Raw genomic sequence first — 288,358 nt, 5'->3', positions numbered from 1 at the left:
TTGGCGGTGGAAAATGTTAGCACAAAAATAAACAAAGCAACATGGAACCGAGCGCAAACCGAGTACGTTTGATTCTACCTGCCGTAATCCTGCTCTGGTTCCAACCATAGACTGTATATAAATAATGGATGTAGTCACCGTTACGTCACCCATTGGTTTGTGGACTGCCCGTTGGAAGCATTGAGTTCAACGTTACACTCGTCGCCATCTTGTGTTGCCATCTTGTTTCCGATACGGGGAGCAGACCATATCGGGACTGTGGAGGAGCGAGAGGGATCTGATGACACTGACTACACGCCTCTCTACACCTCAACCTGACTGAGAGAAGCTGCTGCTAATTCATGTAAGCATTACCTGGAGCATTAACTGGGATGTTAATTTTGGCTAGCAAAAAACAAAAACAAAATGTATGTTACTTACCTCAGAAAAATAAACAGTGACTCCTTGGAGTGTCTGTTAGTCCAACCAAATGCTAAACAAAATATTTTTACTCAACAAAACGTCCCAATAAACTGTCATTAAGTGAAAATACTATTAAAATAATATTTTTTATTTCTATATAATGTTATATATAACTTTATTGACACAGTGCCGTGGATACGCATTGCTCTGCTTCTCTCCTGCTGACGGCCCACCTTATTAGCCACCTGTCAATCAAAGGTAGCCATGCCCCAAATCATACGACTGTTTATCTAATATTTTCTTCTAAATGGGGCCATTATTTAAACTAATAACATCAAATTGTCTTGAAGATATTTTTTACTAGCGATTAAGACCATAGTGTTGTCCTAAAAAAAATTCTGAGGTAATAAATCAAGTGAGAAGTTTTCTCATTTTGCATTGAAATGAATGGACAGAAATCTTTCTGCAGCCACACTTAGCACCCCCTGCTGGAATTCACGGTAGAATGCAGCTTAAGGCATTTCCTGGTTTGCCTCCCTGCTCAGACCCGGAGGTTGCCGCCTGGTTCCAACCAAACTCATTTTGAGAGAAGCGCTGACAACAATCTCCTGTCGAGGCTCCGGGTCTTCAATAATGTGTTGATGCATTATTTCTGAAGTGCTGCGATCAGACAGCTGTATAGTCAGAGAGGGCGAGCCTTGACGCTCCTACCACAATCTGCTTCTACCAAAAACGTGAATATTAAGTTATTTTGAGCAATATGTTGATAATTCTGCAATGACGAATTTGCTTCACGTCAGTGATAGCCTACAGAGTGAAACTGAAGAACACAAATGTCATCTTTATGCTATTATCTGTGTACATCTCATTAGAAAACAGCAGCAGGAACCAAGAAAACAGAAATAACTTACCCATATATGTATATATGCATTTTTTTGTCAAATATACTGATGCAAAAAAGTTACATCTCCAGTTGGGTGACAGCTTCCCCACTGTTTCAATTGGTTTAAAAAAAAAAGAAAGAAAATCCAGAGTGCAAACAAAGAAGAGAAGAAAATAAAATACAATACGAGAAAATAGTGCAGACAAAAACACCATTCAATGCTAGATTGCTTTCTGAACTAACCATCACTGTCACCTTGACTCTACCATTACCTCAGTAAGTTTTTCCTCAGATAGATTTTATGGTAAATGTTTATATTTCATCAAAATGTTTTCTATCACACACACAAAAAATATAAACTTTAAATGTGCAGTCTTCACAATGAAAAAAAGACAATGGTGATGGACCTTGTCAACATATCCATTCATAACACAAAGGGTTAAGCAATCAATCTGTCAACATCTAAAAGTTAAAGGTCCATGTACCAGAGACTGAAGGGTCCCTCTGTTCTGCTTACCTCTCTGTGGCATGAACAAGAAAGAAAAGAGGGAGAACCCACAATGGATGTCAATCAAATTCTCAGTGAGACAAATGACAAAGAGAACCAAAAACAAACAGGAAGGTGAACGACGGGGGCCAGGCATAGATGCTGAACTGAATGAGAGCTATTGAGAGGGATGAGAGAAAAAAGAGGGGGCTGGAGAGAAAGTGAGAGTGAGCGCAAAGCAGACTAGAGGGACAGGTGTGGGAGAGCGAAATTATACATCTGCATCATGTTCGAGAGACTGTTGGAGATGGATCCTGCATTTCTGGGTCCTGACATCCCACTGGCTCTCTGTGGGATGCCGAAAGCTATTCTAGGAAGTGTCGGAAGTAACTTAGGTGGAAGTACACAAGGCTCTGGATAATAGATACACACTCGTACAATAGAAATAAGGAGGAATTACCGCCTTGTTCAAGCTAATGGGAATTACGTGGGTGCACAAATAACAGCATGCAGAAGAGCATACCAGGTCCTGCTCCTGGTGTTAAAAGTATGAGTCTACAGACATGTTAGCAGCTTTGTGTGGATGGAAACCAAAGTACTATGATGTGTTTACACCGCATGTGAAGCAAGGTTTTCACATGCAATTTAGTGATCGCAAAGACGCAAATAGAAAGAATCACCAATGATACACTGGAATAAATTATTCTGTAGTCATTTCATTTTACTTAATATATTCGATAAAATGTATTAAATATAAATGCGTCCTTGATTTTGAGGCAGTTGTTCAAGTAACTTTAATATAAAATGTTTGAGATAGAATCTACTTATGTTGAGCACATTAAATATAATCTTTATGTGTATGTAATTCAAAATGAATGAATGAAATGAAAATGAATCCAACACAATATATTTAGTCTGTTTTTAATTGACAGGCACTTCCTGTTAAGTTGTTATTAACTCAACTTGTAACGTAGTTAGATTTAAATAATAATATTGCGTGCAATCTGTTGCCTCAATTTTATTGAGTAGCTAATTTTTATCTTTTTTTACAGTGTAGAAAACAGAGAAATATTCGCATGGGTTGCCATTTTTCAACCCATGTAAGAAATCCCCATGATGCTGCTTATTGAAAACACATCAGTGTGGTGATTCTCCTGCATAGCATAAGCCCTGATAGATCAGTGTGAAGCACATCGTCACTGGACTGTGGAGCAGTGGAAACGAGTTCTGTGGAGTGATGAATCACGTCTCTCTGTTTGGCATTCAGATGGTCGAGTCTGGGTTTGGGGGATGCTGGGAAAATGTTACCTACCCGACTGCATTGTGGGCTAGGTTAATGCTTTGGCAAAACAAGACATTTTGGACAATGCTATGCTTCCAACTTTGTGGCAACAGTTTGCGGGGGGCCCTTTTCTGTTCCAACATGACTGTGCCCCAGCGCACAAAGCAAGGTCCATAAAGACATGGTTTGATGAGTTCGGTGTGGAAGAACTTGACTGGCTTGACAGAGCCCTGAACCTCAACCCCATCCAGCACCTTTGGGATGAACTGGAACGGTGATTGCGAGCCAGGCCTTCTCATCCAACATCAGTGCCTGACCCCATAAATGCTCTACAGAATGAATGGGCACAAATTCCCACAGAAACACTCCAGATATTGTGGAAAGCCTTCCAAGAAGAGCAGAAGATGTTATAGGTGCAAAAGAGGGACTCACTCCATATTATTATTATGATTATTATTAGTTTATTTAAAAGGGGACAGTGCAATTTCATAAAACACATGATTGTACATGGTTAAAAAAGCCAGAGTTAGCCAGAAGGCTAGTTTTCATCTGTAGTCCCCTGGCCATGATGTAAAAAAGCAGAGAATTACGAAACAAAAAACAAACAAACAAAAAAACAAACAAAAAAAAAACCACGTACAATATACAAAAACATATACAAACACTTACGATACAATTAAGAAAAAATACTACATCACATACAACATCACAACATAACATTTTATCATAACATCAAAAGAACATATTTGGTGTTGGTATATGGTCAGAAGTCTGAATACTTTGTCCATAAAGTATATAGTTCATTTAGCATCTTTTTCAATTAATTTATTGCAACAAACTTTTTGTGGTTCATACCGCTGAATTAAATCAAAATCAAGTCACACCAAGTCCTCCGTGAGTAACGAAAATGTTAATAATCCCTAAGTAATTTGTGTGATAACACCAGGGGAAATTTGGCTTTGCGTTTATACAACATTTAACCGAAATATTAGAACTGAGTTTAGAACATGAAAGTCAGGTGATGTGATTTGTTAAATGTGCCACAAAAACACAATTCCAGACAGTGAATAGAGCACACAGTAGAAACCAGATAATCACTGGTTTTATGACATACGCCACCATTGTCATGCACAGTTTTCGTTTGTCATATCTGCGCATCCAAGCTGCACCACCGCTCCCTCTCACTCAACACGTTCAAGTTGTCTAGCAAAATTTGCTAACAATTTATGGAGTTTTTCTTGATCTCTTTGAGATCTTGGTCGGTGAAGGCAAATGTATTGGGCACTTGACTTTTCTCAAGACAACAAAGTCCACAACTCATTTCACTGGTTGCCCAGAGAAAATCTGTGCTCCGTTTGTTGGCTTTATCATTTAACAGCATGAGCTGATAGATCTCTGCATGCATCTCATCAAAGGCTAATCCAGTTTAATAAGATTAATTTAAGTTTTCATTAGTTACTGTGAGGAAAATAGCGTCCAGCAGCCAAAGGGATTAAGATACCAAATGAGAGAAAGAAGACACACAAAGGCTATAGGTAAGAATGGAACGTATAATTGTAACTAATTAATCAATTAAAACAATGTATTTACTCATAATCACAACACCTTGTCCAGAGGATCAGTGAATTAAAGGAGTGTACATCTAAGGTTGTGTCTGTGGACCTCTAAATTATTTAATCATGTAAATAATAATTTGACATGTCAACAATAATAATCAGCCCTTATCTCCCCTTTTAGCTTTCTTTTTTTTTTCAACTTGATGTGTCATTTCAGAATTGTAACCTATGTGGCTGAATATTTTTTATTGTCCAGGTGTCATTTGTGTTTCAGGTTTTTGGTCCAATATTAATAATTGATTCAATTAAACGAATGGTTACTGGATTACCAAAGTGATCAGGATTTATCCTCTGGGAACCATGAATGCGGTACACCGACTGATTGTGAGAGCCATAGCGCTATCATAGTTAAGAACAGAAAAGATCTTATGAAAAGTTTTCTAGCGAGAGCATTCTTTTATATTGAAAGCACAAAGGGAAAAATGATTTGTTGAATGTGTCAAAAAACACAATTCCAGGCAGTGAATAGAGCACACAGTAGAAACCAGATCATCACTGGTTTGTGACGTACACCACCATTGTCATGCACAGTTTTCGTTTGTCATATCATCACATCCAAGCTGCACCACAAGTCCCTCGCACTCAACACATTCAAGCTGTCGAGGAAGAGAAAGGAGGCCTTTAGATGCAAAACCCTGTAGCCTTCACTCCCACTGCTTTTCTTTCCATTTTTTTCTTCTTCTCAGTGTCTCCTGTTTGTATTCTGTGACTGTCATTTGCTCTTCACTTCTGCTGTGATTTCCATTCTGTGATCTACAGTGAGGAAAAACTGGAAGACTGTTTGAAAAGCTGGTGTCCGTGTCTCCGGGGGTGACTTATATCATTTTTACAAAAGGCACTTTGAATTTTGAACAAGAACAATGAGGCATGCAGCCCTGCATTTATGTGAATTTGATGCTTAGATTTGCATTGTGTGACAGCTACCTGGGTAACCATATGTCTATGAAATTTGTTTCTTTACATTTGCAGCAATTACACTGACACATATGGTCTTTGCTTCTGGCTTGTACCGCTGCGGGAAGAATAGAAAATGCACTGGAAGGGCACAAGTACAATTCATAACACAGAGCATAACACTCTGAGTAAGGACACCATGTAGCAAATAGCGAATGTGATGAACACATAGGTTAATTATGTCATTTTTTCCAACAAACAGCTGCATGACTGCCTCCCTGTACTGTTTGTATGAGGCCAGCTCTACCATTACTGGTGTGTATGTCTCTGGAATGTATTATGCACCTCAGTAATTACAATAAATAACTCTCAGGTCATTAACGTAGATATTCATATTACAACTATTACCAGCCAGGAGTGGTTGACGATAGCAGTGGTTTTATCTTTCGCACCGAGCTGTTTGTCTCATCTTTACAGAGGCACATAAGGCTAGTTTTATTTGTAGAGCATGTTTCAACTACCAGGCAATGCAAAGTGCTCTATATAAGACATAAAGGCAGTAGTATAGAAACAAAAGGCAATGAATAATAACCAAAAAATATATATTAAGATGCATATTTAAAGAGGACTAACGGGTAAAATATAATAGAAGATAAAAAAATACCACAGAATAGATTAGGAAAAAGAACAGGAGAATAAATAATTAAAGTGCAGTTGCAGTACAGTGCAAGACATGAATAAATTCTAATCTTTTAATAATATGTAGAGGTGAATGGTTCTTTTAAACCAGAGGGGTGTTCCATCAACGTGGATTAAGGAAAAGCCTGGCTTAATTTGATACGTCTCGCTAATTTAAGTGAGAGATGCGTTCCATCAAAGTGGCTTATATGACTCCCCGCTCAGTTACCATGGTAATTTACACAACTGAACTAGCCTGCTCCGGAGCAGGCTAACTGTCAAGCTAACTTTAGCTGTGTGTCAAATAATTCCTGACGGGCGGAAACAATATCCCAAAAGACAGTTCCACGTTTCAGGTTCGCGCGTGTCACTTTCATCATGTACGTGGGGAAAGTTTAGACTTAGTTTTTTATGTATACAGTCTGGTTTATACCTTTTTTCTAACAATGTGACAAGGCATGAATTTACACACCTATATCTGTTGTTTAATTCATGCAACTTTTGTTTTGGAGTGAACCCTTTATTTGAAAGCTCAACATGTATAATTTAAGAAAAGTGTGCAAAAGTTTTTTAGTAGTCCTTTAGTCATTCATTTTGTTCTAGCTGTTAAGACAAAAAAACACAATAAACCCAGTCTAAACCAGGACCTTCTGCTGCTGCTGTGGTATAATATATACTTACATCATTCTCTAGTTACTTTATCTCCAATTTAATTATTACATTTTTAGCTTTTTGTCTCAATATCAAGTTTATGGTTTTCAGTTCCCATAAGCATATGCCGCTTGCAGATCACATTGACATCCTGTTAAAGAAAATGTGTCAAAGAGTAGCTGATTATGTTGCCAATTATTATTTAATTTCTTAGTTTCATCATTGCTTGCTGCTGTAGTTGTTCCAGCTGTGTCCTGCAGCAAGGTGCATGGTTATACACAATCTGTAGAATGAAGATACAGCCCCATTATTATGATTTCACTTCCATGTCCAAGTCCTTTTTTGGCTGTTCAGATTTCTCCTGTTGAGATTTAACAGAATAATTAATATAGGACAGGGTTACTTCACCCACTTAGACCAATTTACAGTAAATTCATTTTAGTTGTGAGTTCTCCGAACTTAGCCTACACCTAACTGTGAACATACAGCTGTTATTATCAAGCCTACTGATAATATAACCACCTTATTGTATCGAGTGATCTAATTTTTAATTTATTAACAACTACAAATAACACAATGAGTAGGATTGAATTACTCGTGCATTTTATCAGTCTGCAGTGTTTCACCATGCCATCTCCCTGGCTCTGTTAATGGCAGCAGTATTGTCTGTTATTGTGACCGTCACTTTATATTCTTCATAAAGCTCCAACAGCATCGTTTGCTGGACCGCCGAGGAAAAATCAGCGCTGTTTTACACCTCTTTTTTGTGAACGTCACTTGATATTCTTCATAAAGCTCCTTCAGCGCTGATTTTCACCACTTTTTGCGTCATCTTACTGGCTAATCCCAGCTGCTTATATACTCTGCGCTCAATGCTGGCTTGTCTAGCTGGGTTGAGTTAACGTTGACTAGACACGGCTGAGCCGCATTAGTGGAACGGCTTTAGCCTGAAGTGAAAGTTGGTGTTAATTCTAACCAGGCTTTTTCAGTGAAGCCGCGGTTTGTTTAGCCACGTTGATGGAACACCCCTTAGGGCTTGAGACCTTTCTTACGCCTGGATTCCACTGGATGCGTAACGACTCCGACAGGGGTCTGTCCGCAACGGCTGCGTATCTACGCAGTCCGTCAACACCCACCGGATCCGTCTGTGTCGGAGCTGTTGCGGACAGCAGAGTCCCGAGGACGCACGAGATCGCGCGAATTCACACCTAATCAATTGATATAACTGGAAGATAATCAACATCTCCTCGTTAATGACTGGAGACAAATCCAGCGACTCCGTCTTAATGAGCGCTAACGAGGTCGGCCGGCTTGTTAACGAGCCGGCCGACCTCGTTAGCGAACCCGAGGTATTTTATTTTGAAAATATACCGGTGTTTTATTTTGTGTCTGTGCAAGACTTCCTGTCCCGAACGATCTGCTCTGTGCTGAATTTATGCGTAGTGCTCCGTCGTCCGACAAAAATAGAAGCTCTGCGCAAGTGTTGCGAGGGCTGTCGGATGGCCCTGCGTTGTCGGACTCATTACGCAGCGGATCTGCAGTCGGTGGAATCTCACACATTGATTATAATGGGTGCGTAACGGCTCCGACGACGGATCTGCAGGCGTTACGCATCCAGTGGAATCCAGGCGTTAGAGTTTGAGCAAAAGTTTTGTGGGAGTTTGTTCCAGATATGTGGTTAGTTTTGACTTAGTTTCTTAGTTTAGATTTTGTCTCAATGTGGATGTTAACCCTTAATAGGGCACTCATTGAAATACTTGCAAATTCCAAATTTCAACCCTGGAGAATATTGGAGGATATTACATACTGCCAGAATGTGTAAAAACAAACAAACATACAGACCCGGGGGAGGGGGGTAATATTTTGAGAAAAAAGTTTACGAGATTATGGTGTCAAATCTACCAGAAAAAAATTGCAGATTTATGAGATATAAAGTGGTGAATCTGCGAGAAAAAAGTTTCCTTTTTCCCACTTTTTTCTCGTAAATCTGCAACTTTTTCACGCAGATTTGCCACTTTAAATCTCTTAAATCGACAATTTTTTTTCTTGTGGATTTGGCACTTTAATCTAGTAAATTTGCAACACTGTGCTGGGAACCCCAGGAAATTGCTGGTTCTTAAGGAATGACTTTAGCTACAGTCAAAACACATTGGTTCTATTATTTGGTCATTAATTAGTAGTTGAATAATAATTAGGGCACAAGTATGCCATTTATTTTAATCAATATTAAAATGTGCAGACTTTGTCTTGCTGGTAGTGTTGGGGATACAAATATTTTTCATATATCTAACTCTCAGAGCCACCGTCCATAATTTCTGAGCAAGCAGCAAAGCCTCCACACTATAAAAAAGCAGTAAGCAATCCACACAGCAGGAAGTTTAGCCCAGGAATCTATCAGGAGGAGTAATTTGTCCCCCTGTGGCTCTTCTTCAGTAAACTCCTTCAGTTTACTGCAACAATAGCCTTACCAAAGTGTTTGCTAAAGAAGCCAATTTCCTTATTTATAAAAAGGATCATCTTTAGGAAAACCTAAAGAAAGACTATCATTATGCGATACTGACATATTCTCTAACTGTGTAATTTCAGGGGAATTAAATTATAGTTAAATTAATATATTCTTAATTTTGCTGCAAACCTGCTTAAACCCCTGGGAGTTGTAAAAATCAAATTAGACCACACATCAAACTGAAAACAACTGGCAATGGGCTGTGTTTTACAATTAGTAATAACACATTATTCATCTCACTGCTTACTCTTACAAGTTGAACTCATAAGGAATGCAATGCACAGCTACTTAGCTAATTACACAAAAATGCTAGCTTAGTAATATGGTAAGAGTAGCGTTGTGTTGCAAATGGACACTAGTGAATCAGATTGCTGACTTGATAACTTGTCTATTCGTGCTACTTTTCACTATGTTTTAGCATTTGGCCTCATTCCACAACGCCAATATGAATTGCAAAATCGGGGCTAATTAGCACTTAATGCAAAGTGCAGCTAGAGCTGGTGGGGAATGAATGAAAGTTTGACCTAAAAAGGTGCTAGAACAAAAGTCAAGGACTGTTTCTGCATTGGATCATAATATCACAGTGTGAACGAGGGTGAAAGGAAAATTTGTGTATCCACCCCATGATTCAATCCACTCCAAAACGTACCACATTTTTCCTTGGACCATGCAATGCCTTCCGCCAAGTTTCATGAAAATCAGGCCAGTGGGTGTACGATAATCCTGTTGACTGACAACAAACTAAACATAACCTTCTTAACGGAGGTAATATGTTTAAATAGCAGAAATATAGCAACATTCAGGGATTCTTTTGTCAAAATATTGCACACTGGATGTGTATTTAGTTGTATTTTGATGGAACAATGACTGCTTTCCTTTTCGTCTTTCTTTAAAATGATGTGATGACAATCATTTCAGCCAACTCAAGAGTTGAGAATGATTAAAAGGTGGGTTTTCCCTCCACTGCACCTCTGATTTCCAAAGAGTTTGGACTAATCATTGTCAGCCACTCAAACACAAAGATACAGACAATTACACACGCTTAGAAGATCATGGGGTTTTAATTGTTGTGTGTGTGTGTGTGTGTGTGTGTGTGTGTGTGTGAGAGAGAGATTTTTTCTTCCTTCAGGATCCTTGTATGCCAACACACTTGCACCTGCCTCTATATACATGCATACACACAGCTGCTCTCATTAGCAAACCAAACACAGATTAAAGCATGTAGACATGCTAAAAATGCATACACACAAGCACACACACCTGCGGAGTGCATCCAAACCCACTTCCCTTAGCCAGAAATGACAAACTGCAGTTATTAGCCACCAGGGGATTAATCAATTCTATATCACTAAACATAATATGCACATGATAATTACTCTATCACTGTGGGTTTAATTTTGAAATCTAATATTCAATATACACATGTTAAAGAAGAGGACAAATTAAAAAATGTACCATGTTTCTACACTAACTTGGTGTCAGACCAATTTTTTTCTGGACTCCTGTCATCACATTGAGTTTGCCAAGCAACCAGCACAAAAGCTGAAAACCAAAAGTAAACACTAACGTTAACTTCAGAAAAACTTCCATTACAGACATACTTATTTAAACTCAAACCACAATATTCTCATGAACCTATAGGGATGGCCAAAGAAAGCTTCATGAACCATTTCCTTTATTTTCTGAGCCTGCTAGATGGCGCTCTTTGTTCAACAAAATGTTGAGAACACAATGAGTAGTGACTCCTTGAGCCATTTTCTTTAACCCAAGATCCCAAAACTTTTGGATGGTGAAGCTTAATTTGGGCATCACTTTCCAAACCTAACAAAGTTGTTTTGTTGCAAAACACAGGACTTTCACCAAGAAGACCACTGCCCGTGTGCCGTATGAAACCAAACGTCAACGTTGGCATATTTGAACTTTCATACATAAGTTGCATAGCAAACATACTTATTTTAACCTGAACCACCAGCTTTTCCTAAACTTAGGGGTGGCTAAGAGAAGCTTCATGAACCATTATCTTAATTTAATAAGTCTGCTAGATGGCCCTCTTTGTTCAACAAAGTGTTAAAGCATACAATTAATTGCCATTACTTGATCTAGTGAGATCAACAAATGAAACTATTGGTTGGTGAAGCTTCATTTGGACATCACTTACTAAACCTAACCAAGTAGTGTTGTTGCCTAAACCTTACCAAAGCCATTCCTTTTGCCTACACCTAAATTGTTTCCGTGGTGGTGGCGCATAATTTCAACACAAGGCATGCCACCAACAACATATTTCTGTGAGATCACATTGTGGTAGGCATACTTTTAGATTTTAGAAGGGGGCCAGGCTGGCTCTTTCATCCTGCCTCCAGAGTGTATGCTAAGCTAGTCTAAAACGTTTCGTACCGTGGTGCCGCAAATAACTTTTCTGAAGTCATGTTATCACTTGTAGCAAGCATTTCTAACATTTCACATTTCTTGTTTGGCAAGATGGGGGTTATGAATAAACAAGCAGGACTGTGATCGAAACAAAAAATCATTTTAAAAAATATAATTTCCAGCAAATGACAAAATAAAGTAATGCCAAAATGTTGCAGACATTTCCATTTTGTATTTTGTCTGTTCTCTCTCTTATGCGTACTCTGATTCAAGATGTTTGGGTGATTGACAGCATCAGAATTGCTGGTAAATCTTTAGCTCAAAACAAGCAATAAATACTGATCAGGCCAGCCCTGCCTGTCGGTCGATGCAGCACATCTTTGTAACTAACTAGCTGATTGGACCTGGGAGGAATTTGCTCTTAATTATTAGGCACCATTCACCTGGCAGAGATTAAAATGGTTTTAATTACATTTAAAAATCAGTGCTCAAAAGCAGACAAACACACACACTGGCACTGCTCCACATACAAATGCATCAGACCAGGTTTAATTTGACTTAAGAGCCTGAGGGAATAATTTAGAGTCAGGTTATTCAGCACACATCCCCTTTCATGTGCTCAAAATAATGAAGCTGATAATCTAAAACAAAATTCTTCCTTTTGCCCGGTGGTTATGGAAGGTTGTGCATGTATGAGTCTGTATATGGGGATAGGGTTTGAGATGGAGAAGGGTAGATAGTATTTCTTTCCCCAGATGCTCATTTATATACAGCACAGCAGTGGCTCACATGTTGAGATACAGGCATTCGGGTAAATCTTGCATCTGTGAGTATCTTGTAAACATCTTATTGTGTCCTGAGGGCAAAACAAACTCGGAAGAGGGGCTCTGCCTACCTGACGACAATGTCAAAACACCCAACGCAAGCAGGGTGCATCACTACTGTATAGTTGTTATTCTATGTCATCCATAGGGAGACTTAAATGTTCCCCTCTGCTGTATAAATGCCTTTTTATAACCATTAATTGCTTTTGAGCAATTCTACGGAAGGAAAGGGAACTCATGTATTCCATCTGCTTATTGCAATGCTGATATTATGCAGAGTGAAGGCTCACGGGAGCCAAACATATCATTTGGTGCATGCTTTTAGTCAGGGTGCCTTATATGAATCCTAACATATGGTTTTACATGCATACAGTGCTTGATGGTTCTTTAAGCCAATTCACCATGTTCCAATCTTCCCACACATATGTTGTAAAAACATTTAAGCAATGTTCCAAACCAGCAGTAAAAAAAGGATTTTTCACTAATTAAGTTAGTTTAGTAAGTCTTTTTGTGACACCAATTAGCACTCCTCTTCTCCAGCCGTCAGTCAAATCATGTTGGAGGTTCCATTGCGTCTTTTTTAGTTAATTTACTGGTGTTCCTTTCTTTAAATGACCCAAAAAAAAGTGCTTATGATGTAATCAATGTTTCTTGACAACAAGCCGGAGAAGTTCTTCTGCACAGATGTTCTTCACAGACTGATAAACTGTTCGAAGGGGCCAAGCTAGATGTTTCTCTCCACTTCCAGTCTGTATGCCAAGCAATGGGGGAAAGACTTAAACAACATAAAACAGTGGTATTGATCTTCTCAAGGTTGTATAAGAAACCACCTTATGAAAGAAATGGACATAGCCACCATTAAGTTACCCATTGGTTTGTGGACTACTGGTTAATTTAGTTTTTTGTAGCTAAATATGACCATATTTGGATAAGAGGGTGAATCTGGGAAGGAGGTTGCTAAATTGTCAGCTAATGCTAACACTAGCTAGCTAGCTAGCTAGTTTGGTAAGCTATTTGCATCCATATATCAAAATGAATAGCCAACTCCTCAGTGTGTCTTTAAGCTCAACATATTTCTTTGAGATCATGTTGTGATGGGCATATTTTAATACGGGGAATTCGGGGAGGCCATGGAGGAGGACTTTCGGTCGGCCTCAAAGAGGTTCTGGAAAACCGTCGGGCGTCTCAGGAAGGGAAAGCAGGGCTTGGCCCAAGCTGTGTTCAGCGGGGGCGGAGACCTGCTGACCCGACCTGTGGATGTCGTCGGACGGTGGAAAGAGCACTTTGAGGAACTCCTTAATCCAGCCAACACGTCCTCTGTAGAGGAGGCAGAGTCTGAAGACTCAGGGGAAGACTCACCAGTAACCCTGGCAGAGGTCGCCGAGGTAGTCAAAAGGCTACCCGGCGGCAAGGCGCCAGGGTTGGATGAGATTCGCCCTGAGATGCTGAAGGCTCTGGACACTGTTGGGCTGTCATGGTTGACACGCCTCTTCAGTGTCGCGTGGAGGTCTGGGACATTGCCAGTGGAGTGGCAGACTGGGGTGGTGGTTCCCATTTTCAAAAAGGGGGACCGGAGGGTGTGTTCCAATTACCGTGGAATCACACTCCTCAGCCTCCCCGGAAAGGTCTACTCCAGGGTGCTGGAAAGGAGGCTCCGGCCGATTGTCGAACCTCGGATTCAGGAGGAACAATGCGGCTTCCGTCCTGGCCGTGGAACAACGGACCAGCTCTTTACCCTCGCAAGACTTCTGGAGGGGGCATGGGAGTTTGCCCATCCAGTCTACATGTGTTTTGTGGACTTGGAGAAGGCCGTGGGACGACCGTGTCCCTCGGGGAGTCTTGTGGGGGGTACTGCGGGAATATGGGGCACCGGGCTCGTTGCTACGAGCTATCCGGTCCCTATATAACCAAAGTGAGAGCTGTGTCCGCATACTCGGCACAACGTCAAACACGTTCCCAGTGGGTGTTGGCCTCCGCCAGGGTTGCCCCTTGTCTCCGATTCTGTTTGTGGTTTTCATGGACAGGATCTCAAGGCGCAGCCGGGGGGAGGAAGGGATTCGGTTTGGTGACCTAAGAATTGCATCTCTGCTTTTTGCAGATGATGTGGTTCTTTTGGCTTCATCAAGCCGGGACCTCCAGCACTCATTGGGGCGGTTTGCAGCCGAGTGCGAAGCGGTTGGGATGAGAGTTAGCACCTCCAAATCTGAGGCCATGGTTCTCTGCCGGAAAACGGTGGACTGCCCCCTCTGGGTGGGGAGAGAGGTACTGCCTCAAGCGAAGGAGTTCAAGTATCTCGGGGTCTTGTTCACGAGTGAGGGTAGAACGGAGCGTGAGATGGACAGGCGGTTTGGTGCAGCGTCAGCAGTGATGCGGGCGTTGTACCGGACCGTCGTGGTGAAGAAGGAGCTGAGCCGGAAGGCAAAGCTCTCGATTTACCGGTCCATCTACGTTCCAACCCTCACCTATGGTCACGAACTTTGGGTAGTGACCGAAAGAGCAAGATCGCGGATACAAGCGGCTGAAATGAGCTTCCTCCGTAGGGTGGCTGGGCTCAGCCTTAGAGATAGGGTGAGGAGCTCAGACATCCGGAGGGAGCTCGGAGTAGAGTCGCTGCTCCTTTGCGTCGAAAGGAGTCAGCTGAGGTGGTTTGGGCATCTGGTAAGGATGCCTCCCGGGCGCCTCCCGTTAGAGGTGTTCCGGGCACGTCCAACTGGTAGGAGGCCCCGGGGAAGACCCAGAACACGGTGGAGGGATTATATCGCTCTCCTGGCCTGGGAACGCCTCGGGGTCCCCCAGGAGGAGCTGGACGTTGTGGCTGGGGAGAGGGACGTCTGGAATGCCCTGCTTAGCCTGCTGCCCCCGCGACCCGGCCCCGGATAAGCGGAAGAAAATGGATGGATGGATATTTTAATACTTTGGAAGGGGGCCAGGCTGGCTGTTTTCTCCTGATGAAAAATACATTTTTAGGCGACCAAAATGTTAGAATTCACGATCTGAAAACACAAAGAATCAACAGTGTGGCGTGTTAGCAACTTGTCAATGACAAGCATACACTACTTTATTGTCTATTTTACTCCGAATTGAACCAGAATTTACAAATGTTTACTGAGGTAATAAATTAAGTTTTCTCATTAACATCTATACAATCAGACTTTTCTTAGTAACTGGTGGAGTCCTCCCCTTCTGGCCATTTAAGAGAATGCATGTTTAAGGCCCTTTCACATCGGTTTCACTTTTAAGACTGCTTCTCTGATACTACCTTTTGAGACTTTTTAATGATTATTAAGTTAGTAAATCAGACTGTGGCTGTTGTGGTTTGTTTTTGTTTGTTTGTTTGTTTTAAGTCATGCTAGATGCACTCTCTCATTTTTACTTTGTGTTTAGTGCTAATTAAGATATGTAAGCAGGTCAAATAGCTAATGGCCTAACCAAGGCTGGTAAATATTGTAGACATCATACCTACTAAACATCATCATGACAACATGCTTATTATAGCATTTAGCTCAAAGCACCACTGTGACTAAGTGCAGCCACACAGAGCTGCTAGCACGGCTGCATGGCTGTACATTCGTAGTGTTGTATCCAAAGAACAGGGAAGATGCATCATTTCCTGTGTACCTAACAGGCTTCAGCCTCACAGCAGGCGGAACCAAGAAGCCTTGAAGTCACTAGGCTTACCCTCTTTCCCATGCTTCTTTCCCATGCTTCTCATCTTTATTTCCTGTTTTCTCCCACCTTCAGTTTTTTTTCCATCTGCCTCGAGTTGGAGACAAATGAAGCCTGGAGAGCTATGCAAGCGTGAATAATGCTGCGCAATACAGTTTTTCTTCTAAGTGCCGACACCTGCAGCTGCTAATCTGCACACAAACATACAAATGCGGCAAAATGCACCCTGGAGCTAATGCACACAATTATCCAGAGACAATAGGAGCAAAGTCCTGAGCAGATTTATAAGCAGCTTTATTTGACAGTGGCACATCTTTCTCTATATATCCCTGCTCTCCTCTATCCCTCCCTTCTTCCCCTGCCCCGGATCTTCCTCCAGAGACAGACAGTTGGCTTTGGGTTAAAGCGAGACAAAGAAAGATAGGAGACAGAGGAGAGAAAAGAGGGAGACCTGAGAGGGAGATAAGCAGAGAGCCACAAAAAGCAAGCGAGAGAAGGATTGAGATAAAGAGTGGAGCTGGCTCACCGTGTTTCTCTCTCTCTGCATGCAGTCTGTTGCAGCATCTTGCAGTGGAGTCTATTACGATTCATTAATTTGAGCTGTTTGGCACACCAATGCTAATTGCAGCTCTGAATTAATTTACTTTTAGTTGGCACATATATCTGCTTTGCTTTGCCTCATCAAATCATATCACATCACAATGCTAAATGAGTCTAAAAAAAAGAATTACTCTAAATTGAGTATGCATTTGTTAATTTGCCTTACCATCCACTCAGTTTCACAAGAGGTGTGAGCCATCTGCTGCAGTGAAACTCTACAGACAGGTCGCCTGTCCGGTTTCTTTATCATAAGGTGCTAATAAATAATATTAAATAACAGTCTTTCTTTAGGTTTATTGGGCTTCTCGTGTTCTTCATTTTTTTCTTTTTTAAACATTTTCACTCATAAAAGGAGTGAAATTTAAGCTGCATGTTTCCTAGTGATGGTCAAATTAAGCTTCATGAAGCCTTTCTTTATCTTCTGAGCCCACTAGATGGCACTCTTTTCAACAAATGGTTGGAAGCACACTGAATTGCCATTCCTTGAGCCTTTTTCTTTAAACAAAGTCAACAAATATAATGGTTATGGTATGTGAAGCTTCATATGGACATCACTAATGTTACAAAAGTTAGGCTATGCTAGAAAAAGACACTTTACTGTGAATAAGAAACCAAACTTGCTTGTTATACTGTATGCTTATCATGTGTGTCTTTCTAAAATTTCACCTGAAGAAAAAATAAATAGCTAAACCACCTTACATACTTCTTCTAAAAAAAACCTCTCCCGTGTGGTCTTACTTTTGCTCTGCAGATTCAGAAGAGCTGCAGAACCTGCCATGAAAAGAGGAAAATGTAGAATACCAGACTTTGCTTTGAAATCAATTTTTATGTATTGTGCAAGATTTTTGGTAGTTCCAGATCATCAAACTTCTCTCGCTTTTGTCGTCTTGTTTATGATGGGTTTTTTTTCCAAATGAGACATCCACAGTTTGAGACGGTTCCCATCAAGTTAAAATGACTGAAAAAAAACAGACTAAAAGTAAATGCTGTGAGGTCAGAGTGGGTAAAAAGACATTTATCTCACCAACATAATCTGGATCATATTATCTTTAAAGCCTTGATAAAATGTGAAGAATTCAAGCACATGTTAAGTGTACAATTTTACCCCAAAAAATCTCAGTAATTTGTAGTAATTGCAACTCAGATAGAGAAAGAAGTGTAAAATATAAAATGAAATGATAGAAGAGGGTCACCAATGCACATTTATTCCTAAGCTATTCATCCAAATCGAGATAAGTACCTAGATTTATTTCTTTTTACTAGACACTTTGCAGTGGACTAAATGATGGAAAAGTAGAGTGGGGAAAGCTTTGGTTATAGCACTGAGTCCTTGTGTCGGACTCATTCAGACATCAATGTCCTCATTAATTTAAGTGAAGTTTATTTCAGCGGTTATTAAGCATCACCAAAGTAGGACAGTCATTCACTGAGTTACTATTTTTGACATCGTTTCTACAAAAGATCTGCCACCCGAGACAATCGAGAGTTGATATCGATGAGAAAGGTGAAAGAGAATTACATAGTATATGGTGATATGAGACAGATTTATGAATGTGACATCTCTTCTTCCTTACGTGACCATGCCAGAGAGGGCATTCTTGACACAATTAAATATCATTTGTCTGGATCAAGATGGGGGGGGGGAAAGAGATGTATATTGTGAATGTCAATCAAGGAAAAAGATTGTAGAAAGTAGGTTTAGAAAAACCATATGTGAATTTTATGTACACCATTTTAGTCAATTCTTAGATTCTTAGAGTCAATTTTAAGATGATTCTCCTTCTGGTACAGATGGAATTGTTGGAAAAGTTCTATCGTTCGAGAGGTTTTTGAATGCATCTCTTCTTCTCTACCTTTTTCTGCCACTACTAAAGAGGTTGAAGCTCCATGTTATTGTACTCTCCCCTGATTTGCAGCAACTGCCAAAATGCCAAGTCCTATGGGTAGGGAGCAATATTCTCTGTAAATAAAGTGGTTGTTGCATGGACCAGCCCAAGCCATCTGCTCATAGCTCGGAGTCCTCAGAGAGGATCAGGCCACTAAATGCAAGACTGGTCTCTGGAGTGGTAAAGACGGACTCTGCTGTGCCTGCATCCTCCACTAAAGTGGTGTGCATGGCCAATTTATTAGTGACAAAGGTGGTGCAAGGACATGGGCAACGAAAGACTAAAGCGTCTCACATTCATTGCTTCTTGTCCAACCTATTCTCACTCCAAACTCATCATACATGGACACTTGGATCCCATGACGACCCCTTTAGTGTAATTTTTGGATGTGTAAGGCTGCCTAAGGAGGTCAGGTGCAGTATAAAGAGCGAGAGAGGCAACATAGTCATGCGTAAAACCATCATAAACATACCAAGTGTAACCCATTCTACCATCATTTCCTAACCCGAACTAAGTAGCTTTGTTGCCTAAACATAACCAAGTAGTTTTCTGTGAATTCACAATGTTAACCATGTGTTACTAGTCTTTTGAAACTGACACTAAAGGGTACCCTGTGCATAAAAAAGTGATGTAACAGGGTCCAGACCAAGCGTTCAGAGTAAGAATGTGTTGTTTTGAGGGTTAGGCATTTCACGCAAAAATATGTTTTGCACTGGTAACTATTCGACTATTATTCACAGATTGGGCAAGTGAAAAATAAATGTGCATACGTTGAATCTGATCTACGTTGGATCACATTCCCACCAAACAAGACAATCCCAAATTTGTTTGTGACTGGACTAAGATCATTTCCACCAAATGCCCTCTCTGTGGTTGTTAAGGTCTGCACCTGATTTATTGCCCAAAATGAATTGTACATTGGAGGAAAATATGAGGTAACCAGACGTTTTTCTGCATTGTTTTAGTTGAAGAAATTTACATCACCAAGCTTGAGCTATTGTTCATCAAGACAACGCAACTGCTTTTCTTAAAATCCACTAAGTGGGTAAATTAATGTTTTGTTCCTTACTCCCTTGAAGCCCAATGCTCATCAGAGGGAAAGCAGCAGTGCTAGTTAAAAGGCAAAACCCCTTTATCTAACCTAAGCGCATTTAAAGGTCTTTCAAATGAAAGACAGTCCACATGGATGCTGTTTATCCTCCACCTCTCTGGGGCCAAACAGGGATAAGCCTCTTTTTATATATGCCCGCCGTGTGTGCAGCAGCAGGCTACATGGGGCAGAGTGGTTAGTAAACCTGTTGTATGAAGGCATTAAACAGCCTTATTTGCTGAGAGATTAGTATAGTGGCATCATGGTCAATGCATTGTCGCTCTTCTTTGCAGAGAACTAAGACAAAGTTAAAGTTGTGTCGTGCATTTCCTTACAATAACCTTAAGATAGAAAGATTCAGGTTTAGGCGTGCAGTTTCTTTTGATTTTTGAATAGAGTGTTCAACTCCTTGCCTCAGCAAAAACAACAGTAATGTCAATCATAAGTCTGTGTGGAAAGCAAAAAGAGTTCAAGTTCAGTAGAAAATCTAATGTACAGCAGCCGATGAATAAATTGGTACGTGGGGATTTGTGGCAGAAGGGACACTGCTAAGAAGATGAAAAGAGGAGGAGAAAGAGGGAACAGGGGAGATAAAAAATCAGAAACATGGACAAGCATCAGAGAGGGAGCGAGTGGTTTGAAAATGTGCCCCATGCAGAGTTTGTGATGGTCTATTACTGCATGGAGCACAGCTTATGCAGCAGGCAGACACTGAATCGAAACCCAGAACCAATGCTACCAATGTGGCTTCCCTACAGCTGATTCTGTCTTTATCAACACATTGAGTTTTTCATTAAAGTGGCAGACAGGGACGGACAGGAACATCATTGATATTGACAGTGGTAATATTCCTGAAATACATTGCCTTTTTTGTTGCAATCACACATCAGGCTCATACAGACCAACCACTGTTTTATGTTGAATGCAGTTAAAAGAAAACCTCAACATGAAACAACTCTAGAGTACTTTAGTTTGCAATAAACCTTGATCCAATTCATATTTTATTCCTAAATGAAAAGCATCCTTGAGTCTTTCAGTTATTTAGATCCCACTCAAACATTTTTCTTCATTCAGCTGGCTAACCTTTAGCGAAGTAGGGCCCTTGACGGTGGTGATAAAGAGTGTTTTTGTGTTCATTGGAATTAAATTTAGTGAATGGACCATTCATTCCTGCTATGCGAAGGTTGCCAAAATGTGGGAAGAATATTATATATATATATATATATATATATATATATATATATAAAGGGTATTAACCCCTTTGATTCAGATTCACTCCAAAATGTAGTGGGTTATTTCTTGGTTGAATCGGGGAAAAAGTTCTAATCCTCAGTAAGTATTATCGCCATGTATGTGTCTCTCCCAACACTTCAATGGGAGATTGGGGGTGTTGCTGTTATCTCATATAGCTTATAAAATAGAGGGTTTACTGGCCATAAATGGGGAGACAAAAATCCCCCTGGGGTAGCATGTCCCTGGATCCCTCTAGATTTGGGCAAAGACCCAACTGTCTAAATGGTAAATGGACTGCACTTACATAACACTTTTATCCAAACAGCTTCACACTACAGACTGCGCTCATTCACCCATTCACATACATTCATACTGGTGGCCAAGGCTATCCTACAACGGTGCCACCTGGCACCATTGGGAATTCATTCACACACCGATGAACGCAGCATCGACGGGCCATTTGGGGTTCAGTATCTTGCCCAAGGATACTTCCACATGTAGGCTGGGTCAGGGATCGAACCACCGACATTCCGTGGGTGACCAGTCTACCAATTGAGCCACAGCCGCCCCAATGCCAAAAAAGTTAGGACATTGTCTAAAATCAGAATGTAAAACAGAATGTTAATGCTATTCCTTTCAAAAATATATTCAATTTTAATTCTGTACAAAGTCAATATATTTAACACCTTTAAACCCACCCAACCACAAAAATGTTTTAACTGATGTATATTTGGTTGTATTGTATTTTGGCCTTACAGTTCTATTATAGGTTTTGGATCAACATTTTTCTAATCCTAACTCTTCCCCTACCTTAAAACCTACCTGGACGGTTGTAGTGGTATGTAAGACCACTATTCTATCTCCTTTAGCTCTGTTTTGGTCTCATCCAACTTCTGAGGGAAAACTCTGGCTCTTTTACTTCTAAATGCTTTACTGTTTGTTGCCGGGCAGTGGGCTTATCAGAGTTTGTTCACTGAAAGCAGCTGCTGATGTGGCTGAAAAGTAGCTCAATGACATTAAAACAAGCTGGAATTTGGCGATAATTTTCCGTGGGTTTGTCATTTTGAACAATCCATATTACGTTACACTATATATAGCTTTAATATTTTCAGCATAATACCTGAATTATCGGTTAACCTCTTGCATTTTTGGTATAGTAGTTATAGTGTCCTGGAATTTTTGGCAGAGCAGTAAGTCATTCTTTGTTTCTTACTTCTTGTGATTTGTTGGTCCACAATGTGGAAGTGCCAATAACTGCGGTTCCCTGAATTGCCACTTGAGGAATATTCCAAAAGCCAGTCCATCTCCATAGACCCCTATGTTCAAATGGCAAACTTTACAGCAATGAAAACCACCTTTACAGCCTGGTATAAAAATAACTATTTGGTCCTTTTTAGCCAGTTCATGACATTTGTAGAACTTTTTGACTCTTCAGAAATCTTTGGGTGACATTATGAAGACTGTGTCCATGTTTTATACAAACTATGATGGCAACATAAACAGAAATGGTGTGGGTGTTTGTATGGTGCATACATTTCTGTCATCAGTGACTCATGTTCAGTCACCAACTCAAGGAAAGTTTTCTACTGTGAGTTTTTCACTTTCAGCAACTTTTCCCCTCAAAATAGGATCAGATCCATTCCCCAAAACAAGCTTACTTACATTTTTGCTAAACCTATTCCTAACCTTGACTAACTGTATGGCATTATGCATGTCATAGCTGTCCAAAGTAGAAGGAATCGGGTTAACAAACTGATGAATTCAGATTGTAAATCTGTTTCAAACAGGCAACAAAAGCAACGTTTTACTCTCACTTGCACAAGCTTGCACCCCATACAGACAAAACCTACAGTCCTTGCAGAAAGATGTTTAATTGCTGACACAAACTGGACATAAAGTGAGAAAGGACATGAAGAGAAAGCAAAGCAAAAGATAATTCTTTTAAATATGCATGTGTATTACTTTGATGTGAAATTTGAACCACTACAAAGACTTGAGTTGCACTAATAACTTAGATTTCTAACCCGGCCCCCCTGCTGTGTGGGACTGCACAGATCAGTAAGCTGCTTTTAATAACCTTGGTAGTGAAGCTAAGAGGACTTGTGGCAAAGTCACATTGTACTGATATCATGGTCTTTGCAGCTAAAAGTGTCTCTTTGTTACTGATTGTGTGTGCGACAGTAGGGCACAGAGACTAATTTGCATTTCAGTCTACTTAATATTTTGGTCTATTAATGCAACGTGTACATATTCACAAAGTCATTACATGAAATACATACATTTATAATTGAAACTAAAACTTCCAGAATTTGTTCCAGAAGTATAATCTAATATCGTTGGTCACTCAACATACAGTCATGGAAAAAATTGTTAGACCACCCTTGTTTTCTCCTTGCTTTCTTGTTAATTTAATGTGTGGTACAACTAAAGGTACATTTGTTTGGACAAATATGGTAAAATAGCTCATAAGAGTTTAATTTAATTTCCATGGTTTTCTTGATAATGATTTTGGTTATTATCAAGAAAACCATGGAAAATGGCTAGATATCAACTCTCAAATTAAACTCTTATGAGCTATTTTTTGTTGTTATCATTATATTTGTCCTAACAAATGTACCTTTAGTTGTACGAAGTTGGAGAAAACAATGGTAAAATATTTTTTTCAATGACTGTATATCAATGTTATGCTAATGACACACAGCTATTTATTTCCCACTGAAACCAAACTTCTGGTCCAATCTAATTGGTGTCATGAACTGCGTTAAGAATATGAAGTGTTAGGGGTGGTCGGTAGCGTAGTGGGTTACGCAGGCTCCCCATGTGTAGAGGCTACAGTCCTCGCTGCAGCTGGCCCCGGTTTGAGTCCCGCATCGGACGGCCCTTTACTGCATGTCATTCCCCTCTCTCTGCGTCCTGTTTCCTGTCTCTCTTCAACTATCCTGTCCATTAAAGGCATGAAAAAAAGCCCAAAAAAATACATTACAAAAAAAAAGAATATGAAGTGATGTTATATATTATAATATTTCAGTATGACAAAACTACCTTCAGCTGAATGAAAGTAAGTTCAAAGTTGTTATATTAGGCCTTATATTAGTCTTAACAACCTTAAGGCAAATAGCTTGGTGTAAAATTTGACTCCACTTCGAAGAGCAGGTCAATGCAGTAGTAAAAACCAATTTCTTCCAGCCACGTACATCACCAAAATTAAGCCATTTCTCTAATTCCAAGATATCAAGAAAGTCATTCATGCTTTTGTATCCTCTGTACGTTTTTTTTTTTAGCAAAACTGTTTTGGTTTTCTCTTTCAAGTCTAGGGTCATAACATACATTCTCTTGTGTTTGTGTTAAGAATGATAATTTTCGACTGGTGTCAATAGACTGGTGAGTTCTTAACAAATTCTCCAACAGAAACGGCAGAAGAGGTTGTGTTTCAGTACCACAAATTACAACACGCAGGCATGTATCATGGCTCGCTTTTCATGTCACATGTAGCGCGAGCCAGCCTACAATGGCGCGTTCTAAAAATAGCACACACGTACGGTCCGCGGTTGTAAAAAAAGGCTGAAGTTTCTGTTGATTTATGTTGTAAAACTGCTGACCTTAGGTTTGGGGCAAAAACGTCTGGTAAAGCATTATAAAAGACAGTTTAAACGGTAAGTAAATGCCGGGAAATGAAGTAGTTACAAGGGTCATGTAACTGCCGCAAGTTACGCAAAAACTTACTAACGTAAACAACATAATTTAAGTTAAAAGTGGTTTACTTCTGTTTTCACATGGGACGCAAACCCCGCTCTCTTGGGTAAAAGTCTGCCACTTGTTCGACCAGTCCACCACCCCAGCCTCCAACCAAGCATGGGAATCTGCCCTTTTAAACTTCACTTGCCTGTCAATCACTAATACGTCAACAAGATGGCGGCCGGGCGATGAAATAAGTCGATATCACTCATTTTTCGTTGCCTGTACACCCGACCTATTTTAACGTTTTGACAGGAGAACAGGCTGGATTTCATTTTTTCTCACTCTTGGACAATGTTTCTATTATATGTACATGTTAACTACATGCTCTGGTCTGTACAGCACTTTGGTCCACTTGGATCGTTCTTAGATATGCTTTATTAATTTTAATTGGCTCTAATATTCATGTTTTAAGCAGCTATAACATAAACAACAAACATTTTCATCCATAAGCCCTAGACAATTTTTCGGCTAAACATAGACACGAGCAGTACATACTTGGGCCATGCCTCCCCCCTTTTTGAGTTAAAGCAGCCCCTCTAATTTGACTTGTGCTTTAATACGAATTCCAAGGTCTTTGCCAGTTTAATAGTGTATAATAAGAATTCTGTATTGACTTTTAGCTATTAGATGGCCAGTCAGGAATATCTGAATAACTTTACATTTCATCCTCAACCCACAGATCTCTTTCTTTACTGTCTGTACTTGACTTGAGAAAATCAAAAACTTGTTTTTTATGTATTTGGTTAATATGCAAAATGTGATGAAGAAGCTCTTATGTGCCACTTAGAATAAAAAGCTTGCCAGCTGTTGAAACAGTAAGGGAAGGGAGCAGAGCATAATGAACTCTGAATCATTTTCATCTTGCTGAAAATGTTGGGTTGAATGTGTGCCTGAAGCGGAGAAAGACAATCTGAACTCACTAACTGCTTATATTTGTTTTGGATTTGAATGAAAAGTGGGATTTGAAAACCAAGGACAGGGAAATCACCAGTAACTTGTTTGGTGCTGGTGTTTCTGTAAAGTGACTGTATCTGGTAGTAGCAAGAAGAAATAACTCATTTGAGTGATACACAGTGCACAAGGCTGGCTGGGGCATCAGGTACAGAAGCTGCGCCAGGATCAATGTTACAGGAATGAGGAAGACTCAAGTTCTTTTGAGTGACTCAATGTAAAGACGATCAGTGTCTCAATAGGCTTTTGAGGAACAGTTCCCGACCCTGACCCAGAACACATGCTCACTGATAAAGGAGTGAACATACTGTATACATAAGGGCTTCAACCTGCTCACCATGTGGAGGTGTGGAGGTCATTCCCATACTAGGATAAGCTGTGAAAAAACTTTTCTCCATTTTTTATGGCTCACCTCCAATATGAGTTCAGTTTTCTAATAATACCAGCTATATAAAGGTTCACCCAACAATATTTCGTCATGTTTCTCTTTTTGCAAGTCGCTGTTTATGAATTTATCACTTCCTGCCCTTCATCTGAAAATCACACAAACCAGTGTTCTTGTTCCCTGTGAAACCAAAAGTCAATATCTTAAGTCATGTACTTATTTAAAGTGGGCTTAATGGTAACTTATTTTTTTTACATACATAGTCATGGAAAAAAGTATTAGAACACCCTTGTTCTCTTCAATGTATTGTTTATTTTAATGTGTGGTACAGCTAAAGGTTAATTATTTGGACAAATATAGCGATAACAACAAAAATAGCTCATAAGAGTTTAATTTATCAGCTGATATCTAGCAATTTTCCATGGTTTTCCTGATAATGATTTTGGTTATTATGAAGAAAACCATGGAAAAAGGCTAGATATCAGCTCTTAAATTAAACTTTTATGAGCTATTTTTGTTTCTATAATTATATTTGTCCAAACAAATTTACCTTAAGTTATACCAGGCATTAAAATGATCATTAAAAATATCTTGTTCCCACTTAATTTTCAGTCCTCCACCACTTAAATTAGTCTCATGATATCTCTAAATAAATGCTGGCTGAGGAGGGTGTAAACGGTGGAACATGTAGGTGTTTATTTGCTTCTCACCGCTGTATGTGAACACTGTCCTCATTGCCCTTTCCGTGATTTTGTTCCTAAAAAGCTGATAAATAATAAATTGTAAGGTATTTTCATGTCATATTGTTGTGTATTACCCATGTTGCCTGTAATGGTAAAGAAAAAGGAGCTAAGAACACAAGAGATGACCTCTGTAGCAGCAGCAGCAGTTTCTTTTATCTTCTTTTTCCTTTTTATGAGCAATAGGTAATTCAGGATTAAACGACGAACTCACATACAGTGTTATAAACTGAATTATCCTTGAAAAGCAGTGGAGATAACAACTCTCTTCTCATCCTGAGGACAAGGACTCACTCAAAACACAGACACTTTTAGAGATGATCCTATTTAATGACGTGCATCTCTTCTTACTTACTCTCACCTATTTTCGGTTACAACGTGATTCAATTGAAACCTTTTCACAAAACATGATGCACAATGTCAGAGCTCCAGTATTGACCTACTGATAAATGTCACTGTCAAGTCTCTAGATATTGGATTTTTTGGATATGGTGTGGCATTCTACACTGATTAATAGAGTGAGTGTCTGGATTATGAATATCAATAAATTGATATTTTGTGGAGTGACATCATTTGGAACTTGGAAGGTTGAAATATGATTGTATTGCTGAGAAATCAATATGTGGTAAGCTGATAGTGTGATCTAGAGCTGGCCTTTACTGAGAAGGGAGATGTGATGACACATGAGGGGTAGTAGAAAAATAATCCTAGAATGTACTCAACTAAACTTTTTATTTCTCCGATATATTTCTTTAGAGTTTACGATTAGAGACACTAACTCTGCCTGTTGTTGGTAATGTAATAATTAAGTTAATAAGACTGTGACTAAATTGTAGACTGTATAAAGAGGTGGACGTAGCCATCATGACGTCACCCATTGATCCCTGGACTACCATTTTGAATTCCCAAGTTTGGCATTTTGGCTGTTATCAGCTTACACTTGCGCTATATTGGTAGCTTGGTTAGAGAGACAACCAAAGGCCCTAAAGCATACCCTGCATCATCTATTTTTCTCTAATTGGGACCATAATTAACAAAATTCATATCATTCAGACACATTAAATTAACAATTGAGACCATACAGTCATTGGGAAAATGTTTACTGAGGTAATAAATCAAGTGAGAATTAGGGTCATTTTCTCATAGACTTCTATTCTATTCTAGTCATCCCCTGCTGGCCATTAGAAAAAATGCAGGTTAAAGACACTTCAGCATTGGCTTTACTTTTCAGTAGTGATGTCAAAATGAAGCTACCATTAGTTATATTTGTTGACCCTGCTAAATTGTGTTTTTTAGGAAAAATGGAAATGAAGGGCAATTTAGTGGGCATTCAACCCTTTGTTGAAGAAAGACCCCATTCTAGTGGAATGAGAGAATAAAGAAAAGGGTTCATGAAGCTTCATTTGGACATCACTACTTTTTTTGGTCCAGATGTCGCCGCTAAACATGATTAAATGGGCAAGATGTCCAAGAAGTCATATCATATCATATATATCATATATTATCCACCACTTTATTTTGATGTAAAGACAACATTTGAACCTTTTTCTTTTTTTTCTTTTTTTTTTAACCAATGGCACCACATGTCAGGAGCTCAGCAAATACTTATTACATTGTTATTATAATACATAGAACCAACAGCTGAAGCTACCAAAACAAAACCCAAGATAAAATAAAAAGTCTTATTTTTCAATATGATATTGATTTTAACCTTGCTTTTAATTGCTTTTGTGAGCTCAGGAGATGTCCGTAGTTGCTATTATTTTACATATAGCACTTTTAATTAATGATGGTGTTTGTATTATACTTTGCTGTTTTATCGTGGTATTGGTTAGGTAAAAAAATGCTACCACTGTGTTGTTTGGATGAAAGATCATTGAAATTCAAAGAGTACATGATGTGTGTGGGGGCCTGCTGGCTCTATCAGTGCATCTCATTGTGCAGTCTGTTGCAGCATCTTGCAATGGAGTCTATTAAGAGTCATTTATTTGAGCTGCGTGGCAGATTGATGCTAATTGTACCTCTGAATCCATTTACTGTCAGAGAGAAAGACAGACAGGGAGAAAAAGAGAGAGGATGAGAAAGACTCTAGTTTCTAGGGAGTGTGGCCTCATTTTAGCAGTGACCACCATGTAGTTTATAGTTTTGAAGATAATTCATCATGTTTTTTGACTACATAACAGCTATATCTTCACTTCACTTACATTACAACAAAGTTTGAAAGCAGTACTAACGAAAGAAAAGTTGCCCAGTTACATCATGCCAATGTGAGCCATTTTGCACAATATGTGCCCTTTAAAAACTTTTCATACTTGACCTTTAACAACAGTATAACAGAGACAATTGAGGCCAGTCGGGACTTTGTGAGTCACCGAGCAGAATGGGACCACCCTAACATGCATTATCACAGAGGCAGAGAAGATGAAGACAACACATAGAAATCCAAGTTTGCATGGTTTCAAAACACAGTCAAAGTATCTATTGTGGTTGAATATTTGCCTTGGAATGTAAATGGTAGACAGGAAGAAAGAAATAAATAAAAAACACTGGGGGACAGAGGAACTGTCCCCTCTGTCAAATTTGCATGTGAATGAGCATTATTAGATGTCAGTGATTATTCTCCCAAATACAATATGTGCTGCCAGTGAAAACCCTGATATACATAAAAATGGACTCAAATGTGACAAGTAGCCTACTTTGTTCCGTTTATATTATATTAGGTGAACACATAGGTGGATAAGTTGACATGTGGAGTCAGTGCATTTGATCCACATAAAATGCAGTCATACAATTTGTGTTGCAAACTCTTGCTGACATGAGCAGATATTTAAATTTACATCATTTTATGATGCGACTTTGCAGAAGCATATAACATGAGTATAAAATTGATGTTTTCTGTAGATTAAAGTTGTTCTGTGTAGTTTTGAATGTGTTAAATACATTTCTCCCCAAAAGAAACATTGGGAAAGCCAATATCTGTTTCCTTAGTGCCAACAACTGTCAATCAATGGAATAGGAACCACTGGCAGGAATTTGTATAATGTTACCTCACAGAGCCTTAAAATGGGACCTTTATGCTCATTTTCAGGTTAGTGCTTGTAATTTGAGATACATTCTTTAATGCTCCAAAAATGCATTATTTTTCTAACACTGCATTAGAAAAAAAAAAAAAAAAGCCCACTCTGCTCTGATTGCATCAACTTTTCCAGTTCTTCCACATCTATGCTCTCCCTGTAGTAGCCCTTTCTGCGGTGAAAAATAACCAATAAAAGTTTATAAACCAAAAAGGAAAATGAAATTGATACTGTTCCAGGTAGAATGTAATCTGAAATTGGGGAGAAATTACCATCGGTTACCAAAATTCAACGTTTCCCTAGCATTAGCATAAAGCAACATGTAGCTGTGGAGTTACTATCACAAAGTATTACAGTGGAGCTTTCTGCCATAAGAAAAAATCTGGAACAAAAACTGTATGTTTTCTAACTTTATGGGCAGCCGAGTAGTTGTATAATGTTACAATGCAGCAAACTTTTGTTCTCAGACACAATCCTCTGTTCTCCTTGTGGTTTCATTTTTATTGTGATATGTTTGGAAGAGATTGATTAATCAAGTATAATAAATATCATTGTCAGAATAATTTCATGGTAAGAGATAAAAGATATTTGATTCCAACTTTATGAGCAACCACGTATATATAAGAAAAGCATTATAGGTCCCATTTTAACAAATATTTCAATTATATATATATAAAAGGAAGTGTCACTAAATAAATCCTGTAAGTGTAAATGTTTAAATATTAACTCCAAACTTCTTACTCTAAACTTTGATCCTGTATTTCACACCTCAAGTGGTAACGTCGCCCCCCCCTACACCGTACAACACCGCTCTGCTGCATGTCAATCAGTCTGCTGAAGATAGAGCTACATCTCAACTTTTAACAGTTACACTGTTCAGTAAGTACATGAAGTATCTGATAATATTGTATTTTAATATTAATATTACTCTTCGGGCATCCGGACGTTTTGCAGTGGTGAGCCACGGTATCTTTACTCGTCATGCTGTTACTAATCACCCGAACACCTGCTTAATAGCTTAATGAGCTAGGGGTTAGCATGCATGCTGGTCTCACTGTAACATAAAAAGTGAGTAATGGCAGTAAACAGTAAGTTTGGCTTGACGTTTTGGCTGTGTGAGACGAGTAATGCACTTTGTTACCATAGATATAAAACGTGATAAGATGATGCTATGGTTTGGAGTTGCTAGCTAGCGTGCTAAAGTGGTGCTAACGCTAGCAAGCCCTTCGTCCAAAGTCATTTCTACATTGTTTTTGTTGCGAAAATAACACAGTTCTTGGTGAAGTACAAATATTTTTTGTCAGTAACAAACATTGCAGTTTTGGACAGACTGCTCATGTTACCGTGCCAAAACAGCACAATGTCTTTTTACCGGGTCACACCGAAATATCACTATTATTTTGAGAGGGAGTTATATTTCTAAGTGTCATATGGTTTATCTTGGGAGACACTTCAATGTCGGTTCCCTCAATGACATGAAAATAACTTATGTCTTTTAAATGTGTGTATATATTTACATATATATATATGTATATGTATATATCGTTTTATTTACCATTATCTGCAAATAGAAAATGGCAAACATTCATGTTTGCAATGCCAGAAGCATGGGCAACTACAAGGTTCTGGATGACTGATCGACATACAGACTGAATGACAGATAAAGCGACCGCATGGCAGCACCAAGGGATCACTTGTCTTTGTGTGTAGCATGACTGACAGCTGTCAGTAAAGCTGTGCTGCCTCTGCTGTTTGAAGGCTTGGCTGTCATTACTGTTGAGCATCACTGATAAAGAGCCTGTCACCATCAATCAGTCATTTACAGCCATTATTGAAGTCAATCTTATCATTTGTTTTATGGCAGTGGCACAGTTATTAACGGCTGTGGGTAACTCTCATCCAAAATTTCCAGGCTAACAGCAAGAACAAGAAATGGTTGAATAATTCAAAGATTTTGAAAAAGGCTTTCAGGTGAAGTAGCACTTCTTGGCAGCCATATTGGTCCTCAGGCAACATGAGCTGTTAGCACTTGATAAGAATTGGACACACATGGTGAATTCCTGAGCTGTTCTAGTCTGGGAATACTGTGAAAGGGATATCTTTAGGCATGTTAACACACACTAGCTACTGTGATAGTTAGAGTTCATTGGCTAGTAACAGAGCATGTCTCTCCCTGGTGGGGCCTGTACCTACATTAGGTTCCTTTGAGAGCAGAGGCAGTCATGCTGGTATCATCTGAGACACAATCCTCCATATCTATTTTTCAAAATTGTTTCTGTGGTTTTGTTTCGTCATTTTCTTTGCACCGTGTGCACTTGACATAATGTAGAGTAGGTTGAACTCCTTCAGCAGCCATTGTTGGAGGGCCCAGATCTGTAAGTCAGAGCGCAGATGCATCAAATAATCAAAATGCTTGATGCAAGAGGATCCACAATGGAGATAAAAGGTTCTTGTAACCTCTCCAGGTTGCATCTCTCAGTTAAGGAGCCATCCCTAAAGTCAAGTCTTCTCGCTAAGGGTCCATCCCTCTTCTGCACAAAAGGCACTCGTGGGCTTTAAACCACAAGTGTTCACAAGTGTGCTCCTCCCATTGGGCAGAGGTACTGTATGATGAGGCTGTGTACATAGACTGGGATGTAAACTGTTCAGAAGTGGATCCATGACAATAACCTCAGATTCAGCATGTCATCTCTACGTGCATGTAGTCATGGTCACATTGGGGGCTGACAGCTCCATTATTGGGGCCTGTTCTTTCCAACTTTGAAGGAGGGGGGTGAAAACACTCTGGTTTCACCTTGTTGTCATGCATGTACTTTCATAATTTTCAGGCCAGCTGCTAATTATTTTTTTGAATCTCAGTGTTGTCACTGTTGCTATCCTTGCCTAAATATTCTCTCATATAAAGTGATGGATGGGGGCATTTCTAATATGTTTACCCAGTCCAAATTGCACTCTCAGATGTTGCCATTAATCTCTGTAAATTTCTTCCAGTTGAGCAACCCAGAGAGCAGTTATTGTAAAGGTAGTAGTGTTCTTTGATGGTCTACCTAAAGCACTATGGAATTATTACATTGTGATATTACCTCCTGGAATCAGAGTGTCCTCCCTACCAAAGTGACCCAAAAGGGTGGCTGTGGCTCAGTTGGTAGAGCAGTCGGCCATTGATCGGAAAGTCAGTGTTTCGTTCCCAGACCATGGCAGCCTACATGTCGAAGTATCCTTAGGCAAGAAAAACAAGATACTGAACCCCAAATGGATGCTGCATTCATCGGTGTCCCAATGGTGGCAGGTGGCAACAGTGTGCCCTGGTAGCCCCGGCCACCAGTATGAATGTGTGTGTGAACAGGTGACTGAGCGCTGTCTATATAAGTGCAGTCCATTTAACAGGTAATTTGTAAAATCAGTGCATTACCACATATATTTAGGTCTATTGTTAAGTGGCAACCTCTAGTGGTTGGTGATGTACTATAAAGCGCGAGAAAGTCCGTACAGGGATGAGGTCGGGGTGGATGAATGGGTGGAAATGGACCAACAATGGATGAGTTCCGTTTGAACCTAAAAGTTATTTTAATGGGATTTAATTTAACTTACATGTATCAGTTAAATTTTGTAAATTACATTACTTAAGTCATGCACGTAATATAGGTTAACTTATGCATAGAACTTTAATTATCGAACAGACATACTCATTTTCGTCCAAATCATGAACTTTTCCTAATTTTAACCAAAAGGTTTTGGTGTTTAAACCTAACCATGTGTTGGTGCCTAAATTAATGATGGCCAAATGAAGCTTCATGAACAAGTTTTAACCACTAGGTGGCAGTCTCTAATCACTAAGGATTGAAAGCTCACTGAATTGCCATTCCTTGAATTGGTGATGGCCAAATTAAGCGTGATGAATCAACACAATCATTTGTGAGTTTTAGAGTTTGGAGAAGACATATTTTGTTATCTTTGGACATAGTAAAAGTAGCTTTTTCCCTCCTGTTAAGCATAACATATCCTGGCTGCAGCTTCACATTTACTGTAAAGACATAAGATTGGTATCAATCTTTTCATGTAACTCTCACCAAGAAAGCGATTAACATTTCCAAAATGTTGAACAGTACTTTAAACGTTTTCATCTGACAGTATGTTAATTGTGTTATCTTTACCCTGGCATTATTTGTAATTCAATAAATCCAATGCATTTAATTTGCTGAAACCAGAGAGCTCCAAATTGTATACAAAATACAGAGATTTGATCTATTTTTAAAAAACAGCTACATTACTGTGCATAAACAATCGGTAACACAAACAACTTTGACTAGAATGTATCTGTCCAACAAGAACAGTAGACATTGTTTTGTAAGACACATGTTGATCCCATGCACATTTATTAGTTAGAGCATTCTTTGCCTCATTTATAAAGATGACACACTGCTTTAAGAAACATTGTGCATTGTGTACACAGGCACTCTGCTCTGGAGTCTCTACATCATCTGTACTAATCTGTCAATGTCTGGTTAGCTAGACGGCTGTTACTGTGGTGTAGCCTGGCAGCTGCTGAACGGAACCACTGTACACACACTATCTTTATTGCTGGAAGAACTTCATCTGAACACTCAAACAAAGGTGCAGGGGTTCAGTGAAACAGAAATATTTTTCCACATAACTGTGTCTGCCCTGGTCAAGGGCAGACCAAGACAGACAAACAACAAGCGGGATGCTTCAAATTTTAAAAAGAAGGCACAAAGGTTGGAGAATCATGTCTGTGTTCAAGGGATGTACGTGGGCTGCTTTCCAAGAATGTCAGGTCAAAACTTGAAGAATATTGGATATTTACTCTGAAAATACTGGCAACATGTTTTTGTACAACAAACAGTTATTAATAGCTCTTGGCTGCTATGTTTTCCCCCAGAATTTAGTCAGATGATAACATCATGATCTACTTCTTAAATACATCTTTGGCTGCTTTTGCTGATAAACTCTTGAAGTGTGGCCTTGCAGTATTAGCTGACTTGGTCTTTGATTTACTTTTACAGGGAGAGTGCAAAATGAAAGCACACAACACCACAGAAATAACTAAAAGTGTAAATGGCTTTACATATGCCTTTGTTAGACCAAAAGTGGGCCTAATTAGCACCTTTATGTCAGATATAGGAGAAAGCATAACTTTGCAAGCTACCAATTACCTCCCACTGGAAGAAGTTGAACTGCAGAAAAAAATCTAATCATATATAATATTATATATTATATAATATGACATATGGGTTGGATTTATCCTTGCTAAAAAGGCTGCATTACAGTTAAGATTTGTAGTTTTCTGAACTTACCACATTGCTCTAGCTTATTTATATTTGCCTTATTAGGGACCGAGCACTGAAAGTGCGATGACCCTATTGTAATTGGTCCGTTTATTATTATTATTCATCTCATTGCCTTTTTGGGGGCTTTATCATATTCAAAAACTTCTCTTATTTGGAATATACATAAATCTCCGGTGAAAATTTGGACTTGATTAGTTTGGTCTTGAATTCAGCCATGTCTTGCACTGAATATATAAGAAGTGGAAGATTGGGAAAAATGACATTATATGCGAAATGAAAGAACTACAAAAGCATCCCCTTTATAAGACTTTTTAAATTACATGTCATTAGAACTTCCTGTAAGTAATTGTTTTAGGTCTACCACCAACTGTAGTGAAGCCTTGGCTAGCTGTGCAGTAAAAGGAAGTCTGACCAAAAGGCATTCTGGTCAATCAATCAATCAACCAGCTTTTTGACTCTGTGCCGGAAGGTCATGCTGAGTAATCACCACTCAAACAGTGTGAGTTAAGTCAGGGAAAGAAGATACACAGAGTGAGAGAGGCGGGCCACCATTTCCCTGTCAAAGGAAGAAAAAAAAAGAAGAAAACTTGAGGGAAGAAGAAGAGGTGAAGAGGGAAGAGATTAGAAGAGAATTTCTACTGGTTTAATTTACAATCTCTCTTATCCTGTAATGACCCCACTGCCTCTCTTATCTCTGCCAGTTCAGTTATGAATATAGACAGACCTTTAATCACTGCCTTATGTATTAAACAGCAGATAATGTTCATCCACACAGTGTGGTGATAACACTAGCAGAGCCAGAGCTCAGACAAAAAGCTTTAGCAAACTCCACAGCATTGTATTTGTGTTACAGTGCAGTTTTGGTGTGATTAGTGCTGTCACCTCAAAGCAGAATTGTGATACTGTTTGTCTGTCTGTGTTTAAAAGATGTGATTGTTTGTGTGGACATTGTTGTATAAACTTTATTTATTCATACAACTCCACACAGTTACATAGTGAGCCTTCATATCATTACCTATCATTGGCCATGTATATACACATCAACTCTTGGTTTGTCCTGTCCACAAGCTGTCCTGCCCACCCTAAGTGGACCATGTCCATCTAACTTCCCACTATCTTCACTACTGCCTTCGCATCCTTCATAATTACTACGGCCACTAGAGGGTGCAGATAACTACAAGCGTAAATAGCGTGTTTTCAGCTGCTGTACAAAAGACACTTGGGGTCATTTTTTGTTGAAGGTCAGTCTCATCAGCACAACCAAATGTCAAAATAAAAAGTACAACTAATAGTGGTAAAAATAGGAGAAGAGAGTAATTTGCCTACATACAATGGAGCTTAAGGAGACTTTTCTAGAGTACAACATCCTCATTAGCTTCTGTGTAAGCTTTCTTACTAGCTTTTCCTACTGCTCACTTCACCAAATATTTGCATCAAGTTCTTGCAAATATTTGGTGAAGTGAGCACATAATGATACAGCATGCTGGCATAACTTTAGAAAAATGAAATAACTGATTTACTGATGTGGGTAAAAGTTTGTCCTTGATGAGTGAATTTCCAGAGAGAAAACAGTCCAGGGATTAATTCCCACAGAAATGCAAGGGTTGCTTCAGGTACTGGAAATATTATGAAATATTATCTATTTGGTGAAAGTAACAAAGCAATTTGTTTTAAAGGCTAATCAGACACCCAGATTCCTATGAGAATGTGCATGTATTTTGATGGCACCTTGCTGAACGACATGGTCTTGGTTTGCACAAGTTGAGCCAGCTTCAGCCTCTTTGTCAAACAACCCTGACTTTTTTTTTTCTCGGTAAAGTTGTTTTAGTCAGAACCTTCATTCAGTGGCCTTATCTAACTATAAAGCAAAGAATCTGTGTGTGTGTGTGTGTGTGTGTGTGTGTGTGTGTGTGCGTGCGTATGTGCGTGCGTGCGCCCCCTTCACGAGAACTGTTCATCCAATCTACTTCACACTGGGAAGTTATGTGTAGAGTGTGGTGCAGTTTGGCAGGATGATTATGCTATTACTATGAACTTTACATTTTGGTCTTGAACTTTGGCGGTTGTGGCTCAGTTGGTAGAGCTAGTTGCTCACCGTTGCCCAGACCATGGCAGCCTACATGTCGAAGTATCCTTGAGCAAGATACTGAACCCCAAATTGCTCCTGATGCTGCGTTCATCGGTGTGTGAATGAATTCCCAATGGTGGCAGGTGGCACCTTTTAGGGTACACTCTGCCACCAATATGAATTTGTGTGTGTGAACGGGTGAATGAGCGCAGTCTGTAGTGTAAAGCGATTTCAGTGGTCGAAAAGCGCTATATAAGTGCAGGTCCATTTACAGAAAGACACATTAAGAATCATTAAAAGCTATGCCCATTTGTGATTAGTTTTAATTATACTGCGATAATGAATTGTGCCCAAATCAGCGGTTTAGCTCCTTGACAAATTAGTACCAATCATCACCAAATTCATACCAGAACATTTACTTACCTCGTCGGGAAAAGTTGCTTTTTAGGATATTTTGCTGAAATTCTGTGGCGAGCACTATTTCAAAGCATGTCATATGATTTATGCTAATGAAACCACATTTTGTGGACATATATAGCGTCTGAGTGACACCAACAAATTTGGTGCCATGGTACCAGGTGGCAATGTGGCATTGTGTTGATGTATTTATGATCGCTATTCACGTATTTCAAGAACAGTTCATTCAACTAACGTCATACTTGGCAGGTGTACTGAGGCCCCAAGGGAGTTCAGTGTCAAGTATGAAGTTGATCGAATGAGCGGTTCCTGAGAGCTCTGCAAATAGCACTTATGGGGGCCAAGAAAGAAACCATTAAATGTTCTAGTTCTCTTTGGGGCTATTTGGCCCACTCAGTACGGACACACTTTCCAAATGGCCCTGCCCTGAACTAGTACTACTAGTTCAAAGAAATGTGGAGGCAGCTCTTTATCTGTCTGAACATGATGTTGTACCCTCATTAAAAAGGTCAAAGTCATCCACAGTGTAGTAGCCCTTTAGCTGACAAGAATTCTCAAAGAATTTCCTGCAGGGCAGATAACACGCCGGCTATCTCAACCTCCAATCACATTTTCCTTCCGTGTCCCACAAACAGCTTGAAAACAATTTTGAATCAAAAGCAATGTTAAATCTTCTGTCTGTGTTTGCTCTTTTATTTCAATTAAGAATGTTTTTCTGGGGAGTACAAAAACAAACCAGGAAACCTCAGCTGCCACTGTGACGAGCGTGTGCTGAAGAATAAACTGACTATAACTTAAAATGTCAAAGTATCCCCTGATGAGGCAGTCTGACAGGGAGCCACTCTGAGTGGAATACATTACCTGTGTAAGTGGTAGTTCACAAAGAGAAACTGCTATTAAAGGCATTTTCATTGGCACTTACGGTGTATGTTGCTGTAGACGCTGTTATTGCTGCAGCTATATGTCTGCATTAGAGAGGACTGCCTTGACTGCGACTGAATGGAAGAGAAACAGACAGTGAGAGCAGAGACTGAACACAGACAGTTTCTCTCATCAAGGAAACAGTATTAACATACACAAATTTTCTATTATATTTTATATTAATATTATACTCCAATACCTTAGTTAATCTAATATTTCAACTGGAGAGAATTTTGTCAGATAAGTACAGAATCAAGAATTTCACAATAAAAACCCTAGACGTATATATACTGTGTAAATGTTTGCCACAGTGAACATGAGTTCAGTCAGAGCATTTTGCAAAAAGGAAACTCAGTAGCTCAGGCTTTACAACAACTTACCAGACTGTCACAAGCTGCTCTGGGTCAACTGGGTGCCGGTTCTTGGTCCTATGCCTGGACAGATATATTCAAACCTTCTATTGAATCAATTCTGGTATGAAAAATTTTGATGCAAAATATATGCCAGGGAGTATTCAGCATTTTCTTGTTGTTTATTCATAACTCCCCCGTTGTAAAGGCTTCAAGGCCCTCTGAAACAACATGATATTATTTCCTGAATCCTGTGCATTCAGATTAAGCTATTCAGATAACCCACGCCTATTTATGTCAAGATCATAGACTGTATTAACCTGGGTATACCCAGACTGCCTTGCGCGCTCGATTTCATTTCAAACTGCCAAGGGGTCTGGCAACCAGAGAGGTTTCTTAGCCCTGTTTTAGGGATCCAATCACAGAACAGGGAGGGACGGCAAGACGATGACGCGTACTACCCGGCAGACGGAAGCTTGTAGTTTTCTTACGGATCCAACATGGCTGCAGCAGACGGGAAACTTTCTTTAGCTGTAGATCGTGTTTTAAATAGTTTAGAGTGAAAGTTGAAAGGCGAAAGGTCTCTCGACCCGCAGCAGCTTGTTTATTGCCCATAAAATCAGTGGATGTGTGTGGCTGAATGACATGAGGGGGAATAAAGCGTGAAAATAAATAATCTTTCAGAAAGCGAGAACTGGAGAAGCAACGCAGCAAGCAACACTCTCACAGACACACACACTCCAAACATCAATTTCTGTCGCTCTACTATGTCATCTGGTATAACTGATACGATTGGCTAAGAGCTACCTACAGACGCTTTGATAGACATTCTAAGCGCCCAATAAACGGCTCCAGAGGATCGTAAACCACACCTCCTCTACGGAGAAATGAACGGCTGGTTCCCAGACTAGATCTCATTTGAGATTGGTCTGGTGTTAGCCAGGCTAAGACTGTATATAAATAATGGACATAGTCACCGTGACGTCACCCATTGGTTTATGGACTGCCCGTTTGAGGCATTTTTTTTACTTTATTGACATGTTGCCGTGGATACGCATTGTTCTGCTTCTCTTCTGATGAGGGCCCGCCTCAATTAGGACTTTTTTTAGGACTCATTTTCTGTTGTTAATAATAACATGCTTGCGCTCTCCCCTGCCAATAGTGACTGAAAAACTTGGTCAATTACTGTAATATGAGAATCCTCCCTGGTAATAATAGGGTTTCTCCAGCCTTTCACTCTGATATCAACAGCAGCTTTGGTGCAAATACATCACTGCTTTGGTGGTGCACTATTTCTTCTACCTTTTTGTATTCATTCAAGACAAAGTTCTGTCTCAGAACAACAGAATATAAAAGTGTTTAGTAGTACAGAGTACATAGTACAGAACTGGCTTCATGATATGTTTCAATGTGTCTTTGCTATATAGGTTCTGTTCCATAACGATCCACCATCTCAAACTGAAGCGTAGTGAGCTGACTCATTCCATCCTGTTCCTTCTTCTCCCACTCACTGCCTCCTCTATATCTCCAGCTTTCTTCTTCTCTGATGTCTAGTGAAGACATAGGGAGCCTATGCCAAGACAGAAGCTCTGTGTAGAATCGTGATCACCACGCTCGGTTACTCAACTTTTCATTCCATGCTACATTTGCGTACTGAGTTTGTGTCACCTTCTATATAAATGAACTGAATATAGCAAAAGTTGGTAGTCTCTGGAACATTACACTTCATTAGCTGCATTTGTCAGTGCTGAGTTCACTTTTTGTCAATGTGAACTAAACAGATACAATAAAATGATGGATTACTTTTCATTGCTTTGAAACAAAATTAATCCAATAACCAAATTTTACAATTTCATGACTTTTGTGAAGACCTAATCAACCACCCTCAAAACACATTTTCAATACTTGTGTTGATTGTAAACCAAAGTTAAATGTATCATCAAAATATTGAGTACATTTGACTGATCTGTATTTATTTAAAAACAAAACCTTATTATTATTATGATTAATAATTAACAATAATTGTTTTACTCATAAAAAGTTAATGACCACCAACTTCATCATCAGACACCCTGTCGCCACCAAACAATGTTGGCATTTTGGTGCATGTAAGAAAATAGAACAGTGTGAAGAGAGTATCCAATTATAAAAAACTGTAAATACAAAGGTCAAATTCTGAGGCCATTTCAGAACACAAATGTTTTCCCACTTTAGCAAGCCTCACCCCGTTCTGAGGACAAGGCCTTATAATACAGCGCAGTACACCAGAAAAAGTTTCTAGAAGTAGAACTTTTGCTAGATTGCATTGCAGTGGAATCTTGTAGTGAATCACAAGTCAGGTTTGAAACAACTGAAGAAACATGCTGGTTTTACACTCATGTCACTCGACAGTACTGATCTGGGCTGCATATCAAACACATTCACAATGACCAAGTATTGCAAATATATGTTTTTGTTGGATTATCTTTGTACATAAAGAATCAAAATAATTTCAAAAAGATAGCTGGCCACTATAAGATTTGACCATATACTGTGAGAACTTGGTTTGTAGACTAATGTTTGGTTTTTGACCATTGCTATTTTTTGGAACCAAAAATGACCAACAGCAGGACTAATAACAGATGTAAGAATGATAAGCCGATTCCTTAGCGTGTCTTTTAGTACAACTGATTGGACAATACATTTTCAGGTGACCAAAATGTTACAATCGACTTAACTAAAAACAAATTGTGCAAGGGTCCAATTTCTCAGAAAATTCAGGGCCGGCACCCAAGTTAACAATTATTTAAATGTCCACAGAGCCATGGATATGCATTGCTATGCCTATAGTCTGATTGACAGGTTGCTGCAATAGTGATTTGTCAATTACAAGGTAGCTCCACCCTAAAGCATCCCCTACTTTATTGTCTATAATGGGACCATAATTTACAAAATTAATGTCAAGCAGCTCTCATAGACTTCTATAGATTTGGGCTTCTATTTGTATCCAGTGGAATCCCCCGTGGTTTTGCCATTGGAAAGAATGCAGGTTTATGGTTCTTCTACATTTTATTCACTTTTCAGGCCCAAAGGTTGCCGTTTGGTTTAGACCAATGTCACCAAAACAGGCAAAAAAAAAGAATTTGTTGGAGACTATTTTCTGCTGTGGATTAATACACATTTGGTCAATATAATGATGAGGATGGGTAGTGTTACCCAGTGCAACAATGGAGCTCTATGGTATAGCAGAATAAGATATATTAGAACATATCATAGATGATACTTGTTGGTATGATGATCAGTTAATGTTGATTTTGGTCTTTTTATTCAAATTAATAGTGGTGCCCAAATGAAGCTTTATGAACCATGAGTTGCATTCATTTACCCCTTTAGATGGCGCTCTTGGTTTAAAGAAAAAGTCTCATGGAACTATAATTCATTGAGCTTTGCTGAACAGAAAGCTCCATCTTGTAGACTCACAAAATGAAGAAAGCGGTCCATGAAGCTTAATTTGGTCATCACTAGGAATTAGGAATACAATTTAGAGTGTTTTTCTCCCCAGAGAGTGCACGCTGAGTCATTATTTGTAATGCGCAGGCATCAATAACTGTTAGAGCTTACAGACTCTCAGGAATCACACAATTTGGAATTGATTGTTTTTCCATAATGAGGCTGATGATTAGGGCTGGTAATCAAAAGATTTCTCATTTTACAAAGTGTGACTCATTTCCTGCTTTTTGAAATAAACCCTTACTGGCATCATAATATTAAATTGATAATGAAAGGTAAAAAAAAATATATATATATTATCTCACCTGATTTTGATAAAATGTGACACATCGTGACAACTCCATTAGTCTTGGGGCAAACTGTCTTTGATTTGTTTCTGTGTGCAGTCATTGGCAGGAATGGTTTAATGGTGTGTTGCAATTCGTCTTTATGCTCTATAGGCCATGCTTTGCACAATAATGGTCTGTCTATCACACACTCAGCATGGGGCTATGCAAAAAAAAAAAGTCTCTGTTGTTTTTTTTTCTTTCTTTTTACCTTGTCTTTCTCGCCCTTGTTTCTCTCTGGAAATGTGAATGTTTTGGGGCTTACAATGCGTCGGCCTCGCCCCTCTAAGCCTCTTTGAGAAACTCTAAATTCGTACTCATATCAGAGCGTAGAAGCTGAGTTTATTAGTAATGCCAGCCTTGTTGTTGTTCGGCACTGAACGAATAAGAGGCTTGCAGGGGAGGCTTATCTGTCAGGGTGCACACACACACTCACACACACGAGAACAGACACACACAATACAGAAACACGCAATCAATACAAAAAGGCAAATATGTCTACATGCACACAAAGCCCATGCATGCAAGCACAGATAGTAGCGCACACTTTGACGCACATATACGATGCCTTAATGAAGGCACACTCATAAACATACATGCGCACAAGCTCTCTTTGGTCATGCTGAAGTGTAAACAAGTAAAAGACGGTTTTAGAGTGATTGTGGCCTTGTCTTGTTAGGTGCTGCATGAATAAGAGGCTTGCAGGGAAGGCTTATCTGTTTGGCAGTGCACACATACGCTCTCTCTCTCTCTCTCTCTCTCTCTCTCTCTCTCTCTCTCTCTGAGCGAGAGCGTGTGTGTGAGTGAGCGTCTGGAGGAGTGACTGTTTTATGTTACTTTTTCTGATTATCTTTTGTTTTTTCTCGTAGTTTTTGTTTCACTTAGTTCATAAGTTTCATTTTGTTCTCACGTTATATTTCAGTGCTTGGGTGTTTTTGTTGGTTTATTTTAACCACATTTCCCCTCACCCTCGTGGTGTGTGGCGTTCGCCACAATGGCCGGCATGGACCTGAAAAACATTACGCGTAAGCATGGCATTAAGATCGGGGCCACCTTCCCCTGCAGCGTGGAGGAAATCAGCCTCGCTGTGGGGGGAAAGGTCGGCCACAGCAGCGTGCTCTCGGCCGCTCGGATGAACGGAGCCGTGGTCATCTTCCTGGATCAGGTGGAGAAGGCGAACCGTGTCATCGAGGTAGGTCTCACCGTGTCGGGGCAGTTCCTGCAGGTTCTGCCCCTGTCCAAACCCGCAACCAGGGTAATACTGTCCAACGTGCCCCCCTTCATCACAGATGAGTTCCTCTGTAGGGAGCTGTCCAGACACGGGAAAGTGGTTTCCCCCATCAGGAAGATGTTGTCTGGATGTAAGTCTCCGCTGCTGAAACACGTGGTGTCTCACAGACGCCAATTGTTTATGATACTCAATGACAGAAGCGGAGTCTTTGATTTCCGCTTCCAAGTCAGAGTAGATGATTATGACTACGTGATTTATGCAACATCATCTGTGATGAAGTGCTTTGGTTGCGGGGAGGAGGGACACACGGTGAAGAACTGCCCGACGGCACGGGGCCCTGCTCCGCCTGGCCAGGGAGAGGCGGCGGCTGGGGCGGCTGCGCGGGCGGTGCCGGCGCCGCGGGACCGGCGCGGAACCTCCGCATGGCGGACGGTTCCAGCGGCCGGCCCCTCGGTGGTAGCACCGGTCGCCGTTGAGGCGGCCGCCGCTGACGCGGCGGCTGCTTCGGCGGCGGCCACCGGCGCGGTCATCGCCGGTGTGGTCGCCTCCCCCGAGCGGCCGATCGCCGCTCCACGCGTCATTACGCGCAGGTCCATGACCGAGCCGGCACCGGGGGTGAGTAATGTGGAGGAGACACAGGGTGATATTTGTGTGAATGACAGGAGTGTATGTGGGGAGAGGAGAGGAGAAGAGCACATTGAAAAAAAGGTGGAGGGAGAAAAAAATCTAAAAAAAGTCAGTGAGCACTTAGAGGTGGTGGTGGAACACACAGACACACAGACAGACACACAGACACAGGAGGATAAGACAGACAGTACAAACACAGAGAAGGATAGAAGGGAGGAAAACACAGATAACATAAACTGTAATAATAATAATAATAATAATAAACCGTGGAGTGAACAGGTGGAGGAGGAGGAGGAGGAAATGGAACTAACAAACAATGCAACAGTAAACACAAAAAACAAAAAACGCAGGAGGTCAGCCAGGAAGACCGCAGAAAATAAAACAGTGAGTGACGTCACAGACAGTGAGGACTGGCTGTCTGACAGTAGTGACGTCACTCACTTTACTGGCAGCCAGAAAAAGAAAATAATCACTGCTGAAAAGATAAAAATATTCCTACAACAAACAAAAAATCAACACAGGGTTAAACTGGAGGAGCATTTTAATGATCTGGGGGCTTTTATTCTGTCGGCCAGGCTCCACATGAGTCAAAGAGAGGAGTCTGGCCTCACGGATCAGGAGGTTTTTAGACTGAAAAAACTGGTTCTGAAAGCTAAACGACAAAGTATGAATGAAAAAGGAACCAGTTTATTTTAAAAATCTTATGCATATTTTTATTTTGTCTTTATCCCTCTTTTTAACACTTATTATGGATGGTTTTAAAATTGGTGTGTTAAATGTAAATGGTGCGAGGGATTTTAAGAAAAGACATTTAATATACGGAGTCACCAAGACAAAGAAAGTTGAAGTACTTTTTATGCAGGAAACGCACAGCGATGAAGGCAATGAGTGTGAATGGAAGATGGAGTGGGAAGGGGAAGCCATCCTGAGCCACAACACCTCCCTCAGTGGGGGGGTGGGCTTCCTCTTCTCCAGGGCTTTTAAACCTAACTCGCTGGAGGTCCAACACTTTATCCCAGGGAGGCTTCTCATGGTCAAAGCTCAGTTCGGCCATTTTGCTGCTGTTTTTATTAACATTTATGCTCCAACAGCTGGTGCAGAGAGGAAGCAGTTTTTAGAGAAACTCAATGATGTTTTAAACGACTGCGCCACAGAGGATTTTTTATTCTTGGGTGGGGATTTTAACTGCACTGAGAATGACATTATTGATCGCAATCATACAGAGCCTCATCCAGCCTCTCAGCACGCCTTAAAGCAGCTGGTCCGCTCTCAGGGCATGGTGGACGTATGGAGGAGGCTGCACCCAGACTGCCGTCAGTACACGTGGTCCCACATCAGAGAGAGCAGGGTCTCCTCAGCTAGGCTAGACCGTATTTATTGTTTTAAGCATCATTTTAATATATTTAAACAGTGCACTATTTTACCTGTCGCTTTTACTGATCATGCTCTAGTTTTATCTCATGTTTTTATTAGAAATGTTTTACCTAGAAGTGCATACTGGCATTTTAATTCTGTTTTAACTTTTGATAAGAGTTTTAGACAGAGCCTGTTTTATTTCTGGGATGTTTTTAGACAGAGGAAGGGTGATTTTAACAATCTTAGGCAGTGGTGGGACCACGGCAAAGTACAAATAAGATTGCTATGTCAACAGCATACTCTCAATGTCACAAGTGACATCACTAGATCTATTAAAGACCTAGAGACTGATATAGTGGACTTAGAGCGACTTAGCGATTCCACAGGAAATCGAGGACATATTGAGAGCCTCAAAATCAAAAAAATGGCTTTAGCCGACCTGCTGGATTGTAAAACCCAGGGCGCAATGGTCAGATCCCGGGTGCAGAACATCAAAGAGATGGATGCTCCCTCTAGCTATTTTTTCAGTCTGGAAAAAAAGAACGGACAGGGGAAAGTAGTCCACACACTGCTGTCAGACACAGGGCAGGAGCTGACAGAACCATGCCAGATCAGGGGTCGAGCTGTGAGTTTTTATAGTACACTGTACATGAGTGAGGTGGTAGAGGAGGAGGAAATCCTCAGCAGCTTCACCTCCGGACTGCCACAGGTTGCTGAGGAGTCCCACTCACAGCTCGACGCCCCCCTCCTGCTCGAGGAACTGCAGACAGCGTTGCTGAGCATGCAGAGCAGGAGGGCTCCAGGCATCGACGGCCTGACTGTAGAGTTCTACAGAACCTACTGGGACCTCCTGGGCCGCGATGTCCTGGAGGTATTTAATGAAAGTCTGGCCTCTGGTTCTATGCCAACGTCCTGCAGGAGAGCGGTGGTCACGCTGCTCCCAAAAAAAGGGAACCTGCAGGACATCAAGAACTGGCGCCCTGTGTCGCTGCTCTGTGTGGACTACAAGATCCTGTCCAAAGTATTGGCTTCCAGGCTGGGAAAAGCTATGGAGCAGGTCATCCACCGGGATCAGACCTACTGCGTCCCCAGCAGGTCAATGGTGGACAATGTCCACCTCATTCGTGATGTTTTGGAACTCTCTAGCTCATTGGGCATAGATACTGGTCTGCTTTCATTAGACCAGGAAAAGGCTTTTGACCGCGTTGAACACAGCTTCTTGTGGCACGTCATGGAGAAGTTTGGGTTCAGCGCTGGTTTCATAGCCAAGATCAAAGTGTTGTACAGTGATGTTGAGAGTGTGCTGAAGTTTAACGGCAGTCTGTGTGCTCCCTTCAGAGTGTGTAGAGGTGTCAGGCAGGGCTGTGCTCTGTCTGGGATGCTCTATGCACTCTCCTTGGAACCGCTCCTCCAAAAAATTAGATCACAGCTGCACGGCCTGCTTTTACCTGGTTTTAATAGAAACATTATTTTATCTGCGTACGCAGACGACTTAGTTGTTTTTATTAATGGCCAGGCTGATGTAGACGTTTTAGTAAAGATTATAAAAGATTTTAATCAAGCATCGGCAGCGAGGGTCAACTGGCGGAAGAGTGAAGCCCTCGCTGTCGGTGAGTGGTGTGGTGGTCTTCCAGTTCTTCCTGAAAATTTGAAGTGGGGGAGAGAAGGTCTTAAGTATTTAGGGATTTATATAGGGAAAGATAGTATCGTTAAGAAGAACTGGGAGACCATCACTGAAAAAATTGAAAGCAAAATTTTAAAATGGAAGTGGTTACTCCCCCGGATGTCTTTCCGGGGAAGAACACTTGTTTTAAATAACTTAGTAGCATCCCAACTGTGGCACCGCTTAACCTGTGTAGACCCTCCACCAGGACTCCTAGCCAACATCCAGAGAAAAATGGTGGACTTCTTTTGGAACGGTCTACACTGGGTGCCACAGGGGGTGCTGTTTTTAGCCAGGGAGGAGGGGGGACAAGGTCTGATCCACCTGGCCAGCCGGACTGCCACTTTTAGACTGCAGTTTATACAAAAGTACTTAACTAGTGTGGCAGATCCGGTGTGGAGGGATGTGACCAGCTGCATCCTGAGGCGTGCTAATAACCTGGGGTTGGATGATGCTCTGTTTTTAACTGACACAAAAATTCTAAATTTAAAGGGGCTTCCTCTGTTTTATCAAGGCGTTTTTAAATCATGGACTCTTTTTAATTACAACAGAAGTCCCACAGCTAACTCTCTGCACTGGCTGTTGAAAGAACCGCTGGTCAACGGTGCCAGGCTGGACGTCAGCAGCCAGAGGACACCTGGACTAAGCACCGCGCTGATGCAGTCTGGTACCGTTCGACTACAGCAGCTGGTGGATGCAGTGGGGCCGGACCTCAGAGACGCCCAGGCCTTGGGCTCTCTGCTGGGACTACGATCGACACGAGTGGCCCAGCAGATCCTGAACACGCTGGAGGGCCGACTGTCCGGGAAGGAGAAAGTTCTTCTAAAGGATTATTGCGACAAAAGAACTGTACCCGACACCTCAGACCCCTTCCCGGACCTGGTCCTCACCCCCAGCCTGGGCGATAGGTCTGGCCCCTTGCTCTGTGCAGCAAATGGACTAAAAATGACACTGCACAGAGCAAACAAAGAAACATTTTACAAGAACTGTGTGAAAAGCATCCACCAGGCCGGACTGAGCAACAGACCCCCCACTGTGTGGTCAGAGAAACTGGGACTGGATGGACCCGGCCCACAGTGGAGGATTTTATACAAGCCTCCCCTAAAGAAAAGGACTGGTGACCTCCAGTGGAGGATTTTACACGGAGCCATTGCCTGCAACGCCTTCATCTCTGTTCTCAACCCGACTGTTTCTGACCAATGTCCTTTCTGCTGCACCAGAGAAACTATTTATCATGTTTTTACTGAGTGTAAGAGACTGACCAGTCTCTTCACTTTTTTAAAAACAGTTTTTAGTTTTTTTAACGTGGTATTCAGTAGGGGGATTTTTATAATGGGGGCTGGATACCACAGAAACCAAAAAGACAAGTGGCAACTTTTAAATTTTATCGGTGCAGCAGCAAAGATGGCGATTTACATTAGCCGAAAGAACAGGGTTGAGAACAGAGATGGAGACGATGCCATCGCTGTTTTTAAAACCAATGTCAGAGCCAGACTGTGGCTGGAGTACCGCTTTTATAAACATCTTGGTGACTTCGATTCTTTTAATAAGTGCTGGTGTTTTAATAAGATTTTATGTTTTATAGAAAACGACCAACTGTTTTTTACACCTATTTTAGAGTGATGTCGTTTTTTATACAAACCTCCTGATCCGTTTTTACTAAACATGTGTAAATGAACATGTGTTTAAACTTTATGTGAATAAAGTATTGTTATAAAAATCAAAAAAAAAAAAAAATCTCTCTCTCTCTCTCTCTCTCTCACACACACACACACACAAACACACACCTACACACATTTAGGAGCCTTATCTGAGTCAGGGTAGATAACATTGCGAGGTAGGGAGTAAGGAGCAGATCTCACCATGAATGGAACATGTACCTGGCTTAGGAAACGAGTCACACAGTCAAACACACCCACAAACACATGTACAGTTCCCCAGGTTACAGAGCAGATGTTATGACCTGCACGAAGAAGCGAATGTGACCAACGGTGCTGTTTCTTTGCTGATATGTCTGCGCAGAGAAGCACATACGGTGGAGCTGAATGGTAATGAGTGGAGTGTTTGGGACGAAATGCATCACGTTCAGATGATAGCAATCTGTTTACAAAACTGGCTGCAGTAAAAGCTTAATCAGTTAGCTGCTATTTGTTACCATTATAATAGAATAAATACTGTAATCTAGGTTTGCTCATGCTGCATTTGAAATATGTGTTGACGTTGAACTGGTATTGAATGTAATTGTTGCTAAGAAGTCAGTGTACCCTTGTTGTTTGGCCAAACTATATCTACAGAAAAGGATAAATTAAATTTGAATTATTTTTCTGCAGTTGTTCGCCCCTTTAATTAGTGTTATCTAGGTTATTTACTGCCTATGTCCTTGATGGTGATATGACTGGCACAATATTTTGTGCAGGTGAGTATTGAAGTACATTGTAATATCACTTCACACTGGTTCCTGGACAATGGTGGAAGAAGTATTCAGATTTCTTACTTAAGTAAAAGTACTAATAGCACACTTTAAAATGACTCCACTACAAGTAAAAATCCTGCATTTATATTTTACTCAAGTAAAAGTACAAAAGTGTCAGCATCAAAATGTACTGAAAGTATAAAAAAGTAAATATTCCCTATGCAGAATGGCCCTTCTCAGATTTAAAAAAATGTATATACCAGAATCAGAACCATATAATAATATTTTATTAATATTGATGCATTTATTAATGACTTCAAGGTCGGGCTCATTTAACTGCTTAATACACTGTTATGTGGTTTAATTTATAAATGTGCAATCATATTAAATCGATATATTTCTTCATATTAAATCTCGACCTGAAAAGTAACTAAATCTGGCAGCTAAGTGTAGTGAAGTAGAAGTATAAAATTACATAAATGGAAATACCCAAGTAAAAAACAAGTACCTCCAAATTGTACTTAAGTATTGTACTTGAGTAAATGTACTTAGCTACATTCCACCACTGTTCCTGGAGGTAAAAGTCCCATATTTTTTCCCCCTTTAGACAAGGTAACAGGGCTCACAGTTTGGATCTTTAGTACAAACATCATATCACAATAGTGTGTAAAAGCTGAAGATTATGGTATTGGAAAAATAAACAATACATCCTGCATGTTAAATTAATTTAAAGGTTCCACATAAAAAGTGAGTTTCTCTGCGTTTTAATTAAAATACAGGTCTGCATGCCACACCCTAAAGCATATCCTGCTTTATCGTCTATTTTACTATAAATGGAACCATAACTTACACAATTAACAATATGCTGTATTAAAGAAGACTTGAAACTCGTGACTGAGTCCATAAACTTATTAGGAAAAAATGTAATAAGGTAATAAATTAAAAGTGAACTAGGCTCATTTTCTCATATACTTCTATACAACTTCAGAGAGACTTCTTCTTCCGCTTCAACATTAAAAAGAATGCACTTCTGCATTGGCTTCACTTTTGAAAAGACAGTTTGTATTGATGTTTGCGGAATATTCATGATGATCTTACTGAGTTTTCAGTGGACAGTGCGGATCAGTCAAATGCTGCCATGAGAAATAGGAAATTATTATTATTAGCTATTATTAGCATTATTACCTCTGCCAAGGAGGTTCGATTTGTTGGTTTGTTGGTTTTCTGGGTTATTTGTCAGGAGGATTACAGAAAAACTACTTGCCCGATTTTCCTGAAACGTTGTAGAAGGGTGTAGCATGGGCCAAGGAAAGATCCATTTAATTTTGGATCAGATCCAAATCATGACATGACCTTCCTAGAGGTCTGTGCTCTCCAATTACCCTTGAACTTCCCTACAGAAAAAAATATGCAAATGAAAATTTCAGTTTGACTTTAAAGTGTGAAATTCTTATTTAAAGTGAGTTTTGTATAATGTAGGCTTTTAGCTTCCCTGTGGTGGTGCAAAGTTAACTGTGAGGTTCTGCCTCAATGTGTGTGTGTGTGCACATACTTTAGTATGGAGAGGGAGCGTTTCTTAGCCTTATTATTCTAGAACAAAGCTGACTGTGTCAGAGCTGTCAAAACTTTAGCTGCTAATGAACCTCATACAGCATCTGTAGATGCTTCATGCCCTATAGATGACTCCACAGCATAAAAAGGCCAACTTTAGTGTTTAAGTGGAGTTTTTTATTTTATTTCATGTGCTTGCAGCTTTACAGATAATGTCTTTATTTTGTTTTATGATTCTATTGTCGTTAATCCCTACAGTTTGAGCATAAATATGTCTTTGCTATCATCTGAGGTCATAACGGTCATTTTAAAGCAGGTTGTCTTTGCTTCCATTCGTTAAAAGATCCAACTATGTTCATCCCTTGCAGGCACACACTAGGTGTGTTTCCATTGAGTACTTTCTGAGTACTTTTTGGAGAGTAGCTGAGTGTTTTGGCTACGCCCACTAGTTAGTTCCGGTACAGGTACTTTTGTAGCGGCTGACCAACGGAGTTAGAATGTGACAACAGACCAACACCGCAAACAGTGTTGCCAGCTTAGCAACTTTGTCACTATATTAGAGTCCTCCTGCTGCAGTCTCTCCCAGCTGCAGTCAGCAGAGCAGGAGATGTTAACCCCTCAGCGTCCAGTTTGCCCCGGTCTGCAAATTAATCATGCATGCGTGAAATCGCAGCTCAGTAGGGTCTGAGTCGCTAACCTGTCAAGTTGCGCAGATCTTGGGCCGATCCTCTCTCCCAAGCCACACCCATAGCAGCTCACTAGAGGGAAAAGTACCTAATGTAAACACGCTTTCTGTTTTTAGCATTAGAACCACTCTTCTGGCTGCATATTATTTCAAATTATTTACCATATGGTTTCAGGGCTGTGATAAAGTTCTTAGTTGTTCCCCTTTTGGGTGATGCTAGACGCATATAACTCAACAATTGTCAGCAAATTTGTTCGCTTCTAGGAAAAAAGCAAACTACAGTAGAGCATAAAAGTGGCCCTGGACAGCTGTAGGGTGCAATGCTCTGTTTCACCAAGCAAACTGGTGTTTAATCACTTGTAACTTTCAGCTTAGAGCTCGTCAGGTCCAATTCATTTGTTCTTGATAAGCACCAGTGCAGTGTTGAAGTGATTCGAGCGCTGTCCATGGTGCTGAAAATCTCTTATCTCACAGTCCAAAATGAATACGAGGCACATTTTTGATTGCAGATGTAAAACCTCATGCCTCCTCTGCACAGCAGATTTCTCCTGTATGTGCCAGCATATTGTCCAAGCTGCTTAAATTATCTCTAGTTTTCGCCACTATGTTGAATTTAATGAGGGTGAACTCTCATTAACTGGAGTTCCACAACAGGATCAAATAAGGCCAATGAAGGATTACTCATTAGTGTGGCTCCTGTGTTAATAATGTGCAGTTTCACCTCAAAATGTCACCCTTCATTTGTTTTGCATGTTGTTGCCAATTATCAGAATATTTAATAATTACACAAATATGTTGGTATTCCTCCCAGTGTTATGTACTGCCACAGAAGCATCATTGCCATAGATTAGGATGAAAGTATGGGATGAGAAGGACCCGAAGGCAACATTTCACTATAATTGTATTGAATTATAGTTTTTTTCTGCCATTTCCTTTCACCATATGTTCAGTTTAAAGTCATTTTAATCACTATGATTGTATGTAATCTCGAGTTGAGTTGCCATATTCAAAGGCATACTTCCTTTATAACTATAGATTTTTATAGTTCTAAAGTTATATGAGATGGGGACGGCAGATCAACTTTTTTGATCTCAGTATTTGACACAATGATTATTTCAGATAGGAAAAACCTGTCTTGAGATATTGATGCATATTCAGTAAGCTAATTCCCATCCTGTTCGTCCAAAAACATCAATATAGGTCATTTGTACAGGCAGCGAAAAACAAGCTATATTTCCGAATTTCACCGTCCGCTGTAATCCGGCCGACGCCATCTTGCTGACGTAGTAGTGATTGACAACCAAAGCCAAGTTTAAAAGGGTGAATTCCCGCATTCATTTGGAGTTTGGGAAAGCAGGGTTCGCGTCCCATGTGAAAACAGAAAAAGTTAACTTTTTTTAACTTAAATTACGTTCTTTACGTAACTTAGGTTTTTTACGTAAATTGCGGCAGACATGTGACCCTTGTAACTACTTCATTTCCAGCATTTATGTACATTTATTTACTGTTTAAACTGTCTTTTATAACGTCTTACCAGCAGTTTTTTGCCCTAAACCGAAGGTCAGTGGTTTTACAACATAATTCCACAGAATTTTTTACAACCGCGGACCGTATGTGTGTGCTATTTTTTAGATCGCGCCGTTATTATTATGCCAATAGCCATCCTTTGTTACATCCTTTTTGAATGAAATGATCAATAAATGTCATATGGTACACTTTTGGTGAAGTTTTAGTGTTTCCTGCAAAACTTGAAAAAATTAGGTGATTATTTTAACAGGGTGATGATATGTAAATGTGTATGTATATATGTGTATGTGTGTATATATGTAAATATATATTTTTTTTATTTATTTTTTTTCCTTGTAAGTACACATTGTTGTCTTAAACTGATCTGGTCTATAAACCTGCTGATATAAGAATGTAAGGGTCTCTGGGGTGAGTGGAGTGGGTGCTGGGTTATATTGAAAAATTTAAATATGTCTCTTTGATTGTGTTGCTTACTGCAACTGTGAATCAATAAAAATATATTAAAAAAATAAGAATAAAATAAATGGTGGATTTGGCAAACTAAAGCAACATGGATGCTGGGTAAGCTCTGCCCTGTTTAATAAAATAAACATATTCAGGGGTAATCTGTGGCACATACTTAAAATGATGTGATTGGAATCAAAACATAGCTGCAATCCATATCGTATTTTACCATGCATTATTTTCCCTGCACTTGGGTGGTCACCCCAAAAGCAACTGACATCCCACAACAATAGTGGTCTTGTTCTTTTGTTGTTGTTGTATTCATTTATTTATTTTGTTAATTTATTGACACCTCCAGGGCTCTGTGTCCCAAAGTGTAGGAGGCAGAAATCACATACTACATATTTAATCTGTCAGTTTCTGGCCTTAACACCCTCCACCCTCTTCTGTTAACTCCTACTCTCTCCTGGCTTAGATGCCACTTACCTAATATTCTGTTTCCATAACTCCATGAGTTTATATTTTATTTTATTAAATATTTTATTGTTTTCTGTGTATGTCTAATGGGTTAGCACTCACACCTCACAGCAAGAGGGTCGTCGGTTTGACTACAGCTTGCAGCTCTTCTGTATGGAGTTTGCTTGTTCTCCCTGTGTCAGCGTTGGATCTCCCCGGGTCCTCTGGCTTCTGGCTTTCCAGAATTCCATCTCTAAATTGCCCGTAGGTGTGAATGAGATTGTGAATGATAGTCTGGCGACATGTCCAGGGTGTACCCCGCCTCTCACCTATTGTCAGCTGGGATTAATATGTGGTTAAAGTTATTGTGTGGTTTACAACATTGACATTTTGTGATTCATTTATTTTCAATATGTAGCTAATGTAAAATTTCAGTTACTCTGTTCAGCCAGAGCATCCTCACAAAAGACTGATTTCCAACTGTATGGGTCGTTAGAGTAAATCATGGCAGAGTACATTCTGAAACGGAAGTTCATTTACATTTATTATCCTTAACTGCTTATCTGCACTTGCGGGGGGCTGGACCCTGGACAGGTCACCAGACTATCGAAGGGCATAGAGACAGACAACCATTCACACTCCCATTCACACCTACGGGCAATTTAGAGTCACCAGTTAAACCTAAGTGCATGTTAGGGTTAGGACTGTGAGAGGAAGCTGGGAAACCCAGTGAGAACCCACTGACACGGGGAGAACATGCAAACTCCACACAAGAGCTGCAGGCCAGAGTCCAACTGACGACCCTCCTGCTGTGAGGCAAGAGTGCTAACCAAGGTTATAATAGTTAACAAAAACAACTGAAATAACGAAACCTAGAACTGAAAAAACATTTTCCTTAACTGAAATAAAAATAAAAACGAGAGTTTTTTAAAAACGATAACTAACTGAAACTTTATTTTGTGGTTACAAAACTAGTTTTCGTCTTTGTTAACTCTCTTTTAACCTCTCTTTAACCTTTTGGTTGATGTGAAACCTATTTCATCTATTGGTTTTATGACTTAGTAAACTTATTGGGGCTAAGATGGAAAATAAGGCAAAGGAAATAAAGGCAACATTTATTGTGACCTTATTGAATCTCACACTCAACAAATATCCCATTACAAAAAAACTAAAACGAACACTAAAACTAATAAAAACTAAAACTAAGCATTTTCCAAAAAATAAAAACGAATTAAAACTGGCAAACACACTCTAAAAACTCATAAAAACTAACTGAATTTTTGAAAAACAAAAATTTAACAACGCAATTAAAACTAAAACTAATGAAAAATCCAAAACTATTATAACCTTGGTGCTAACCACTACACCACCATGTAGCCCATGTGAATTCACAGATTATCTTAAATTAACAGCCCTGACCTTTGGTTTCACACAGGACATGAACAAGACCCCAACACCTGTCTCTTGAGTGAAAGACCAATATTTGTTTGACCCATCCAATCTCCCTCTGTGTACTTTAACGGTCATTGAACTAAACCACCAGCCAGCTGTGTCCTGAAAGGACACTAAAGGGTGCAGAAAATGTTTCATGTCAGTCTATCTTTGGTGTGCAGAGATGTACAATGCCAACATTTTCCTGCCAACTATGCTGATGTGTTCTAAGTGTAACTAGTTATATTGTGTCTGTTATCGTTCACACTTGGATTGATTTGAGCATTATAGTGAATGTAAAGCACTAAAACAACAGCTGATCTCCACTGGTGTTTACTGGGTCAAGTGTTTAGCTCACTGAATGGCTGGAGGCCGGCTTTGTTTCCCTGAACATTTCAGGACAATTACATGCTCTAACTGTTATTTCTGAAGCTATTACACCCCACTAAGGGGAAAATGAACGTGCAGGTAATAGAGGCAATGGAAAAATTCCTGGATTGAGGCTTTAAGTCATTGCTGAGTGTGTACTTTCCTGACCACTCATCTGTGTGCAAAAGGATTGCCGCCAATATGACCTGCTGCCGTCTGCAATAGCCATAACAGCTAATCAATAACTTGATCCACAGTGACAGAAGGCTAAAGCTTCAGCAGCTTATGTTGATACTGACAGTGCCTTTGTGCTCCCATCTTCAGCTTTTTGCCTCAGTGGATAGAGTTATGACACAAACAGTACCAAGGGTTTAGGATTTTATAGCTTTAGTGGCAGCCAGTTCCATGAGAATAGTGTCTGGCCCAATGAAATGCGAGCAAGTTGACAAATTTTTCCTAACAAGTTTAGTAAATATTGGGCTTTATATAAGGCTGTATAATATTATTCATGGTGTTACAACAGGTTGCGAATGTTCAAAAAGGCTAATTTTTTTAGAGAAAATGTTTCAACATGATACGATTGATGAAAGTTTTCACAACCTTAAAGTACATCAGAGCTTATCTTGAATTGGTTACTGGATGTGTACCCTTCTGATCACTGATCCGAGTCACACTGAAGGGATTTCTACCCAGCCATCCAATTATTTCAGTCTTACCGCTGTTTCCAACATGGTCCCCAGATGATCAGACAATCAATGCACTGATCAGCACCACTGGAAGCCTACAGTTTTAGTGGCTTAGCGTATCAAAAGCATTGGTCAGTGACCGGTTGTGACACTGTGCTTGTTAAGGACAAACCCCTTGTTATAAATCTTATAAAATGTAGGTCAGAACGATTTTAGGTTTATGAGAGAAGATGTATTGTTCGACAAATCTCCAGTGATCTATTTGTGGAGCCAAGACACCATTGCGAGGACCTCTTTTCACTGAAATAGGGGTACATTCTGGAGAGAAGAATAGAGTTTGCGGATTAAGTATGTGCTGAGAGTCTACTTTAAATTCAGTCATTATCTGGAGAGGAATCTTGTGAGCCAATGTCTGTCCCATAAATTCTCCTATAACAGATACCTCAATGTGTGACCAGAATTCAGAGGGATAAACTTGTATATATTTCACAGATCTAAACTGATTTGTTGAAGCTCTTCGAAATACTATAGGAACATGAATCTGCCGTAACAATGTTTTTTGTTTTATCTGTCAGCTTTAACAGATGATCAACAACTGACAACAGTATCCAGTTACCACAAAATATAGCCCTGTTTTTCTGGATTCACAGTGATGGCCATATGAAACATCATGAACACTTTTCTGTCATTTCTGAGCCCACTAGATGGCGCTCCTAAGCTCTTCAACAAAGTGTGAAAGCACACTGAATTGCCATTCCCCGAACCTTTTTCTTTGAACCAAAAGTGAGCTAGCTGTCTAGCAAGGTCAACAAATACAACTAATGTTTCATGAAGCTTCATTTGGACATCACAACAGATTAATAGAATATTCCCCCATTGCGTTGCGCTGGATATAAAGTTGAGGGATCATCAAATTAAGTAGGATTCATTCTTTGGTGACCATAAAATTTTATTATGGTGAATTTGATAGGCGCTCCAACTTCACCCCAACAGTTGTAAAGGTCATTTGTAAGCAGCTTTTGGCCATTACTAGTGATGGCCAAATGAAGCTTCATGAATAATTTTCTGTCATTTCAGCCCACTAGATGGCGCTCTCTGATCGTGTTGAAGTGTTGAAAGAACACTGAATTGCCATTCCTTGGGCTTTTTTTTTTAAACAAAGGGTGCCATTTAATGGGATCAACAAAAACAATGAATGGTTCATGAATCATCCTGTAGAGCATACATCATATTTTGTATCTAACTGTTGTAATTTCAGCTGCCTTCATCATTCTGAAACCATAACCCAACAAATGCTGAGGATGACTCATTTTTAATCCCGCCACCTAAAAAGAGGTAACGATGACCTGATGTCAGTTACATAACATGGGTAGGCTACAGCCTTATATATATATACACACTGGCTATTTTAAAAAATAACCAACACTGGGTATGGGCAGTAGGCTGCATGTTAACGTAGGGGTTGTACTTTGAACCAGTTGTGCAAATTGCAAATAGATCCAATTTAAGTGGCCTGTATCAGAAATGAACAGTCTGTGGTTGACTGGGCAGCTCCCAGTTTAAATGCAAAGCTGTAAAGTGAACACTAAAATGTAAAAATCTCAGCAAATGGTTGAGCGATTATTAAGTGACTGGTAATGAATATTTTTATGAAGCCCCTACGGTGCATGTGCCCCTACAGTCTGCTGTGGTCACTTCATTTCTATGGCACTGTAAAACAATAAAAAGAGCATTTATTGCACCCAGATGTCCCTTAACCATAACTACGTGGTATTTCAGGATTGATTATATCACTCAATTGAGACGCACTTGAAAAAAATAGATGAGTCTGATTAGGCTTTAAATGGTTAACCAATTGTCGATTGCCCACGTTTATGATCACTCAGCTAACCGATGAATGAATAAATGAATAGTGATTTCAGTAGGGAGCTATCCCATCAGCCACCTGACAATGTCTCAATGACTTTAACAGCTGTTAAGAGCTAATCAATAAACTGATTGGCACCCAGCAGTAGCCTCAAGGTCAGATTACGCCGGTTTATTGTCATGACCAAACCTTCTGCAGCGCTGAGGCAACACGGGCTACAGGTTGCAGGCTTTTCAAGTGCATTTAGCTCATGTAAGGTCACATTTTACACAGAAATTACGAGATAAAAGAGATAGTAAATACATAACAATATGAATACCACTGATCATAATTTTAGTTAAGAGACTAGCAGCTTCTCCTGAATAATAGTTATATTCCAATGATTGCTGTTGTTCTGACAAACAGCAGTTGTAATGTGCAATTTATCACCAATTCAGGAGACTTTAAACACAGTTTTCTAGGAGTGACTAAATGTTTAACTCATTAAAACGAATGAAAAATGAATGGAAAACACATTTCACAAATTTAACCTTCTTTTTTAGCATTTAAAATGCTGGAATTAGAGTTTTTTTAAACCTAACCTCGTTCTTTTCTCCTAACCTTAAGGAAATGGTTTTGGGGCCTAAAACTAACCTTTTTGCAGCATTATTAAAGTGATCACAACATTTTAAAACAGCATTTGTCATGTGGGTACAGCAGCGCGTCACGTCTGAAACATGTTGAACATCGCATTTGTTACCTGTCACGTTTTTCTAAGGATATTATATGAATCGTGCTGAAAAAGTTCTTGCCGGAAATCATAAAAAATCCCTTTATAAGAATCCATTGCTCAAGACTATTTATTTTAATTTGTTTCCTAATTATTTATCTTTTTTTATTGTGTGGAACAAAATTCATTTTAATTAGTTATTCTAGTTATAGTCTGAGATCTCAAGATATGTCCTTGTTGTCTGCTCCAGGACTGAGCCGGGGAAGAAAGCTTTTTTGTGTTCCACTCCCACTTACCTGAAATAGCCTTCAAAATAACTCGAAACTATTTGGCTCTCATTCGTTCATGTGCATCAGTTGGTACTTGTCACTGTGCATTTTTACATTTCAACAATAATTTATTCTATCTTTTCTTGTGGTTGTTGTTGTTGTTGTCTGTGCGTTTTAAGTTTCTGTCTTCGCCAGGCCTCCCTTGAAACTAATTTCAATGGAAATTAGTTGCTTAAATATGTGATAAATTAAAAAAAACGTTGGTTCTGAATGGTTGTGGTAGCTGACCCAGCAAATCTCTGATGATTTGTTCAGTCCAACCTCAACCCCAATTCAGGGTTACAGCAGGTCACTACATCATCTGTGTAGATTCAATCATGTGATGTCGACTTCTGCTTTACAATTATTGATTGACTGGTGATAAACAGGCTTTACTTTAAAGGTCAATGCAACAAGAGGGACTTAATCGGTCACCACCATAACTGACAAAGGGAAGGTTGACCACCACAAAAATTGATTGTAAAGACATCAAAAGGCTATGTGCAAGCAATATCCTGCTCCACATTTAAATATTTTCACAAAGCACTGGGATCTCCTGATGCAGGGACCCAAACAACAGACGTCCCAGACTTTGCTTCAAAAGATCATCATCAGGCTTATCAGTGCACTGCAGGAACCCCATATCTCCAGTTTTGTCTTTTATGGCAGTAAGGGCTGATATGGTCCCTCAGATGTTAACAGAGGCATGAGCTCAATAAGCCCCTGTGAACTCCTGAATCTGATATCAGTTACAACCTAAGTTGAAATAATCAACCTGAACAAAATAAATATTATTTAACGGAAAAACTGACATTGGAAAGAGGGTCTTTTGACCTCTGACCTTAAAATATGAATGATATACCTGGGAGTCTTCTCTTTACAGGCCACTTGCCTACTTTACAATGCAAATTATTTATTTCCCACTATTGTATTTGAATGTTTATGCATACTGGAATCCCTAAACAGTCTTGGAAATGCATAAATTGGGTATCACTGGAAAGCTGACGAGCCCGATTTTCTCAATGTGTAATTGTGTTAGTCCCCATAGCACAATTTTATTGTAGTGAGACCATTTCTTGAAACTTGACCCCGCTGTATAAAATGACCTGCTGTGACCTCTCGGATAATCAGCCTCATGAAACTCTACAACCACAAACTGAAGACAGACGGCATTCAGAGGGCGTCTATGGCTTTCCTAGGTATATTGACACTAGGGGGTTCCCTAGTTGTCAATAAGGCACAAGTGCTTGCCATCTATTTATAATTCTTCCAAAAATGCAGCTCATTCAGAAATTTCCAATATGTAAATTTGTATTTATTTTTATCAATTCTTGAGCAGTAAAAGGGGTTGAATTTAGCCCCAGAACCATGTAACAAATATTATCAATCCAAAAATTGCTGCAACATACATATCTATGACGAGAACAAGTTGACACACAGTGCTGAGCTGCATCTAACATAAATAATCTGGTTCCAAGCTTTCTGATGGTATACACTTTTTCTATTTGGCATCTACTGTTGACCTGCTATCGCCCCCTTAAAATCCACTGGCCCCCTTAAAAAGACAAGAAAAAGGAGACGTGAAGTGGAAGAAGTTAAATATTTCCCTTCCATTGTCATGAAAAGAGTGTGGAGACACATTGATATATTATTACCTCTTGATTCCTCCAAGTGGAAAATATTTTATTTTCTCCCAAAACCTTGTTAATTAAAAAAAAAACCATGTCTAAGCTGCACCCCACTTTTAAGCCTTGAAATGTTGCCCTGATGATGAAGCCCATTCACAAACTGTATGGATTTGTTTCTAACTGCCCCTCCTCTCCTCTTTTTTTCTTCTCTATCCTCAACCCGTTCACCGTATTCTGTAAAACAGCAGAGAGACAGACAAAAGAGTCAGAAGCTCCCATTCTTCCAGACTTATCTGGTTTCAGGCAGAGATGATTGAAAGGGAGCGAGTGTATATCAGGTTTAACGGTTGCGTACAGTCCCAAATGGGCCAGAAACGGATGGCAGCCGCACTTTCTCCTCAATTTCTGGCACGCTGTAGTTGTATCGACGATGTGCAGAATGAATAAAGAGCAGCGAAAGGAGACTGGGAGCACTCTATCTGATACATTTCATCATGATTTATATCATATTTGTATTTAGTAAGCTGGTTTGTAAAAGTTTCATATGAGCCCATTCGCCGTCCAGCGGAACATGCAGGGTGTAGGCTGCCACAGAGCGCGATACAGGGAGTAAGAGGGTTTCTAACAACTTCCACCCAGCAGGCTTAAAGTTGCGTCAAGTGAGGCAGGTTTATCAAGGCGCAGTGCGGAAATACGGAGATTTTTGCTTCAAAATAAAAGCACGGGTAGGTTGGCAAATTAAGTTTATGAAGGTTTAGGCTTGGTAAGAAAAGGCCGGTCACATTCACATAAACTTCTCTGTTCTGTGTTTTATTTATGATATCTGCATATAGCAAAATGGGCAATATATATATATATATATATATATATATATATATATATATATATATATATATATATATATATATAGCCTATAAAAAACAACAACAGCACAATCCTTATCAGTCATCTAATTTATTTGTTTCTGAGTCATTTTCTTGACATAAATACTAGGATGTATGAATTGTCTCTTGATGTTATTTGTTTGACCAAACAGTTTTTATCTTTGTGAGCTATACCATTAACCAGGAACATAGCCTACTGCTGCCTGTTCAACCAGAGGAACCCTTAATAAAGTAACACACTAGAAATGCAATAATTCAGTTAAAATTGCCACCCTCACCCTATTCAAACAAACAGACTATTTCATTAATCCATTGGGGTACCCTGGAGCAAAATAAGTCCCCTTTTGACAGCAGGTACTCCATTACATCTATGCAAATGTTGGATATGTAACACACTGTCACCTTAAATGGCATAGCATGGGCCATTATATAGATTTTTTAAGTATTTAAAACTATTTTTTATATGATATATGATCCACCAATTGGGTAGTCTAATAAATGGCCATTTTGAAATTATCACAATTCATCACATTAATTTTTGGGGCCAGCTCCCCAATCACGTGACTCTCTTATGTGTAGATTGTGGATGCGATAATGCCCAAGAGATATGTGATTTATTTTGAAATTCACACCCGGAAGTGGTGCTCTTTGATGTTATCAAACCTGACACTTGTCATACCCGCTGCGCTATATGGATTAACGGTGCGGGAGAAGCGACCGGCGGGGAGGACTGAGGATCAGCGGGACCGTACCGTTAACATTTCGGTGCAAGTGACCGGAAGATAGCTCTACTTGGACATTATTGCGGCTTTATTTTAATTTAATTCTATTCGATTTCTTTATATTGGCTCTTCTTTTCTACTCCAGACTGCAGAGGAGACGCGCAGAGTCGAGTTAACAGAGGGTGAGCGACGTAGACGGAGAGAGAGAGAGAGAGAGAGAGAGAGAGAGAGAGAGAGAGAGAGAGAGAGAGAGGAGAGAGAGAGAGCTACTGTCAAGTGAATATCCAAAAAATCCATTATTAAAAAGACTCTCCAACAATCCAGGAAAGGTGCTGCTGTGGATATTTTAGGAGTGTTTAACAAACTCTACCCAACCCACGGGAATGTTTTACTGGAATAATTAGACTTTTCCGCCGTTTTTTCCCTGGGATATTTTTTCTTGTAGTGGAATTCTTCCTATTTCACCTGCACGAGGACAGCGACCGGCGGGGAAAGGAAAGGAAGGAAGGGAAGAAGGAAGGTGATAGAAGAGGAGAAAAAGAGTAGAAGAAGAAGAAGAAGCAGGTTGAAAGGGGGAAGTGGGGGATCATTTCAGTTTTGTCTCGGATGGGATTCTTCCCTCACCCCGCGGATGGAGGGATGAAACCGGGAGGAAAAGACGGGGAGAGAGAGAAAGAGAGAGGAGGAGGATGTAGTCGTCGGGCGCTGTGAGAATGCAAAACGGACGCACCCCTCTGGAAGACAGGCTTGAACTATAAACCCGTTCGGAATTTACAGCCACCCAAAGGATATTACACACATTTACCTCGATATTCTCTTCTCTGGAACCTATCTGTGTGGAGTTACAACTATCATCATCACTATCCTTCACATAATGGGATTTGGCAGCATAATTGCTCCCTGACACCCCGTGAAGGAACCGTAGCATCCGGAAAGAGGTAAAGTTGAAACTCTTCATCATCTTTTTTTGTTTGTTTTACGTGCAAAATGACGGCTCAGTTTTCTCCTCCCCTCTTCTTATTCTTTCTTTCTGACTGCGTCTGTTGGAGCGGAGGGATGGTGGTGGCTCAGGGGGTAGGAAAGGGGGCAGAGGTAGAGTTATTTCGAGGTTTCCGTGTGTAGACATTTAGTCTGGGTGCAGAAATGGGGCGGGCTGGGGGCAGATAGGGATATAGTATAAATTGGATACAATAGGAAACCGGCACTCAAGGTCAAAATTAAGCCCAGTGTAAGTTATAGAAGCTGTGTGTGTGTGTGTGTGTGTGTTGGTGGGTGAATGTGCTCGGTATAGACCCAGACGTAGGCTAGTTTCAGTAGGCTACATTTTAGCAGCTCTGCACCCAGTTGTGTGCTGTGAATACAACGCGGTGTGAATGTACGCGCGTGCACGGGAGCGCGTGCAAGTGCAGCCGGAGAGAAAGAGAACTTGTGTGCTCGCGCGTGGTGTCTCTTCAGCAGCGGTGCACCCACTTAAATGTCCATATAAGCTACTATAGGATTCATTTTAGCGGACTTAAAGAAAAAAAATACAAATAAATGCGCCTCGGCCCATGTGTGTGCGCCAAAACCCTGCACCTGTACCTCGAGAGAGAAGAGGGGGGGCAGACAGACACTGTGAAGAGCCTGTGCACTGGTAGTGTGTTCATGTTGGTGTGTAAGCAATGTGATAGGGTTAAATAGTTAACCCACGTGACTGAAAATTTAGAATACGCAAAAACAGTGAATATAGGATGCATTTGTTTGTGCGTGTGTGCGCGTGCGCAACTGAACCCCAGCCCCAGTTGAAAAACAAAGCTACATGATGGTAGAGGGAGCTTTCGCACCGTGTGTGTATTTGTGTGTGTGTATCTGTAAGTGTGTGTGTTTAAGTCTCGCGTCACTTTCAAATGATGGCAGGCGCGCGTGCACGCACATGACCAGATATACTGTCACACTGTTAAAATAATCGCCTAAGTCATCTTTTGTCAATTTTTTTTTTTTTGCCTAAATCATCTCCTCATGACGCCGGCCACCTATGGTAAAATCGCCTACATCCTCAGTTGATCAGTTCATGTGATTTTACCCCTTTAAGATAATGGCCTATGTCAAGCGTGTGACTTAAGCGGATTTATTATGCCTAAGTCAAAATAAAATGTGACTGTGAATTTTTTGAACATGCCTTTTTGACTTAAGCAAGATATGGTAACACTTTATTTTGAAGGTGTCTACATAAGAGTGACATGAGCCTGTCATAAACATGACATGATTTACCATATCTTGCTTAAGTCACAAAGGCATGTTCAAAAAATTGCCTAAGTCATTTATTTCTCTTAAGTTACATCATTTACACACATTGTTATTACTATGTCAATAGCCATCCTTTTTGGTGAAGTTTTTTGTGTTTCCTGCAAAACTTGAAAAAATGAGTTAGGCGATTATTTTAACAGGGTGACGATACAATACTAGACATGTGACACCAGTGAAAGGAATAGCGTACAGTGGGTACATTGTAGTTCAATTGAGCACTATTATAATTAAAATAAATATAGTATTATTAAAATACTCTCTATTTCAGTCAGTGTTAGTCATTCAGCATTCTCCCACACACTAACTATGAATATGTGTAATTTGCTATTAATAATGATTTGCATGTTGTAGTGAAGCGTATTACTCATTGAAATTGCAAATAATTATGGTTATTTTAAATATCAAAAACTGAGTTGAAGAAGAAAAAAAATGGCACTGTACATTCACAATGTATTGTTAACGTGCTGTGAAGGCTTTTTATCCACTGTGCTGTTCTATTCTCTTTGTGTCAGTGGAGGCATATTCTGAGTTTTCCTGGCAGCGTGAGGGTATGGTTGTTGTAAAAATCCTGTTTGTGCAGGAAACATGGCAAATTGTGGTGTTCACTGTAGGAATACATACTGTACATTCTAGGTGGCAGTGATCAGTTTAAACCATGCACTTGGATTTTTATAAAATAAATGGTAAAAACTGAGTATTTGCAATTGCTGTATTACCACTTAATGTAAACTTGACTCTGTCTGGTACAGTTTGTCTGAATTCAATATCCAGTGGTTGTAAGGTTTGATATTTCATACAGTTAACAGAATGAAAGTGTATCCTCCAAAATAGAGTGAATTTAGAAAGTTTATTGATTCTTTATTTCATACATTTTGATGTGGGGTTTTGAATTGGTCCTTTGGTCATTCTTTATGGGGGAGTGCGGCTGCCAATACACTAAACAAAACAAAAACCGAAGAAACAAGGCACCCATGCTTAAAAAATGAATTGAATAATTTTAGCATATACCATAACATATGTGGGTTTAAATATGCTGCTGACTCTGGAATCTGAGTTTAATGACCATGCTGTGCCAAGTCCATTGAGCGTAAATGTGACTTGAGAAGGTATTTAAAAATTACCAATGACTTAATGCACTGCCGTGGTCTTCTTTCAAGTGTAAAAACACCTTAAACCTTTTTTTTTCCCTGAGCACCTGCACTGAAAACAAATGGCTTCTGCTGACACAGATCCCTGCAAAGAGTTCAATGGGGGTCCTCACTAAATGAAAAGTTATTCAATTTAATCATAATTTGCAGCAAATTAGTAGAAATTATCTCAAATTACCATTTTAATCAAACCCTTTTTCCAATGACAGTCTGTGAAGTTTTAAGTGTCTCTAATTCAGGTTCATGACATGTCATGACATGTTTTTATTTTTCCCGTGGCTTTATCTTCTGCAGGATTGGGAGTTTCATTGGTTTGTACCGGTACAGTAGCTCGCATTGATTGATCAAGGCAATAAATTTATGCACACGAGCCACTCATGCTGGTGCTAATGGCCCGTGGATATGGAGGCATTATGCAAATGCATCCCTGGCTCTAGAAAAAGAGTGTGGGTGAGTGAGTGCTGGAGAGAAACTGGTGATTTTAAGTCCATTTTAGTTGTGTTTAGCCTCCTATTTATGTCTAAAAGGAGTGGTTTGCTGTGTCATTAGGTCCAGGATGAATGGCGATGCATTTGTGTAACAGATTGTCTTTTGAGTTCTTGCCAGGAAATATAAAACGGGGAACTAAGAGATTGGATTATAAAGCTACTCTTGGTTTTCACTTTTGAAAAAATTAAATTTGCTGTGAGGGGGTCAAGGCCAAATGAAAAGAATTTTAAGTGCACAGAAATTCCGGATAAACACGTAGTACATTGAAATACAGCTATCTTTACAATACATGCTGATAACTTCTCATTCTATAATGGTGTGTATAGGTGAGTAGAAGCAATATCTGTCTTATCTTGTATTTTCCCCTCTTTCTCATTATTTTTTGTCTCTCTTTCACCCCCACAACCTTCCAAAAACATGAACAAATATGTTGCCTCTTATCAGGTACTAGTACAGGGGAGTAAAGAGGCTGTAAGGACTGTTCTTTATTTTTTATAGGGGCAGGGGGGATTTTTATTATACCCGTCTTTCTTCTTGCCCTCTGTTTATCTCCCTGCAACTCCCTTTCTCTCACTCTCTCTCTCCCTTCCTCTCTCTGTTTAGCTATCTGACAGAGGGCTGCAGGATCCTGCGGAGTGGGTGGTGGAGCTCTAATTCAATTTATTCTACTGCTCAGAGACAGAAAGAGAGAGAGAGAGAGAGAGAGTGAGAGAGGCAGTGAGAGAAGAGAGATAGCAGAGGGATGGAGACCACAGATGTTAGGGAACATTTCCTATTAACAGTGGAGAGGCAGGCCTTATAGGAAGCTGCCCTGACGCCGTGACATCTGGATTGATTCTACGGGTGACTGAAAAATATGTTTGTGTGAGAGTGTGAGCGTGAAGTTATTTTAAAGTAATACAATATGTCTTTAAAATGCCATCAGTGATTCTAAAGGGAGAAAACAAAGACAAAGTCTCTTTCATTGCTCCATTACTCACCCAACTATCAGCTGGAGCACTCATGTTTGACAAGTCAGGCTGAACCTTTCAGATGACATTAAAAGAAAAATGTACAAGTCTGAGAACAAGTGGCAGATACTCTGTATTTAATATATTCTGGTATGTGATATAATTTATGTTAATGGGGATTTCTTGATAAAAATAACTGATAACCGTTACAGATCTCACAAACCCAAGTTATTATTCCATGTCATGGTTAAAGAAAAGAAAGAACACTTGGGAAATTAGTTCTCATATGACTAGAACTGAAAGTTTGAGATCTTCCAATGTAGCATCTCACAGACAGCAAATGTTGGAAAAAACTCAGTGTGGGTTAGATTTCATCTTATGGTGACACCATCAACTACTGTTGGGCAATCCAACAATAATGAGCATTTCTTTAAAGCATTTTTGCAACAATAGTATAAAACATCTTGATTTGCCAGACACCATTGTCATGTCATTCCTTTGTTGTTGCTTTAAGTACTTGTCAATTGGATTTCTAGGAATTGTACTACTTCACAATCATTAGAAAGTTTTACCTTGACCATAGACTTTGTGATGGCCAAATTAAACTTTATGAACCATATGAAACCACACTGAATTGTCATTCCTTGAGCTTTAATTGGGGCCAACAACTACAACAAATGGTTAATAAAGCTTAATCCGGACATCACAAAATCAACTTTATAATAGGAGATGTCATCCATTGGTTTGTGGACTACCTTTTTGAAGCCTTGAGTTTAACCTTTTGGCTGACACCTTTTTGGTTAATTGGAGCCAGAAATGACCATATGAGTGTCTTTTAGTAAAACAACTAAAATTTATTTAGCACACCTCTCAAATTGAACATGCTCAGTTAAAATAAGAAACATTTTACATCATCATCTGCAGAATCAGTTACAGTGTGCTTCAGGGTTACATCTCCGGCCCTCAGCTCATTTGTGTGCATGTGCTTCTGGTAAGAGGTTTAAAATGGAAAAAAAAGTCCTTGTTGACTGTGATTGAGCTGAATAACACAGATTTTAGTATTGCACAAGTTTTGCAACAATATTATTATTTATATTTTAAATTAAACCATGTCCATAATTCCATCCCCCATTCTTCCTGAAGCTCCCACATGACACAAAGTCATGGTATTCTTGTTGTTGATAGTCAGGTAAAGGGCATTATTACAGTTGCAAGATATTCAGAATCAAATGTTTTTGTGTTCTCTTCAAACCAGGAACAGGTCGGCCTTGTTATTATCTCACCAGATTGATCCAACTCTTGTTGATCTGGCATGAGCCAGCAAACTCTCTTCTGTTTACAACTTGCAAAAAGCAGCAGCCAGGCTTTTAAGAGCTCCCAATAAAATGAACCATGTCACTTATATTTTAGCCATCATGCAGAAATAATACATGTAATGTTTTTCTTAATAATAAATAATATATAATATAATAATAAATGCTCTAGCGGGTCACATTCAACCACCGAAATACATGTTATGTGTACATTTTATTTCAAGGATATACATGCATTTAAAGATATATCTAACATGAATATATTGCTTTGTTGACATATGGAAAGTAGTGCTGCTATACTGTGCTGGCACCGCTGATCAAACACAGTAACTCTAAATAAATAGCCTCAAGTCTTTGCCAAGGCAGGATTAGCGTTTTGGCTGACTGGTAGCTCTAGTTAAGTTCCTGCTTAAAATCCAATACAAAGTCATTAATTACATTAGAAAAGATTTGTACGTTGTTGTTGTTTATGTGTGTGGGGCGTTTTCTTGGAAATGCAGCTCATCTGCTGTGTAAATGCAGTGGCAACCAGTCATCTTTGTAAAGCAGGTGGTACATGCATGGAATTTGGGGTGTTATGTGTTTCTCAGTTGTAGATATTATTTGAAATCTATCAGTCTTTCTTTCACGAGTATGTTGAATGTCTCTCTAGAGCCCCCATACCTCCCACTACTCCTCCTCTCTGCACACCTGCTGCTTCAAAATCACCCGTGACATGTCTGACACTAGATGCTGCTTTAGGAAGCCAGTGGGGAGGATGCTTGTGTGTCTGTGTGTGTGATGGTGTGAGCATGAGGAGTCGGTGACATGACAGATGTGAGAAACGTTGGGCGATAATGAGCTGTGTTCAGTACAGATAACTGTGGGTGTACGTGATACAATACAGACAGGCTTCTGGCTCATTGCCTAAAACCCCACTGCCTCTGTCTGTCTATATGGTAATCAACAAGCATTATAAAGTGTATTCAGAGCTGATAGACCACAGAGCCATGTCACCCTCTGTCCCATAAACAAGAAATAAGAAACAGGCAATAAAGGAAGAAATTCACTGTTGCACAGCATTTTAAAATCTTGAAACAAACCTGTATCTACTTGCAACCCACATTTCTACAGATTATAACCGAGGAGGTTTCCTTTATGACCAGTGTTGGGGAAAGGTACTGTTAAAACTAACCAGTTACTTTACAAAGTTACTCTTTATTAAAAGTAACTAATAAAGTATTCGTATATGCTTTCCGCTCTCACTAAATACAGTTAATTCTGTTACAGTTACACATAATAGCCGATGATTAACCGTCTTATTTACACCTGCTAAAGCACCAATATCTCTCTTTCCTGTCGAAACTTTATTGCTTATTGCTCCCTCCTGCTCGGTGCGTAACGACATATTACTTGATAAGAAAAAGTAATGCTTTGCGCTACCCCAACACTGTTTAGGTAATACGACGGCATATTAGGGCCAAGTGTGAAAAAAACAGATTTATAAGAAAGGGTGGCATCTGTGGTGTGTTGAGGTTCCTTGACAAAGACTATTATTCCGACTTTTTTTCCTCATAAATCTGCAACTTTTTTTTGCTAATATGCCCCTTTAAATCTCGTGAATCTGTGACTTTTTTCTAGTAGATTTGCCACTTTAATCTCGTAAATTTGTGACTTTTTTCTTGAAATATTACCCCCCACCTCCATGTCCACATTTTTTTTTCATACTCGGCCCTAACACGTCATAGTTTAGGACATATGATATTTAAGGTCTGAAGTGGTAACATTACCCAGACACCAACAATAACATTCAGATTAATGGGACCCAATCCAAATTGGGAACCAATGGTTTAAATTAAAAAAAAATCCAAGCCAAAAATATATTCTATATATGACATATATATCATATATATATATATCATATATTTCAATACCTTTTTTAGGAAACTCTGAATTAATAGGTCATCTTAATACTGTCTAATAACTCCATTACCATTAATTCCATAGTTTTTGTTTGGAGAAAAACACGACGGCTGCTTTAAATCGCTGACATCACTTCACTCAGTTGGCTGAAAAGATTTCAGTGGTTTGTAGATGTTTTGTAGCATGTTTATCTTGGTATTTCATCTTCGTTTGTTTCATCTTTACTGTTCTGCTCTTGTACAAGATCTGCACTCTGCTTAACAGCTCCAACATAATGTCCATGTATGACAGTGTTGGAGAGCCAGTGTGAGTGCTTTACTTAAATGTACGTATTACCGTGAGTCACCTCAGTGCAAGAAAGTAGATAATATTGAGAGGAATACTGGGCCTAGGATCCGATCATCATAGTACTAATTATAACTTCTGCAACACAGTTGTCACCAGGGGATTCTGCCACCAGACATGGCACTCAATCTACGATACTGGCTCCCACCCCATAACACACTGCTTTAGATTACTCAATCCAACAGTACAGTGGCACTTCTGAAAAAAACCCCAAGGGTACAATGCGTGAAACATCAATGCTTTGTAGTATTGCCATTTGAAAAAATTGTGAAATTCCCTTTGTAGACAGACACAGCAGGATCAGACTGGGGGACACACATTAAAAAACTTCCATCTTACGCATTGATGTTAACGTTATGTGAACTGCAATACAATGAAGGCATTGTTAAGCGTAAATGCAGCAAGATAACCTACACTTGATGCATTTACCGTATGCATGCTTGCCTATGTTCTGGCTACAGAACAGCTGACACACTTGCTGAGTTTGTGCAACCCTATATGCCTGTGATCCTCAGATTCTGATAGCAAAGTTTGCTGACAATGTGTGTGGTCTGTGTTTTCTGCAGAGCTGCATTTGTATGTTGTGCCAAACCAACATGTCACGTCCATCATGCATGAAATGATGTCCGTTTAATGTCTTGCACAAAAACCCTTTGAATGTTGTCAGGATTTTTATATCAGATATTGCTACTTTTATGACTCTTGACTATACAAAACCATAGAATATGTATCGTAAACACATTTTTTTAGAAGTATTAATCCCTCTGCAGCCGTCTCCTTTCAGTCTCAATCATTTCAAGCCAGGTAGTCACTTAAAAGCATCAGGTACATTTGATTATTGTATTTGGAAAAAATAATACATATAGCCTCCAACACTGCAGTGGTGGGCAAAATGTAGGTGTGTATATGTGTAGTGTGTGTGTGTGTGTGTGTGTGTGTGTGTGTGTGTTTTTATATCTTTGGAAAATACACCCCCAGGCCATTCCCATAAATAAGAGTGCATTCTTGACTTGTCAAGTTAAATAAAGGATAAAAACAATACAGAACACCACTGCCTACTCAAGACTTGTAGACGTGGTTGAAATAGTTAGAGCAATAAGATGATGTAAAAAAAAAAAAAAAAAGCTGTGACTCCTTTAAATTTCAACCAATCAGATTTATTCAATACACACATTTAGATTACCATGCTGACATTAGTCAAGATATAGGACTCCATTCACAGGAAATAGAGATTTTAGACCGTAAAAGAGGAAACTTAAATACTCCCAGGGGAAATGGGTCACTGCTGCAGTAGAGAAAAGCCTATAGATTAGATAGCACAAATACTGTGAAGATAGCCTTCAATTTTATCAGCAGAAGATACAGACAAAGTAAGATAAACGGTATCATTAAAAACTACTTTTTTTTCTCTCTTTTTGACATAATGAAAAAAATGCTATAAGGTTACAGAGCTGACTTGTTTAAAGTGTGTTTGGTCATGTTCACACTCATATTGAGTCCTTGAGGGATCTTTATAGCGCATAAGGGACCATGTATAAAAAGGGCTATGGTTTCTAGAATGTTTATCGGATGTGGATGTATGCACCCTCAAATTAAAACTAAAGTCAGCACTTAAATATCATAGGCATTGTTTCATTTCAAATTTTCGGATATGTTAGAGGACACAAACAGCAACAGCTAGCCAATGCACAGCTACAGCATGCAAGTACAGCCTGGAGTGGACTTACAGTCGTGGAAAAAAATGATTGGACCACTAGCTGATATCTAGCCATTTTCAATGGTTTTCTTGATAATAATCAAAATCCTTATCAAGAAAACCATGGAGAATGTCAAGATATCAGCTCTTAAATTAAACTAGACATTAAAATGAACAAGAAATTTAAGAAAACGAGTGTGGTCTTCTAATTTTTTCCATGACTGTAGACCTTGAAGAAAACATTTCAGCACCATAGACAGCTACAGAATGCAAGTGCAGCCTGGAGTGGACTTATCTGCACCATGGAACACATACAGCCTAGAGTAGTCATTTCAGCACCGCGGACAGCAACCAGATGCAGTTAAAGCTTTAAGAAGCCACTTTAGCACCATGGACAGCTACAGTATACTGGTGTAGCTTGTAGTAGACTTTTCAGCATCCTAGACAACAGCATCATACATGCATGTGCAGCTTGAACTAGACACAATTGAAAGTTCTAGTTACAGCTTGAAGTAAACATTTTAAGTGCCACGGAAAGCTTCAGTATGATATAGATTTTTTAGCACCACAGACTACATTCCTTCAGATTCAACCTGGACCAGTTATTTCAGCACCATGGGCAGCTACAGTATGCAGTCGCAGCTTGAAGTAAACATTTTAGGTGCCACAGAAAGCTTCAGTATGATATAGATTTTTTTAGCACCACAGACTACAATCCTTCAGATTCAACCTGAACTAGTTATTTCAGCACCATAGGCAGCTACTGTATGCAGTTCCAGCTTGACGCAGACTTTTCAGCAACCTCAACTACAGCATCATGCAGATACAGCTTTAAGTAGTAATTTCAGTTTAGAGAGCAGCGGCAATATGCAATCAAAGCTTAGAGAAGACGATTCAGCACCATGGACAGCTCCAGTGTGCAGCAACAGCTTGAAGTAGATTATCCAGCACTCGAGACAACAGCATGATGCACACACAGCTTGAACTAGACATTTCAGTGCCATGGACAGCTACAGTATGCAGGTACAGCTTGAAGAAGACTTTTCAGCCCCCTTAACTTCGGAATCATGCAGATACAGCTTGAAGTAGATGTTTCAGTAAGCAGTAGCTTCAATTTCAGGACCGGGGATAGCTCAGTATGCAGAAAGTTACTGGTGGTCCCAGTGTGACATTACAGACAGCTCTGTGCAATTATTAACTTGCAAAATCCCTCCCAGCTATTTCAGTTATATCTGAACTATAACTATAACAGCACTGCCGATATCTTTGAGAAGTGACTGAATGGAGGAAAGCAGTTAAGTTGGCAAATGGCTCAGAATGTAACACTTGACTTATTCCACATTTTCAATGAAATAGTTTACTATGTGTTGCAGCAGAGCTAAGTCAACTCAGGATGACTGTTTCCCCAGTGTTGAATTTAATTGGAAAAACATAAGCCATCCTTTTCTTTGTGTTGTTTGCATAGAAATTAGACAGCACAACACATAACATGCTGAATTTTGTGAGACGTTTTACTCCGTCTGATGAAACTACCTCTGCACTATTTAACTTATTGATGGAATGTAATATTAGCCAGCACTTTTTGTAATGAAAAGTAAACCAAATGTTAAAGGATCGTCAATCAATGGGTGAAGTAACTGCATTTTCAATCCAAACCCCAAGTGCTGTATTGTCTTGTATTGGTTAAATAGCAAGAGCCTCAGTATAACTCCAGGGTGAATACAGGATCTTGGCCACCTCGAGATATATGGATCTCTGGCTGTGTTCACGGCATGTTTTATGATATTTTGTGTAAACGTCCAAAGAAAGTATGTATCCTTGTTTTATGCACCTGTATATCACCAGTTATGGGTCCATCAATATCACCATGGAGAGCCAAGTCTTACTTGTGGAGGCACTTTAAGAGTTTATTGCCATCTTCATTATTAAGGAAGCAACAGTTTTTATGACATATGACAGGAAAGATCCTCTATATTTTTAACAATATAATAATTGGTCATGACAATCATTTCTAAATAACACTGCCCGAGGCTTCCTGTTAATCAAATTGGTTCAATAGTGCAGTGCTCTAATCACCAGGACGAGCAGGTCATCAGTGATGAACGCTGTTGTTTTTGGAGCAGCAGCGGGACTGAAACCCGAATAGATTAAATGGTGCATTTAATTAAGAGGCTTGGGATCAGGAAGTCAGAGATCAGTCTTGGTCCATGCCAACAGTAGCTACATTTAGCCTAGCTTGTTAGCGCATGCCATCTGTTCACACACAGATTAACGCTACACAGCAGCAGGCGCTAGCTACGGGTACATTTTCTAGTTCAGCACTGTATGGGCTGCCATTCACTAGGCCTTATTTCCTCATCATTTAGTCTAATGATCCAAACTGAAGAGGTTACGTTGATGGTGTGTTGGGTTGCTTTAGTCAATTATTTCGGAATTCAATTAAAGCCACAAGCAGAGTCTTTTGTGATGTGGAAAGCTTTTATTTCACTTCCACTTGCACTGCATGTCTGAGATACAGTGTCTCATTAAACTCACCATATGTTAACACTGAATTAGCTGTCAGTCATATTAGTAGCTATGATAATGGATGTTAAAGAGGAAATCTATCCTAGAATGATATTATTATTATTATTCACATTAGTATTATTAAAATTATTTTTTGCTTTTTCTTTGTTCTTTTTCCTTTCCCTCAATGCTGGGGTGGAAGTCCCATTCCAATATGTCAAAGGCTTACTTTTACCAGTTTATTATTCTCAAATTGATGGAAAAGTCTTATGTCCAATGTCAACAAAGCCACAATGCTGTCCATGTTTACTGTTGATAATGATGCAAAAGTTGTTCATTTGCTATTTTATTTGGAACTGATCATTCACAAACATGTGCAATTACTATTATTACCTACAGTCATGGTAAAAAATATTAGACCAACCTTGTTTTCTTCAATTAATTGTTCATTTAAAGCCTGCTACAACTAAATGTATATTTGTTTGTTGGATAACAACAAAAATAGCTAATAAGAGTTTAATTTAAGAGCTGATATCTAGCCATTTTCCATAGTCTTCTTGATAATGATTTGGTTATTATCAAATTAAAATAAACATGTATGACCTATTCTTGTTGTTATCATTATATTTGTACAAACAAATGTACCTTTAGTTGTACCAGGCATTAAAATGAACAAGAAATTGAAGAAAAAGGGTGGTCTAATAATTGTTTCCATGACTGTATCCATTTATAAATGCAAATATGTGTTGTTTACATTCATAGATATTGGGTACTGCTCTGTTTCCTTTCAATGACCTATTTTAAAGTTACCCAACACCATTTTTGGTTTCTTTGCTTTTAGATCACTTCTACGGTAGGCTGTTGGCTCTGGCTAGTTAAGGTTTAGCCATCTGCTTTACAAGCAGGGATCACTTCCAAATCACTGCATCCCACTTAGCTAGCTTTTTACACCAGATACTATAAAAAGCAGCCAGCTAATCCTAGCTGTTGGCAGTATTTTTGTTTTATATTCCTTCTACTTGGCACTAACCTGAGCTCAGCAAGCTGCTACACACCAACAAACACTCCAGAATCTGATAGCTTGACATATTTGGCTGAAGGATATTGGTATGGTTTGACGCAATTGCCAGTCAATTCAGGAAATGTAGAGGATACTCTTATTATATTGAGCAGCCCCGTTTAATTTTTTGTTAATAAAAAGCAACCCACTGCTGCAGGGAGACAGAGCAGACTGAATGGAAGTAAAATTGAGCTGTTTGTTTGAAACTGAATTAGATCAGAAATAACTGCAGCAACATACCTTCAGACAAGGGAATGCAACATCAAAGTAAAAGTGTGTGGGAAGGTCTAGAGATGAAGTACTTTAATCCGGGCATTGAGTCTCAAACACCAGCACTTGAAGCTGCTTGAATGTAATGATGTTGGTTGTGAAGTTGGGCTCAGAGGTCTCCAATTCTATCCAGCTCACTTCCACACACAGAAAGATATCACGATGGCCCCTTTGTTGTCATATCTTCAAAGTAAAGATTTTCTTTTCAAAAGGAATATGACTCTTTTAAGAACTGTTAGTAATCATATCATTCTGTATCACATATCACAGGCTTCGCTGAAGGGGTTCCTGTTCATTAATCCATCCATGTTAAATCTCTTGGTCCCTGATGACCAGATAACAGCAGATATATTCATTCACACCATGTGGTATACAGGGAATGTGAGTTTAAGCTTTGGCCTGTTTTTAGATAAGACTACAATGGTCCTTTAAATCCATTAAAGCTTTGAAGTAGGTTGCTGTATAGATCAAATAAAATGCCTTAAAAATAAAAGAATTAAAGAGGCATTTTTTTGTTTTCTTAATTAGCAAAATCACAGAATTACTAATGGTCTTTCACCCATGACATCAACTAGTTGACAAGACTTGGAACCAATTGCCTATTGATCCAATACTTCTGAGCTTTCAGTGCAGACAGCAGCTATCCAGATAACCATAAAGGCTATTCAGGCCCAGACTTCTTCAAGCTAACAAAAGGCTAAAATGTTGGCAGATGGTAGCAGATGGCTTCTGAGATTACATTTTGGGCAATGCGCTCTGCTTCTTCTTTTGCTCCCCACACTGGTTGTTTACTTACATGCAACCAAACCTGGTTTAAATCTGACTGAATGTGAAAACATACACTTCCTATACCAAGATACTTTATTAATTCCATGTAACAATGTTGGTGGTATGTTTTGCTACAGCATAGTTGCTCAATTCCAGTGAAAAGAGACTAACATATACATATACATATACTATTACCCATTATATCAACTCACAAATATATATAAGGAGCAGTCACACCGACCAAGGGAAATTATTTCTTTATTTATAAATAAGAAAAAGAAAACTGTAGAAATAAGCGCGAGGGAAATAAAAGGTATATACCATTCATTCCTTCAGCATAAAAATTGAATGTATTGAAATTTTGGTGTGAGTTGCCAAACACACAGCAACTGGTAGATGTATTTTTTAATATTAAGGTAAACTTTCCTTTGAATGTGTATTTTAACTATGAAGAAGTGGGCCTAATGTGAGATGGAGGTCTGTAACAAGAAAAAAACATTTGCTTTTATGAATTGTAGTAATGAAAAAAGTCCTTTTATCAGTAGAAAAAAAAACAATAATAGTAAAAAGCAGAAGAGGACAATTTTGAATAAGTCACCTGCCCTGACACTGTAATGAGTCCTTAAGGTGTTTGAGGTGTATAATGACATGTGAACAAACAATGTGGCTGTCACATTTTCCCCCTTTTATTTGTATTTTGTCAGTCTAATTAAATATTTCCCCAAAATGTGTGTCTTCAAATTAATACAAAAGACCAGATTCTCTTTGTTTAATCCTAATCTGCAATTATTGGGCTAAGCTAATGGAACAGTGTGTGTGTGTGTGTGTGTGTGTGCGTTTGTGTGTTTTTGTGTGTGTGTGTGTGTGTGTGTGTGTGTGTGTGTGTGTGTGTGTGTTTGTGCGCATATCGATACCCTACGGGGCTGTTTGTCCTTGCTAATGAGCTATCATTAGTTAAATGTAAGATATATTTGCTTTTGTCCATATGCGCTCCATAAGTACCAACCATTGTCTGTGATCTACATTAGCCGCTGCTGTGCAAACAAAATGTTCCATTTGTATGTAGTGCCAACTTCAGAAAAGTAAATACAGAGAGATGTTCAGGTAAGCAGATTCACAGAAGGATGAGGAACAAGTCTTACCTTAAGTTAAAACGAGAGGGTTCTGGTTGGAAATTGGCATTGTGGCCCTGTAAGCCTGATATCATGACTTACAATCTGCTTATCTAACAGCATCAGCGGTGTACTATACATTGCTGTGCAGATACAGATAGATGAATACACCATGATTAATGGATAAGGTGAACGAGAGTAGTAGAGTGTGGATTCATAAAACACAAACATTCTTAAACACACTGCGAGAGTTTGTGTGTGAGCTCCCACAGACTGCAGATATCGAGTACAGCACGCACAAAAAACATCTACTTATGTAGGCAAGTATCTGCACACACACACACACACACACACTCACACACTCTCTGCAAGTGGGCCGATAATAGGATGTACAACATTAGCGCACCTGCCCTCTGGGAATTAAAGCTAAAGCATGACTCAACCATTTACCAGCACCACACAATGAGTCGGCACATTTACAAGAGATGGACACGGCGTAGTGAGACATCCAACACCTGGACATACATAGATACCAGTTTCCAGGATGTGGCCGATGATGACAATGATGATATGGCTGCAACGGATGGTTTAGTGAGGAAAGAGATTGACTCTGAGGGTTAAAATATGCAGGATAACGCTTTTAAACCATGACATCACCCTTGGTCACTAGTGGGTGTGGTCAAGTGTAGTATAACAATACACTTGCTACTGTACACAGAAAGCATTTAGTCCAACTAGTTGACAGGGCAAATCGCATCGGTTACTCCAACATTATACAGTTTGTCTATACAATGTAACAATATTTTTCAGTGATGTCACATTTTTAAATCTGAATCAAAAATCAACCAAAATGACCTTTCAAAAACCCTATCCCTAACCCTAACCCTAATTTTTAAAAGAACTAGCAGCATTGGAAAAATCAATAATGTGACCATATGACCTTGGTTTGGTTAAATCCAGAATAAAATGGTGTTCATATCACACTTTATATAGGGTTATAATAATTTCATAATATGAATCATTATTAGCTGCCAGGACACAAAGTCTAACAACGTCATATCCATCGGTTTTCAAAAAAACAAAAACTCGAAATCCAATTGTGGCCCTTTAGTCTAATCAAATTGGGAATTTTGAGAATTTTTACACCCCTAAATATCTATGATAAATATATTTCTCTATCTTTGTATCGCCATTTCCAGACAACAGCTGGCAAACTGCATTATGACAAATTTGTATTAGACACACAAAAAGCATGATGAAAAATGTTGCCAAACATGTCCACAGGGGACGAACTTTAGCCATTAGATCTGTGAAAAGTAATTTTGTTAGTTTGGATTTTACATTCATTCAGCTTTGATTTGTGTGTTGCACCTTACACTGTAAAAAAAATGAAGAAATCACAGTAAAACACTGTCAAATTGCATCAGAATTAGGGTGTAAAATTAAAACTTGACTTTCACCATAGTAGATGCTTATAATTACCGTATATCAAAGAATAGCACTTTTAAACAGTAGAAAACACTTTTTTTCCATGTAAATTTAAAGGAGAAATACCAATATGTAACACGGACACAATTACCCTAAAAAATTAAGGGACTACTCAGTCTAAATTTGAGTTTTTGCTGATATTTACATTTAAATTTAAAGTAGAGAAACCCAACTCTTTGTATTTTTTACAGTGAAATTCTGGCAACCACAGCTGCCGGTATTTTACCGTAAATTAACCAGATTGTTTTTTTTAACAGAGTAGATTGGTATAGTGAAAACTGCTCTGTTTAAAAAGCAGCTTACTGGCAGCTGGAATCGTTTTGCTCACCTCTAGGGGTTTAATTTCTCACCTAGATGCAGTGATGTAGAAGTGCACTACTTAGTGTGTCAGTGCACTGTGACATTGCTGCTAGGTGTGGTAGCAGGCTGAAAGTTTTAACAAGAGGGTTGCAGGCTAGTGTGAATCAACTGTTTCAGGCATATGTGTGCCAAATCCCAGGATGGAACACTCATCTGTTCTCTTGCTGGGGCTTTTTGTAGCATATACATGAATATACAAGGCATTTTAAAATCGCCTTCTCATTGTTCTCATTGGCAGCACAAAGACTGAATACAAGAGTTAGACGAAGTTGAAATTAAGACTGATCTGTTGGAAAGTGGTATGAAACCTGAAGTAATCAAAAATAAGCAACTAACTGAAAGTGATTAGTCATAGATTAAAGAAAAGGTCGTCCATAAGACTCTAGGCCACCACAAATAGTGTACAGAAACCAGCAACATTGAGTTAAAGACTAGCAGTGCGTTTTTATTGCTCCGCTGTATGTATCTCGGGCCAACACGGCAGCAGTTGCAGTTTCACAGAAACTGCTTGGCAATAATAAATGCACAGCAGCCCAGAGAGCTCTGTGCTCATGCCTTTCTGCTAGGTGTGGGTTTTACTGAGTCCAGGTATATTGCAACGTGCAGTGAGTCACAGCCTGTGACCCAGTTGAGCTTTGTCGCTCAGCATGACCTCATTCTGACTGCACAGTCAAACAAATGTGATGCTACTGCAACTGTTTTCATCAGGCAACTCATTACAGAACAAATTAATTCTGCTGAATTTAAAGTGGATTTCCCCTGGATTTCACTGCTACTTTCAAGGCTAGCAACATGTTTCATAAATACACTCGGTCATTTGAATTAGCATACGCGATGCAACAGTATATTAACGCTTAGACTTTGGACAACTGACAGTGACAAAGTGCATGATCTCAGGTGATGTCAAGCTAACAGACAACAGGCTAGTTGGCCTTAATCCTGCATCTCTCTCTCTCTCTCTGTCTCTCTCTGTCTGTCTGTCTGTCTGTCTGTGTGTGTGTGTGTGTGTGTGTGTGTGTGTGTGGTCTTGTGAATGCTTGTTACAAATGACACATTGAATAACACACACACACACACACACACACACACACACACACACACACAGTATGTGGTGAGATAAGCTTGTTAGCAAGGCTTTCGCTCAAAGGAAATATCTGATTGTGCTTACAGTATCCAGGAAGGGTTTGTTCCTGTGTGTGTGGGCGGGGGGTGGTGGGCGGTGAGAGGAAAGAGTGTGTGTGAACATAAAGATGAAATAGAAAAGAAAGGAAAATTCTCCAATATGTTTGGTGTCAGCTTCAGTTTAAGTTGAATTTGCTCTAAAGATAATTCCTGCGAAACAACATCCTGCTAGTATTGGCATTGGGAATGCTCATGTTAGTTAGCTCAAAGCACTGCTGTGCTAAGCAGAGCCTCACAGAGGGTATAATAAAATAAACACACACATTTTTAATAAATAATTTAATTGCAAAAATGTGTGAAAGTAGTTCAGTTTGTGTTTTATTCACAATCCCAGTCTTGTGATTACATTAAAAAAACTTGTTTTACTCCATTTTCCTAAAATGATATTTTAAAAATAAATCACAATATAATATAAAAAGTGTTTTATTATAATTTTTTGTATTGAACTATATTATTTAATTTATATATTTTTATTTCCATATCTTTATTATTGCCTCTGTGTGTGTGTGTGTGTGTGTGTGCGCGCGCACACATTTTTTGGTGTTTAAAATACATTCTGTTACAGATGTGGTATGTATTACAGTTGTATCGTCTCTATTTCCTACTCAAACTCTTTCAATGCCAACCTGTTTAGATTCCCAGACAACGTGAGTATTCCGTCGGCTACACTATCATTAATCTACCTTGTGTATATGGCGGTAATCTTCTTTAATCTGATTGTTTATCAGTCGACCTTGTACTTCAGGAACCTGGGAAAGATATTGGCATCACAACAGTGCCAGCAATCCTCGAGGACCAGCTTTAATCTCACAATAAGCCACTGTTGAGTACCGACACCAGACTTTGTTAAACATGCATGGATTAAATTTAAAACGATTTATTTACCCTGATTCTTTCTCTTTCCTGGCATATCCACATGTGAGTGTTTGTCAAGTGAGCTCGTCTTCGTCGCGGCACATTCTGTTTCTGTCTGTCAATACCATTCCCCCACTTAAGTATTTTGGCAGCTAAATTCTGTGCCCATTTCTAATCTCTCTCCTGTCTCTACTTTGTCTTTCTGATATGTGAGACATGTTGTCTTCAGAAAGAAAGCCTTCACAGTGTGTTTGCTTGTTTCTTCACCAGTGTGTTTGTGCATGCATGTGTGTGTGTGTGATCATTATGTCGTGATCTGAAGCCATCTGGGTTGGCTGGTTCATTTGCATATCTGGTGTTAACCATTATAAATATTCATGACCAGGGTCTAAACTGGTATGAATATTCATTTTGCCTCCAGGCCGTAGACGGGTGGAGTGGCTGTGATTCCAATCAGCAGAACAGAAATTAACTCAACCTTTTGTGTGGTGGACGAGAACACTTGATGATTGCCGCGGGCCCCTTGGTATGCTTGGCGAGCTCCATATGTATGTGGATTACTACGTTGGCTTTCGTCATATGGCGGCCATATATGATGCATATCATACATACGGTGCCTTCGAGACAGAAAAGCAAATGCAAAGAGAAACAAACTCAACTTATCTTGGGACAAAACCACTTAAAGACACCAACATTACTCTTTGAAATGAGTGAGAAGCTGCAGGGCAAACTATCCACCAAAGTCCAATTCAGAAGCTGTAGCAGCAGGAGTAAAGATAATGATGGCATTGAGCCGTCCTGTTAGCTAACGTGTGACACTGTTAAACCAACTAGGCGGAATTCTTAATTTCTTTTATAACACCATTATTTGCTTGTTTACTTGCTCAAACGACTGCTAGTTCATCTGAACTGTTAGAAATGCCACCGCAGCTGCTAGATACTGTCTAAATCATCCAAAGTCGGTTAAAGACATATATTTAACATGTGCATAGAGACATTCACAGTTCCTGTTGTGTTTCAGTGGCCTGTGATTTGGACCATGACCAGTTCTGCCCGTCATGACACTATCAAAGGGGAATTTGGGTTTATATTTAATTTTGTTTGATTTTCATCCAGAGTGGCTGTTGTTGCGGTCCTGTCTTTGATGTGTCGACTCTGTTCCCTACTGATTTTGGATCTGTTGCCTTTGTGATTGTCTTTGCTGAAGTAGGAAATTACAAATGTTATGATTATGATGATAAATGATTGCGGAAATAGCAACAAGCAGGTACACTTTCACTCAGACGTGCATGTAATGAATTAGCAATAAAAAAAGAAGCATGTGGCTTTTGCAACCACCCTTCAAAATCTCTCTTTGAAGTGTGAACCTGGGCCCTCGGGGGTAGTTACTCTGCAGGCCCCAGGAGGCCCTGTACTCCCATAGGGCCATTCCTTCAGCTGTGCAAGTTAATACATAAAACTACAGATGCTGTGTGGATTATTTTAAAGTTAACATAAAAGCCACATTTTCTCAAAGGGAAGATGGAGCTGAAGTGGGAAAAGCTAAGACCAACTACCATGGCTGACTCTTATAGATTATATCGTTAAGTCATGTAACTTGTAAACTTGTCAGCCTATAATATTTTCATCATGTCAAGCAGAATGTAACTATTATAATATATTAGTGCATTTATTCTGCTATAACCATAACATGTATCTACATTTGTATATGTTGTAGTGATGGCCAAATGAAACCTCAGCAACCATTCTTGTTATTTTCTGTCTGTTAACAAAAGGGTTGAAAGCACACTAAATTACCATTCCTTGAGCTTTTTCTTTAAACAAAGAGCTACATCTAGTGCGGTCAATAAATGCAACTAATAGTTCATGAAGCTTCATTTGGACATCACTAATATGTAGAGTAATCTTTGACTAGAGACATTACTTTACACTTCATACAAATTTCTCAAAACTTCTCCAGGAGGAATCATGGAAAATATCACATTAAATATTGTGTTTTTAGCATTTTCTTTGAAATGCGTCTTTTAGCATAAAGAAAGGATTAAACAAGCAATCAACTTAAGAAAACTCAGTTGACAAAGACAAAAAACCACTGATGAGTCAACTGATCGCCTAACAGGGGGCAGCCCTACTAATATGTTGTAGATGTGAAGTGGTACCATGCTGTGCTTCAAATGGCTTGCACATGCACAACAGGTTTACAAGAGACAACATACGCATACTTTTTGACAATGTTGTTAGCTTCTTGTAAGTAACTATAGCTGATAAAGAGATAATGTATTAACGATTGAAACTTCAACATATCTCTAAAGTATGGGTAAACAGAAGTCACGGTCCAGTTCATGTTAGTAGCCTTGAATGCGTAAGGATACATTTATTTTTAATTATTGCCCCCTCGCTACTTTGGTCAAATATTTAAGTTACATTTTTAAACACCAAAAGGGCACATTAGGCTACAAAACTGAAACGCATCTTCTGTGGTATGAAACTGAAAATACAAAATATGTGTTGCTTCTTTCTCATCCCAGTGATTGGCACATTTAGGTGATGCGTTAGCATGTCTCCATGTTTTTCCATTAACTGACTGTTGTGGCAGGGCTACATGGTGTGGTGCAGTGGTTAGCAGTCTTGCCTCACAGCAAGAGAGTCACCGGTTCGACTCTGGCTCTTCTGTGTGGAGTTTTCATGTTCTCCTCGTGTCAGTGTTCTCTCCGGGTACAAAGGCTTCCTCCCAAGCAGCTTAGGTTTAATTGGTGATTCTAAATTGCCCATAGGTGTGAATGAGAGCATGATTGTCTGTCTCTATGTCAGCCCGGTGTCAGCTGGGATCGGCTCCAGCCCCCGCGATCCGACTGCGGATAAGTGGTTAAGGATAATGAATGAATAAAGTGTGACATACTTTTAGGACAATCAGCTTGTTGTGCTAACCTCAGTATATGTTGTTGACATGTATGCCTTAAAGTTTCCACGTGTAACTTGCACTTATAAACTTATGTTCCACATTGCGTGCTTCAGTCTATATACCATGTATTCTGTGGCCAGGTGCTTGCACCAGACCATGACCCCTGTACTGTGATGGTTTAGCATAAATACATTACTTAATAAATACATTATTGTAGAAAGCTTCTTCCACCTACCCAGAATATATCAGTATTCAGCACAGAGGTTTTAGGAAGTGCCAAATTATAATAATCTCTCATCTTCAATAATACACACTCATACAAACACGGCATTGTTTTCAAGTGTTGTGGTGAATACTGATATAAATGGTAATTTGAGATGGTCTCGCGCATGCACAGAGATACACACATTAACTCACTAGATACACCACACACTCACTTGGACATGCTCTAAAAATGCTAAATACTAAAATTCACACTTTAGTATGCTTTCACGCTCCAGATTTTACACAGTAGGCACCCATATGGACAAGCACATACACCAATACACAAATCAAAGACACACTTACATGTATTATCATGCAGAACTCACTGTGATGATTCTCCTCACTTATCTGTAAGAGATGTCTGCACACAAAGACTGAAAAAACTTGCAGGAAGAGGTTGTTGTCGGAAATATTGCATGGCTGTGTCGGTATATGTGTGTGTGTGTGTGTGTGTGTGTGTGTGTGTGTGAACATGTGTGTAAATAGCAAAGTGGAAGAATCTGGAGTTTAACTTCATTCAACCACACAAACGTTGCACACATACACACATGCACACTATCCCAAGTGCTTTAAAAGAAAACACCAGGGGGGAGAACAAAGAGCCTCCTTCAAGAATAGACATGAATTATTCACTCCATCAGATAAGAGGACAGAGAAGGAATGAGAGAGAGACATAGAGGGAGAAATGGAGAGAGAGAGTGATGGAGATGGAGCGTGGGTGATACAAAAGAAGAGACAGACAGATGGATTGACAAGGACAGTAGGGTATTATATTGTATTAGCAGTAACAACGACAGAGAAGGTCCTCGAGAGATTTTAGATAAAAGAGCGCAGCGTGCCATCATCCACTAAACCATGTTTAAAAATCCACAGGGTGTAAAAATATTAAACAGGCCAAAATGAATAAATAAAACAACTCCTTCACTGTCAAAATACATGGCATCACTTATCTGTAGAAAGCCAGATGCTTCGGAAATGTCTTTGACTTGAGGGGTGTTTTTGCTACCTGAAGGAAAGTGTTTATCCCGAAATCCACAACCTGCAGCGGCTTAGCTGCAGCGTCTGTGCTGCTTTCCACCCAGATACGATTTATCAGATCCAAGCATGGCACCTCTTTTGTATGCTACTAGTAATTCAGTAATGCTGTATAGCACTTCAGTAACAACAGTCAATCCAATATGAGGAAACTGGTAACTAGTAATGTCAGGTGCTTTATCAGCTGCGAACAGCTGTTATACTCTGTATCATAGTGCTGCATTGTAGTGAGATTGACTTAGTGCTGAAGGACATCAATTGGCAGAAAAAAACTACGTACATTAACTAATAGATTAAATATTTTTACTTAAGTAAAGGATCTGAATACTCGTCGCACCACTGGTACATTCAAAGTAGCCCTAGAGAATATTGGAGGATTGCCAGAATGTGTAAAAAACATACGGACCCGGGGGAGGGGGGTAATATTTTGAGAAAAAAGTTACAAATTTATGAAAAAAACAACTCTAATTTATGGTAAAAAAGTTAAAAATTTATGAGAAAAAAATCTCAAATTAATGGTAAAAAAGTTGACGAGATTAAAGTGGCAAATCTACGAGAAAAAAATGCGCAGATTTATGAAATCTGCGAAAAGTTGTTTTTTTCACTTTTTTCTCGTAAATCTGTGACTTCTTTCGCGCAGATTTGCCACTTTAATCTAGTAACGTAGCCTGACCCGTAACGTCTTTGCTGATTAGCTGGATGAAATCCATGTGGTTCTACGACCTCACAGAGAGACACGGGGAACCCATTTAGATATCCACTGAAGTTACCAAGTATAGTTCTTCGCCCGATAAAGGGTTAATCATCAAGTATATGGTTAGCACTCTTGCCTCACAGGAAGAGGGTCGCCGGTTCGACTCCTGCCTGCGTCTCTACTGTGTGGAGTTAGCGTGTTCTCCCAGTGTCAGCGTGGGTTCTCACAGGGTACTCCGGCTTCCTACCACAGTCCAAAACATGCACTTAGGCTTAATTGGTGACTAAATTGCCCGTAGGTGTGAATGAGAGCGTGATTGTCTGTCTCTATATGTCTGCCCTGCGATAGTGTGGCGACCTGTCCAGGGTGACCTGCGCAACCCGAGTGCGGCTAAGCAGTTAAGGGGAATGAATGAATAAATGAATAGTGGAGTTACCACCTCTCTTGACACTGCCTAGGTACAGCAGAGGAGAATACTTTGTCCAACCAAAGGCTGATGAAAAAAAGGTGTCCCTCTCCAATAAGCCCTTAGTTCTCTCTCCTTTCTGTCTTTAAGGCATTTTTAAACAATTCTGTAAACAACAATTGTAACATCCCACACCTCCAACGTATGGGACACGTTTTCCGTGAACGCGCACGCTGCTAGGTCTACTTTTAACCCTAAAAGGATACAACTTATACTGTTTATATTCTGCCCCCAGACGCCTCTAATATCTGACAAATCCCAGATCCTACAGTACGTTATTTCTGATATGATTTTTTTTCTCTCTTTCATTTCTTTGGTGTTTCTCGACTTTGCCTTTCTATATCTTACATAACTGAATGCTTTTGAACGGATAGTGTAGCTATGCTGATCTCAAAACTGTACACTGACCCTTTTGAAGAGAAACTGTGGGTGTATTATCTTTAAGTACTGTTCAACTTGCACCTTTTTTCAAGTAAACATGGAGTGTTTACCAGGCTATCGAAGATTTTAGAAAATAAACGGTAGTCGTGTAGTTCTGTAGTACCACTTGTAGCAATTACCTGGAGGGTGACAGAGAAAAATGAATGAGATTAAAAAAAAAGAGATAAAACATTACAAGACAAACAACTGCAGGAAAAACTTTGCAATCTCATCCTTTATTCAATTGCAGAGATAAGAATGAGAGACAGTAACACAGGCTGAAAAACGAAGGAAACAAAATGCTTGAGTGATTGCAGAGCCAGATTGAATTTCATCATTTATTCAATAGTTCATGAGAAGAGAGAGAAAGGCAGGGAGGTAAAGCGAGAGTGAGAGTGAAAGGGCCTAAGAGGCTTTAAAATACCCTGTAAGAAGTTTATTATCAGGTTTCCTAATCTTCTTCCTCCATTTCATCCCTCAATCATCAGCTCTACAGCCGCCAGCCAAGGGAAGGCCGCCCCTATGGTATTACAATGAGGTAATTTGCATTCATTTCTGCCTTTCTGTCCCTTGTTACATTAAACCTAATTCCTGCTGGGTTGACACAAAATGGAAGTGTGGCATTAAGTGTCAGAAAGAGGTTTATATTTATCACGAGTAGGCTTTTGCAGTCAACAGTGATGGATTGGGGAATTTAACAGGAGGAGTGATCAGCTTGGTCCCTGTTCAGAACTACGTAGAACACAAATCCAAAGAGGTTTCCGTATTATAGCTAAATCAAATTCCATTTACTCAGTTAGAGTGAAACATATGAACCTATCATATCTTATTGTTAATAGGCTACATCTGAAGAAGGAATGTTGCGTTTAGTTTTACATTTTTGAAAAGCTAAAATATTCAAGCAGTTGAAGTTGAACTTAGAGTTAAAGTTAAAGTGCTAAAAGGGACAATAGAAATTCAAATACTGAATGACGTGGAAGTGCCAGTTTAAGTTAAAGTGCTAAAAGAAGATGAAGTACTGATTAAATTGACAATGGAAATATAAATACTGAAAGAAGTGGAAGTGTCAGTTAAAATGCTAAAAGAAGCTGAAGTATCGATTAAAGTGACAGTGGAAATACAAATACTGAAAGAAGTGGAAGTGTCAGTTAAAGTGCTAAAAGAAGATGAAGTACTGATTAAATTGACAATGGAAATACAAATACTGAAAGAAGTGGAAGTGTCAGTGAAAGTTAAAGTCCTAAAAGAAGCTGAAGTATCGATTAAAGTGAAAATAGAAATACAAATACCGAAAGAAGTGGAAGTGTCAATTGAAGTGGAGGTCCTGAAAGAAAGTAATGTCAGTTAAAGTGTACAAACCAAATGATGTCAGTTGAAGTGTCAACAGAATTGTGAGAAGTTAAGTAAGATGAAGTTGTGGATAAACAGTGGAAGTTGACTGAGTGAAGAAATGAGACCTGAAAGAAAGTGTAAGTTCAAGTTTACACATTAAAACGGAGGCTGTTCTACCCCTAAAACAATCCCAAAGGTTTGTTGTGGTGGGGCCCTTTAATGGCCATAGTAATTATGACAGGAGGGAATCAAGTGTTATCTGGTATAAAGAGCGACAAAGTCCAATTATGGAGGAGGTTGGGGTAGATGTATGGGTCAAGGAAAGACAGGACTTTAGCCCAGGAGATGACTGTTTGTGCCCCATGTGAAAATAAAAGTCAATGTTAACGTTAAGTAACTTAACGTAACGATGTGACCACAGAACTACTTAACTACAAAATTAACATAACTATGTCACATTTTGCATCACTACATGTAGACCTACCAATATATATGGAAATGAATTAACATAACACATTATACATATTTGAAATCACAATCTTTTCCTAAACCCAACCAAGTTGTTTTGGTGCCTAACCTCACAAAACTGCCCCCATCTCACAGTGTTAACCACATGTTCTAAACTTAAACCGTTACGTTAAGGTTTGAAGAGGTGTTGATCTCCTGGCACCATTAGCAGCGTTAATTTCAAAAGTACTCCTGTGGGTCGTATAAGAACAAACAACCTGTGTGTATGTAAGGATTGGAGGACTTGTTTATCAGGAGTTGAGTTGTTATTTGGATTGTAACTCCTGAAATTAGAGTTACAAAATAGTACAGAAAGGATTACAGGTAAACCTTCAGTTGACATGTAAATGCTGGAAATGACTGAAATGTCATTTGAAGAGTAACAGATGAAAGCAGTAGAAATGGCAGTTTACAGGCATGTTGGTAGAACCATGGCCTTATGTTAGATAATGAAATTGTGTATGGGAAGAAGCATAACTATTAATTTGTTTGACATGGTATGTTATAGACCTTGGAATCTAAGCCCCTTAGCTGAAGTGAATGGCTGTTTCATGCTTTATACTGTATGTCTGATGTTGTTTTTCAAGTATCTGATTGGGTAAAACGGTGATGATGCACCAACATGTGGCCATTTGTTTCAGCTGGAACCCAGGGTGACACAGGAAAGGTCCTGACTGAATAATGTGACTGCGTTTCTAATTTGTCTGCAAACCTGCAGGGAAGCCAGCTACTTGTTATCTGTTAGCAGCTGTTCCCCCACAATGACAAGAACCCAGTGCACACCTGCTCACCTACACACACACACACACACACACACACACTGGGCCAGGCTGCCAGATGCTGTCCAGACAAGGTAATTGAGAGAAGGAATGGATGGACAAAAGGACAGATAACAACAAGGGGAAAAGACAAGAAAAGAAAGTGTGAAGGAGAGAAAAAGGTGCTTGTTGAGTCGCGGGAGGGGAGGGGGGGGGGGGGTGAACGTGAAGTGGATAGGAAACACAAGAAAGTCATATTGGGAAAGTGTGAAAGGACGAAAGAAGGGATGAAGTGACAGAAGAGAGGAGGTGGAGGGATGGTCACATGGGATGGATGGAGAGATGGGTTTAGGGGGAGGAGCTGCAAAGGAGAGGCTGAATTAGAAACTGTAACAGTGTGCATCACGCCACATCACTCAGGAAGACGAGGAAAGGACAAATGGGGACACAGAGTGTAGAGAGAGGAGGAGAGAGAGAGGAGGACTGTAGGAATGACTAAAGGGTAAGAAAGGAACTAATGTTGAGGGGTAAGGAAATGGACAGGGAGGGGGGAGTGGACAGAAGAAATAGGGTTGTCAAAAGTATCGATACACAAAAAAGTATCGATACTAAAACGTTGTATCCGGATACGATACTCATTTTCAAAAGTATCGATGAAAAGTGTTATTTTCTCTCTTGAAGTCCCAGAATGAAGCAGAGAAAAGTCGACTTATCAAGCTTAATATTTAGCATACAAAATATTGTTCTAATTGTTATTGTTGATTGTATTTATTTATTTTTGCACTACCTCAGACCTGAAGCTTGTTATCATAGTTGGAGGTTCTTTTTGCACAACTGTTTTTTATTATAAATATTTAACCAGTGGTTTTGTTAATTTTTACATGTTGCATTCTTGTTGTTGTTAAAAATATTTCTGTTAAATTTTGGGGTCTTTGTTTTTATCCTTGTGGTATCGAAAATGGTATCGAGTATCGAATATTTTCCTGAGTATCGGTATCGAGTTGAAAATCTTAGTATCGTGACAACCCTAAGAAGAAATACAAAATGTTTAATGGTAGAATGCTGCAAGATGACTTTTGTTAAAAGCAAAAAAGAGTCTTTCACTTAAAGAGATAGTTTGATATTTTACAAAAGACCAAAATCCCTTTTTTGTTTACTTAAATGAGCTAGTTGAGTCCCACTGCTACAAACTAAACTAAGTTAATAACTTGGCTTAAGTTTAGATGGTGCATTCATGTGCTCCTCAAATATCTTATTTGGACTTTGGTATGTTCGTGGATTTTAAAAGTATAATCTCCAACACTTGTATATTAAAATGTCTGGATAACTGGACCTATTTTATATGTTTTGTTGAGTCGTGTACTTACATTATCACATTATCCTCACCAACTTTCAAAACAGAGAAATCTGTCATTTTAATCAAGGTAACCATGCGTTTCATTTGGTGGCCTGTCAATTGTGTCATATCCACTTTGTTCATGCATCACCATGTGGTTATCCGTCAGAAGCTGTAATAAATTGACTTTTTATCAAGCTTTGTATCACATTTTTACAGTTAACTTTTAGATATTGGTGGTTTTAAACTAAATATGGTGGAACTGGATGAAGGATTCTAGTTACTGGACGTCTGGTTTTTAAGTTATCCGAAAATTTGGTCAGAGAATTTCAAGAATTTGTTGCCAATTTCTTAAAGCTGTCTCCAATAGCTGTCAAGCTCTGATCATGGATGTGACAAAGAAAATGTATGAAGTTTTTTTTATGTCTAAAAGCATTTAAACAACATCTTTATTCCCTAAAACCATGAAAATAGAACTTTTCCTGACTTGCCATGGTTTCTGCTAATTGCTTATTATTCTAAATCATACCATACAATATTAAATATGGCATATGAGCAACAAATTATTATGGAATGCATGAATGAATAAAAGGTTTCTTAACATCAACTCCACTTTATCTTTCGTCCCTCATGCAGCAACATCCACACTAATTAATATCTTCTCTTCTAACTCTTGTCAAGAAAGCACTTAAGCGTATCCACAAATGTCAAACAATTCCTTTTTCAGTACATATTGGGATTCACAGTTAAAGGAAGACTAAAGCCAGGGAAACACCATGAGGGTGTCCTACCCCGACAGCATTCTCACTGAACAAAATGCTGTTTTCTTTGGCACTTTGTGGTTAAACACATTCAGTGTGAATGAGTTGAAATCAAACAATTATTTGATTTGGTCTGGTTGTTTCTGATTTTTTTCTGCTGCTGCTTGAGAAGTCTGGCATTGCAACTGAGCTTTTGTTCTGCTAGTTGATCTCAGTAATTGTCAGAAGTTTTACTTTAAAAAAAAAACATTGGATAGTAGTCACACACTGTTTGATTGCTTCTATTCATTTGCCTTTGCCAAACAACGATATCTTCACCCGCTTTCTCTTTCCTTATTTCCCATCCTCCCTGTGAAAATCTCTCAATTTGTCTCTCTCATCACCGTTTACTCTTGGATCTGCAACACTCAACAATACACTGTCACATTTGTCTCAATTCCAAAGACATTAGGCAAACACACACATACACATACATACACACACACACACACGTACATTAGCCTGACCGTTTAAATGCTGTTTGTATTGCTCAATTCAGTTCACAGTGGGCAAGCTGGGAGCAGCTTCACAGCCAATTCTCTAAATACCCCTGCTGTGTGTGTGTGTGTGTGTGTGTGCGTGTGTGTGTGTGTGTGTGTGTGTGTGTGTGACTGTTTGCTAATGGGAATATGGCCGTGTTAACTTTGCCAGCAAGCCTCTTCATCTGGGCTGCAGTGACGTCAAAAGAGAGACAGAAAGACAGAGTGAGTGAAGGACGGATATCGTCACACTGTTAAAATAATCGCCTAAGTCATTTTTAGTCAATTTTTTTTTTTTTTGCCTAAATCATCTCATGACGCCGGCCGCCTATGGTAAAATCACCTTCATCCTCAGTTGATCAGATCATGTGATTTTACCCCTTTAAGATCATCACTTCTTTGACAATTTGCCACATTCATAGACATCAGATAAGAACCCAGCAAAGAAGAGCTAGAGGGAGATTAGTTATCAGTTTAGTTTATCAGTGTTTAATTGTTGACACTAATATTGGTAACACTTTACTCTAAGGTGTCTACATAAGAGTGACATGAGCATGTCATAAAAATGGCATGGGATGTGTCATGAACATTAATGACACTTTGAAGTAACATTAATGCTCATGATACTTGTCATGTCATGTTTCTGACAGGCTTGTGTGACTCTTATGTAGACACCTTCAAAATAAAGTGTTACCATATCTTGCACAAAGGCATGTTCAAAAATTAAGTAATTTAAGTAATTTATTTATCTTAAGTTACATAATTTACACACAGTGTTATTACTATGCCAATAGCCATCCTTTGTTACATCCTTTTCGAGTGAAATGATCAATAAATGTCATATGTTACACTTTTGGTGTTTTTTGTGTTTCCTGCAACAACAAAAAAACGAGTTAGGCGATTATTTTAACAGGGTGACGATATGCAGACAGTTTAATAGTGTTACTGTTCTTTTCAGTCTACGTCTTTGACTCAAAGACAGCATCAGAAATACTGGAGCAAAAAGAGTGAGCGATGCCAATGAACGCCTGAGGCCTGACTGTGAAGAAGCTCTGCTTTCATTCATACTGTCTACACGCACATACATGAGTGCGCACACGTGTAAACACACTCACACACAAAGCAATTTGTAACCTCCCTTGTTAGAATAAATTATTAAATGTGCCCCCGCCTGTTAATTTCATTAGGATTTTGGGGGAAATCTGATAGAAAACAACAACAAATTGCCTTCCCGCAATTCCCATGGTTAAGTCTGAATACATTTTCCATTGAGTGCACAGACACATGCATTTGATAGGTCTCCATCTTGGCAGTGAGCCCTGCCTCTGTGTTCCTTGACAAACCAGGGGCATAATGGATCCCACCATAACATCAGCGCACACACACACACACACACACACACACACACACACATAAACATAGATAAACACAGGGGAAAACACACAAGTGAGGAGGCATAATTGAGATGTTTCAACATGAGACGGAGGGAATCAGCGAGCGGTGGCACATATGCAAATCCAGACAAACAAACACACACGCACGCACGCACGCACACACACACACACACACACACACACACCTACACACACACACACACACACACACACACACACACACACACACAATCAGAATAAAACACAGCTTTGTTCGCCCAACAAATTTGTTTCTTCAATGAAAAGATGGGGCTTTTGTGATTATTACCTTGGAGAATCACCCTTTCTCAGCATTTATTAAACCAATGGAAATGTTTTTAAGTTTGGAAAATGTCTAGTACTTGCAATGTCATTTTTTTCAATTTATAGATGCAATTTTTCATTCCTACATATGTTTAATATATTTTACAGAAGAGCTAACAGACTAACTGAATTTCTCCTCGGGATAAAAAAAAGTAATTTTGATTTTTGATTGATTGATTTTTTTGAGGCTCTGGTGGAGCTTTATGAAGCACACCCTGATGATGTCATCAATATTGTCTTTACTTGTAGACTGTAGATTACATGCTCTATATATGAAAGAAATATTGTATTACAAAAGTGCATAACCAGTCAGGGAGTTTGTAATATAGTATACTTTTCAGTTGCATTAGGGAGATTGTATGATCTAGCATGTTGGAACTTTATCCATATACCATATACGGGACTAAAAGTCAGGCTACTTCAGGCTTTGCTGCTTTGATGGTGACAGTTAAAAAAAAATGATATGGCTGGAGTCCCCCATTAGGGTCAGGAAGTCTGTGGCTCATAGATAGAAATGGAGATGAAAGAACCTGAAAATATATGGGTGTGACTTGGAAGAAAGGATCCGCCCATGATCCGCCCAACTTCATTGGTTAGCGGCTCAGGTAGCGGCTCAGAAAGTACCTAGCTCGGGTAGGTAATTTTCCAATCTGCTACTGAGCGGCGATTTCGCACACATTCATTTGCTGACTGGTGCAAACTGGACGCTGAGGGTTAACAGCTCCTGCTCTGCTGACTTCAGCTAGCTGAGACCGCTGCCGAAGGGACCTGACCGCTTGTGAGTGCTTTGGGACGGCGCTACTCATTAAAAAGAGTAGGAACGAGTCTCCAATAACACCAGAAAAAGCTGCTAGATTTGTCGCTAGTTGCTTTTTTGAAAAAAAAGTTACTAGAGGCATCTGAATAGTCCCTAAATATAGCGACAAAGCCGCTAAGTTGGCAACATTGCTTGCTGCATCGGTCTGTTGTCACAATCGGACTCCATTGGTCAGCCACTACAAAAATACCTGTATGGGAACAGAGGCAGAGGGGAAATAACTAGTGGGCGTAGCTGAAACACTCAGCTGCTTTCCAAAAAGTACTCAGAAAGTACTCAGTCGAAACACACCTCATCTTAGCTATGGCAATGTAAATATCAGGAGCAGGGTTGTTGTGGTACATAAGCACCAAGTAGTGAAAATAAAGTAATTGGTTTATGAAGCTTAATGAAGCTTCATTTGGCCATCACTAATCAGACTGTAAACAGTTGAAACAGTAGAAGAGGAAGTTTTCAGCCGGATATCCATTACAGGTTATCTGGACATCTGCTGGCTACAATGGAACACCAGAAATATTAGCTGTTTCGACACGGGGTGAAATGCAAAATCCAGAGGTTAAAGGAGGTTTTTTTTTTTTCAAGATTGGGTTAAGCTGAGCAACTAAAACGTTAAAGATTAATGCAAAGGTGATTCCTTGTCTCCTCCAGACATGCTACACACCACCTACCATGTCAACCTCTAGGCCCTAACTATCTTCCTTTCTACATAAAGTGTGCACTGTTTCCAGCAGTGAAACTAAAGGTTGGCATCAGACATGAATCGTGAGATCCAATTTTATCCAGTAATGACCTAATTGCAGAGCCGTTTTGCATATAGTTACAAGATCATTGTATTGACCTAAATGCACATTCACAACCTGATCATCACATTTCCGTCCATTATGCTTCCATCAATAGAGGCCAGACTTCACACAAGATGCCAGTCGCCTATGAACGCCAAGCTGGACCAAGTATCAGCTGAATTGTAGCATGTTTTTCCCAGCCTTCCCTTCTCACTGGACTGCAACTTTAGTTGTCAGTTGATTTGTCATTTTTCCAAGGGAGGTGTTTGCTGAGTTCAGTGTTCTTTTCCAGCAAAGTCGTGCCTCACATTCAGTCACAGTTACACACATTCACCCCACAGATTTCTGCTGTTAGCTACTGGGGGAGCTTCCCAGTACAACCAGACTTTTACACTAATCTGCCAGTGGAAGAGCATTACAGGACTAAAGTACATTTTTACACTTTTGTAACCTGCTGTGGATTTTAAAGGGTATTAATTCCCTGCAAAGACTCACATTAGATCCATAAAATCACTTAGTAAAACAAGATGTTGCAATGTAGAACAGGTTAAATAATTAGAGTAAAATCTACCCCTTAATAGGTATAAAGTTCTGGTTCCTGGGGTGCCCCAGACCCCTACTTTGAGCTGCAGTGATTTAGGTCACCACTCCCTGCAGATAAGGACGGGATAAATGGAGAGAAAGGAGAGCCATAACACTGTGTGTGTGTGTGTGTGTGGAGTTGACAGGTGTTAGAGTTACAGGGTCATTACCACCATAATCACCCAGTAATGACACACTGGGAGAAGTGGGAACAAAACACTCCCACTCTCTTTTTCTCCGTGTCTCTCTGCCTCTCTTCACCTCTCCATTTGACCTTGCAGCAATCAATCAGTATGCAGCAGATTCATCACTGATTGCAAACTGTATGCGCACCACTCTCTTTGTGTGACATAAGATTAGTTGAAAACACAGTTTGGCAGTTGTGATGTGGAGCTGTGTGTGTGTGTGAGTAACTGTTTCAAAGTGTGTGTTCAGGTCCGTGCGTGATGAGTCTGGAGGAAAGTGGTTGTGACATGTGGCATGCTTGGTGGGCAGCAGCGTGACAGTATGTTGCAGGGAAGCAGCACACGCACACACACACACACACACACACACACACACACACACACAGGCGCATTGGACAACCTGTCACCATTGCATTAGAAGCTTTTAGCGCTTCTTAGCAGAGCAGTATTCCTTGAAACTGTGAAAAAACACATCACACAAGCACGTTCAGACCTGCACAATCACACACACACACACACACACACACACACACACGCCTGGGAATAGAATTGGATTTGCACTTGGAAAACATGTTTATGATCAGATCAGGTTTCTGGTTTGAGGATCTGGACTGCATACCAGCATAGAGTGACAGTCTTCAGAATCAAAAGGCTCTCGTGTTTTTTTCAGCAATTGAATTTGCTGCAGTGGGATCAACATGAGGCAACGGTGGTAGCTAACAAGGAACTTTGAAAACAGTGTGTTCTTCAGGCTGAGCTCGATTTAAAATTGAAATGCCGTTGAGTGACTAGTAAAGGTGTTCTTGCTTTCATTCGCAAGTAATTTGTTGTTTATTTACACGTTCAGCAGTGAGGGAACATTGTCATTCACTTGCAGCCCAATATTTACTTTCTTTTTGCTCCGTTTTTGGTCCCTACAAACTCCTGACTGAAATAGCTGGATCTTTAGCTGCTAAATGCACCACTGTGTCCACCAGCTAGTCTCAAACTGTGACTCCCTGCCGTTTGTTGTTGAGCAGGTAAATTTCATAGAGTTTTCAATGAAAACAGCTGCAACCTGTGGCCAAAATTGACACGAGCAGTGAGAGTGAACCAAGGCCGTGAAGTTGTGGTCCAAACTCGGAATGGGCATTTGGAAGAAACCTGCCAACTCGATTATGTATAACGTTAATGATCAATTAATCGATTAATCGCTGCATGCATGCGCAGAATAAAATATATACGTATACAGTACTATACAAAAGCCTGTTTTGATAACGGGCACTTTTATTTTGAAAGGACGAAAAGAGACTTGATCCTGTCAATCGTAAAACTAAAGTGAGATTAACTGTAAAGATAATGTTAAGAAGTTCAGTGTTTGATGTTTTAGTCTCCGAAGAGGCATGAGGTTAGTTTTCACAGTAATGTGTTTTGTGTTTAAATAAGTTTTGGATAAAATTAAACCTAGTATGTCATGCTTGCAAGGCTTGATACAGTATGATAGTTTTGCTTAAATAAATACTCTTGTATTTCTGTGTGTTTTATAATTGTTGTTGCAACTTTCAGTTTGCAACTTAATTCTCAGCTCATTGGCTTATTCATGTACGGCTGCAGAACTGAACACTCAGTCGTGTTTCAGTTCAGTAAGTTCTGATACGCAGTCATAGATAAAATTTAAATAAAGAAATACACAGATTGATTCAAAATTCAACATGATTGACCAAATTCTTAATGACCATTAATCTATCATCGATTACTTCCTCCTAGTCCAAACCAATGAACAATGAGCTAAAACTGCAGCTCTCTCTAGCTTCATAACCACAAGCGAACTCTTTCTTAATGCCACATTCTTTTCACATTGTCATCTAATAATTGGAAGGCACCCCTTATTATAATATGTTTTTCAGTGTTATGTACCAAGTTTTTTTTATATGGTAATACATACATACATTTTTATGGCGGCTGTGGCTCAGTTGGTAGAGTCGTTGCCTACTGATCGAAGGGTTGGTGGTTCGATCCCTGACCATGGCAACCTACATGTCGAAGTACCCTTGAGCAAGATACTTAACCCCAAATTGCTCCCGATGCTGCGTTCATCGGTGTGTGAATGAATGAGCGCAGACTGTAGTGTGAAGCACTTTGAGTGGTCACAAAGAGACTAGAAAAGCACTATATAAGTGCAGGTCCATTTACCACTTTGTGTCTCATTGTTTTAACTTATTTAAGAATGCTCCTCCACATTAAGGTTATGCACACACCTTAATGTGCTCTAAAAATGGCAACCAGCTAGGGTGCTACTTTTTATTAGGTCGTGCTGTAGTTTAACCAATTACTATTCTGCACAGCAGTTGTCTGCTACACTGACATTTCCGTGGCAGCTCCATTATAAATGGTGGGACGTGGGAACAGCTGGCTGTCACTTATCTTAAAGTGAAGAGAACCTGATTCAAATTTAAAGCTGAAATTTGGAAAAAGCTCAGTTGTGGTGAGCTGAAATGGTTTACCATCTATTTTGGCGTTTACTTCCACTGGCGGCTGGTAATTGTACTTTGCATGTTTCCCATTTGATGGTATTAAATGCTTCGTATTAGTGACAGCTCATTGCATCTTCTGCTATTATATTTTCTTCATCATCTTCTTGTTAACTGTCATATATCTGAGTGGGGAGGTGTCACATCGTTTCAGCCAATTAACATTTTGCCAGTGAAACATGGTGTGGCTGTAAAAGCTGCAGCCAAGAATCGTCTGTTTTGTGCACAAGGATCTGCTTTGCAATTACAATCCTTCCATCCGAGATGGAAACAGTCTTTAAACGTAGAGACTTGTCGGTCTGTGGATGGACTGAATTTATGGTGTGGACAGAGGCGGTTGGTGTATTAATACTGGATAAGTTCTGAGCTACATGCAGTTACTAGTGCACATAAACCAAAAAAAAACAAACAAGACAGCTCTGAACTGAAGTCAAGTAAGTAGTCTTAAACACAATAGGTCAGGCCCATGGATGTGTGTTTGTGTGTGTCAGGGCAAGAATTCAACATTGTGTGGGCGTGTGCATAAATGTTTCTCCATGTGGGAGAATGCTTGTCAGCAATGAGCGATTGTCTTTTTGCCTGTGGGGAAAAAAAACCCATAGAGGGCCAGACTGAGAAACCCAGTGTGTCTGTGTTTGTGTGTGTGCTCAGTTATTTAAAAAGGAGCTGCCCTCCATGGCTAAAGCACAGAGACACTGTTTTATGTGCTATTTTGGCAGTGAGACAGTGTTGTGTTAAAAATCTGCAGACTAAAAAAGGTAGACTGGGTTCTCTTTGTTGTTGGGTTCTGAGAAAAGGAGAATAATTATTGGGTGCATGCTTGTGTGGGTTTGCACAAGCTTATTTTTGTATGCAGGCATAATTACTGAAGTAATTTTCAAATGATTATTTAATAATATGCAGTCATGATGCAAGATTTTCACACAGCAAAGTTCAAAATGAGCTTTAACTAGAGTTGGGTTGATTTCCCGTCTTGGTCAAGTGTTCAAATGTACAAGCTTAAACTGGTTTGATTTAATGCCAACCAGCTGAACCAGCATTCATCATGATGACACATTTTGGCCAACAAAAAGCAGTCTACAGTCCAATTTGTATTTACTGTGTTTCCCACACATACACTATACTTGGGCAGCCCACCAAGGTATATTTATGGCTGCCAAAGTATATCTGAAGACCAATTTTAGAATTTTCTTTTTCTTTTTTTTTTTTTAATCTGTCCGGCAGAATGATGACAATGTGATTTACATAATATTATGCATAATATTATATAATGTAATATTATTTATAAATGGACTAATGGAGCCACTAGTGTCTGAAAGACCTTGTGCAATTTACTGCAGAGGTAAAGAGGGCACCATGAAGGAGATCAGTAGGGGTGGGAGGGGGGGATATTTGTACAAAACAAATATGTGTTTAATTTCTAGAAAGTTGGTTTGAGTTTGGCCGACGAGACCACACACGCAGAGTTAGTCTCAAAGAAAAACAAAACTGCACTATTATGAAAGTGGTGAACCTCAATTTCTTCTTATGATTTTTCTTCCTCTGTTTATTTATTTATTTGTAAGCTTATTGGTGCATTACCGCCACCAAGTGTACTGGAATGCCTACGCTGAAGTGAGACACCTAGTGGTTAAAGTCAGGTATACCGGTCCAGGCTGGTGACTTAATATAAAACCAGTTTGGAAATGATTACAGTGGCCCAACCTTAGTTTTAACAATGATATTGTGGAACAGGGTTTGAAGGTGCAAAGGGACTGAGTGTGTGTCAGTGTGTGTGTATGTGTGTGTGTGTGCAGCCGTGCGATCCTGCACACAATAGCAATTAGTTGTACAGCGTAATGTGCATGAACTGAGCTCTCAATTAGAAGAGGTTCACTTCATTTATTATTCCCATAAAATTTACTGCAGGTGCAAGCACACTGTGGAATTGTGTGTGTGTGTGTGTGTGTGTGTGTGTGTGTTTCTCCGTGTGTAATTTGTGTTATTTGTAACTTGTGTATGTGTGCTTTTGTTTGTTTTTTCATTGCAGCTCTCATAATTCATCTCTGGGCTGACATTGCTAAAGACACTGCGCTGATTAATCACCTACACACACAGACACACAGACACACACACACACACACACACACACACACACACACACACAGTGTAATTCAAGGTTACAGTCTTTACCTCTGAGTACATCACAAGGTGACATTGTTTTGACAGAGAAAGAAAGTGTTTCCAGCTTGGAATCTATGTGTATTTGTGTGTCCTGTCCCGAGTGTGTGTGCTTACTGTACGTCCTGTGGGCAAAATATCCTCACCAGGTATTAAAAGCACAGAGAGTAATAGCTATTCATAAGCACTGCTCCTATTTTATTTACAGAGCTCCAAATACCACATGCATATACAAGTTAATGCACATAAATCATAACTCTACACTTGTGTACAGCACAAGAGCAGCAACGTGCAAACAATGCTGTCGAGCTAGCCACAACCACACCGTGAAGTTAGTTTTAGTTGGATATTCGACAGTCTTCAGTTTCATCTGATGTTGGAGGATGGATAGTTCAACATACTGGGGGCTGACTTAAGGATCCTCATTTTACGGTTTGAAAAAAAAATAACACAGGCAGTTCCAGTGGTTTACTGGTGGAGTGCATACCACTAAGGCGGAGGTCCCTTTTTTACATCTTTTCCCCTCTGTCTTCCCCTTACATTCTCTCTGTCGCTATCAACTAAAGCATGAAACTACTAAAGAAAAGTAATGTATAATACCTTAAGGCTGACTAGAACTGAAAATTATGTTTTAAAAATGATAATAAATTGGTCTCATGTTGGACAATGTTTTCATTGCTATTAGTGTAGTCCATTTATTTTATCTAAAAAAACATTTTGTTTAGCTTTCAAATAATATGTCCCAATAACTATGGAAATATATAACTGCACCGGACACACAGGACAGACCTCTTAATATGGGATTTTAATTTGCCCTTTAATTATGTTTATTTAATCCTCTTGGTGGCACTAATAGTACCTTTACCCTGGTTTGCTAAATGACAATAAACAGAAGAAGAAGAAAAAAATAATCACAAGAAAAACACAAGGCCTCCTTTTTATATATTTCATACAAAATTTCCATAGTGGTACAGTTTTAGTTTTCTTTTACGGCTTCAGCCTCTTGGCATGAAATCAAACTGGTTTAAGCTTGTACACCAAACCTACAATTGACCCAGCTCTGGCTTGTTTACAATTCCATGTCCATGTCAAATTCGAAATAGTTTCGCTGTTTACTGCTACTTTGGATTCCTCCAAACCGAAGCAGTGCCAAAAAGTACAAATACACCAAACGGTGCAGGTATAAAAAAGTGGTGCATGGAATTTTAAACGTTTCAAGTCCAAGTGCATGTTCACCTAAAAAGTATTTAATACCGGATTTAGATCCCTCAACCTAATAGGTAGTATGTAGGCCTTTGGTTTCAAGTGAATGATATTGAGTGTGCTATCTTTTATTATAATCTTAAAATGAGTCACATTGGATATACGGAGCATCACAAACACTAAGGGAAATATGACTTTTTAAGGACAACAATCCTAAAGTGCTTAAGAGAGAAAAACAGGGACAAGATGACCTATTTTAAACAGAAAGCATTCTGTCTCTTGTGCATGATTTTTGCTGCTTCGTAAAGACAGGGAGGAAGCTTTCGTCGAAGCTACTTTGACAGTAAAGTGAAGGAGGCAATGATAACAGAACACCAGAATGGGATTTCAAACTCCTAATGATGAAAAAAAACATGCTGCTCTGAAGGATTTGGCAGTGGCTTAAACCTGTGAATGCTACTGTGAGATAACCCTGCTGAGAATACAGTACGTATTTTACATTTTCATCTCTGAATGCGAGCTGCACCAGGAGAGTGTTTAACTGTCACGATGAAAATGCAGAGTCACACATCAGAAAAGAGGATATTAAACTAATTTTTTCATTTCATTTTTAGTCGCACTGGCCTCAGTGCACATCTTGTACCAGTCTTGTGTCTAGACGCAACCGCAATATTACATGTTAATACTCCCAGTTTGGATGAAATAACTACATGTTATGAAATTAAGAATCTTTGTACCGGACCGTCGTGGTGAAGAAGGAGCTGAGCCGGAAGGCAAAACTCTCAATTTACCGGTCCATCTACGTTTCAACCCTCACCTATGGTCATGAGCTTTGGGTAGTGACCGAAAGAACAAGATCGGGGATACAAGTGGCAGAAATGAGCTTCCTCCGTAGGGTGACTGGGCTCAGCCTTAGAGATAGGGTGAGGAGCTCAGACATCCGGAGGGAGCTCGGAGTAGAGCCGCTGCTCCTTCGCGTCGAAAGGAGCCAGCTGAGGTGGTTTGGGCATCTGGTAAGGATGCCTCCCGGGCGCCTCCCGTTAGAGGTGCTACGGGTACATCCAACTGGTAGGAGGCCCCGGGGAAGACCCAGAACACGGTGGAGGGATTATATCTCTCTCCTGGCCAGGGAACGCCTCAGGGTCCCCCAGGAGGAGCTGGACGTTGTGGCTGGGGAGAGGGACGCCTGGAATGCCCTGCTAAGCTTGCTGCCCCCGCGACCCCCGATAAGCGGAGTAAAATGGATGGATGGATGTTTTGATTTTTGCAGCAACAACAGCAACCTCTGGGGCTGAATGATAAAGCGGAAGTGCAAAATCTGCATTTCCTTCAGTGGCTCCAAAAGTGAGTCCGTCACCATAGAACCCCATGTTAAAATACCCAACTTTAGAGCAGGAATGAACATGTTTACAGCCCTGTCTTTACAGGGGATTATTTTTTTAATACAACATATCCATTTAAATTCCATTTAGGTTTAACGTTTACATAACAATGGCATGGTGACAAGCTATTGTTATATATAACACTCATATGTTATATATACTGTTTAAGTTTTTAACCAATTGCGGTTGCTGCACTGAAATGGCTTATACTTGGTTGGTAAATTCTGTTAATTTTGAGGATTTTTTTTTTACAATATTCTGGTGCAGATTTTTTCACTATAGTTTTGTATACCTATAAGATACCTATGTATTCATTTATTAGATTTTGTTTTTACAAAGTTCATAAGGCAGTGTTTAAATGAAGCCTGATGTTGCCTTAAGCATTCATGAATGAACTCAGTATACTTCTACACAGTGAGGAATAGAGTTTATTAATATATCGTATAGGATTAGTACTATTATTTTTGGTAAAAGTAGCATCATGTTCACGTCCACTCTTCAGAAAGCTAGAGATGACATCACATATGTTATCCAGTCTATGGTTGAGAGAAAGAGACAGATAAAACATAGATATATCCCTCAGGAGCTGCTGGAGACCTTCACAGAGCTAAAAGGAGAGTAAATCAATTGTACAAAGTGAGAATGCGACAATCTCCTGCGAACAGCTTTAAAAAAAAATAGGTTTCATTCAATGTATAGGTAACACAATTGATCTCTTATTTTCCCCCTCAGCTATTTGTTAAGCTTCTCTTTTTGTGGATTTTAAAGTTTCCTCCAGACTCCATGCTTTGTTTCTTGACCTTTTGATCTGTATGTTCAGGTGATATTCCACAATGACCCTGAATAAGAATGAAAGGACAAAAAAAATGAATGGATAAAAAGAGACATTTTATTAGGTATATTCAGGACTTGACTAGATTAATCCAGCCAGATTCAACCAGATCTCTCACTGTGTCTCCAGATTTTACAATGAACTTTTCTTTTTTGCTGTTCTTTGATGCATCCTGTTGGATTTCTTCCAAAGTGCATAGTCTTGCACACATGAAACACATCAACCCACTTGTTCTCATCCAAAAATATCTGATCATCATTCATTCTTCTTCCTTTGTTTGACCTAGCACAGTGTGTGATGCCTGCTTCCTGTTCCTGTTCCGTTTCAGGGCTCAACTTTTTGGTGCGTTCGCTATATGTCAACTGGACGCACACTGCAGTTACATCATCACCCCAGTCGTGTTTCTAGAAAAAATGCAGGGAAAGGTTTAGGCAAGTCTTGAGATAGAAAACAAACTGACGACAGCAATGAAATGTAAAGGCAAATTTAATGTCAGCGAGACAAAAAGATACACAGATAGAGGACAGCAGTGGAAGTTCCAAGTGAAATGCCTTTTAAACAGAAGCACAGTCACTGTCACATACGCAAGCCTTCAGCGTCCGCCTCGATGACAGCGCGAGACTGAAAGAGCGAGGGAGAGAGCAAGGTAGAGCAAGTGTAATGTCATCTCGGAAAGTGAGCGAGGTAAAGGCTACGACCTGTGTATAGCTCACAGTGCCTGACACAATGACTGTTAACAATGTAATTACATCACTGTCTGGCAGACAGCCCAGCCCTGCCTAACCCAATATAATACAACCAGCTCGGTCAAAGTAAAGTGTTACAAGAGAAAGACAAAAAAGACACAAGCAGAAATTCCACCACTGCAGAAACTAATACAGAGCAAGATGTCTTTCTGTTCTGTGGGATCCTGAATTCTTAGGTTTATGTAGTGTATGACCTTGTGCAGGACATTTTCTGTCTCACACTTTCAGTTATATTTTTTCACATGTATAGATGGGCTCTAGAACTGTAAATTATTTTGGTTTTGATAATAGATTTTTGCATATAACCTTTCCTTCATGCCGTTGTTGGTTCTAATATTACCTGGTTTGGTACTTTGCTCGCTTATGTTAGCAAACCTTACAAAAATATTGTGTTCCTCTTCCTCTTGTAGTAGATATGGCCTTATACAATTTAAAATAGTTCACCGTGTTCACTTAACCAAGGCCAAACTGGCTAGGATTTACCCCAGCACCGACCCTACATGTGACCGGTGCAAACATGCACCGGCGACCTTAATACATATGTTTTGGACATGTTCCACTCTTCGCACATTCTGGCTTGCAATATTTAATTCCCTGAGTGAGGTTTTTAGTATGGTTATTGATCCACATCCTTTAATAGCTTTATTTGGTGTAAGACCTGGGGACAGTATCTGGCCATTAAATATGTACAATGTGGTGGCTTTCACTACTTTACTTGCCCGTCGCCAAATACTGCTAAATTGGAAGAGCTCCAAACCCCCATCCCATGCCAGATGGATCAGGGACATAATGTTTCACCTTAAATTGGAAAAGATTAAATTCACCCTGAGAGGCAATAAGGACAAGTTTAATAAGGTCTGGATGCCTTTTTTGACTTATTTCAATAACCTGACTGATGTAACAAACTGGGATTAGCAGATATTTTCTTTTACATATGTTGGTGAAAAACTGGTAACTTAAACTATTGCTGTCCTTTTTTTTTTTTTTTTTTTTTTTTTCTTTTTTAATATATATTTTGTTTTTATTATTTTATATACTCTATAGGTATGTATATGCATGTATGTGTGTATTTATGTGTATATGTGTGTGTATGTATGTATGTATATGTGTATGTATGTGTGTGTATATGTGTGTGTATGTATATGTATATGTGTATGTATATATGTATATATATATATATATATATATACATGTATAGCCTTTTTCTTTATTTTAGCAGTCGACTCAGCTGTTACCTACTTTTTTTTTTTTTTTTTTTTTTTTTTCCCTGTTTTCCTTATTGCATTACTTTCTGTTGTATTCTCTATTTATTTTATTTTTTTTTTTTATTATTTTTTTTTTTTGTGGAGGATATGGGACAATGGGGTGGGATGGGGGGGTGGGGTGGGGGGAAGGGGGGAGTTATTGTGAACACTTACAGAATCTGTAACCTGTTTTTTGTTTAATTATAAATACCAATAAAAAGATTTTTCAAAAAAAAAAAAAAATATTGTGTTATGGACGTTACTCAGTCAGTGTTTTTAATGGAAGCATGGCTGGATGTACCCAATAGGGAGGCCAGGGTGGTGATGTATTGATTAAGCTTCATAAACTATTAGTTGTATTTGTTGACTTTACTAGATGGTGTCTATGGTTTAAAGAAAAAAGTTCAAGGAATGACAATTCAGCATGCTCGCAACCCTTTGTTGAACAGAGTGCAATGTAGTGGACTCAGAAAATAAAGAAAATGGTTCATGAAGCTTTATTTAGCCATCACTTGACCAGAGGCAAAAATTATTTAGCTTGAGTGAATGTTATTCAATGAATTAATAATATAATCTCTCTCTCTCTCTCTCTCTCTCTCTCTCTCTATATATATATATATATATATATATGTTTTATATATACTTTGTATTAAGACCTAATTTTGAAAAGCAGAAATAGTCTCCTGGGCCCTTTCAATGCATTTAGCGTAAATGTCAAAATATGGGTCCACTCAACTTAAGCAGCAGCTTGGTTTGACTATGGAGATGGATGACTTTACCTTCTTTTCACAAACACTCATCCACATATAATGGTTCAGGAAACATTGGAAATACCATCAAATCATAGATGATAGCCTCTTTCTCAAATGCATTTTTTTTACATTGTCACATTATATATCTTGTGTAGTCTTAATTTTAAGAAAAAGCCTTGAAATTGTTTTCAACATCAGAAGAACTTTTGTATTTTCTGGTTAATGAACATTTAAAATGTGATTCAATTAGTCAATAGTAATTTTGTAATGCATTATATTATTTGCTCTTGTCTCTCAATGTCAGTGTCAAAATATGCACAAAGGATTAGATGTAGTATGTGTTGCGTGCAGTAGGCTGGGTGAAAAAAAGGTTGGCTATTATTCATAGATGGTCACGAACGTCATGGTAACCAGATGGTGGGTGTTTCAATCATGATCTTATGTAACACACATATAGGTAGCGTAGGCCTGCACTATGATGCAATTTTAGTACATGGATTAGAGAGTAATCTCTGAGACAATGTGTCATATTGAGGTTTATGAAAGGCATGATGGGAGCTTAAAGGTGGGTCACAGGCAACATGAACAATATCCCATCAGGGGGATGATATCGACCATTATTTATGCACACAATCAGTATTTAAACAGTTGAATGCCCCAGTATTATCAAAAACAATATGTAGAAAGCCTCAGAAGCTTATATCTCATGCTTTTCATTCAGCTGAATGAAGAATACGAGATATTTGAAGGAATCTCTTCACCATATCATATTCAAAAGAGTCATATATTGTGTGTGTTAAAGTGTTTATATAATTTAGCTTCATCTGCCTTCACTTTTGGCCACACATGAATTATTTACATGAACTGACATAACAAAATGCACATACTGTATATAGGCATGTATGGATGGGTCTATCAGTGTATGTGTTGAAGTGTGTGTGTGTGTGTGTGTGTGTGTGTGTGTGAATACATAATGTATAAATAACTGTACTTTATGCAGCTCCAGAGGCAGGGCGAAGCACTGACACTGTCAGTTCAGTGGGTTCAGATCCACTGGGGCCAGCCTTACTGAAAATATGTGCAGTGAACCTTGAAAGGCTTTGGACCAAAAGTCATCTCTTTACTGTTGTATCCATTAAATGTTGTTTTCAGTAATCGTTTTATAGCACACTAATATTATGATGCATAAAAGAAGCAATCTGGGTGATAACTTTACATATAATGGGTTAATTTTGTGTATCTGAATGCAGCTCATTAATTCAATTCACACTCTGCAGAGAGGCAGTGACTCAGAACTAACTTATAGCCAGATGGATGTGTTTCCCCTATAGGCTTTCGTTTGATATTGCAAACATATGTGTTATTTGATTTCACACCATATAGGACTCAAAAACAATTTCATGTTAACCATATAAACTTCAAAACCCACAGACGGGTGTAAAAAGCTTGTTTCTTTGAAATAATATTGTGTTAAAATCTGGCTCGGGGACCAATCTCTCTCTACCACTATTGAAATTAAACATTAACATGCCAAAAATTAAATGAAAAGAAATCACCAAAATTACACAATTTATCATCAGAAGAAACCGTAAATACATGCATTATCAGCAAATGTTTCTATCAAAATTGAGGCTGAATAGTATGATTTAATTAAAATCACTTTATTCTGAGTGCCTCATTTGAAATTAGGCTAAAAAATAAAGCATATGCACAAACCAGATCCTGTAAAAAGCATTACATTCTGCACTCTTGAACACAAGTGGGAAGCCATGAATAACTCGGATGATAACAACAGTCACATGACAAAAAACAAATCTGCAAAACTGCGACTGAACTGCAGGCTATTTTTACACAGAGCCGAGTGGAGAGGACGAGCAGTTGGAAATTGAGGTTGGAAAAATGTCATTAGTTCAATATGTATAACGCGAAGCCTCCATTTTTTTCTAATATATTTAAACACTTGTGTGCCCATGGAAAAATGTTGTTTACATAGATTCCATTGTATTACAATTTATAAAAGTTATTGTGGCATTATAATTGTGTTATACTGTAAAACAAATACATTTTCCTTACATTTAGCTATAATTGTGTTATGTCTTATGTTTCCAAAGACAACTTATATATTACACTGAATAAAAAGGCCACAGTGAGTAAAATGTGACAGGAGCAAAAAGAAATTGTAATTAAACTACTTGGGTTTTCAAGGGTTAAAACAGAACTTCCATAAGCCGCCCCTAGAACTCTAGCTTCAGCTTGTAAGCATAAACAAGTTGATCTCCTCCTTGTACAAATGTTCACAAATTTTAATCCAGTTATTCAAAGATAATTATGACTAAATGAAGTCATTCTGGGGTGCATTTTTCCCTCTGAGTATTTTAATGTGTATGCAGCCCGCTGGTTTATCATGTGAGATGCAAATGCAGTCAGAAGCTCTTTAACTGCTAATGAGACTTGCGAGTATTGATACACATCTCAAATGTTTGCAATGGATTTTGGCCGTATAGTTTAGCATTATGTAATGCTCCAGGTGTAGAAAAACATTTTCTCACTGATGCCCAATAACTCACAGATCTGGTTGGCTGCTTATGAATCACAGACTTTAAGAGTTAAGATGGAAGCAATGAGTCAATATGTGAGAAATAGACTGCTCAGCTGTTGGATCAGATCAGCAATCAAAAGCACATTACTTAGGGCAGTTGTCTCCATTGGGCTGTTGTAGTTGCCAGTGTGTATATATATTTATTGCTTTTCAATTTTTTTAAAAATGTGTTAAATTTCATTTCCATATATGACCTCACCAGGGAGAATATTGCCAAGTGAATCAATCATAATTTGCGACTGGAATCACGGCATAAACTCTGTGTGTTTGCAGGAAGAATGTTAATAAAAAATAAAATGTGTTGAAAATGTTAAGCAAAGGCCAAACCAGAACTGTGTTGTGAGTGAGTTAAATGTATTTATCCCTGGGGGTGCCAAGGCATATAAACTTTTTACAGCCAGGATCAGAATGGATAACCACCACCACCAAGTAAAAACAGTGCCAAAGTACTGGAAAGGCACTTGGAAAGCTGCCCAGGCTAAATGCCCAGTCTGATATCATATGTATATCAGCAAGCACAACCACTATATATTAGTAGAATTATGTCAAAAAATGGTTGCACTTTAGCCTGATCATCTCAGCTGTGCATTTATTATGTCTAAATTGGAAATATTTCACATATTAACATGCATTTGTGAAAACCAGAAAACACTTTATTATCATGTGAGTTTGGTCAAATATCAAATGCTTAGACTCCAATAAAATCTTGTTATTGAACCCAGTTGTTACAAAAAACTCTACTTGCTGAAATTGTGGCCTTGTTCCCATTGTAATGTTTCTTCCATGAAACCACTGTCATGGGAGAAACGAAACAGGAAAATGGGGGAAAATTTTGACCATTTCTGAACTTTAGTACCTTTTATTGTATTTTAACATTTATGGCTTTATTTCACCAAGGCACATTGTTCCAACATCCCATTAATCCAAATCATTGATATATGGGTCCACAAGGGAGTCTGGTGACTGTCAACAAGCTTCTTAAAAAAATGTTTTTTTATGATGTGACAGCATTGTGATTAAGGAATGATTAGGTTTTGGTACAAAAACCACTTGGTTAGGGTTTTATTTTAACTTTTGGACTGTTGGACCAATGGGACGTTGGAAGAATGACTTGGCACCATTGCCCTATCTTCTTATGTTACCAAAAGTAAAAAATGATTCCTGTGATTCAGATCGGCTTCTTCCTTGGCCCATGCTACACCTTTTCACCAAGTTTCATGAGAATCAGGACAGCAAGCACCTTTGTGGTAGGTATCCAGTTCTTTTGTCCAGTTGCTAAGAAATAATCTGCTCAAGCCAGCCAATCAGAATCAAGAGTTTTTTAGTGGCTATGGTGCAGTTGATTCATAGTTCTAGGTAGTGGAAACCAATCTTCTTTAACCAGCCATCTCCAATTAAACAAGAAACAAACCTGTGTCTGTAATCATTTGGGCCAAACAAAAAAACACCCCAGCTTCCCTTCCTGTTCACAAACCAACAAACTGAACCTAACATAACCTCCTTGGCAGAGATAATAATCAGAGAAAAATACACACAATTACACACAATTATAGGCCAACACACCACAGTTATGGGCCTGTATCCTTCTTACGCTGCATTAATTTTAACATTTGCCAAATGTTGTATAGTTGACAGGATGTGTTTCATGGGTAAGCTCACTTTACAACACCTTTTTTTAATGTGCGTTGCCCTACTACTGGCATTTAACTTTGGTGAGACGTGATGAAACCATTGAATCGTTAAAATGTAAAGGGAACTGTCGAATGACACCAGAAAAGTAAATATGGACACATACTGTTCTACGGATATGGTCACCCTTAATGTTTGATTTGCCTGCGAGTGTTTAAACGCCTCACTCTGATGAAGTTCTTTAAGTTTATGATCCTTCATTTCCCCTTGCACCACCTCATCCAATTGTAGTCAGTTTGTAAATTGACATTAGTATCTGTAGTCGTGATCATGTAGCTACATTATATATGTGTGCCCTTGTGTTTGTGTGCTGATTTTTCATTTTTCTATCTTTCTCAGTGTTCTTACACCAACTTTCCATCCTTGAAAACTTCCTTTGCTCTTTGGTCAAATATGCTAAGTTGGCTGGAATACATACACTACCTCTGTCCCAGATACACACACACACACACACACACACACACACGCACCTCTACACACACAGAAAAACACACTGCTGCAGAATATATTCTGGCCTATTTCTCAAAATAATGGGATCTGCAGTGTGTGTGTGTCTGTGTGTGTCTGTGTGTCTGTGTACTTGTCTGATGTCCTTTGAAGTCCTCTGACATTTTGGTGAGAGATACATAATTATGCTAACACACATACACACACACACACACACACACACACACACACACACACACACACACACACACACACACACACACACACAATGCATGTGCATGTGTGTGTAGGCTGGCCAGTTTCATGGGGCTGCAGATCAAAGACATTTGTGTCTCTGTGGTGGACCGTCTTCTCCTTCTTTCTTCTCCAACTATTTGCAGTTTTTCAAGCGTTGCAGAAATGATTTTGGGTGAGATCCAGTGCTGTCTCAGTAGCTGCGACCATGGATATAAGATAACCTAGAACGGAAAACTGAGCATTTATATTAAGGATGTTTGGACAGATCACGATCATTGTTCTGGAAAAAAAAAAGTTTTTTTTTTTTACGCTTGGTTCAATCTTTGAAACAAAAGGACCTACCTCCAATCTCATTTTCTGAATTCAGACAATAGGTTTTTTAAATGGTTGGCAGTGTTACGGCACAAAGAAAAAACATGGTCTATTTTTGACACTCATTAGTCTAATTAGTTTTGACAGAAAGATGCTCTCTGTCAAGTGCAGGGACTATTACAGGTGAGACATTTTAATTATAAAAAACCTACAGATATCATGCCAAGTGACAAAGAAAAAGGATATTTGTTAGCAGGGCAAACTTCTCCAGCAATGGACATAAAAAAGAAAGTAGTGCATAAGGTGCTGCTGCGGCTACGCTAAACAGCTTGTTTAGATCACCCATTTTATTTTATTTGCAGCTGATCGTCATGCCAATACTGTCCTGCCATCTGGATTTTCATGAGAAAAGTCTGCATCAGTTGTGGTGATTAATAGATGCTGCTTTAAATGCTTAGCACTCTACATCACATATGTTTTCACATACAGTTGGGAGACGTGGTTTTAAATCAAGTTTTCTGCACACTTGAGAGCCAAACATGCAGTTTATGGTTCATCACAAAATTTTGGTAGGAGGCATATTTTTCGAATCACCTCTGGTGGTTTCCTTCCACATATATACAGTGTATGCCCTGACCAACATATATAGTTTGTTTTATTGGTTACATAAATAACCCTAGCTCTGTAGCTTGCTGTTGCTCCCTTCACATTAAGTTTAATACTGTATTCATTAGAGTTGGGCTGGTGTAAAAATGTTCAAACCGGTTCGATATTAAGTAGTGATGTCCAAAAGAAGCTTCATAAACATTTTCTTTGTTTTCTGAGCCCATTATAGGACAATATTTGTTCAACAAAGGGTTAAAAGCACATTGAATTGCCTTTTCTTGAGCCTTTATCTTTAAATCAAGAGCGCCATCTAGTGGGGTCAACATATACAACTAATGGTTTAATGAAGCTTCATTCGGACATCACTAATAAAGACAATGCAGGAGAACGTAGCGACTCAAGTCCGTCCAGTCAGTTTTATAATACATTATCGATGCATATCATGTGATAATATTGTTACATATTGTCATCTTTAAAATATGCCATTATTTTGAATTCAACCTTTATATTCTTGTCATGTAAAAGAATGGACTTTATTGAAATGACTGGAAAAACTCGTAAAAAAAAGCAAATTTAAATTGCTTTTTCTGAGTCAATATAAATATAAGTGATTATTATTGTCTCATATCCATATCTAGTATCCATTTATTTTAAGCTGCAAGCAACTGTGTTGTAGGTATCCAGTTCTTTTGTCCGGTTGCTTAAAAAATCATCTGCACATGCCAACCAATCTGAATCAACAGTTTTTTAGTGGCTATGGTGCAGTTGATTCATAGTTCTAGGTAATAGAAACCAATCTTCTTTAAACAGCCTTCTCCAATTATACAAGAAACAAACCTGTGTCTGGAAACATTTGGGCCAAACAGAAAAATACCCCTGCTTTCCTCTTTTTTTTTGACTCAACCATCCTATTTGAAACATAAGCTCTCCCTTTCTGTATGCAAACAACTGTAAACAGCCACAAAAAGAGTGTTCTACATATGTTCTTAACACCGTCATTCAGCTTCTCCTTATTCCCTTCTCCCTTTTTGTGGACAAACCATCTGCTTGGCCGGCTTGTGGAAAATGTATTCATCCTGACATATCACCGAAATGCAGCTCAATGGACTTAACAGTCTGGAACAAATAACAGTATTATTCTGAGTGGATTACACTTACGCATCCCTGGACCACCTGTTTCATGAAATCAAAATGGCATAAATCCCAAATGAAATAAATACGTTTAAATGTATAAAACTTTCCTTCATGGGAGGGGATTAAACCTATGTTAACTAAGTGAGTGAACTAACAGAAAACAGCCATGCCAGACAGCTAAACTTGACAGCTGGTTAGTGTTTCAAAGAAGGGGATGTTTCTGTCAGGATAACCTCTTCAGAGTCTCAATTGCCTGTGAATTCCCAGACTACCTGATAAAAGAACTGTGGTTGTGACCTGGCTAAAATTGCTGGCTGCAACTCTTGCTCTGATTCATCCATGCTTCAAATGAGTCTGCAGCAATTTGAAGACCAGTGATAAGTCACTCTTTGAAAGAGTTATAAAAAGGAGGCTGTGTGGCCGAGCTGCTAGATGAAAGTCTAATGCCATTTCCTTTTGTTTTACTAGGAAAGATTCTATGAATATAATGATCTGATGTAGATATCTTTGACCTCAATGAATCTATCATACTTCTCCTACTTTAAAGTAATAATCTCACAGATTGGCACATTGGTCAGCCAGAGAGGGTAGACGGAGTTTAAGCAACAGACTCCCTCTTAAACTCACTTGTTGAAAACACAGTGCTTACTATAGTTAAGTGATATCTCCCTAATTTCAGCAGCTCTTCCCTCATACCTGTTTCACTTAACTCCATTGATATTTACTATCATTGTGTGGGGTTTTGTTGGTCTGTCTTTCATGCTGTGGGCTTTGTTTAACCCTCACTGCAGAAAAAGTCTTATTAAACACTGTGCAAAGTTGATATCTGGTTGCAGAGATAAGTCAAGTAACTTTCAAAGACATACACAAAAGCACGATCAAATTTGCAACATGCAAGCTGTAATTTTGCAACATATGATCATTTCCTCTAGTAAAGTATGAGCATGTAAGAGCCCTGTAGGACATGCAACATTTGCGCTGTGGCAATAGTTTGCTAGCAGTGATTGCAAATCACATTTGTGAAATGGACCACTGGTTTGGTAAATGGTAAATAGACCTGCACGTATATAGAGCTTTTCTAGTCGCTTCGCCGAAAACTCAAAGCGCTTTACACTACAGACTGTGCTCATTCGCCCGTTCACACACACATTCATACTGGTGGCAGAGGCTACCCTAAACTGCCACCATTGGGAATTCATTCACACACCGACGAACGCAGCATCGGGAGCAATTTGGGGTTCAGTATCTTGCTCAAGGATACTTCGACATGTAGGCTGACATGGTCTGGGATGGAACCACCAACCCTCCGATCAGAAGACGAACCGCTCTACCAACTGAGCCACAGCCGCCGGTATGACTGAAGACACTATACAAATAAATACTCCACTCTGGTGCAAACTTTCTTTATTTATGAACTGCTGGCTGAATTAGAATTTAGCAATGTTCAATTATCCAATTGAGTAATGGTTTCAGCTCTGGACTGATGATCAAGACACCTTTGTAGAACCTGTGTAAACCTCCACGATGTGTAAAGTTAGTCAGGTGTTGGGACAAGCATGCTGCATGCTTATTGGCTCACAGAACATTTTTGATGCTCAATACTATGGAAGCAAGTCAGATAGTGCCTAAAAGCATCAAAGCACTACTTGTGAAAGCCCAACGTCATGTCTAAGATGTAAAGATTCACCAATAAAAATCACTGATGGAAGATTCATCAATGATAAAAATAACTGTGAGCAGATACAATCTTAACCTTTTGAGTAGCACCTTTTGCCATGACGCACATAGTATTTATAAAAAAAAAAAACAATACTGTCAGACTGATTGATAACTGGTATAGAGGAGTATCAGTATGCCTCGCAGGTTTATTAACATATCTTCTCACTTCACTGTGTCAGCGCCACTCTCTTTCTGAGGTGCCGAAACTAGAGCTGACAGCATCTCAGAGACATTGTTTGCACATTTGATTGAATATGTGTCCTGAGCTCACTGTTGGTGATTCAGACATGTATCTGAGAGTTTTTATTGGTAAAGCCTTTCTTTCTGCATATTAGTATCCACAGAAACGATGAAATCAACATATGTTCAAATGATCCACAGATATATCCATGTCTGGCGTGAAGCGGCACAGAGCGAGAGAACTAATTAAAGCAGGGACCCAGGGATTTGTCTTGTGATTCTGCTGAGTGGGAGGTTTTTCTTTCAAAACAGTGTATATGTATTGGAGAATGACTTTTGAAAACCAGACATCTCAGCACTTGGCCAAGAAATTGTCACTGGTATTGATCAAGTTACTATGGTCACTCTTTGGATGTATTGTGGTTGTTAGAAAAACAAACATTTTGAATGGAGATTTGACATAAGAAGATGTTACTTTTGTATTGCAAAAAGTTAAGATGAAAAATTCATATGATAGAGCCCACTGGTCATGGTTACATCCACTGGTATACTTGGTGACTGCCTCCCTTTGTGCCCCATGTTAAAATTGCAAAAGTGCTTTCTTAGATGTCCCCATGGTAGATAAAACATACAGATACAGTGCCCTCCGACGTACCCATCCAGTGGAGAAAATGGGATGCAGTGCCCTCTAGGGTTTCTATAAATGGAGAAAACGTGATAAAATGCACTCTAGGTTGTCCATAAAAGGAGAAAATGTAATAAAGCACCCACTAAGGTGACCGTAGACGGATAAAATGTGATAAAGTGCTTTCTAAGGTTTCTGTTAATGGGGAAAACGTGACAAAGTGCAGTCTAGGGTGTTCATAAATGGAGAAAAAAACAATGCAGTGCCATATAGGCTGACCTACATACAAGGAAACTGTCTGGGCACTGGTGCCCCACTGCATGCAGCTGGGGCCCTTTTTTATTATTTTCATCTCTGCCCCTCAGACAGTCCAAGTCCAAGATTTTTCTGGTTCCAACTGACCAGTAGCTAATAACAAAGATACATTTGAGCTCCAGCAGTAATACAAGACAATTCAGATATATCATAAACTCTAAACATGCTTGAAATTACCTGCATGACACACAAAGCCTCCAGTGTGATGAAGGGTCCATTACGCCATATGTAAAAAATGGAAAGATGATATTGATGTGGAGAAGTTTTTCAACAGTGATTTACCAGTTACTAAGCAACAGCATAGGGTTATGTTCATAGCGTGCTGCCACCAAATATTAAAGGCTGAATTGATGCTCTGATCCTCAGTTATTACAATCCGTGAACTTTTCTGTAATGAGCAGACGCAGCCTGCAAAACCCAAACCTTCTTGTCCACAACAGCAACCGTATTATTCAGGAGATACTAAACTTCTGCTCATTCACAAAAGATAAAGCCTGACAATCTACTGACAGTTCAGTGTTTCAATATACACTGATACACATTAAGTCATGGACTCCCATTAGAAAAGATTTTACTTCAGAAGTCATTCATATGACTCTTACTCTGATTGACCTTACGTTTATAGTGAATTAAATAGTCAAAAACTATTTCATATTTATCTGGAGACCCCAGGAACTCCCTGAAGAACCCCAAGACCCCTAATTGAGAACGACTGATCTACTGTATGCAGTATAGCTGGTGTGTGCTTGGAAATTGAAAGGACATGAGAGAAAACAGGCTGCATGAACCATATATTCTCGACTTATTGACAGGCCCTTTGTATCACAGGCCCTTTGTGTTCCAAATCCTCCTCAGAAGTGCATATTCAATTCAAGCAAAGTAGAAACATCAAAACATGTCAGAGGGTTTTGACTTTTAAAGTACTTCCAATCAAATACTCTAGCTTTTCTTCCAAAAGGTGTAGCAGCATTTTGTTGTGTTCATTGGTTTTTCAATGGAGCTCTGTGAAAGGCTCTAAAACCAGCAAGGTGGTCTTTTTTAGTGTGCTTTTTCTTTTTTTTTTGCTGCCACTGTTCGTGTGAAAGGAGCTTAAGTGGAGCTGAGTCGCTAGCAATGGGATTTTAGAAGAAGCCCTGCTTGCACTGAGTGCAACTTTGCTGAATGTGTTGCTCTGAATGTGCAGCCGTGTGCAGGAATGATGCTAGAAGTTTAAAAAAACTAGATGAAGATGTTAAGTTTTCAGGTTTTTTCTATATATTCATATGAATTTGAAATCTGAAGAAAGCCCAGAGGGAATTGCTTCAAATTTGGAGCAAATGTTCCCTTGGACTCAAGGATGAACTGATTAGACTTTGGTGGACAAAGGTCAAGGTCACTGTAACCTCACAGCTATCTCATTGTCGTGAAAGCAACATCTCAGGAATGCCTTGATGGAATTTTCTTGAAATATGGACTCAAGGATGAATGTTCACTTGGACTCAAGGATGAATTGATACCATTTCGGAGGTCAAAAGTCACTGTGACCACACGTTGATGTCACGCTTATGAATGTGATATCCTCGAGGGAGTTTCTTAAGTTTGGGTAAAAACGTCTGCTGCGACTCAAGGATGAACGAATTTGACTTTGGATGTCAAAGGAGAGAAGGCAATTATACCTCATGATTTTAAATTCCATTCCCATGAATTTGAGATCTCAGGAAGGCCAAGGGGGGAACTTCTTCAAATTTGGCACAAACATAAAATTGGACTCAGTTATGAACTGATAAGATAATAGTGGTGAAGGTTCAGGGTGACTGTGGCCTCCAAACACTAGGTCCATCCTTGAATCCAAGTGAACATTCATGCCATGCCAAATGAATACCCTTTTTATGAGTCTGGAAAGACATGGATGTAATTTGCAACTTGACTGGTTGGTGGAGGCATCCAACCATGAAACTGTAATTTTAGTTTAAATTCAAACATTTTCAGCCTCAGTTTTTATTATTACATGAAGCCATTAGTGTATCTGAGACCCAAAATTATTCTTATTACTCTCTCTACTGTGTATTTTGATTGCAGGGCCTGCCTACAGTCATGTCAGTGATGTTAAGTATCAATGGCCACATTGCTTTGAAGCGGATAACCTTGCTTCCTATTGCTTCTTATCTGGAATATAATGTAGGATTAAGTGCTTAAAGGGGCACTGGGGGAGCTGAGATTATTTGTCTGCCAGTGGACTGGAGCAATCATCTGCTCACTATACATTCACCAATAAGTACACTGCTATACCCTAAAGTCAAAAGGCAGTTACTGACCTACATATTTGGAAAAAAACGAGTTAAGACCTAATTCTGCCTTTTGACATCTATCCTCAACATTATAACAATTCATCATCTGAACTGTAGTGTATTGAAATCATGATGAATAATAACAACCACCAACTCAAAGAAAAAAAATACTGAAAATATTCCCTACATTTTTTATCCGTACATTATTTTATTCATACAGGAGTGCATCATAAAGGCTTTACCATGTGGTTATTTGATATATTCATCTCAATATAAATATTAGACCTAATTCCTATTAACCATGGACTATATTTACATATACAATACTTATCCTTAGGTTTCTTTTGTTCAGACAAAGGAAAGTAGGAGATGTTTTTTTACCTACTTTCCTTTGTCTGAACAAAAGAAACCTAAGGATAATATTCAGAAGTAGACAAAATGAATTTGCTAGAAGTATATATACAATACTTGCATTTACTTAAGATCGTCCAAAGGCATTGCAGCATCTGCATTTGTAATATATTTGGAATGGACTACACAGTTTCAGGGTAAAACTTTCTGCCTAAAAAGGTATAACATAAATACATGAAAACATTTCAATAAGTTTTATATTAAGTCAGCCTGTGACCATGTTTTCCTCTACTTCACTCTCTCTGTTGGGCCTTGGCAGGGCAGCACAGTCTGGTATGAATAATCTAATTTCACATAATCTCATTCTTTGGCCCAGCTTTGCTTTGTGGATTTGTGTGTTATATTTGTTAGGCAGACAGACAGACAGCAGATTATCTTTTCATGCCTGCACACACTCTACTTCCATCCTCTATTTACATCCCTCATTTTATCTTGTTCATCTCCCTCATTCATTCCTCCTAGCTGCAACAAAGTGACAAGCTTGATGCATTCGATGACTGACTAGGTAAGACATTTGCATCCGGAACAGCTAGCTAAATGTTCCCTAAGTGCGAATGTGATTTACCATTAGAAAACAGTAACATAAAATATATTGACAAGAACTGCGTTTGTTAAGGATAAATGTGAAAATAAAGTTCATAAGGGAGGCTGAATGCTGTGTAGTTAGATTTTTACTGCAGATTTAAATCTTGACACATGCAATACAAAGAGGGGTTTGATCTTCCTCCGACACACTTAGGGTTTCCACCATGACAGCGCAGCTAAGGGGGTGGATGGAGCCAGATGCACTGAGGGATGATGGGAAGGGAAGGGGAGTTGGGTGGGCAGAGATGGATGGATAGATGGATGAGCAGAGAGTGGGCAGCAGTCGCAGAGACGGAGGGATGAGGTGGGAAAAAAATGACAAATGCAGAGATGAAAGAGACCCCCACCACACACACACACACACACACAGGGTATGTTGTCATCTGGTGCTTATATTTTTACACAGAGCTATGTGATATAAAAAAGCATGATGTGAGGGTGTGAATAATTGAAAGTGACTCTCAGATGTGTCCATGTCCCTGTTTATTTATTTTTTCCCTCATTGAAGATGGTTGTCAGTAATAACACAGCCAGTTTTTTCATTCCATATATTTCACAGTGTATGATATTGAAAGTCACTTTTAAATGTTACTTTAAACCTAGGGCTATGTCGTTATCAGTGCTAAATGATTAATCCCATTTATTTTTCACTTGTTGGAGTCATTTATCAAATTAATATCCTAAACTATGCATGGTCACAGTTGATCAACTGTGCTGCTTTTCTCCGTATCACTTATTTTTTGGTAATTTTCAGCCAATAGTGGTTGAGATACTGAAAGATCTCAATACAGTTGCATCTCAATAAATTAGAATATCATGGAAAAGTCATATGATGATTGTATTGTTCCTGTTTTTAATATCTGTCTCTTATGGACCCTGAGTCGTGAATAATATTTGATTGATTGATGAACATACTTTTCAGAGGCCAACATTTCCATAATAAACATTCTTTTTAGAATTGATCTTTTGTAATAATGAATTGTAGGTCTTCATTTAATGTAAGCCATAATCATTATAATTAGAAGGAATTAAATACATCATTATGTGTGTAATGGATCTATATAATGTGTTCCACTTTTTGAATTGAATTACTGACATAAATAAACTTTCTATGATATTCTAATTTATAGAGATGAGGGTTGCACATGCACATCACAAGGCACTCACAAGACAATGGTAGCAGGTAAAACACTTCAACAAGATCTCAAACCTAAAAGACAGAATAGGTTGTTTGTCAAAACCAACCACAACCACCCATAAGATAATTTGTAAAAATTACCCATATGGTTGTTTTGTGGTTCGCTGTACAGAGCAGAAGGAGCATTTCTTGAAATAGCGCACATGTCTCTGATCTATGTTTAGGGCAAACAACTTCCTGGAAAGGCATTATGAAATACATTTTAAACAGTAAATGCATGCACGTAAATACTGTTTTTCGAAGCTTCCATGACCCCTGCCACCTTCCCCGTGTGTGAGTTCTGTGCTTTATACTCCCCCTCACCATCATTCATGATTCCTACAGCCTATGGAGGGCGGGGGAGGACAGTCTAAAACATAGGCCTACAATGTTGTATTTTGCTGCCTGTATAATCAACCTATGGGGTCATTTTTCAGGGGAGACCAGTCTCAGCATTTCCATGGCATTTCAAGCGTTTCAGTTATCCTGGAAAAAGGATTTGAGTTTGTTGGCAGTAGAGGATGTGGGCGAAGCTCCAAGTATGTATTGTACAGTTTGCCACCAGGTTAAGCTGCATAAACTGGATCACTTTTCAAATCCACATCAAGTTTCTGAAAAAACGTTGCTGGAGTGGCAGAAACAGAGCTGACAGCATCTTACTTGCATTGCTGTCTTTTTTTTTTTTTTGATAAAATTTACTTTGGGCAAGTAAATTTCTGTTCCTGAAAAAAATGAATGTTGAACCCTGATACACGAATGAATGAATGACTGCAACCAAATAGATTTAAGGCACTTCCGTTTCATTCGGGTACAACAACAGAAGAATCCTAACAACTTTGGTAATTCTGACTTTTACATACCCACACAATCTTGTTGATGTTTACGATTGAAGTGAAATTTCTCGTCCACTGTTGCATGGATCATCATATATTTCGGTGCACATGTTGACTTTGGAGACTCTGTAACCAGTCGTTTGACTTTGCACTGATGACAAACTGATGGGTAAAATAAGGATTCCATGGTGACTACAGCTGCTATTCTGCAGTATGGTGTTATGTTTACATTTTATAGAAAATATTGCTTAAGGGATACTCAAATTACAAAATACTGCAACTCCAGGGATCTTAGCAGGTGTTGCCAAGTCCAAGTCAGTGCACACCTGCTGCTATCATATTTACAATATGTAAATCAGCACTTTGCCAGTTTTCTGAGCTACATTCGAACATAGCTGCAGCTGGTGTTTGTTGTGTTGTCTAATACTGAGGTCATTTTTTTTTTGTCTGTTCAAAGAGCACATGGATTATTTGCATTGAATCAAGCTGCACAGCCGGTGAAAGTTGTAGCTTTGGAGCAATTCTACACCAACATCAAAATCAGTATGCTTATTCGGGCACTCAACAACTCACACATGCTGAGTTGTGTAACCACCAGTGATTGACCACACCTTAGTTATATAAGTGCTCTCTGTAGTACACCAGCAGCTCTATGGTGTCTCAGAGTGAGTTAATGTGTGATTTGACTCTTAATATACCGCTGGAATTATTAAACCAGACCTGGGCATTAGGCTGCCCGGGGGCCACATCCGGCTTCTTGGCTGTCCCTGTCGGCCTGCGAGAGGTTACCCCGAAATTAGAATCAATACAACCATAGTGCTTTTATTTTGAAGCCGATTCTGTGTATGTGCGTGCATGCATACACACCTGCACAGAAATGCGTTCCACAAAGAACACTGAGTTAGCTTGTTGTCACTCACCTTGAAAGCTTTTTGCATAAAGTTAATAAATTGTTGCCACGGGGATGAGCGAATGGAACACTGTCAGGACGTCAAACACTTAAAATGTCATAACAACCGCAACAGCGCGAGGACTCTGTTAGCATACAGCCTCCACTTGTTTCCCCGGTTCTTGTATTTACTAAGCGTTACGGTAAGAACGCGTTAGACCCACCTTCAAAATAAAAGCAAACATGTAGCTTTCAAAATAAGAGCACATGGATGTGTTAGCAGAGTGCACCACAGAATTTACAAGAAGACTGTCAAAATATGGTGCCTTAAATAAAACAGGAGAACCCTTTTTCTCTTTTACAATAATTTATTAAAATATACAATGATTTAGATGGAATAGGGGCATTAGAATCTGCCACCAAATTTTCATTTTTTATACTTTCTAAATTGTTGATCGATGTTTATTCACGCACGGACAAATAACTCTTTACCCCACCTGCTGAAAAAAAGAGGAAACACTGGGTTTACTGCATAACATACATGCTCTATATTGTTTTTGTGGTTTGAATGTGTGTATTTTGTGTTTAAAATAAATGGAAAAGTGAGATAATGAATGGATTTTTTACTTTTTTTTTTTTTTTTTACTGCTATTTTACTTACTCCACATTCACACACTTATCATAACATGTATTCTTACCACTAGCAGTTCAAAACCATATAATTTACTGCATTTTATCAAGAGATGAAATTAATATTGAGCAGAGTTAAGTTCAGAGTATTGGTCCGGACCTTTACAGTAACTCATGTGGCCCCTTGGGAAAATTAATTGACCACCCCTGTATTAGACTTGCTCATTCACTGTATACAATTATCCATACCTGCACTTTTTTTTACCTCTTGATCTGCAAATATAACATTAGGAAGATACGCTGAGTCAGTCAGTTCTTTATTGTCGCTGAGGAGACATTGTGTTTTTGCAGCAACAAAGAATACAGGTGTAAACTGGAGAATATTAAAACAAATGTTAGCAAAACAATTAGCATTTTTATGGTGATAATAAAATCGAAGCTTCAAGGCAAAGAGTAGTAAAACTGCAAAATGCCTTTAGACAACAAAGACACTTCATCCAAGTTATGCAAATTCTGCCCCATAATATTCTGTAGATGAATTGGATGAAAGTCTTGTATATGCACAAAAAAACACAGCTTGGCTTTTATCCTAACATCGTGCAATGTGCGTTTGAAACATTTTCATTAGCACAAAGGGATGAAGAAGCTTCTTCAAAGGAATCCTGCAATTATTCATCCGAAGGTAGAGCTGAAAAGTTTTCTTTCTTACAGGGATAGTGATATATGCCAACATTCTTTAACTTTGAGCACAACTTGTGATGATGTGTCTGTGTATGAATAACTAGGACATGGATTTAATTGGCAGCTCGTCCTTTAAAAGACTTTCATTTGAACCCCTACTTCCTATTTATTAAGTGACATGCCAGATTTTCAACTTAATAATGCAGACATCTATTTTGGACAAATAAACCTCCACTTACTTTTAAGTTTTTCTTGGACGAAACTTCAGAATTAAACCTTTAGAGAGATTAACTTATATAAGAACATAAAGGAAACTTCAACTTTAGGTCTTGTTTTGAAAACCTTGATCCAATGATGAATAGGTAAAGCAATTAGTGTTAATTTCATCTGATGATATTCAGTTATGGTTGGGCAGTGTCTTCCAGTCTTCCAAATTGGCATATCGGGACGTTCACAGTGAAACGTAGCAATGAATGAGATTGTTGTTGTTTATATAGTTTCTTTTGTACTTTTTATATGTTTGTTATTAATTACTATTTTTACTTTTTGCACTTTGGAGAACCATCTTCACTGCCTCACTTGGTGAGAAGTGAAAAGGCTACATTTCCTCCCATTTGGTGATGCACCGGTCATGGATTTTTTTTAATATGCACCAATTTAACCAGTTATAATAGCCAACCACAAAAAATATGCCATATTTAACCACCGGACAGAAACTACAAGCTTTACACCTTACAGTGGAAGAATTGTCAGGACTGAGGAAAATCACGATGTTTGGCTCAGTGCTTGATGACTGTCGGCCATTGGTGATGGATCAGCCCAAACCTAACTGAAGGAATTTTCAAGATAGATGATAAAAAATCTCCCAAAATAGTTGGGAAAAAACCTCATGCAAAAAACTGCAGCGGTAGTGGAGCTGGCCTGTTGCTGCTAACAATGCTAATACCACCGGAAAAACAGTCCCCGAAATGGCAACAGTGGGGACAGACTGCAACAGTCCAACCCAAGACGGGAGCAGCAGGTGACTGTTGCACTTCCACAACTTTGCTGTGGGTCGAGACGGCTAAGTGATAACTTAATTTTTAAATGTGATATGGAATTAGCTCATATCGCATATATCGCTGTACTTAAAAAAATATTTCTTTATATATAAATGATGCCCTTACTAGGGCTTGTCATATTTAGTTATTTTATAATGTCTGTTATTATTTTCTCCTAACAATATATTTATTTCAGAAAAAGATTGGCCTATTTTATTTCATAGGCTATTTTTATTTAAGATATTTTTTTATTTAAATGTGCACTTAATGGATCTTTGATTTTACAAAAGGTACTCCTGTTGTTATACAGTATTTATGGTCACTAAATTAAGGGTTTCAATAAAACTACTCGTGACATGTCATATTTGGCTTTGACTTTGACTGAACATTTGCTCTCACTTTGCGATGAAAATATTGGGATATATATTGTATATATAAATTGTATAAATATATTGTAATATAACTTTTGGTCCATATCGCACAGCCCTACTAACATGCAGCTGTCACAAATATGTGTTGTTGTTTGTTGAAGTCACACGGAGGACACCATAACTCCACTATATCTTTCCACAGTAAATAGTGTTGTACTGCTGAATTAATGTTCTGACTGACATGTTCAGCCTCTGCAAATGCTTCACATCTTATTTTTATAGTGTCTCTGTTAATATTTGAGATGCACCAGATGCCGTAATTATAGTTTGATTTGTTAGTTTGTAGCGGTGCTGCATGGGAAACTGTTATGAAGCTTTTCCTTAAACAGAATTCAGACATTTTTATCCGAAAAAAGCACTGGTGTTTTAACTAATACCTCAGTGGATCAAAAAAAAAATCAAAAAAGAATGGCTCGTATTAAAATAACTTTTTTGTTTTGTTTGTTTATGCACCAAAAAAGTACAACTCGCTTGTATATCTGTTCCACTGGTGCGTTAAATATCACAGCAGCACAGATCAGAAGCTCTGCCTGCCATCTTTATATTTATCTCATCTCGGAACACTGGTTACCTTTGGTATTTATTCTGCTGCACTGTTTATTCAAGCCAACAACACAGGGCAACAGACTAGTGCAGCTGCTCTGAAGCTTCTTTGCAAAGAGAGGTCTCTAAAGAACTATTACATATGACCATTATTAATACTGCCTAATCAGTTTATTACCGATTGTTCGATGTTTTCTGGTGGAGTTCTGTATTTAGAAAGCTCAGCCTTTTCAAACACACTAATCTTGTACAAAACTCTACTTGACTCGGCTCCTGTTTTCTATTTATGAGCTTTGAAATGAATGGAAGGCACAGCCATTAATTCCCTCTATACAGTCCTAGATAGAACAGAAAGCTTAAGCTGTGAATCTGCACTGCAGTGCTGTGCACAGGCAGACAATCGTCAACACACACACACACACACACACACACACACACACGCATACAGACGTTGTTCTCCTCCTGCTTACTGACCTGTTTCAATAATTCAGAAGAGTGACTTGCTGGCTGGCTGGCAATGGGCTCTATCCATGGACTCGGTCAACCGTTACGCACAAACACTCCCACACACACACACACCCACTCACACAAGCATAGTGTTTTTTATGCTTGGCAGTTTTACATCTGTGCAGCTATACACACCAAACAAGCTTCAGAGATTTGATCCCATAAGGATATGACATCTTCTGCAACCATATGTATGTATTCATGTGTGTTTGTGTGTCTACTGTATGTTGCATGGTTTGGCATGTGCATTTGGAATCCACTACAGCATACATTGTGTTGTTAAAACACAGGGGCTAATGGTGTTACTTAATGGTGGCTAATGGACTGTGTGCATGCTTGAGTGAGAGGTCTGTTTTGCATTCCTAGTTGTGCCTCTGATAGGATTTACAGCGTGAGTTTGAGTGTCTGTGTTCCAGGTGTAAAGGTATGGCAGGTTTTACTGTTTAATGACTGGAATGAAAATCAGAGTGCTTTCCACACGAACAGCCCAGGCACCTGGGTAAATATTTTGAAGAATAGTGGATAATGAAGAACTGTATATATATACTATATTATATTATATACTTTTTATTACACTGTCAACCGATTCTGAAATGAATCCTGAAAAAACAAAGGATACATAAAAAATAAAAGCTAAATATAATAGTTAATCTATGACTATTTAAATATAAAAAGTTATATATATATGTGTGTGTGTGTGTGTGTGTGTGTGGATGGATGGATGGATAGATAATATTACATTCAAATTCTTGAAAAAAATCCTGGGAAAAAACAGATAATTAAAAATATAATAAATAGCTTAATTTACATCAGTACTGTGTTCACTATCAGTCAATTGCTGACTATTTAGATATATCATTTAAAAAAATAGCAAAATAAACATCAGTATTGTATATTTAGTGTCAGTCAAATCATGACTATTTAATTATAGAATAAAAAATATATTTTTTTCTTTTATTTATTGACTCTCTCTGCCTAACTTCTGGCAGATTCAAAATGTGCAAAGAGCTGGAGATGGAGGCATGAGTGGAGCTGAGGTGGGCTGAATACAGTGGCTACCCGGCTGTAACGACACCCACCTGTCACTCAGAGCCACCATGCTCTTAGTTATGCATACATTTAAGCCTTATTATAATTTAACCTGTTGAAATCCATCCCCTAAACAGTGGTCATGTAAGGGAACATTGGTGTAGAGACCCAAATGTTTTTTTTCTTCCTGTAAACATGTTTATTTCTGCTGTAAACTAGGAAAGTTGGAAAATTTCAACCTGAGGGTCTATGGGGGTTGGTAGTCAAGGAAATGCAGTTTTTTAACACATCTGCCATGGCTTAATTTTTCTGCCCCAGATGGTGCCACTTTACTGAAGAATAGCACCATTAATGAAGCTCTGCGAAACTGGTGACTGGTACACATTGCATTCTTGTAACTCATTCACAATAAAATCATTCAGCAGGTCAGCCAAAAAAAATGTTTTAATGTTATCAGTCTGAAAAGGCAGATATCAGAAAGCACACCCAGCTACAAAGGAGTATAACTAAACTCCAAATACCACGATTCAAGTCGAATCTATAAAAATACTGAGAGATAAAAGCAGAGAGGCTTTCAAAACAGAGTTTGCTCTTTGGTTTCCAGCACGGTTTATCCTCCATGGACACAGCTAAGGGGATCACAGGTTGGCCATAGTCCCCCCTGCTATCATCACAGTAGGACCACAGCAGTGTATGATTGCTCGGCACAGTGTGGATAATGCTGGCTAACCCAGGTCCATGTAAACATCCTATTACAGTCTTGACTTTAAAAACTTCAAAAATCATTTCTTAGAAGCATAACTGTGCTCCTTTCCTCACAGATCACAGTAATACTGTATAGGTTACTTAGGTAGAAAAAAAGTTAGATTTAATTTAGCAAAATATGGTGGCATCTGGTAAAATATCTTCGACCATGCACTTAAATTCAAAGTCAAATCTTTATTACCCTGTAAATGATAGGATTGGTAGGTACAAACTGTTTTTCCTCGGTTACAAACATAAATATATGATCTCAGTAGAGTCTCGAAACACTGTCCATGCTGTGAACTCTAAACTAAAGAATAAACAAGCTGTAATTCAACAGACTTCCTGTGGCTTTGTAGCTTGGAGTTACATAAGCTTTTGAATAATTGAAAGTAATTATTTTTAGTATACGTTTTGCTGTGGACGGAATTGTGTTCCATGTTTCACGTGGGGATTCCTTCACGCTTTCATCATCGTCCGTCACCATGTTGAGGTAAGTTGCAGTGGCATATCACCCCAGGTACCAAGGCTCATTAAAGGATACATGCACTCTTCCAAAGTCCGGACCAAAACTGAGTAAACGTAGTCTCACCCTGGGGATGCACGCTCATTAGACTGCACCAGTTGTCTTTTCCCATCGGGAATCAACAAGAAGCCAACCACTGACCCACAGTTTGTGTAATGATGTTGTCTGCAACTTTAATGCTTTGTGCCGTTATGGATTTCATCAAAGTTTAATGTTGCTGCTGCTGCTGCAATTGTCACATAACTGAAACTCGAGTTTAATGGCGAATAACACAAGACCTCTATGGATAATAACGTTTTTTAACCCCTAAATGATTTTGTGGCAGGCCAGCAAACCCGGACGAATTACTGTTTTTCAGAGACTGTAACAAGCTTAGATTCAAAGCAAGTAAAATAAACCAGTGTCATATGAATCTAGAAGACAGAAGGATTAGATTAATACCAACCATGTCTGATGTCTTGTCGAGAAGGAAGTTAAATAATGTTCCAAAGTTGCACTAAATTTTAACAAGGAAAAAACTATCTGTTTTTCAAAGGGGTCCAATGACATCTCACTATAAGATGAATAAATATCAGTGAGTTCAATGGATTGACATGAGTTTCCCCTTAACAGAGATGCCCACTTTTCTAGTCGCTTTGCGACCACTCAAAGCGCTTTACACTACAGACTGCGCTCATTCACCCTTTCACACACACATTCATACTGGTGGCAGAGGCTACCCTAAACGGTCCCACCTGCCACCATTGGGAATTCATTCTCACACCGATCTTGCTCAATGATACTTCGACATGTAGGCTGCAACGGTCAGAGGGGGTCAGGGATCGAACCACCAACCCTTCAGTTGGGGGGCAACCCACTCTACCAACTGAGCCACAGCCGCCATGCAGTTCTCCTCAAGCAGTATAAAGTCATTTTAGCCTGTTCTAAAATTGTATATTTTAGCATTTCTGCTTACTGGAGTCCCTAAACAGTCTTGGAATTGTATACATTGGGAATTTATTAATATATTCATGTGTGATGATGTAAGTCCCCATAGTAGCAATTCATTGTAGTGATACCATTTTTTGAAACCAGAGGCCTAGGTCATTTAGAGGATGGATGGCTTTTCTATATTGACAAAAATGGGTTTCTTTGCACCAAGCCTGTTTAACAAATGCTATCGACCCCAAAATTGCTGCAACAGCTTATGAGACACAAGTGAGCATGGGGGTATCCATTGTATACTTCCTGCATATAAAGTTGCTGAATCTTAAATTAACCGCCAGGTTCCCAGTTTCAGATGATGTACAACACTTCTATCTGGCATCTACTTTTTACCTTTTATCCCCCCCTAAACATCCACTTCCCCCCACCATCACGCCTCTACAAAGGGGTGGAATATGGTTTATAATAGTGGCCATAAAAAAAGTATAATTCAACCACAGACAGCCGATATACATGAGATCAGGTAGATGACTTTTATTTGTCTGTTTGTGTCTGTAAATAGCTACTGCAACAAAGCATGGTGTGGAGTTACATAATGGCCTTGGACTAGTTTCTGCTGTGCAGGCAAATTGATAGAGCATGTTCCACTTTGTGGTCGTAGTCGTGCTTCTTTCAGGGTCGTTTACAGGGTGGAACGTCATTTAAAAAATAAACAAATATTTGGAGAAGGATAATTAGTTCATTAAATCAATCATTCAGTGTTTTGTGCTCTTTGGCTCCAAAGCATGTTTTTATCAAAAAGTAAACTAGAAAAGTTGCTGAATAAACTGTGCCTATCCAGTGCATGTCTCTCTTCCTAGCACCCAGTGGGTGTAAAGCTCATGGCCTTGCATTTATTTCAGGGTGTGGTCCTGCATATTAACACCAGTCAATCACTTTTGCTGCTCCTGGCAGATTTGCTGACAAAGAAGCTCGACTTTACCACCGTATAATTTTAGTTACGGCTTTTCCGTTTTGCCAAGGTCATACTGAGGATGGGGAATTAATGAATCACAGACCTTATCCATCATTCAGTTCATGCAATCTATCTATCTCCTCGGCCCATTTACCCAGTAGTTTAAAGTCTAATGTGTTGTCTGTTCAGTCCAATAATTTGTAAGTTTTACTTTTTTTTTTACACAAATACTGTAATTCATTCATGTCAAGAAGACCTCAGTGATAAATAGTGTTTCGGCAGTCATACCTGTGAAAGCAATCCAATGGGCAGATTTAGGAAAGGTACAAATTCTGCAGGTGATAAAATGAGGTGCATGTGTTTGTGCTGCTCTCGGCAGATTTCATTATTGGCTGACTGTGATGACTCTTCGTGTGTGTGTGTGTGTGTGTGTGTGTGTGTGTGTGTTCCTGCTGAAACTAGACACCACCACACTATTGATGTGAGAGCAATCTCTAACTCTCCTTTGCATCTATCTTTATCTTCTTCCGTCTTTCTCCTTTTCACTTTAACATTCATCCACTTTTTTACTCTTTTTCTTCCTCCCTCCATCCTCCTTCTGCCTTTTTTATGCCTCCACGCCAGGGACAGCCATGGCCGGAGGCATTATGTAGTCAGATTGTCTGTCCATCCATCTGTCGTTTTGAGTCTCGTGAACACAATATCTAAGGAAAACATGCAGGGAATTTCTTCAAATTTGGCACAAACATTCACTTGGACTCAAGGATGAACTGATTACATTTTGTACATGAAAGATCAAGGTCAATGTCACTGCACTATAATTTCATGTTCATCCCATTCTTGTAAACACAAATATATCAGGAACACCTAGAGGAGATTTCTTTAAAATCGGCACAAACGTCCATTTGGACTCAAGGATGAATTAATTCAATTTTGTTGGTGAAAGGTTAAGTTCACTGCTGTCCATGCTGTTGTAGTGAATGAGATATCTCAGGAACACATGGATGTCATTTCTCCAAATTTTGCATAAACATGGACCTGAACGCGAGGATTAACTGATTTTGGAGGTCAATGGCCAAGGTTAATGTGTCCTCAGAAATCTTCTTTTTTTTTTTGCCCTAACTCGAGAATTTTCTTGCTAATTAAAACAAGATTCCACACAAATGTAAGACATTTTTCAACTGCATATCTCAAGAACATAATGCGAGATTGTGACCATATTTTACATTTGGTCGGATACTGAATTGGTGACTCTAATTTTGGGTTCCCACCTTGAAACTGTGGTGATTGTGTAGTTCTTTTATGGTACAGGGATGTGTGTGAAGCATCCATGTTTTAGAATTTGTATTTGAAGCATTGTCCTCTCATGGCTACATATGAGTCCATAAAGACAAACAGGCATACAACCACAAGGTGGTAATTCCCTCACTCTTGCTATCCCCATGCTCCCTCTTCATTTTCCCTTCAGCCCTGCCCTGCTCACCCTTCCTTCCACTTTACTCTTTGCCCTCGTTCTTTTTCTCCTTGCTTCATTTTGATCCTTCCCTCCCTCCCTCCTTCCAGCCCTCCCTCCATCCTGCTGGCTCAGCTGGTATAGAAGCAGCCTTTGTTTCAGCTGTGTCCTCTATCCTTTGAAGGAGAACGAAGGGAAAAAAACGAGAGTGAGGGAGGGATATAGGAAAGACGCGAAGCATGGACAGGGTAGGAGAGGAGAAAAATCCGAATGGGAAAATGGGATAAAAAGAAGAGATGTGTGGGAGGATGAATAGAAACAGGGGAAAGGGGAAACGAAGGAAGGAAGGAAGAGGGATATCTTTGGATCAATGCGAAGGGTTGTTCAAGTCTTTGACATCCAGTAGCAACAGCATGCAAGGTCTGTGTGGGGGGATCAGTCCATAGGACATGTGCTCACACCTCCACTTGGTTCGATGATGCACAGTTGCAGCACTTTTGTTCTCAGTTAAAGGCCAACCAAGCAGTTTATTAATAATTAAGCTGCTTAGAACTCAGTCGATGCTGGTGAATGCTGCACACCTATACTGTGCTGAAGGCCCAGTTCAAAAATGAAAAGTACAGTTCAATATTGAATAACATTTTCCCCTCTTCCTTCCCTGTTCTATAGTGAGTGAAAGCACAGAAGAAGATTTTGGACCTCTACCCTCATCCATGATGTTATAGCCGGGGTAACATGTGAATCCTGAAGCAGTGTTATCCGCTTTTACATCTCTGAAGGTAAGGTACTTTTTGCATGTTCATGATTATTTTAATGCATTTTCTTAAAAGTCAGTACACTGATTTACTTTTTCCAGAAGATTGATACTACTCCCATGTTTGTATGCTAAATAGGAAGCTGCAACCACCTAGCTTAGCTTAGTATTAAGCCTCAAAGCACAGGGCCTGGGTTTGTTCAAAGTCAACAAAAATCCACCTACCAGCAACTCTCAAGCTCAATGAATCAACATGTTACATCTAAACACGTCCTTATACCTAAATTAAAGAATAAGTTGTTTGCCAATGACTCCAAAAATGGCGTACTTGACCAATATATTTAGTGTTGTTAGGTATAAACCCACCACTGTATGAACCATCTGACTATTTGAAAGTTGAAAGTTGTATTCAGTTCAGCCAACAAAACTATTTGGTTAAGTATAGGGAAAGATAGTGGTTTGGGCTAAAATAAGTACATATGTTACAGATGTAAGAACATGACCTAGCGACATAGGAGACGTATTAACTAACGTAAGTATATATTAACTTAGTTCCGTGTTAAGGGTTAGTTCTGACATATGGAGAACCACAGGAGTCACGTACATAGCATTTAATAGATTAACCCTTTATGGGGCACCCAATAAAATACTTTTTGAAAATTCCAACCCTAAAGTGTTATAGAGGACATTTCAACACTTTTCAAGACTTTCAAGACATTTGTGACTTTTTTTTTTGAAAATGTTTCATTTTTATGTTGCAAATTAGGGTCAATTTAGTTATTATTATTATTATTATTATTATTATTATTATTATTATTATTGTATTGTCAATATTATACTGATTGGTCAGATGCAATGGTAGCACTATCTGTGACGTAGCCTGATCTTCACTGATTAGCTGGAAAAATCCATGTGGTTCTATGACCTCATGGCGAGGCATGGGGACCCTATTTCGGATGTCCGCTGAAGTTACCAAATATGGTTCTTTGCCCAGTAAAAGGCATATAGCCCGCAAAGAACCATTCATACAATAAAAATAGGCATTTTACATTACTTTTCTCTCTTTCTTTTTATCTTGGGACAGAGCCAAAGCCAGCTACTTCCCTCTGCATCCAGTCTTTATTGGAGGCTAAGCTAACCACCTGCTGGCTATACCCTTATATAGTAAACAGACTTAAGAGTTGCATCAAACTTTTCAATGAATCTTCAGCAAGAAAGAGAAATGGCTTTATGATGACTTATTTCCTAAAAAGTCACCTTGTTCCTTTAATAATTCTGCTGTGGTGGCATGTGGGAAAAGTTTGTTCCTCTTGGGACTAAACTCTTCCAAACACAGACTTGCTGTGAGTGAGAAAGACTTTTTCAACTCTTTTTCTTGGAAGCAGAACTTGGACGCTGCTTAGCAAAGTTTGAGTAGTTAAGAAAAGCGAGCTGGATTCAGGGCAAAGCAGCAGGTTCTGGATTTGTGACCTGGATGCCAGGTTACATTAGTTTGGCCTTGTAGTGGAAACAGAGATCTAGTGGAAACTAGAGCGTTTTGGCTACATCCCACAATGTTGCCCTTGTAGAGGAAACCTGAATTGGGTTATTTGCTTCTCTGTTAGTTTGCCATGGCAACTGGACTAGTCGGTTTTACACTGTAGTGGAAACCAGGTCAGCCTTGACATTGACACCAAACAGTGCCAAGCCCTGCTGTTGAAATCAAGCTGGCCCACTAAGACTCAGCAAGGCTTGAAGTCTGACCAACGGCCCGTTGACTCTTCCCTTTTGTTAATACATCTTCACATGTGTCTCATGCTCACACCCCACCTCCTCTCTCATTGTCTCTTGTCTCCCCACTCGTGCTTTCAGGCAGGAATATTGTAGCGTGTCATATAGACTTTCTCTGTCAGAAACCCACCTCTAACCTCCTTACCCCCCTGAGACTCTGCTGCTGATCTTCTCTCTCTCTCTTTTCCCTAGCCTGCTTTCCCTTTTCCCCCTTTCAGCTGGCTGTTAGATCTACACTTCTAACCTCGATGTGTCCCTTTGGAATACGGCTGACTGCTGAACTAAGCTAGAAAGAGGCAGGAGGGAAGGGAAGAGGGACAAAGTGGGGAGAGGAGAGAGAAGGAAATTAGAAGGAAAGGAGGGTCATGAATCTATGTAACTTTCCATCCATCCATCTATCTATCTATCTATCTATCTATCTATCTATCTATCTATCTATGTATCTATATAGCTATCTATCTATCTATCTATCTATCTATCTATCTATCTGTCTGTCTGTCTGTCTGTCTATCTATCTATCTATCTATCTATCTATCCATCCGTCTGTCTGTCTGTCTGTCTGTCTGTCTGTCTGTCTGTCTGTCTGTCAGTCAGTCAGTCAGTCAGTCAGTCAGTCAGTCAGTCAGTCAGTCAGTCAGTCAGTCAGTCAGTCAGTCAGTCAGTCAGTCAGTCAGTCAGTACGTCCGTCCGTCCGTCCGCAAAATTGAACAATTTATCTCAGGTGAACCTCAGCTTTCAGTGCTGAATCCCATACACCCATAAACACTTTACAAGCATATATGAACCAAGCAGGACATAGTGTGTACCATTTCTACAATACTGTGACACAGAAATGGAAAGTCAGCCTCGTGGAAGAGGGGTGAGGGTGCAGGGAGGAAGGGGATGACGTGATGACATCACAGGAGGAGAGACTTTCCTCGCTGCATTGTAAGAGGTGATATTGGCTGTAATGTAGATGAGACTATGTTGCCAGACAGAGAGGAATGTAATATTTATGTTGTATGTTCAGTTCCAACAGTTGTGCACAGCTCTACCCAAAGGGAGTTTATGTTTGTTGTAAATAATATTTTTTTTCTATTGCACAATGCTGTGAAATAATTAGAATTGCAAAGAGCATATGCAGTAAAACTGTGAAACATACATATTCAGTGTCTTGTACTCACTAAATACAGTAACGTGTAACTTTACTGAAGTTGTCAAATAGCTGTGCAAATAGTATATAGTGCTGTCTTGAGCAGGTAATGTCGACAAGATCTGACTTGTTTACATTTCCAGAGTAAACTGTGATCATGAAAACATGACAGAGCCATTTGATTATCTTGTTCATAAACATGGTGTCAGGACTTTTCATCTTGATGACACTGACACTTTCATTGACATGAATACTTGCTTTTGAGGAATGAGCTATCCGTTTTGAGCAAGTGACACGCTTCTGCAGGCTATCAACTAGGTTTTGCTGTTTGTACTGATTGTTTTGAAAAATGTATTAACTGTTGTGCAAATGTAAATAGTGATGTGAGCAATGCACCAAAGCAACTGAGGAAAAACTGTAATTGAAGCAGAAATAGAGGATGGAGGATGAGAAACACATGGTGTGTATGTGTACATAAGTGTGATCTATACATCTGTAACAATGCCCCCAGGCACATGTGAAATCTGCTCTGGCTATAACAAATCCCACACTTTTGCATATAAAGGGTGTTTACTGAGATATAATCATAGCTAGAGGTGGGGGATTTTCACAGCATATTATCCAGCGCTCATGGGTTGGTTAAATGCATGTGTGTGTATTTGTCATGCCCTGCCATTAATCGCCCCCATCCTCAAAATGCTACCTCTCTTCTTAAAGTGAGCGATTTCCGACCGCAAAATTCATAGTTTCATGTCATTCAGACCTCATAAACCCATGATTATGTCTTTATTCACATTATGCCAAATGCTGTTATAATATAATTAACATTTACAGTCCTGTGCCAGTCTTAGGCATATGTGGAAGAATGCTGTAAAATAAGAATGCTTTCAAAAATATAAATGTTAGCAGTTTATTTTTTATCAATTAACAAAATGCAAAGTGAAAGAAAGAGTGAGTGAAAAGAAAAAAAAATCTAAATCAAATCAATATTTGGTGTGACCACCATTTGCCTTCAAACCAGCATCAAGTCTTCTTTTCACACCTGCCTAAGATTTTTGCACAGTACTGTACATTTTGTTAAATCTGCACCATAGACACTCACTGGTTCAAGCAGTAGTTCAAACTTAAGTTTGTGGATTTACAAGAAACAGGTTGGAGGTTTGGTGGAGGTATTCTGACTATGTAGGGTTGGATACCGTTCATATTTGAACATATACCAGTCCAGTTGGTCCAATTTGGTACCGTACTGTTACTTTACTCTCTTTGTAATAACAAAAATGTCCTTTTAGCTGTAAAAAACGTATTTGTCTTTATTTACCGTCAAGATCAAACTTTACTTTACTTTACTCAAAATTTTAGAACATTTTGTTATTTACTTAAAACATTCATACACACCACAGAAAATAAAACCCCTCACTAACTCCCCAAAAGTTCCCTTCAACCTGTCAGTCAGTCTGTCAGTCAGTCCATAACTCTAGTGTGGGTATCAAGCTCTAAAAAGTACTCCAATACTGCAATTTTTCCCTCCTTTTTTTTTTTTAAACCTAATACTTTTTGGGGGGCATTGTTGCTACAGTTAGCATTTGTGGTGTCACAATTCTCCAAATCCACATTTCAATTACATTTGATTTTCAATCTAAACATAGAGCTGAAAAGATTGCTTGGTTTTCTTTAATTAGTAGTTTAACAGAATAATAATCAGCAACAATTACGACAATTCTTTAAGTAATAATTGATGTTTTAAGTCATTTTTCAAGCATAATATCCACCATACCCTAGTTTTACATTCTTTAATGTGAAGATGTCACTCGTCATTTATCACAGTAAACTAAATATTTTCTCTGGGTTTGCAACTGTCAGATATAACAAGCAATTTAGAAATCATGATTGCTGTTCTTTGTTATGTTTTGACATTTTATGGACCAGAGAAATAATTGATTTATCATAAAAAAAATGAATCATCAATGACAGCTGTTGTAAATTGTAGACCTAATGAAATGAGTTATTTTCGTGAAATTTGCAAAGCGATTTTCACAGGCTGACATTCATGTATAAAATTGGTAAAATGCCCTTTTAAGCTGCATTATCTACCAGTTTGTGCTGTATTATAAGAATTTAATAGGCCCCTAATACATTCCGGCCTGTATACCGCTAAAGTATATTTAGCATGTGTGTGTTTTTTCATCCACCTGACTCGCCTTTATTTCCACCACCTGTCAATCACTGTTCCTCATGAATGTGCCAGCACACTGAGGGTTAGAGAGAGTTCTAGTTGCTTGAGGGAGAGAGGGAGAGAGAGATGCAGAGACAGACAGGGAGAGAGATGAGAGATCAAACAGCAGCCTCTGTTTGTTTTTATCTTTTTAATGAACAAAGTGCCACACATTTCAGTGCTTTAGAGTTCACTCAGAGGACTTTACGCCGATGGGGGAATTCAACCCGCAACCTCCCCAGCTTCTGAGAGCAACTTGAACTAATGCTCTCTTTAGAGCTGGATCGCCCTGTGTGTGTGTGTGTGTGTGTGTGTGTGTGTGTGTGTGTGTGTGTGTGTTTGTGTGCTGAAGCCCTCAACTGCTCAGCGAAACAGATCAAAGTCAAAGTCAAGTCTCCCTCTGTCCCCTACTCACTTTGATGAATGGAGGCCTGGATGGATGGGTGGATGGATGGATGGATGGGGGGGTGAAGGGATGGGAGGGTGTATAAAAAGGCAGAAGATGGAGAGAGGGATGAATGAAAGTACAAGGAGTTCAGAATGGATTGACTGATGTGGGGGTGGAGAGGGTGCGTGAAGTGGAAGTAGATGGATGAAAGGGTGGATGGATGGGTTTGACCTTTCCATCACCCTCCTCAGAGATGGCCCTATGACGGACAGATTTGGTCACACCTCCCCTTTCTTTCTCGTCTTCTTCCTTCCCCTATTCCGTTTTTTTCCCCACTTTTCCTCCTTGAAATGTAAAATTTGTTTCCAGCATTTTCCTTCTGTCATCTCCATTCGGTTTTCCCATTTTTCCCCATTTTCCCTTTCCTTGATCACATCCTGTCTTTCTTCTCCTCTCCACTCCTCTCATCTCCCTCTTAACCTCCTCGTTACCTCCTTCTCTGGCAGCCTGTGAGTGTGCTTGTGTGTAATCCTCTGTGTATGTGTGTGAGTGTGTGTGTGTGTGGGCGCGCTCTCTCCTAGAGAGTTGAAAGACCGCCCCGGATCCCTCGGGGAGATCTTGGCAGCCAGGGCCGAGGGACAGCCAGGGCCCGGGTCACCAAGCTAACCTTGTCCCTCTGCTTGGTCTCTGGCCCCGTGGGATACAAGGTGTGAGGACGGGTGGATAGGTAGTGGAGAGATGAAAAAGAAGAAAGCAAGGGGGAGGAATAGAAGTCATACATGAGAGGAAATGCAAATACATAAGACATGCACCCCGAGGTATTTAGTTAGTCATGCTTAAAACTCTCTCTCTCTCTCTTCATGTGCAGTTGTGCACATGGTGAACACTTCCAAAGTGCTCTTTTTCTTTTTTGTGTTTTCCTTGGTCAGCAGCAGCAGCAGACGAACACTTACACCCAGCAGGACACAGATACTGGATATAAGATGCACAAAAGAGCCATTCAAAATGGCATAGATATGTTTATTGTGGGAAAATAACTGAAACAAACAAAAAAAAGACTAGAGGATTGTGTAAATTAAATATAGGACTTTAGGTTTGTGTAATGACATTGAATGGTTAAGCAGAAGCTAAATTGCCTTTCAAGCAGTGGTACAGCCAACATATTTTTATTTTTTACAAAGTTTTTGCTGAGTAATATCAATGCAGATTGATACAAAAAAGACATTTTCAGACAAACAAATCAATAGAAAATTAACTTCTTTCTACAGCGTGAGCCTCTGTCAAAAACATTTACACACTTCCTGACTAATTATCTTGATGCTAAATGTGACTGTTAGCTATGTAAATATCTAATATTAGCGAAAGAAAATATGAATACATTATTCTACCACAGCCACTTAGAAGACAGGAAGTGCATACCATTTCATAGCATTAGCGAAGCTTGTAATGGACAACCACCACCGCTAATAAGATAAAGAGAAGAACTGAGGATGTTTTATATCAAAAGGTCAAAGGTCAACCCAAAAAAAAAAAGGTCAAAGGTCAACTTCAATTTTACGTGAGAATTGATTTCTGTCCATCATTCAATGTCATAACCCAAAGTCTGCACTATATGAGCCTGGAGCGACATTGATGTAAACCACGACTTTGCAAGCAAATTAAGATTTACAGATACCAACACACGAAAATACTAATAGTGTATTGTGGGCATGTTTAGTGTAACATAACACTAAAGAAAAACTATGAGAAGAACTGATAAATGAGAGGAGATGGCAGATAGATGATTGATTCACGTTAGGGCTGGGCAATATGGACCAAAAGTCATATCCCGATATATTTAGGCTGAATATCGATATACGATATATATCCCGATATTTTTATCGCAAAGTGAGAGCAAATGTTCAGTCAAAGGCAAAGCCAAACATGACATGTCACAAGTAGTTTTATTGAAACCGTTTATTTAAGTGAACATAAATACTGTATAACAGTACCTTTTTATAAAAAAAAACAAAGCCCCATAAAGTGCACATTTAAATAATATATTAAATAAAAATAGCCTATGAAATGGAATAGGCCAATCTTTTTCTGAAATAAATATATTTATATGAGAAAAGAATAACAAACATTACAAAATAACTAAATATGACAAACCCTAGTAAGGGCAGCATTTATATATGAAGAAAGAAAAAAATAGTTATATCGATATATGCCATATGGTCTAATTCCATATCATATTTAAAATATATATTGATATAAATTATATATCGTTATAAAAAATATATCAATATATCGTCCAGCCCTAATTCATGTTACAGTTTTGGTTTTGCTGATAGGCCACTGCAGTTTTTCCTTACCAATCTACAAGTGACATTATGGTAATTGCTGCTGCTTCACCTGTGGGTGCTTGGCCTAAACATCTGTACAAGGTCTGACTGGATGGAAATTAGGATGCAACAATAACACTATAGTCAGTGGTGGGACTACACAGCTACAGTGCTGTTCAGATAACAGTTTCTGTTGTACCTGCTGTGCTGATATTGACTTTTAACCATGAATGAATTGCTCCATAGCAAACACATAAACAGTGTGAGGTTATATATCTAACAAAGCTGCTCATTTCCCTCTTGTTTCTGCTGTATTCAGACCGCTTCTTTTTCTTTATGAGATTTTGAACTGCAACAGTATTTCACAAAGAATAGCCCTCAGGATTTTGTTATTTTTTGTATAGGAAGTGAGTTTCTGTCTCTTAGACTACCTCATCACACCGCACGCACGCATATTATTTCTGACTTTCTCCCGAAAATTCTCCGTCGTTCTCTCCGTCTCTCCACTGTTGCCTCACCGTAGGCAGCGGCAGGAAATGGAGTGTGTGAAACAGGATGTGAGGGTAGCCATACTTGTTTATTTTATACTGAAAAGCCCAAAGCCTGGCTAGAAACCACTGATGGAAGACAGAAATGGACAGAGACAGTGAGGTTAGAGACACAGACGGAGGCAGGTTTTTTATTTATTTTTTATTTTTTATGTTTGTGATGACGTTTCAAGTTATGAAAGGTTAAGGAAAATAGAAAGCCAATTACGTGGAATTGGTAACAGTATCAAAAAACTGTATAAGTTATATAGTCTTTGTCAATAAGGTTTACAGTATATTGGCAGAAATAAAATCAGTGGCTTCCTGAAGGAAAAAACAAAATATTCCTGTAATAATAGCATGATTCATCATGAATTCTAATATGTGAATGCAAAGATAATTGCTGTTACATCCAGATGGAATCCTTACTCGGTGTTTGTGCTATGAATACTCAGGAATTGGCTTTGTTTAAAATGTGTTGGATTTATTCCCTGTTGTGCTTTTTAATTTAGCCATTTCATTAATGCACGTCAAACTCTGCACATTTGTGTTCCCTGAGCTGCACCCGTTTCCCTTTTTAAACCTCCGTGCTCAGTCAGACAGCGTGCAGATGCTATCCTTCCTCCCCTAAAGCTAAATGCGTCTCTACCAACATGTCTGCCGTTTTTTCATACCTTCGGTCTGAACACTTTTTTTCCCTCCTCTCTGATTTCCCCTCCTCCTCATCCTGCTCCGTAGATCTTATCTCTTTCTGTTGTCTCTCAGCCTGTTTCCACTCTTCATCTCCCTCTATCTTATTTTTTTATTGAGCACCATGGTTTAACATTACAAGATTTCTTTTTTCTTTTTTTATTCATCTTTGTTCCATCTCTGCATTTCATGCCTTTGCTTTCTTATCGATGTGAGTGTGTATACCTAGCCCTCTGTCTCTACCCCTTTGTGTATATCTTCTCCTCCCTGTCTTTCCAGTGGTAAAAATAGATGCCCCGGCACATCCCGACTTCCTAACAGAAAGCGTGCAGTGCTGGATTTTTCACATCCTTGGTGGAGACGTGTTCCTTTATGAAGATTAAAGGATAATACTGGTGTTTTCTGAGTTCATTTTGTGGTCATTCAGCTCTAATTAAGGCTGCATTTCACCTTGCATACTGCATAATATTTTGCTTATCATATGAGGTGTTTTTTTATTTTAGCTGCAGAGCCCACTAATGGTTTGAAAAGCTATTCCAGAGGCTTTTTCTACACTGCCAATGTGTGAAATTTGGGCCTGAGCTGAGTAGATAATGCTTATGTCTGTATCCGTACCCATATCCAGAGGGCACTCCTCAGCATCGATCACACACAGCCTCCCAGAGTGCTGCTGCACATATTCACACACCACACACAGCTTTATTATTTGTGGTTGGTCCCATATTATAAAAAAGTGAGATTTTCACGTCTTTTTTGTTATAAAGCAGGTCTAGGTGCTATATAAATACTGTCAAAGTATCAAAACGATGTAAATGCACACAGCTTGTATTTAGAAACAGTGCCGAGTTGCACTGTCACAGCTTTGCTATATATGTAGAAAGTGCTGCTACAGTGTTGTTACAGAGTTATTCACTCCTTAACAGGCAATACACTGCCAATCCAGTTCCTAATGATTGTGCTTTTTGTTAACTTGAGAATTTTCTTTCACTCTAGTCTCATAAAGCTTGGGGAAATCCTGCTGCTTTTATTGCCTCATATTGGCAAAAATGTTGGTGACTATTGTAAGCAAATATGCAAGTAAACCGAAATGGGCAATAATGTATGATTTCGAAACATAATTTTGGCCAGGCTCGTAAAGACTATATATTAATGATTGTGCCTATTTCCCGGCTGCAATGATGGTGTAGAGACACCGAGGGAGGATCTGTAACAGACAGGTGCAAAAATGATGCATTTAATGAGAAGAGTGATGTTCTTTTGTATATTCGACTAACACTATACCAGAATTGTACATTCCTTAAAGTTGAGACGTTATCCAAAATATAAATTAAACATATTGCAATAATTTGCAAAAAAATATTCAATTGAAATTGCAAATCAGACTGATAAACCTTTTTTTAATTTTTGTTAATATGCACAGAATGTAGATAAAATACAGAATTTGATGTTATCTGATTCGTTTCAGGTCTAACAAGCTCTGACAATATATAAACCATTACTATGTACCCATTTATGGCTTACTAATGTTTGTAACATCTTATGTAAGGCTCAAAATACCATATTATACCAAGTATTATGGCGTTGCAAGATGTAAATTGGCTTAATTGACTTGGTTCAGTAGACTTTTTTCCCAATGAAAATGAGAATAATCGTGGAAAAATAATAATTCCCTCCAGTACCTTGAATCATATTACAATTGCAATAACAGTCAAAAATATTAAAATTTGATTTTTATTTTTTTATTTTTTATATAGTCTTATATAAGTAGCAGTGTTTGTTTTACTGTGCCCTGTTAGGACAGTAATTATATATGTTTAGGGAATATAAAGGCAATCTTTACATAAACAAATGAATAAACACGCCAGAATTGGGAATAGGTGCGTTTTGCTCCACTGCATCCCTAATTTGTCCTCATTCTCCTTACTCTTTTTTCTCTCTTCATCCATCTGTCCCATTAAGCCTTTGTTAACTGCTGATGTATGTGGAACATTGAGACAGGAAATGCTCTGCGGTTGTCCAAATATGGATGTAGATGAGTGTACTCATTGGAGAAATATGCTGTCAAGTCCCTCAACAGGAAATGTGCTGCCTACGCCTTATTAATGACTTGTTTGTGCTTGTGTGTGCATGTGTGTGTGTGTGTGTGTGTGTGTGTGTGTGTGTGTGTGTGTCTTGTATAAACCTACAGACTATTTGCAGTGTTAATTGCTAAGTGTTAAAGGATATAAACATACATTATAGTATAATGATAAGCAGCTGCTCAACTCTGAAATGTACAGTACTTCTTTTAAATGTTATTTCCACCATTTGGCTCAATGCATCCCTCTCTACTCATTGCAAAGCAGCACCTCTGTTACTACGTGTGTTGACTGACCTATTAATTACAACAACATTTTCTCACATTCTGTTTACAGTATCACGATCTTATCTGGTAAACAAGCTAAAATGATGCAATATGTGGTGAGAGCCAAGAGATGAGATGTCAGGTTTCCATTGGTAATTGCTGTTAATATCACACTATTTTGTTTACAAGCAAAAGTTAGCCCAGTAGCCAGGAATAAATGTTGCCATTGGGGATGCTAATTTGGACTTTTTTTTTTATCCTGGCCGATAGCTGACCCCTGTTAACCAATTATTAACTGTTAAGTGTTAATAGACGAGCAGGCAGAAGAGTCCCAGTTCATCCGTCTGGGAGATTTAGATTCTTGGCTGGCGTGCTGCTGACGCCGACGCCTTTGCCAGGACACAGTGGCGCCCAGAGTTTTAGAGAGCTGGCGAGAAGTAGAGGCGGATGGGTTGCAAGTGTCAGATCTTACTTAAGGAAATGTGGGGAACTGGATTCCTCTAACTAATAGTTGTTAGTTTTAAAAAGGCTGGTACAATGTAAAAGAAAATGATAAGCTAACTTAACTAGTTTTTCCAAGTAAAATGAGCTAAAGGTGTGTATATAAATGTCAGAAGTATAGAAGTATTTCCCGTAGCTCCAGGACACTGATATGTCGGGCTAGCCCAGGGCCAGCCATGTCTTCCACACTGTCAGGAGAAATCCGCCACCACCAATCGGAGATGCATCACTGGCTCCATCGTATTTCCTCTGCCAATATTCTCTTTCCTCTCCTACAAGCATAAGGCTAACCATAACCGCCTGAAGGCAACCCCAACGGCCCGTAGGGGACTGCTCAAGCTCTTAGATGCCAGAGGCTCCTTTTCACCAGTAGATCCACTGTAACAGCCTGGACTGATGATACCGTAAGACTTGGAGACAGACACACAGCTTAAGTGTGATACCTTGACCGCCAACCTAAATGGCGAGAGTTTGTCCCTGAGTGGCATGTGCCCCTTCAGCTCAGTGTAGGAATCTACTACTAGGCTCAGGAACCAGCTCCAGCCTGCCTCTAAGTCATTCAAAATCAGGATTCCATTCTATTCAAGGAGTGAAAAAGACCACTATTATGGACCAGATGAAGGTTCGACAAATGAGATAATTTAGTTTTTGTTCCTTTTCTTCAACTCAAAAATCAACAGGGCCCTATGATCCTATTATTTATCTGCTACCTCTTTGGAAAGTGTGGCTCACTTTCTCAGAACCCACCCAACACTGTCAAGCTTCCTGCAGCAATTGTTCTGTTTCATCCATTAAATTAGCTCATTGATATTCATAAAAAAATAAATTTTCTTATTGAAACCTTAAAATTGTGTTAATTCACCACAGGATTAAACACTATTTCTGATGGAAAAATGTGCTTAAATCGTAAAACATGAAATCCATTTTCAGATTCTGTTTTATTTCTTTCCCACATTTTGTGAGGCCAGAATTAATAATCAGTGCCCTTCCCAGATCAGAATCTGAAACTATCCATCATTTTTATTCCTTATGACAAAAACATTTTTATGACTTCTAAGCCTGGGTACTGTGAACATGTGGGCAGCACATAGATATTTCATGAGTTCAGCCCTTCTTGGCGATGTGAAAGGAGAGACTATAGCCTGTTTTCCAAAAATAGTGGAGTGAAGTAAGTGGCTAGCAACAAACCAAATGCAGTTTATGCTCAATGGACCTTCCATAACATTATTTTCACGAAGCCAAGATGGAATTAGAGGCAAATTAAACAACTGTCTCTACACCATGCTGTGGAAATTTCTGCCCTCTCACACAGATTTCATCATTAGGGTTTTCATCTCAACTTACTGTGCTGACTAGCACATGAACTTCTGTAGAGTGATGTCCAAATTGAGCTTCATGAACCGTAAAGAAAAAGGCTAACAACAAAAATAGCTCATAATAGTTTAATTTAAGAGCTGATATCTAGCCATTTTCGGGTTTTTTTTTTCAAAATCATTATCAAGAAAACCATGGAAAATGTCTAGATATCAGCTCTTAAATTAAACCCTTATGAGCTATTTTGGTAACGCTTTATAATAAGGCCCTTTATAACCATTAATTAACAAGTAATAAGGCATTGTTCTCGCTTTAGATCCGGTAGTTGCAAAAAGCATAGTTAACTTATAGTTAACTTATAATAGATGAGCAATAAAGTATATTTTAATATCAATAAGCAAACAAAATAAGATTAATAAAGGCATGGCAAAGACATAATGGGTGGGTCATGGGTGTTTGTAATGCTATTATGAACAATTATAAGATACTCATGAGGCTTTTATTAATGTTCTTACGCATTTGCAAACTGTTAACAAGTTTCTTATAAGTGCTTATAAATCTCTTATAGCCTGCTATTAGCTGTATTATAATGCCATTATTAACACTTATATAGGCTTATAAACACACAATGATGTTAATAAGCATCTTGTAAGGACTTACAAGGGCCTTATTACTTGTTAATTAATGGTCATTACAAGGACCTTAATATAAAGCGTTACCGCTATTTTTGTTGTTATCTTTATATTTATCCAAACAAATGTACCTTTGGTTGTACCAGGCATTAAAATGAACAAGAAATTGAAGAAAAGGGGTGGTCTCATAATTTTTTTCCATGACTGTATATGCTACACAGCTGGTTAGCTTGGGCTCATCCCTGTACATATTAATTGGTAAACAGGGTGGAGAGATGGCCCCATATCAACAGAGAACACTTTCTTTGGATTTGCCTGAGTGGAATAAGAGCGCACAGGCCCTCTGCTCTTAATGACACATTCAGTTGTTTGACATCCCCATACTAAGCAATAGCTGTGTATTCAGCACCATGGAGAGCTCTTCCCTGCTACTAAATAGTCTCAGCCGTCTGTTCAGCTTCAGTTATGGCATTCATGTGGCAGAAGGATCCCAGATTTAGAACTGAAACTCAGCTTCTTTTGAATAGCATGGCTGTTGTAATAGCAGCTATCTTAAACTTAAGCTCCATAAAAATAACTGTTCCATAACTTCACAACAGTGACATTTTATTGAGCACTACAGTGTTTTAGCTCCTCTATGGAGCAGGTATATCCAGTTACCAGCTTTCAGAGGCACAATATCTCAGCAATTGTGGCCCTTTGAGGTCGACAGATTGAGTTTTAAGCTCCAGTTGTAGAGGGAGATACACACAGCATTCATCTGCACTGTGTTGGTAATTCAAAGCTTGATCCTCTCTCTTATCTCCTGGGGACCAGCCTCATGTCAGTACAGCTGATGTTAGAAATTGGTTGCCATGTTGAACAAAAACAAAATGACTGCTAACAGTGCCCTTCTGTGTTCCATCTAATAAAAATAGATTTTTTTGTTTAAAACAATTACACATCTCTTCAAAGTTAGAAGAAAACATTCACTCACAGTGCCAATAGTGTCTATAAACTTCTTTAACCCTCTGCACCCCAGGCATTTTTATTTGCTCCTGTCACATTTTACACATCACATTTGTCTCTGCAATATTAGAGTCCTGCATCTCTATGGAAACGGCACAATTGTGGTAGTGCAGTATAACAGTTGGTAGAGGTCCTTGCAAAAATCCCACATTGACCATTTAAGTATATTTTCCAAAGGAAAATGAGAATAATGGTAGAAAAAGAATCATTCTCCAGGGCCTTGAATCGTATTAAATTGCAATATCAGTCAAAATCTTTTTTTTTCTTAAACTGTATTATATACTATGTGTCAGCTTGGGAAAGTTGTAATGCCATAAATCATGACAAATTAATAATTAAATAAACCAATAAGTATATGTTCAATTTCTTTGAGAGTTTATTTTTTAAAAATAGCGTAAAACCGACTGAATATTTGTCAAGTGACTGCTGGCTATCGTGGAGTCTATCATGGCATCTAAGTTGCACTGTTGAGTGAAGAATTTAATGTTTTTTACAGGCTCTGGTTTGTGCAAATGGTTACTTTTTATCTGAACTTTATATGAGACATTAATAAGGTGATTTTTATTTTCTATAATCAGTCAGGTTTTAGGGTTGAGAGAGTTAGTTTGGGGTTTGTCTGTTGACGTTGAAATGGCTCAATATTCATATTATAATGATACCTGTGACAAGTTAAGGGATAATTTATACATAAACCTTAACGTTTCACAGAAATTGCAGGGTGTCTAATTATGCAGCTTTTTATATTTCACACAACACACACATATACACACACTTCATCTTTCACAGGAAGCAGTGAATGATTCTATGACTGTGAAGTGACAAGTAGCTTTTGATGGATAAATTTAGATTAGTCACACTCCCAGGTATTATGAAACGATCACACACAGTGGCGTGCAGGTATTTTTATGCAAGTGCTAATACACACACACACACACACACACACACACACACCAACACGCAAGCTGTATTTAGCCTAGTTATTGTGGTGGTTATTTACTTATGTTTGTATGTGTACACATGCAAACGAACACACACACACACACACACACACACACACACAGTGTTATCTGTATTTAACCTAGATACTGTGGTGATTAGCCAGTGGCTATTGATAAGTCTCTGACACATTAAAGGCAACATAGCACATGCATACACACACACACACACACACACACACACACACACACAAACACACACACGCACACACACACACACTGAGGATGAGTAACATATTTGGGCATACCTTTCCATATGTGTGAGTTTTCCTGCATTAAACCCAGGTACCAAATTGCACCCAATTAACTCAGTTCTCTCATTTATATCAATTTCCTCCTAATGGTGTAACCTCACACATCTGCCATTTGACCCAAATTAAATATAGTGACAAACACACATGTCCTGACACCCAAACAAACACCAACAGACTAGATGCAGTTTCCTTGATTTCCTTGATTCCTTGATTTCCTTGATTTCAGAACTCTGAAATCAAAGAATTATAATTTTATTAGGGATTTGTATGTATTATTATTATTATTGAAATAGATTGACTTGTGTGGCCTGCTGGAAAAAGAAAATGTCACTTCTCAATATAAGATTCATAGAACTTCATATTTCAGGATGTGATATATCCCCAAAGGTGAGCCAGTGGTGTATGAATGTGCCAACATTATTGTGGCCTATAGTTGAGCTCATGGTTTTGTAGCAGGACTGTATTTAATAACATAGTGGGGAAAAATGTCCATCTAGTTTAAGTCAATACTGTAATGTCAGTACAAACTGGGGCCGATTGAAGACTCCAGGTTTTTGGAGAGTTTTTTGAGTATCAACAGAAATGTATAATGTGTTGATTCATGATCAGGTTCTCTATGTCCTTCAGCATCAAGAAAATTGATGCAAAATGAATTAATTACTACTAACTAAACCTAAAATATCCCCTTTCACACTGTGGATGTAACCAACACACCTAAACTTGCATTTTGGGAGTTACAGTGGCAAAAAATAGTTCACTATGTTGGGATTGTACCACAGGTGAATCTTGGGTGCATTTGTGGACTTTAACATTTGAGGACTACAATGCAACAGCAGCCTGGGTCACCTCCATCTTGTGCTCGTGAAGGAACATTTTTCCCTAGGTGCCTTGCATTTATGACAACTTCCAGGTCACCTCATTGGTCAAGGGACCTTGACATCGCAGGTGGTCCACTGGTCTACTAAAAAGGAGCCAATACTCCTTCCCTTCTCTCTCTTTCTCCACCACCGGCCAGGGGGGACACAAGCTCTGGTTCCCCAGAGACCAGGACCCCCCCCCTCTTTCTCCACTGGCCCCTGAAGCAGCAATACCTCCATCCAGGAGGGGACCCTGGATTCACCGGCCCTTCCCCCTCGTCCCCTGTGAGACTTTCTTCCATCAGAGTGAGACTTCATCCAGAATCTCCTTCCCATGAGGAATTCTGGAACAACTGCAACTCTGACATTCTCTGCGCACCAAAGTTGCATTAATGAACACAAAGTTCATGTAATCTTTTTTTGCAATATTTTAAGTGCACTGTACTTTGAGGAAGTGATACATGAATATGATTTTTTTAATGCTATTTTCCAGCAGAACCCTGCTTCAAATTCATACAATTCAGCACACACTGACACCTGGGAGCTGCCGAGTAAAACACAACCTCGGTTTGATACTTTTAGCCACTGAGCAGCTTCAGTGGAGCAGGCAGGGCAGCTTGCTCAAGGACAGCATGGATGTAGCAAGGGACAAAGAAGAGTGTTTTCACTTGCATTTCCAAATAAAATCTTGAATTTATATTCCAAAAGTTGTTGCCCATGTATGGTGGGCTTTGGGGGAAAGAAAGTGCTGGAAAACAGCAGTTGACCTGACCACAACCCCCCTCTGTTCACTTTAAAGTACTCTATTTTTATTGCTATGACACGATGGGACACCAAGGAGCAGGGTAAACATTGAGAAAAAAGGTTTATGCAAGTTTAATACTTTCCCCACATAGCTGCTCGCTCTCACTCCCCATGTCTCTCGCCGTGATTCACCTTTACTTCTTTATTTCTTCCTTGTCCTTTCTCTCTCTGTTTATGTGTATGGCGACATTTCTTAAAAAATGTATGGTAATTCTTTTCGACTGCCTTTTTTTTCCGATACAGAATGCATTAAATGTGGCATTTTTGTGTGTGTGATTGTGTGTTAAATGTGCTGCCTGTAAATAATGAAAGAGCGTGCTCATGTTTGGATCAGTATAAATTATTTAACCGAGCCCACACGCACACAAATACACCCCTGCGACATTGTTTTCGAGTGCCACAGTTCTACCTGTCTCTTTCTGTCCATCTCTCTCCCTCTTTTCTCTCGCTCTGTGTCTCATTTCTTATTGAGCACCTCAGATGGAAATTACAAGGTCAAGACAGCTTTTCTCAGGAAGTAAACATCTCAGTGGGCTGGCTTGGGACCAGTAGTTTCATAGTCTGTTTCAAACTTGACCAAGTCTAAAGTACGTCCCCCAGCTGGACTCCCTGGACTGGGAAAGAGATATAAAAAGTCTTTATTTAGTAACATTGATAACAGGATGGAGGATACATTAAGAGCAGGGCCCACAGCTTACCCAAACAAAGACTGTAGGTCTGGTCTTTGTGTTCTGGGTATGTATTTTCATTTATCTTTTAGTTGGCTGAGTAACTTTTCTTCTTTTTCTGTCATACTGAACTCAGCCTAGCTTCTAAATAACAATCAACCTCAGACGTTAAGTGTGTTTCCAAAGAGCATTTCTATGAATAATCGCATTTTTCCAAAGCAGCACTTGAGAGCAAGTGCGATATTGGCTTTCTGTGGTGCTGATGAGAATGCTGAAAAACATGTTAGAGTAGATCGACTCAGTTTTAAATGTCTCTAAGTCAAGCTATGAATCATAAATCCATAAATCACAAAGTCCATGCAATGTAAAGGACACAAGAAAATGTTTTTGTTTTTTCATGTTGGAATCATTCAGTATGAAAGTAATAACTGAATGTGCAGCCATAAGTCAGCTTTCAGCTCTTCGCCCTGTATGATATGTAACTGGATGGAAGGAATTGTAAGTCATCGGTTATGAATCTTTTTAGCCAAGGATCCTTTTGTTAAACAGGGAATGCCATCTAGTGGGCTCAGAGCAAGAAGAAAAAAGGTTCATGAAGCTTCAATTGGACATCACTATGTCTATATGGCAATATGTCTAAATATTAGATAACCGGTTTGCTTAGGCTCATCCCTGCATATATGGACCGGTAGTAGTGATGTCCAAATGAAGCTTTAAGAACCATTTGTTGACCCCACTAGATGCAGTTTTGGTTTAAAAAAAATACTCAAGGACTGGCAATTCAGTGTGCTTTGGACCATTTGTTGAACAGAGAGCACCACATACTATGCTCTGAAAATACAGATTAAGGATAATGAAGCTTAATTTGGACATCATAATGTATATATACTAGACAGTTGGTTTCATTAGGCTCATCCCTTTGTAATGGACTGGTAAACTTCTTTATAGCGATGTCCATTTTAAGCTTTGTGAACTATTTGTTGACCTCACTAGACAGTTTTGGTTTAAAGAAAAGGGCTCAAGGACTGGCAATTCAGTGTGCTTTGGGTAATTTGTTGAACATTGAGCACCATGTACAAGGCTTTAAAAATAAAGATTAAGGTTCATGAAGCTTCATTTGGCTATATCACTAGCAGAAGGCACTCTTATCTATGATCTTACCCATGGGGATCTGCAGATTATTGCGATTATTTAGGGAAACGCCTCCAAATCTTAAGAAGGTACGTAAGGCTCGATATTGAAAATGGGGCCCAGCAGTGTTCTTTGCATGGGGCTAATTTAGATTCACACTGTTTACAAGTAAAGAATAGGTTATAAAGAAAACTCACATACCTTAATAACTGAATGTTATTCCCAAAAGGTTGAAACAGATCTGATTTGATTCTATGTAACAGCATGAATGAAGGACAACAATGTAGCTTTACATAAACAGGTTGGGGAATGCATATGCCCTGTCGACATGAGAAACTCCTGGTTACAATATGTTAACATCCATCCCTCCATTATTAAGGAGAGCACCGCGATGGCCTCATACTCTCAAAGTTAAACATGAATTCTGAGGTGTGGAGGTGTGCTTGGGATAAATATTAAGTCCTGGGGTCAACAACATTACAAGCAGCTAATTCTCAGGAGCGTAAAGGTCAGGGCGCTGTTGCCTTCACGGTATTCCCTCTGTAAAATGTAAATGCTAGAGGACAAACATAAAAGCAACAATGGAGCTTGGAAGTTTTCCGAGATATGCCAGGTAGTGTGGAGAGAGTAGAGGACAGATTCACCTCTAAGAGAAGTGAAATACTTCTTGACCAGACATCATTTTTAATTAGCCTTCTTCTTGATGGCTGTCAATGCTGACTATCTGACTATTGATGGAGCTGCCAATATTGCCTTCTGACTGACTCCCCCAGGGGATTTAAGGTGAATTCCTGAACGTTAATTACAAAGTGGCGATGAATTAAGATATAATGGTGGTCATTATTGAGTTGTGTGCAATTGAGAGGAAGGCGCCCCCTTTACTAGAAACCTTGTTACGGTTGGGAGAATGAGGCATGATGTAAATACACAATGCTATCACCAGCGATTTAATTATAATGGTTGCTAATTTAAAGATTTTTTTTTTTATATATTTTTAAGAGAAGTGAATTTTTGTATTTAATGTTTGATGGAAAATATTGCAATATACAGTGCTTAATAAATGTATCAGACCACCGGTTTATGCCAGAGAGGTCCTAAATGAACGGCATTAGTAATCACCAAAATATGTTTTTATGTTTCTGCAATTGTTAATACAGCAGTATGTAGAAGCTCTTTAACCAAAATGATATTTTTAATGCTAAAATATAATTATTACTATTATCCATGATTTTCAAATGTACTGTTTTACAAAAAAAAAAGTAAAAGTAGTAAAGCTCATTATTTCTTGATTAAGATGTCAAATCATAGTTATTTACTTGCATTCCGTAACTGAAAAATGAGTTTAGGTGGTTGAATGTTATGCTTGATTAATTTATCAAATCTAGGTATAAAAAGGTGATTTCAGTTGGTTATATGTTAAATAAATAACAATAACAGTTTTGTTCACAGCCTTTATGTACATTTATTTACTGGTTAAACTGTCTTTTCTAACGCCTTACCAGACATTTTTAGCCCTAAACCCAAGGTCAGTGGTTTTACAACATAAATCCACATATACTGCAGTCTTTTTTTTAAGCCACGGACTGTGTGTGCTATTTTTAGAGCGCACCGTTGTAGTGCGAGCTGCAAGCCGGCCCTTGCCGCAATATGTGCCGTGAAGCGCGAGCCACGATACGTGCCTACGTGCCGTAATTTGTGGTACTGACGCAAAACCTCTTCTGCAGTTGGAGAACTTGTTGCAGTGGCCGCTAGAAAAGTGCTATACAAGTGCAGTTTATTTATTTACCATTGGCTAAAATATGTTTTTCTTAATGGATCTACTGTAATATTTCCAAAAGTGATCATAACAGTGCTTTCCTGCAACATGCACACAGGAACATAGTATAGCTGGTAATCTACCATCACAGATGTGCATATAGGGAAAGTTAACTCATCACATACATTATTCTGGAATCAGTCACAGCACAATTACAGTTAAACTGGTTTCTATCTGATTACTGATTTCAGGAATTAAATATATATTCTCAAATATCCAGATTGTTTCCCTTGTCTGTGCGAACTCAAAGTCTGTTTGAATCTTCTTTCAAGTGAAAATCGAGCAAGACGATAATAGAACATTCAAGTTAATTCACATTCAAGGTAACATTCTGAACTAAAGGGGCTGCTGGGGATTGTCTCGTATGCTTGTTAGAGTCTGTAGCTGTTTGATTGCTTCTGCACCAACACAGAAAAAGTCAATAGTTGACATGTGAGGGAAGAAGAAGCTGCTCCTCCTGTGAGAAATATCAAGATTCACCGTGCTCTGGTTTCCCATTGAGAATTTAGCTGTTTTATTCTTAATTGTGAGGAAGATGAAACTGCTTCTTAGTTATAGTTTAAACTGCAGCCTCCCTCTCACACACTTCCTATCTGCAGTACAGTAGAAAGTCAGCTGATAGATAGACGGCATGGAGATGAGAGAGACACACAGGTTATTTTCAGCCATCACACACAAACACACAATATGTCATTACAAGCTAATGCCATAATATGTTTGCTATGCCCTCCCACAATGCTTTGCCCCGTAGGCCAACCTCATTTACTGATCTGCATATAAACAAACAAAAGCAAGGTCTGGGTGAGTGTGTATGGAAAAGCATATGTGTGCTGTGGTTTGTGTATTCTTATGTAAGCATGCAGCCTCCTCTTGCCTCGAGGATGATGATGGAAACTGTTTGTCATCCTCCCACCTCTCTCTTTCTCTTTTTTTTTCTCTCTCCCGCCCTCTTTCTTCATCCATTCAAATCAAATGCACGTTATTGGCATAACAGAGACATTTCCAGGCTAACATAACCGTGCAGACACACGCAAATGGCTAATTGAGAATTTCGGATGGATATCAACGGTGATGTACGCTGCAGGTTTGTTACTCAAACGGTGTGACATGATGTCAGATGTTAAGCTCCCCACACAGCTCTGCGGGAGTGGAGGCGAGTGAATGATCCTACAGTCTGTCAGTAGACACTGCAATGCAAACAGATACTGAGAGAGAAAACCTGTGAGTGAGTGAATGAGTGAGTATGGGAGATCGGAATTACTTCGGAATACAAAAAAACATCATCAAAATCAAAGTATCTTTGTCATGTATTATTGCTCCCTGAAATAAGCAGTTTGTTACACTATTTTTAGAAATATGATAGTATAAATCCAAAAAAATATTGATTTCCCATATTGTGATCCCACAGCTCTTTAGGAAGTAGTCCCACTCAGTGAAAGTTTCTCAACTAAGGTTTCCATTAGGCTCCTTCTTCAGAGCACTTACACCTTATTTGGTGTAGCAATTCAGTTTCACTTTTCCCAAATTGACCAATAACAGAACAGGAGGTGCAGGTTAAACTGGTCCATGGTGTTTTTTACAACAGCAGACACAGAGGAAAAATCCAGAAATAAAACAAATTTGTTTTCAGTTTGGGCCAGTTTGCAATGCCATTGTCAACCATTGAGCCAGTCATGGTGATTTAAAGCCCCCAGTCTCAATTCTGATTCTATTACTGTAATCTGTAAACTGTAAATCCCTGACATGCACATCACTAATAGTACAGTAAAACAGCCTGAAGAAAGACGGGTGTGTAGATGAGGATGGGCTGTAAATGGGCTCAAACTTGCAAAAATGAGTATAGTTATAAATGTCCAATTTACCACATATTTATAAAATCTATAAAATAAAGAATAAAAACAAGAGCGATACCATCGTCCATCACAAGATTTCACTGTGGAAGTCATCGTATACCAATTTGGTAGACATCGCCCAACCCTAATGAACATTACTTTACTGGGAATTATACTGTAAAGACAAAGCACCATTTAAATTAGCTGGACAAATGCACAAAAAAAGGCTTTTTTTCCTTCAGCCCATGGTTCACATATTGGTGTGTTTTACTCAGGCTGCCCACTGAAAGTCAATAAGTAGAATGATCCAGGGCAACCACAGAAAGTCTTGGTCAATTGAAATTATACCTACTCTTGAACCAATCGATTGGTCAATGGGGGATCCATCTCTAAATTTATACAATCAGCAGCATCACAGCGCACTGAGCACACTCTACCTGGAAGTGCTGTGTGCCCACCAAAGTGTTTTTTCCTGAGGCCAGTGTCATTTTTTAATCCTTTGCAATGGGAGCTCTGCATATTTACATTCTGCTACAAATGCTTGTAGCATGATGAGGTGCAGAGGGTCTATTCTTCACTCTAATGTTTCTCTGTGACATACTATCACCTTATAAAGCTCATATTGACTGGCTGAGGCAATCAGCAACGGTTCTTTCTTATTCCGTTGCACCAAAGCAACCAATTAAATCGAGTGGTACTGTTTGAGTATATTCCAATATGTAAATCAGGAAAATTATGAATTTTAGTAATGCTGTTTGATGAAACTACTTACAAATGTATGCCTAACATATCAATCAACCTCTGTTATTACAGATGCTTTAAAGTACTTATGTGCCATTTTAAGTGGCAGCTAATAATGTGTTTGTAATTCTTGACATTTCAAAAGTTTGCCTCAAATTTTCTGGACACTTTAATGGATATAGTGTCTACTCTTTCTTCTGTCTCCATCAGTCGTATGTGATCTTGCTTTGCCTACCACTGTATTTCACTCCATTACTGTCACTGTCTGTCTCTCTCATATATTCTAATATAAAACAGCCTGACCCAATTTAGACTGTTTGAATAAAATATTCATTGCCCCTTCCCAATTCATGATTAATACTTTTTTCACCCTAGAGAGCCCATTATGAAAATAAATCCTTTCTGAGTATCTTATTTCCTACTAGTCTTTTAGTATTTGTCTTTTCTGATTTCCTTTTCCACTCACATTTTTTCCTTTTATCAGCTTCTTAAAGTCTGTCACATTTTCATGAATTTCACAATTTCGTTTTTTCTTCACTTCAGTGTTTTTGCTTCAGAACTACAGTCAATTCTGATCATAAAATATTAATTCTGATTAAGGCGTTCATCCCTTAGGGTTTTGCCTGTATGTTCATAATTGTACGCTCACTCTGTTCCTGCAAGGACTTCAAACAGGTTGGTTTGAACGGTTGCATGTCAGCCAGTTTGTTCTGCCTCTTTTGCCTTCCACATTGACTTTTTCCCTGCAAGGAACCAAAGCCTACTCAAACATGATTGGTCAACTACTACTTGGACCACAAACAGACTACAAATGGAAACCAGACTGCTTCCAATACTAAAATCATATCTTGTTGCCTACAGATTCTGCATTCATATGCTTACACACTCTATTGGAGATGCTTTACAAACCTTTTTTTTTAGCCTTCAAGATGCCATTCTTTGTTAAAAGGGTTGAAAATCACTTGTGATGTCTAACTGAAGCTTTATGAACAATTTATTGCATTTGTTGATCCCACTAGATGATGCCCTTGTTTTGAAGAAAAAGACTCAAGGAATGGCAATTCAGTGTGCTTTTAACCCTTTGTTGAATTGAGAGCATCTTCTAGAAGAACAAAGAAAATAAAGGAAAATGTTCTGTAAAGTAAAACATGTTCTATCTAATTTGTCACAATTTAAATTGTATTGCATATTGTGTTTGAAGTTAACCTAAATAGTTCTGTAAAATATTAGAGAATGTGTGGTAATAATCTCAGCCCTGCAAGACTTTGTAATTGCACAGTAAAAATGAAACCACACACAAACACAATAAGGAGGTTATATTCTCCATAGAGTCTGTTCAGAGTGCTTTTGGATGCTATCCAGTTTGAAATATCTTGAGATTTTGTGAGGGTGTGAATGTGTGGGTACATGTGAATGTCTGCTTCAGTGTGTGTGTGTGTGTGTGTGTGTGTGTGAATGAGGCAGGAAGCTAAAGTATTGTGAGGCAGAGTACATCTAGCAGATTTGTTTTCAGCAGAGACTCGGACCTGATTGTTTAAATCAAAAATATGTGTAAATGTACGTGTTCTATCTGTATGCATGAGCATATTAAAAAAAAAATCTGCATTGTGCTTCCCCTCGTGTAAATGTCTTGGAGAACAAAGTGTATTTGTAACGACAGGATAGATTAATTGGATTTCTTTTGTGCAGAACGTATCTCGCCCTCTTCAAATGCTCCTGGCAGGGAAATGTATCTATTCGCTGTGGCAGTTTGGATGACAGGGTGAATAAATGGTGTCATTTTATTAACATCAAACATTCCTTTTAGAGGATGAAAACATACTACAGCTAAGGAAATCAGCACTTGTGGCAGTAATAAAAGCTCTCTTTGTGTTTTGCATCTGTCGGTAGAGGTGGCAGGTTGTGGAAGACATTGTTGTAGTTTGCAACCAACACCTCTTAAGGCATTGTCACACCTATTTGGTTTGTAGCAGTCATTTGAACCCTGGAGTGGTTTGTTTGGGTGTATGAGAGCTCAGTGATACCTTGCTGAGAGGTTGGTGTGTCAGTACATTTACACACAAACCTTGAAGTTTTTTTGGTGCGACCCACTGCTGCGGCAACATCACTGGGGGTTGAATAAGCTGTGAATTATTAGTTAATTACACACTGCCTGATTTTGTTTTAACACCTAACAGTACCTACAAATCCCAATGTTCACTCTCACAGTATTGCAAAACTTGGTTGTGCACAGTATGTACTTGGCTGTGAGACTTCTCTTCTTCTGTGTTCTGGAAAATTTGAACATTGAAGTGTTTTTTTTTTTTTTTTTTTTGGCTTTCTGTGTTTTTATCCACAAATAGCCAGTGGACATGTTCCTCTGACAGTACAGACAATTGCTTTAACAAAACCCACTGTGCCTCTGTGTGTGAATTGTGCCTATGTATGTGTGTTACAGCTCTGACGGACTGATTTCAGAATTTAGCAGGAACTCTTCCTACTTATGCAAGATCTCTTCTTTTTGCTGGAGTCAGCACAGGCATAACCTCAGAAGTACTAGTTGGTGAGACTTGTTAAAATTTGGCATTTGGTGTCAAACCACTGTCACACTAAAAACTATGGTATAAGCTATGCCAAACCTTAACTCTTCTTAGATGACAGTCAACACTGGCATCTCATCAACCTTTACACCACACACTGGGTTAGTGAGAGGCCAACTTGAGCATACACTGAGGACTTATTGATTATTATTTGACTGCTTTTGACTGTTTTCTGAGTATTTTCTTACTTTTCACTATGTTTAAACGTCAGGGAAAGTAGTTATTAAGAACATCCCTAGTTAAAGCTTTGGTTCAATTCAACATGACCCCACCAACATGCAACACCCTTAACAAGAAAAGCAAAAAAGGCTTAAAAATGAATGGGTGAACTCAAGAGGATCTGATTTTGCTAGATTTAGAGAGATTTAACAAAGTTCTTACATGCATTCACAGCTACTCTGTGTTTTGCTTCACTTGCTATCTGAAAGCACTTTTAGGCTCTTAATCCTTTCTTACTGGTTCCTTTTTGTTTGTGTGTTGTTGAGAGTAAATGCTAAATGCCAAAATCCAGCTTTTTATCAAATGTTCTGCATTTAAGAATGAATTTGATAGTTTCTTGCAATACTGTAGCAAACACTTGATATGCAACACATGCTTTCTGTATGCAACTGTTGTCCAGCAGACACAAAACCTGTTAACTTTAAGAGAGCATTAATGCAGATGATCCCTGCACTTCCCTAGAGCTGCATTCCTGGCTGTACACAATGTCTATGCTTTACCAACTTAACATTTAACATGCTACAGCTGTGTACTTGTAAGGACAGTGACTATTCATGGAGCATTACAGCTTGGGATTTTGGGTGAATTGATCAGGTTTACCAGGAGACAATTGACCTGAAAAAAGGGGGGGGGGGGTCTTAGAACTATAAAAAAGTAACTCTGGTACTGAAATGCCCGCTTGATCGTCTAGAATAAAAACAGACTACAAATGGAAACCAGAAAGCTTCCACAATGCCAAAATCTTGAGCCGTTGCCAACAGATTCTGCATTCATATACAGATATCCTTTATTAGTGATGGCCAAATTAAGATTCATAAATGTTTATTTTCAGAGCCAACTAGATGGCGCACTTTAAACAAACGGTTGAAAGGCCACTAGTGATGTCCAAAAAAGCCTCATGATTGATTTGTTGTATTTGTTGATCCCACTAGATAGTGCTCTTGGTTTAGAGAGAAAGTCTCAAGGAATGGAAAAATGTATTTACAGAGATTAGTACTGTAACCCAGTACATAATTGGGGATAAAAATATTATTAGTTCTTTGAAATTATATATATTTTTATTTATCAACCCTTATTTGATTATTATTCATTTATTTATTATTTTCCCATTTATATTTATTTTGCACACACCCAGTATTTATTTGTATATTATTTTCGAAAAAAAAAGTAGTTCCACCCTTTTCTCGCGAGAGTCAGAGTGAGAGCAGCCATGACGAGCAGGTGAGAAATACCGAAGCAAGTCACTCTTTAGTAAACAAAAACCGGCGGTTGTTAACTCACTTTAGAGCACAGAAAAAGTCTGGAAACTGCACCTAACGGGAGCAGAGGGATTGTCGAGGACCTGTGTGTTGTTGTTTTCGGCAGAGACCTGGTGAGTTACCTGAGCTAACTTAGAGCTAATTAGTGCTAGCTAATGCTAACAGCAGTAGCCACAGTGTGTATTGGGCCGCGACACGGCCGAAAACTTGTAAACACATGAACGTGACTTGCCGCTACTGTTTACTGTGTGAGTCCAGAGGTAAAGCTGTACATTTTGCTCGGTTAATCTGATGAGAAATGGGGTGTGCTGTTTATTTTACTGCTGTGGGTATTTTTCTGTGTGTTTATTTCAAGATGCACTGGTTAAAGATGTGTGTTCTGTTGAAAACTGCTAAAAAGGTTAATTCATAACAGAGGCAGACACTCTGGAATCTTGAATTTAATATTTTAATGTGTGTTAAAGGTGCATTCTGTCATTTTTCAGTTCATAACTTAATGAACATGTGTGCAATGGTTAAAAAAGGTTAAAATTGATAATATTCCATATGGAAACTGATCTAAAATTACCATACCTCATGGTAAACAGTTAAAACGATAATTAATTCCATCACTACTGAGTTCCAGTATTGCATCCTGTGTGTTGAGATATTTGAATATGGCCATAACAGAGAAGTTTGATGAGTGATTTAGTAATAGTCCTGTCTTTATACAGGCTAGGTTTTTTGAGCACCCTCAGAACTTACCGTAGATATGGATCGGGATTCTCCTCGTGGAAGGAGATGGCGAGCCAGTGATACCAAAGGAGCAGAGAACCAGCACCTGAGCCTGAGGAGGACATCCAGCCCTTCTCCACCGTAACTGAGTGTGTCTGTGGTAGGACCACACACACACACCTGACTTTTGTGCCCCTGACTATTTTATTTTATTTCCCCCTGATTTGACTTGACTTTTGAATAACGCGCGCTGCAGCACCAAGTACATTAAAGGACAACTGAAGGAACATTGAGGAACATTAAAGGACAATTAAAGGGACATTACCTTTCCTATAAGGACACTTTTTGTTGTTTTATATTGAAAAGAAATACTGAAATATTGAAAGATCAGTTGTAAAAATACTGAATTTATTTTCTTATTTTATTTTTATTTTTCCATTCAAACTTTTTGGTTCAATACATTGAACTTACATTTAAACTACTACGTGGCTCCGTTTATTCATTGTGGTTGTCCATTTCTTCCAACCCTCCTCTACGAACCTAGTCCTGGTCCATTCATTAGTAACCTTATTACACCTAGCGGGTTACAGTACCAACAATGTATGAACAAAAATCCATGGCAATCCAGTCAATATTTGTTCAAACAACCCACTCTGGGAAAAAGTGCCAGAAGGACTGAGATTGCCATCACTAGAGCCATGCTGCTAGTGCCTGCATTCTATGACATACACTCAGCTGTCTATATTCAAATATAGCTTAATACACTTGAAATAGCTTTGTGCTCTAAATGTTATCCTGCTCCATTGATGTACGGACTGCTTTACATTCCGTGTGACCGGTTATGTATTTTAATGGCCCCAACACTCCTTGATCCCTCATAAAACAACGAGTTGAGAAACCATTTCACACCGGATACTTTGCAGCATCATTTGTGTGTGCAGTCGTATGCATTTTGAGAGGTTGTGATATTAATGTTATGGCACAGAAACTGTCTGGTGAACATGATGTCATCTGATAGCCAGTGATGGATGCACTCTGATGTGTTTTGAAAAATAGTACTGTGATGTAATGGTGCGGAAATAGGGTTGTAGACCAGATATTACACAGCACCATCATGAATCAGGCACTTAAAGCACCACTGCTAGGCTTTGACCGCCAAGATCTCATATTACAAATCTTCCTCTCCCTTGCTCTTTTTTCTTCTCTTTCTTTCCCAGTCATACTCATAATGCATGTGAGTGTGTTTATAACTGGATCTACAATCAATAGTCAAGTGGTATCTGTGTGTGTGTCTTGTGTATACTTCTGTGTGTGTGTGTGTGTGTGTGTGTGTGTGTGTGCATTAAACATGCATTTGCGTTTGTGTGTATGGATTTAAGCATGTGTGTGAGTGTGTGTGTATCCATCTGTGTGTTCTCTCATTCCACTGCTATCGGACTGACCTTGGCGGTGATCGTCTCGTATTCCTGGCAGCTCATGTACTCCTCCAGCTGGCTGTTTCTGCCTTTGATTGGTTTGATTTCATCCATTAAGTCCAATTCAGTCATGAGGAGGAGATGGCGACAGGGGAGAGGAGGCAGGTTAGAGGATTTATCTCGGCTTTGATGCAATAAAAACATGCATGTGCTAAATGACATGCAGGTCAATACGAGTAAAGTGGATGGATTGGAATTGACTTTTCGCCAACCCCCCCCTCTTAATAAATTGTATTACGTTTGGGAGGAGGTGTTTCTAGCCTTTTCTAAAACAAAAAAAAAAACAATAGCAAAGGTGTAAGGCATTGTAAAAGTAGTGATGTCCAAATGAAGCTTCATGGACCATTAGAATTTGTTGACACGACAAGATGGCACTCCTGATTTCAAGAAAAGTCCTAAGACATGGCAAATGAGTGTCTTTTCAACCCTTTGTTGAGCAGAGTGCTATATTGTGGACTCAGAAAACCAAAAAAAAGATGGTTCCTGAAGCGTCATTTGGCCATCAATACTTAATATAGAACTGGATTTAAAGTGTTTACACCTGCCCAACCCTAATGAATAAAAAAAAGTATATTTAGCTACTGTAGTTATTAGCATGCCAAGCTATATCTAGCATAATGGCTGCATTAGAAACAAGAAATACTTCAAAAACCATACAGTTTACATTACAAAAGCCCTGTTGATGGATAACATGTACGCTGTGTAGTACTCATTACATGCTATCAGTGTTTAGGCTGACATTAGCAACTCTGTCCTGTTCTTTATTGTATTTTGGGGAAGTTTAAACTTCAAGCCTTAAAATAACAAGCCTGGTGTCCTAAACTGAATTCTTAATTATATTTTGAGGGAAACATATTTTCTCCTGGATTTTAACTCATCACAAATATCTATCCAATCAAAGTCCACATATAGAGAAAGTCCACGTAGAGAGGGGTTCAGGGTGGATGGATGGTTAAAAAAAAAAACATGACTTTTATCCAGGAGGCCGCAAATCAAGTCCCTTGTGAAACCTAAAGTCAACCCAAAGTCGACTTATTTTTACTTAAAGCTACTTAGGAAGGTTATTTAACTTATGTCAAATATATAACAAACTTACATACGTCACATACACACATAACTTAAGTTATGTAACAAATATACTTTTTAACCCAAACTGTGACCTTTTCTTAAACCTAACAAGAACTTTTGTTGTCTAAACATAATCATCTAGTTTTGTTGTAGTTTGCAACGTTAACCATGTGTTTCAGACTGTGACTGAGATTGCAGTTTTGCTGTAAGGGAAAATAACAGTCTGATCTTACTGGTGAGGATGCAGACTGCAGCGGTTAGCAGCTAGAAATGAGAAACCTGTTTACATAATTATTAAGAAATAGGAGTGGCAAATCTGCCAGTTACCGTTTTGAATTACTGTTTTATTTTTCTGGGTCTGTTTATGTGAATCTCTTATTCTGAATAAATCCTCAGACTTCCTCCTTCTGTATCCGTATAAAGTTTGTACACACACAGAATGCACTTGGCTTCTGCTTTGATGCTAAACAACCATGCGAATGAAAGTCGAGTCTTTGTGTGGTTGAGATTCATTTCACTTGTGTGCCTGTGAGTGTGCGCTTGTCTAAATTAGTGGTTGGTTGCTCATGTGCTCATATGAGCATGTTCAGGGTTTCTGGAGCTCTGCCTCTGAGTGTGAGTGTGCACTGCTCAGTGCAGCATTCTCAAAGTGCACTAATTGAATAAAGAGTAATTGTGATGTATTTAGGCAGTTGCTGACCCCTGTTGTTCAAGTGGGTAAAGCCATTAGCTGAAGCATAAGGTTTACTCCACCGGACACAGAGAAAAACAAAGCCAAAGAGTGGAAGCGAGAGAACAGGAAGGCGGCGGGTTAGTTAAGTGGCTTGGGCATTGGTGCTTTTTTGTTATGCATTAGATGCTGGTACAAACAACCAAGGTACAAGCTTGAAGGCACAGCACAACATGTAAACTATTAATTCACTTGAGAAAATGAAAAACAGCAGCTAAAAGGCTTTCCAGCGGCAACAACAATGTATTATAATCTCTTCCATGCTTTGAATTCAAATCTGTGTGGCGAGTATACAAAACATCGGGGCTAAATGCGCGCTCATTTTGCACAAGCACTGTGTTGATTGTGTCAAATCTCTCTTTAATGTGTGCTGTATTTTAAGTGCATCTCCTGTTAATACTGAGCTGCTTTAATGGCACAGTCCCATGTGGATTTCATGAATAAACTTGTACCAGGAAACACTCATAAATTACATAGAAGTTGACAAGCATGTTACCCTTCAGTCAGAGGTTCAAAGTTGACTCTTGATGGTGGGAAAGTTGAAAAAGAAAAAGTCAACAACAAGGGCCGTTTAGTAGCTCTTCTGCTGATTTCACTTTGGTAATGCACCAATCTGACTTTCAGTCTTAATACCCAAGCTGGATTGATAAAGGATTTCTAAGGCCAGTACTGACAATCACAAATTAGCAATGTGTAGTGCAATTTTGAGCTTAAATGAACAAACTGCGGACTTTCACTCAGGGGAAAAGGTTTTGTGTCCCATGTGAAAACAAAAGTCAATGATTTTTAACGTAACTCATTTTATTTACGCAATTTACCGCAAACTGTACATTTAGAACGCTCCTCTCTGTACCGTGAGCAATTTAGCAAAAACAATCATAAGTGTCGTTATGGTTGGCATTGACAAAAGCTTTATTCTGTCCTTTAGGTTGGAGATCTTCTTGTCCTTTCCTAACTTTCTAAAACAGAATGTAAATAATAGATGTAGATGTACATTTACTGATTAGTTTATTATTACTAAAATAGTAATTTGTGCACCAGCAACTTGATAAAAAAAAAATAACGAGATTGAAATTAACATTTAACATAAATGTCTTAAATGTAGCAGCAAACTGGTCAAAACTTCAACAATTAAAATGTCAGTATATAATGCAAATTGTATATAAATTGATGAGGTTAGCCACAGTGTAGCTGAAAATCACTCCAGCTATTTAAGTCAGTATTGGCCCGATATCAAATATCAGTTTAGTCAGTGGTATCTTATCCTGAATATCTCTTCAATAAAAACAAAAAACAAACTATCTGCTTGAATATATACTATGGTTATGTGACATAGCAGGGGGTTTTCAGGGGTAATTCAGGTTAATTGAATCTTAAGTAAATGCAGTACAAATCAGCAATGTGTAGATGTGTATGACAAATAAAATTATGTACATGCAAATGTATCTGCAATAATACATACACAATCAACAATCCTATATACCTAAACACCAGTCAGATTATCTTCCAATTCTATGTTCCTCTGTGATTGAAATACAACAGAGTAAATGTACTATATCAAATGAAATGACTGAGATAATATGCATTACATTAATCTCATATCACTATAATCTGTTGCAGCCTGCAGGAATCTGACAAATATAAAGGAGAAATCTAGAGGAGAGAATCTGTATTTGCACCACAAATTTCTAAAATCTAGACTGTAATGATGTCATTTTCTGTCACTTCAATCTTTTTGGCCTTTGTTTGAGTAGTATGTTGCAGTAAACAACGCAGCTCTCTCAACAAGAGCCCAGCGCTCTGAGACTGTTGGAGAACCCTTCATCCTATGAAGTGTTTTCCTAACTGTGACATGACTAATCTATTTTAACAACACAAGTACCATAGTAAACTACCTGACACTCCTCAACAGAGGGCCCTGCAAACCACTGGATGATACTTTAGGATGACAGAGTAGTTTCCTACTTCTAAAGCCGCATCCACGTCATGTGGTAAAGATGGTGGCTACAAGCTCTTCACTTCACAATACAGTTAGAAGTCAGCTATGTTCAGCTCTTATTTGTAAATATTAACAGGACATACTTCCTCTTCGTTGTCACCTAGCTGGTACCTACACTTCCAGTTTTGCCCTCACGCTACTTAAGTACATTTAAAGGTCCCATATTGTAAAAAGTGATATTTGAATGTTGTTTTGATTAAAACCCAGATTTAGGTGTTAAATAAATACTGTAAATATATCAAAAATCTAAATCCACAAAGAATTGCACACAGCCTGTATTTAGAAAACTTTGCCTTTAAATGAGCCGTCACAACTTCTGTAAGGTTGTGATGTCACAACTATATTGGTAGAAATTGTGCTATATTACCGTTACAGTGATTCCCCAGCTGCAATGATGGTGCACAGTTGTAGAGAGTCCACATGTGGAAGACCCAGGCACACTGACCAATAGGTTGGGCTTTTTCAGGAAAGTGGCTTAAACAGATAATTTCAAATAAACAGTACAAAAAATATGAGAAAACTAATGTGTTTTTCAAATATCAAAACATGTAACTCAAACTCAACCTGGGAAAGACTGAGCTACTTTACCTCCCAGGGAAGGGCTCTCCCACCACTGACTTCCACATCACTGTCCAGGACACAGTGGTTGCCTCCACAGAAACCGCCAAAAACCTTGGCGTAACTCTTGACAACCAACTGTCCCTCTCAACAAACATCACCGCCACTACCAGATCTTGCAGATTCTTGCTGCATAACATCAGGAGAATCCTCCCGTTTCTCACCCAGAAGGCAGCTCAGGTCCTGGTCCAGGCACTGGTCATCTCACGCCTGGACTACTGCAACTCCCTCATGGCTGCCAAAGCCATCCGACCTCTACAACTCATCCAGAATGCAGCTGCTCGATTGGTCTTCAATCTTCCCAAATTTTCACACACAACACCCCTCCTCCGCTCCCTGCACTGGCTACCTGTGGCTGCGCGGATACGCTTCAAGACTCTAGCTCTGGCGTACTCTGCTGCTAACGGTTCAGGTCCTACTTAAATCCAGGACCTTGTCAAACTCTACACTCCTGCCCGTCCTCTCCGCTCTGCATCAGCCAAACAGCTGGCGACTCCCACCTTGCGTGGGTCAACTCGCCTCAAAACCACTTCCAGACTTTTCTCTGTCTTGGCTCCCAAATGTTGGAACGAGCTCCCCACCGACATCAGGACCTCAGACAGCCTGTACATCTTCCGCCACAGGCTGAAGACCTATCTCTTCCAACAATACCTCGGTTAAGTCATGGTCACCTAACAGATATATATATTTAAAAAAAAAAAAAAAAAGTTCTTATTCTCTTCTCTTCTTTTCTTCTTTAACATATAGCACTCCTTAGCAATGACAGTTAGCTCTTAAAGTTATGTACTTACTCGATTCCTATGGTCTATGTCTAGTACCATCAGGTTGAATGCACTTATTGTAAGTCGCTTTGGACAAAAGCGTCTGCTAAATGACATGTAATGTAATGTAATGTAATGTAATGTAAACACTTATAGTAGAGACCCAAAGCTACATGAGAACAATATGTCTCATTTAATGTTTAAAAAAGCATCAAATTTCCAACTTTGTAACAGTATATTCTGTCTTAACTTTTACAAAGCTGAATACAAACAAAGCTATAAGAGGTTAACAATAGTGATGGACTAATTAACCTTCATGAATTATTTTCTTTATTGTCTGAGCCCACAAGATGGCAACCTCTGTTTAACAAATGGGTTGAAAGCACACTGGATTGCCATTTCTTGAGCCTTTTTCTTGAAACTGACATCACCAACGAGTACAGCTAAATTCTCATGAAGCTTCATTAAGACATCACAACACTTAGTGTAACACTCAAACTCATGAACTCATGAATTCTTATGGCTGTACTAATCCATCAAATTGAATCATTCTTGATGTTTTGTTCATCACTTTTACACATTTGCACAGTATTCATACTAGAATTTTAAATAAATCTGGTGGCACAGAATGAGTTTTTTCAAAGTTGACCCACCAGATGGCTGATGCTTGTTAACCAATTTCTGTCTGAAAAAACAGGACATCATGGAGCTTTTGCTGTGTCATTTAGCATCTGGTTAGCTTAGCTGCAGTTCAAATGGGTTTATGTAAACGGTATGTAAAAGGGGATAAAACGCAGCCAACTTAGCATGCTGCAAGTCAAAGTTCAGCTGCAACACAACTAAATGTGATGATGTAGAGGAACAACATGTAATAGGGCTTTTCCTGCACATGGAAAATGGTTGTATAATTAAGAATAAGATTGCTGATTTTCCAGTTCAGAGGACCATATCACAAAATCATGTAGAAATACCACTGGCACAATATGAAGTGGTAACTATATCAGACCACACTGCAAATATTCCTGAGAAAAATATTTTTTTTGTCAAATACAGAAAGCACAACATTTTGCCACGACAATAATAACTGTAGCTGTCTAAAAAAGGTGTCAAATATATTGGGTTTCATGAAAATTGCTGTGGGAATTGATCATATAATACATCTATATTTTTTTTACTTTGCTACTTTTATTTATTAATATGTAGACCTCTTCAAATAATCATTAACTCTCTAAATAGAGCCAAATCACATTAGTTTAACACTTGTGACATAGTTGCCTACATGAAATAATGAAACTAAATTATTTTAGAAATGATCTTAGCTGTAGCAATGGGATTGTATACTGGCATTTATGGCCTTAAACCACAGATAATATGACATACTTAGCATTGAGGCGATTTCTGCTGGACACAACAGCTTGGTTTAAGAAATTACATGATTTTGTTTGAGACAACACAGGTTTAAACCCATCTTAAACTTTAATATCCATCATAACCAATGAAAAAACAACAGCCCCCATTAGATTTAGATAGAACAATTTTACATAGCTGGTTACCTGAGCTGTCAGGTGAATATAATATGATAAAAAATTTGGTTTTAAAGAATCAAGACAGAACTGGATTGCTTACTTCTGCAGCAATGAATGGTTTTCTATAAGACATATGGCCTCAGACGTATCACAGGCTAATTGGATGTGCAGTGAGTGTGAAAAAACACATCAGCAACAACAAAAGTCGACAGAAATCTTCAATCATAGCTTCCTGGCAGCTTCAAAAGAGTTTGAATGTGTGAATACTTCCAAGTCGTGGCTTTTAACTGCCAAGTCGTTCCGCTGGTTATCCCCATGAGATTTGAATGCAGCCTAAGATCAGTTTCAGTATATGGAGCGTGTGGAGAATCCATTTGAGCTGTCCGGGGAAGCCAGTTGTTCATCAGTGAGCAAGCCAGGGGTGAAACTGGCTTTATGGAAGCCCCCTCAGGGAACCCAAGTGTCAGTTTGGAAGGCTTTCAAAGCAGTGGATAAAGCAGGCTGCGCACATGTGTGACACAGAATCGTATTTTACACACCGCTACAAACAGAGCTTAATTTGTCCTTCTTACCCATAATCCCTTTGGTTAATTCACCATTCCATTTGATCCCAATGGTCCTACATGTCACCTCAAGCTACACCGAGCCATCCGGAGCTTGTATGTGTGTTTACAGAGAGGCGTTTGTCTGAAATTGAGAGTGTAACCCTTTTTTTTTCTCTATATGTTTACAACAAATAACATTTACCATCTGCCTCCCTTCCTATACGGGGAATGCTGCGATGCCGGCTTCATCTCTCCTACCTCGTCTCTTCTCGCTAAATGAAATTCCGTCTCCCCCTTTTTTCCTTTCACAGCTCAGCACTCATTTTAATTAGCTCGCTCTCTGATCTCTCTTTTTTGGTCTCCCTCTCTGATAATTCTCTCTCGTTTCCTTTGCATTTCTCTGTCTCTCTCACTCATTCGCTCTCATTACAGTCATTTCTCGAGTAATTAATGAGCTGCTATCTGCCTCCGTGTCACTAGGGTCATGAGCTTTCTTGCTCTCTCTCTTTCCCTCTCTTTCTCTTTCTCTCTCTGTCTCTCTCTCTCTCTCTTTCTCTTTCTCTTTCTCTTTCTCTCTCTCTCTCTCTGTCTCTTTCTCTTTCTCTTTCTTTCTCTCTCTCTCTGTCTCTCTGTATAGCGTATGAGTCATCGGGCGCTCTGTTTAGCTGCCGCTCTGTCTTTCTACCCTTCTTTCTTAGATGGAGAGGGAGAGAAAAAAAAAACACGGGAATTGTATGACCTCCGACGTCGCTGCAGATTTTAGCTCAGTAATTACGCTGAGAAATGAAAGAGATATAAAGAGTGGACCGCACAACTCGACTGGAGGAAGGTGAATGGCTTCTTAGTCAGACCACAGTAGTGATTTGATAGAATATGCAGCATTCACATCAACATTCAGTGGAGTTTTATCTCACCGACTTCATTCAGGAAAAGTGTCAATTGCTGAAACTGATGCTGAATTGATTTTCTCTGTACGATAAATGTCCTTCTAGCAGTCATTGTAATGTGTCAGAGCCAATAGTAAAGGATACGGATACTGATATTCTTTATTTTTTTCCATTCCACACAGATTGACCTGCTGCCATTAGTACTTATTTGCACACCAGAGTATGTATTAATCGGCAGCTCTAATTTACCATGCATCAATATGCAGTTTGTCTGGATAACCTGCATAGATAAGGAAAAACATAATGTATGGTAATACAACGTGTAAATACAACGCCTGACAAGGCACGTGGAATAGATTTTATTATCAAGACGATGTGTGCAGATATAGATCACATGCTAAAGGGACAGTTTACTCTCTTACCTATGTTGCTATTTATCAGTCTAGATCGTCTCGCCAGTGCCTGACCCTACTCCCAGTTAATCTAAAAAAGGGGCAAAGAGGTGGAGTGGGGTGAGCAGAGGTGGGGCGAATGCAGCGGCGAGTCATCTGTGAGGGCACACACCCGTCACTCAAAGCAGCCATGCCCTTGATTATGTAGAACTTTAAGCCTTAACATGCATTTAACAGGTGAGTTTTATAAATAATTCAAACGCTCACAGTTATGAAGGGAGAAATTAGCTAAAGTGACCAAACAGTTTTTTTGTATTGTTGGCGAAAAAGTAATTTGATGTGTTCTGTAACAACTAAACTCTGTACTGTTGTATAAATCCGTTGAACATACATATATAAGACATTAATGCAGGATTACGTGACCTGGCACGGTTTAGGATTTCAGTTTTATGGGACAAACTCATTAAATGAATCAGCCTAGCATATCGTAAGAGGATGCTCTGGCTGATACGATAACATCAGAATAGGAATTTGACCTCTCAAGTATGTTCTGATATCGAAAGTAGGACATAACAGGAAATAACAGGACATTAGAACCTTAGTTACCCAGAAACATTGACGCACGAACCTGCAAGATAAAAAAGACACCAAGTGTTGTCTGGCTCAGAGTTGTTCTACCATTTGGATCTGTCTGTCACCTTTGGCATTTGTATCTGTTTTTGATACTTGCTAAATAAATCCCGCACAAGGCTGCCATTCGAATCTACCTGGTCTTCAGTTGTTTTTCTTTAAAGATTTTCTACAACAGTACCTTGAATCACTGCTGGTAAACATGTTTACAGGCCTGGATCAATACAGATGTGCATCCATGCACTGTCTAATCAAACATGTGTCATCACTCATCTCCAGCATGGAAAGACGAAGTGCTCTCTCTACCTCCTTGGTGATAGAACTCCGTCTCTATTCAGCTGTTTAGTATGATGTGACTCTGTTTGTTTATGATTGCTTGTGTTCTCAGACTTGAATACTCATTATAGTCTTTATAATCTTTCAATATATTATCGTGTATTAAAAATACTTAAAGGCAAGCAAGTTCTTCAATACTTTTAGTTTCTCACGAAGGAATCTTTCCTTAAATTCCACGGCATGTATCAGGCTGTAAACATGCTTATTTCTGTTTCTATTTAAGTTTCACTTCACTTCACTCTCTATTGGAGCCAGCTTCAAGTGGCCATTTGAGGAACTGCAGTTTTTTTGGAATGTTCAATGGAATGTCTTCCATTGATCATAATGGGATTGGTACTGTATATTTGAAAAACTTGACAGTAATGTCTGTTTCTAGAAATCAAGGTTACTCCAGATAACTTATGGACTAAGCAGTTAAGGAAGAAATTAGTTCTGACATGGAACTGTTCACAAGAATGTCTGTATGTTATCTCAAGTAATCGGGTTATGATTTCTGGAAAGAGACATTGCTGTTGAGTTTTTCATATGTATTTTTAAGCCTCCTGTTATGTTATGGGTCAAATTGACCCATTTCTAAGTTAAAAAAATGCTAAATACATCTTTTTAATCAATGTCATGTTAAATTATTGCATTTTATACGTAGGTCTTTCCAATGTACATTTAAAAAAGTTTTAACATACATTTTTTATGAAAAACGCGTGAATTATTCTCATTGAATCATGATCTGTGAGAGCTAAAGAACACCTTTGCACTAAATATTGATTGACATGGTTAGTAATGGAGTTATTAATGAAATATAAACCATGTTTTTCTATTCTACCTACTAAATTTTCTGACACTTGTGGATAATTAAACATGCCTCGGGTAATAGCTGTTCCTAAAAAAACGAACATAACAGGAGGGTTAAGTAAGGTAGCATAGAGTCCCAACAATCGAGAGAGAACAATCTAGATCTACAGGTAAGAGAAAACATGTGTGTTTTTGCTTTTGGGGTGAGCTGTCCCTTTAATACCAGATTCAATAATGACACACACATTATACTCCTCTTTTAGATGTTCAGTGTCGATGAGACAGTATGTCATATTTATTTGTAAGTGCTTGGATTAATATTCCCACTTTGGACTGAATAAGAGAGCTGTAGGTTAATCATGTGCAGGCAACACAGTTTAACTGACAGCCCATGTGTGTGTGAAGTGCAGTGCAGAAACACCACAGTAAAGAATTTGCACCACAGATGGAGAGAAAAGTGAACAAAAGAGCATTTGGATTTTAACACGTTAACTGTGCTTTCCTGGTGAGAAGGAATTATAACTGCCTGATAACATCTGTTCTGTTAATGCTGTTTTATTACACTACTGAATCACTTCATGTCATGAACAAAAGATACACAAACACACACACACACACACACACACACTAATTAGAATAAGCTGCTTTTAAGCTGGTGTCACTGATGTGTTTTCTCTGCAAATACTGTATTCTTTCTATCACACATGATATTTTCTATTGAAGTGATTCTATCATTTCTCCCTCACATTGTCTCTCCTCTGCTTGTATGATCATCTTTATGAATGACCTGATTGAAACAAATCAGTTACTTATAGCCTCTTGAAAGATAGGTAATAGCTTTATTTCAGGTTCATAATTAATTTACTAATGCTTTATAGATGCATTGGTAACGCTTTATATTAAGGTCCTTGTAATAACCATTAATTAACAAGTAATAAGGCCCTTGTAAGTCCTTACAAGATGCTTATTAACATTATTGTGTGTTTATAAGCTTATATAAGTGTTAATAATGGCATTACAAACACCCATTATGTCTTTGCCATGCCTTTATTAATCTTATTTTGTTTGCTTATTGATATTAAAATATACTTTATTGCTCATCTATTATAAGTTAACTATAAGTTAACTATGCTTTTTGCAACTACCGGATCTAAAGCGAGAACAATGCCTTATTACTTGTTAATTAATGGTTATTAAGGACCTTATTATAAAGCGTTACCGATGCATTTATAGAAAACATTTCATAAGTAGTCTCTGCTTGCTAAAGCACAAATCTAAAGATATTTTTCAGAATCGGTCAAAGTGTTCAGCTGGAAAGCGAATTGTTCACATCATACTATGTATATTATTTGGGAAGCAACATCATACAAACCTTTTTGATGCTATAACCTTATTGTTTTAGCTGCATTTCTCTTATTGCCAATGATAGATGATCAACATGCCAGTTTCAAGTGCTGGGACCAGTGCTATTTTTTAATATATATTTTTTAATCTTTGCTCTGCCAATTCTAGTTATCTCAGATCAATCAAAATGATTGTTTCATGGAACTTTTCAAAAACATGTTTGGTGATTGGCTGTTGCCTGACTGATAAGGGATTTTATTACCAATACCAATTTAGAGGGAAATAATTTACAGATTAATATAATATTGGAAATTGTGAATTTTGCCACAGAATAGAAATACCTTTTCTGTTTGGATTCTGCACCAATTTTGCACTGATATGAAATTGCAGAGATACATAGATAGCAAAGATTAAAAACACCCAGCACGGCATACAAAATAAAGAAAAATACTTTTTTTTTTTTAAATAGAAAAAGAAACTATCCAAAAACAAACAGGTTTACATACTCAAAATGAATAAGAATAAATCAGTTTGAGTTAGTGCAGTTGTATGAGAGTCTAGTGTCATGAAATGATATTCAGAAGGCTGCTTTCTACAACAAAGGTAATTTCCCTTATTATACCAAATACAGTCACTGGGCAAAAATGGGTTAAAAATAATACAGTTATAAACGTTGGTTATCTTTTAATCAATGCTTGGGGTTGGGCTTCTCCTTTTCAAGCCATCAAGTCCACAGTTATAAATGGCGAGTCATTAATATAATAAGGAGTTTTTTTTTAATACAATAATCCATCTTACTGATGAATTAAGACAAAGCAAGTGGATGCTGGAGGAGGATAAACAACAGCAAAGGGATATTTCATGACTCGGCAAATGAAAGTTATTAATGGCTTTTCACTGCTCTATAAAGCATTGATAAATGATGTTACAATTAAGTCGTTAGCTACAACTTAGTTTTATCCTATTATTTTGACACCATTCTATACTGGCAAATGAGTCACAAAGTTTTCACACAAAATCAGTCTTTTTTTGCTGTGGTAAAGTGTGAGAAAGGCTTTTACTCTAACCGAGCCTGTGTTGCGTTTGGGTATGACCGTGCGAGTGTATGTTTGTGTGTATTTGCACTGTGATCCCTTTAATCCTGATTCGCCCATGTCCTTCAAACCCCAATCAAGGTTGTCATTAATGAGCATTTTCTGTCTCCCTGCCTCGCCCCGCTCTTTTTCTCTCTCTCTCTAAACCTTTCCTAATTAACTACAAGCCCTGCTGCTTACTAATGATGACTGAATGTATGTGTGTGTGTGTGTGTGTGTGTGTGTGTGTGTGTGCCTCACACCACTGCTGAGCAATAAATGACTCTAATAAACATCTCCTCTGGTTTGATTAGCCATGCCTAAAAAGTTGGTGGTGATTCAACTCTTTGAGGGCCTTTGGGTTCATCTTGTCATGTCTAGTCATTAAGATTTGTAACTTCATCACAATCTGATTCCAGTTGCCAAGTTTAATACATGCTTATGTATTAGTCACTGACTAAAAACTAGCACAGTACTCTGACAACAACTTGTAAAGTACAAGGCATGCTTCTCCATGATGTATGTATTAGCCATCCTACTATGTATACACCTCAACTTTTAATATAGCCCTCTGCATTCAGAGCAGTTTTGTTGACATAGAAGGAAGTGCAGTGGGTGATAAGTAGTCTGTTAGTCCAGCCTAGCATGATAAAGTTAGACTCAATAGAGTGAACACTGTAGAAGAGTGTGCACAGGGTGATGCACACACATTTTTACTGGCACTGCATACTAGGGCTGGGCAATATATTGATATAAAAATATATCGATATATTTTTAAATATAATATGGAATTAGACCATATTGCATATATCGATATATATACATTTATATATAAATATATATTTTATATATAAATGCTGCCCTTACTAGGGTTTGTCTATATTAGTTATTTTGTAATGCTCCTTTTTTTTTTCTCATATAAATATATTTATTTCAGAAAAATATTGGCCTATTTAATTTCATAGGCTTTTTTAATTTAAATGTGCACTTTACGGAGCTTTGATTTTTTTTTTTTTTAAATTACTCCTGTTATACAGTATTTATGTTCATTAAGTAAACGGTTTTAATTAAACTACTTGTGACATGTCATATTTGACTTTGACTGAACATTTGCTCTCACTTTGCGATAAAAATATTGGGATGTATATCGTATATCGATATGCAGCCTAAATATATTGGGATCTGACTTTTGGTCCATATCACACAGCTCTACTGCATACTAAAGACTTTGAAGAAACGCTTGGAATATATATAAGTTTGAAGTTCAAAATTAATGTCTCCATTTTCTCTGTCTTTCTCAGGTGTCGTGTCCAGGTGGGGTGGTAACCATGGAGAGGATGTTGCTGTGTGTGATGCTGGCAGTTGCCATGGCTGTGCGGGCACAGATCTGCCCAAAGCGCTGCGTGTGTCAGATCCTGTCACCCAACCTGGCAACCCTCTGCGCCAAGAAAGGTCTACTGTTTGTACCGCCCAACATTGATAGGCATACAGTGGAGCTACGGCTGGCTGACAACTTTGTCACAAGGTAACTTATTCTATACTGCCAAGGGAGCTAATCATTTATCTGGATAATACTGCAGACACTGCTTCTGTTGTCACCGCCTTACTAGGACAACGTACAGTACAAACTTTGTTTGAAACCATGACTTCAATCATGTAAGTGAGACCGCTGCATAGTGACTTAGTCCTTTGTGACATATGTTACTAGAAAACTGTACAAAGACAGTATTTTTCAACAAGATCTCCAACCTAAACGACAGATAAAGACATTTGTCAATACCATCCATAACGATACATATGAGTTTTTGTCAAAATAACTCATATTAGTGTTGAGCATTCTGTGAATTTTGGCTCCAAAACGACTGACCTAGGTTTAGCGCAGAAAAAAATCAGGGTAAGGTGTTATAAAAGACAGTTTAAAAAGTAAATAAATGTACATAAATGCTGAAAGTGAAATAGTTATGAGAGTGATGTGAGCCACGTAAGTTACTTAAAAAACCTAAGTTCTGTGTCACAGTGTATTAGGCACACTTTGTCATGATGTGAGGTTGAAAACGTCCTGATTCAGGCATATGCTACCTCACGGCTGCTGCGCTCTTCCAATCAACGGCGCCTGGCTCTGCCACCCGTTTCTTCAAGGCAATCCAAACGTTTGTTGTTCCCCGTTGGTGGAACACACTACCAGTTCTCTACCTTTAAAAAACTCCTGAAGACCAGCTCTTCAGAGATCACCTTCTCTCCGAGCACCACACGACAATTCAACTCCTTAAAGAATCATCACTAGCACTTATTGCTGCACTAACGCCTCTTATCGCACTAAACCTTGATTGTTTCCCTTTTCTGTAAGTGGCTTTGGATAAAACCATCTGCTAAATGACTAAATGTAAATATAAAAATGTTCTTTGAGAACCTCAGCAGCAGTTTTCGTTTGCAGGGCTGTTCCAAATATAATTTATTTTTACATGCAAAGCTTCTGTTGAGGTTCCTCAATGAAGTTTTGATTGTCTGCCGTTATATTATAAAAAGTCATTGCCCTAAAAGGAATATAAAAGTCCCAAAATTCTCAATGTGAATGAAGTGATTCATCTGATTTACTTGTCTTGCCACATATGATTTTTTTACTGTTTAAAATAGGTAAAATCTTGTTTTATTATAGAGCTGTACAGAGCACACTGACTCACTCAGTCTTTGTCCAACTTTCCCTCTTTTTCTCTGTTATCGTTCAGTATACTGTAAGTAGCATACAGGAATATTTTTATTTCTAGCACTAAAACTAATAAGATTACAACTGTTAGGAAAAGGTTCTTGTTAGGATCCTCCATTGTTTGTTGTCTTTTCAATAATGTGCTCACTGGACGCTGATATATATGTGTATAACATTCAAAAACATAAATATTTGTGTCATGCTTTCTCCAAGATTGATCACAGTTGTCTTCGAAAATCTCCACCATGACAAGGAACACACCTGTATTTTAAATTGAAGATGAAAAGTTACCTTAATATACAATGTTTCTGCAATATTAATTGAGTACTTCAGTGACGTTTAATTATTAATAACCATTGTTTTATAGTTAAAAAACTAAGTGTCCCAGTCCTTGGAAAGTTCAGTTTGAATGTGTGAGAATGAACAATTTTTCTTCAAAGCTGGAAACTAGAGACACTGATCTATGATGTCATCAGGCGAGAAAGCCTGGAGCTTCTCCGGCGAAGATGAATAAGTCGCTGAATTTTTGGACAGAGCGGGCATTGCCCAGGGTGCTTTTTATGACGATATGAGCACATTATCTGCCGGCACTAGAATGAAATAAAACTCATTTAGGTGTGAAAAAAGCACATTCTTTGAGGCCCCAGAGTAAGTCATAGTCGCTTCATAGTCAATGGAGCAGCTGAAGGCTGTCTCCTGATAGCACTGCAGTTTAGAGCCTTGCTTCTCTGGTTTGTAGCCTTTGGAGAAAGTTGTTCATACTCAGAAATATTAAATGAGCTCCACAGGATAAAAAGAATTGCATTTTTGAATTCTCTTTACTATCCTAATAAAAGCTCTCTTTCAACACAACTGAAAGAATGACAAAAGCAACTCCACCTTTTAAAGAATACTTTTGATATTTCGTTTGACCGACAGCTTGTTGGAATTGTCGGTCAATAAATGGGCGGGTCCATCATTATTTTAGCTTTTCTGTTTTTAAATCCTCTGTAGCTTTGCAGTTACTAGTGCAGTGCCTGTAGGAAGTTTGTATTCTTACATTACATGCCACACTACAATGTCTGCACCTCCATTAAACACTTTTCATAAGTTACGCACACCATCCAGCATATACACATTGAACATTGGTAATCACTGGAAACTATTCGAATATTATTGGAAAATCCAACCTTGTAGTGCACTTTAAAACTCCGAAAGATAATAAGGCTAAATAGACTTACAGATGAGATGAGTCAGGCGTGGAAATCCAGAATATTTGGAGCGTGCTGCTTAATTTGACTCAACACGGGAAACCTCACCCGGCCCGGACACGGAAAGGATTGACAGATTGATAGCTCTTTCTCGATTCTGTGGGTGGTGGTGCATGGCCGTTCTTAGTTCGTGGAGCGGAGCTCCCCTAAAAGGCGTCCGAAAACAGTGCAATGCCGCAACACGCCCTACGCAAATAATGATATTTTGAAAAATGAATAAAAAAATCTTCAAAATGCACACCTTTGTGCCACGGTCAGAGAGATCCACACACACACGCAGACACTTCTTGCTTTATAGATAGAAGTTCCTTATGTATTCAAATCCAATCATTGACATTTCAAATTTTCAAACATTATCTGACGTTGGTTTCTTGATGATGACATTGCAACTTCTATATTCTTATTCATAGCCAGTGTGTACAATTTCAATTTGAAGATGCAGACTACAGAGACAGAAGCTAACCAATGTACTGCTGTGAACAGCACAGATCAGAGGCAAAAAGTCACACATTAACGCAGACAAACTAACAGATGGAGGCAGCTGTGGACCTTCAACACTCATGTTCCTTGAGGTAAAATTACTGTTTTTGTCAAAGCAGTCTGATGGCTGTGAAGAGTGTGATATGTACTGCTGTGGACAGGGCCACAGAAAAACAAATTTTGTGAAGACCTAAAAAAATTTCAAAATGTACACCAACTTTAGAATATGTTCACCATTTTTTCTGACAAGGAACTGAATCCGTTATATTGCACTCTTCAAATTCAGACTCCTTTGACAAAAACAGCAATTTTGCCTAACAGAACATGAGACTTGCTGGTCTAACGTACTGCTGCCTCATTCTGCTTGTTATGGTGTGACTGGGATCTAAACTAACTGTGTTAACTCGAAGTTCTAGATTAATCCACCTTTAAACAAATAGCAGATCTCGTGTTGGAGGAGGCATTAGAAAGACTTATTGTCTAAGTGATCTGTGCTTATCTGTGTCCACAGTGTGAAGAGGAAAGATTTTGCAAACATGACACGGCTGGTGGACCTTACATTATCCAGAAACACCATCTCCTACATCACACCTCATGCCTTTGCCGATCTGGAAAACCTCAGAGCTCTACACCTCAACAGGTACGGATCTGCATACAGCTGATGTGTTTGTGATATTATGGGTACTTCACGAAATCCTCTTAATACATTTGAGGTATTGTACTTTTTCCCATGAGTCTTTCTTTCTCTGTCTCCATTAGCAACCGGCTCACGAGGATAGGCAATGATACATTCAGCGGGATGTCGAAGCTTCACCACCTGATTCTCAACAACAACCAGCTGGTGCTGATTCACCAGGGAGCATTCAATGACCTGCTGGCACTTGAAGAATTGGACCTCAGCTACAATAACCTGGACTCTATTCCTTGGGAGGCCATCCAGGTCAGGATCCCTTTAAACTGTAGAAGCCTTTCAAACATGTCTGGCTGGAGGGCCTTCAGAATATTCATTTTCAAAGCATAATAAAATGGCCATAAAACCTTTTTAGCCATTTATTTGAAATTAAAATAAAGCAATCTTAAGGGCTTTTGGAGTGAGCAGAGGCCATTATGTGGACTATTCATTAAGCTTCACTGAACCTTCATTTTAAAGCATTTTCGGTGCTAACAGTTTTAATTTTACCAGTGCTCTTTGCCAGCCGACAAGTATTTTATGTAATACAAATGTCATGGACTCTGTGGATCAGACTATTAAATGCTTTGCACCTGATGATAATTACGTTCTCTGTTTTGCTGTGATATTTTTGCAGAAAATGATCAGCCTCCATACGTTGAGTTTAGACCACAACATGTTGGACTTCATTCCAGAGGGAACGTTTTCCCTGCTACAGAAACTGAACCGACTGGACGTTACCTCTAATAAACTGCAAAAGCTGCCACCGGATCCACTGTTTCAACGAGCACAGGTAATTTCCACCACATTAAAACCCAACGTAACAAAAAGGTCTGAAACTCTTTAACACAGTCAAGCATTGCATCTAACTTACGATTTCTTGTGTGTGGATTAAAGATATAATATGTAATATTTCTGGTTTAAAATGTGTAAAAAAAAGTAGACATTTCGTTGCTGTATATAGGATGCACACACACACACACACACATATATACTATATAGTCATGTATTGAGGTTGAGTTGTGTATATATATATATATATATACATACATACATACATACATACATACATATATATATATATATACATACATACATACATACATACATACATACATACATACATACATACATACATACATACATGTATATATATATATATGTATTTATGTTGGATATTCTTATTTTAAAATATTCGACTATTGACAATTTTGTTTGATTTTATTTTGAGCATATTAACTCTATGCTATATAAATAAACTTGGCTTAATATATGAATGGTACTCAATTGGAAAACTATAATATTAGTGAAAATTTGATCCTTGTAAATCTGTTTTGCGCAAATTTTGATCATGAAGCCAAGGAGGTTATTTTTTTTCCAGTTTAGTTGGTTTGTTTGTCAAAATGATTGCAGAAAACCTGCCGGCCTGATGTTCATGAAACTTGGTGGAAATGTGTAGCCTGGGCCAAGGAAGAACCCATTAAATTTTGGAGTGGATCCGAATCACGGGTCGGATACACAAATTATTTTTCACTTTCGTTAACATTGGGAGATGGAGTTGGCGGAGGTCTGCACTCTCTGAGAGCTCTTCTCACTTCCACTACATTTTGAATCATATTTCATATTTTCTGACCCTGGTAATTTATAAAAACCTGTCATCCAATTCTGGGAAGCAGCAGGCCACAGGGTAGAGAAGGGAAAAAGTGTATTTTTTCACTTCTCTCTCTTTATCTGTTAATAGAAAAAGTGGCAAGCTACCACACACTCAGCTTCCTAGGTGGTTGAATTAGACAGTTCCCAGTGAAAATGTGGAGTTGAGTGTACAGCAAGGTGTTAAAATTGTTACCATTGTTTTACAATTGCAGGTCCTGGCCACATCAGGCATCATGACGTCCACTTCTTTTGCGCTGTCATTTGGTGGGAACCCTCTACACTGTAACTGTGAGTTGCTGTGGTTGCGAAGGCTGAACAGAGAGGACGACCTGGAGACGTGCGCTTCACCCCAACACCTCTCTGGCCGATACTTCTGGTCCATCCCTGAGGAGGAGTTCCTCTGTGAACCCCCACTCATCACCAGATACTCCCATGAGATGAGGGTGCTGGAAGGGCAGAGAGTTACACTTAGGTATCCCTTTCTGTTCTTAACTGAGATGCATCAAAAATAGTTTAATATAATATGATATAGCACATTATGAAGCTTTCTCTTTATCCAAAACACACACACTGTCTTAATTTCTGTAGTGGTGCATTATGTGTACAAGCCGCTCAGGAATACATGAAATGCCCAACTGTTCACTGAAGCACAAGACAGGAACATCACGCTAAAATTTTAAGGAGGATGAAACTAAATCAAGAACAGGTCTGAGAGATGATGATTACTTCATTTGCATATATATTGGTCACACGCTTCCAATCAAGATAGATGTTTTCAAATATGGAATTATGGGCAGAAAAAGGGGGCAGAGGGAATCAATGATATGCAATTATTCTCTTTCCTTCATTGTGTCGTGTCCTCAGCACCATATATAAAGTATATTATCAGCAGGTCAACACACCGAACATTTCTCATCATGTGCAGCTTCAATTTTATTACATTGATTCATAACTCGGTAACAGCTCTGAAATTCATGACTTTGGGCTGCTTTCATTCATACCTTTTCATTTTCACACTAGCGTTAAAGATCAGCACTACATGGACAGAAAATCACCATGTCATCTGCGTATAAGGTGATTAATGATTGAGTTACCAACCATGCACTCATTCTCCACTGAGATATAGATCATCCATGTACATGTTTAAAAAAAAAAAGGAGACACAATACAGCCCTGTCAAACTCGGTTATTCACAAAAAATGAAGCAGATACAGAATTTCCCCATTAAACTCGGATCGTCTGGTGAGCAAATTTTAAAACTAGGATTCTTACTAGAAATATAGGAACTTCTCTTTGAACACAGTTATTGAACTTTTCCTTGTATATATGTAAAATCTTATTTTGGTCAAAACTATGCTTATCAGTGCCATATCTATGCTTGCAACCAAACTGGTTTAGGCCGGATATATTGTTCACATTGTTCATATTGTAACAGATAAAATGGCGTCATTTATTTGTCAAATTTATGATCCTGTTCCTTGCTATTTGCTAACCTCTTGCCTTATTCCATCCTTCCATCCTTCTTTGTCTCTGTAAAATTTGTTAGCTAATATGAACATTCAACACTGCAATTCAAAGGCTGTAATGTAAAGTGTATTCTACAAACTTTTTTAATTAATGTGCCCTGCATACACAGTCGATGATGGTTAGACTCTCCCACTCAAGTCCCTGATGGAGGTTGGAAAGAATCCAGAAACCCCAGTGAAGCAACGCTTTGCTGTTACTGTACAGTTGACCCCATTCTGTCTTGTTTCCAACACTCTACTGGTGTTCTTTCCTTCAAGGTGTAAGGCAAGGGGTGACCCAGAACCAGCCATCCACTGGATCTCTCCGGAGGGCAAACTGGTGTCCAACTCCTCCAGGACATTGGTGTACAACAACGGGACTCTGGACGTCCTCATCAGTACCGTGAAAGACACCGGCTCCTTCACCTGTATCTCCTCCAATCCTGCCGGTGAAGCCCACCAGACGGTAGACCTGGTTATTATTAAACTCCCCCACATCTCCAACAACACCAACAACATCCAGGAGCCTGACCCGGGATCGTCGGACATTTCCACGTCGACCCGAGGCGGAGCCAACGGGAGCAATGTGACGGGGGACGTGAAGGGCGGGGTGGATAAGAGGGTGGTGACGGCCGAGGCCACGTCATCAACGGCGCTGATCAAGTTCAACTTCCAGAGGAATATTCCAGGAATCAGGATGTTCCAGATACAGTACAATGGGAGCCAAGACGACTCACTAGTTTACAGGTAAGACTGACCACCACAATACTTCATACTTGTTCAAAATGGTATTTCAACACACTTTTCCTTTAATTAATGTCGCACCTCCTCCACTTTGGATTTTGCAGTAGTGAAAATTGTGATTTCGATATAATTACAATTAACTGTTTAGCCCTCTATGGTTGTGCCCATTCACTCACTACATAATACTACATACTACATAGTGAGTTTTCCATTTTGTGCCTCTGTCTGAATGTACAGTGAGAATTATTAAACACTTTATAGTGTAATCACAGTATCTTACAATGCATCATGAAAAAGTATTTTACAACTGACGAAGCATTATATTCCATCATGCACTGATCTAAGAGATAAATGGCAGAGGGTTGGAACCAGTCATACAAATGTGAAATGTTAAATTTCAATGATATGTTGAAGTATGTTTCACCAGTTTCTTAGCCATGTAACAACTAGTGAATTGATGGTGTCTGCATTGCAACGTTATGGCAGATATCCCAGCTGGCGACCCAGGTTTTTTTTTAACGTTACCAACCTCTCTTCTGCACAGTAATTGCCATTGGCAGCGCTGCTGGGTAAAAATTAAAAGTGTTTTTAATTTCTAGTGTAATTACATTGGAGTGCTGTCCTGCACAATATTAATTGATGGATGGAGCCGCAAGCTATATTCCCTCGTTTTGGGGCTAACAGGACTGTCTGCATCACCTGTGTGCTTGGTTTCCAAATGGTACTTTGCCATTCAAATTAACTTTTTTATCCACTGCTTGTTAGTTGCAATCCACCTTTTTGCAAAGGGTTATCATATAACAACCCGCATTAACATGTCAAATCAATTGGCGAAATTTGTGTTGATCGCGTTAACTTTGACAGCCCTAATTTATTATGGATGGCCCAGCAGCCATCATTGAAAAATAATCTGAGTAGTGTCTGTGCCCTCTACAATAGAACTCCTGAGACAGTTAGTCGAGAGTCGTGAATGATTTTGGACACAGACTATGTCACCATGACGTTCATCACAGCAGAGTCAGACAGTTTACGCAATGGAAACCGAACCATGATATGGCTAATGTGGAGGTAGAGAATTACCCAGGTCTGAGCTGTATAGATTAGATTACAGTAGATTAAATGCAACTTTAATTATCCTGTTGGGATCCTGTCACTAGGAGACCCTATGAGAACGCTTTGATCCTGTGAATGAAAGCTGGCTACAAATAAAAACAGCATATTTGAGAGCTACATAAAGGAAATGGCAAATAAAAGTAGATAAAAGGCTAAAACATGATCAAATGATTGTAATTGCATGTTTCCTTGTCAAAACAGAAATCATGGTAGTGTTTAAGATGGACATCGTTTCACCAGAGGACATATACAGACTATTTGTTATTACATCTTAGCAGAGATCTTTCATGTCAGGACACATTAGACCAACAGGAGATGAAACAGGAATGAACAGGAATAGACACAACGTGAGAAAGTTCACCCTCACTGAGACCCGGGCAAATAATGCAGCTTGCAGTCTGCTGCTGACTCACCAGGACGGCCTTGACAGGGGGAGAGCTCTGGCAGTCCTTCTTGACTTTTGCCGTTTGCTCAGGATTACACAGATTAGATTGATCTCACAGGGAATGATTGTTATTTGAGCTAAATATTTACTCCGGTGAAATGGGCGAGAGGGAATTAACAAACACGTAGAGCTTTCATAGGAAAATCGGCCAGTATTATCTGCCTTTCATATCGCTGCTAATCCCTATACATACTTCATCAGTACGCATCATCATCAAGATGCCGGGGGAGCATTGACCATCAGGGTCATGATGATGACAATACCATAAATGTTGTGATATTTCGTATTTATGATTTTTTTTACTACAAGCTATTTGTGATCCTTGATCTCCTCCAGTCTTTATCTCTCTGTGACTACAACAACTTTAACAAACATAGACCATTCACAGAGGAATCTGCTGGTTTTATCTGCCTTGCATAATATTCCTAATCTCTGTGCATAATTCATCAGCACTTAACCCCATTCAGAAAATGCATCATCAAGAGACGGCGCCGATGGGATTTATAGCTGTCTGTCTTGCAAAGATAGCGTCATCACTTTTCACATCGAGATAGCTGCCTTTCCTCTCCATCTATTTCTGTCTCTGCTTCCCTCTCTTTCATTCTCGAAAGCACACCAAAGATGTTGTGCAGCACTTGGGATGTTGTGTAGTCATTTGCTTAATCCTTTTTGACATATTATTGGTTGACTGTACAAAGATAATATATTTAATGTTCAAACTGATCAACTTTGATGTGCATTGTAAATATACACACATTCAGAATTTGATGCTGGCAACATGTTCCAAAAAAGTTGGAATAGGAGCATGTTTACCACTGTGTTACATCACCTTTTCTTTTAACAACATGATGCTAGGGTTTACCAACTCATTGCTGAAGTTGCATGAACCTTTCAGCATTAATGGAGCCTTCACAGATGTGACAGTTACCCCTGATGCCATGGACACTAACACACCCCCATACCATCACAGATGCTGCTGCTTTTGAACTTTGTGCTGGTATCAATCTGGATGATCCTTTCCCACTTAAACCCAGAGGACACAATGTCTGTGATTTACATCAAATCTGAAATTTGGACTTGTCAGACCACAACACACTTTTCCACTTTGTGTCAGTCCATCTCGGACAAATTTAGCAATTCTGATTCTATTATCGATTCTCTTATCTATTCTCATTGTCTCTTTAATATCTTCATTGTTAGACAGAAGATACAGCATATCCAGCAAGCACTAATAATTGCTCTGTTACACTATTATTGGTACAGAGAAAATTTAATTTGGGGGTTTTAAGTCCAACTGATACAACAACATACAATATAATACACTTTGGCTACTAACTTTTGGGAATATTTAAAGTTCTTTGCATTCAACTTGATCCAAACTAATTTGGACATGAAACAAAGAATGCTTCTGTAAAAATGAACATATAAAACAAAAATACAACTGCACTTTTCAACTTTGGCAGATTAAATTTATTTAATATTTTGGTGAAAACAACATGCAACTTTGACAATTCTAGATTTCATCTGAGCAGATTACCAAAATACATACAGCAAATTAACCGCCCGAAATTCTGAGGCATCTACTGTGGCAAAAGGCTTCACCACAAATCAGTTCACTCGACTCTTTTTCAAAAAAGTGACTAGCAACAAAGCTAGCGACTTCTTCTGGTGTTATTGGAGACTTTTGGATAGTTGTTCCTACTCTGCATAACAAGCAGTGGGGGCTGCCGGTGGCCACTCCCCTGTCCCAAAGCACTCACAAGCGGCCCAGTCCTCCTGTAGCAGTATCTCTCAGCTGCCATCAGAGAGCAGGAGCTGTTAACCCCTTAGCGTCCAGTCTCCAAATGAATTGCGCATGCGCGACCTCAACGCTGACTGGGTTACAGGCGTAGGAGGAACCGATAAGCAAAATCATCAAGTAGGCAGTCAAAAAGTTCCTAGGAATCATATTACTGGGAGCCGGTTCTCAAAAAGAACCCATTCTGGATCCCCATCCCTACTCAGGCCCAGATAATTCGACTGATATATTTGATATATGGCTTTACTTTTCATGGTACGGTTTTAACGTACATTTGTAGATGCAGCGACACATTGTTTACTCACAACGATTTTACGAAGCGTTCCAGAGCCCCTAAGTCATGTCCTTTAAACAGTCGTGTTGGTTTTTAATGCAGTGCAGTGGGATCGGAGTTTGGACATACCTCATCTGATGCTTTGCCCCTTATGTGCAGAGATTTCTCTGTATTCTCAGAATCTTTTTAACGATGTTATGGATTGTAGATGTTGGAATCCCTGAATGTCTTGCCATTGTGTGTTGAGAAAAATTATTCTTAAACTCCAGTCATTCCAGCCATCCTCAACTTTCTCAATCTGTTGCCCCTGTCCCAACTTTAGAATAGGCACATATTTACAAAAAAACATGAAGATGGTAAGGAAAAATATTGTCTCTGTACAGTTTTTTACTCAATATATGTTAAACTTTAAAATACTTGTTGGAAGGTATTACACTGGAGAGCATGATGGCCACAAAAACAAACTGCTTCCTGCGGGGGCGTGGAGGAGGAGTGATCAGACAGCCTTTCACCACCCACTCTGATCCTTCCTCACTCTGTCACGTTACTCTCAACTCTTTCTTTCTTCCTGTCTTTTCATCCTCCCTTCTTCCTCTTCTTTTTTCTCCAATATGAATCGCCGGTCATTTGTGTTTCTCCGTGTTATTTTGCAGCTCCTCTTGTCTTTAGATAGCAGATTGATTTCCATTCAACACCTCTGCTGGCACAAAGCAGCAACCCATTGATTCTGTTTTTTCATTACCCAAACACAGAGAAAAAAAAGAGTAGGGGGACAGAGAGGGAGAAAGAGAATACAAAAGAAGCAAAATAGGGAGAGATGAGTTGAAAACATGGGGGAACGGCGAAGGCCGAAATGAGAGGGAAAGTAAAAGACAGACAAGGGAAGACTGCTCCCATTGTCACAGACAGGCCACTTACTTTTCAGGTTCAATGAGAGGTTATTGATTTGCGCACATTGACATTTCTGCGCTCTACTCCCCACCTGCTCCACATAATGCTCTTGGATGTAGCTGTGTGTTTCTGTCGCACTGTGAGTTCAGCTCTCTGCGTAAACACATGGATAAGTGGGTGATAGTTTAAAGCTTTCTACAGACGCACATCCCCTCGGTTATGTTAACCTCCTGGATATGCAATATGCTGCACATCTGAAATGTTATAGTAGTAACACTTGATTCTGTATCGACCCCTGCAGGGAAACCCCACCCACCACTCCTTCCACTGGGAGGTCAGGGTCAGCTGCAGAACAGCGCTGCCGGGGCTGACAGGGATTCAATGTCTCGCTCAAGGACACTTGAGACAGGCAGATGTTTACTGATACAGTACTGCTGTTTTAACGCCAATAATCCTGCTTAAGTATTGTATTTCTGTTCCGGAGGCTTTATGCCCAGTCGGTCACACTGCAAAACCCTTTCGCAACAACAGCAAACTCACAGCAAACTCACAGCAATTCTGTTTTTTATTACAAGTATATGATACGATGACTGATACTATATGATGATGATGATCAATTATGAGTATTATGAGTGCAGAATGGCTTGACAATGGATCATTTTTATTTCAAAATAGCGATTTAAAAGGTCTGATTTTCAGATCACAAGAACCACAAATTAAATATTAACTTACAAAATTAACAGAGCGGTGTGTTATTTGCCACATAAACAATAAAAGTGATTAAATCAGCTTAGTAGTTGTTGATTGTCAGAGCATCCCAGCTACTGGTGACTCAGGGGAGGATCAGGAGGGGCGATCGTCAACCTTGTTCCCCTCCTATGTGGAATAAATAAATAAAACAGCATTAAAGTGCCCTTTGTGATGCCACCATAGTAAATAAAGCATAATCAAGTGCCCTGTAGCATGTCAGTTGATGGAGAAAACATGATAAAGTGCTCTCCAGTGGAGAAAATATTCTTTATACATATTGCTTTGTTTAAAGCAACAGCGTGGAGTTTATAGAGAATAGTTGCAATTAAAATGACATTAGTAAATACTTTGCTTAAATTGTTCAACCTTATTCCTAAAACAAAATTTGAGATTTAGCTTTACTGCATCATGGTGATATTACTTTAACGATGTACAATACCAGTTGAAAGTTTGGACATACCTCTTCATTTCTTTATTTTTTTGTTATTTCAACATTGTAGATTAATACTGAAGATATAAAAACTATGAAAGAACACATATGGAATTATGTAGTAACACAATAAAAGGGTTAAACAAAACGGAATATGTTGTGGAATGGCTTGCCTTCTTAATGTGAGACCATCCAAGCAATAACCTAAAATATAAAACATATTTTGGTGTGTCTAAACTTTTGACTGGCACTGTAAATATGGCATTTGTTTCCTCTTTGGACATTTTCTGTGGTCAGAGAAAAGTTGCAGTTTTCAGATGTTCTTTTCTTTCCCATGGACTCGTTAACCTTTTCCGTCAACCCATCAATTAGTCCAATTACCTTATTTTATTGTTTTGTCTTCAAGGCCAATCTAATCTAATCCAGAGCACTAAAGTAAGGACCTGCATGTATAGGCTTTGGCAAAAGTTTTTCATACAGGGCTACACAAAGAGGCATGTTTTTCTCCACTTATCTATCTACGGTGCCATTTTAAAACCTTGGGTCACTGTTTGTCTCTTTTCTTTTCTCCCTTGAATGTAAACTGTAGGGATCTAAATTGAGTCATCCACACAGCTCTTATCTCAGCCTCAGCTGTTAACTCCCCACTTCAGGGTCAGGTCAAGGGAAGGCTGATGTAGCCAAAATAATGTGTTGACCTTTTACACATGACCTATTGCGGCCGAGGCGGCACATGCAGCCATTGGCCTTTACACCTCGCCGGTTTTATTGAACAATTCGCAGCCGTGTCGATGATGATAATAAAACCCACAGCCAGCGATGACAACGACGGCCATAAAACTGCCACAAATTAGAATGTGCTCTTATTCAGATGTAGAGCCAATTATTGCACTTAATTAAGGGTTGGGATGAATGTGAGCCATTCTGGGATTCTGGAAAGAGTGAATTTGCAAATTATAGGCTGAATAGATGCATTGTTTAGTTGAAGAATAGATTAAACAATGATGATGTTAAAAGGGTGTTAAATATATGTGTGCCTTGAACAGACAAATGAAGATGGAGAGAATAGTATTTTACATAATATATGCATTTGTTATTTTTAAATCAATGATACGGCAGAAATAGGATGCCAGAATTTTTTGTTTCTGACTTTTTCAACCTCTTTATTTAGTATTCTAGATTTATCTTGTGACCCCCAATGTGAGAGCCAGGAACCACTGGTCCACACGGTCTTTAAAAGTCCTAGTAGTCCCCACACTACCATGAATACAATTCTTGCAAGCACCTTGCCAATATTGATATACGCAATTATTTAGATTAATTGATCACAAAGTTTGTCATTAATTCAATGTTTTTTAATCAGCCATGATGTACACATTTTGCATCTAAAATCTTGGAATCATGGATACTTGTAGCCCTTTATAGTGATTGAAATACTTGCAACTCAACCGAGGGTATTTGGAGGATATTTTAAGTTTGACCAAATGTTTAATTTTTATGTTGCAAATCGAGGTCAATTGAGTCATTATTATTATTATTATTATTATTATTATTATCATGCCCAGTCTATGTCATTATTTGTGACGTAGCCTGATCTTCGCTGTTTAGCCTGGAGAAGTTTATGTGGTTCTAAGACCTCACAGAGAGGCATGAGGGACCCCGTTTGGATGTCCGCTTATGTTCTTTGCACAATAAAGGTTTAAGAGTAACAGCCTATGAACAATATTAAAATATTAACTACACTTCAAAAATGGAAATGAGAAGAAAAAGGACAAAAAAGCCTGTTTTTTTATTTATTTTAACTGATGTCTTTTTTGTTGTGTTTTATCCACATGCTAAACAAGCACAGCTGCAGAAAATACAAGATGTTACCTTTCAAATCAATACTTTTGTTCATTTTTTTTGCAAAGCATCCCAACTTCTTTGGAATCATGGTTATATAAAGGATCATTTCCAATACATGTCAGAAGTATAAATACTGCAGTATTTATTGGCCTGTTTTAAAATGGCCTATATGTATTTTCTGTGTATAATTAATGTCAAATGTGCACATGTCCTTGATGAAATAATAATAATAGATGTGGCCCTGACTAATATATTTTGTTGGTCTGGAGACCTTGATACCAATAGAAAATTCATATCATATCCAATCATAAAGACTGTCTAAGAGTGTTGGCGGTTAGCTCAATGCCAAGAAAAATGTTTAATTTAAAGCTTACTTAGAATAAAGCTCATCCAGTCAAAGCCTGCAGACATAGAGGCTCCAAGATATCTGCCAAAACTGAGGCTGTATTGTCTTTTATAGGACACAAACTCCACTTCAACATTCAGTAACTTACTAACACGCACAGAAGCCATTCTCCCTCCATCACAGACCTCATCTGCTCTGCCTGTTGTTTTGTTTGCTTTTCCTCTCTGTTCATTCAGCGGTTGTTTTCCACTCCAGCAGATCCATCGAGCTACAGGGGCTGGTTGCCATTTGCCAAAAAAACTACACATCAAGCAAATTGTGTGGCAAGCTTTTTTATGAGGCTGCACAACAGGAGATGGGGGATGAATCCAGGCTTTTAAAAAGGCATACCCCCCTCCCCACTCCCCCTCTCCCTTTCTCTCACTAGCAGGAAGTAGTTTATCCCCGCCGATGGTCCCTGCGGCCCAGGTATAACACCTTGCTCAGCTGTGCTTAAGGCGTGAAAAAACATCCGCCCTTATCCTGCTGTAATGTTCCAATTCTGATTTTATAGCACCATAAACATATTGCGGGCCTAACGTAACAGTGTTATTGTTGTAAGTAGTCTGAGAGGTTTTAAATGGGGATGAGTATTATGGTGGGAAATACTTCTGCAGTAAGGATGATACTGAAGGGAAGGTGGAGGGGTATATGGTAGTAAAGGAAGCAAGGGAGGAAGGATAGAGGGAGACAAACAGAACATAAAGAAGTTTATAGTATGGCTGTGTTCAATCAAATAAGGGTGACAGGAATGGATGGAAGGTGGAGGGAAGGAGAAATGCAAGTGAAAAATTATGACTCAGAAACTTGGTAAAATATATTTAAAAAAAGAATACAAATGTAAAATAAATTAATAAACAAAAAAGTAAATATTTGAAATGCAGAAACAAGTTCAAAAAAACTTAAACAGATTGGCCTCATTATAACTGATAGTGATCCAGCTTTTCAGTCAGTATCAGCACGACATCTGATATCAATCTCATCGCATCCCTGCATCCCCTAAAAACGAACAATGTCGCATTTACTCTGGTGCTTGGGCTGGATAAAAAGGAAAGAAAGAAAAAACTAAGAGGACGGCATCAAAAGAAGAAAAAAAGGAAGTGGGGTATTAAAGAAAACCAGGGAAAATTATAATGTGTGAAAGATTAAAAGCAAGCAAATAAGAGAAGATAAGGGAAAAAACAACAGCATGGAGGGAGAAAGCATGGAAGGAGCTAACCACAGCATTAAATACAAATGTAGATGACTCAGCTTAACTGTAGGAATGTAGCTGAGCTGGGAGGTCTAGATGGAGGTCTACACCCAGCTACAGATGGTGCTGAAACGTCTTCTACACATATGGGACACTTTTCACTGCACAGCACTTTGACATGTACGATGCTGCGCTCATTTGGACTGAGCTCAGCAGTTAATGTGAAGCCTTTTTTCCTTTAAGCGCTGAAGGAGGTGAAAAAAGCTGGCTGTGTTTATTTAAGAGACAATGGCAGACTAGTCATCATATTTGACAAACAATTAAGGATTTGTAATAAGTAATTTCACACGTTAATTGCATGCACGCTTTGCCGCAGAAATTCTTAATCTTTTTTCACACAAGTACATTTTAGAACACACACACTCATACATACCTATATTACCAACAGTGGACTGTCTCCCTAATATAACCAAAAAAAAAGCAGAACAGAAATTTAAACTTTTCCCATGATTAAATATTAAGTTTATTTCCAAAGAAATTTCAAAAGGGGACTTGCATCTTTAAGCAATCTCTACCATCAAAGTGGGGACTTAAATGTGATAGACTTAAAAAATAGCTTGTGGAAAGTAAATTGTTTGCGTAAATAAGTAATAATGAATAAATGTCTAATCATAAAATAAGTGCAGGCTCTAAGCCATTCATATACAATTATTCATGTATTTAAACCATGCCACAGTCCCCCCAAGGTCCCCAGCCCCCACTTTGAGAATACCTGTTTTACCACACTTAAAAATATATACAGATACACCCAACAAGAAAAACATATTCATAAAACATTCTTCAACTCAAGTTATGGTATGTTTGCAACCTTGAAAGATTCTAATATTAACAGATTGTTTTGCCATCTATTTTCATTCATAAGAGAAGGGTATTACTATAATATCTCCACATAAAGGAGCTAAATTCAAGCTATTTTTCTTCTCAGCCAATTTGGTGTGTGAGGATGATTACGAGGAAAGCAAATCAAAGGGTGGCAATAATTACAGTTTTTAATAATGTTTCTCCACTCTGGCATTTAAATAAAGTGTATTTTATTGGGAACTGCAATATAATGAGTTTAATTGAAATACTAATTCATTAAACTGTTGGTGAAAAAAATATTATCCTCACCCTCTGAGGAAGTTGTTAGCACTAGTGTAAATTGTTCCACTCCATTTCTGCATTAATACAAATGTGGATGGCCACTAGCTAGGTGGCTAATATGTAGTTTTTTAGTCTGACTCTGAGTTTAATGAATAAAAATGGAAAGGGAGGTGTTAGCAAAGCCCACCTGGCCTCAGCTCAAAATCCCTGTTCCACCTCTGACTACAAGCTGTGTGGGTGCTTGTTAACCATTAGCTCTGGCATCAGGGGCATTATGCATGGTAAAACAGAGATAAGAAGCTAGCTCTCTGCAATGTTTCTGTCTGCCTGAGAGACTCAGACCTATTAGCATGGCAGTGTGCCATCTGCTGTGTAAGCCACATTAGCTTGGAGGTCAACAGTAATGGAGCACGAGTTGAACTACCATTAATTCTTTTCTCTTTGTTCTCAGAAACCAGTTATTCTTAACTGGTTTGATTGTACTTGCAGCATTGCAGGATTGTTTGCTTATTGTGGATGATGAAGAAGAAATTAATTGTGAAAATGCCATGTCGCTATGCATTATATAATAGCATTAAGAAGCATGTGAGGATATGAGGATAAAACATGTTTAAAAAGTGCAATGCAAAGAAAAGTTTGTTAAAACCCATAACTGCTTCTGCATGCTATTTTGTTAGCTTATCTGACAAAGTTTTTCATGTTTCAGGCTATTTAATTTAGACTAGCTTGCGTTGCGGTAGCATGGGAGGCTTTAGCCAGAAGCACTGAATACCATTTTCTGAAATAATTGGACAACCTACTTTTAGATATCTGTGACCCACATTTTCCCCTGTTTGGGCAACACGGCTGTGCAATTTTACAATGTTTTTCTGTTCAAACACTTCTAATGAGAGTGGGTAGTGGTAATATTCTACAAGACCTCACTGATATTAGCTCCATTTTACTTTTCCTCTTCTTTTTACCAAGAACATTTATAGCTGAAACAGCTTTTTTGTCAGGAGTTTGTTATTTTGTAACAGAAGCAGATGTTAGGGAAAAATGAAAATGATATGTTGCTTTAAGTTTGGTACATCTCACAACAATGTCCATGTAGTAGCTGTTTTGTTGCTATCAGTTATACCTTATGAGATGTTCAGTTGTCATGAAATGTAAATATTGGGGATTTCTCACCTATGTGTGTTTAAAAGCTAAAGTTTGAAACTCATTCTTGATCTTGGAAAAAAGCAGTAGCCAAAACCACATTTCCATTTAGTTTCTGTTCTGGAGCTTTCAGTCAATATGATCTTCAGCAGAAGATCTTTGTAGTTTGAAGTTTTCAGTCTTTTTCAACCCTAAAAGACACAAAACTGAAAGTAAAAAGTAATAAAACAGTGACAGGCCATTGAATGGGCTGATAACAACCTACTGGACCTACTAGGAGATAGAGTAGGTCCCTACTTGCCCATATTTACGAGATGATTGAAAAGTGTGATAACATCCTGATCGGGTAGAAGGTGAATCTTTTAAGATTAAGACTCAAGGTAAACCAGGTCTAGTGCTAGCTACAAGTGCAAGTCTCATAATATTCAAAAGCTGCACAAAAAACAGAGAAATGGAATTCTGATCACCAACATTTTCTGTCAGAAGAGGAGAGCTTCAATTCCCCTTGTGAAATGCAAAAACAATATCCCCCTGCAGCTACATGAAACCACTAATGAGCTCGCCCAGAGCTGTGAATATCATTGAAAAACACTGGAAGTTGTTGCCACACATGGTCTGGCTGGGCGCTGCTGCTAGGGAAGCCACTGACTGCAGCTGAGTTATTAGAAGCCTCGGCCCCTTATCGCACCGCTCCAGCTCGACCTGGAAGCCCTCGCCTTGTGTGCTGAATCATCGCTTTGAATGCCTTTTTTTTCCCCCTCCTAGAATAATGCCTGTTTGTGGCCTGTCGGCTTTGTCCAATATTTAATCAAGTGAAATGGCCTGAAATAGAACAATCTGGTATCGTAGTTCACTGTTCTGTGCATGGAGGCAATCATTTGTCTTGAGTCAAAAAGATGAGGAGGACTAATGGAGATCGTATTGTCCTCCCGGCTTTGTCCCGACTTGGGCAAAAAGCTCAAGTTGATTAACACGCACGCTAGCACGTGCATCCGTTCACGTGCACACACAATGACCAGTACATAGTAGTGTAACAGTGATGAATGTTGGCAGAGCGCCAGACACAGTAAGAGCCACTGGGAAGAGGAGGCTGCCATGGGAGGAGAAGATTACTGTCATGGAGCTCACACATATATGTGCTGCCGAAATATATAGGCTCAAGTACAGAAATGCATACTCATGGAGGAGCACAGACACTTTCTCCTGTGTAATGAAAGCGTAATGAAACCCAGAAACACACACATATACACATAGACACACACACACACACACACACACATACACAGGCGCCCTGGGCTGAGGGCTTGGCAGAGCAGAGTAGATAGATTAGTGTAATAGTCTCGGCCAAGGCAATCATCTGCCCACTGTAGGGCTTCAAATACTGGCAGCAAGATCCAGCTCAGACACAAAGAAATTAGCCACAATGAATGAGTCAGTTTGGATGAGTTCACAATGCTAACGGCACACACAGTCAAGAAATAATCGTATGCGAGACAAAAAGAAAATCCACTGATTTGCATGAAAATGTATTTTGTGAACTCAGCGTGCAGCAACATAGGGCCCAAACACGCCAAACACATTATCAATATCTTGATTGTTCCTTGTATCTATGAATTATAAATGGTGACAGCTTGGCTTACACGTTGACAATGAAAACCAGCTATGCAATGTGAGTGTCGCAGGCCGGAGCGTCCGGTTGGATGGATTTTGTTTAGAAACTCATTTGGGCAGTGTCCAGGAGGAGTCATGTAGCTAATGGTTTCTTGGAAGCGAAGGTTTCTGAGGTGGAGAAGAGAGAGAATGTCATTTATTCATGTGGATACATGGAGAAACAGCAAACAAACCCTCAAGCAAGGTACATAATTACTGCCCATTCATAGATTTTTAACCAAAGCGCATTCAGTGTTTCTGTAATTAAACAACAGGTCCGACATTTGTTTTTTAACTTTTAGCTTTGTTACTGTTTTAAATTACAATTGTCTGCCTGACCTGTAAACAGAAAGACCTACCAACTTATGAATAGATATCAGGATAATGAAAAAAAGATTTATCAAACATATTTAATTCCACTTTTGGAACTAAAATATATTGCTTCATGTGGATCATAAATTCTTTTCACTGAGGTCAGCAGAGGGCTTTGTCTTCCATACAAGTAGAGGGACTGGTCTCCCCTCAAAAACGTCAATATAAGGCGTTTGTTCAGGCAGCAAAATAAGACTCACATTTACGATTTCTACTGTTCTCTGCCGCCAGTAGTTGCGGCAGAGAACGTTGAAGTAGGTGCCAACGTTGAAGTAGCGATTGAAGGTGATGCACAGTTTAAATGGCAATGTCACCCTAATGAGTTTAACTTGATCAGTGGTTTTGTAGCCTCAATTCACAGAAACTGCAGCTTTTTTTACAAGGGTGAGCCACGTACCATTCATTTGGACAAACGCTCATATGTGTTGTTATTGGTGGTATTGACAAATGGTCTATTCTGTCATTAAGGTTGGAGATCCTGTTGCAAATACAGCATACATCATAGAGTTGTATTTTCATGATGGGAATGTTCTTTCCTATCATAATTATTACATGTAGAGACATTGCCATCTTATTATTATCTGTTGGCTTTCTTTTTACCAATTCACAAAACACACACGCCTAAACATGAACTTTGTTGTTGATTGTGCCAAATATATTAAAGGAATAGTTAGGATTGTTTAAAGTGGGGTTTTAAGAGGTATATTGGACACCGTCAGCAGCAAAAGCTATTTTAGCCACCTTAAAAAAATCAATCCATCAAATGTCCCTTTATGGTTTGAGTGGATTCTCCCACTTTTTAAGATAAATGCACCATTTGAAGCCCCGCTGAAAAAGACATTGTTGCAAAGCTGAAAAACAAATATGTTTTTGTTCACTCATGAAAACTTGATGTATTGGAGATAGATTTTTTTTTGCAGAACATCATTATGATTCTCTGTTTTCAGTAGGAGTAAATGATATGTTGTGTTGTGGCTGCTCAACAGTGACTTAATGGTATTTTGATCATATGATATCAGTATAATATTATCGGGAGGTCAGTCTGGGCAGCCACAGAAGGCCTCCAGATAATGGGTAGACAATTGTCTGCTGGTTATTTGTCAAAGGTGCGGCTGCAGCAGTCAAAGATGGAGAGAGTAGGAGGAAAATTCATAACACATTAACATCGGAGTTGCCTTCCAAACAAACTATAACAAACCATGACATTATCAGCCAGAGCGGCCACTTTACCTCTGTGTTGGTTTTAACTTAATGGAGCAATGTGTCGAATTTTGAAGCATCTGGTGGTGAGGTTGCAGAATGCCCTGACCCCTCCCTTTTCAAGCATGTAGCAGAACCCACAGTGGCCTTCATGTAATGTGTTTAGTGTTTAGTTCGTCTGTTCTGGGCTACTGTTCAACACTGAGTCAAAACAGTTGGGGCGCTATGTAATGCATAAATAAAAACAAAATGCATCAAATTCAGAATGAGTATATATATTTACAAAAAATAAGAATATCGTAGTTTCAGCATTGGATATGTTTTTTTTGCCTTCAGAAATTTTGGTTTTAGAAATATGGCAATGCAACAGGGTAAGCTCTTCAGTTCTTAGCTTCAGGTAATTATAGAAGAATAAAGCATAATTATTATTATTATATGCCATTTCTGCCAGTAGATTCCTCCAAAATATGACACTACATTGCTCCTTTAACCCTTGTGTTGTACTAACTTTCTGTATACACCACTTGTCCTAAGTGAACCACTAAAAATTGTCATCCATTTGTATATTTTGATAAGCACATTTTCATATAATTTAACATAATAATAACAACTTGTTGCATTACAATTTTTCACCCAGAATACAGAATGAAGTTTCTTTGTTGTTGCTTTTTAAAGAGATTTTCCAGACTTTCACCTGGAATTGTTATTGTCATTATTATTATGAAAAATAATAAAATTGAGCACCAGCAGTTGTCAAGGCATGTCTGAAACATCTTGATTTATGTATAAAGATTAGTTGAGATGGTGTGGCTGCAATAATAAAAGGATTAAGCCTTTTAGGGTCAAGAAATGTTCCAAAAATACCCTGTTATGAATATTCATAACTGTTTACCCCCTGTCTGTTCTTCCCACATATAGTATATGAATGCATATCCTAGAGACATGCAGAAATAATGAGCTGGTAAACAGTGGTCTCTGTTTTGGAGCCTGACAGCATTTAAGCCTGCAAGATAAAAGATGAACCCAGGGCCATGCAGTGTTATAAAACAAACACATTATTTTACGCAAAGATATTAATGCTTTGCTGGCTAATGCGACACACACTCATTCACACAAATGAAGCCCAAGGCCACAGCAGTAATAGGGAAATTAATCTCTGTCTGCGTATGTATGTGTATACAAATGTAGCTGCTTGTATCAGAGCTTGTAGGTGCTGCTGACATTCGCTCCCATCATTAACCTGCACACTTCAGTGTCACTTTATGTGTCCCAACACAGAAATAATGGCATTGTGTGTGTGTGTTGGGGGGGGTGGGGGGGGGGGGTACAAGGTTCACCACTATAGCGATGAAAACATCAAGAGAAGCAAAGAGGAGAACACTCATGGTCAGCCAGCGTTCAGATGGTCCGATTAGTATTCATGGGGTCATATAGATGCTCTCACACACACACACACACACACACACCCCTACAGCCTTGTGCTGTTATTCCACTGAGGGCACACTAATGACCCAGCACTACATCCATTCCCTAGCTCTTAATACTAACCATTAAACCTTACCATGTCTCCTAACCTTCACTTAACTGGAGCTTTAAACCAGATGCTTAACCTGGCCAAAACAGCCCTTTGCTCCTCTTGGTGCACACGAGGCCGCGAGCTGTGAACTAGCCACCCTCTTTGGTTTTAATGAGGAATTTCATTAGCATTTTAATGAGGAAATCCAGGAAAGCTGACAAGCCCTTTAAGGGAAACTGAAGGACAAATGTGCAAATCCTCCAGTCAATGTGACAAGTGTCCAGTGAAGAATTACAAACTTCGCTCAAAGTGGCAAAATACCTCAGTATTTGTGGAAAAGAATATCCAGATTTATTCACCGTGAGCTGAAATCTATTTCCCTTGTATGTTTTATTGTTAAACCTGGAGATGATAGATTTTGGAAAGGAAGGGCATCTCTTTCGATTGGTGCAATAATAAATCATTTAATTGGTCTCCTGTACTGCTGATGACTTCATTTTTTGAGGATTCAGCACTCAGATACACAGTGGAGCTGAGTGCATTAAATCTTTATCATTTTCATTTTCTCTTCCCTCTTGACTGTTTCTTTTTTTTATTCTACATCCCTCTTTCTTGCATAGTGTAGTCTTTGTTCCTCTGGAGGAATGTGCTACAGGCCTTCAACAAAGCAGAGGGTACATTTATGCTGTAGGTTGTAAAGAAAGAACAAACAGAAAGCATAGTATGTGTTGGCTTTTATCATACGCCTGTGCTTCCCTACTGTTAGGGAAGAATGTCTTCCAAAGACAGTAAATGTAGAATCTCGGAGAGTTTCAAGCTGCTATATTCACCATTTTTATATGAACATTTGATTACATGACCACTTGTTTGTAAAAGGTTTCTCTTGAAGTGACAAATCATGGATGTATAAAGAAAAATTGATACAGGATATGTGGCCCCATTCACTCAAATGAAAGTTGCTCTATGGCAAATTAGGCCAAAAAAAGTTTGACTTTTATGCATAAAAAATACCCAGAAGGCTCTTTTGCTTCTTTAGGTCCATACAGTACATCTCTAACTTTAATGTGTGGTAAAGAGCCAGATATTTCCCTCAGGAGTTGGTGGAAGTGTTTGGACTTGCAAATATTAGGAGGGAACAACCACATCTCTTGACAAATACTAATGTTTTTACATATCCAAGCAAAGCTTCATGAACCATTTTCTTTATTTTTGAGCCCACTATGGCGCTCTCTGTTCAAGCAAGTCTTTGTTAACATGTTCACCATATCAACTGAAAAGGTCATACTACTCTGTTGAGATTGTTCTTAATCACTTTTACCAGATATAATGTTTGTAAAGGACAAATTACATTGAATACAGAGGTAGGGTGTCAGATACATTTTGGGGGACACCACAGTGACTGTTGTAGGGACTGAAGTTGCCCTTAGATAGTAGTCAATTCATGAATATTTCGCAAAAAAAAGTCATGGTGGACACAGGTGCACATGCATGACACCAGCACCAATTAAAGGCCCAATGTCAGACTTTATAAGTTAATTTGGGTGAGGAAATCTAGGATATATTGATCTACCATGACTGGTCCAAGTGGGAATCCAAAGAGTAACCCTAAAAGTGCAGTCATTTACTTACAATACATTGTTGTTACTCAAAGTATGTATCCTCTATTGATGCTCTCAAAGATTAAACATCTGTATTTCCTGTCTCCCTCTCCCTCTCTGACTTGCTCTCTTGCCACAGAATGATCCCTCCATCCAGCAAGAACTTCCTGGTCAACAACCTGGCAGCTGGGACCCCGTATGACCTCTGCGTGCTGGCCATCTATGATGATGTCATCACCTCTCTGACAGCAACACGTGTGGTCGGCTGTGTGCAGTTCACCACCGAGTCGGAGTACATGAGGTGTCATTTTATGCAGTCTCAGTTCCTCGGCGGGACTATGATCATCATCATCGGAGGGATAATAGTGGCCTCGGTGCTCGTTTTCATCATCATCCTGATGATACGGTACAAGGTGGGTCTCTGTCTGTCTCTCTTAATCCACTCTGGTCAGAAAGGAGAGAAAATAAAAGGAGAGAGATTCTCATTATATTTGAAGATTGGCAGTATTCACATGGTGGCTTTATACAGCCTGCTCTGATTAACTGACAATTTAAGATCAAGTGTCAAGAATGCAACCAAATCCCATTAAGTCAGTATATTTCTACATGATTGTAATGACTCATTGACTTTTCTATGGAAGCCCATTTCCACTGAGGAAAGAAAAAGAATCAAATGTAATCATATCAAATAAAATAAATAAATAAGAAAAGTTGGAATGATAAAAGACAAAGCAAGATAAAGAAATTTTGTGTAAATTTTGCCGGTCTTCTGTTGTGCATTCACCGTCATTGCATGGTGATAGTGTAACTGTGTGACATGTTCTAAAGGTGCCTGGCTGGGATCTAAACCACAAGGCTATAAGTCATCATTTTGACTTGATATGATCATGTTGAATTGAATTGTCTATTATGTTTATCATTCCTAACTTTCAATCTCTTCTTCTTAATTTCGCTCTGGGGATGGGCTTCCATCTCTTCTAATGTAAGACATCAAAACATCCAGAGTTACCTCACACTACAGGTTAGAAATGTCTGTTGATTGAGTACATTGCATGACAATGTATGACAAACAATTACATCACAGAAACGAAGCAAATTCTAAAAAAATACAGATCCAAGGTACCTGGCTGTAATGGTAGACTGGATTTTATTTTTTTTTAAATGGGGAATTATTTATTTATTTAACTATATTCTTTTCTTGCAACTTGCACTTGAAAAAGTGCCTTGATTTATGTCATAATATGAAAAGAATTGTAACACTTTTAAATAACCATTAATTAATGGTAAATTGCTTGTTTTATTCCATACAAGTCTAAAGTTATTTTACTTTACAAGGACTTTAAAATTAATTAATTAATTAATTACTAATTATTAGTAATGATATTTAGTATTTGTTGATGATTACCAAATGATTTGTAACACTTTAAATGATTCATAATCACCTCTGTGTAATTCTTTGTGCACTGATTATTAAGAATTACCAAAAAGAATTGTGGTAACATTTTTTTCCATTTTGTCCAACATGAAAGAGTTTGTATGCAAACATTGAGCATGAAAGAAAGACTCAACAGCTCATTTCCTGTGTGTTTTGTCCTCAGGTGTGTAACCCTGGTGAAGGGGGTAAAGGTGTTTCATTGTCGATGACCAACGTTCACTCACAGACCAACGGGCAGCAGTCACAGGGATGCACCGTGACTCCCAGCTCCTCTAAACACGGCTCAATCGGATTAGACGACCTCTCAGGAGGCTCAAAGAAAAGGAGCGGGGCAGCAGCAGGAGGAGGAGGAGGGGGCAAGGATACAATGACTCAGTCGTCCGACTCATCCCTGCCTGACTGCTCCACGACTACGTCAGTTCTCAGCCAGCCCTGGGCAGCCAGAAGCCCAACAGCTGGAGCCGAGGAACGGGAGAAAGCGGGTGAAGAGAGAGCTCAGGCTGGCGTCTCGTCACCCACCGGCGCCACCGGTTCACTAAGCAAGCCAAAGCGGAAGCCCGCTCCCAGTAAGCCAGGCTCGGCTTGCTCCAACACCTCGGCTCCTCCTGAAAACCTCCCCTCCCCGTCCCCTCGCCCTCCTTCCTCCTCCTTCTCCACCGCCTCCTCCGCTCTCCTCCCCTCTACCCCTCTGGAAAACCTCAACACCAACCGCAACAACTCCACCTCTCTCAACCAAACCCCGCCTCCCTTCGCCTACTCCCCTTTCTCCAGCCCCCTCGCCACCCCGAGCCCCGTCCCCTCCATCCGATTTCGAGAGACACCCATCCTGCGCAGGGCTCCCCGCGCCTCCACCTCTGCCTCCGCCAAGTACCAGACTCTCCCTGTGGAGGAGGCAGGGAGGAGCAGGGCGAGGAGGAGGTACTCGCTCAGTGAAGGAGGCTCAAAGACTCACTCGACCCATCAGGGACCCAAAATAGGGCGCATAATGCGGAACAAAAGGAGCCAATCAATGAGCGGGATGCTGCTCCCGAAAGACGGGGATGGAGACTCGGACAAAGGGCGGTGCGAGTCGGACTGGATCTTAGAAAGCACAGTTTGAACTGCAACAAGACAGCAACCATAAAATAAACTTTGGTTAACCATTATTGTTTATCTTTTGTATGAGTGTATGTCTGGGGTTTTGTGTGTGTGTGTGTGTGTGTGTTAGTTTGAATTTGTCTAGAGGTGGATGTGCATTTTCGGTGTGTACAGTATGTGTGTGTTCATGTTGGAACCTTTGTTTATAGATGTGTGAGAGAGTGATTGTGTGTTTCTGGGTGAAAGTGTGAACATTTTTCTTTTTCAGTTTTTTTTTTTATTATTTTCATATTTTTTCTCCATTTTCTCAATTCTTTGCATTCCGTTTACAGTTTTTTTTTTTTTTCACTCTGATGGTTTACGATCTGTTTTTTCCAGTCGGTCATTCAGCGAGTAGATGACTCGCCATGTCTCATAGCGTCCACGAGTTGTCTCGGTGGTTCCACTTTATAGCACAAATAAAACAAGACAATGGGCTCGCCACGTCATTTCCCGATTCACACTCACCTTATCTGAAAATACCACGAAAAGGGAATTATTACAGGAAAAAAAAGAGGAATAAAAAAACAATAGAAGAACTGCAAAGCACACCATTCTTACGTTCACACAACCACAGGAAGTGTGTGTCCATACAGCAGCAAGAGAATAGCAGTCGGTGCCTTCTTTTGCACTAACAGACCCTCTGACAGATGATATAACTGGATTTAGGACTCCACCACGCTCCCTGAACGAGGGATTAGGACGGAGGGGACAAACAAAAAGGAAGAGAGAGATTTCACACATAGCCTTTCTTACATACTGAGGAGTACAGACGTTCCTTGACATATAGACAGACACAAACAAAACAACAGCTGAAGACTTTAACGGACCTCTTATGAAATTGATATTTTTTAAAGGGAAGAATAAAAAAAAAAAGAACATAAAAACCCTGTGAGCTTTTCACTGACATTGGTATATTACAGCCTGTGTTGGTCACAAGCTCCTGGAAAGCTTCTGTACAGAAAAAGACAACATGTACTGTGTTGTTATGTTGTGTAAAATAAAAAGGGATAAAATGAAAACTGGAAATGTGAAAAGTGTGTTTTTATGTCCATATATGTTGAAATAATTCTTCTGATGAAATGTTCTTTACTTAATCTTTGCATATTGGGTGAGATGAGGTTCTAATATCAACGTATCTATGTTTACAGGGTCTTAAGTTCCAAGGTTCAGTATTCTGTTAAAATACATTATCCCTTCTATTGTGTTTGAGTCCAACTTGACCAGTCTTTTGTTAAAAATATTGCATGGATATTATACAGTTTCTCCTAACTTATTTAGCAAATACAGGTTCCCCTTATGTTCTATATAGAACTGGGGAACATAGTGAATATAGGACCCTGTATCATGTTCCTATTATGTTCCCCTGTAAATCTAGGGAACGTAGGACTCTGGGATCATGGAACCCATTGTCTTTTTCTTTTTCTTTTTATAAGTCTAGGGCTGATTATCTTGTTCCTTTTCATACTAGAAGTCCAGGGAACATATGACTCTGGGAACATAGGACCCATTATCTTGTTCCTTTTCATGCTAAAAGTCTAGGGAACATAGGACTTTGAGAACATAGGACTGATTATCTTGTTCCTTTTTATTCTATAAGTCTAGGGAACATAGGACTTTGGGAACATAGGACCCGTTATCATGTTCCTTTTACGCATGCTATAGATCTAGGGAACTTAGGACTTTGAGAACATAAGTAAATGGGTAAATGGGGTGCACTTATATAGCGCTTTTATCCAGAGCGCTTTACACTACACACAACGCTCATTCACCATTCACACACACATTCATACTGGTGACCGATGCTACCAGGGGACACTGGTGCCACCTGCCACCATTGGGAATTAATTCACACACTGATGAACGCAGCATCGTTATCATGTTCTTTTTATATATGCTATATATCTAGGGAGTATAAGAGCTTGGGGACACATAATCCTAGAAACATTGGACCTTTAACTATGTCCCCACTATGTTATGTGCCATATACATTTGGAGAACATAGGACTTTAGCAACACAAGGACCTGTTATCATGTTCCTATTATGTATGCTTTAAAACTAGGTAACATAGGACTTTGGGAACATAGGTATCAGGGAACAAAGAACCCTTTTCCATGTCCCCATTATGTGCCATAGTAATATGGGGAACATAGGTCTCTGAGAACCTAGGACCCTGGGAACATTGGAACCTGGGAAAATAGGTCACAGAGAACCAAGGATCCTGGAAACATAGAAATGCCCTAGTTCTACATAGCAATAAGGTCTCCAGCATCAGTATCTACTAAGATCGCTGCTTTCTACCAGAGAAGACAATAATAAAGGGACAAACATTTGAGGCATCAGTTGTTCTTTTCATTATAGCACTATTTCATTTGGAGAAAAAAGCAAACAATTTCCCACTCCAAATCAGAACAGACGTGTGGTAATTTTTAATTAAAACACTTTAAGTTTCACATTTTCATTCATGTTTTTGTGATTTGATGCATCAGTGTTTTGCTAGAAACTCTACATACACACACACACTGTCTGGCTGTTAATTTGGGGTAGAGAGTCTCATTTCCAAACCTCCAAACCAAACTGCTCTGTCATCCTGTTGAAGGCAGCTTTACATTTGCTGTTCTACACACACAGTGTCTGGTAAGTCACTCCTGAAAAAAAAATGTTCAGACACGTAGAACGTGATGTGTTTTGTATTATCAGGGTAACAGAAAGACAAGAATGCCATCGAGCGTAACTCCATTAGAGAAAATCCAAGGAAAAAGAGCACAGAGTGCTGTCCACAGCCTTAGAATGGCAACTAATCTCAAGGATATTCAACAAATATCAACACAACAGACCAGAGTGGCAAACAAAATTAAAAAATACGAAAAACCTGTTGAATAAATCCTCCCACTTTTCTTCAACTGCAAACAGTGACAATGAGGAAAAAGTGCTCCCACGAGGCATTGAACGGATGTCAATGACAAAGACTCATGGGATATGTTGTTGAGTGCCTACGGACAAAACCATCTTTGTTAAAATAATGAGATATCCAAATGTTTATGTCCAGAACAGTAGAAAATGGACCTGTTGAGTAACACAGCTATGCAAGTGGAACAGAAGCTAGATGAGAGACAGGACTCTCACTCTCTTATACAACACTCTTGTAATGCAACAGGGACTCACTGCAACACAAGAGCTTCTACTCACTTCTTTTAAAGAAAACATGCTGTTATAGATATATGAAAGAGTAAGTGTCAAACAAATAAAGTAAAACTACATCAGTGGCAGAAGAAGTAGTCAGATTTTGAATAAACAAAGCAAGAGTGCAAATATAATCCTGCATTAAAAATCATATTTAGTTATTTAGTTTTAGCACATCACTGAACTAGGCTCATATATAATATATACGGCTCATGGAATTCCTGTGTAATTCCCGCAGTATGGGAGTCAATTTTACTATTTATCATGTAATTGGGACGGGAAACGAAAAATGTCAATGGGAGCAGGCAAGACATGTAAAATACTATCAATAGATCAGTTTTTAAACATAAGGAAATATAGACTCTAGCCCTTCAAAAGTGTTAGCGTTTTTCAAAAGAAAATGTATGAGGACCCTTGACCTATGTGTTTTTTAGAGACTGGTCTCCCCGTTTAGAAACAGGTCTCCACCTATTATCCCCTGACAATATAGGGCAACAAAATACGACTCACATTTACATTTTAAATTTCCTCCACCGCCATCTTGCTGGCATAGTAGTAGTGGTGGATGGTGTTGAGTTTAAATGGTGTATGTCACAGGCAGGAGGTGGATGGGTCGAACAAATGGCAGACATTCACCCAGGAGAACAGTGTTCATGTCCCATGTGAAAACAAAAGTAATTGATTTTTACATAACTTGCATGTTTTTTACGTAACTTACAGTATTAACGTCACCCTCCTAACTACTTCACTTCCAGGATTTACGTTAATTTATTTACTTTTTAAACTGTATTTTATAATGCCTTGCCAGTATGATTTTTGCTCTAACCTAGGTCAGTCGTTTCGTAACATAAATTGACTAAACGGCAGCCTTTTTTACAACAGCGAACTGTACGCATGTATGTACAATGACATGAGTGCTATTTTATTAGACACTCTGCTCTGTACCGTGAGCCGTGAAACGCTCATATGGGTCATTTTTACAAAAGCCATAAAAATATACCATATATATCATACTATTAAACTAAATTTGATTCCTTTAGCTGGCTAAAATATGTTTTGGGTAATAGTGTGCATACTTTGGCTAAGTGTCAAACCCATTAAACGACATTCAAACCATCCCTTTAAGAGTCAATTTCTCTCCGGTCTAAATACTCTGTGATCATAGCAGTATGGTGGACCCAGAGCAGTGACACGCATGCACTGCATATCAGAAACACTACAGTCTGCATCATAGACCTACAGCATCACAGTGACCTGGGGGCCACAGCCAGTATGGGTAAAGTCACTATTAGTTAACATCAACGCAGGAAATTGATTCACTTTGCAATTAAATCACTGAAAATTGTTTGACATGAAGCAGTTCTGACAGGCAATTGCAAATGGATGTTCTCACTTCAATTATCAGACATTGCCGTTTTAATGTAGTAAACTGAATTGACTGAACTGATGGTGAATCATTACTGTTCTTTGTGAGCAGATTTGAGTGTTTGTTCCAGGTATTTTATGCAGCGCTGGACCTTTATGTTAAATTATTCATAATGAAGTCAATAAAAGTGATGCGTCTAATCCTGACAAAAGTTATTTAATTAAAGAGAGTGAGATACAAACCAAAATTACCCCCACTGCTGCACTCCCAATCACATTCAGGTTCTGTCCCTGGTTTTAAATTACAATAGCTGATGACGCCAACAGACATCAGGTGAATATTTAAACAGGAACCCGAGTCGCTGGAGAGTCACCGGATAGGACGAGAGGGGAAACAATTGTCCTTGTTTAATTTGTGAAAAAAGCCCTTTGCCTTCGCTGTACAGCTGTCCAATGCAGCAACACACACACACACACACACACACACAATCCTCCTGTCTTTAAAAGTGTGTCAATAAAGTCCTGGTTCATGCCTCCTTGACTGACCTTCCAATGTGTTTCTTAAGCTGTAAATGCTTAATGGTAAGAGGCTTTGGAGGAGACAATCCCTCTCTATATCCTTCTTCCTCATTTTCCCTCCCTTTCAACCTCTCTCCCTCCCTCCATCCATTTCATTTGTCATTTCTGTTTTTTGCCGATTTAGCTACAGCTTGTGTGCAGTGAGTGATAGCTCGTGTATGAGAAGCTTAAAGTAATAATCTGTGACATTTACACCGCTTTTAGACTCATAAACACTCGACAACTTTTCTGAACAAGGTGCAAAATGAATTAATTCAAGTTTTGTTGAGGACTCCCGAGTTACATCATCCATGACTGGGGGAGCAGAACCTGGCAGAGTGCTCTAATGGAGGCCACCGGATCAAGCCCCAGCAGAAGTTTGAGTCATCTGGTGGAAGCAGGTGGTGGGCGGCAGAGATGCCTGGGAGAAAAGAAACTGAGGGGAAGCCATGAGTTTATTACTAGAATTTGAGAAACAGTTGAGTAAATGAATGAGTTGAGAGTGGAGGATGGACCAAAGCCTTATTAGAGAACTCCAGCTTCAATGTTACTAATTAAAGATCTTACTACGTGATCCAGAATAGTTTTAAAGACACAAAACCTTTAAGCTGAGAATGTGTGTGAAGCCTGACATCTAATGGTGAGAATCAGGCCATCTGCTCCTGGCTGGTCTTTGGCTGCAGGTGAAGTCACCATCTGTTGCAGAGTAAAGGCCCAGTCACACCAGCATTTAAAACGTTGAATTCAATTAATTTCAGTGGAACTGTTTCAATATGTGAATATGCTCCCTTTTTTTTGCCTAGCTTTGTTGAGCATGTTTATTTACTCTTTTTATCAGCTGTATAGCTGTAATCACTCTTATTTAACTGTTTCTGTCAGAATAAACTGATCCAATTATAACAGTTTGCAGACAGTTATGACCCAGAAACATTATTAATAAGTCTTTTGAGTAAGCTGTGTGAACGTCTTAGTGACTTCTTAGTTACCAAATTAACACACTTTCTGACTGCTAGTTAACACAGTGTTAACACTGTGTTAACACTGTGTTAACAATGTTAACTGACAGTGAGCAAGCTAGCTAATAGAGCTTTTTTGCTATATTCCTATATTTATATTATTGAAAAGATGATAAAATGCAGAGAAGTCCTATGAGGAAGTGCTTTCTGCATTCTCTCTGTAGGCCAGCAGAGGGCAGCTCCACCAGTTGCAAAATGTCTTCTTCAATTTAGGATATGATGGTGTGGCTACATTGTGATTGTATATTTGTGGCTTGCTAGCACAGCCGTCTAGCCACTGCAAACTGTATGCACAGCAAACGACAAACAGACGCAGTTTGCATTTAGCAGCTAAAAGACAGATATTGCCCTCAAGGTAGAGACCAAACCAGAAAAAAAGAGAGTGATTAATGGACTTAAATTCATCATGTTGACAGAAACACCAAGTCCACCATATCACCTTAAAAGGTGATGATATGATCAATGAAGTGTTCACAAGTTATTTGGCCAGGAAACCAAATAATATCAGGTATTGCAGGTTTTACATCATCTTTGTTGCAGGTGTTAATGGTGTTGAAGAAGCTAAGTCAGAGTTATTGCAAATTGTGGGCTCAGCAATTCCTGAATAAACAGATCCATTTTTGCTTCCATAAACTGCTCTGTCATCCTGTTGAAGGCAGCTTTACATTTGCTGTTCTACACACACAGTGTCTGGTAAGTCACTCCTGAAAAAAAAAAATTCAGACACGTAGAACGTGATGTGTTTTGTGTTATCAGGGTAACAGAAAGACAAGAATGCCATCGAGCGTAACTCCATTAGAGAAAATCCAAGGAAAAAGAGCACAGAGTGCTGTCCACAGCCTTAGAATGGCAACTAATCTCAAGGATATTCAACAAAAATCAACACAACAGACCAGAGTGGCAGACAAAATTAAAAAATACGAAAAACCTGTTGAATAAAAGCCTTTATGACCATCAGTACCTAATGTGCAACAACAATAAAACAATACCATGCCAGTATATTCTCTCTTTCTCATGGTTACTCAGCATCTCTCTCACTTTGTAGTTTGCATTTTTAGAATTTGTATGGTGCTCTCATGCACTGTGAATGACACTAAAAACGGATGTAGAACAAGAAAACCAAGGCCAGGGTGACATTTGTGATCTTATCTTTTTCATTAAAAAACAAATTATGTCAAAGAAACTGAATCTGAGCAGCATTCCTCATCTCCAACCTCTAGGTTAAGGCTAAAGACTCTGCGGGACTGAGAGAGGGCTTTTTGGCTTGATTCCTGAGAGATGACTGAGCGTTTGCTGAGGCTGCTAAGCTGACGCACCGATGCCCAAAGAATGTAATTTAATGGAAATGGGGAAAAAAATATGCTGTCACAACATGGTTTTCTGTAGGAAACCTTAACCTGTGAAACAAAAAACAGCTAGGTAACCTGCCACACTGTTAAGTGAGATGATAGGGTGGATCAGGCTCAGGTGTGTGCTTGTTTACAGGACAGTAATCAAGACATTAGGGAGTCATTCTAACCCTCCTGACCATCCTTTCAAAGGGGATTTTAAAGCAAAATTGAAAGCCTAATTAATTTAGATTCATGATGTGAAAATGTATAGATTCATAGTATAGTATGTCATCCAATATATGAAAATCAAGTAATATTCTTCCATTACATGAAAAAAGAGTCATAGTATAAGATGTCGTGATGAATGTCATATAAAAAGTTATAGTATATTATGTCTTCCAATTTATGAAAAAAGGTCATAGTATATTAGTCGTCAAAATTATGAGTATACTATAGTATGTTGTGATGATTGTCATAAAAACGTCATAGTATAGTGTGTTTTCCAAAATGGGAAAAAAAGTCACATTATAGTATGTCGTCCAAAATGATTAAAATGCTATTCTACTGCGTTTTTGTGGCATTTTTGGACAAACTTCACAATGACCAGTTTTTTACTTTTAACAAGCATGCTGCCGAATGTCATATAAAAGTCAACATTTCTTATGCCATAAAAGTCATTTAAAAAAAAGTAAAAAACAAAAAAAAACTGTAATTTACAACTACAAATGTAACTTCAACCAAAACGAATCATAGTGTGCATCTGTGTGTGTGTGTGTGTGTGTGTGTGTGTGTGTGTGTGTGTGTTATCTGGGTCTCCTCACTGCCAACATCCCCTTACCTTCTTATGCCATCCATATGGTTAAATGAGCGTCTCAGCAGGTGCATTGTGATTTCACACACACACACACACACACACAAGCAGAAACACACACTATCCTGCGGCTTTGCAGGAGATTTCCCATTCGGAATGATTTGTGCCTTTAGGGACTATGGTGTTGTATAATGAGCTGAACACTAATTATTCTTTGTGTGTGTGTGTGTGTGTGTGTCCCTTAAAATAACAATGTCAAACTAAAGGATTAAAGAGGTTTGAATTTGTGACATAATGTAAGGACATGAATTGTTATAACACAACACAAACATGTGTCAGAGTGTGAGTGTGTGTGTGTATGTGTGCGTGCGTGCGTGCGTGTGTGTGTGTGTGTGTGTGTGTGTGTGTGTGCATGTGTGTGTGTACAAGAGCGAGAAAATTCTTTCTTTGCGCATGAAGCCAGAAGGAATGCTTAATGAGTGTGTCAGCATGTGCTGGCCAACTGTGGCGATGAGTTGGTGTACGAGAGAAAGAGAGCGTCAGCATCTAAGCCACGCAGGAAGTGTGTGCGTGTTTGTGTGCATGTGTGGCTTAGTTTGAACGTCTGTGTGTCAATGTGTAGTGAGTGAGGCGAGCATCACCTCAATATCACCTCAGACGAAAATAATGAGATTTTTTTTAACAGCATCCTATTAAATAAGTGCAAAGTGTCAAGTTAGCAACATCATTTTGTATTAAGCAAATGGAGCGCAAAGCGAACAAATGAGGCTCTACATCCTGTTTTCATCTGAGCAGGCATTCAAAAGTTTAAGGCTGAGGACATGAGCTTCAGACTGCTGGTAAACAGTTAGTCAATTTATAATTTTAGATTTAAAAAAAAAAAAAGACAGTCATGCTTTTAAATTAAAAACATAATTTACGTTAAACATCATGAAAAGACATTATTTACATGCTTATATTCACATACACAGTGAATGAATTCCATGGCAGAGAGAAGAAACAACAATCGTCCTCATAAATAAATGAGGTGTGTGTGTATACTTGTATTTCAGAGCATAGTGAGGACCAGAATACATTTGTAACCAACAGAGTGAGGACATTATGCAAAGTGAGGACATTTGGGCCGGTCCTCACTTCTTTAAGGGCCTGTTTGACGGTCAAGACGTGGTTTAAAGGTTAAGGTTACAATTATGCTTTGCTGAGGTGGTTTGGCCAAGGAATGGGGTTAGGTAATTGGTTGTGATGCCCAACGTTTGGGTAAGGGTCTAGGGAATGCATTATATCAAGGGGTCCTCACAAAGATAGAATAACAAGGATGTGTGTGTGTGCTGTTTCAATAGATCTGGCAGCATTTATTATCAAGGACTCCGTGACATTGTTTGATTTCAGCCTTTACATACTTTATTCAAGCATCCCTGCTTTATCAGGTAAAAGAAACGGTGCATTTACGGAAAGAAGATAATTGAATAATTGGAATGAGGGGAAAACATGACCTTAATGTAACCGTGCGTATACAATGCAGAATAACATTTGATCCTCTGGATCTTCTGGCCTTGAGTATTTAAAGAATGTGTGACTCTGAATGACCTCTTCTATTGTGGATGGCTATATTTTCATTACCTGAAAAATCTCAACGCAACATTTAAATGAGCTGTCAACTCAATTGAAGGTGGATGTTGTTTACTATTCTGCTCTTTTATGGAAAATACATTTTACAATCGCTGTAGCAACAAGAGGAAATTGCAACATTTACATGAAACTCCTATGCATATATTTCAGACAGAAGGTATAAAGAATACGCTTGTTATTGTGTTTTTATGCATATTTTAAATTTTCACACTAAATCCAGATAAATACTAGATAATGCTCCCAGAACATATATTTATCATACCAAATCAAAACATCACCTTGGTGGTAAAATAACTATATATGTCACTGCATCGTTATCTAGTGTGAGACTGTAATTTCCCTTCAAATACATAAAAAGAGAAAGAAATACCAAATTCACATCATAATTTCAAGGGACAGTTCCCCTTAAAATCAATCACAACATGGCAGCTGTATACATTTGCATTAACTAAGGACTGTTGTTATAATATATATTTCATTGTATTTATAATATAATTTATAATATCGCCTTGTTTTTATATTTTATATTGTATTTTTATTGTGTCTTGAACTCTCTTATTTTGCACATTATGACTATCTATCCATCTATCTATCTATCTATCTATCTATCTATCTATCTATCTATCTATCTATCTATCTATCTATCTATCTATCTATCTATCTATCTATCCATCCATCCATCCATCCATCCATCCATCCATCCATCCATCCATCCATCCATCCATCCATCCATCCATCCATCCATCTATCTATCTATCTATCTATCTATCTATCTATCTATCTATCTATCTATCTATCTATCTTTTATATTTTTGATGAGTTGAGAAAAAAACATTAATGTAGACCACTGCATTAAAAATATAGCTTTATAAGTAAAAAAAAAAAAGACGGAAGTTACATCAATTGTTTTTTAAAAGTTTCAGTTAAAAAATAAAATAAGAAACAACAAAAAAATAGGTAATCTTTAACCTTAACCATTGCATTAAAACATAGGTTTCCTAGTTTAATAAGAAGTGAGGTTATTATTATTATTATTAATAATAATAATAATAATAATAATAATAATAATAATAATAAAAACCCAGGTTACTTTGAATGTAGACCACTTCATTAAAGATAAGCTTCACAAGTTTAAGAAAAAGGTAAGGTAAACAAAAAAAAACAAAAAAAAAAATATAGGTTACCTTAAAATAAGATCAGGTTACCTAGAATTTATAAAAGGTTAGGTTAAATAAAAACAAAGAAAAAAACAAAAACAAAAAAAGTTTATCTTAACTAGACCACTGCATTAAAAAGGTTAGGCTAAAAAAAGTGGACTACTGCATTAAAGGTGGTCTATGTTTCTTTTATCTCTTTTCACCCCCTTGGTATTAAATGTGTGATAAATCTTAATGGGCAGATACGTCAGGAGGAAATTATGGTACATCCAACAGCAACATAATGAAAAGAATAGTTGTATTATACAAAACAACCAGAGCTGATGAATCAGATTTGTTCTTTTAGTTATTACTTTCACTTCTCAGTGCAGGTGTGAGGTCCTCACTATTGTTCAGTTGACAGCACAGCCAGCTTTAATGAACCAGACCTAACAAGCAAAGTCAGCCAATTTATACAGCACCAAGGTAAGGTGTGAACATTTAAAAAAAATCAGGACACACAGGAAGACATTTTATTTTCTACTGCATCAATTAAAAAGTGTTCCTTTTTCAGCTGCGTTAGGAAGCAGTGCGTGTCTGAATGTGATGTGTTAATCCCAACAGAGTAGGTATATAAAAAAAATAACATAAAGTTTTGCATTCAAGACTTGGTAGGGAAAAGATTAAAGCATTTACTCTTGTAAAGTTTCACACTCTGTCCCAGAAGTTACATACAGTAAACAATCTCACATATGAATATGTATTTTTAGATATCCTTTAATTCACTGTCTGTAACTTGTGGCCAACTCCTCCTCCTCACTTCTTCTCCAACTCCTAAGCAGTCTTTCTCAAAAGTTCTGAGTGTGTTGGTGCACTGTAGCCAACAACAGGATGACAGTATAAAGAAGAGGAAGGCTCAGAAGCAGATTGTGTTCAGTTGAAGCTGTTCTGCCATGTCCCTGAAAACTAAATACACACTGTTTCTCCGCGTTTGTCGTTACCCCTTGAATTTGACTTGCCAACCAATTAGTCACACAGCTCAAGCCTTAAACAGAGTTTGAATGGGTGAAATGAGGGAACAAACACCTTCCCGCAGCAGCATGCTATGCGGAGGATGTTTGCCTTGCACATAAACCACGAAATGTTAATAAATGTGAGAGAGAAATACAGCTGAGAGGCTTTCTTTTTGTGTGTGTGTGTGTGGGGGGGAGGACTCAAAAGGAGGGATGAAAGAACAGGGGAGGTGTTAGTACAACCTCTTTGCCACTCTTTCATCCATTTCTCCACCCATTTCCCCAAAGCACCTTAAGTGTACACTCTTCTGCAGCACTCCTCTTGGACCTGACTGATTTGAATACTACATGCTGTCTGATTTTTCAATACTGCTGGTCTCTTATTCTTTTCAGTGAGGACGATGATAAGAGAAGGATGAATAAAGGGAAAGAGATGGATGTTTGCGGGGCAGAAGGGGAAGTAGGCTGAGGGAGGGAAGGAGGTTTGGATCCATATTTATTAACTGGGTGGATGAATAGTTGAGTGGAAGAAGGTCTGCACTGCTGAAAAGGTATAATTTCCAACACATCTGCGGTAAGTGTTGTCAACACAGCATGTGTCAAAGATGCAGCATTACCTTTGCATTCAAACAAAACAGGGCTTGCTGCTTATACATGCTGAGATGAAAAGCCAGTGCATGTGGAGCATCTGTATGTTATTATGTGCTTTTAGTGTAGACACAAACATTTTGGAAGCCCACTGAAGACACCTCCTATAGAAAGTAGTCACGATAGTGAGGCCCCATTGTAATTTTTTTTTATTTTTATACAGTCATGGAAAAAAATATAAGTCCATTGTTTTCTTCAACTTATTGTTAATTTTAATGCCTGATACAACTAAAGGTATCATTATCAAGAAAACCATGGAAAATGTCTAGATAATTAAATTAAACTATAATGAGCTATTTTTGTTGTTATCATTATATGTGTCCAAACAAATGTACCTGTAATTGTACCAGGCATTAAAATGAACAAGAAAGCAAAGAGAAAACAAGGATGGTCTAATATTGTATCTATTGTATTTGGGTGGTGAAAAAAAAGTCACAAAAGAAGAAGAATCCTCTCAGGGTTCTGGAAAAGTTACACATTTTGGGAAAATATGTGCTTGCCAAGAGTTGGCTGACAAAAATATCTTACATCTATGGGCTAAATGTGAAGCTAGAGCAGGAGATGTTTAGCTTATTAGCATAAATGTTGGAAAAGGAGAAAATACTCCAACGGGGCTCTAAAGCTAGTTAAATATTCATATTTAGTCCTTGCCCAGATAAATGACCATATAGTCTATCCAATATTAAGATCCATATGTATTTTTCTTGTTAGGTGGTGACTTCTAGTGGCTGTAATTATTATAACAGGGCTGATGCATTACATCCTTGATTAAAAAAATAGGATAGTGTGCAAAATGTACATGAAAACATTCATTCATTATCCTTAACCGGTTATTCACACGCGGGTCACGGGGGTTGGAGCCAATCCCAGCTGACATTGGGTGAGAACCCACGCAAACACGGGGAGAACATGCAAACGCCACACAGAAGAGCCGCAGGCCGGAGTCGAACCGACGACCCTCTTGCTGTGAGGCAAAAGTGCTAACCACTACAACACCATGTAGCTACATGAGAACAGAATGCATCAAATTTAGAATGAGTTTCCTACGAGCCAAGAATTTGCTTTATTTGTGTAAAGAGCGACAAAACCCGCACAGGGTGGAGATTTGAGTCACCCTTGAGCTTAAGCCTGGGACTCACTGGGTTTTCCAGACAAACTTAGCTTTTATTTCACAGGAAACGTGGAAACTAATGGAACTAGAGGAAACATTAGGGCATCCACAAAGTCACCCATCCACAGTTCTCCCTTCTGTGGACTATAAGTCTGTAAAAGAGTCCATGACAATCCAATAGTCGTTGAGATATTTCAGTTTGAAATGAAGTGATGATGCAAGAGGTCAAACCTGCCATCAACTAGAAAAACAAACAAAAAAATCTCTTGAAGATACTTTAGTTGACTAGGCGAAAGCAGGACTTTTGCTCTGGCTGAATGCAGATTCAAAAGGATGAGAAGAACTGGACATTACGTGGATCCATTAGACTGAATGTTAACACTGTTTACTTTCCCTTGTTGTTGATGTTTAGAGGGTTTATATGGGAAAGAGAAGCATGATAGGTGAGAATAGAGTAGGAAGATGTATTTTTTTGAAGCCAAAAAAATAATTCCTCTTGTTTCCAATGCAGTTTCATGTGTCAGCATTTATTAGTATCAAGCTCCAGTGCCTCAAAACAAAGCATTTTTAAGAAATGTATCCAACCAGCAGATTGCCGAGGTTTTTGCAACATTTATATTCAGACCTCACAGGGAATAGTGTAAGAGTGAGTTAGATAGATGAAGAATGAGTGCGTGGAAGAGGTGGAGAGAGGAAACATGGGTAAACATACTGAATTGTGGGCTGAATAAACCGTGAAAGAGGGAGAGAAATCGATGGCGAGGTAGCAAAGAAGGAATAAAAAATGTGGAGGCCAACAGAGGCAGTCTCTCCCTTTCCATTCCAAAAGCTCTCCATTCTGATGTAATTCCCTCTCCTCCCCTCCCAGTCCTTCTCCTCACCCATTCCCTTCATCCCAGCAGTGCAGGCAGCCAATTTACCCTACTCTGCACGGTGACCGTGCTTTTCAATCCCTCTCTGCGGATGGATGAATGAATGGTAAGTGGAGAGATGTTTAAATAGAGAGAGTACCCAGGGAGGGGAGGGTGAATACACTGATAGATTGACAAGGAGAAGGAGAGAGGGGCGAAAAAGATGCATGAATACATGTTTTTTAAGTTGAGGGGTGGTGGGTGGGAGAAGGGAAAGATGATAGGAAGGATGCATTTTTTTTCAACGTGTTGAACACTAAAAAAGAGAGAGGGGGAAGAGGCAAGTAAAAAGAAAATAACACAAGCTTTTCTTCTGGGGCTACAGGTAACATCCAGAGACCCTGGGAGGTTCACAGCTCCACTGTGGCTCTAAGCTCTGGAGCTGACATAGTAGATTAAATTGGGCTGCATGTCAGAAAATGGCAATTTACACATTTTTGGAAAGATGTTTGTGGAAATTTCCCAAAAAAGCTCCTTAGTGCATTACCAGTGCCTGTCAGCCAAGCAATGTCCAGATAATTGACAAACGTCTGTATGCCTGATAGCTAACGAATACAACATTGTGAGTGAAAATTTCCACTCTAAACTTTATATTTGTGTGTTATTGTTCATGTTGGAAACACAAAAACAGGCTCAAGCCATGGCTGTAGGGTGCCATGACATTGTTCCAATGTCATTGTCATTATTCCACAGACCGAAGAAGTGACCATTTTAGCCCAAACCAAGATCTTTCTTTAATCATAACCCACATGGTTATAAAGTTTAAAAAACACAGCACAATGGTGATGAGTGTAATGCTGAACTCGATGCCTCAAACAGGCAGTCCACATACCAATGGATTACGTCACGGTCAATACGTCCATTATTTATACAGTCTATGGATTCACTTCAAACCTTATTTCTTGATCTCATGGCTTTTCAAAATAGGGTCCACAGAACAGTGGGCTTATCATATGCCTTCTACAAGGAGGTGTTTCTCCAAATTTCTTTTCAGGGCCTGACTATGGACAGATTTGTGGTCAATTACCTTTGCCTGAATGTATGAAAGAGGTGATGGACCACCATGGCTGCCTGACCGGATAAATGTAAACATTGGAGGAAAGGGTGGACAAGATGAGCACCAGCTACAATTCCAACCACATAGACAAGCAAGGCCATCTCGGCATCCATCTCTACATCAGTGGAGGCACTGAGCAGGTGTAGAGTTAATCAGTGTATAGGCATCGAGTGGGCTGGGCGACTCCGTGCCCACTTTGGTTTCTAATGAAATGTCAGAAATTGTGGTGTCCTTTCTTTTGTCCTTGGCTGGATCCTGTCATGCCAGACGGTGTCATTCAACCAGGTGACTCCTTTTCTTTGTGCTGATATGAAAGAGCACAGGAAAAAAGGAAGGGGCTGTGAAATTTCAAAATAAAACAAATTAAATTGATTGATAGACACTTGCAGCAACAATCATATTTAACCACACAAACCTTTTCACCTGCCAGCTTGTGTTTGCTCAGACACATAATATTATGCTGTAGCTATGGCAGCAATTTCTTACATCAACTTCAAACCAGCAGTAATAACACCAGTGCACATTTATATTTTTAGGTTACCATTAAAGTTCAAGTGTTTTTTTTTACCGTCAGCATTAACAATCACTGTTAAACAGAAAGCTGTATTTCTATTCTAGCAAAATCTAATGTAATGAACCACTTTGTGTCTCCAGTCTTCTTCCACCATCACTGTCACCAGGTATATGTAACAGTTAAAAAACTAAAATTAATTTAAATAAAAACTATAAGCAAAGTTAAGTGAGCTTCAATATGCACACTGTTCAACATGATTTGTTGTGTTAGAACAGAGCAGCAGTGTGTCTGCAGCAGTTTTAGGGATTTTTGAAAATAATTGGAGCCTATGACGCCTGTGAGGTAAATTAATCTTGCAGCAGCAGACAGTAGGAGCTTTGTGGTAAATACAGCAATGGGGTTTAGACTCTTCATAGGCTTTATTAGCTGCATGAAAGAAGATAGGTACACCAGTATGATGCTTTAAACCAGGTCATCTATTTAATAGTTGTGTGTGCTCATTTGTGTGTTATTGCGTGTGCACAAGTGTAGTGACAGTGATGTAATTACTGCTGTTGGCAAATGAACAGAGAAAAGGAGAGCAGGCACATACACACACACACACACACACAAGTGAAGAGAAGGAAGCTGAAGAAAGCATAACCCCATTTTGGCCGATGAAGCATCACTAATACTAAGCAAACACACCAACTGTCCAACACCTACTGACCCACAACTGAACCCACTTTTTTCCTTTTTAAAAAGAAATATGGTTATATTTGTGTATATGGGCATGAGTTTGGACACCTCCTTGCCTATTCAGTAATATGCAGCTCTACAGAATCAATTTAAAAATTGCACACTTAATGTTTTTGCAGCAGTAAACTAAATCATATGAATAAATCAGATACCGAAGCTTTCTGTGTATAAGATGCACCAGGTTAAGAATTGCTTAATTCTAATGTCAACACATTGCCGGCAGTATTGGATGCTTAGAGTAAAGGACATTACAGTCATGGAAAAAAATTATTAGACCACCCTTGTTTTCTTCAGTTTATTGTTCATTTTAATGCCTGGTACAACTAAAAGTACATTAGTTTGGACAAAAATAATGATAACAACAGCAATAGCTCATAAGAGTCTAATTTAAGAGCTGAAATCTAGCTATTTTCCATGGTTTTCTTGATAATTGGTTATTATCAAGAAAACCATGGAAATGGCTAGATATCAGGATGTTACGGTAGTTAAGCAGAAATGTGCAGCCTCTGATGAAGTGTTCCTTGACCTTGTGAGGCTTTCAGTGCGCGTTTCATTGTCTGGACGAACCTTTCTGCCAGACCGTTTGTTGCAGGGTGGTAAGGAGCTGATGTAATGCAGAACAGCCTCCATTTCCTGTGAAACCAGTTTAGGTCCATTGTGTAGGGATCCAAACCTACAGAACATTTCTCCAAGTGCCTCTATGGTCTTTGGGGTGGTTGATTTCATGATAGTCACTTCAGGCCATTTACTGTGCGCATCAACAGCCACAAGAAACATTCTGTCCTCATACGGACCTGTAAAAAGTCAATGTGCACACGATGCCATGGCTCCTGTGGGAACTCCCAGGGGTGAAGAGGAGCTAATGGCGGGTTGTTTCGGACCTGGTGACAAGATAAACAGCTTTTAGCTATCTCCTCAATCTGTTTGTCCATATTTGGCCACCAAAAATAGCTTCTTGCTATTTCCGTCATTCTCACTATTCCACTGTGTCCTGTGTGGAGTTGCTGTAACACTTTTGTTTGGAGTATTAGGGGAATAATGACCTCCTCCCCCACAGCAAACATCCCAACTGAACAGAGAGTTCCGCCCGCTTTCCAAGGAAGGGCTTCAGGTTTGCGTCATCACCAGCAGGAATACCGCTGATGACCAATTCAATCACTGTGGACAACACAGGGTCATTTCTGGTCACTTTCTTTACCTGCACTGCTGAAACAGGTGCTTTTTCTACCTCTCTGAAATAGAGAATCTCCACAGTGTCTGAGTCCAGTTTCTTGACAGGAAGTGGTAACCCGGATAAATCATCGGCGTTGCAGTGAGACTCTGACTTGCGATACTTTATGTCATACAAATGTCCAGACAACAGCAACGCCCAGCTCTGCAGACGAGATACAGCAAGGGATGGAATCCCCGTGTGCGGTCCAAGGATGGTTGAGAGAGAACGGTGATCAGTTAAAAGTGTAAACTTCCTACCATATAAGTACTGGTGAAAAAACACCAAATACAATGCTCAGAGCCCCTCGTTCCAGCTGCGCATAATTGGACTCAGCCTTGTTTAGTGTTCTCGATGCAAAAGCAATTGGCTTTTCCTGCCACTCCCACACGCAGTATGTGGGAAATCACTGCCCCTACCCTGTACGGAGAAGCATCACAGGCAAGCTGAATCAGGAGCGAAGGATTGAAGTGGGTTAGGACCTCTGATGCAGTCAGTGAATCCTTCGCCCTCTGAAAAGCCTCTTGGCAGTTTGCTGTCCACTTCCATGCTTCCTCTTTGCATAGCAGGTTATGTAGTGGTTTCAGAAGTGATGCCAAGCTCAATATAAACCATCCGTAGTAGTTCAACAGTCCTAAGAAAGACTTTAGCTGGCTGACATTTTGTGCTGGGGGTACATCCACAATCATTGTGATTTTTGAAGGTGTCCACTAGCGTCGATCACATGACCTAAATATTCAACAGATGACTGGAAGAAGTCACATTTCTCTTTAAGGACTCTCAATCCATATTCCTTCAGTCTCTGAAGAGTTGCATCCAAGTTGTGCAGATGCTCTTCATCATCTGCTCCTGTTCACAGGATATCATCCAGGTAATCCGCTCAGGATTTGATCAATAGCTCGCTGAAACAATGCTGGAGCTGATGTAATGCCAAAAGGCAATCTGCAGTATGTAAAAAGTCCTTTTATGTGTGTTGACAGTCAGCATTTGACGTGACTGCTCTTCAACATGCATTTGTAAGTAAGCCTGGTTGAGATCTATTTTACTGAACTTTTGTCCCCCACTCAGGCTAGCAAACAAGTCATCAATCAGAGGAAGAGGATACTGCTCCGCTGTAAGTACAGGATTTACTTTTACCTTGACATCACTGCAGATCTGCATTCCTCCGTCCTTTTTGGAAATGGGACGATGGGCGTGGCCCACTCGCTTGTCGTCACAGGCTCCAGAACTCCATTCTTGACCAGCCTCCACCTTGGGCCGAATGGCATATGGCACCGGTCCAGCCTTCATGAACACTAGTTTGCTGTCAGGTTTGACATGCAGCTTCACTAAAAAAAATTTCATGCAGCCCAACTCTTCACAGAAAACTTCCTTATTTCCTGCCAGTTGAGTCTGATTCTCTTGAGCCCCATTATGGCAGGACAGTTCTTCTGGGTAATGTTCACTAGCAGCTTGGCAGTTTGGTCATTACATTGAACATTCACCTCTGTCATTCCTTTAATCTGTACTCAATGTCCAGTGTACCCTTCAAAAACTGTGTTGGAAGGTTGGAGTGGAAGGTGCTTCAGAAACTTCCTGTAAACATCATATGACACTAATACAGAATGTCCTTCCAGCTTGGGTCTGGCCCAAAAGCCGTCTGAAGTGTCATCAACATTCAATATTCGCACAGTATTTATTGCAGTCGACAGTTCTTCTTCTGAGGAATCACTCAGTCTGTCCTCATCATGCTTGACTGTGCAAACATGTCTTTCCTTTTTTAATTTTGCCTTGTCTCTTTTATTTCCTGACCTGTTAGAGAACCAGGGGCTTGGGTGACCGATTGAGCCAATAACTCCAGACATTTTCTTGCTCCTGGTTAAATGGTGTTCTTCCCTTCACAACTTTTCCTTCCCGTAATGTCAAACCTTTTTCGGCGTTACTCACGGTGTTTTGTCCTTGTTTTTTCCCGCTCCTCACTCCTTAGCTGAAGACAGCCGCATCCACTTGAGCACACATGGTGAAACTTCGGCTCTCCGGCGCTGTCTAACCCCTGGATTCCACTGGATGCGTAACGGCTGCAGATCCGTCGTCAGAGCCGTTACGCACCCATTATAATCAATGTGTGAGATTCCACCGACTGCAGATCCGCTGCGTAATGAGTCCGACAACACATGGCCATCCGACAGCCCTCACAACACTTGCGCAGAGCTTCTATTTTTGTCAGACGACGGAGCACGACGCATAAATTCAGCACAGAGCAGATCGTTCGGGACAGGAAGTCGTGCACCGACACAAAATAAAACATCCGGTATATTTTCAAAATAAAGTACCTCGGGTTCACGGCGGATCGTATTTCAAACTTGAAGACCTGAAATCAACAGGTTAGAGGTTTTCACTCGTCTTTTCACCCCACTGACACCGCTCACTCCAGTGATTGTTGTAAACAAACAGAGATCACTAAGGCTTGTTAACAAGAGGCTCTTGTTAACAAGCCGGCCGACCTCGTTAGCAATCGTTAAGACCGAGTCGCTGGATTTGTCTCCAGTCATTAACGAGGAGATGTTGATTATCTTCCAGTTATATCAATTGATTGGGCGTGAATTCGTGAGATCTCGTGCGTCCTCGGGACTCTGCTGTCCGCAACAGCTCCGACACAGACGGATCCGGTGGGTGTTGACGGACTGCGTAGATACGCAGCCGTTGCGGACGGACCCCTTTCGGAGTCGTTACGCATCCAGTGGAATCCCGGCATAACACCCGGCAAATCGGCAGGAAAAAAACAAAAACGGAAAACAAAACATTCCCCCGTCGCGGACTGCAGCATTGGTCCAGCTGTCCTCGTTGCCAATTTTTGTTATATCCTTCACCGTTGTGTTACTAAATACAACAATGATTTCTCGGACCACGACGTAATATTAAAGGTTTATTGACGGCGGCATAACGTACTAGCAAATGGCTATTCTTCTGACAACAACAACATAGCGAAGGTTACCCAGCATGCACCAGGTGCAGGCCAGCTACGGGTCCTATTATAACCCAAAATACTCAACAGTTTGCCTTGTGCAAGAAAGAGTTCCTCCACATTTCTTTTCAGACCATCTAAAAAAGATACAAGCTCGATCAGCTCGTCCTGAAGTATAGAAGAGGTGAGGGACCACACTGAATGAAAGCTCCAAAAGATTGTCAACACAAAAACCCTGGAAGAGGCCAGAGAGGCAGTGAACAATGCATCCAAGGAGCCGTCTCTCAGGGCTTCCTGCAGTACCTCCCAACATTAGAGCAGAGAAATTAACTGTTACTGCTGTTCTTGATTTTTACATCGAGACGCATCAAAGCAGTCTTCCAACCATTCAGAGAGGATCAGAGTACTTTTGGTGCAATGGAGGAAATGAGGACCCAATAACAAGGCCTATAGCAAATCAGTTGAAGATCACACTATGTTATACTTTATATTTCAGTTTGTATTGAGGGTGGTTAAGGGTGTGAATTTGTAGAGCACAAACAGCTTCAAAATGGCATAAAGGTTTAGATCAGAATGTGGGAAACATGACTATATTGCAGGGAGGAATAGTACAAGATGAAATTGCAACATGCTGTCAGGAAAACAACTTTTTTGCCTTAACATAGAATACTGTAGGGGGGGGACTCAGGCCAGCATGGCTTGGTTGCTCAGGGCTCAGCTCATTGAAAATGAGCCTTTGATAATGTTTCTGTTATGAGGCTTACCACTGCCCTTGTGTTTGTGGGTATGGCAGAATATTCCCAAATGCGGACATTTCTGTCAGTAACCTCGATGCTTGGATGGGTACAGTGGCAGAATTGTTCACAAACACTACTGGAGCCTAGAGGAACACTGGGCAAATGTAATGCTGTATGGCTGTGAATGACTTGAGTGGAATAAAAGGAGGGGGGCAAGATCAGATGTCCTTTGTACTCTCTTGGGTTCTTGTCCCGCTGACAACACACAACAATCAAACTCAAGTTGTTGGCTTTTATATTCAGGGGACCCCCAACTGCCTGCTGTGCTCAGAGGGAGGTATACCGAGCTGCTGTCAGTCTGTGAAGGCACAGCAGTGGACACCCCAATATTCATAAACAAACAAAATTAACATTTTGGGAATATTTGAGAACACAGTTTATTGACTGTGAAGATAAAAAGACACCTAATACAAGAATATGTGCCAACTGTTCTATGAAAAAGCTGGGAACATGTAGTACCAACATGTGTATTTGGATCCACAAGAACAGTCTCTCTTCTCTCTGAATTCCAGGAATGAGTGTGTACACGCTTGCCAGTACATGTAAGTGTGTGTGACATTTTCTTATTACCTTGCTGTTTGCCTCTATTTGTTTTTGAGTGGTGTAAATAAAATGTTTGTCCTGCATATTTGTTTGTGCACTCAGTTCTCAGTCCTACGCTCGTGTTTTTCAGGCGGTATCAGAAATATGACTGAGAGAACAGTGTTAGGGATTAGAGGATTAAAAATGAGGGATTACAGTAATGCTGATTATTATGTGGATTATGTAAAAAAAAAAAAAGTACCTGTATTCAATATAAAATGATGGGAATAAAAATAAAAGAGTGAATAGGTCAGGGTTTTTTTTTAAGGGTTAGATTAAATATGTCTTTTGTACCTAATAAAGAACTGTTACATAACAGAGGGGGGCAAAATAAAGGGACTTCTCAGAATAGCACTGCTTAATTGTAACTGTGAAGCTTCATTTACACTCATTTTACGTGCAAAGATCATTTCAACATGCCCACATACTTCCATGTATTCTTCACAGTAGCATAGATGTTTAGCAATATTTCCAATAATTTTATTGCAACAGGTGGAAAGTTCTTTGTTCACTATCTCCTAAATATCTCCTGTTCACCATTTAGTACTCCCTAGGCTGCACCCACAATTAATCTCAGTTCCGTTTAGTCCGTATACGGTTTACCTAACTATCGCAAAACATGCACATTCCTGGAAAATGATCACAGAGTATGGACAGACAGCTCCATCTGTATCCGTAACTAAAACCCTTAAACACTTTTTTTCTGCTGAAAACAAATACAGTGCTTAACAAATTTATTAGACCGCCTGTCATAAAAAAACTTTTCAAAAGTTTGTTTAAAACTAAAATGTTATTGTTATTTTTTTGGCAAATAACAAACTGAATTCATCGTTTTATATCCCGATTTGAGTCGGCTCATTGGGCTTCTCTGAGAAGAAAGAGTAGAAATTAATCAAGCAGAACATTCAACCACTAAAACTCATTTTTCTGTTCAGGAATTAAGTAAATAACTATAATTTGAATGAAACATCTGAATCAAGATATAATAATGTGCTTCACTATTTTTACAGTTTTTTTGTAAATCAGTAAATTTGAAATGTTATGGATAACAATAATAGTTATAATTTAGCATTAAAAATATATTTTCGGTTAAAGAGCTTCTACATACCTCTGTATTAACCATTACAGAAAATATGAAAAATGATTTTGGTAATTACTAATGCTTTTAATTTAGGACAGCTGTGGCATAAACTGGTGGTCCAATAAACTTTATTTATCTGTATTTAGTAGAGGTGCTGATTGAGTCTGGTCTGTTTTTTTGTTTTTTTGCCATTTTAGTGGAACAGATTTTAAATGAAATTTGTATTATAGATCTGCAGAGCCACTGCCCTCTACTGGTTGGAATCCAGCTATTGCAATTGGATTTTGCCATTGGCTGATCTGGAGCATAGACTGTATATAAATAATGGATGTAGTCACTGTGACGTCATCCATTGGTTTGTGGACTACCTGTTGGAAGCATCGAGTTCAGCGTTGCACTCGTTGCCATCTTGTTCCCGATATGGGGAGCAGACCATATCTGGACTGTGGAGGAGCGAGAGGGATCTGACGACACTGACTACACGCCTCCCTAGACCTTAACCTGACTGAGAGGAGCCACTGCTAATTCATGTTAGCATTAACTGTAGGATTAACTGGGATTTTCATTTTGGCTAGCAAAAAAACAAAAACAAAATGTACGTTACTTACCTCAGAAAAATGAACAGCGACTCCTTGAAGTGTTTGTTAGTCCAACCAAATGCTGAACGAGACATTATTAATGAACAAAACGTTCAAATAAACTTTCATTAAGTGTAAATACAGTGAAAGGGTCAAAGCTATGAGACCAAACCGGTAAACGTCGTTTTTTATATCTATATTACATTAAATATAACTTCATTGACACGTTGCTGTGGATACGCATTGCTCTGCTTCTCTACAGATGATGGCTTGCCTTGTCAGTGACCTGGCAATCAAAGGTAGCCATTTTGCATTGAAAATGATTGGACATGTTTTTTTTTGCAGCCAAACTTAGCACCCCCTGCTGGTATTTTCGGTATAATGCAGTTTAAGGCACTTCCTGGTTTGCCTCCATGCTCAGACCCGGAGGTTGCCGCCTGACCTGGTCTTTATATATGAGCAGTCAAGCCATCAAAATGAGTGTGTTCCCATAGTATAAACTTAGATTGTGGTATAAAATATGGACACACGACAGAAAAAATCCCCAATAGATTTCACTATTGCAGTCAACCAAAGATGCAAGCTTTCATTAAAATTCCTGAGAAAAATATCATCACCATGATTTTGTCTATTTAGTACTTTGTTCCGATCGTGTTGTGTACACTGTGTGTTTCTGACACAGATAGCTGCAGGGTAATGAGAATAGCACAGCTAAACCGTACAGTAAATCTGAGGGATTGATGCAGTAAGAGGCTAAAAAGGTCATGTTTACTGCAGAGTTGGTTCAAGATTATCTGGGGGGTGATCACAGAGCGATAGCTGGAGAATAGTAAATGCTTAGGTATTGATAACAGGGTCAGATGTTACTGGTATGTCAAATATTTTGTCAGTTGAATAAGACACAACCGTCCATCAACTGAGGGATGTATTTGGCATTTTTATTCATCACATAATTTCTTTACTGACAAAAATGAATATCTCTGAAGTTCTGGACTTTTTTGTTAACATTCAACAACTTTGATCAAAGTCTGTCATTAGCATCCCACCTTTGTCAATCAATACTTCCCAAGACAGACAATAAACTTGGGTGAAAATCAGCTATGCAGACACAGTGTGTTGTTCGGTTTACCATCAATGAATAGATGTGTGTTGTGATGTTTACCTTTGTAGATCAATACCCCTTTGATTCAAATCTCAGTGGAAATCAAATGGGGCAGATAGAATGATAGATGCACTGGCATTTCTAATCTTCTTATCTCATTTACTGTTTAGTGTTTGATTTGCCTCTCTGCTTTTCTTCTCTCTTCTTTTTCCAACCACCTTTAAATAATCCAAAGACCTATTAATATCACCCCAACTGAATGAAAATGCCACGGCTAATGCAGAGGTTTGCTGGCAGCTTTAGATGAGGAGTCCACTTCAGCACTTATCCAGTCACAGGGGAGGGAAAGAAAGAGGAGAGAGGGGGAGACAGACTTCATTTACACCTGGTATTAAGATGTGATCTGCATGCGGATATGCTCTGTGGATAATGAGAAATCCAATCACACACTTGCATTGCACACCTGACTTGAATATGCATTGCTGTCTGCACTCTTTCTGCATCTATTATATGTTTGAGATTAATGCATTAACAACTGAATGTGTGTATTGACAGCAAAATGTTTATTATTGACTTTTTTCCTCTACATTATTAGCTTCTGGCAACTACAGCATGACTAAGGTCTTTATGGTTAACTGAGCAGTTAAATGTTTAAGCAGCTCAAAGTATGAGGTTATGTGAGGTAAGCATTGTGGTCAGTTAATTATGTTGCAGCCAACAGAAACACTTTGGGGTGGGGAAAGTTTTGGGTCTCAAATCTCAGAACCGATTGGCTATCGATCTGTTGAAGATTGAGCACTAGGGAGCAAGAGCCAATATCTAATAAAGGACATCTGAGACAAGATTTCCTCCTCTGTGCAAATGAATAGTCTTATTAGCAACTTGAGATGCAAGAATGAAGTTAAAACACAATGGCCATGATTCCATTACAGTCAAAGCTAATTTTGATGTGAAATTTTGAAATGTCTCATTAAAGAAAATGTGAGTTGGGGATGTTTCCATCAAATGGTTTAGAGTGAATAAACAAAGCTGCATTAATGTACTTTGGTCAGAAGATGGCAGTGTAATGTACTGCTGTAGGCTAATCCGTCAGTAAACAGTAGAAGAAGTAGAGATTGAGCAAGAGAGCAAAAACAACAAGAAAAAATAAGTTGCTAATTGGACAATTTTGGCCACCAATGAGAGAAAATGGAGAGAAGTCTTCAGGAATTGGACTCAGTTGGGCATCTTGTGTTTGTTTGGGTTTTCAGGCAGAGCGGAAACAGCTGTTCAGTCATGTGAGTTAAATGATTACTAAGTCAGAAGTTATTTGGAAAAAAGCTTTTCCATCTCCTGTTGAGCACATTAACTTTTTTCAATAAAGACAAAAAACACCTCAAGCGAGCGTAAAAAACTTTTATGGGCATTTTTTGAAAGTTATATTGAATATTAGTGTTTCAATCAAGCACTTTTCAAAATGAGCACAATAGGAGCACAGCATGACACTGCTTAGCATTCCAGCAGGCTGAAGCTACACACATAATGACGTCAGCTGCACTGCTAATTCTACCTGCACCAATGATGTTCGCTGCTCTTGCCAATGACGCATCTACCTGCGACAATATTCCTCCCCATGGTGATGACATTTGTACCCACAGTGATGACATTTCTGTAGGCAAACATACTGTATTGTATAAGTGAACTTCTGTCTGAAATCTAATCTCCCAGATCCAATCTTTCCTCCCTCTCATTTTATTTAGATTTCTCCATCTTATTCTCTTTCAAACCGTGACTATGTTAACATCTCCTCTCGTTCCCTCCTTCACAGGGTTAAAAATCCTTTTAGAGATCCCAGCACAGTGGGCTGGATCAGCATATTGCCCAACTGATGGAGGACCTTGTCAGTTGTGGTCAATGGACTGGAATACTGGAACTGTCTTTTCCTCTTCACTTGTCCTCTCCCTTGGCTTACCATGTCCTGACTTCATTTCTTTTCTTTTAAACATCCAACATATTCAGAGCTCAGAAGCAAGATAAAGTATATGCAATACTGTTGCTTTCACAGAAAGCAAACTGTTTGCTACTTAATGTATATTTTTTATTTTCTTTATCTCCTCTCCTCTTCTTCCAGGACCACAATGCACCTTGTCTACAAATACTGAGAGCATATTCCTTTCTCTGGTCTTTTGTTCCCTCTGCTCTTCTGTTTTCATCCCATGCTGAAGTGCTGTTTTGTTACTTTCTTACCTCTCAGCTCAGCTCAGTTCTTTTCTGCACATTTCTTTTGTTGGTGAGACACGCGATGAACTGAAGTGAAACTCTCATTTCTCTACTACTTCTTCTACTACTACTACTACTCAGGCTGCAGCTTTTCTCTCTGCGGTTGTCATGTGGCTTTTAAGGTTAAGTGAGAATTTAGTTTGGATGGATCTCGATTTTTCACTTTTTTAAAAATATAAAAAATGGAATAGTTAGTGTGACTATCGCCTTGTCTGTGTGGCATGTTCAGCACATATATTTTTCTGTACATGGTCAGGATATTCTTTTTGACACCATTGTGAGAAGGGTGAGATGCTACTGAGATTTTCAAATTCTACATTTCTTTTAGTAGATGCTTTTATCCAAAGCAATGTACATTTGAGAGTTAATACAACACAAGCAAAGATGGGGTTGATAAACAACATAAGATTAAGTGCCATGGGTTAACTTTGAGTTCATTAGGACATAAGTGCTTTAAGGAGACTAGTGCAGTGCCCGTAGGAAGTATGTATTCGTTAGCATGCTAATCATGAGATTGCACATTACGCAGTATGCTGCACTAAAAGTACATTAACATGAACTCAGTTAGCTGATATACTACGTATATTGCATGTAAGTATCTCATATCAAATGATTATGGGCATTACGCTTAGCAACATGAATGTCATCCCTGAATTACATAGTAATGCAACATAAGAAGTGAATGAAGCTAAATCTCCGCTGAGCATGCTAATCGTGAAAAACTAATTTGCAAATTTGCACATCACATGCAGACCACTACAACGTCTGCAACTCCATAAAACACTTATTTTTCATGAGGTACGCACACAAGCCAGCACATACACATTGAACATTGATATTCGCTGGAAACTATTTAAATATTATGGGAAAATCAAACCTTGCAGCACACTTTAAAACTCCGAAAGATAGGTAGGCTAAATAGACTTACAGATGAGGTGAGTCAGGCGTGGAAATCCAGAGTGAATTGGCTTACTGACCAGTTGTAGGCCTATCACACAATGGGGCGAAGCTCCCCTATAGGCGTCCAATGGGAAACAGTGCAATGGCTCAACACATCCTATGTAAATAATGATATTTGAAAAATGATTCAAAAATCTTCAAAATCGAGGATGCACACCTTTCTTGCCATGTGCAAGCCACATATGGAATCTTAGGTCAGTCTGACTAACAGTCAGCGAGATATACCCTAGACACACATACACATACACGCTTCTTGCTTTTAAAGATAGATAATTACTGTTAACCTGAGAGGCAAATTTACTTGTCCACTCCCACATAGTCAGAGCCTATGATTAAATCTCAGGTATCTGTGTGAACAAATTATTTAAATCATGTAGCCAACGTAATATAATTTATCAGAATTAGTCCTTTTTTATACTCATATTAAGGAAACCGAAACAATCAGTCATCTTGTTTAAAATGGTTATTGTTGGTTGTAAAAAAAAAAAAAAGTCTGCACTTTCTGTGAGTTTAGGCTACAAATCCACTGACCTAGGTTTAGGGCAATAAATGTACATAAATGCTGGAAGTGAAGTAGTAGTATACGTAAAATACACAAGTTACATAAAAAGTAATTTACTTTTGCTTTCACATGGGACAGGAACCCCATTCTCCAGGGTTAAAGTCCTCTGTTTGTTGAATCTATTAAGTCCCGAGTGTGACATCTGCCATTTAAACTCTGCATCCCCTGACGATCAATACTACTACGTCAGCAGGATGGCGGCAGAAGACAGTCTAAAACGTAAACGTGAGTCGTATTATGCTCCCTTTACAAACGCTTGATATTTATTTATACGTTTTTGAGGAGGGGCCAGTATTGATGAAAGCAGTGATTAAATACTGCAGCATCAATATATAAATATTGTAAATTGAGACTAGATATTCAAATCAAATCAAATCAAGTTTATTTGTATAGCCCTTTACAGTAGCCAGAAGGTACCCAAAGTGCTTCACAGGAAATCCATAAAAACAATACATAACACATGCATAACATATAAGTACAAAATAAAAGTGCTGCAGTGCTGCAAGGTAGTACGAGCCATAGACCATAGCCATACATAGAAAGGAACAAACAAAATGAGTAGACCTAAGAAACAGAGTTGGCAGAATTAAATGCCAACCTAAAAAAGTGGGTCTTCAACTTTGATTTAAAAAGGCTGAGATCAGAAGTGAAACGAATGTCAGGGGGCAGTTTGTTCCACAGCCTTGGAGCAGCGACGGCAAAAGACCGATCGCCCCACCGTTTAAGCCGTGTCCTCGGGACCTCTAAGAGAAGTTGACCCGAAGAGCGCAGGGCTCTGCAACAATTGCGAACAGTTAAAATCTCTGACAGATAAGATGGGGCCAGTCCATTAACGGCCTGAAAAACAAATAACAAAAGTTTAAAATCAATTCTAAGACGGACTGGAAGCCAGTGGAGAGATTACAGCACAGGGGTAATGTGTTCCCGTCTCGATGTGCCAGTTAAAAATCGGGCAGTGGCGTTCTGTACAAGTTGAAGACGAGAGATGGAAGACTGGCTGAGGCCAACGTAGAGGGCATTGCAGTAATCGAGTCTCGAACTGATAAAAGCATGGATTGCCTTCTCGAGATCCGGCCGACTGAGGAAAGATTTCACTTTGGCCAAGAGACGGAGCTGAAAGAAGCTTGTGCTGACAACAGAACTAATCTGTTTGTCGAATTTGAGTCCATTGTCAAATATTACACCAAGGTTTTTAACATGTGATTTAAAAAAGGGGGCCAGAGTGCCAGAGTTTGTGGCGGAAACAACCGACGAAGATGGTGAACCAAACAAAATGCATTCAGTTTTGCTGTCGTTTAAATGCAAAAAGTTGTGTGCCAGGCACCGCTTTATATCAGAAATGCAGTCCAGGAGCTTAGTGAATGCAGTGTTGTTGTTAGGACACATGGGCAGATATATCTGCAAATCGTCTGCATAAAAGTGAAAAGACAAATTGTGTTGTTTAATAATTGATCCCAGAGGAAGCATGTACAAAGAAAACAGAATAGGGCCGAGAATGGAACCCGGTGGCACACCACAGGGCAGGGATGCGGCTGAGGAGCAGTGGTCGCCAATGACGACAGAGAAGCTCCTGTCTGCCAGGTATGACTTGAACCATTGAAGAGCAGTGCCACGGATACCAATGTGCTGCTCTAGGCTAGATACAAGGACTGCGTGGTCGACTGTATCGAAGACCGCCGTGAGGTCCAGCAGCACCAGCACAGCAGGATTACCAGCATCCACAGACAAAGAAATATCATTGTGCACCTTTAACAGTGCAGTCTCTGTGCTATGTCGGGATCTAAAACCAGACTGAAATTTTTCAAAGGTAGAATTAAGCTCCAAAAATGCCTGTAATTGAATAAAAACAACTTTTTCTAGAACCTTAGAAAGGAAAGGCAGGTGGGAGACGGGTCTAAAATTGGAGAGCACAGAGGGGTCAAGATGCGGCTTTTTTAAAAGGGGCCTAACCATGGCGTGTTTGAAGGCAGCTGGAACAGACCCTAAGCTAAGACAAGTGTTTATAAAAACAAGCAGACTTGACCCAACAGGAACTTTATCAGTGAAAAAAGACATGAACTCTTCACAGGTTGCAGTGGAGGCATCAGACAGGACAGTGGGGCGTGGGTTAATGACAGAGTCAATAGTGCTAAAAAGCAATCTGGGATGATGAGAGCTCTGAGCTATGATGGAGGACAGATATTTTGCCTTGGCTTCCTTTAGAGCTCTCTGGTAGGCAGCCAGACTGTCCCTTAAGCAACCCAGGGATACATGCAATTTGTCCTTCTTCCAGCGCCGTTCAGCCTGTCTGCAACGTTGTCTGAGCAGACGGGTGTGGTCGTCGAACCAGGGTTCGGCAGCAGCAAACCAGAGCAGCAAACCAGAGTTTGCTGCTGCCCTGAAGGCAGCAGCAAACTCCCCGGCTGTTGATGGAGAGAAGATTCGGCGTCTGCGAGCTGAGGAGACTGGCTTATTGGCAGATGGGGGGGCAGCAAAGTCAAAAACAACAGGGAGGTGATCCGAGATAGCAGTATCAACTGTTTCTCTGAGGGAAACCGAAAGCCCATGGGAAATTACCAGGTCAAGGGTGTGTCCATGCTTATGTGTTGGTGCATTAACAGATTGAGTGAGATTAAAAGAATCTAAAAGGCCTTTGAATTCGTTGGCCAGTTGATTTGCTGCACAACAAACATGAATATTAAAATCGCCACAAATCAACAGCTTATCAAACTTCGGGATAAACTCAGACAAGAACCCAGAGAACTCTTGAAGGAAGTCCTTATCAAATCTGGGTCGGCGGTAAACTGTGGCACACAGCACAGGGCAGGTGAGGTCAATCACGAACAGCTGCAGTTCGAAGCTGGAATAATTAGTAGCGCTTATCGCCCGGCATCTGAGACGCTGCTTAAATATAGCGGCCAGACCGCCACCGCGACCGGCAGCTCGCGGGGTGCTAAAGAAGGAGCAGCCGGGAAGGAGGAGCTCCGAAAAGGCGCTGTTCTCACCTGGTTTCAGCCAGGTCTCTGTCAACAGGAGGAAATCCAGATCGTGAGTTTTAAAAAAGTCGTTTAAAATAAATGTCTTATTTGTAAGAGACCTGGTATTTATCAGCGCCGTGTGGATTGCACATCGATCAGTCTGGCGAGGAAAGCGACTGAGGGAGCGGAGATTCGCCGGCACACAGCCCCGCTGGGAAGTCCGCACCGGCCGACAACATGGAAGCAGCACCCCGGTGTCGTGGAGAACCGGCCGGAGCCACCGATATCTGTACTCCGAGGAACTCCGCAGATCGTAGCCCCTGTAGACAGTGAAGGATCCGGCTGGTGGACGACAGGGATCGTGGAAAGAGGAGGCCAGGGACACCTTCAGTTTAATGAGGACTCCGCCTCGCTTTCCGCGTTTTCTGTGGCGTCTGTGGCGAGGTAACCAGCAGGAAAACCGCCATAGATGCGGCGGTATAGACTCCAGGAAAGGCGGAAGCCTCTTTGAGTGCCCAGCAAAGCCGCAGATCGGCAGTTTTTCCAGAGACTCACGGATCTCAAGAAGTGTCAGGCGATCATACACCTGCAGCGGTGACACACTCCGTACAACAAACAGCAGATACAGGTAAAACAGTAACATGCTCAGCAGAGGGAGACGGCCAGCCAAACACAGGGGCGCCATCTTTCCAAAAATTGTCTTTTGGACATCATAAAGTGTTGTCTTTTCCTCGTTTTACAGTAAAGTGATGTCATTTTCTGAACTTACCAGTCCGTTCTAGCTGTTGCATGATTAGCCTTGACACACTTGTTCATGTTATCTACAATACTGATATATCAGAAAATGTGTATGTAACTGTATGAACTGTATAAATACTGATTATTTTACTTATATACACAATTTTTTAAATTAAAGCGCTTTCACAAGCTTACAAAAAATGTATATTTAACAAATGACTTTAATATGTTCTCTCTATTAGCCACCACATGTCATATTAGGTCCCACTTCTTCAATAATTTGACAAAAATTAATTTGAGAGAATTAATTTTATCTTGAGGGTACAATATAGTAATCAAAACTGCACATATTTTTCATTTTCAGGAAACCTATTAGCAAACTTGCAGGTAGAAGTTATTAGTGTGAGGGTGCTAATTGTTGCTAACCAATTATTCAGCTCATAACAGTATAATTACAGATGAGTAATTAACTGAGTATGCAGTAGGTGATAGCTTGATGATATATAGCCTAGATGAAGGATAGATTGTTAGATAAATATCAGGATTTATTAAGATGGTTTAATGAGATCTGAAAAAATATCAAATCATACTTCTTTGGCACGAGGGGCTTCAAAAGCAATAAAGTGGATACACTAATAGCTGCACATACACTGGGGGTAAAAATTTAAAATCAATATAGCAATACTTACAATAGTATAAGACCCGATGAATCTGCCTGAAAGATAAAACAGTGGCAGCTTTATACAGTCCATAGCCTGTGACTGTGGCAGGTTTTATTGTGACGCAGCCAAGAGTCACTTATCAAACTTCCTTCGGTCTGCCGAGAGAAAACACTTGAGGTTCGGTCGGTTGCATCGCATACCTCAAAGGGGTAGATGACAGGATGATGAAGGTGTTCATCCTGTGTATGTTTGGCCTACATCAGCCCAGGTCACAGGAGACCATGTCAAGACTAAGTCCTGAACTGAGCATGAGAAAGATATAAAGAAAGCCAGTGCTGAAACATCAGTTCAGGTCAGCAGATATCTAAAGACCCACACATTGGATGCTCTTCTCTAGGGATTATCAACATCTATTTTTACCAGAGGTGTACCCCAATCCAAATATGTTTTTCAGTAAAACACAAATAATGTGAGAGAAACCAATAATATTTCTATCTGAAGTTACCCATTATTATTCAGGGAAAAAAACATGTCTGTGTGTCAGCTGTTGTGTTTCTTGAAATAATGAAAAAGTACAATATGAGGATGTGGAATTATACTTACAATATGATGAATTACATGCCAATATTACAATCAATTTCATGCTTTGAAGGCACAAAAACTGCATAGCCAAAAATTGTAGGTTTGAAAATTCAGTATTAAACATGATTTCTGGTATAACCCATGCCCACTTTTGGTCTATCTGAATAGGGAAAATTTTGTTATTGAAATAGAAAAAAATATAGAATACATAATTTTAGGTACTGTATTTCTCATCCTTTTCTATGGAGTATACAAGCTTCTCTCTTCTTTTTGTTGTTTCCTCTCAGAGAGCTCACAGTTCCATACAATGAAAACATTATGTTGACTATGTGCTTTTAGTTTGGGTTTGCTCCTCATTATATCAGAACATAAAGTAAAGATGTCCAAATAAAACCAAGCTGGGATGAGAAATCAACTGAAACATAAGAAAATTATGTAATTTAATATATGCTTTTATCCAGGATCCCTTATATCCAACCTGAAACTCCTCAGCTGCTGAGGATACTGATTAATGACCAAATCCTGAGCAAATAAGACATGAGACAAGAAGACTTCACCCGTTATATCACCTTTTGTCAGCAATGGTTAGCTTTAGAAGAAGAGCAGGACAAAGAAAAAAGAAGCAAGACAATAAACATTAGCACTTCGCTACCGTCATTCTACATTACCTTCAGGGTACTGATGCAATACTCATAAAACACCAAAGGCCATATAGAGAGGGAGTGGAGAGAGAATGAAACAATTAAACAAATGCAGGAGCGGGCTAATGACTTGATGAAAATGCTGCAGAGATCAATCGATAGACAAATGCCAGACAGATAAACAACACTAGATGAGTTTGTTGGAGGGAAAACATTTAGGAAATAGAGGAAGAGTGCAGAGGGATAATGAGGAGTGAAAGTAATGTGGATGGTCAGCTATAGGAGGAGGGCTGTCAACTTTGTATATTAGTTTTAAAGAAGTGAGAAAGAAAGGTGTCAGAATACTGATTCTTTCACCTTTCTTTTATTTCTGGAACAGGGTTCTGTGGTTGGTTGCATTAACTGGTCTTTAAGTCTGGTCCTAACTATTAAATCTGTGTTTGTGAAGACAAGGCTTTAGAATGGACTTTGCTTCAGTTACACCAATCAAACCTAAGCTTAGTCTTAACTTTGCACAGTCTTGCATGTTCATGTTAATAATCACGTCAGTGTGCATTGCTAGGTTACAGTATTAACAAACTCCTAATTTTGCTTCATAATTTGTAGTTATTTTAAATTTTCCGCAAATGGGGATCAAAGAAAAACAAACAAACAGCAATGACCAATGATCTAGGTTTAGGGCAAAAAAGTCCCTACTAAGGAATTATAAAACAAAGTTTAAACAGTAAGTAAATGCACGTAAATACAGAAGTGAAGTAGTTACAAGGAAGACGTGACTACCAGAACATTAAAATATGATGCACAAAATGTGAGTCAAGGAAGTTAAGTGATGTTTCAATCACATAGTTTACTTTTGTTTTCACATGGGTACGAACCCCTTTCTCCTGGGTGAGTCCAGGCTCTTCATCCTACCCACCAAGAGTGCAACTTCAGGGTTTTGTACTCCGCCTCGCAGTCATTCATAATCACGTCGGCCACTAGAGGGCGATGGAGGACAGTCCAAAACTTGAATATGGGTTGTTGGTTTTTTTTGCCTGTACAAACGACCTATGGGTGCGTCTGTGAGGGGAGACCAGTCTGATCCAACTGTATTACAAATAAGAAAAAGCAGTGAATTCATTCTGTCTGTCATCTCTGCATTGTGCGGTTGTCTGTCCTGATCAATAGCTTTCCTTTAGGGGAAAAAGTGGCCACCGGGAAAGTCTCAGGCCACACCCTCTCAAATGTCTGCTCACTCTGCATGTCTCTATACAAAAAGGCCCCCACAGGGATTTACGAGACTCCGGAGGTGACATATAGTTTTCAATTGTCGCGTAATCGCTTAGAGACAGTTTTGACCGTGATTTGTGATCACATACACAACGGATTAAACACGGGAGATGCAACTGTGGCCACCGTCGCTAACTGTGCACAACGTCAGCAGCTGATCATAAACAAAGCAGCATGGCTAATTGTGCACAGCGTCTCTGCCGCCGCCACAGCACCCGCGGCTCGTTGAGAGGAGTAAAAACGAGCCTCCAAAAGGCTCCTATAACACCAGAAATATTTACTGGATTTGTCGCCGTGAAAAATAGTCGCTAAGGGGGTCCAAAAGGCTAAATATAGCAACAAAGTTGCTAAGTTGGCAACACTGCTTCGAGCTTTTACAAATGCCGCGTGTTGCTGTGGCGTAGAGTACTACGTCACATCCTGCTGAGCATTCTATCCAATCAGCAATTAGGCTTTTTTCAGGGGAGGATGTGTCAGCACCATAGATAGCTCCATTCTGTCTCTCTCTAAGCTTTGACCATTGAAGCTGTCAAAGGTGCTGAAACAGTTATGGCACTGACCAACAATATGCACCGATTTAAGGACTTCATCAATCACTATCAACTCACTTTTTTCTTTTTACTTCATTCGTAACTTTCTTTTTTCATTTGATAAAATATTGAACAGTGGAAGGCCACATAATAAACACCACTTTTATTAGAGAAAGCAAACATTTGTTAAATATGCCTACAAAGGCAGACACAAGCCAAAAAATCCAAACAGTTTGTTTTATTTATTGATCTGCCTAGAGGAGAAGAGCTGGGGAAATAGTTGACACAGAGGAGAATGGAAGAAAGAGGAGTATAGGAGAGCTAAGAGGGATGAAATGGAGATGAAAAGAGGAGAAGAAAAATGAGGTGGTGAAGTTCGGGAGGGAAAAAAAGCACCAGACAAAGATACTTTACAAAGAACAAAAGGAGTAAAACCAGGTGCCAGTCTATTCAAGCTTACTTCAATAGAAGATCAACAGTTCCCCCATCGTCATCATCAAACACAACATATTTATCCAGCGCACAGTAATTGCTATGTTTTAGAGTCACTCTGATAGTACGTTTTGAAAAGCTGGTGTTTCAGGCTTCCACTTCAGATTACAGCTGCAAACAACACTGTGCATTTATGTCCTTAACACACACACAAGCACTCAATGACACGCAGGCAAAATAAAATACGCAGCGAGAAAGAGAGCTGTCAACTCCCAGCAGGTTAGCTGTTGTTAGCCATAAGGGGATTAAATGTAGAGCAGATGGGACAGGGAGAGATGCAAAAATGACTAAAATAGGACCAACTGGGAAAGACAGACACGGCGTAAAAGATTCATGCAAAGTGCAGGAGCACAAAATGGTAATTTCAGCTGCCACATTATTTTAACGAAACTAAAGAGAGGCAGTCAGACAACCAAGGAAGTCCTATTATTGTAATAAGGGGACAGACTGGGGTTTAAGAACTTTATTATGAGAGTCTATCTCATTGAGTGAGACAGTATCCAGCTGTGAAGAGGTTTTGGGTCACACATTTTGAAAAGTCATAATTTTTATTTATCCAAAAAGAGTGACGTTAGTTTAATAAAACAAGGTTCAGGAACAAAGATCACACATCTCATTTCACTTTGCACAAGTAGGCTACTTAAGCACACCTTATTCATTGCCTTCCCTCCCCCCACATCACCATTTCCCTTTTTATTTCTCTCTCTCTATTTGATCACAGAAAACCATGTGGGCCATGTTCTCTTCTGTCTCCCCGCTTTCAGCCGACACAGAATCATTGCTCATGTCATGTCGCTCTCTACCATCCATCTGTCCATGAACATGACGTCTCCCCACACCCCTTCACCTCATCTTCCTGTCCACCATTGACTCTCATCCTTTCATCCATCCATCCTTCCCCTTCTACATCATATTGGCTCTCCATATGCATCAGACCTTCCTAACTCAACTCTATAGCCATTTCTTGTTAATTTTTATTGCTTGGTACAACTAAAGGTACATTTGTTTACACAAATATAATGATGATAACAAAAATAGCTCATGAGCATTTAATTTAAGAGCTGATATCCATAGCCATTTACCATGGTTATCTTGATAATAACCAAAATCATTATCAAGAAAACAATGGAAAATGTGATATCAGCTCTTAAATTAAACTCCAATCACCGTTTTTTTGTTGTTATCATTACATTTGTCCAAACAAATGTACCTTTAGTTGTACCAGGCATTAAAATGAACAAGAAATTAGCTAAAACATGGGTGGTCTAATAGTGTTTCCATGACTGTATATTGGTGTGGTCTTTGTTAGTGAACAGGTCGAAAGCTACCATCACAGCCACGTCCGAACATTTGATGCCTTTTTCTGTACAGGCACCTAAGGTTATTGATATTAAAATGACAATCTTTTTCATTACTCTAACTATGGTGACCAGACCTCCTAGTGTGCCCAGGATTGCCCTTGTTTCAAGCTGGGTGTCCTGAGTCCTGACAAATTTCAGTAAAACACTGAAATGTGAAATTACATCATGGTCACTGCCAGAGTCAGACATGATTTAGTGGAGAATGGGCTGATTGGCACACATTGCACTCTTTTGCATTTCTCTGGTGTTAAAAATAATCTAACTAGCAGCAAATAAAAGGCTAAGCTCTAAATTGCAAATAAATATTTAAGTAAAAGGTTAGCTGCTCTTTTCATTACTTTTGTGTTTATAATTTGTTCAATTGACTGTTAAATAATAGTGCGACATGGCAGTTTATCATACTTGGTGCTGATGATGTGCTCATGATGTTGAAATCACTGTCTCCCAGGGAGATAGAGGCAGGAAAATGTTTGCTAAGCATAAAGACATGAATCAGGAGGAAAGAGCTTACCTGGTTCTATTCAAAGTTCAAAATCATGCAAGTTTGTATGTATAAAGGTCTCCAACATCTTTTCGTTGAATGGAGAAAAAAAAGTAAAAGGTGGTAGTTCTATGTGGTTACGTGCTCTGACTCTTGGCTATCATTGGCGAGGCACAGGACTTCCTGTATGGGACAATTGACTCATCAAACAAGATAGAACTTGTAAATGAGTGAAGAGGTTTTGTCAGACATGTTTTTTTGAAGCCTAGCTATAGCTCGTAGTTTCCGAGCTATAGGCCCACACACAAACTACGCGTATGCAAGATGACAACAACATGGCAGGTATATTCTGCTGTACAGCTGCTGACAGACATATATCTGAAAGTTAAGCGGTATCATAAATCTTCAGCGGTGCAGAAGAGAGAGAAAAATGCTAGCAGATGGTGCAAAGGGGACAAGGGCAGGAAGAGGTGAAGAGGAAGGAGAGGAGAAAATGGTAGAGGTTGTGGGCCATCAGATGTATGAAAAATAGATCAGACAGTCTCAAGTCAAAGGTCTCTACTCAACAAGACTTGAGAATGTGAGTGTCCAACGCTGCATATCATCCAGCAGACGCACTGACACACACACACACACACACTCACACTTCCTCTCTGAAGCTGATTTGTTATCGCTGCCTCTCCAGGGTCACTGCTCGTGTTTGATTGGCTGCCACACCATAATTTAGAGGAAGTGGAGTGTTGCTATGCCGACACCAGTCAAGGCCAGACACAGAAAGGAGGAAAAAGAGAGTGATGTGTGACGAATATTGATTCTGGGAGCGTAACATTTAGCCAGCCGCTGCTTTCTGATGAAGTTAAAGGGTGATGAAGTACTAAGTACTGTATTAAGTTAATGTCACAGGTGGCGTGAATGCATCTGCAAACATCAGCCTGTGTGGACGAGTCTTTCTGCACGTGGAAGGCAGGGTGCCACTATGCATTAGATAAACACACCTGCATGACTGAATGACACTTATAAAACATGAGTAACTATCTTAGTTTGTAGTTCCGCTCATGAAATATGTCTTTAATTCTGCAAGAGACCTTGATAAGGTAATCTACTATAAAGTACGGTCACACCAAAAAAGCTACAGGCTAAGTGATATACTGTAGTGACTAGGGATGGGCGTGAGTACTCGAATATTGACACTTTAAATAGATGATGGCATGTATAAGCTGTCTCCGTAGATGCTCTCACCTTGAGGAAACCTCACCACCTCAACTAGGGGTTTCAAAAATAAAATATGATAGAAACCGCCAGTCCAGGTGCCCAGGAAAAATAAAAGTCATGTGAGGTTTCAGACACTGGCCCGTGTTTGATCTGACCACGTGCCTGCAAAGAAAATTAAGTCCATATTCGATAATGGGATCACTGAGAGTTTTGCTGGCAAAGGTAACATCAGGCACTGCCAACCATAATTCATTTCACCCAGATGCATGGAGTTAATACGATTGCCAAAGACTGACTGAACAACGCTGTTTTAATGATGAAACCATAGTTAAAAGACTGGTAATGTTTTCTCATCCACTGTTACTGAAGAAAATAAATGCACTCCAATTCGTAGATAACCCGCTTAATTGTGACATTGTATTGCAACCCACATTGATGTTTGCTGTAAGGTAGCGACCTCTAGTGGCCATAATAGTTATGACGGAAGGGAAGGAAGTAAGGAAGTGAAGGGAGGCAGTAAAAAGACAGAGAAAGTCCATTTAGGGTGGGAGGTGTGGTGTATGTGGACCTGTAAAACCAAATCAACAGTGTTATTATAGGTTAACCTGTATTTTAACTTCCACGCATAGATAAGTATTATGTGCATAATTACTATAACTGCGTCCAACTAGTAGAAGGCGTTTTTTCAACCAAAACCCTGATGTTTCTTGCCTAAACTTAACCAAGTAGTTCTGGTGCCTAAACCTAATCAAGTATCCCCATTCCACAATTGTTATGATGCTTTTTATGATCCTGGAGACTCAGCACAAAACGCACTAAGGAATTTGTGTATTTTAGTAAACAGACTTAACATCTCCACTGTCAGAACTTGCTTCTTCTAACAGACTTGACCATGAATGGACACATTCTCGTGATAACTTTAGAAACCTCCAGTGTACCAAAATATATGGTGCTGACCATGACTATATAAGATCCCTCTCTCCTGTATTCTTCATTCATTCTGCTGCATGAGAGAACTGAATCCCAGCTTGTGTGCATTAAATGTGCATTGAATGCCACTTCTCCGCTTCTTCTCCTCCTTCATCAAAGTGCATCAAAAATGCTTCATATCAGCAATGTTAACATCCATCAGTCCATCCATCCATTTTCATTGTTTTTTATAATGTTAATTTCCTCATTTCGACCATTTGTATCTGTCTTCACAAGTCCGGCACAAATATTTACCTTTTTAAAAAAAAACAAAAATGGAAAGAAAAGAAGACATCAAATTGTCATGAACATAGCACCATAGAAGTACTCATGAGAAGGGTCCAAAGAGAAACTGAAAAAGGGGGAGAAGATGAAAGAAGATAAGGGTAAGTTATACACTTTGCCAACGGACTACATCGACCTCTGTCTCTCACAGTCCCATGTGACTTTTATCTGGATTAGTGCCAAAGGTGATTGACAGGCCCACTAATCCAACTGGGGGGGTCGACAATCCGGGACTTAACACTCGATAATTGGCCTACCAGCCCAAAGCTTGAGCTGTTCGACTTAACTTAGAGGGGGGGGAGTGGAATCCACTAGTGACACATATAGAGATCGGGTGGAGGGGTAAAGGGGGGTCTGGGAAAATGTGTGTTGGAGGGGCATTAGTGGAGGTATATATGTTGTGTGCAGGAAACATGTGTGTGTGGTCTAAGTCAGTAAAAAGTTCACTTGTGACATCTACAGTAGCTAATGAGAGGTTGCTGTGAGGGTTGAGCTTGTGTGTGTATGTTTGTGTGATCTTAGCGAGACAAATTGACTGATGACATGCAGTATACTGAGTAGGACTTGTGGCACGATGTGTTTATGTATGTGTGTGTGTGTGCGTGTGTGTGTGTGTGTGTGTGTGTGTGTGTGTGTGTGTGTGTTACTTAAGGATTTGTGGTGTGTGTCTAAGCGTAATAAATAAGGTGTTGTGGGCGAGTAAGCATACGGGCATTTACACTGCATGTGCACTGGTCCATACATGCATTTGTGCATATCTTTGTGCAAGTATGTGTGTGTGGGGGAAATGGGCAATTTGCTGCATGACACCTGGGCATCAATCACTGTAACATCTCAGCCCAAATGAACTACAGTACCATCACCAGTACCATGTGGTGGTCAGCAGGAGGCTTTTAATATGTAAGCCCATCACAATGACATGATGTGGATGGGCTTTTTATTTTGACGCCCACATTGAAGATGCTTTTCATTGATGTTAATAAATGAAATGTCTGACAGACTAAAATCAATAGGTGGCATTTTATTTTTGAGGCAAGAACAGCCAAAGTAACAACCCATATTTATGTATTTATATTCTTAGGCGGCAACCCCTCGGCCACAGTAACAAAAAAGGCAGGCATGTGATATATTATAAAGAGTGACAAAGTACGCAGAGAGGTCGGGTGGATGCTGTTTGTGTACCGTTTGAAACTAAAAGTCAACTTTATGTTATTTTAACTTAATGTGACTTGCATAATAAACATAAGTATGTCAACTCCTGACATCCGTTGTAACGTCTATCAAAATGACACTGTCTTGGAGCAAAGACCGTCTCAATATGGAGCTTGACAACATGTCTTGATATCACTTTCAGTATTTCACTATGTAAATAATAGCAGCTTGAAATGCTTGAGGAAAAACAACTCTGCACCATCTGTTGCTCATGGAGCTGCTGTGTCTTTTTATAGATATCACACTGCACGCAGATGCAAACCGTACAAGGCAAATCAAAGGTTCAACACCAAGCGTAGCTCTCAGGTAAAGTTACTAGAAATGAGTGGAGGCTGGGAGAGAGAAGAAGAGTGTGTTTGGATTTTCTTCATCTTCTAACAGTAATCCTGCACCAACTTGTGTTTTTGTCAACATTATTTAACTGTAATTCTGCATCTTAAAATTGAAATAAAAACTACATGAAAACTGTCTTATCTTTGCTGTCAGTTTTTGAGCAAATGTTTTAAAATGTCTTTTCGTTAACTGCAGCCCACAACCCTCTTGTATGTGCTCTGCCGGAACTCACTCTGTATAATTTTACTCACTTGATGGCTCACAAGGAATAAAGTTTTCTGCTTCTTTTCCAGGCCTGGCAGATCATCAGCTCCAATTTGTTTTCACCACACTGTCAACCTATGAGGTCTGGCTACTTACACTGGCCACTCACAGCCAAGAGACTCATCATTACAGACATGCAGATCTTGGAGAACGATGGAGTGCTCATGACAGATGGTTAAATTTGTGAATAAGATAAAATTGCATTGAATACTACACTTTAAATGTCTATAAGGGGTTCATTCAGTAGTCAAATAAGCAAAAAACATAGTTCAGACTTGAAGCTACCACAGTATAAACAGGCTCAGTTTTTAAATCCAGTGACTTTTAAAATACTAATTGACCACTTTTTTTAATAAGGAAAAGCATTTGTTTTCCAAGTTTATAGTTAGTAATGAATAATGAACTGAGATAACATCCAGATCTGTCATATGGAAAATGAATCAGCCAAGTGCAGGTTTTACACAGAGGCAGAGAAGATGGCAATCATCTAGTTCAAGTTAAGACAGTTCAGTAATGTTTATGGCTGGTTTAGTTTCATAACAGATTGACAGGCTTTATGATCAGTCAGTCGGTCATAATTAAGTTTGATAAGCAGTGCAGCGGTTCTGGCTTTGGGTGGAAAAAGCAGGATTTTATTTTATTCTCTGATAAGCGTCACTGTTGTTCATGTTTTTGTCTAACTTGCTGTTTCACTGTGAGTGATTACTCAGCTAATTTTACTCCGTCCTTCACTTAAAACTTAAGTAAGAGTGAAAACCGTCTTTATACAGTAAATTTCACTGAAAAAATCTGAAGTTTGATAATGATGGTTTGTTTTTTTAATGAGTGCCTTTTTGAATAGTTAGAAACTCACATTGAACAAATATTATGATCAAATCATGGATCATGATGGTGCCGCAGCCTATAATGAAATTAAAAATTAATGTTTATGAATTTGAAACAATTTGAAACAATGTCATTGAAATAAAGTAGAAATTTGGTTTTAGATTTTTAAAAAATAACACTTTTAAGACTTATAGTCATCATCGGCAATCGATCTATTAACATCACGTAATTGTCTCATATTATAGGTTTTATTGCTAGAAGCGGAGTCTGCCATTCCCTGCGCTGAATTCAAATTTCTGATCTACAAGGGATGAACAGGAAATAATGCAACATTTAATCCAGCTGACTTTTTGACAATCAGTACGTTTACATGACACTTGAAAAAATTTAATTGTTGCCTTTATCCGACTATAACTGGGCAACTGAAGTGCATGTATGCGTGTTAGCCTGACAAATGTCAAAGTTCTCCAGCTCCGATTAAGACACACAGATATCGCGATTGGAATAGGATTTTCGCCGGAATGTATTACAAGACAATTCATGTGCGCCTGTCGACATGCTCCACACCCCCACCAAGCTGGCGTATGACCCCGGAACAAAAAAATCCAAGAAAGACGGTCACAGTAGCGGGTCAGTAGTGAGGCACAAAGTGTCAAACTGAAGACAGGCTACTTAAACTGAGCATGTAAGTGCACGGAATGTTTGGTAATTGTCTGTAACACTGTAGAGTTGTACATTTGATACAGTAGCTGCTAAATGAGTGTTTGCTTTTGTATTAGACCTCACTTGCCATTACCACAGTACCTATGGATGTTACCAAATCAACCAGGCCTGAAATCCTCCAACTCAAGTAGGACACAAGTCGTTCGTTCCTCAAGTTGAACACAAAGATGGTAGTTTTAACCACAAAGTTAACGTTGTGAAATGGTCAGTTTGGTTAGGTTTAGGCACCAAAACTACTTGGTTAGCTTTAGGGAAAGATCGTGGTTTGGGTTAAGTGTCGATAAATGTCTGTCATTGGTTGCATCTTTCATGCATTATTTTCTATTTTCTCAGCTTATGCTATCTCATTCTACTTTGCAGGAGCACCATTGTTGCATCCGGGGCTTAGCGTTGCCCCAGGTGATTCTGTTTTTTTAATGAAAAACAAAGAAGCTTGAGTAGTTCTAGTACTTCCCCTGTAGCAGAACAATAAATAGTGCAGCCAGGTCTTTCTCCAGCGCTGACACAGCACTGTGTAGGTAGATACAGATAAGCAAGTTAGTAGTCTATGTGTAGTTACATAGTATTAGACACGGACACTTAACTCACTTCCAAGTTAATTTCAAATATGTCAACCGTGACTTTTAGTTTGACATGGGACATGAACAGCATTCTTCTGGTTCAAAGTCCTGTGTTTGTTTGATCTATCTACCCTCTTCCTCTCTACGTGGATGTAAATGTAAATATGGGTTGTGATAAACTGCTTGTGCAAAGAGCCTATGGTCTCCTAAAATCGTACTGATGACAATTTAAAAAAGAAAAAGAAAAGGTTCCACCAAAATAAAATGCCTGTCCAGTATATTTAATCTGGGAACAGGTCTGAAGCATTGCAAAAAAAAAAACCTGGGCTAAAAAAATATATTTACATATATCCTGTGCATAATGCTTTTACTGGTCTTGGGGAGTCACTCTTCGCTTCAGTAAACTCTTAATCAGCGACTTCCTTGACTTCATAAAAAAAATCTTCCAGCACAGCTTGACTCATCCCTCCAATCTAATTCATATTCCATATATTATTAATATACAATGTGTCAGGCTTTATTTTTAGCTTACTTTGCCCAATAGACAGAGATAGAAACAGTGAGGGGCAGAGAAGGACAGAGGGGGTGGTAAACATGTCAAAATGGAAAGCAAGAAGTCAAGAATGGAGAGACAGATAGAGAGACAGATTGACGTGGTCAAACAGCTAATAAAGTGGCAGTATTTCGCTCTGTCTCCAAACCGAATTGGACTGTGCAGTCTGTGCCCAGAGGAGGGAAATTAACAATCTGTCTGTTCGTTTAGTGACTCTTCGTGTCCTGATGCCACATCAGCACCAGCACCGGAATATAAACAAGGAGCAGAGGTGGCAGACAGACAGGGACGAAGAGTGACAATGGGAGGAGAGATGAAGAGATATGCTGCATTCATTCCATACGGGAAAGCTGGTGGATATGTTTCTTTGTTGAGATGCAGGTCAGCTTTCAGGTGGTGAATTACTGTGAGACTGGGGGTTCAGGACACTAATGTCTCTGACTCCCTGAATACTAAAAGTTTCAAAGGGGAAACATTCTTACTTTTTGTTTGGAATGATTAATTTCATAAATGCATGCAAGAAGGATAAATCACAACAAGGCCTCATATGAATTACTCACCAACGTGATTTAACCATACAAAGAGTCCAAAAATGGTGCTGCGTGAAAAGTATGTTTGTCCCATCTATTGACAGAAGCCTCATTCACTTGAGTTTGTCTGAATCTACAGTCTCTTTCTTTTCTCCAGGGCATATGATGGCAACACTTTGGCTGAAAAGACATAATATATTATGCAGCTTTGCTGTTTGTGAGAAAATGTGCATTTGAAGATGCTGCAAGCTAAACAAAACTTCAACCATGTTGTCTCGAGAGCCTCAAATAAGCTCAAAAGCATGAATGCTTCCGAGCCGTTGCTTTTAACCACAGATTCAGCCGCACATATATTATATGTGATGTGAATACTGGAAAAGAAAAAAAGCGAGAAAAGTGATGACACCATGCTGAGGCTCACAGTTTTTTCTGAGAACAACTGCCCTAACGAATCAAATCTGAGAGTAAACAGTCTCAAACACCTGAAACTGTTAAGAGGCTAATCATTTTTAGTTTGGATATAACTTTCCTAAAAAGACTATTATGTTAGTAGTGGCGGTGTCTGTTTCTGTCAGGACACAAATCCTTGGGGGCTAATACACCCTTATCTGTATCCAATCAACCAACTAAATTGTCTATATTAGTATCCATGCTTGGAATGGGTGGGGTTTCAAACCAGAAGTGGGTGGGACCTAACCCAATTGATATTTTAAGCTTGAAACTGATCAGAAGTTACTGTAGTCTTAATTTATTGGATATTGATTTACAGAGCAGGGTCAAAATTGAGCCTTCAATTAACATTTTTGATCAAAAGACTAAGACCACAGCTAACCAATTAGGATTTTAAATCATCACGAGTATAGATATTGACACATATATTGGATTATATGTTGAAAAAGTACCAGTATTAGCCATACTGGATATTAACTGAATGAACAGAACAAGTACTGTACCGTGATATATACCGTTACCGTGAAAAAAACATGTAAATGGGGTGCACTTATATATCGCTTTTATCCAAAGCGCTTTACACTACACTCACAACAATACGGTCATTCACCCATTTACACACACATTCACACTGGCCGAGGTTACCAGGGCATATTGGTGCCACCTGCCACCACTGGGAATTCATTCACACACGATGAACGCAGCATCGGGAGCAATTTGGGGTTTAGTATCTTGCTTAAGGATACTTTGACATCGTAGGCTGCCATGATTGGGGATCGAACCACAAACCTTCCGATCAGAAGACAACCTCTCTACCAACTGAGCCACAGCAGCCCCAACATGTATCTTGAGAAAATATTTTGGCTATATCGCCCAACCCTACATCTGACTGTTTAACTGATAAATACTCAGTGGTTAAGAATCTAGTCGCTCATGTTGTTTGTATACTGTTTGGTGCAGTGTAAGTATTGCCTTTGGCTGCTTCATCTCCAACATGATGTCTTATTTCCCTACAAGCCATAATGTATGTTTGGGGAATGGGGGTGATTTCATTCATGTCATAGTCGTAAACAAAATTAATTCCTATGTTAGACCAAACTTCAGTGGTGGGATAGTTTCATCTTTAAGAAATATTGGTAATGAGTTGTACACATGCTCATTAGTAAGTTAGTCAGCCAGGCAGTCAGTCAGTCACTTGAGATGCTTTAAAGTGCATCATTCGTTATTGGAGTAATTTCTGATGTTTCAAAAGCGGAAGCACTTTAACAAAGATACCATACAGGAAAACAAGACTATCTTGCAATGGCATCATTGAAAATAAATGCAACTACAACTGGTTTTACTGGCCTGAATATCTGATGTACTAAATGGGGAAACACTTCATTTGTCAGCCTTGAGGAACAAACCAAAATATAATCTCATGTAGGGAAAAAGATGTTGCTGAGACAAAAAGAAGGACAGAGAGAGAGAGAGAGAAAGAGAGAAAGATGGTATTTGCAATTTCAGAGGTTTTGGGGAAAAAAACAGCCAAAAACCATTCTGAAGTCTTATCGCATAGTCCCACTGCAACACCTGGCCAGTGGAAGCAGTAGTACAAGATAGACTGGACACAGGCAACATACAGACAGTCCTACTGACAATCCATATATATGGTTTGAAGAAAAAAGCTGCAGGGCTTTTGTTTTGAAACAGAAAAATCAATCAATCAATCAAATTAAATTCATATAGCGCCTTTCAAACAAATCAAATGTAGTTCAAACTGCTGTACAGATTGAAAACAACAACAACAACAGCAACTTAGAATATTTAAGGAAGGGATATGAAAACCAATGTACGCTGAGTCATAAAATATTAGTAGGTACAATTATAAAAGACAACTTATTTTATATATATATATATATATATATATATACATATATGTGTGTGTATATATGTGTGTTGACGAGCTCTCTCCATCCCTCTCTGTCCTCGGCTGCTCACATTGCTTCACTGAGTTTCAAGTGAGTCCATTCTCCGATGTTGTCTTCCCATCTTTTCTTTTGTCTCCCTCGTCTCCTTCCACCTTGTACGGTTCCTTGTATGATGGTCTTTGCAAGGCCTGAAGATCTGGTGATGTGTCCGTACTACCTCAGTTTCCGCTTTATAACAGTGGTGAGCAGGTCATCATGTGAGCTGATGGCTTGGCTGATCTTTTGCCTCACTTCCTCGTTTGTGACATGTTGGGTGTAGGAGATACTCATGAGTCTTCTGTAGCATTCATCTCCATGCTCTGTATTCTCTTCTGTAGCTCAGCTGTAAGGGTCCAAATTTCACAAGCGTATAGAAAGATTGAGATTATAAGTGAACGAAGCAGTCTCATCTTTGATGCCAGACTGATTATTATCTTTCCGTATGGGCTTGAGCTTTACCAGAGCAGCAGTTGTTTTATCAATTCTGGCAAGGACTTCCTGCTTGGATCCTTCATCGGACATGATTGCTCCTAGGTATTTGAAGCTGGACACTGTGTCCAGTGTCTGTCCGTTGACCATGATAATTGACAGGATGCCCCTGTTGTTTTTGGTCATGATTTTGGATTTCTCCGCATGGATTTCCAATCTGTAGGCTCGGGAAGTGGTGTCAAGCCTTTCAACTAGGCTGCCAAGTTCGCTTTCTACTCCAGCTAGCCCGTCAATGTCTTCCGCAAAACTGAGGTTTGTAATTGGTCTGCCTCCTATACTGACGGTTCCATCATGGTCTGCCAGGGCATCCGTCATGATACGCTCCAGAAAGATGTTGAAGGGAATGGGGGAGAGAAGGCATCCTTGGCGCACTCCAATTGTTGTCCTGAACCAGTCTTCGATAGTTCCATTGTAGAGAACTGCACTGGTGGCTTTGTTGTACAGGTGTTTAATGATGCTGACAAGGTTAGGGCTGATGTTGTTCTTCCTCATAGTTGCCCACAGAGCAGCATGCCATACCCGGTCGAAGGCTTTCTTGAAGTCTACAAACACGTGATAAAGGTGTTGTTGATGATGCAGGTATCGCTCACAGATAATTCTTAAGTTGAAAATCTGTTCTGTGGTGCTCCGTCCTGCCCTAAATCCAGCCTGTTCTTCAGCTATGAGTTCAGCTTGAGGTTTTAACCTATTCAGTATTATTTTCAGAAGGACTTTGCTGGGATAGCTAATAAGACTGATGGTGCGGTGGTTTTGGCACAGTTGCCAATGGTGATGGTGAGAGTGTTGATCATGGCTTCTCCCCCTGCTGGATGGGGAGCTTGTCCTCTTCCTCCATGGCTTGAGGACATGCCAAGACAGATGGATCTCCACTTGCCATGTGGTTGTAGAGTTTGGAGCAGTATCCAGTCCACCTGTCCAAGATTTTCTGTTCTTCCGCTAGGCATTCACCAGTCTTGCTCTGGATTTTAGAGACTCTGGTCTCAGCTCCTGTGCCATCTTGGTGTTGTTGTTGGTATTCAGGCTGTTCTCTATTTCTCTACACTTTCCCTCAATCTAGTTCTGTTTTGCTGGCTGCATACCATTCGTAATGCTCTTGTTGGCTTCTATATAAGCATCAGATCCTTCAGGCGAGTTCTTACTTTTCTTCAGGGCTCTTCGCTTGTCACACAAGTCCAGCAGCTCATTGGTGACTCACAGTTTTTTCTTTGGATGGAGTTTGACAGGGATCTCAGTGGCTGTTTCGGTTATGACTGTGTTCATTGTGGTGGTCATGCTGTTGAAGTCAATTTCTTCTGCACCGAGGATGATCAGTGGTGCAAACCTCCCTCTTATCTTTGCCTTGAAGGCGTCAGCCACCTCAGGGTCTCATAGTTTGTCTAGATCAAACTTCATTCTAGAAAAGACATCAGGACAAGGTCATGGTCACTCCCAATGTCTGCTTTTGGAAAGCTGCGCGTCCTCCCAATATTGAGTGAAAGCGATTCTTGACCATGATGTAATCGATCTGATTGTGGTACTCTCCACCGGGGGGCTGTGCCAGGTCCATCACCTGGAGGCCTTATGGGGGCCAAGTGTGTTCACCAGCAGCAGGTTGTTCTACCTGGCAAACTCCAACAGCTTTTGTCCTCTGCCGTTGGTCTCGGTATTGCCGTATGGACCACATGCATCTTTCCAGTTGGTGTAGGCATCTTCTCAAACTTTTGCATTCCAGTCTCCTTGTACTATCATGATGTCTTTCTTTGGGGTTTGATCTAGGACTGCTTGTAGTTGTTATTAAACTCTTCCACCTCGCTGTCCTCATACGTGGATGTTGGGCATAGGCCTGGATGATGGTGATGTTAAATGGGGTTGCTCTCATATGAATGATAATGAGCCTACTTGAGACTGGCCGGCATATCATAATAAAAATATAGGTAAAACAGCCAATAAATAACACAAGTATAAGCTGTAAAATTGTGATAATAAGACACTACATAAAAGCCAGATTAAAACGTTTTTATTTTACATTTAAACGTATCAATAAAATTAAAATTATCAATTTTAATAGGAAGTGTATACCTTTTCAAACTACAGTATTCACCTGAAAGTATTACAATTGAAAAAATAAATAAAATGGAAACATCAACTCTCTCGGTGTTGTCCAGAAATAAAATGGTTGGCATATTTAATGTCCTCTACCATTTTGTGAGTCTTTTCTGGCATTGAACAAACATTGTGTATCAGCTTTATGCTGTCTACTTGCTGATTTTAATCAACAATACTTCCTCTGTCAGGATGTACTGGGAGAAAAAAAAACAACTTACAGGTTGCTCGCATTGATAGTAGTCCAATCTGTGTGAGAATATTTTACAAATCAAAGTGATAAACATGGAAATTGGGTGAAATGCGAAAGCGAAGTTGACATTGTTGTTTAGATGGCTTAAATATCTGTTTAAAAGAAAACAACACATGACTGATATTGAAGCACCACTAAAATATTCACTCTCGCTCTTCTCACTTAATCAGTACAGAGACACCAATCAGAATCACCAGTACAATACAGTATTGATACAGTAGTTATACTGGGAGGCTTCAGAGAGTTCCTGCTTCTTCTTATTCTATTAATGTCAAGTCTGCAGTGCCCACAGACTACCCACAATGACATTGATTTATCCTTAACCGCACTAATCAAATAATCAAGAGACGCAGATTAGCTGACCAGTTTCATTGGGTGTGACAACACACCAATCAGTTTTAAGGCCATGGAAATATACCAGTGCACCAAGTCAGTGGCGGATTCGTTGTTGTGGCATTCCATTGGTCTGACGCATAGATGTATGTGTACAATGGCCCAGTAGTCCAAAAATATACACCAGAGAATGTGCATCTTCAAGAATGTTTATGTTTATATTGTGAGACAATTCTATGGCTAAGGAATAGTTAGGTTCAGGCACTAGACTTAGAGAAAGACCACTTCTCTGGTCTTTTGGGCAGTCAGGCCTATGGGTTGCTAGAACAATGGTATGGCACTGTCAGTCCTCTTATTTGCATATTTTATTGTTTTGAACCAAAAACATTTAATTGATGATAATCTTGTTTATTAGCCATCCAATGATCAGAAAATTGTACTGTTATGTTTATTTTCGAAGAAGATATCTGAGACTTTAGAGTCACATGCTGATCTTCCTGACCCATGACAAGGTTGGCCAATACAGGTCAACTTTGAGGGCCCTGTCTCCTGAACTGTTGGATATTCTGGTCAATCAAGCCATGTTCAAACACTCTCTTGTATATGCTATCGTAGAAAAATATGTTGAACTCGCATTGATTTGTGATTAAATGCCCCGTTAGCAAGATCATGCAAAATTTACAGACCACTGTGTCACAAATTACAGTAATCATCGTGGCAAAATTTTAGCAAGAGTTGGAAATGCTGAACATTTTTAAGGGACACTGGGATTTATTTTTCTCAGGGCTATGGTGGCAAGTAGCTGCACTGATTTTCTCTAGCTTCTTATGGGGATTCCCTTGTTCCCTCGGCCAGATAAGAGATGTAATTCTCCCAGGGTGTCCTGGGACTGCCCCAGAGTCTTCCAGATGGAAGTGCCCAGAGCATTTCAATAGTGAGGCTGCCGAGGGGCTTCCTCAGGCCAAACACCTCTGAGACAAAAGGATTATTTCCAGGATCAGCACACAGGCATGGTCACTGTCAGGTTTTATCACACTCCTCCCGTGTGAAGGTCTCTGTTTAATTGCTGTCAAGCTCCTGACCTTGTCTCGGACATCCTGATTATTATCAGACCTGCTTGATATTTTCTAGGGCTCTCTTCTCGGTCAAACAAGTCAATATTCAGACGGAAATTGCACCGGGTAATGTGATATGTTGTTTGATAAAACCATGTCTGGCGGGTGCCTGGTCTTACTAGATGCCTGAGCCCCATCATGTGGCTTCTGTCAGCCGGAAGGAGCAGTGGTTCAACACCTAGGTCTCACCTAGTCACCATTTATTCTATCACAGATTGCAACAAGCCATTGGCTGATTGTATCTGCACTATAATTATTTTGGTGACTTAACAAAGTTAATTTGAGTTTAAGCACCAGTAAACTTAACTCTAGTGCACAAGTCTTACTTAACAATCATCCGATACACGTCTTGAAGCACATGAACCAAACTGGGGATGTATCTAACAATATTTGACCACAATTTGAATAAGAAACTATATACAGTGTTTCGCAAATGTATTAGACCACCTGTTTGTGCCACAGCTGTCCCAAATTAACAGAATTAGTAATTACCAAAATCATTTTTTATGTTTCTGTAATCGTTAATAGACCAGTATGTATAAGCTGTCCTATAACCAAAATTATATTTTTAATGCTTAAGTATAATTTTTATTGTTATCCAGAAATTTTCAAAAGTTTTTTTTTTTAAAAACCTGTAAAAATAGTAAAGCATTATTTAGTTGCATTCCTAAGCATGAAAAAAATTTCAGTGGTTGAATGTTGCTTGATTAATTTCTGACTCAAAACTGGATATAAAAAGGTGAATTCAGTTTATTTGCCAAATAAATAACAATTACATTTTAGTTTTAAACAAGAAATATTTCTTATATTTATTCTATTCAAGTTCTTCCTCATTTTTTGACAGGTAGTCTTATAAATTTGTGAAGCACTCTTGTGGCAGCTCCTCCCGCTCACCTGGAGTGAGCAATCCTTTTTCCAGAGGGGACCGCTGATTTCTCCAATATCCCATTGGTTCGAAATATACATACTATATGGGTTTGACAGCCCAAAAGTCCAAAAATGTACACTAGACATCAGTGTCTGCTACTTCTTCAAAAACATTTTTTTATAGTTTTGTTTTAGTATAGTTTTGTGATGTGACAATGCAGTGGTTAACAAATGATTAGATTAAGGTGCAACAAAACATTAAGGTTAAAGTAAATTTTGGGCTGACTGACCAATGGAGCATTGGAACAACGGTACAGCTGCTGATTCTCATTCTGCAATCTGCACTTTATACAAAACCACAGCTGAAGTCAAAACTCATCATCAGCAAACAGCAGAGATGCCATCTTAATGTTGTCAAAGTGGACAATCTCCAGACCTGCCAGAGCAACTACAACTTTTCATCCTCTTTGAAAATCACAAAAAAAGGAAAGGCAACAAGGTGACACCCTCGTCGTAATGCATGGCCTGCCTTGAATGTGCGAGACCTAATGGTGAGAACACAGTTCTCACACCAACTGAGCAGGGAATGAATGGCTTGCATTAATACTCGCCCACAGAATATCTCAGGGAGCGCTCTAAGGTCTCTTTCACATCTACAAAACATACACCTCATAAAAACATTTTATGGCACCTTTACTCTCTGTAAGAAGGGCAAGAGCTCGTCCTGGGCTGAACCATTGTTCAAAGATCAGTCTTTTTTCAATGATCTTTAGGATACTTCAATCAATCAATCAATCAATCAATCAATCAATCAATCAATCAATCAATCAATCAATCAATCAATCAATCAATCAATCAATCAGTCAATCAATCAATGCACTTGAGGGTCCTTGAGGGTTTATAAGATAAAAGTAAATCAGATAAATAGGCTGGACTAAGACCATTAAGAGATTTATAAACCAGTAAAAGAATCTTAAAATCGATTCTGAAGTGCACAGGCAGCCAATGCAGAGACTTGGATGATGAGTAAACTACTGTAATTCTACAACATATTAATCCAATCTCACCCAGTTCTATATAGTTTACTCAGTGCATCATTTTTCCCCAAATAATTTAACTTTTCTTTCCACTTCAACAATACAAATTAGTTCAACACAACTTAGGTAAAGAAGTGGCTACGTCACCATTTATTTATTACAAGTTTTAATATGTAATGTGCTTTAAAAGCTACACCATGGAAGATATTAATATTTTTTCCTGTCAGACGGAGGGCCGTGCTGTCAATCCATCCCAGAAACTCTTGTCAGATCCCAGGAGTGCTACCATGACAACCATACTAATCAGAGTTCTGCAGCCTGATTACCATCACAGAATTAATTGGAGCATGGAGACAGACACACACACACACACACATACACACAAACGGCAACCTATCAGGTCTGGGAAGTGTATGTGTGATCTGTTCTATCTTTTTTAGACAGCGTTAGAGCTTATTATCATTCTGCCAAGGAAACATTGACTCTACTCTATGCTGATAAATACTCACAGAAGATATGAAAGTCATGGAACTATTTAAAGAATTATCTTTAGTGCCTAAAGGCCCCAGGAAACCTTTGACTCAGGTTTTCTAGATTTCTGGAAAAACCACGGAGATAGAAGCATGTATTGGGTGGACGGCAGTTGGACACCCATGATAGAGTCCATCTATCATAGAGAGAACACCCATATTCATCCCGGAAGGACAAGGGAAACGAAATTAAACCTGTATCCAGACACTGCAAACCTTTGATTCACCATGCATTCCACGTTCCTCACTTGTATTGGGATGAAATAACCACCGATCCTGTTGCCAAGTACTAAAGGATTCTCATTGCCAGTATACTATAATAAAAATGGACAGGGCCTTGGTTGAGTAAGTATGCACATCCTTCTCTTCAGGCTTAGAGCATTTTCATCCATATTTATGTATTTTTTGCGTTGCAAACCTAAGCTTAGAACTTTTTTGTTTTAATAAAATTCACACTTGCAAGGGTAGAGGAAATGTCTGAATTTCAACTACCTACAGGCAAGTTTTTTGCCAAAGAATAATTTTGCCTTTCATATCATGAAGGTTCAGCCGTGTTGCAGGAAAATCCCAGACTTGGTTAAATTAATCTGGCAACTCTGCTTAAAGTGGAAATACTGTCAGAAGAGTTTTTGAAATGTGCATGAAGTGTTCATCTTTGCAGTGAGGGAAGATCAATGATGGGAGCCTTTAGTGCTATAATATAACATTGGGCATATGGCAGTCAATAAACATGCACATAATAAAATAATAAGAATGGAAAACTGTGGCATGTTGGGGAGAAGGTGCCCGCACAGCGGACAAAAACAGGCTAGACAAGCTGATCAGGAAGGCCAGCTCAGTGGTCAGGGCTGAGCAGCTAAAGGTCCAGCAGGTGGCAGAGGCCAGAATCCTCAACAAACTGCATGCAATAATGACCAACCCCACTCACCCACTGCACGCCCTGAAGGTGATCAAGAACAGCACCTTCAGTCAGAGACTAATTGCACCAATGTGCAAAACGGAGCTCTACAGGAAGTCCTGTATACCAGCTGCTATTCGGTTATATAATGCACAAAAATAACATTGCACTTTGTAGTATTTATTATTGTATTTATTGTTTTTTATCTTTTTTTTTAAAGTATTTTACCTATATGAGGGAATGTGTGTTTGTTATGTCTGTCCATACGCTGTTTGTGACACTGTAATTTCCTGTAAAGGATTATTAAAGGATCTATCTATCTTTAGAATATTTACTGTCAACCATTTTTCCACATCAATGGTGTACCTCTAGGGACAGCAAGGTCAGTCCATCAATCCTTTGGTCCAGACTGAAATACCTCTACAGCCATTAGATGGATTAACATTATCAGCCCTAGTTAGCAGATCAGATGGTTCTGTGTACCAAACCATCTGGCAGTGTCAGGTTAGGCGTTTCCTACTCTAATAAACACTTTTAATCAAGTCTGATTCATCATTCTGCACATCTGGAGAGGGATTGATAGATGGTTAAGAACATTTTGTGCATCTAGACTTGACTTCTCTTATTTCTTTTCTGAGAGAAAACAAAAAAAATGCTTTTTTGCGAGTGTTGCTGCATTAGGGCACAGTGTGTACTAGAGAGAATGAAGTGCTCAAAGCTGCAAGATACAAGATATAGTGGCTTTCAGCAATAAAACTTTATTGTGAGACTCACTGGAAACATATTGCACCATATCAGTGCTTATTGAAAGAACTTGTGCCCTTACGTGTATTGTGGTCCAAAACATACACTACTTACAAAGTAACATTGTTACATGGCTCCGCAGAATAAACTTTTAGTTTTCCATTGTGACATTGGCAGTAGCTTATCATTCTTGCAGTATATTATTTGTTGTATCTTATCTGAGACTTCAGTGCCTCAAAAAGTCAGTGTTTTCATCTTTTAGTCTTAGAGCAATACAATGTTATACTAATATTTTTAGTGGACAAAGTACACATTTCCATTACTTAAGTCAAAAAACTAAAAGTTCTGGAGTACTGAAGTGCTGTCTTTTAAAAATATGTATGTATTCAAAAGGATATTTTCTTTTCAAGGTCATTGTATTGTTGTGTTGTTGCTACAATGTATCTATAGAGCCTAAAGAGTCTGAAACAATGTACTTAATGCAAAAGAGTAGAATATGCTATGAAGTCTGTACTGCCATGAAGGTTAACTGCATTTCGCTAACTAACCATTATTATGCATCTGCCTTGGATTGACATGACACCCAGTCCTAATACAGCAACCTAGCCTGTCCAAAGTCCATAAAAAAAGACCAATCATTGCATAAACTTTGCATAAAAATGGCACATTTTTGAAGGCATTGATGAAGGAAACTTCTCCACAGTAAACAACACAAACAATAGAAAGATATGAATATTTACATACACGTTACATAACAACTAAATAATGTCTATAGATGGTTTATAAACCAATTATGAACATTTACAAAGTGCTATACATATTTAATCTTTAAATGTTTTCAACCAATTTCTTAAAGGTATATGAGTCATTTAAAAAATCATTAACATACTTGATATGGTGTTAAAAATGTTAAAATGAGTGCAACTAAAACTATTAATAAACTATTAATTATAATTGAATTGTTTGTTAATGGTAAAGTAACTATAAACTTACATTAATATACCATCTGTTTACCATTTATAAATGATGGTTATTGTGTTACCGAATATTACTTTATTTTGAAAATATGGACAGATATGGCCATGGGCACCCTGGTAGTAAGGAATCACTATCTTTATCTGTCATTGTAAATTTCTGTACTATACAGTATCTGTACAGTACTGTATATATTAAAATCCCAATAATATAATAAAAGAGGTGAAATGTTTCACTGGTCTGTATTTGAAGCAGGGAGATAAATCAATTTATGGTTCAGGACGATGTCTAAAAGTTTAAATAATTTTTTATGCCTCCCTCAGCTCCTGAAGTTCAAACATAGGTAAAATATTGACATGGTAGCATGAAATAAGAAAGGTCCCCCCCCCAAAAAAAACAACAACACACAAGTGTTACAAGTGTGCCATTTTTATTACGAAATACCAAAAAATTTTGAGGTGAAATTCTATTCTTCGATTTTGGTGTTAAGGGAAAATGAATATATTTCTATTAAGAAAAACTCTGCCAGCGTACGGACACAAAATCAAGCATCTTTACTGTTCGGGTTTGGAGAAAATCCCAAATTTGTACACCCCTGGTCTTTATTCCTAAATTAAAAACAAAACATATTTAAATAATTAATTTTTCTGAAAGTAAATCAATTGAATTCATAAATGAGGTGTGTTTTGAAAAAAATATGAGATTACATACACACACCCACTCACTTGTTCCTTGTTGATCAGACACTAATAAACTGTACGGAGGGATATAAACACACACATGTACAAACACTTCCACAGCTTCCGCTCGATTCACTGAGCTGAGAACATTTCCATGCATAATGAGTCTTGGTCACATCTGAATAATTGATGGGAGAAAATGGATTTAGGAATCCATTGTAATTTCTCCTCTGAGCAAAATAACCACCTTCCCAAAACAAGACACTGCTGAAAAATTTATACCGGAGAAAGGGGGCGTGAGGGATGGAGAGTGTGTGTATGTGTGTGTGAGAGAGAGTCAACATAGTTTAGTGTTAATTAAATCAATATTCACATTTACCTGAAGCAGCCTGGCGTTGCCCTTCACGCTTCCTGCCCACTGTTTCCCTCTGTTCCTAATCCACACCTCTTCCTCTCTATCCTCTCTATTTTATTCATCCTCCTCCTCCTCCTCTCCCCCTTCCTCTTTTCTTCACCATCTCTGATCCTCTTTCGCTCTCTGTAGTGCACTTCTAATGCAGTTAATGAATACTGCAGTAATATACCCACAGAGCCCATCCAGGTTCCTACAGGGTCCAGTCCGAACATTATAGCATGTGATTTTTAATGCTGATATTAATATTTTACACACTGTATTCAGTCATAATGTGAGCATTCCCCTTTAGAAGATTCAAACCGGACTAACTGAAGATGTATTACGTAGTTTTTTCAGTTTTAAAAGGAGCTTAACCTTACAACAACAAAACAAAAAAACAGCCCCATACATGCACTCATAAGGAATAACATCTTTAGCTACATCTTTAGCAGTGTGCGTGTGTTTTGTTCATGTACTTCCTATATAGTGAGGACCAGAAAAAAAATTTTAACAAACAGTGTGAGGACATTTTGGGAAGTGAGGACATTTTGGCCACTCAAAGGCCTATTTAATGGTTTATTATGCCATTTTGCTCTTTTCAAAGCCACTTGTGTTTGTTGTTTTTAAGGGTTAGTTAAGATTTTTTTTAAAAAGTCTCCCAATGACACAAACCAAAAAAACGTATAAAGGAAAATGATAAAGGCAGTGGGAGAGCAGCAACTCCTGTGTTCTATGAGGAAAATGACTGTTTTCGTCATTGGAGTCTGGTGATAATATTCTAAATATAGTGTGCACTTAAGCAGATTTTGATTTATCATTTGGGCATTTTTGTAGGTGTCTGAATGCATTTGGGGATGGCAGCTTAGCTTCTGTACTCTTGCTTTTTATACTGAAGTTGGGGGCGTGCAGATCGCCATCTACAGTTAGTAATAAACTAACTGTGGATAAACATGTTTACGGTTTTACACTTTTGGAGACTGCCTCAAGTGAGTAACTGCAGTTTTTCTGCATTGGCTTTTCAGCCGTGTTTTTTCCAGTCAATCTGTGAAACGATTCACATTAATGTTTCCCCACGAAGAGAACTTCTTAGTCATATGTCAGTTGATTAAAATAAATTCTACTTTTAGTGGACAGCTTTGCTTCACACTGTTTGTTTTCTTTGAAAGCGGTGGGTTTTCATAATAAGTCTCACATAGACTACATTTGTTCACTGTAATTTTAGATTATTACCAGCGGTAACAGCAGCTGTGACCATTGCGTCATTAGCAGCAGTAACAGAGATTTAATGGTAATTCTGGTATAGTCATTTTGGATAATACAGTATTTGTATGTAAGCCAGCGAAACCTGTTTCATGGTGCAGACTTTGCTCTCCATATTTGGTTGCCTGTTGTTGAGTTTGTTGACTGACAAGCTGCAGTCTTGTCTGTCAAGTGTTTGCTGGCCTGAAGCCGTGAGCTCTCCGTCTTGTCAGTCAGGTGGGCTGCGCTCATCCGACAGGCTGCTGGCTGCGATTAGATGGCTCGTATCACACTCATTCCTGAGTTATACTCTCAAGATTTTACAGACGTCTTCAAACAGCCACGGTGGAATCCAAATGAATGCCTGTCAAATGCCAAATATGGGTAAATTTTTCCCTTCGATGAGTCAATGTCAGAGGGGCATCTGTCACATAGGCAAGAAAAAGAAAAAAGGAAAAAGAAAAATAGACTGTTGTGCACAAATTGCCTTATGCTCTTTTAAACAGTACTATTTGACAGTTGGACTCATTTCCATAAACAAACTGACCCCCTGAACAAAATGAATATAATTACTAACCTGAAAAAGGCTGATAACGAAAAATAGTCTAATAATATGCAGCAGAATTACATAATTAATGCCAATTTGTATGATGCGATGTTTTTTTTTCCCTTCAGCCACTTCTTGTTCAGAAGCACCATTAGAGCACACCAACTCCATCCTCTATCATCTTAAAACACCTTCTGTGGCTGTACCACTGATGGTAAATAAAGGTCTGGCGGTGCATTCATGGCATGTCTGTTTGAAGCTGTAAATCCAAATAAGCTCTATTTCACAGTAATCTTAGCAACTCTGAAGCAGAAAATACATTTACTTCTCCGGAGAGTCAGACTGGGTACTGCTGGAATTTTGGCAACACGTTTGCTACACACACAGTACAGTACCCTCTGGATGTGGTTATTCAGCATCCATTTGTCTTGTGGTGAAAAAAAATTTGGCAATCTTTGCTCCTTGCGTCATGGGAAACGTCTTAAAGTTTACAGTAGACTTTAGACCAAGTCCTTAGTGAGTGACCCAACTCCTTTGCAAAGCCCTATGTTAACATTCATTCAAATGTGATTCAGTACATACAACAGTCAATGAACACATCAACTTTCAAAGGTACAACTGTAAGCAAGAGCGATGCATCATTACTAACATATTTGCATCTCTAAAAATATATATTTTTAATATTATTAGTGGAGAATTTATGCCTTTAATATTTAAAATGTGACATACTTCCTTCTCTCTAAACTATTTTAGCTTAATATATAGCTTTTCTTCTTAGTGTGGATAAATGGTCCAACTACTTAGCTAAATGTAACATTAATTGATGACTGGATGAAATAGTTAGCTAAATAGTTAGCTTAATTGATAAAAAGCTGAATTACTTAGCTTAATGTAATGGATATGACTAAGACATTGACTGACTTTTGAGGCACTGAACAGTTGAACTAGTTTGCAAAATGTAACTTTAATTGATAAACTGTTGAAAGAGTTGCCTAAATACCCAGCTTAAACTGGATAAATCCAACTACTGTCCAAATATTTAGTTAAATATGACATTAACTGATGAATGCTTGAGTTAAATAATGGTTAGCTAACTAGTTAGCTTGGTAATTGATAAAAATAGTTGAATTACGCAGCTTTATGTAATTGATAAATGGCAGAACTAGTTAGCAAAAAGTAATCTTAATTGATGAGTGGTAGTTAGCTAGATTGTTAGAGCAAAGTAAAGGCTTAAAGGATAAATGGTTGAAATAGTTAGTTTAATTGTTTGCTTAAACTAATGGATAATGGTTGCGATAGTTGGCTAAAAGTCATGGTTGAATTGTTGATATATTCAGGTTCACTCCCAAGTAAATAAGTTGTAGTACCATTGCTACCCAAACCAACCTAAATTGACAGTTATTGACAGTTCAACTGTATGGAAAAAAATAGCAATGTCCACTTTTATGTAATGAACAGTGTTGGGAATCGAAGGGGTATTTGAGTTGAAGACTAGAAGGATGTGGAAAAGGAAAGTGGATCCATCCCTCAGTGTGGACCTCATTTTCAATTCGGACATAACATCAGATTGATATTCCGCTATCATCACCAGCAGCACCCCAGGTGGTATGCAGCTCTGCCAATAACTGTTAACCTCTGACAGCCTTCACATGGGAAACACAGATTTCCTTTTTGTGAGGCTGCAGATTTGAGCAGGTGACCCCTTTCAATCACACACTCATTCCTGCTCAACTAGCCAAGTGCTCTAAATTATGTAGAAGGGAGTGACAGAGAGAGACAAAGTGAGGTGAAGAGAGTGACTGAGCTGGACTTTAAGATGCTGTATGGCTCAGTATGCCCGAGAACCATGTTTAAATAAACATCAGACAGAGAAAGAAGGGGAGAGTCATGCGGAGTCATACTTGGGGGATATCCTGCTCAGCCAAGTCATGCATTATTCCTCTTGGCTTCTAGTATATCAAGCTGTCCTAATGCATTCTAGATGTCCACGTATAGGTCCAGAAGTGGAAAATATTCATACATATACCTTCTGTAAATCTCCACTCTCACTCCCTTTCTGCTCTGCGCTGAATTTGACCGCATGAGGTCTGCGGGTGGATGGTAATGATAATCTCCATCTCATTTCTCCCCGAGCTTTTCTGAATAAAGCTGCATGGGGTCTTCAGCCAAAAGAGGACTGTGCGAGTGTGTATGTGACTGACAGAAAGAACAAATCAGCTTCACTTCTCCTTCTGTGTCAGTCTGGGGACTGAACATGGACATTAATGATCACCTGCATGTCCTGCTCTTGTCTGACCTGTTGTTCATCTAAGCCCATGTCTCTTTTTTTGACTCTGTCCATCCAATTTAAAACCGAATGTGAAGGCATGGGGTTGTGGTAAGGCACTTTACAACCTACAACTCAGACAGACCTGTGGTCTGCAGGGTAATATATATGATAGATGTATAGAGGTTTTTGCATTTATTTATTTTTTAAGTATAATCTTAAATGTGAACTTATTAATATTTTTATAATTACAAAGGTGAGAGTCCCCATGATTAGCCCACAGTGTTTTCAGGTTTTTCATCTTGCAAGTGGCAGTTACACAGTAACAATACAGTTTTAAGAGAAGAATGTGAAGTGGGCTCTTTTTTGTACTTGAACTATGACAAATTGCTACAGGATATACATTGGTGTTTTTCCACTGGCACTTTAAGCTGCACTGAGGCACACCCAAGACAGATCATGTCTGGAGTCAGACCAAAGTTAGCCAGACCCATGGATGTATAAAGAGAACTGGATACAGTGTTGGGAGGGGGACTGTTTATTCCTATGAATGTTGCATATTGGTGCAGTGAAGCCATACAAGTTTGAGTTTCCTGTATAAAATGACATGGATCTTCAATGGCTCTTCCACATCTATGGGCCAATAGAGTCAGTGCACTCGAGACATTCGGCTACTTCTGGTTGAGTGATAAATTATTCAAATTCTGATAGAGGAATGAGTCTTTTGCAGGGATTGTGATGTTCAGAAATAATGATGTGCAGATTCAGAGATGTCTTTTTCCAAACGAAAATGTCTTTTCAGCCCCATGGCATCATAAAAACCTGGAAATTGAAATTCCCGTGACAACATGCCAACCATGGCCAACCCATGATGATCCCCTGCCTCCCCCTCAACAAGCATCTTTTGTGAAACTCAGCTAACGTTTGAACTTCAGTTTCTTTCCTGCATCCTTGTTTATACTTTCAGATTTTAATGAAAACATAACATTTCCTGTTTTTGCTGCTTCATGAAAAGGTTTTCAAATAACCAAAAATCAGAGGACTTTTACAGTGAAGAATTTTAAAGAAATGACATGAGTTTAGCACCGAATTAGCGGATTGGTGTAACTGGCTATTCTTCAATAAAAAACACATTTACTAATACTGCAGGGAGGATGTGCACAAGCAGAAATAGCCACATTAAGATGTTAGCTGAAGAGCTGCAGAAAACAGGGGACATTTATTGTGAAGAATTAAATAAATAAAATGTGTTAATTCACCATTTCATAGCCACTCCTTTGATCACTCGTCAGTTAAGACACGTTCAAGTGGGTAGCCCCATTTGTAATGAAGGTTCCTGCCCTGCTGGGCTGATGCGCTGAGTTAAACCGAGTCAAGCCAGACTAGCACATGTGTATGAAAAAGGCCTGCAAGTGTCAGGACTGTGCACTCTCCAAGGTGCTGATCCTGCTGCTGGGAGCAGATGGGGAGCTATTAAGAAAGCCTTCTTTCTCCTCCGCCCACAGCAGTGGAAAGGCTTCTGCCAGCGGGAACTTCCAGCCAATAACTTCCTTATTTAATTATTGACTTCACTTGTTTCCCAAAAAGAAAGTTTCTTAGTTCTATCTTTTTGTTTCTTTGTCTTCCGTGCGGTTGACGGGTGCAAAGTGAGTTAGTTAGAAAGCTTTGTTGGCTCTAGTGTTTTTTGCTTGTTTTTTTGTATGGCAAGAGAATAAAACCTCTTAAATAGTTCTTCAGTATCTGGTCTCTCACTGCACTTGGGTCCTTACTGCAATATTATATACAGGCTGTTTGATATACATTATTTTTTAATATATGTCCTCCATTTGTCATAAGTCTTTGTTTAAATGTTTAAACACACATGTGGGATGAAAAAAAGATGAAGAAAGATGCGATCCGAGGAAAAACCTGTCAGTCAGCATATCAAATAGAGTAGGTAGGAATAAACAGCTCTAGTGTTGTTGATCTTTCTATTCTGTATATGAGCCTTTATGCAGTCCTGTCTACCCAGTGGGCTCATTTTTGTAAATATTCATGGCTGTCACACCAAAACATGATGAACATACATATACATCAGGGGGAGGATTGTAAATATTACATTTTTGAGTTTAGATACTCTTCCGAGCTCCTTGTCAAGATGCTGACTGGCTGATCAAGCTAAAAAATATCAGTGAAATGTACAATGCTGATTGACTCAGATGAATTTGAGTGTAATTCAACTCTAATCACAATTTTCCTGAGTCAGCCAACCTAAATTATACAACATGAAAAGCACCTGACTATGATCCAGTCACTGGTTGTGATGCATTTGTCGCCTAATTGGGTTATGAGTGCCTAAATGTGAAAAAAACTCTAATGTCTTTGGGGAAATTAATTCCAGTGTGCTGGGAAAAATCTAACTCTTTCCAAGCCATCATTTTTGCCACCTGTCTAAATGAGAGCAGGTCCATTAGAATCACTATGAAGATTGAAATCATCCAACTATTTAAATGATTTCACATTTCACAGGCTTCTACTTGCATCATAAACAACTGTTCAGCAGTCTGGTATCACAACAGAAACTAATATAATTGCAGAGTTTCCCAGTCTAGGGAAAAAGTTAAACAAGAAATGTTTTCATTGGCACAGTTTTTGTATTCATTTTATATTATGTCAAGACTAAATAAATAAGCAATAAAAATAGAAATTACCACAATTAAAATCCTGCAAAATAGCAGTTCTGTTGCTATTTATGTTGCTAATGCTAATTATGCAGTTGCAAAGATGTTGTAGAAGCTGAAGTATCCGTGCTCGGAAGTTGACTCAAAACAATTAGGTCTACTTTAGGTTTCACAAGGGACACAAACAGTCTCAAAGTACTGTGTTTGTTATGTTATGTTTGTGCTTATGCCATGTAACAACAACCCTTAAAACGGGTTGTAATAAGTTGGGCATCCTAGCTCACAATTTATTTATTTATGGGTTATCTGCAAATTATAGTGCATTTTAAAGCTATAACTACTATAACCTTTCTCCCTGATATAATGTTAGTGTGTTGGTATGTCTTGGTTATAACACTCAGGTGTAAAAATTTCTGTCGATACTACAGAAAAGAAAGATGACATTTTCCATTGTACATTGTTCATTTACTGCTCATTACTCCTTTCAAGAGGCATATATCTGACAGTCTGCAGCCACTGGCTGTGAGCACAGCTGCAGCTGCTCTGCTGGTTAAAGCTGTGAATGTGGATTAGTTATAGCTCAGTTGACAGTTACATTTGTCGTTGAATCTGTGATACATGCAAGAAGACTTGAAACTAGTGAGGAAAATGAGGTCAATCAAATCAAGTGAGAAGTAGGGTCATTTTGCTCAGGACTTATAAATAAACCACAGACTGTATATAAAGTAAATAACGGACGTAGTGACTGTGACATCACCCATTGGTTTGTGGACTGCCCGTTTGAGGCATCAAGCATTCAGCTTAACACTTGTTGCTATCTATCTTTTCGTATATCGCCATCTTGTTTGCGGGTACTGGGATCTGACCATATTTGGACTGTGGAGGAGCGAGAGGTGGATCAGACAGGCGACGGAGGACCCTGCACTATACGCCCCTCTACATCGGCAACCTGACTGAGCAAAGTCGCTGCTAATTCATGTTTGCATTAACTGGGATGTTAATTTTGGCTAAAAGCCTTAAAGTGTCTATTAGAACAACCAAACACTGAACAAGATATTTTTAAATGAAAAAATCTAAAAACAAAAACAAAAAACAATGTAATTTACTGAAAATACAGTGTGAAATGGTCAAAGTTATGAGACCAAACACAGACATCAAATTCACTGCTATTTTAAAGTCCACAGTGCCGTGGATAGGAATTGCTTTTCTTCTCTCCTGATGACGACTCACCTGGTTAGCCATCTGTCAATCAAAGGTAGCCACTCCCCAAATCATACAATTCTTTATCATCTATTTTACACAATTAACATCATATTGTCTTGAAGAATATTTTTACTAGAAATTGAGACCATAGTGTGTGACCATCAGCGCCCCCTCTTGGAATCTTTGGTAGAATGCAGGCTGAAGGCACTTCTCAGACCCGGATGTTGCCGCCTGATACAAGGTGACTGTTTTTTTCTTTTGGCAATCAGTGCAGTCGCCCCCTGCTGGCCATCAGGTAAAATGCAGGTTTGAAGAGTGCACTTTTCTTGGACTCTGCCTCACTTTTCAGGCCCAGAAGTTGCCGGTTGGTTATAATCTTAAAAACCAAAGCACAGCCATGGCTAAAATCACAATCACAGCCAGAGAAGCAACCACAGTCATTCCATGGCAGTAGTCAAAATCACAGCTTCTGTCAGAATCAGCCTCAGCAGCAGGCAGTGTTGAGCTGGAATGTGTCAGAAAATATTCTGACACTGCAGGGATGATGGAAACCGACTTTATGGCATAATAGTGCCCCCACCCCATCCCATTGTTGTCAATGATACTTTAAATCAAAATTGTAATTTAATTAAGTCTGCTTCAAGGGACAATTAATGTCAGCCTCAGGGTGCTCTAATATCAAATAAAAGCAAACAGATAATAAACCATCTGATTCATATTTATCTAAGATATCACATTGATAATGGTGCAACAGAGTGTGTACCCTCTGTAGTTTTCTCTCAATCACCTTAAGAATGGAAGAGAGAGAAAAAGATATAGCAGGAGGGAAAAAGAGGAGCAGGAGGGAGCGATGATTAACTGCTTTGAACTTTAACTGATGACAAGCTGGTCATGTGTGCTTAGCATATGTATAACCCATCCTCTCTGCTAATAAGACTCCTGTGCAGCTTTCTCTCACCCACTTTGTTTGTGGGTGTCGCCATCGTCTTGGTGAGAGTGATTTGAGTGAGAAAAATGATGTTCAGCCAGGAAAACCTTTCGCACTGATGTGCTATAATTAATCACTAAAAGACTGAAGGCCACTCGTAGACAATGACTGAGTCTGGATCCAAGCTCCTGTTGACCCCTTGTCCTTTCCCTATTGTATGTATTGTATGACCAGAGACTATGTCCCAGATACTGACAATGTAACAGCTTGTTTTTTTCTCATTTCGACATTTTGTGGTATCTTTTCCTGTGAAGGCAATGTCAAAATCAATTTCTTTAGAGTGATTATAATGCACATAAGATTTTGAAGGAATCAAATTAAATATTCTCATCCTCAAGGGTAAAAGTTTTCAGGAGAAGTGTGTAGGATTTAGTTGGGTCTATTGGCAGAATAAAAATATGTATTAGTATAAAATCACCTGAAACTAAGAATGCATGTGTTTTGCATGTGCCAAAAATAAGCCCTTCATTTCTACATAGGGAGTGGATCCTTTACGTTACCTGAAGGCCACTCTTGTTCTCCAACATGAAAGGGAAAAGGAGGGGCGTGAGGAGAGGTACTGGTTGCAATCTGCAACCTCAACCCTACATGCCACTAATGCCACTCTGCAAAAAATAATAATTAATTTACGTGATTACATACATAGTCAATGCAAAAACAAGTAGACCCTGACTTCATGCCACCCACGGCAGGTGACACAATTAAGGCAAATAAGGCAAATAAGGTAAATCCTTCAACTTGTATGAAAAATTAATCCCACTTATGGTGTACACACAGTAAGTAAAACTAAAAACAAAGCTACAACTAGGTAAAAATACTCCATTACAATTTTTTTTTAAAGTATGAAATTATTATTGGCATAAGCTTTACATACAGTATGTAGTGTTCTCGTGCAGAGTGTTGCAACTCTGACTAAACACCAAGTTAAACCATTGCCAATGAAGACAGAGCCGTAGTAAGTTTGATCGTTTACTGTCACACTTCATTAACATGTTGGTGAAAACTGCAAATAAAGCGATACAAAACATATTTTAACTTAAACATTACAACAAACACAGCTGTAAACATGATACACATTGCTGCTTGCTTGTATATAATTGTAAATGAAAACACTTTTAACTTAATTTATCAAATACATTAATTTATGAAATCACTGCTTATATATAAACATGTCAAATGCAAATCAAACTTACGGCATTGCCTCTATGATGGTTCACTTAGGTAAATTAGAGATGCAGGGTTGTTGGCCTGGAGTGCTACAATCCCTGGTTCACGGGAAACTGACAGTTCCTTTGTGGTCATTTCATTACTTGTAAATTATGAAATATATACACCACGAAAGTACAATATAGACTGTATCATGCATTATTAAATTATCTTGAAACCATGAGTAAAAATGTACTATATTTCTTACACCTTTATGATTTTCATATATATTCCTCTCACATGGTGCTTTTTCCCAAACAGAGTTGTTTTCATTACATAACTACACAGAGAGCAAGATACAGGAGTCCTGGGGCCCGCTAGTATTCAATATACGAGTGCTGGGTCTCCTTGCAAACAATAATGAAGACAGAGTGTACTGTGTGCACTGGACTTGGTGGGAACAGGGGAATCCTGCCATGGGTGATAAGATGATTTTTAAAAAAACTATTAAACTATAGTTAAGTGGAACTATTAAATGTGACCTCTTTGGGATTACATATGTAATTTAATTGAGGAATATTTAAATAGATTTAGAGAGGGAATTTTTAGTCAAGTACTTTAGTAAATGTACTGTGTTACTTTCGAACACTGTTGACAACATTGATTTAATCCGTCGAATCAGCAGCACAAATTAAATGCACAGTCACACATTCACATAGAAGAGATGTTATATAACAAGAAGTGTAACAAAGTTAATGACTGCATTACAAATAGATAAGAAAGTGTTTTCCAAATGGTGTCACACCAGCATTTGCACTGCCATCTCTCCCACACAGAGAAACACAAACTATATAGTATATCCAGTTAGTGTCAGTGTCTACTTTTGTCTGACTTCAGTAAAAAAAATCGATCAATACACCCACTGCAACTGAAATTGATTGCGACTACTTTCACCAGTATTTCTCTTGACACACTGTGCAGTCCAATCAGAAATACCCCCACCTTCATAGCAAACAAACAAATGTAACAGGGGTGTTATGAGGTTTTATGATAGCTGAGAAATCCGAGAGTTTGTCTGCGAGGATGTAATTTTGACTCACAATGTTTTGTCACATTTCTCGTATTCTTCTGTTTGCAGAAATCAACTTTGGGGAAAACAATAGAAAAGTGACGCCCCTTAGGCTCAGAGAGATTCAATGTTTTGGTAAGAAATAGACAGGATGACAACTGTACCTGCCTACCTACTTTTTATGAACTCCCTCTGCCTCTCTTTTCTGGGTTGTACCTCCCACGCAACAGTATTGCAGTTAGTAATGCACGCTTTATTCATTTTGAACAAAATGGATGTTCGACAATTATGAGACTGAAGGTAAACTGAGTCAGCAGATGTAACATCAAGAGCTTTATAGTTCTACAGACTGTAATTTGGCTGAGATTTTTTTTATTCCCTGCTTGGCACATCATTCTGTTACAGTAGGAATCCTAATTAGGAATTTTCAATTCTTGTCCACCAAAATCTGAATCTGGAAGAACTGGTATGTAGTGATGTCCAAATGAAGCTTGAAAGATAACTAGATGGCGCTCTTGTTTCAGAGAAAACAGCTCAAGGTATGGCAACCCTTGGTTGATGAAGAGCGTAATCTAGTGGGCTAAGAAAGCATTGATCCAATAATTTTTTTGTGTCAGCATGGGTTCTCACCAGTACTCCAGCAGTAAAAAAAAAACATCATTGACTGTCTGTCTCGATATGTTGGCCCTGCGATAGTCAGGCGACCTGTCAAGGGTGTACAGCTAGGATCGGCTCCAGCCCCCCGTGACCCAAGTGCAGATTTAAGCAAAGTGAATGAATGAGGGATCAGAGAGACACCAAAGTCAGTAGGTTTCGTCCAGAGACGAGACCAACAGACCTACATTCTCATGGTTTCTCATGGTTTGCATAAATAGAGGGCTAAAATACAAGTGCAAATTCACAATAGCCACAACACACACACACACACACAACCTCCATACCAAATTTGAACCTCTTACGTTGAAATCTGTTGTGGGCAAAGGATGGGAAAATTTCAGCTGACCAACCAACCGACTGACCAACAGAGCGAGTATAGAGCTGATGGTCACAACTAAAATTGGTTAGACTCCGTGCCTCTAGTTTTGTAATGCAGGAGGATGAGTGGAGAGCTAGCTATTTGTTGTGCATGTACTTATCTCGCCCTTGGGGATCAACAGCTAAACCAGCATCAGTTATTTGCTGCTGCCGATGAAGCTGGTTCCGAATTCTTACCAAAGGAATATCCCTTGGGTAAACTCTGACAGCAAAAGTTAGACAAACTCCATCTCTGGAAGCCCAGTTCCTCCATCCTCTACAGTCTATCCACTAGGGACACCCTGAGCCAGAAAAATAAGTAACAGTATTTTTGTTTTTTGCCACTGAAGGAAAGAGTGACTTCCCTGTGATCTTTGGCTTTTTGGACACCTTAGTTGGCTGGTGTCTCTTTTCTGTGGCAGAGACAAGTCAGAGAGTCTGTGGGATGACAGAGATTGAATGATAGTTAAATGGACCTCTGTACCTGTCTGTCTGTTTGTCTATCTGCCTCTCTGGTCATCCTATAGGCTTTGACTGACATGAGGCAGAGAAGCTACAGTGAATGGACTTTGATGGAAGCAGATTGAGGGAAGGCTGCAGTGACTGATGGATAGAGCCAATGCGGACGGGTCTCCAGGTTGATAGGATGATTGAAAAACCGAACAGGAGACGGGAAGAGATATGGATTGACAGAGAATGATCGATAGATAGGAGCTCCAAGCAGAGCTCTCTTAAGCTGCGAACAAATACTCATGAAGATGTCTGATAGCCAGAACACTCTGTCTCTTTCTCCATCAGATCTCTCTGAAAATGAACTGTTCACTTGTCTCTACCTATCACCCATCACTCCTGTCCACAAACAGACGGAATAAAATAATTCAGCTATTTTTGAACAATCAAAAAGCTCCCACATGTAGAATAGCTAATATACAGATCATTCTCAAATTAATTTGACAGCATGGTGTAGTGGCTGTCAAAATGAGGGCATCGCAGTAAAAACTAGTTTATTCTGTGTGTTGTTTTCAGTTTTTATTTGAAGTCTCCCTGGGTGCATTTCCAGCAAAATGTTCGGCACTGACTTGACGTGCAAAGGAGGAGCATGAGCCAAAGCAGGGTGAGAACCAAATACACAAACAAGCCTGGATGCTCTGCAGTCCCAATGCTCATAGCTACGCGTTCAGCATCAGCTGCTTCTGATGCTCAAGTTACGACGGTCCTGGAGCAATCAGGATAACCACATCAGTCATCCAATGTATTATCAAGGGAGAGAGGTCCATGCTGATGTTTGGTTATGCTCCGGTAGGTTAGTCACTATAGTAGCTAATTTCACATCTGTTACGAAAATCTGTTTTCCTGCCCAATCAGGTTATGAGACTGTAACAGCAGATGAGCATGCATCAACACATAATTAAAAGTTATTGTTGTTGGACACATGTAAATTAACTTTGTATGCTGACTGAGTGTGGCTGAGCTGCAGATGAGGTACAACGTAGCTTAGCAAGGCAATAACACTGACACTATTTGACTGATCTATTCACTGACCTGAATTTGGATGCTGATGTGTTGTCTTGTTGTGTGCACATCACTGTCACATTATTTTTGCAACAGTGCTGACCACTTAGAGACTGATACACTGAATCTTAAAACCCCACACATGCTCACCTATAGAAGCATAAAGGACAGTTTACTCTTCTATGGGTCTACTGTCGCTGTGCTGAAAACAATCAATATTCATAGCAAAAAAACAATAGATTTTTGATTGCATTGTTGATGAACTGTACACTATTTTCCCATAAAAGTAGCTGCTTACAGCTGAATTCTAGAATACTCTGGAAAGTCTCTGCAGACACAAAGCTAATGCAGATGTCATATTGTAAAGAAGTCTATGACAAAATGACATTACTTCTCACATGATTTATTAACCTAGTAAATGAGTTTATGGTCTCAATCGCTGATTGTAAGTCTTCTTGAATACAGCAGGCTTTTCCTTTTTGTTAATTATGGTCCCATGTGGAGTAAAATAGACGACAAAGCAAGGTATGATTTAGGACATGGCTATCTTGTGATTCGAAGGACAGTACAACAGTAAAAATGTCTTGTTCAGTGTTTGGTTGTCGCAAAACTTGGGATGTTTTTTGAATTACAAATGCACCTTGCTAACCAAGCTAGCTTGCTAGTGTAAACACTTGCAATAGCTGATGACTTAGCATCCTCCTCCCGAGCTTCAACTTCTCGTCCAAATATCACTTCAAAATGCAAAACTCAAGACTTCAAAACAGTAGTCCATTAACTAATCTGTGAAGTCACCGTGACTACTTTTTTTAAGCTATATGTAGAGATGGCCGAATGAAGCGTGAATTTATGACTTCATTTTCTGACTCCACTCTATGGCACTCTATTGGCTGAAGGTTAAAAGTATACTGAATGGTCCGTCTTTGAGACTTTTTTTTTTTTTTAAAGCAAGAGCATCATTTCGTGGGGTCAACAAAATCAACTAATGCTTCATGAAGCATCATTTGGACATCACTAGCTAAATGCCAACAGGCTTGTAATTAGAAGGTAAAATATCTGCATTACTCTATTTAGTTTACATTTACTAACAATGAAGTCTAGCTGAGGCTGATAGGAATGCCATTAGCTTTGTGGGAATTCGATACATTTTGATGTTTTAATGATAGCGTTAGATGGAGAGTCAGCAGATCACCAAAGTTATTTCAAATCATCCTGAGGGGAACATGAATGTCCGTATAAAATGCCATGACAATCAACCCAATGGATTTTTACTCACCAAAGTCGATTAGTTTTATCATCTGGGCTACATGGATATGCACAAAATTAAAAGGAAATCATTTCTTTAGACATTTCAGTCTGGACCAAAGTGGTGGACAGAGACTCATATTGCTGTGGCTAAAGTCAGGCTGCTAGCTTGGCACATTTACCAGGCATGAAAATCTTATTTTTGGAGCTTGACTCATACTAAGGATAAGAACATCAAAATATCATACTTCTGTAATCTGTCTCTTGTCTTACTTTTATGGTAGTGTAATAAGTGGCATTTTCTTCCTCTCTCCATGATAGACCAAAGACCACTTTCATTTTTCTGCATTAACAGTGACCACAGAAAAATGCTAACTTATCAAGAATATTCCCGCAGGAATCCCTCACGCCAGAAAGAGCAGAGGGTGAGGGAGGTGAAGGAGCATCACTTCACCGGCTGGCTGTGAGCTTTACGGCATATCTTAAAATCCGTACAGCAAGTCATTACATGGACTTGCACTCTAATACCCAGCCAATTTACTTCAACTTTACACTCAGATTCAGCGAGGCCAGACTCTTAATCGTCCCTGTCATTTCCAAAATGTGAGCAGGTGGTAGGTCATTTCATTTTGTGGAAACAGTCTGCCCTGCCATGTTATGGAATTAGAAGCAGAGCAGTATCTATTTTTAAAATGAGAGGCAAAACCTATTTCCACACCGTGTCCTATATCTGACCCATACACACCACCACATACATCAGGCCCCTGTATCGTGAAAAACTCAAAGGGTGTGAGGGTGTGATGTCACTCAGCCATTAACACCCACAGTGTTTAGCTATGCTATCTAACTAGTCATTAAAAATCAGCAGCGTGTATGTGCTTGTGTGGAGGAGTGTTATGTAGAGAGAGAGAGAATGGAAGGAATTGATTGGACAATAACAACAATGCTAACTCAATCATTAGCTATGTTTAGTCAAGCTGGGTTTCTGATGGTTTTGTCTGCATCTGCATGTATTAGCGGGTGAGCGAGAAACAGCAGGATTTGAAAATAATGAGCACATAATGGGACATGAAATTAGTTAAAATGATGGAGAGATGGAGCAGAGAAACAGATGACCAACATTGTCCTAGCTGCTGTCAATGGATTGTTTAACAATGCCAACAGATTTTGCATGGTGCTTTACTGTGGTGGTTCTGATTTTTTCTGAATCGGATCTCATACAGATCTCATTCAATCCATAAGAGTTCAGCTTTTCAGTCATGCCCAATTTTTGCAATACCAACACTGTTCAATATGAAAAAAGGGCAAAAATAATACATTTTACTGCATGACAAAAACTTTGGTTTTACCGTTTTTTACCAGCATGAATTAGGAATGTACCCATATAACCCATTTTCATTCCAATATCTTGAGGTCAGACATCGAGGCATCCCTTTTAAAAATGCCATGCTAGTCTTCCCCTCGCTAATATAGTCTAACTTTAAGCGTTATTCGCCCCCTTCCCAACAAGAAGATGCTGGGGAGTAGTTAGTTTGTGTTACTTTGTGACTTTGGTGATTTAAGGTAACAAACTAAACCAACCAATAAATAAACTGGCTGAGGCGCCCCTGTGTTTTGAAAAGTAAAATTTATGTTTTTCTAAATGGAGTCTTGTAACTTCAGTTCCCCGTTGGAAAGCGTTAGCTGCACAATATTTACAATATCTCCTTGCTTTCAACTGATATGATTTTTTTTAGGGGAGCCTTTTGAGTTGCTTAAATGTTTTGCAACCATATAATATTAGAAACTGGGTCAACTAGTAGCTAAGTATGCTTGTTTTTGTTATCTAAGGCCTGTTATTCAGGTCGTCCTTCGCACGCCAGACTGGACATCAGCCTTCACAAATACATAAATGGGTCTCTGAAGTTGTGAATTTATACATTTTACACACACTTTTCCAATGTGGAGGTATAAATAAGCCTCTTTTGTAAGATTAGCTGTGCGTCATGGAGCCATGTACCTCATGAGACAACACAAAGTATTCAAAAATGTCCTTGTATGTAATGTTAGGTCACTTGTTCATGCTCCCAGTTGTAAATATTAACCTGCGGTTTCATTTTTTTTATTGATTTTTTTGAAGTTTTCTCACAAAATCATTAAAATAAACTAGATTGGACATTAGACTATTTACTTCCGCACTGAAAAATGAGGTAAATAGGACTTTTTACTTTCAATTGTTTGACTAAGTTAAAAATATAAAAATTAAAAAAGCACAATAATCGAATGTACCAGGCCAAAGCCAAGCTCAACACCTTTGATGTGTCATTAGCAGAATGGAATTATTCTCACTGTATAAGATGCAGACTTCACACAGTCATACATTCCAAGTCTTGGACTGAGTGTATTTCACTAATACAAAATGTTTCTGTCAGTCATCACTTACAGTTCCTGCTGATCTTCTACTGAAATACCTGTGTTCATTCAACATGAACAATACAGGCAGATAGTTCAGATATCACCTGTCCAAGCCAGAAGAAGTGGCTTTTGTTTCAGAGGACCAAGAGTTTGCCGTCCTGTAAGCAGAAAATGCCAAGCTGCGAGGTCTGATTGAGCAGCAGACTACAGACATGTGCTTCCTCTGGACAAATTACCAAAAACAGGCCGAGCCCAACAACAGTCTCCACGCTTAATTGAAGAAGAAAGAAACGAACACTCTCTTCAGGGTAACAGTATAGATGGAAGACAACAGTCTCAGGATCATGGCAGGCTGAATTCCAAACTTCAAGAGACTGAAGAGGAGGTTGAGGAGCTGAACAAGGTGATCAAGAAAAAGGATGGACAAATCACCAAACTGAAACAGCTGTACAAGGAGCCTATGGAGAAGCAGAAAGAGGGCAAGGAAGAGTGGAAGAGTAATTGTGAAGCTCTGGAAGACACCCTCAGGAGGGTGTTTGAGGAGAAGTATAGCAAGCGCAAGAGGATGAATGAGGATGATTACCTTGGCTGACGACCCTCCCTCAAGAAAAAGCAAGAAAGAGAAGTGGTCGAGGAATAGGAAGATGAAAACAGGAAGGCGGAGGGTGACGAGGTTACTGGCCCAAGTCATGCAGCACCGTGGTATCCTTAATATTTCTCTTCTACTCTTCCATCCCCCTCTCCGTCAAGGGCATCAGTGACCATAGCTATAGCACTAAAGGAAGCAGAGAGTGATTTGCTCTTCCTGTATGCATGCTCTCCTCCTCCCACACTATATAAACTGGAATGGGGATGAAAAAAATGGAAAATAAAAGCAGAGAAAACAAATATGTCAGTGTTTTGTAATGATAATTTATATAAGTATTTTGTATTAAATGAAAACAACAGTTGGGGCATCCCAGTGGCTCACACTGGTGGAGCTAAACCACTTTTTGCTAGCCAAAATGAACATCCCTGTTAATGCTCCAGTTAATGCTAACATGAATTAGCAGTGGCCTCGCTCAATCAGGTTGCCGGTGTCGAGAGGCGTGTAGTCAGTGCCGTCAGATCCCTCTCGCTCCTTCACAGTCCAAATATGGTCTGCTCCCTTTATTGGAAACAAGATGGCGACACAAGATGGCGACGAGTGTAACGCTAAACTCGATGCTTCCAACGGGCAGTCCACAGACCAATGGGTGATGTCACAGTGACTATGTCACTTCCCAATTTCACAAGAACCATCTTATGTATGTTAATAATGGTAGTAATAAGTTTATCTTCTCTCAACTTTCGGCAAAAAAAAAAAAAAAAAAAAAAAATTGAACAATGTGGCTCATCAACATCAACGAAAATGCCAATATAGACTGGAGGGAGCTTTGAGCCATAAACACAGGAGGAAAAAACAATTTAAATCACAATTCAAAAAATGAATCACCAGAGAGCTTTTTCTCTCGCTTCCCTCTCAGGATTTCTTTAAAGACGCTGTTAGTGAGAAAACCTATAATTGATGAGGATCTGATGCACCAGTGTGCCAGCAAAATACCACCTGTCTGACAGAGCCAATCATTACTGGAACAGCATGGAAGGAAGAACGTGCTTAATTAAAAATCTGTCTTGACTGGATAATTACTTATCATATACATGCATACGAAGCATTGTCTATCCCCTAAACTCATAGTTTATGCTTACAGATTTACCACTCTTATTGTTGTGTCTGGTTTGTAAAGGAAAATGTTACGCACTTGAAAGTATCACTGACAACTCAAAATAAATGGTTCAACTATCACAGAGTTATACTTAAAGCCTTTTCACCCCCAATTTTCATCTGAAATTGTGCATAGAAGTTCATAAAAACTGATTTTGTGGTTTCTTATACATTAGTGTTCAATATAATACCAGTCCAATGTGACTAACCTTAATCCAGGTTTTAAGTATATTTTTTATTGCTACATGGCAAAAAAGGTACCAGTAGGTGCAGTAGATTCTCAGAAAACCAACAAGACCCAACATTCGTGATATGCACGCTCTTAAGGCTGTGCAATTGGGCAATTAGTTGAAAGGAGTGTGTTAAAAAATATAGCATGTTTCTGCAAATACGGTAAATTTTAACATTTTTGCACCCAAAATATGTTGAATATGAAACGTTTCTGACATATGACGGCAGGTGATGATCGAAACACATTAACAGGTGTTAAATGCTGTTTAGGTTAGGCATCAAAACCACTTGGTAAATTAACAGGGTTAGGGTTATAAAAGTGGGTCACAAAATGCCACAGTGGGAGATTAAAACAATATTTCTGGACATCTGTACCTTTATTAAAAACAGCAGTTATCATTTGAGTGCCACTTACCAGTCTCAAATAGCCCCACACACATTTATTACAGCAGAAACAACAAAACCTCAAGTTGCTTGATTTGAGCTGTGTTTCTCAAATTATATATCAAAATGTGCGGTTTGATCGGGATCGGTGTACTATTACTTTTCTCTACAGAATATGAATTTTTCGCGACATAAGAAAAACTGCCCAAAATTTAGCATTGAAATGAATGGGACGGCCGAAAAAAAATGAGCGAAAAAGAACAATAATTGGAGATTTTTAAACGTCTACTTCTCCGGCATAATTTCACCTAGAGACTCCATTTAAACTTTAAACAGTAGACACAAGGCTTGTGTATCAGTGTATTAATCCACGTTTCGATAGGTCATATAGTTTTTTATCAATCCCTGTTCAATGACCATGATCATTTTTGGAGAAATTCTGAGATTATTATGGGTGTGCATTGCATGGAATGTTCGTGTCACAGTGTGTGACATCATCGCCAAAGTGTAGAGGGAGAGAAGAAATTGCCAAAAAATAAATTTGAAAACTGCGCTCCAGGCCGCAAATTTCACTCTACAGAGATAACTTATACATAGAAACGTAGGAAAATTTGTCTTCTCACTCACAATCCTCTGGTAAAGCTGTCAGAGTTATAGTTTGGGCATACGACGCAGAGATGATCCACCAACACCACCAACAGCCTCATTGGCTCCCATATTAAAAACGCAGGAAGATTTCTGAAAAAAGCGAGATGTAACAGTTTTTTTAGATCGCTCTAACAAAGCTATTTTTTCATTTTTCTAAAAAAACAAACATATGTAGACGTTCAGGAAGAACTCAGGACGTTCAAAGTGAAGTCGGATCATTCGGTATTCGGTATTATGGTTTTGCCAAAAATGCTTTCTGTTCGAGGCCAGAAATTCCAGCCTGTCCACCTCTGCTGTCACTGAACAGGTTTCAGTTAATTCTGTTGATAGCTTTGATCTGATTGCCTTTGATCTTTGATGTGATTACAGTTACATATACACACACACACACACACACACACACACACACACACAGGTAACTTTATGTGATTTTAATTACACACACACACACACACACACACACACACACACATTTTGAGGTTAAAGAGCATAGTTTGAAATCTCTGAAGAATCTCATCACAGTGTACACACACTGGCAGTAGCCTCCATGGCCCTTTCAGAATTTCCCCAGAGGAAATATTCTAGTTATGTTTTATGGTTTGACAAAGCTGTGGTAAAAGAACATTTATGATAAGGCACAAAAACAAACATGGTTAGGATTACAGCAAGATCATGGTTTGGGTTAAAATGGTCACTTCTTTGGAACAATTGGAACATTTGAATGGTACCCCTCGGGGCTCTTTTTTTGGTTAGTGGTATGACAAAACATGGAAAGAAGAGTTTTGGAGGGTATGACTGGAAGTAAAAGTCTGGACTGCCCTGAGGCAGTATAGCCAGCGATGCAGGACATCTCAGGTGTTTCTGGCGGCTGGTTAGTCAATGCAGGGGAACAGTAGATCAAAGTAGGCTGAGCTGGAGCCGGCCAGTGTCCTGAAGTCCCCTCTCACCAGGTGGCAAGTGCAGTGTGCGTGTGCTAACAGGAAGGATGCATATTCTCACCTGGCCTCAACTGTGGGTGTTCTCCTACACTGTGCTGGTCAGCGGTGAGATTTACACAGGCTGGAAATGGACACCAGCTGTCATGTACTGTGTGTCTATGTAATAAAAACTTTGATAAGGTTCTTAAACTTGAAACAAGAGAGTTAGCAAGGTAGGAGAAGAAGAAATGTGAAGGGAAAAGGAGACGAGCAGAGAAAATGGATCAAACGATGTAATGAGAATAAATGGGAAAATTTAAAACAAAAAACAAAAAACAGAGAGTACAGTCTGGCAGATAAAAGTATATTATAGGAAAGAGAGAACATTCACAAAGGGAGAATGAGATAAAGGATGAAACGAAAGTAGATAAAAATGAGAGGATGGATGAAAAAAGGGTGGAGAGGGAAAGAGAAAAGTGGGGTGAACGAATGCTATCCATCTCAGTTCCTGTCCAGCTGCTTAGGAGGGACTGCAGTGTCTAACACACACACACACACACACACACCAGACAGCCTATTCTGCCGATGGCTGACACAGATACTGCAATGCA

The 288,358-nt window shown here is 39.1% G+C and overlaps 1 protein-coding gene across 3 annotated transcripts; it reads left to right on the top strand.

The window, feature by feature from the left end:
* The first annotated feature begins 63,647 nt into the window (after nt 1-63,647).
* Nucleotides 63,648-207,912, top strand: lrfn5a (leucine rich repeat and fibronectin type III domain containing 5a). 3 transcript variants are annotated; one of them, XM_059352871.1, is made up of 10 exons: nt 63,648-64,328; nt 135,201-135,310; nt 179,471-179,694; nt 183,115-183,243; nt 183,363-183,543; nt 183,911-184,066; nt 185,139-185,398; nt 186,711-187,178; nt 205,057-205,330; nt 206,516-207,912. In XM_059352871.1, the coding sequence occupies exons 3-10, from the start codon at nt 179,498-179,500 to the stop codon at nt 207,449-207,451; spliced, it is 2,601 nt and encodes an 866-aa protein (XP_059208854.1). In that variant the 5' UTR covers nt 63,648-64,328; nt 135,201-135,310; nt 179,471-179,497; the 3' UTR covers nt 207,452-207,912. The 3 variants fall into 3 exon arrangements, with proteins under 3 accessions (XP_059208854.1, XP_059208856.1, XP_059208857.1); XM_059352873.1 differs by lacking the exons at nt 63,648-64,328; nt 135,201-135,310 and adding exons at nt 163,163-163,395; nt 163,996-164,156; XM_059352874.1 differs by lacking the exons at nt 63,648-64,328; nt 135,201-135,310 and adding an exon at nt 163,163-163,395.
* The last annotated feature ends 80,446 nt before the right edge of the window (nt 207,913-288,358 follow it).

The sequence above is a fragment of the Centropristis striata genome, chromosome 16 (genome assembly GCF_030273125.1).
Source record: "Centropristis striata isolate RG_2023a ecotype Rhode Island chromosome 16, C.striata_1.0, whole genome shotgun sequence".
Classification (NCBI taxonomy): Eukaryota; Metazoa; Chordata; class Actinopteri; order Perciformes; family Serranidae; genus Centropristis; species Centropristis striata.
Note: the sequence above shows the minus strand (reverse complement) of the source record. Positions and strands in the feature narration are given on the sequence as shown.

What these genes read in the sequence shown, in the direction of transcription:
- lrfn5a (XM_059352871.1), top strand. Translation starts at nt 179,498, where the DNA reads ATGGAGAGGATGTTGCTGTGTGTGATGCTGGCAGTTGCCATGGCTGTG. An exon ending in CACTGTTTCAACGAGCACAG is followed by an intron (nt 184,067 to 185,138) that starts GTAATTTCCACC and finishes TTACAATTGCAG; the next exon opens with GTCCTGGCCACATCAGGCAT. An exon ending in GACGACTCACTAGTTTACAG is followed by an intron (nt 187,179 to 205,056) that starts GTAAGACTGACC and finishes CTCTTGCCACAG; the next exon opens with AATGATCCCTCCATCCAGCA.